The following is a 245,051-nucleotide window of genomic DNA, read 5'->3' as shown; positions in this document are numbered from 1 at the left end:
CAAATGACAGTGAGGTTTGCAACAGAAACCATGAAGCCCAGAAGAAAGAAGCACAACATCTCTCAAGAGCTGAAAGAAAAGAACAGTCAACACAACCCTACATATAGCAAAAATATCTTTCAGGAATGAAGGGAAAATCAAGATATTCCCAAATTAAGGAAAACTAATAGACTTTGTCACCAGGAGATTTACCCTAGAAGAATGGCTAGAGGAAGTTCCCTAAACAGAAAGGAAATGATAAAAAGGGTAATGGGGAATTGGAACATTGGGAAGGAAGAAAGAACATGGTAAACAAAATGTAGATAAATACAATAGACTTTCTTTCTTCTTTGAGTTTTCTAAGTTATGTTTGACAGTCGAGGCAAAAATTATAGAATGGCCTAATATGTCTTTAAATGTATGTATAAGAAATACTTAAGACAATCACATCATAAATGGAGAAGGGTAAAGGGATATGAAGGAAGGTGAGGTTTCTACACTTTACTTGAACTGGTAAAATGTTGACAACAGTAGAGTGAGATAAGCTAGGTATATATAATAACTAAAGCAACCAGTAAAAAGGATATACAGTTGTAAGTTGGCACTCCCATTCTTACAAGAAAATGCTTGACAAACTGAAAACTTTTTCTTACACCCATCAGAGAACTGAGATTGCAGGGCAAACCACTGACTGAAAATGTGGAGCGACTGGTTCACACAAAGAGGAGCAGGTAAGATCTGCTTACCTGTAGCAGAAGCTGCTGGAGCCATAAACTGGTAAGAACATCTAAATGGTGATTTTGATGACTTTCTGAAAGCTGAGTGTGGGGTAATGTAAGTGATAAACTACCTGGGGCTGCAGTCTTAAGGGGCAAACATTACAGGCTTTATCTCCAGGAACCCCACCATATTCTCGCAGTGAAGATCTGAGAAAAGTTGGCCTTGTGGATCTGACACTGGGAGGCAAAGATAAATCATTGTAAAAGAAATGCCCAAGATTTTCCACCTTCACCTCTGAGGTTATATACCCCATTCTGGCTACAAGATAGGCTAACGGCACCTGAGACGCTGAAGCCAAAGCTGAGGAAGAAAGCAAACTCCGCAACAGTTGAGTTGGGCCTGGGCACAGTAAATCTGGAGATGACTCATACCTTCAGTGAACTCGTTCACAAAAACACAAATCAACCTCTTTTAGAATCTCAGGGTTCCCGAATACTGCTGAGGGCCCTGTCAAGAGCGAGGGCAGCTAAAAGAAAGTACATGGAGCAGAGGTGGGGCAGGCATTGATCTGGGTGGGTGTTAATCATGGGTAGATGAGATGATCAAGATGGCGCCCTTCCTCCTATAAGGCCCTCTTAGTCCATCACCCTGGGGCTCATTTTGGGTGACCCTATTCTCATTCAGAGGCTGTTTGTCAGCCTGAAGCATTTCCAACCAGAAGCTCCAAATCCCATTTTGATGGTGGAGAGTCTTCATTAAGATTCTTCCATGACCCAACTCCCCAGACTAGTGGTAGTTCACATGCTGGAGGAAAGGCCCTCCAACCAGCATCACTGGTGGCTCCCCATCCATGGAAGAAAATCAAGGTGAACTTGGGTTTAGCTGTGACTTCTTAGACACAACACCAAAAGCATGACTCATGAAAGAAAAAATGGATAACTTAGACATTATTAAAATTAATAACTACTCTCTAAAAAACACTGTTAGGAAAATCCTGCCCATACCGGTGGTAGTTCATGTGCTGATGGGGAAAGCCCTTCATTCCTGGAGGCCCTCTGGCCACTATGTAATTAGTTCAGGCTCATCCCATGATACCTGTCTTCTCCACACTTAGAGTACCTCTGATCTCAGGAAGGAGGGAGACCCCCTTCCTTGCTCCATTAAGTACTCCAAGTCCCACTAGTGGGGGTCTACAGCGAGGGTTTTCTGTCAAGGAACAGGATCTGGAGGACACCTTGCAATGAGCAAAAAAGGAGAGAAGCCAAGGCCCCAAAACCCCTCTTCCCACCAATGGCTCTCACCCAGATGAGGAGGAGGTAGCACTTTACTCCCATCACATGTGGACAACCTGGCACTGCCTCTAAGTTGATAGAGACCTCCTGGGCCTGGTCAGGGTGTTAGCCCAACAAGCCTTGTCAGAAGTCTCAGGAATCATACTGTCAGGTCACACTTCTCTGAGCTCCAGGGCTCTAGAGATCAGCAGGGGCTGTGGTGAGAGATGGAATGAACAAATCACTGGTCCAGGCAGCCTTCTCCTAAGCCTCCTCCTGTCTAGCCACCAGGTCTAGCTCTTTGAAAACGAAGACCCCTGAGGGTGGGAAGGTCATCTGTGTTGGAGACAAGGGGCAGAAGGAGCTGCCATTTCCCCCTTCCTCCTTGACTTGTATCATCTCCAACCCTTCTGGTACTGACCAATGTCCCTAGCCTCTTTCAGTCCTTTCCCCTCCAGCATTATCGATGCTCTCCTTGACCCATACTGCTTGCTCTCTAGATGATAGAAACATATGAAGGCTCATTTTTACCATTCCATGTATTTTATGTATATTTGAAAAAAGTTACAGGAAACCTTTAAAAAGTAGTTCTTTAATCCTCCTGGAATTAATTTTTGTGTGTAATTCCAAGGAGGGTTCTTGTTACATTTTGTTTTCTACATGGATATTTAGTTGTTTCACTGTCATTTATTAAAAGTTATAGTTTTATTATTGCCCTATCTCTCCTGCTCTTTTTAAATATATAAATCAAAAGTCCATGTATTAAGTGGGTGTGTTTCAGGAATCTCTATTCAGCTCCATTGTTCTATTTGTTACACCTTGTACCCATACTACAAATTCTTTATCACTAGAGCTTTCTAGTCATTCTTACTATCTGGTGGAGGAACTCCTTTTATCTTCTTTTATCTCAAGAATGTCTTGGCCATGCTTAGCCTATTGCATGTTGTGTTAATCTGTTCTCACATTGCTATAAAGAAATATTTGAGACTGGATAATTTATAAAGAAAAGAAGCTTAATTGGCTCACGGTTCTGCAGGCTGTACAGGAAACATGATGCTGGCATCTGCTCAGCTTCTGGGGAGGCCTCATGAAACAATCATGGCAGAAGGTGAAGCGGAAGCAGGTACGTCACATGGCCAGAGCAGGAATAAGAGAGAGGCAGGGGAGATGCCACACACTTTTAAACAACCAGATCTCACGAGAACTCACTCACTATCACGATAACAGCACCAAGGGGGTGGCGCTAAACCATTCATGAGAAATCCAGCCCCATGATCCAATCACTTCCCACCAGGCCCCACCTCCAACAATGGAGATTACAATTCAAAATGAGATTTGGGTGGGGACACATATAGAAACTATATCACATGTCAATTTAAATTTCAGAGTCATCTTGCAATATTTTACACACACATGTATGTAAGCACACACATTCACACATAAAGACTTTAATTTTTAAATTGGGATTGCAATCATCTGTACATTACTTCTGGAAATAATTAACATGTCTACAATATTGAATACTCACATCCATTTATTTTATATTTAAAGCCTTAATTAGTTCATTAATTTAATTTCCATGAAGTTCTTAGGCTTTCTTTGGTTAGATTCATTTTACAAGGTATATTTTGTTTATTCTCATTTTCATACTGTTACTGCAGAAACTTAATTTTTTTGTAAATTGATATTTGTCCTGCAACTTTTATATATATTTTATTAAATGAATAATTTACTCTTATTTTGAATTTTCTTTATACACAATCTAAAAACCATCTGTTAATTAGGCAAATTTTGTTTATTTTTTATCTCTAGCCCTTTGATTTCATCTGCTTAGCATTACTGCACTGGCTAGTACCTCTATTACAGTATTGAATAGAAATGGTGATAGCAAGAATCATTGTCTTTTACAATTTCAAAGTAAAAGTAACTTTCAACTTTTTGATGTTTGCTGTAGTTTTTTGGTAAATACTCTTTAAGTAGTTTGCTAACAGTTTTTCATTGTTAATCAACCTGTAGCTTTAGACTTAGAGAAAAATAGAAAACCTAGTATTGAGTGCCTTATGCTCTACACCGTTTCCTCTATTATTAACATTTTCCATTAGTATGGTACATTTGTTACAACTATTGAACCTATATTAACACATTGCTATTAACCAGAGCACATACTTTATTCAGATTTCCTTTGTTTTTACCTAATGCATTTTTTTTTCTGTTCCAGAGTTTCATGTAGGACCATCGTTTCACATTTACTCGTCATGTCTCCATAGGCTCCTCTTAGCTGTGGCAGGTCTTAGACTTTCCCTACGTTTGATGACTTTGATCTTCACAGTTTCGAGTAGCATTGGTCAGCTATTGTGCATAAAGCCCTTCTACTGGGATTTGTCTTATACGTCTGTCATGATTAGAATGAGAGTATGAACTTCCAGGGGGAAGATCTCAGAGGTAAAATGCCATTCTCTTCACATCATGTAAAAGGAACCTATTAGAAATATGATTTCTCATGGTTGATGTCAGCTTCGGTACACCACTTGTTCTGTAAAGGTACAGCAATCTACAAAGTATGATATTGCCAAAAGAATGGACACACATCAATGGAACAAAATAGAAATAGATCCATAAAAATATAGTTTACTGATTTTTTGACAAAGATGCAAAGATAATCCTATAGAGAAATGATAGTCTTTTCAACAAAGGGCACCTGAACAAATGGATCTCAATATGCAAAGAAATGAACCTAGATAAAACTTTATATCTTTCACAAAAAATAACCTCAAAGTATATTATAGACTCAAATTTAAAATGCAATATTATAAAACTTCTTGAAGAAAATAGGGGAAGATCTACATGACCTGGGTTTTGGTGATAAATTTTTTAGATACAACATCAAAAGGGTGGTCTATGAAAGGCAAAATTGATAAGTTAGACTTTCTAAAAATAAAAAAGAAACCTCGAAAGCTCTTTGAAAGACATTGTTAGGAAAAAGAAAAGAGAAGCCACAGACTATGACCAAGTGTTTGCAAAACATATATCGGATAGAAGATCTGTATCCAAAATCTACAAAGGAGGCTTACAACTGAACAATAAGAAAACAAATTTATAAAAACTCAATCAATGGGCAGAAACTCTGAACAGACACATCGCCAAAGAAGATATACAGATGGGAAATAAGCATAAGACAAGACCATCAACATCATTCTTCGTTAGTGAATTGTGAATTAAATAACAATGAGATACACAGCTATTAGAATGTCTAACAATACCACTTGCTGGCAACACTAAGGAGCAACAGACACTCTTACTCATTGCTTCTGGGAATGCAAACTGGTACAGCCACTTTCAAAGATGGTTTGTCAGTTTTTTGTTTGTTTGTTTGTTTTCAACAAAGCTGAACACAAGTCTTGCTATTCCTAGGTATGCATCCAACTAGTTTGCAAACTTGCTTCCACACAAAAAACTTGCATACAAGGGTGTATGGCAACTTATTTCATAATTACTAAAAACTGGAAACAACCAGGATGTTCTTCAGTAGGTGAACGGATAAACAAACTGTGGTCCAACAATAATAGAACATTATTCGTGAAAAAAAGAAATGAGCTATCAAGCAACAGAAACACATGAGCTTAGCGTTAAGTGAAAGAAGCACTATAGTGAAAAGCACTGCAGTCTAGTTGATAAGTCTGTTTCCCACAAGGATGGGGGTTAACAGTTCTGGTTCTACTGTGCATATATATACATACACACACATATACGTATTTGTATGTATGTATATATCTACCCATGGATCAACTACTTTATTTATTTATTTTTATTTTTTATTTTATTTTTTTGAGATGGAGTCTCGCTCTGTTGCTCAGGCTGGAGTGCAGTCGCACGATCTCGGCTCACTGCAAGCTCCGCCTCCCAGGTTGACGCCATTCTCCTGCCTCAGCATCCCGAGTAGCTGAGACTACAGGCAAGCTGCAAGCTGTACTACCTGCAGTTGAGGGAGGGGTGGTACGAGCACCCGCTTGGCCACCCCAGTTGGTATCTCACTAGGGTGCATGCCCCCTAAGTCCACTGGCTCTGAGCTTAGCCCAGCACCAGGACTTGCCCAAGAATTGTAATCCTTGTGGCCTAGACTGCCTTTCATTTAGCACCACGGACCACTTTAGTCCACAGTGGTGAGGCTTGTGGAACTCAGGTTCTGACCACTGGTTAGGGCTGGTCTAAATGCTCCCTCTGTGGGTACCGGCTGAGTTATGCCTGGTGTTGCTTTCTGCTGTAACAGGGCAGTAGTGAGTTCCAACGCAAAGTCCCACAATCACTGCCCTCTCTCTCCCTTAAACACACAGATTCTCTTTCCGTGCCACACAGCAACTACTGGGAGATGGGGCAGGGATGGTGTTAGCAATTCAAGACTGTCTCTCCTACCATCTTCAGTGCCCCTTTCAGTGGTATGAAGTTAGAACCAGGTACTATGATCATTCACCTGATTTTTCATTCTCATTAAAGTGCTTCTTTGTGTGGATAGTTGTTCAATTTGATCTTCCTGCAGGGAGGACAATTGGTGGAGGCTTCTGTTTGGCCTTCTTGTTCTGCCTTCAAGCCAAAAGAATTATTTCACATTAGAAACAATTCAATTGTAATTCTGTACATACAAGATAGAGTAGAAAAAACATTTGGTCATTTCGATGAGTACAGAAAAAGCCTCTGAAAGAAATACTATGTGATTTCAAATTGACAACTTTCAGCAAACTAAGATGAAAAGGAACTTCCCTTTCCTAAAATTGGCAGCAACCATATTTAAATATGAACTTTTAGAAGAAGCATTCACATTCATGTCAGACACAAGTCGTTGACATATGCTGTCATGGCTACTGTCCATAGCTGCAGTGGGTAGCAAAAATGCAAAAGAGTCAGAGCTATGGATATCAAAATGAAAAAGAGGTATGAAGATTGAAAAGAAAGATAATATTTGTTGAGAATATGATTATCTATCAAGAAAATTCAAAGGAAAAGACACATGGAATATTCAAATAAATAAGAGGCTTCAGAAACCAGCAAATAGTAGTTCACTACAGCAAAATCAAGAGGCTTGCCACACAAAAGCAACTTAGAACATATGAAACAGAAAATATAGCATTCAAAAAAGCAATAAAATCCAAAATTAAACAGAAGCCTCACAAAAATATATAAGATCTTCACGGAGGCAACTGTATAAGTTTACTGATAGATTCTGGAAAAAATTTTCCAAATAAATGGAGGAGTGTCATAAATTCATTGATGGAAAACAGAATACTGCAAGGATGTCAATTCTGCTTAAATTATATACAGAGCTAGTGCCTTACCTGTAGCTGCCAAAATAACAATCAAGTTCAGGCTGCTGTGTTCTGTTCCCAAAATCAATTCTGGAAAAGTATAGAATGGAAAAAGAAAAAAAAAGGATTAGCAATAAAATCTAAACCACAAAACAGAGAAATCCCTGGGGAGACTAAGACTGCATTGAACTGCTACTTGTGTTTGGGGCATGGGGTAGTGGCAGAGAAGTTGGGGAGGTCTGTAGCCTGCGCTGACAGCACACTACAGAATGGGTAGAAGGAAAAATTATTTTAAACTCCCACCCCATATTATTGCCTAATATGAGGCAGCATCTCACAATGTGATGCCAGTAGCCCTGGGGTAATATCAGGACACCAGGAATCTTGGTGTGATTGAGACATGATGGCTCCAGAGTTCTGTTAATACCCACTTGACACCAACTTAGTAGGTGAGGCCTGGCCTTCCAAAAATGTAATTTAAATAGAATATAAAGAATGAACTAGAAATGGAATAGCATGAGTGAATCATACATAGTATGAGTAGATATTGTTTAATGAAATAAGTATATGTAATATATGTACATATATATCTGTAAAGATATATAGTGTGAATACATAAAATTATTCATATATAACAAACTTATATACATACATGTTTATGTATCTAAACATAAGCATAGTCTACATATATGACATATAATGTACACATACAATTAGCAGAAATGTAAAATTTATTTCTTACTGTGTGAATGCGGATTAAAATATGCACGTCACTAAACAGTACAATTAAATGTCACAAAAATTCCAAATGCAGGACTCCTCAATTCTCTTGCTGCTGCTCAGCCTCTTCAGTGTAAAAATAAATGCTTTAGGACAAAAGGTTTGACAAGTCGACTTCTGGCTGGGGAGGAGCCCCCGTGGGAAGGTGTGTGTCTTCTCCCAGAGGCCACTACAATCGCAGGCACTGCAGCTCCCCAGGGAGCACCTGGCCTGGGACCCGCAGCCATTCTCTGCAAGGGGTACAGCTGGGCGAATACTCAGAGGTGACAGAAACAGAGCATCCCCCACCCATCACTTCATCAAAGAGCCAGGAGCCAAGAGGAGAACCCTCCTGAGTAAGGATTGAGGGTCCACTCACCCCACATAGAGGGACCACAGAATCCAGTTCAGCCCCTCCTGTCAGCCCTGGAAGACCCTGACAATGTTGTCGCCCCGACCATATCCCTCCCTCCACTGCCACCTCAGGGGACTCGGAGTCAGTGCTTTGGTCTGAGGGGAGCAGACACCATCCACACAGGATGGGATCCAGGCTCTGCCAGGCATCAAGGTCAGGACCTTGAGGATGACTGAGAGTGCCCACCCCCTCGACCTCGACCCCCCACCCCCACCCCCATTTCCACCCCCACTCATAGCAGAATCCGCTATGACACCAGCAGTCAACCCAAGGAAGCCCCAGGCTTGGTGGCCGGATGTGACGGCTAGGGGGTCAGAGAAGCGAGGGTCTCGGTCTGAGGGGCGGCTTGAGATTGGCAGAGGGAAGTGGACCCAGGCTCTGTGAGAAGACAAGGTGAGAGGCTGAGGGAGGACTGAGGACGCCTCCACCCCAGATAGAGGACCCCAAATAATTCAGCGTCACCCCTGCTGCCAGCCCTGGACCACCTAGGGGAGTACTTCTCAGTCTGGGCCACCCCCCGGCGCCCTGCCAACCCCCGCCGCTTATGCCACAGGGGACTCTGGAGTCAGAGCTTGGTGTGACCAAGGCAGGGGTGGTTAGGAGAGGGCAGGGCCCAGGTTCTGCCAGGTTTCAAGGTGAGGACCCTGAGGAACGACTGAGGGCCTCCCTCACCCCCAAGCCCACCGTCACCGCCACGACCTACAGCCTCAGGATCCCCATCCCCATCCCCATCTTCACCCCCATCCTCGCCCCCACCCCTCCTCCATTCCCATTCCCATCCCCACCCCCACCCCGACAGAATCAGGTTTTGCCCCTGCTGTCAACGCAGGGAAGCCCCGGGTGCCCGGATGTGATGCCACTGATTTGCGCCTCAGGGATCAGAGGGAAGCGAGGGCCTGGTTTTGAGGGGTGGCTTAAGATCGGCGGAGGAAAGCGGGCCCGGGCTGTGTGTGAAGGAAAGGTGAGGCGTTGAGGGAGGACTAGGGACACCCCGTTGCAACCCAAGATAGAGGACCCTAAAAAATCCAGCACCACCCCTGCTGCCAACCCAGGACCACCCGGGGGCGGACTTCTCAGGCTGGGCCGCCCCCAACTCTCTGCCACTTAAGCCTCAGGGGACTCTGGAGTCAGAGGTTGGTGTGATCAGGGCAGGGCTGCCTAGGAGAGGGCAGCAGCCAGGCTCTGCCAGCCATCACGTTCAGGACCCTCAGAGAGGGTTGAGGGCTCCACAGAGCGGGGCTCTGTCCTTGCTGTCAGCCCTGGGAATTTCCAGGCATGGTGGCCAGGCATGTGGATCCTGGCATGGGCATCCAGGGCTGACGGAGGGAAGGGGCTTCATATCATGAGCACGGATTGCGGGGAGCAGAGGGAGGGCCCAGGCCCTGCTGGGAGACAAGGGAGGCCTGAGAGAGGCCCGAGGGCACCCAGGACCCCAGGACAGGGGGCCCACCCACCCCCTGTTTGAGACTGAGGTGCCTCCTCATTTGGCCTTGGGAATCTGAGGGATGAAGACTCAGGTCAGCAGGCTGGGGTGGGGCCCAAGCCTGCCGGGAGTCAAGGGCAGGAAGAAGAGGGAGGACTGACGGGAACTTGGAGTCCAGATCAGTGGGGACCTCGACCCTGGGAGGTCCCAGGCACAGTGGCCACATGTGGCCTGGACTCGCTGTGCCTTTGGGGTGTCAGGGAGGAGAGGACTGTGGTCTGGGGAGTGGGGCCTCAGGTCAGCAGAGAGAGGAGTCCCAGAGCTCTGAAGGATGACTCAGAAGACCTTTCTTCCCAGACTTAGGAAACCTGCCCCTACTGTCAGTCCTGGGAGGCCTGGGCAGGACTGTGGGGAAGGGATGCTGTCCCACCACTTTCTCCCTGAGGGTATCAGGGACATGGTGGCCTTGGCATACAGTTCAGCAGGAGGGAAAGAGCCGGGCCCTGTCGGGACTCAATCTGAACACCTGGAAGACACCCAGACAGCGGAGGGCCCCCTGAAACTTGCACCTTCTGTCAGCTTTGGGAATCCCACGCAGGGGTGACCGTGTGGTGCCCCCTCACCTCTACCTCCCGGGTCTCAGTGAGGTGGGGGCCTTGGTCTGAGGGGCGTCCTCCGCTCAGCAGAGGTAGCCACACCTGGTCAGCACCGGATAGAGTCCAGGGTCTTCCAGGAGTGAAGGGGAGGAAGTTTGGTAAGGACTGAAGGTAAGAAGTTACCTCCACATCATAAAGAAGAAGGGAACTTGCAGAGCCGCCCAGCTTCCCCTGTTCTCAGCCCTGGGAGGCCACAGGCAGGGATGGCATGTGGCATGCTCTCATTTCTGCCATGTGGTTGGAGGTGGGAGGTCTCAGGGAGGTGAGGACCTTGGTCCCAGTGACACTGACAGGCCAGTAGAGGGAGCCACACCTGGTCAGCAGAGGGAGGAGTCCCAGCATCTGCAGGACCCACGGTGTGCACCTTTCATGAGGACTGGAGGTACCCCCAGCCCAGAAAGAAGAGACCCCGCAGAGTCTGCTGTCCTTGTTCTTAGCTCTGGGGGGACCTGATCCAGGGTGGCCCTAAGTGGCAATCTCACTTGTGCCACGGGCAGGAAGTTGGAGAACCCTCAGGGAGATGTGGTCTTGGTGTAAAGGGGAGATGTCTGCTCATCTCAGGGGGCTGAGGGTTGAGGAACGGCAGGTCCCGGCAGGAGTAAAGATGAATAACCCACAGGAGAACTTTGGAACTTCCACCCCAGAACAGAAGGGGGCAGCCCCTGGTGTCAGCCCTGGACACCCCATGGAGGGGTGACGGGATGTGAGTCCTCCTCATGTCGGCTTTGGGATCTCAGGGAGGTGAGGACCTAGTTCTCAGTGGGTTACTCAGGCCAACACAGGGACCCCCATCTGATTAACAGACAGAGCGGACCCAGGATCTGCTAAGACCCCAGGTGAGGAACCTGAGGGAGGATTAAGGGTACCGCTGGACCAGAAGGCAGATGGAGGCCCCACAGAAATCTGCCTTGCCCCTGCTGTTTCCGCAGAGAGCATGGCCAGAGCTGTCAGTTGAGGCCCCCTCTCTTATACCAGGATCAGTGGTCTCAGGGAGGGGGAGGCCTTGGTTGGAGGGGCTGCATTTAGGTCAGAGGGAGGGTCCCAGGCTCAGCCAGGAGTCAAGGTGAGGACTAAGTGGACCCCACACGGCGAATGCACATGACCCAGCCCTGCCCTGCCTTTTCTGTCAGGCATGGGAAACTGCAGGGAACAGTGGGTGGATGGAATCCCCTCACTTCCTTTACTGGTGTCTCTTGGAGATAGGGATTTGATTTAAGGTGGTGGCCTCAGGTAAACAGGGAGAGTCCCAGGATCTGCAGGCATCAAGATGTGGACCAAGCAGGTTCCTCATCTCAGGACACATGGACCCAGCTGAATATGGCCACCTCTTACTGTCCTTGCCTGGAAGCCCTGAGCAGGTGTGGCCAGATGTGGGTCCCCTCATGTCCTTCTGTTCCATATCAGGGATATGAGCTCTTGATCTGAGAGTTTCTCAGGCCAGCAAAGGGGCAGGATTCAGGCCCTGCTAGGAGAAACGTGAAGGTCCTGAGTGAGCATAGAAGGGGCCATCTATGCAAAAGAGTGAGGGAACTGACAGAGTCCAGCCCACCCTCCTGACAGCACTCGGGGGACTGAGGCTGTGCTTGCAGCCTGCACCCTGAGGGCCCCTTGATCCCTCTTCCAGGAGCTCCAGGAACTTGGAGGTGAGGCTTTAGTCTGAGTCAGTGTCCTCAAGCCACAGAGCAGAGGAGACCCAGGCAGTGCCAGCAGTCAAGGTGAGGTGTTCACCCTGAATGTATACCAAGGGTCCCACCCACCCATAATGGATGGGACCCCAGAGCGCCCAGCCCCACCTGCCCTACCCTCAGCCTTGGGGCCTTGGCCTCTGCTGGCTGGCTGTAACCTGAGAAGCTGTGTCACTTCTTTCTTCAGATTCTCAGGGGACAGGCTGACCAGGAGGACAGGAGCCCCAGGAGGCCCCAGAGGAGCACTGAAGGAGAAGATCCGTAAGTAGGCCTTTGTTAGAGCCTCCTCCAAAGTCTGGTTCTTAGCTGAGGCCTCTCACACGCTCCCTCTCTCCCCAGGCCTGTGCATCCCCATTACCCAGCTCCTGCCCACACTCCCGCTTGCTGCCTTGACCAGAGTCATCATGCCTCTTGGACAGAGGAGTCAGCACTACATGCCTGAGGAAGGCCTTGAGGCCCAAGGAGAGGTCCCTGGCCTGGTGGGTGGGCAGGGTCCTGTGCCTGAGGAGGAGGAGGCTGCCTCTTCCTCCTCTAGTCTGATCATGGGCACCCTGGAGGAGTTGTGTGCTGCTGAGGCACTGAGTCCTCCCCAGAGTATGCAGGGAGCCTCCTCCTCCCCCACTACCATCGATAACACTCTATGGAACCAATCCGATGAGGGCTCCAGCAGCCAAGAAAAGGAGGAGCCAATCACCTTGCCCATCCCAAGTGTCATGGAGTCCTTCCTCCGAGAGGCACTCTGACAAGGTGTCTGATTTAGTTAGTGTCCTGCTCCACAAGTTTCGAATTAAGGAGTCAGTCACAAAGGCAGAAATGGTGGATAGTGTCATCAAAAATCACGAAGACTACTTCGCTTTCATTTTCAAGGAATCCTCCGAGTACATGCAGCTGATCTTTGGCATCGACGTGAAGGAAGTGGTCCCCACCGGCCATTCCTATGTCCTTGTCACCTCTCTGGGCCTCTCCTATGATGGCATGCTGGTTGATGACCCGAGCAAGCCCAAGACGGGCCTCCTAATAATTGTCCTGTGTGTGATCTTCACGGAGGGCAACTGCGCCCCAGAGGAGGTTATGTGGGAAGCCCTGAATGTGATAGAGGTGTATGCTGGGAGGGAGCACTTCATCTATGGGGAGCCCAGGAAGCTGCTCACCCGGGATTGGGTGCAGGAAAATTACCTGGAGTACTGGCAGGTGCCCAGAAGTGATCCTGCATGCTATGAGGAAGAGAGAGTTTCAGCAGGCGATGCAGCCAGGGCCAGTGGAGGGTGGGGTGGACTAGTGCACGTTCCAGGGCTACATCCAGCAGCTTCCCCACCCTGTGTGACATGAGGCCCATTCTTCACTCTAAAGAGAGCAGTCAGCGTTCTCACTAGTGAAAGGCACGGTGGGTGGAAGGGAACTCAGTGTATAATGTCTTTGTGTTCTGTTCTATTTGGATGAGTTTGCTATTTTGTAAAACATATTGGGAAGCCCTTCATCTGGTTTTGCGGTTTGGAACAAGATGCCATGGCATTGGAATAGGTGTTTCCTTGGAGAATGAAATACATTAGCAAAAAAATTGATGGGGTCATGAAACAGAGAAATAAAAGGAAAAGATAGGCTGCTCTGCCCGTAGAGTAGCTATTCTTTTATTTACTTTCTTAATAAACTTGCTCTCACTTTACTCTATGGATTCACCTCGAATTCTTTCTTGCACGAGCTCCAAGAACCCTCTTTTGGAGTCTGCACTGGGACCCCATTCCAGTAACATCTTTCCGGTGAACCCTGAAGGGACAATACTGAGGAAACCCCCTGACCCAAAGGAAATAGACGGCAGCACTGACTGGCAGACTTTGGAGTCAGGAAAACTTTTCTTCTGGGCTATTGACAGCTTTTAACAATTCAGTAAAGTATACTTCTGTGAACAAAATTCAGAGCATATTTGTTTCTCTCTACCTAATTTCTCTAGAATTTGGAAACTGCTTGTGAATATTCTTAACTTATAGCAATATAGTTATTTGCATAAGTGCAATAAGAATCTGTTTTCTTTTGCAACAAGACACAATTGGAGAAACTGGTTATTTTACCAAGGCTTTGACTGGAATGGTGTTCTTTCCTTTAAGGGATCAAACTTGACTTATAGAGCCAATAAAAACCCCTTGGGAAAACTAGCCTCATAACTTGTCTACACAGTCCCTGTGCAGGGTTACTGACCTGTGGTAAGTAAAGAATGTCATTATCTGACAGGCCCAGGAGCCCCAAGTTATCTTGGGACCTCAAGAGGAGAGGATTTTACCCAACTCAGAGGTATTTGACGGCACCCACCCCAGGCTGGACTCAGCTTTAAAAAGGTCTTATCTGAGATTCCTTCTATGGAACAGAGCTCCATGAAAGCCATTTATTTTTATTTTTTATTTTCATTTATTTATTTATTTATTTATTTATTTATTTATTTATTTATTTATTTTCGAGACCGAGTTTTGCTCTTGCTGCCCAGGCTGGAGTGCAGGAGGGTGATCTTGGCTCACTGCAACCTCCGCCTCCTGGGTTCAAGCGATTCTCTTGCCTCAGCCTCCCGAGTAGCTGGGATTACAGGCACCCACCACTACGCTCGGCTAATCTTATATATATATATATATATATATACACACACACACATATATATATATACACACATATATATGTGTATATATGTGTGTGTGTGTGTCTGTGTGTGTGTGTGTGTGTGTGTGTGTGTGTATATATATATATATAATTTTTTTTTTCTTTTAGTAGAGATGGGGTTTCAACATGTTGGCCTGGCTGGTCTTGAACTCCTGACCTCAGGTGATCCGCCCACCTCAGCCTCCCAAAGTGCTGGGATTACAGGCGTGAGCCACCATGCCCGGCCCATCAAAGCCAGTTTTAAAAGAGCTTATGTGAGGCTGGGCGTGGTGGCTCATGCCTGCAGTCCCAGCACTTTGGGAGGCTGAGGCAGGAGGACTGCTTGAGCCCAGGAGTTCGAGACCAGACTGGGCAACATTGGGAGACTGCCTCTATTAAAACATAAAATAAAAATAAAAATATAAAGAGCGTATGTGAAAAATAATTATTCTTGCTGCACTTTATACAAATGATCAGGCCAAGTATAATAAAACAAACCAGTCTTACCATGATTTGTCTTTAGTAAAAATGGGAGACTGGAGAGAGAAAAAAATATGATGTTGCAAAAACTATGGTGCACCTGTTATTAGATTCTAGTTTCATTCGTTGTTTTAAAGTTTTTTTCTGCAATTTAGACTCACTTTTCTTATTCCTGTGAACCAATCAGTGATCCCTGACTGCTATTTAGAAGAAGCAAGAGGGATGGGTAATGTAAAAATCTGGATCAATATTCTAGTTCTGGGCACATATTGAAATCAGATAGTGACCCCGTATCAGCCTGGTTCTAACAGTTGCCCAGTTCAAGGAAAGCCTTCTTACTTAGTTTACCTTGGGATAATTTTACTTATTTTGCTTTACTGTTGTGGAATACACTGGTGTTGTATTCTTGGTGCAGGAGTGCAGGATAAGCTTACTCAATGTTTTCTTAAACTGAACACTTATTAATCTTCCAGATAACATGTTTTGTCAGAACTCAGAGTTGTGTATGACCCTCACCAAACTGACGCTTTCTGACTGAGCTCCTCTCTGTCCTGAATTCAAAAGACTCTCATAATTAGGCAGTAATATCATCACCCCTATTCAGCCTGAAGAAGTTACAGAAGATGGATCTTCATCCCTCTACAACCCTTAGGAATAAAGGTTCTCAGATAAAAGGGAGGAGGGAAATGTCAGAGGTGTTTGAACCAGAGCAACTCCATCTTGAACAGGGTCTGGGTAAAATAGGGCTGAGACCTACTGGGCTACATTCCCAGGAGGTAAGGCATTCTTAGTCACAGGATGAGACAGTATGTCGGCACAAGATACAGGTCATAAAGACCTTGCTGATAAAACGGGTTGCAGTAAAGAAGCCAGCCAAAACCCACCAAAGCCAAGATGGCAATGAGAGTGACCTCTGGTCATCCTCACTGCTCATTATATGCATTAGCATGCTAAAAGACACTCCCACCGGCACCACGACAGTTTACAGATGCCATGGCAACGTTTGGAAGTTACCCTATATGGCTGAAAAAGGGGAGGAGCCCTCAGTTCCAAGAATTCCCCACTTTTTTCCTGGAAAACTCATGAATAGTCCACCCCTTGTTTAGCATATAATCAAGAAATAACCATAAAAATGGGCAACCAGCCGGGCGCCATGGCTCACGCCTGTAATCCCAGCACTTTGGGAGGCCAAAGGGGGTGGATCACGAGGTCAGGAGATCGACAGCATCCTGGCTACCACAGTGAAACTCTGTCTCTACTAAAAATACAAAAAATTTGCCGGGCATGGTGGCAGGCACCTGCAGTCCAGCTACTTGGGAGAATGGGGCAGGAGAATGGCATGAACCAGGGAGGCGGAGCTTGCAGTGAGCCGAGATCACGCCACTGCACTGCAGCCTGGGCGACAGAGTGAGACTCTGTCTCAAAAAAAAAATAAAAATAAAAATAAAAATAAAAATAAGAAGGCGACCAGCAGCCCTCAGGGCTATGGAGTAGCCATTCTTTTATTTCTTTACTTTCTTAATAAACTTGCTCTCACTTTACTCTAAAAAATAGAAATAAAAGGAAAAGACAGTTAATTCTCAGCTTTTTATTCATGTGCTGTTCTATAAAATTAAGCCATATATGTGTACCTGGATTTTCTTGGCTTATTCAAGGATGTAGGAGAAATTATATCTTAAATGGAAGTCCTGGTCACTGGCTCATTCTTTCTCAAACACTCACTGAGCATCTGCTCTTTGGAAAGCACTGTGTTACTGGAGATACTGGCATAAGTCAGACCCACCCCTACCCGAAGGGTGGTAGGGTCTAGGAGCTATAGTCATAAAATTAAGTTGGTGAGATTTCCTCTAAGACCTAGAGGAAAAGTAAGAGAGGGCAGAATGTGTGGTGCTCCCGGTGAGAGTGGTGGAGTGTAAATGCCCTGAGCCAGGGCCTTTTGGGCTTTGGGAAACTGCAGTTCCTTCGGAGGAAGCTGATTCTAATGAAGCTGGTGGGTCCAGGGTCAGATTCTCAGGGAGAGAAAAGCCTGGAATGGAAAACTGCTCTGAGCAGTTCATTATGGTTGGTGGATGAACATAGACGAGTTTCCACCTGGGGCAGGAATGGAAGGCATCCTGTGCTCTTATCCCAGTGCGGTTGAATACAGCCCAAGAGCTAGGTGATGGATACTCATCATCTGCAAGGGTTTCCTGGGAGGTAAGGGTGAATCTCTCAGGAAGGGAGGCCCAGAAGCCACTGGCAAGGTACTCTTCTGCCTTAGTGGGAGAGCTAGAGCTGACTCTAGTCAAATGGCATTCTAATTAGGTTATCTCAAGTGTAATTTGGCCATTCCTGAGCATGGGCTAGATTTTGCGTGGTGATTATATGAATGAAAATAGTGGTTGAGATGGAAAAGCAGCTGAGAGGGAGGAAAAGAGTTGGTCCTGGACTCACGTTCCAGGAACACTGAGCTGCAATCCAGCTGAAGAAGACTCCTCCACACACAAATTAAACAATAGATCCTCTAGGAGGGAAATTCTACTGTGTTTTGTCTATGAAGCAACACTTTGGGCTGAGTTGGTATTCTATTCTCTGTACTGTTGTGCTACGTACTCTGAGGTTTCCTAGATAACAATAACAACAGCAACAACAAAATTCCCAGAGGCAACTATGGTAGGATCTGAGTTCCAAATAGTAACACAAATAACTGCCAAACATTAACGATCTAATATATGCCAGGCCCTGAGCCAAGTGCTTTACTTACATTGCACACACTCCAAAAGTCCTATAAGACAGACTTTATCAAACCTGCTTCACAGATGAAGAACCTGATGCTCATGCGGCTTGATGATTTCCCCATAATTACATGGCTAATAAGCAACACGGTTGGGATTGCATCCCTGCTAGATTAGGATGGGCCCCAATCCAATATGACTGGTGTCCTTATAAGAAGAGGACATTAGGACACAGACACACACAGAGGAAAGACCATGTGAAGACACAGGAAGAGAATGGCCATCTACAAGTCAAGGAGACAGGCCTCAGGACAACTCAACCCTGCCCACACCTTGAGCCTGAACTTGTAGCCTCCGGGACTGGGAAAATACATTTCTGACGCTTAAGCTCCCCCAGTCTGTGGTACCTTGTTATGATAGCCAAAGCAAACTAATACACATGGTCCGAATTCATCTGAGTGTATGTCATTCCTTCGCGTCCCAACCTGAAGCAGACCTTCGTCTTGCTATTTACTTCTCAGGAATCCACGTCTCTCAGGCAACCAAAAGAAGGACCCTGTGGTCAAGCTACAAAAAGTATGCCTAAAGAAGTGCTATGGACTGAAATGTGCTCCCCTCCAAAAAAAAAAAAAATGTATATGTTGAAGCTCTAAGTCCCAATGTGATGGTCTGGAGATGGGGCCTTTGGGAGGTAATTAGGGTTAGATGAGCTCCTGAGAGCGTAGGCCCTCATGATTGGATTAATGTCTGTATTCGTTCATTCTTGCGTTGCTATAAAGAAATACCTGAGACTGGGTAATTTATTAAAAAAAAATAGGTTTAATTGGCTTACGGTTTGCAGGATGTACAGGAAGCGTGGCAGCATCTGCTTCTGGAGAGGCCTTAGGGAGCTTTTACTTATGGCAGTAGGCAAAGAAGGAGCAGGCTCTTCACTTGGTGAAAGCAGGAGCAAGAGAGACGGGGGGGGCATTGCCACACACTATTATATGACCGTATGTCGTGAGAAATCACTCACTATCATGAGCACAGTACCAAGGTGATGGTACTAAACTATTAATGAGAAATCTGCCCCCATGATCCAATCACCTCCCACCAGGCCCCACCTCCAACACTGTGGATTACAATTCAGCGTGAGATTTGGTGGGGACACTGATCCAGACCATATCAGTGTCCTTATAGGAAGAAATGCCAGAGAGCTTGCACATTTTTCTCTTTCTCTCTCTGCCATGTGAGGACTCACAGAGAAGGTGGGCATCCATAAGCCAGAAAGAAGACCCTCACCAGACACCCACCATACTGGCATTCTGACTTTTGGCTTCCCAGCCTCCAGAACTGGGAGAAAATAAGCATCTGTTGTGTAAGACCCCCAGTCTATAGCATTTTGTTACAGCAGCATGAAATGACTAAGACATGAAGGAAGGTGACAATGAGAACCAACACAATTTAGGAATCGTCTGTGGTTCCTTGAGAGCCAACTCTGTCCAGGTGCCAGCATTTCTGTGCATTCCCAGCACTTTCCCGAATTATAGCACCCTTCCACAATGGTCTTGCCCCATGTGCCTGCCTGTCCAATTCTGGAATCGAGCTTGCTGCTAAGCTCTTCATGGTTGCATCCTTTAAAGGCTGTGCCCTACTTCCAGTGGGACAGCCAAGAGTCACCTGCCCTTCTCCTAACATAGAACAGTTCTACTTTCTGGAGAAGTCCCCTGACTGTCCCTGTTCCTCACACTGGGGCCCCTCTAATAGCAAAAATACATTTGACTTTGAATAGAGACCTTTAGACATCTGATCATCCTGTTGGATGTCTTCAACACATTCTTAAAATGTTTTCCAAGTCAGCTGGTGAGTAGCGTCTGATTTTGACTTATAATATATCAGTTCCTGGGATACAACCCTGAAGTTAGAAAGTGTTTGAAACCATCCTATATTTACAATAGGACTTTAATAAGCTGTCTCATTGGAAACTGGCCACAGAGCACATACATAGATGGTCAAAAGCCAAAGCCTCTTGTATTAGCTCAGGCTGCCATAACAAAGTACCATAACAAAGTACCACTGGGTGGCTTAAACAAATAGGTAGATGTTTCTCGCATTTCTGGAGGCTGGGAAGTTTGAGATCAAGGTTCTAGCAGGTTTGATGCCTGGTGAGGGTCTCTTCCTGGCTTGTAGACAGCTACCTTCTCTGTGTGTCTGCACATGGCAGAAGGAGAGAATGCGAGCAAGCTCTCTGATGTCTCTTATAAGAGCGGTAATCCCATCACGAAGGTTCCACCTTAATGACCTCATCTAACTCTAATTACGTCCAAAGGCCTCATCTACAGATACATCACACTGGGTCTTAGGGTTTCAACATATGAGTTTTGGTGGGGGTGGGGGCACAGTTCAGTTCACAGCATCTCCTTCATAAGTGACAGATGAGGAAGGACTGTCAAAATCACTGTGGGGCAAATATCTACTGAAGCTGAATTCCTAAAACCCTAAAGTTCTCCTAGGAGACGAAAAGTGGTTCCTCGGTAGGCATGCTAGCTCTGATTAGAAATGGAAAAAAAATCAGAAATGAAAAAAAGAACTCTCTTGGCACTACTTCTGGTCTGTGGATCTGCCCCACAGGAAAGACATAGCTTTCAATGTGTCTAATGGCATCTGAACAGACGTTCAGGTAACAGGAGGGTAGCAGAGACCCACAGGTTGAGGTTTTACCCATGAATTAAAAGAATGAGAAATTCTCAGCCTACTAAGGTTTCAGACATTATTGCAAATGACAGTGCAGAAAAGTGTTAGTAAGTGAAGATAGTTAGTATATCTAACTATACTAGTGAGTGAAGAAGTTAGTATATCACACGAGGTGCTGAGGTATACTGGATCCTTAGAAAACTACATGTGATCCTGTATTTGAAAGCATCTGTCATACAGTACACACTTAAAAAAAGTTGGAGAACGTAAAGAAAATCTGGTTTTCTCCGAAACTCCTCCCAGCAATGAAGAGGGCTGTTGTCATAGCAAATAATAATAGTTCCTTTTTGTTGAGCACCTACTATGCAACAGTTTATGGGAGAGACTATAGTGCTCACCCACATCTCATCTTCCTCTCTTTCCTGGATACATGGGAACAGTACAGTCCACTTGTAGTTAGGAAGGGTCATGTGACAACCCCTTACCACTGAAACATGAGCAGAAGCATTGTTTGTCACATCTAGACATCTGAGAGCCAGTGTGCCATTTCCATGCTTTCTCCCTCCATCTAATAGTAAACATGGCAGCCTCATGTTGAGGTGGTGGAATCCCGAGGTGGAAGCTGCCTGGATACCTGGGTCACGGGAGAGTGGAGAGGCCCTGTCAAACCACATCAGGACTCATGTGCACATTAAATAAACTTGTGTTTTGTCATGTCACTCAAATTCCAGGGTTTGCCTATTGCATCAGCTAGCAGTTACTTCAGTTACTTTAACTGACTAATACACAGCTACTATTTTTGCTGTTAGGCTTATTTAGATATTGTAATTTAAAAGATAATTGTGCCTATATTCTTGTTGCAAAAGAAATCTAAAATACAGATAATTCACAATTCTTCTCTGTATAAAGTTCCTCCACAATTCAGCCCGCACCTCAGAGGTCACCACAATCAGCAACCTGCTGTGTACTATTTTATTGTATATTTTTATTCTTTTCTGTTTTAGTTTGTTTTTGAATGCATTTATTTCACAAATATGTTCATTAGGTGCTATAAAAATGTTTGTATCACCTTTTGTGTTTGTATAAATTAAATCAACAATAATTTCGGTCAAAATTAGTAGTCCCGAGAATTTTTCTCCTTTATACAGGGTGCATATCCGGGGGCCTTCAAAAAGCTCATGAAAAAAAATTGAATTAAAAGATAAAAATAAAAAATATGAACCAATTTCTGAACATAAACTATATCAAGTTCAAGACACTTTTGTAAGTGACGATACCAGATATTTAGTCCATTCCTAAAGAACTGAGAGTCCTGGGAATTTAACCACGTCAGTGCAGTCCTTTTACATTATTAACTGAAGAAAACTGAGTGTCCTTTGACAACTTCTCAAGATTTGGACTGTGGGCTTTTGCGTTAACGCTGAAATGAGTTAAGACTTTGGGGGACTGTTGGGAAGGCAGGATTGGTTTTGAAAGGTGAAGACATGAGATTTGGGAGGGGCCACATGTGGAATGATATTGTTTGGCTCTGTGTCCCCACACAAATCTCATCTTGTAGCTCCCAATATTCCCACATGTTGTGGGAGGGACCCAGTGGGAGATAATTGAATCATGGGGTTGGGTCTTTCCCATACTGTTCTCGTGATAGTGAATAAGTCTCAAGAGATCTGATGGTTTTAAAAACGGCAGTTTCCCTGTACAAGCTCTCTCTCTCTTTGTCTGCCGCCATCCATGTAAGACGTGACTTGCTCCTCCTTGCCTTCCACCATGATTGTGAGGCCTACCCAGCCACGTGGAACTGCAAGTCCAATAAACATCTTTCTTTTGTAACATTCCCAGTCTCTGGTATGCTTTATCAGCTGTGTGAAAAGGAATAAATACAGAGGGGTTCCCCTACTTCATTTGAAGGTTTATTAACTAACAATAATCAGTATAGTGTGGAATTGTCCTAAATTTAGAAACACATAAAAAGAAGAGAGTAAAGTCCAGGAATGGATCCACATGTATATGCATATATATATAAGTCAAATATTGATAAAGATACAAATGAAGATTCGAGGAGAGAAATGATAGTGTATTCAACTGGGTCTAGAACAACTGGATATCTATATGCAAAACTGAATTTCAATCCGTAATTGCTTTCTTCCTGTCTATCTATCTATCTAGCTACCTACCTACATATCTATCTATGTAAAAAGGGAGGGAGAGAAAGAAAGATAAAGGTTTCATAAGGAATTATCTCATGTGATTATGAGGTCTTGTATATCCCAAATCTGTGAGGCAGGCCAGCAGGCTAGAAACTCACACAACATTTTTATGTTAGTCTTGCGGTAGAATTCCTTTTCCAGGAAACCTTAGTCTTTTCTCTTAACACCTTCAACTAACTGGATGAGGCCCATCCACATTATGGAGATTAAACTGCTTCCCTTAAAGTCAACTGATGGTAAATGTCAATCACAACTACAAAATACCTTCACAACAACATCTAGACTACTGTTTGACCACACGGCTGAGCACTATAGCCTAGACAAGTTGACACATAATACTAACCATCGCACATATCTTACACCATACAAAAATGTAACTCAAAATGAACCACAGACTTAAATGTCAAAATTATGGGTTTTTTTTTTTTCTGTAGGAGAAAACAAAAAAAAATTGTGTTACCTGAGGTTATGTCTTAGTAAGCTCAGGCTGCCCTAACAAAATGCCATGGACTGAGTAGCTGAAACAAAACAAATTTATTTTTTTTCACAGTTTTGAAGTATGGAAGTCCCAGATCAAGGACTGGCAGGGTTGGTTTCTGGTGACGGCCTTATTCCTGGCTTGTAGATAGCCCTTTCTCAATATATCCGTTCTTGGCCTTTCCTCTGTGCATGTGCAGAGAGAGAGAGAGAGAGAGAGCTAGTGCAGGCACACAAGTAATTTCTTCTGTCTCTTCTAACTGCTTATAACCATACTAATCCTATGGGATCAAGGCCCCACCCTTATGACCTCTTTTAATATTAATTACTTCCTTAGAGGCCTCATCTCCAAATGCAGACACCCCGGGGCTGAGGGCTTCAAAGTATGAATTTGGTGGAGGACATAAGCATTAGCAAAGAATGCACACATAGATTAATAAAACAGAATAGAGCTCAGAAATAGACCTGCACACTTATAGTCAGGTGATTCACAACAAAGGCAATAATGGTGAAAGTACAGTTTTTCCAGCAAAAGGTGCCTGAACAATTAGACATCTACAGGCAAATTATAATAACCTAGAAACATCCTTACATATTCCAGAAAAATTAACTCGATATAAATCACAGACCTAATGCAAAATGCAAAAACTATACAACCCTCTATAAGAAAACATAAGAGAAAATTCACATAACTTTGAGTTCAGTGGTGAGTTTTTAAATTCAACACCAAAAGCATGATCAATGAAAGAAAAATTTACCAAGTAGATTTTATTAAAATAAACATCATGTGCTCTTCAAAGGACAATGTTAAGAGAATGAAAACAGAAGCCACAGACTAGCAGAAAACATCGGTGGTACACATATGTGATAAAGAACATATCTCTACAACATACACGAATTCTTAAAGTTCAACGACAGAAAAAACATGAAAATAGGCAAAGATCTGAACACACTCCTCACAAAAGAAGATATACACATGGCAAATAAGCATAAAAAAGTACTGAGAATCCGTTCTCATTAGATAACTGTGTACTAAAATGAGATACCACTACACACCTATTAGAATGTCCAAAATCCATAAAAAAGCAAAAAAAAAAAAAAAAAGAAAAGAAAACCAAGATCAATTGCCAGGGAAGATGTGGAGCAACAGAAACTCTCATTCATTGCTGGTGGAAATGCAACATGGTACAGCCACTTTGGAAGACAATTTGGCGTTTTCTTAAAAAACTGAACACAGCATAAGATTCAGCAGTCATAATCAATTTACCCAATTGACGTGAAAACTTACGTCTACATAAAAATTTGTATACGATTGTATACAAAAGATTATTTCATAATCACCAAAAATAGAAGCATCCAAAATGTATTTCATTTGGTGGATGGATATATATATACACACGCACTATGGTACAACCAGACAATGATACTACTACTCCTCAATGAAAAGGAATAAGTTCTGAGCCACACAAAGTTATACATGACTCTTCAGTTCATTATGCTAGGTGAAAGAAACCAGTCTAAAAAGGCTACATAGTATGCGAGTCTATTTATATGACATTCAGGAAAAGGCAAAATTATAAAGATGAAACACCTATCAGTGGCAGCCAAGGGGGTTATCTGACAAGCACAGGGGATTTATCAGGGCAGTGAAACTAGTATGGTAATACTGTAATGGTGGATGCATGCTTGCTTTCATCTGAATATTTGTGTTCCCACAAACTTCATCTGCTGAAATACCAAGGTGATGGTATTAGGTAGAAGGTGGGGTATTTGGAGAATGACTAGTTCATGAGAGCAGAGTCCTCATGAATGGGATCAGTGTTTTTATAAAATAGACTCCACAGAGATCCCTTGCCCCTTCTTCCATGTGAGGACATAGGGGAAAGGCAACTGTCTATGAACTAGGGAGCAGGTCTCCATCAGACATGAAATCTGCCAGCACCTTGATCTTGGACTTCCCAACCTCTAGAATGTGAGAAATAAAGTTGTGTTGTTTATAAGCCACCCAGTCTACACTATTTTTGTTATGGAAGCCCAAAGGGACTAAGACAACGGCACGAGGCATTTGTCAAAACCCATAGATCTTTACAGCACAAAGAGTGAAGCTTAATGTATGTAAAGTCTAAAAGTAACTTAAGAAGTTGGAGAATCATGGGACAGAATGTAGAATGTTACACACACACACAAACCTAGCTGTATTATACATGTATGAAACCACTACAGTGAAGCAAGTGGCGGGAAAGTTACCATATTTGGGTACTCCATCAAAGAAATATGTTTTTTATAAAGTATAAGTCGGCCAGATAAGCATGTAAAATAGTTGAATATTTGATAATCATTTATATAATTTTTCAGATATGAAAACTATTGGGATTCTGTTTAATAAAACGTCCTTATCTTTTAAAAATGCATATTGAGTTATTTCGAGATGAAATGGTCTAATGCCTTAGATTCGCTCCACGTTATTCCAGAAGCTGATGTGCAGGTAGGCAAGTGTCTAACTGGAACCAGATTTGCTGTGTATTTAAAGTTGTTCATGCTGGGTATCTAGTATCCTGGGTTCATTACATTAGTTCCTATTATTCTGTATGTGTGAAGGCTTTCCCTAGTAAAACTTTTTTTATAATAAATATGCCATTAAAAGTGAAATCCTAAATGAAACTGACCACTTTGTAGAAATAAAATAAACCAGTAACCAAACTGATCCAAAAAGAAAAAGAAAACTTTAATTAAACTATAAAAACTGAAACTGTACAATGTTCAAAGCTCAAGCCACCTTCAAACATTCCAGGTTAGGCAGTATTGGAGGCCAATTCTACCAAATGATCAGGGAAAACTAACCACCATCTTATCTCATCTCTTCTAGAACATACAAAATATTTACAATTGTTCAATTCATTCTTCCAGACTAGCCCTCCTGGATTCAAAAACCAGATGAGGACCACATCCCACCCTTGATGGGAAAAAAAGCACACATTAAGTAAGCTCCCTTACATAGCAGCAAATATCCTACGTAAATTACTAGCATATTAAATAAACAGGCTCTGCCCAAGGAAATAACATACGGTTTAACATTAGGGGAAAAAAAAAAACGGTTTCATTGTAATTCCTTACATACAAAATGGAGGAGAAAAAAATTTGATTGCGTCAACGGGTACAGAAAAAGCTTTTTAAAGAAATTTAATATGAGTTCATGGTAAAAAAAAAAAAAAAAGTATTTAACCTATATTCAAAGAGAAATTGCACTTCCTAAAATCAACAGCAAACATACTTAAATGCAAAACGTTCGAATAATTATCATTCACGTCAGGAACGAGAAGTAGATGTAGGCTATTATCTCTACGATTGAAATCAGGATTGAGACACAAAGAGCTATAAGTACCAAAATGAGTAAGTGGTATGAATACTGGAAGAATATGTAATGTTTAGTGATAATACCATTATCGATCTTGAAAATTCAAAGGAAAAGGTATGTGGAATATTCAAGTGCATCGGCCTTCAGAACGAGGTGTGCAACAGATTACTACAGCAAAATCAAAATCTTCACCTCACGAAAGCAATAACTAACTACAACAATTAATAGACAATATGCCATTTGCAATAGCAACAAAATTCATGAATTGCCTGAAAAGAAGTCTAATAAAAATGTATAAGGTCTTTATAGAGACAACTGTCGAAGTATACTGACATATTCAGGTAAAAAAAACCTTGAAATACATAGAGGAGTATAATATATTCATTCATGGGGAGCACAACACTGTAAAAATGTAAACTCAGCTTAAATTATTTACAATTTAGTGCCTTACCTGTAGCCGCCGCCATTACAACAAATTTGGGCTGCTGTGCTCTGCTTCCCAAATCAAACCTGGAAAATTACAGAATGGAAACAGTAAATAAAAAACCAGTATCAGCAACAAAACAGGGAAAGCCCAGGGTGAGACTCAAGGCTGTGTTGAGCTGGTACTTGTGTTTGACACTTGCAGTGTTGGTTGGAGGGGGTTAGCAGCAGGGATGTTGGGGAGGTTTGTAGCCGGCCTACACGGTAGATGACAGAATGGGTAGAATAAAAGTTTGAAATTTTCCACTTCACTTCTTTGCACAATCTGAGGCAGCCTCTGAAAACACGATGCCAAGAGCCCTAGGTAATAGCAGGACACCAGGAAAATTTGGTTGGTTAAGGCAGTATGACTCCAGAGTTCTGCTAATAACAACCTGAAACCACCATAGTGGGAGAGGAATTACATTTTTTAAAAAAAAAAATTCTTTCAACAGAACACAAAGACTGAAATAGGAGGTCACTACAACCGCGGGAGCTGCCGCCCCGCCCTGCAGGGAGCACCTGGCCTGGGACCCGCAGGCATTCTCTACAAGGGGTGCAGCTGTGCAAATGCTCACAGGTGACAGAAACAGAGCATCTCCTGCCCATCACTTCATCCAACAGCCAGAGGTGACGAAAACGACCCTCCTGAGTGAGGACTGAGGGTCCACACCGCCCCCCCACCCCACACACCATAGAGGGACCACAGAATCCAGCTCAGCCCCTCTTGTCAGCCCTGGTAAACGCAGGCAGTGATGTCACCCAGACCACACCCCTTCCCCCAATGCCACTTCAGGGGGACTCAGAGTCAGAGACTTGGTCTGAGGGGAGCAGAAGCAATCTGCAGAGGATGGCGGTCCAGGCTCAGCCAGGCATCAACTTCAGGACCCTGAGGGATGACCGAAGGCCCCGCCCACCCACCCCCAACTCCCCCGACCCCACCAGGATCTACAGCCTCAGGACCCCCGTCCCAATCCTTACCCCTTGCCCCATCACCATCTTCATGCTTACCTCCACCCCCATCCGATCCCCATCCAGGCAGAATCCAGTTCCACCCCTGCCCGGAACCCAGGGTAGTACCGTTGCCAGGATGTGACGCCACTGACTTGCGCATTGGAGGTCAGAAGACCGCGAGATTCTCGCCCTGAGCAACGAGCGACGGCCTGACGTCGGCGGAGGGAAGCCGGCCCAGGCTCGGTGAGGAGGCAAGGTAAGACGCTGAGGGAGGACTGAGGCGGGCCTCACCTCAGACAGAGGGCCTCAAATAATCCAGTGCTGCCTCTGCTGCCGGGCCTGGGCCACCCCGCAGGGGAAGACTTCCAGGCTGGGTCGCCACTACCTCACCCCGCCGACCCCCGCCGCTTTAGCCACGGGGAACTCTGGGGACAGAGCTTAATGTGGCCAGGGCAGGGCTGGTTAGAAGAGGTCAGGGCCCACGCTGTGGCAGGAATCAAGGTCAGGACCCCGAGAGGGAACTGAGGGCAGCCTAACCACCACCCTCACCACCATTCCCGTCCCCCAACACCAACCCCACCCCCATCCCCCATTCCCCATTCCCATCCCCACCCCCACCCCTATCCTGGCAGAATCCGGGCTTTGCCCCTGGTATCAAGTCACGGAAGCTCCGGGAATGGCGGCCAGGCACGTGAGTCCTGAGGTTCACATCTACGGCTAAGGGAGGGAAGGGGTTCGGTATCGCGAGTATGGCCGTTGGGAGGCAGCGAAAGGGCCCAGGCCCTCCTGGAAGACAGTGGAGTCCTGAGGGGACCCAGCATGCCAGGACAGGGGGCCCACTGTACCCCTGTCTCAAACCGAGGCACCTTTTCATTCGGCTACGGGAATCCTAGGGATGCAGACCCACTTCAGCAGGGGGTTGGGGCCCAGCCCTGCGAGGAGTCATGGGGAGGAAGAAGAGGGAGGACTGAGGGGACCTTGGAGTCCAGATCAGTGGCAACCTTGGGCTGGGGGATGCTGGGCACAGTGGCCAAATGTGCTCTGTGCTCATTGCGCCTTCAGGGTGACCAGAGAGTTGAGGGCTGTGGTCTGAAGAGTGGGACTTCAGGTCAGCAGAGGGAGGAATCCCAGGATCTGCAGGGCCCAAGGTGTACCCCCAAGGGGCCCCTATGTGGTGGACAGATGCAGTGGTCCTAGGATCTGCCAAGCATCCAGGTGAAGAGACTGAGGGAGGATTGAGGGTACCCCTGGGACAGAATGCGGACTGGGGGCCCCATAAAAATCTGCCCTGCTCCTGCTGTTACCTCAGAGAGCCTGGGCAGGGCTGTCAGCTGAGGTCCCTCCATTATCCTAGGATCACTGATGTCAGGGAAGGGGAAGCCTTGGTCTGAGGGGACTGCACTCAGGGCAGTAGAGGGAGGCTCTCAGACCCTACTAGGAGTGGAGGTGAGGACCAAGCAGTCTCCTCACCCAGGGTACATGGACTTCAATAAATTTGGACATCTCTCGTTGTCCTTTCCGGGAGGACCTGGGAATGTATGGCCAGATGTGGGTCCCCTCATGTTTTTCTGTACCATATCAGGTATGTGAGTTCTTGACATGAGAGATTCTCAGGCCAGCAGAAGGGAGGGATTAGGTCCTATAAGGAGAAAGGTGAGGGCCCTGAGTGAGCACAGAGGGGATCCTCCACCCCAGTAGAGTGGGGACCTCACAGAGTCTGGCCAACCCTCCTGACAGTTCTGGGAATCCGTGGCTGCGTTTGCTGTCTGCACATTGGGGGCCCGTGGATTCCTCTCCCAGGAATCAGGAGCTCCAGGAACAAGGCAGTGAGGACTTGGTCTGAGGCAGTGTCCTCAGGTCACAGAGTAGAGGGGGCTCAGATAGTGCCAACGGTGAAGGTTTGCCTTGGATTCAAACCAAGGGCCCCACCTGCCCCAGAACACATGGACTCCAGAGCGCCTGGCCTCACCCTCAATACTTTCAGTCCTGCAGCCTCAGCATGTGCTGGCCGGATGTACCCTGAGGTGCCCTCTCACTTCCTCCTTCAGGTTCTGAGGGGACAGGCTGACGTGGAGGAACAGAGGCCCCCGGAGGAGCACTGAAGGAGAAGATCTGTAAGTAAGCCTTTGTTAGAGCCTCCAAGGTTCCATTCAGTACTCAGCTGAGGTCTCTCACATGCTCCCTCTCTCCCCAGGCCAGTGGGTCTCCATTGCCCAGCTCCTGCCCACACTCCCGCCTGTTGCCCTGACCAGAGTCATCATGCCTCTTGAGCAGAGGAGTCAGCACTGCAAGCCTGAAGAAGGCCTTGAGGCCCGAGGAGAGGCCCTGGGCCTGGTGGGTGCGCAGGCTCCTGCTACTGAGGAGCAGGAGGCTGCCTCCTCCTCTTCTACTCTAGTTGAAGTCACCCTGGGGGAGGTGCCTGCTGCCGAGTCACCAGATCCTCCCCAGAGTCCTCAGGGAGCCTCCAGCCTCCCCACTACCATGAACTACCCTCTCTGGAGCCAATCCTATGAGGACTCCAGCAACCAAGAAGAGGAGGGGCCAAGCACCTTCCCTGACCTGGAGTCTGAGTTCCAAGCAGCACTCAGTAGGAAGGTGGCCAAGTTGGTTCATTTTCTGCTCCTCAAGTATCGAGCCAGGGAGCCGGTCACAAAGGCAGAAATGCTGGGGAGTGTCGTCGGAAATTGGCAGTACTTCTTTCCTGTGATCTTCAGCAAAGCTTCCGATTCCTTGCAGCTGGTCTTTGGCATCGAGCTGATGGAAGTGGACCCCATCGGCCACGTGTACATCTTTGCCACCTGCCTGGGCCTCTCCTACGATGGCCTGCTGGGTGACAATCAGATCATGCCCAAGACAGGCTTCCTGATAATCATCCTGGCCATAATCGCAAAAGAGGGCGACTGTGCCCCTGAGGAGAAAATCTGGGAGGAGCTGAGTGTGTTAGAGGTGTTTGAGGGGAGGGAAGACAGTATCTTCGGGGATCCCAAGAAGCTGCTCACCCAATATTTCGTGCAGGAAAACTACCTGGAGTACCGGCAGGTCCCCGGCAGTGATCCTGCATGCTATGAGTTCCTGTGGGGTCCAAGGGCCCTCATTGAAACCAGCTATGTGAAAGTCCTGCACCATATGGTAAAGATCAGTGGAGGACCTCGCATTTCCTACCCACTCCTGCATGAGTGGGCTTTGAGAGAGGGGGAAGAGTGAGTCTGAGCACGAGTTGCAGCCAGGGCCAGTGGGAGGGGGTTTGGGCCAGTGCACCTTCCGGGGCCCCATCCCTTAGTTTCCACTGCCTCCTGTGACGTGAGGCCCATTCTTCACTCTTTGAAGCGAGCAGTCAGCATTCTTAGTAGTGGGTTTCTGTTCTGTTGGATGACTTTGAGATTATTCTTTGTTTCCTGTTGGAGTTGTTCAAATGTTCCTTTTAACGGATGGTTGAATGAGCGTCAGCATCCAGGTTTATGAATGACAGTAGTCACACATAGTGCTGTTTATATAGTTTAGGAGTAAGAGTCTTGTTTTTTATTCAGATTGGGAAATCCATTCCATTTTGTGAATTGTGACATAATAATAGCAGTGGTAAAAGTATTTGCTTAAAATTGTGAGCGAATTAGCAATAACATACATGAGATAACTCAAGAAATCAAAAGATAGTTGATTCTTGCCTTGTACCTCAATCTATTCTGTAAAATTAAACAAATATGCAAACCAGGATTTCCTTGACTTCTTTGAGAATGCAAGCGAAATTAAATCTGAATAAATAATTCTTCCTCTTCACTGGCTCGTTTCTTTTCCGTTCACTCAGCATCTGCTCTGTGGGAGGCCCTGGGTTAGTAGTGGGGATGCTAAGGTAAGCCAGACTCACGCCTACCCATAGGGCTGTAGAGCCTAGGACCTGCAGTCATATAATTAAGGTGGTGAGAAGTCCTGTAAGATGTAGAGGAAATGTAAGAGAGGGGTGAGGGTGTGGCGCTCCGGGTGAGAGTAGTGGAGTGTCAGTGCCCTGAGCTGGGGCATTTTGGGCTTTGGGAAACTTCAGTTCCTTCTGAAGGAGCTGACTCTAATGAAGTTGGGTGGGCCCAGAGCCAGATTCTCAGAGTGTGGGAGAAAAGCCTGGAATGGAAAGCAACTCTGAGCAGTTTCTTTCGAATGGGGGATGAACAGAGAGGAATCTCTACCTCAGGCAGGAATGGAAGGTGTCGTCTGCTTTTGTCCCACTGCTGTTGAACGCAGCCCAAGATCTAGGTGATGGACACCCATCATCTGCAAGGGTTTCCTGAGCGATAAGGCTGAATTTCCCAGGAAGGGTGGCCCAGAAGCCCCTGGCCAGGTGCTTTTCTGCCGGGCAGGGAGAGGCAGAGCTGACTCCATTAAAAAAGGCATTCCAACTAGGTTATCTCAAGTGCAATTTGACCAATTGTAAGCACGGGCTAGATTTTGGATGGTAACAAAATGGATGAAAATGGTGGTTTGGGTGGGAAAGCAGCTGGGAGAGAGAGAAGCAGTTGGTCTTTTGACGCAGATTGTAGGAGCTCCGAGCTGCACCTGGCTGGGCGAAACTCCTGCACACCCAAATTTTGAAGTGCATTCTCTGAGAGGAAATACTTAACTGAATTTTATGGAAGAAGCTTCTGTTTGGGGCTAATTATTCCATGTCCTATTGAGCTGTATATTCTCTGGTAAGTCCTGGAGAACAACGACAGCAACAACAAAATCCCGGAGTGTTAGGGCCTCGGGTTAAAAAATATTGGAAATAACAGCCATCCGCCATTTGTTAAACTTCTAATTTATACCAGGCCCGGAGTCAGGTGCTTCACCTGCGTTGCATACACTCCAACTGTCCTACTAGACAGTCCTTATCACATCTGCTTACAGATGAAGAATCCAAGGCTCACAGGGTGTGTGAATTGGGATATAAAAACAGGGTATTTCCTGGGTATTTCCCAGGATCACGTGGCTAGTGAGGAACAGGGCAGAACCCGACCCCTGTTCTGAATTCCTTTAGAGCCCATGCTGTTCCCACTTCTCCCAGCCCGAGGCTGACCTCCTGACAGCGACTTCATTTTTCTTCTCAGCACTGCACCATGTCTCTCAGGTGACAAAAAGAAGGACCTCGAGGCCAGCGTAATAAAGCAGGCCTGGAGAACGCGACAATGAGAATCAAACACCATTTGGGGCTGGTGTGCGCTGGGTTCCCTGAGAGCTGACACTGGCAAGATGTGTTCATTTCTGTCCAGCCCCAGCACTTTCAGAATTACAGCACATTTCCCCGGGTCACTTCCATGTGTCCTGTCTGACTCCGGAACCTATAGGGCCTGCTGATCAGCTCCTCACTGGTCCCCACAGAACAGCCCAGAATCCCCTGCTCACCTCCTGACAGGGAGCATTCCTTCTCACAGTAGAAGTCCTCTGGCTGTCCCGTCTCTCACCCAGGAAGCCATATGATATCAACAATCCTTTTGATATAAAAATTCACATGGGGACAGTGACGTTTAGACACCTGGTTACCACTCCGGTTGTCTTCAACACACTCTCTAATTGTTTTCTGAAAGGGCTGAGTAGTCTGTTTCTCCATATTATCTAAGGGTTCTTGTGTGATGTCACCCTGAAGTGAGAGGAATTTGGAACCACCTTGATACCTGAAATCAGACTTTCACAGGGCGTCCTTTTGGAATTCGCCTCTGAATACATGCACAGATAAATGGTCAAAGAGCAAACCATCCCTCATGAGTACTAGATGAGAAAAACCTTGGGAAATCCCAGTGGAACAAACATCTACTTACTGAGGCTGAATTCCTAAATTTCTGGAGTCCTCCAGGAGTCTAAAAACGATTCCTTGAAAACATGTCAACTCTAATGAAAGAGGAATAATTAAGCAGCCTTCTGTTTCTTGTCTGTTTACCTGCTCCACGGGAAAATACTGGCCTTTATTGTGCCTACAGGCACTCGAGAGGTGTTCAGGCTTGTGGAGGGTAGCAGAAATTCACAGGTTAACATTTTGACCGGGAATCAAATGGAGGAAAAATGCTCAGCCTACTAAGGATTAAAGGGTATTGCAAAGGGAAGCCTTCTCGCCGAGACTTCCAAGATTCTTGGGCAGTTAGTTGTGATCGTATATTTGAAAACATCAGTTACATATTTGACACTGGAAAAAGTTGGAGAATGTCACGGCAAATTTGGCCTTCTCAGAAACTCCTCCTAGAAATGAGAAGGGTAGTGTAATACCAAAGAATCACAGTTGTTTTTGTTGAGCACCTACTATGTAACAGTTTATGGGGGAGGGTATAGTACTCACACACATTTTGTCTCTGTCTCCTTCCTGGACACATGGGAACAGTAAAGTCCTTGCAGTTAGGATGGGTCATGTGACATTTCCTTTATACCAATATAGGAGCAGAAGCATTGTTTGTCACATCCAGGCATGTGGGAGCCAGTGTGCCATTTCCAAGCTTTCTCTCCGCTTTCACTAGCAAACATGGCAGCTTCATCTTGAGATGACGGAATCACAAGGTGGAAGCAGCTTGGATTCCTGGGTCCCGTGAGAGTGGAGAGCCCCTGGCAAACTGCATCAGAACTTATTTGCACATAAAATAAACTTGTGTTGTGGCAAGCCATTCGTGGTTGTTCTGTTGCAATGGCTAGCAGTTACTTAAACTGACATGGCTAGTATTTCTGTTTGTCAGGTTTAATTTTTTTTTATTTAAAATGTAGTATTGTACATATTCTTATTGCAAAACTTATAGAAATGTAGATAATTCACAATTTTCCCCTTTACAAATCTCCTCCACATTTAACAACGCCCACCACCCCCACCGCCCCCTCAGAGGTCACCACAATTAACGGTGTTGTATATTATTTTACTGCTGACTCTAGGCTTCTCACTGACAGATAAACTATAACAATATGTTGTTTTTATTTAATATACAAGAACAATGATATACATACTGATATTCTTTTATCACTTTATAAAATGGATGTAGGATCTTTCCACAACGGTAGATAGATAGATAGATAGATAGATCTTTCTCACTTTTGAAACCACTTTCTATAATTCTAAAGTAGACATGCACCACAATTAATTAAACTCTTTCTTCCTAGTGGACATATAAGTTGTTTCCCATTTGCTGTATGATAACTACAATAAAATCAACATCTCTGAATATGAATTTTTAGGCAAACATGGTTTTCTTATAAGAAGGATATATTAACATGGACACTGGGTTAAAGTGAAAGGGTGAAAATAGTTTAACATTTAAAATATTTCTAAAATGTTATTACAAAAGTGCTGTACCAATTCAAATTCTCATAAAAATCACAATTGATTTAAAATTCTGAAATGTGGACAGGACATTTCTTCTCTGCTTTGAGAAGGATTTGGTGAGACTGAAGAGGAGCCAGGTAATGAGAGCAGACAGGAGACCCTCAGCCCGTGAGGGAGGATCCAGGGAGGATCCTGGGGAGAGCCGTTGCTAGCGTCCATGAGAGAGACCACATGCGAAACCAAGTCCACAGAGCCCCAGGCAGGCTGTCACTCCGAGCTCTAAATCCAGACTTCAGGCCGGTGGGGTCAGGGGCCTGAGGGAGAGAAGGGGGAAGGGAGGAGGGAGGACAGGACAATGAATAGGAATAGAGTTGGGAAATCCCGGCAACATCATCACCAGCTGGAGGGAGCCCTGTGATCTGAGTGTTGGCTGAATGCACCAGGGCTGTGCTGGTCAACCTTCCCGCCCTCAGAATCCCCTTCCCTCTCTCAGGAAGAGCTTGGCTGACTCCCTGCGTCATTCTGGGCCAGCTACCTCTCTTGAACACTCCAGTGGTCCTTTGTACCTTCACCAGCGTCCCAGATGTGGGAACTGTCTTCATGCCTGCTGGGGGCTGGTGTTTTATCCCCCGGGGACCTTCTATAGAGGCTGGGCTATGTGAGTGGGTTGCTGACTGATGACCAACTGCCGAGACAGGCCAGGAATGCCCATGAGCAGTTGAAAGGGGCAGTGGGGCTGCATGGAGGAGAAATGGGAGGAGGAGTGCCCTGGGACTAGTCAGCTCAGACTCTGCAGATGAAGGATTGGCTGTGGACGTGCCTTGAAAATGTTCCAGTTGGCCACTGTGTCTCAGATAGCCTTCTGTGGCTTCTGAACCCTTGGCACAGAACGGGACAGGAGTCCTAGGGCAGTGACCGCTGGCGTATGTTGCCAGATGACAGTGTCTGGGGTAGGGGGCTGGACCAAGGTGTGTACGTGAGCAGGTTGTATGGCAAGGCAGTGCAGGTGGCAGCTTTCCTTGTTAAACTGATGGGGACGTGTGGGGTCCAATACAGGAAGCATCCTGTTGGGAGCATCCTCACCTCCATGACAGTGTTTGGGCCTGGGGAGAAGGCATCTGCAGTGACCCTCTCCGTGGTAGTTTCCACAGGGTTTCTGAACCCAAGTGAGCACAGGTGAAGGAACTGTGGGTTTCTTCATGTAGGCAGGAGGCCCAGGAAGGGCAGACTCCATAATTTGAATCAAAGAATTCCCATGCCAGGTGATTTCATTCATTCCATGCACGTATTGATTCCTACAGAAAACTTTTATTCAATATATGCTGAGGAAACACCAAGTCAACAAAACAATAGAAAGTGGCAAGGCCCTTAATTCAGTCTGTAGGGAGTCGGGGGAGATGAAGAGGTGGTGTGAATCGCCCATCTGAGCCAGGGAAGCCAGGAAGGCAGAGCCAGACTTGGGGACTGGCAGTGTGCAAGAAAAGGAGAGACAGCCTGTGTCCGGGCCAGAAAGCTCTCCTTCTATTACACTATCGATCTGGTTTTCTTCCTGGATGCTGCCTGTGTGTGAAAGCAACTGCTGCTCTCTGTGCCTACCTGCCTCTGTTAGTAGGGAAAATGGTCATGGTCAGCGGATGCTCACTTCTGCTCACCTTGGATCACTTCTACTGAAGGGATGGTTTGACAACAAGAAGACAGGAAGAAACTTTTGGGGAGGATGAATATATTTTTCACCTTCACTGTGGTTGTGGTTTCATGGGACTAAACATTTCTCAAAACTCTTTGATTTGTTTCTCAGTACTTAGGAGAAAAAGTAAGCAGAAAACCAGGAAGGATATAGATGACCTGAAAAGCACCATTAACTACTCTGACTAAATAAAACAATAAGAAAAGCACCGCATTCAACAATAGCAGAATAAACAATCCTCTCAAGTGTGCATGAAATATCTCCCAAGATAGATGGTATTCTGGGCCATCAAACAAAGCTTACAAATTGAAAAGAATAGAAATAATAGATAGCCTCTTCTTAGGCCATAATATAATTAAACTCAAAACCAAACACCAAGATATCTGAAAAACGCCCAAATATTGGAAATTTTAAAATAAGCTCCTATATAACCTATGGGTCAAAGAGGGAGTCTCAGGAGAATTTTAAAAATACATTAAGTTGAATGAAAGTAAAAATGTACATACAAAAAGTGGGATTCTGCTAAAGTGTGTCCTTGAGGGAAATATATAGCATATTTTAAATGTTTATATTAGAAAATGAAATCTAAAATCAATAACCAAAAGTTTCACCCTAGGAAACCAAAGAACGAAGAGCAAGTTGAATTAGAGAAATTGTAGAGGATGCCCCCCTCCCTTCCCACACTCCTACCTCTTTCCCCTTACTCCCTACCCCTACCATTTGAGACACACAGACACACACATCATTTTGCAACATGTTCACTTTATTTTCATCACCATGGGGCACACTCTTTGGGGTGTAAAATGTACTCTACACCCTGTTGGCTATTTATCTGGGGTTAGACCTCTGGAGACTTTTCAGATAGACTTGAAGTCTCTGGCCTTGCCCGGGAATTACTGGCTGTCCGAAGAGAGACTGGAGAAGGTGGTGGTCTCCTTGCCCTTGTGGTCCCGCTATGGCTCATTTTGATTGAGTTCCTCGTTCGGCTGGTCAGAGTGGCTGGATAGTGTTGGCCCACTCCATTCCTCAGGTTTTTTTGAAGCGGCGGTCTTTTAGGGAGAGCCTTTTGTTCCTGGAACTTCCTTGATGGGTCCCTTTTCCCTTCCGGGTTGTCTTGGGAACCTGGAAGGAAACAGGGAGATCAAAGAAGGGCACTGGTTTGGGGAAGAGGATGGAGGAGGGGTGAGAACAGGGGCTTCATAGAGAAATGGTGCAGGCTGGGGTGGGGGTTGTGCCAGGGGAGGACAGGGTAGGAGTCAGAGCTTGGGTGGGCCGTTCACTTTGATAGGGCTTCTGGGCCAGGGTTGAGAGGATGCCTTCCACTTCCTCGCCTCTTTGGTGTTGGTGGGTGGTTGTTGGACAATGGGCTGGAGGCTCGTGGTTTCCTGGACATCTTCACCAGACCAGCGTCTCTCAACAGTCTACTCCAGTCCACCTGGTCTCTCCAAGCCTCCCCCAGGACAGTGAAGGCAGGCCAGCAGGCTAGAAACTCACAGCGCATTTTTATGTTAGTCTTGTGGTAGAATTCCTTTTCCAGGAAACCTTGGTCTTTTCTCTTAACACCTTCAACTAATTGGATGAGGCCCATCCACATTATGGAAGTTAAACTGCTTTACTTAAAATCAACTGATTGTAAATGTTGATCACATCTACAAAATACCTTCACAGCAACATCTAGACTACTGTTTGACCACACAGCTGAGCAGTATAGCCTAGACAAGTTGACACATAGTACTAGCCATTGCACATATCTTGCACCATACAGAAATGTAACTCAAAATGAACTACAGACTTTAAATGTCAAAATTACTTTTTTTTTTTCTAGGAGGAAACAAAAAAAAAATTGTGTCACCTGAAGTTATGTCTTAAGTCAGCTCAGGCTGCCATAACAAAATGCCATTGAGTGAGTAGCTAAAACAACAGAAATTTATTTTTTTTCTCACAGTTTTGAAGTCTGGAAGTCCTAGATCAAGGACTGGCGGGGTTGGCTTCTGGTGATGGCCTTATTCGTGGCTTGTAGATGGCCCTTTATTAATCTGTCCATTCTTGGCCTTTCCTCTGTGCATGTGCAGAGAGAGAGAGAAAGAAAGAGAGAGAGAGAGAGAGAGAGAGAGAGAGAGAGAGAGAGAGAGAGAAAGAGAGAGAGAGAGAGAGAGAGAAAGGTCATGTAGGCACAAAAGTACTTTCTTCTGTCTCTTCTCCCTTCTTATAACCAAACTAATTCTATGGGATCAAGGTCCCACCCTTATGGCCTCTTTTAACATTAATCACTTCCCTAGAAGCCTCATCTCCAAATACAGACACCCTGGGGCTGAGGGCTTCAAAATATGAATTTGGTGGAGGACATAAGCATTAGCAAAGAATAGACACACAGATTAATAAAACAGAATAGAGCTCAGAAATAGACCTGCACGCATATAGTCAGGTGATTCACAACAAAGGCAATAATGGTGAAAGTACAGGTTTTCCAACAAAAGGTGTCGGAACAATTAGACACCTATACACAAATTATAATAACCTGGACATATCCTTACATATTCCATGAAAACTAACTCAAGATACATCATAGGTCTAATGAAAAATGCAAAAACAATACAACCTCTATAAGAAAACATAAGAGAAAATCCACATAACTTTGAGTTTGGTGATGAGTTTTTAAATTCAACACCAAAAGCATGATCAAGGAAAGAAAAATTTGCCAAGTTGATTTTATTAAAATAAAAATCTTATGCTCTTCAAAGGACAATGTTAAGAGAATGAAAACAGAAGCCACAGACTAGCAGAAAACATCTGCGGTACACATATGTGATAAAGAACTTGTCTCTACAATATATGCGAATTCTTAAAGCTCAATGATAGAAAAAATGAAAATAGTCAAAGATCTGAACACACACTACACAAAAGAAGATATACACATGGCAAATAAGCATAATAAAAGTACTGAGCACCCTTTGGCATTAGATAATTGTGTACTAAAATGGGATACCACTGCACACCTATCAGAATGTCCAAAATCCATAGAAAACCAAAACAAAGAATACAAGACCAAGAACAATTGCCAGCGAAGATGTGGAGCAACGGAAACTCTCCTTCATTGCTGGTAGAAATGCAAAATGGCACAGCCACTTTGGAAGGCAGTTTGGCGTTTTCTTAAAAAAATGAAAATAGACTTAGCACAAGATTCAGCAGCCATACTCAATCAATTTACCCAATTGATTTGAAAACTTATGTCTACATAAAAATTTGTATATGAATGTATACAATAGCTTATTTCATAATCACCAAAAATAGAAGCATCCAAAATGTATTTCATTTGGTGAATGGATATATATATATATACATATATATATATATATATAACCAGACATTGATACTACTCCTCAATGAAAAGGAATAAGTTCCAAGCCACACAAAGTTATACATGACTCTTCAGTTCATTATGCTAAGTGAAAGAAACCAGTCTAAAAAGGCTACATAGTATAAGATTCTATTTATATGACATTCTGGAAAATGCAAAATTATAAAGATGAAAAACCTATCAGTGGTGGCCATGGGGTTTATCCGACAAGCACAAGGGAATTTATCAGGGCAGTGAAACTGGTATGCATAATACTGCAATGGTGGTTCCGTGCTTGCTTTGGTCTGAATATTTGTGTTGCCACAAAATTCATCTGCTGAATTACCAAGGTGATGGTATTAGGCAGAAGGTGGGGTATTTGGAGAATGACTAGATCATGAGAGCAGAGTCCTCATGAATGGGATTAGTGTTTTTATAAAACAGACTCCACGGAGATCCCTTATCCCTTCTTGCATGTGAGGATCTAGGGAAAAGGCAGCTGTCTATGAACTAGGGAGCAGGACTCCACCAGACATGAAATCTGCCAGCACCTTGATCTTGGACTTCCCAACCTCCAGAATGTGAGAAATAAAGTTGCGTTGTCTATAAGCCACCCAGTCTATCACTATTTTTGTTATGGAAGCCCAAACGGACTAAGACAATGGCACGAGGCATTTGTCAAAACCCATAGATCTTTACAGCACAAAGAGTGAAGCTTAATGTATGTAAAGTTTAAAAGTAACTTAAGAGGTTGGAGAATCACGGGACGGCAGGTAGAATGTTCCACACACACACACACACACACACACACCTAGTTGTATAATAGATATATGAAACCACCACAATGAAGCAAGTGGGGGGAAAAGTTAACACATTTTGTACTCCATCAAAGAAATATATATTTTATAAAGTTTAAGTTGGCCAGATAAGTGTGTAACATAGTTGAACATTTGATAATCATTTATTTAATTTTTTAGATATGAAAACTATCGGCTTTTTGTTTTAAAAAAATCCTTATCTTTTAAAAATGCATATTAAGTTATTTAGAGATGAAATGGTCTAATGCCTTAGATTTACTCCACGTTATTCCAGCAGCTCATATGCAGGTAGGCGAGTGTTTAACTGGAACCAGATTTGCTGTGTATTTAAAGATGTTCATGCTCGGTATCAAGTATCCTGGGTTCATTATATTCGTTCCTGTTATTCTGTATGTGTGAAGGCTTTCCCTAATAAAACTTTTTTATCATAAATATGCCATTAAAAGTGAAATCCTAAATGAAACTGACCACTTTGTAGAAATAAAATAAATCAGTAACCAAACTGATCCAAAGAGGAAAAGAAAACTTTAACTATACAACAGAAACTGTACAATATTCAAAGCTCAAGCCACCCTCAAACATTCCAGGTTAGACAGCTTTGGAGGCCAATTTTACCAAATGATCAGGGAAAACTAACCACCGCCTTATATCAACTCTTCCAGAACATACAAAAGACTGACAATTGTTCAGTTCATTCTCCCAGGCTAGCCCTCCTGGATTTAAAAACCAGATGAGGACCACATACCTCCCCTGATGGAAAAAGAACACATCAAGTAAGCTCTCTTACACAGCAGTAAATATCCTACATAAATTAGTAGTACATTAAACGAATAAACAGGCTCTGCCCAAGGAAATAAAATATGATTTAACATTAGAAAAAACATCTGTTTCATTGTGATTCCTTACATACAAAATGGAAGAGAAAAAAATTTGATCCTGCCAACGGGTACAGAAAAAGCTTTTTAAATAAATTTAATATGAATTCATGGTAAAAAAGAAAATATTTAGGCAACCTATACTGAAAGAGAACTTCCATTTCCTAAAATCAACAGCAAACATACTTAAATGTCAAATGTTCGAAGAATTATCATTCAAGTCAGGAACGAGAAGTAGATGTAGCCTATTATCTCTACATTTGAAATCAGGATTGAGACACAAAGAGCTGTAAGTACCGAAATGAGTGAGTGGTATGAACATTGGAAAAACATGTAGTGTTTAGTGATAATACCATTATCGATCTTGAAAATTCAAAGGAAAAGGTATGCGGAATATTCAAGTGCATCGGCCTTCAGAACGAGGTGTGCAACAGATTACTACAGCAAAATCAAAATCTTCACCTCACGAAAGCAATAACTAACTACAACAATTGATAGACAATATGCCACTTGCAATAGCAACAAAATCCAAGAATTACCTGAATAGAAGCCTAATAAAAATGTATAAGTTGTTTATAGAGGCAACTACCGAAGTATACTGACATATTCAGGAAAAAAGAGCTTGAAATCCATAGAGGAGTATAACATATTCATTCACGGGGAACACAACAGTGTAAAAATGTAAACTCAGCTTAAATTATTTACAATTTAGTGCCTTACCTGTAGCCGCCGACATTACAAGCAAATTTGGGCTGCTGTGCTCTGCTTCCCAAATCAACCCTGTAAATTTATAGAATGGAAACAGAAAGTAAAACACCAGTATCAGCAAGAAAATCTACACAACAAAACAGGGAAAGCCCAGAGTGAGACTGGAGACTGTGTTGAGCTGGTACTTGTGTGTGACACTTGCAGTGTCTGTTGGAGGGGGTTAGCGGCAGAGATGTTGGGGAGGTTTGTAGCCTGCCTAGACGGCAGATGAAAGAATGGGTAGAATAAAAGTTTTGAATTTTCCACTTCACTTCATTGCACAATCTGAGGCAGCCCCTGAAAACACGATGCCAAGAGCCCTAGGTAATAGCAGTGTCCACCAGGAAAATTGGGTTTGTTAAGGCAGCATGGCTCCAGAGTTCTGCTAATAACAACCTGAAACCAACAGAGTGGGAGAGGAATTATGTTTTTTAAAAAAATTCTTTCAACAGAACACAAAGACTGGAATGGAAGTAGACTAGGATATCAGAGTGAATCATGCATACTAAGGGTAGGTGTTAGTTCATAGAAATAAATATATATATTGCTACCTACATATATACTTAGAAGATATGTAAACCGTATTTCTTCAATTCAGAGAATAAATCATTTAGGACCAAAGGTTTGCCAAGTGTAGCTCTGGCTGGGGAGGAGCCCCCGTGGGAAGGTGTGCGTCTTCTCCCAGAGGTCACTATCATCGCGGGAGCTCCTGCCCTGCAGGGAGCACCTGGCCTGGCACCCGCAGCCATTCTCTACAAGGGGTGCAGATGCGCAGATGCGCAGATGCTCAGAGGTGACAGAAACAGAGCATCTCCCACCCATTCCTTCATCAAACAGCCAGGAGTGAGGAAGAGGACCCTCCTGAGTGAGGACTGAGGATCCACCCTCACCCACATAGTGGGACCACAGAATCCAGCTCAGCCCCTCTTGTCAGCCCTGGTACACACTGGCAATGATCTCACCCCGAGCACACCCCTCCCCCCAATGCCACTTCGGGCCGACTCAGAGTCAGAGACTTGGTCTGAGGGGAGCAAACACAATCGGCAGAGGATGGCGGTCCAGGCTCAGTCTGGCATCCAAGTCAGGACCTTGAGGGATGACCAAAGGCCCCTCCCACCCCCAACTCCCCCGACCCCACCAGGATCTACAGCCTCAGGATCCCCGTCCCAATCCCTACCCCTACACCAACACCATCTTCATGCTTACCCCCACCCCCCCATCCAGATCCCCATCCGGGCAGAATCCGGTTCCACCCTTGCCGTGAACCCAGGGAAGTCACGGGCCCGGATGTGACGCCACTGACTTGCGCATTGGAGGTCAGAGGACAGCGAGATTCTCGCCCTGAGCAACGGCCTGACGTCGGCGGAGGGAAGCAGGCGCAGGCTCCGTGAGGAGGCAAGGTAAGACGCCGAGGGAGGACTGAGGCGGGCCTCACCCCAGACAGAGGGCCCCCAATAATCCAGCGCTGCCTCTGCTGCCGGGCCTGGACCACCCTGCAGGGGAAGACTTCTCAGGCTGAGTCGCCACCACCTCACCCCGCCACCCCCCGCCGCTTTAACCGCAGGGAACTCTGGCGTAAGAGCTTTGTGTGACCAGGGCAGGGCTGGTTAGAAGTGCTCAGGGCCCAGACTCAGCCAGGAATCAAGGTCAGGACCCCAAGAGGGGACTGAGGGCAACCCACCCCCTACCCTCACTACCAATCCCATCCCCCAACACCAACCCCACCCCCATCCCTCAAACACCAACCCCACCCCCAAACCCCATTCCCATCTCCTCCCCCACCACCATCCTGGCAGAATCCGGGCTTTGCCCCTGCAATCAACCCACGGAAGCTCCGGGAATGGCGGCCAAGCACGCGGATCCTGACGTTCACATGTACGGCTAAGGGAGGGAAGGGGTTGGGTCTCGTGAGTATGGCCTTTGGGATGCAGAGGAAGGGCCCAGGCCCTCCTGGAAGACAGTGGAGTCCTTAGGGGACCCAGCATGCCAGGACAGGGGGCCCACTGTACCCCTGTCTCAAACTGAGCCACCTTTTCATTCAGCCGCGGGAATCCTAGGGATGCAGACCCACTTCAGCAGGGGGTTGGGGCCCAGCCCTGCGAGGAGTCAAGGGGAGGAAGAAGAGGGAGGACTGAGGGGACCTTGGAGTCCAGATCAGTGGCAACCTTGGGCTGGGGGATCCTGGGCACAGTGGCCGAATGTGCCCCGTGCTCATTGCACCTTCAGGGTGACAGAGAGTTGAGGGCTGTGGTCTGAGGGCTGGGACTTCAGGTCAGCAGAGGGAGGAATCCCAGGATCTGCCGGACCCAAGGTGTGCCCCCTTCATGAGGACTGGGGATACCCCCGGCCCAGAAAGAAGGGATGCCACAGAGTCTGGCCGTCCCTTGTTCTTAGCTCTGGGGGAACCTGATCAGGGATGGCCCTAAGTGACAATCTCATTTGTACCACAGGCAGGAGGTTGGGGAACCCTCAGGGAGATAAGGTGTTGGTGTAAAGAGGAGCTGTCTGCTCATTTCAGGGGGTTGGGGGTTGAGAAAGGGCAGTCCCTGGCAGGAGTAAAGATGAGTAACCCACAGGAGGCCATCATAACGTTCACCCTAGAACCAAAGGGGTCAGCCCTGGACAACGCACGTGGGGGTAACAGGATGTGGCCCCTCCTCACTTCTGTTTCCAGATCTCAGGGAGTTGATGACCTTGTTTTCAGAAGGTGACTCAGGTCAACACAGGGGCCCCCATCTGGTCGACAGATGCAGTGGTTCTAGGATCTGCCAAGCATCCAGGTGGAGAGCCTGAGGTAGGATTGAGGGTACTCCTGGGCCAGAATGCAGACAGGGGGCCCCATAGAAATCTGCCCTGCCCCTGCGGTTACTTCAGAGACCCTGGGCAGGGCTGTCAGCTGAAGTCCCTCCATTATCCTGGGATCTTTGATGTCAGGGAAGGGGAGGCCTTGGTCTGAAGGGGCTGGAGTCAGGTCAGTAGAGGGAGGGTCTCAGGCCCTGCCAGGAGTGGACGTGAGGACCAAGCGGACTCGTCACCCAGGACACCTGGACTCCAATGAATTTGGACATCTCTCGTTGTCCTTCGCGGGAGGACCTGGTCACGTATGGCCAGATGTGGGTCCCCTCATCTCCTTCTGTACCATATCAGGGATGTGAGTTCTTGACATGAGAGATTCTCAAGCCAGCAAAAGGGTGGGATTAGGCCCTACAAGGAGAAAGGTGAGGGCCCTGAGTGAGCACAGAGGGGACCCTCCACCCAAGTAGAGTGGGGACCTCACGGAGTCTGGCCAACCCTGCTGAGACTTCTGGGAATCCGTGGCTGTGCTTGCAGTCTGCACACTGAAGGCCCGTGCATTCCTCTCCCAGGAATCAGGAGCTCCAGGAACCAGGCAGTGAGGCCTTGGTCTGAGTCAGTGTCCTCAGGTCACAGAGCAGAGGGGACGCAGACAGTGCCAACACTGAAGGTTTGCCTGGAATGCACACCAAGGGCCCCACCCGCCCAGAACAAATGGGACTCCAGAGGGCCTGGCCTCACCCTCCCTATTCTCAGTCCTGCAGCCTGAGCATGTGCTGGCCGGCTGTACCCTGAGGTGCCCTCCCACTTCCTCCTTCAGGTTCTGAGGGGGACAGGCTGACAAGTAGGACCCGAGGCACTGGAGGAGCATTGAAGGAGAAGATCTGTAAGTAAGCCTTTGTCAGAGCCTCCAAGGTTCAGTTCAGTTCTCACCTAAGGCCTCACACACGCTCCTTCTCTCCCCAGGCCTGTGGGTCTTCATTGCCCAGCTCCTGCCCGCACTCCTGCCTGCTGCCCTGACCAGAGTCATCATGCCTCTTGAGCAGAGGAGTCAGCACTGCAAGCCTGAAGAAGGCCTTGAGGCCCGAGGAGAGGCCCTGGGCCTGGTGGGTGCGCAGGCTCCTGCTACTGAGGAGCAGCAGACCGCTTCTTCCTCTTCTACTCTAGTGGAAGTTACCCTGGGGGAGGTGCCTGCTGCCGACTCACCGAGTCCTCCCCACAGTCCTCAGGGAGCCTCCAGCTTCTCGACTACCATCAACTACACTCTTTGGAGACAATCCGATGAGGGCTCCAGCAACCAAGAAGAGGAGGGGCCAAGAATGTTTCCCGACCTGGAGTCCGAGTTCCAAGCAGCAATCAGTAGGAAGATGGTTGAGTTGGTTCATTTTCTGCTCCTCAAGTATCGAGCCAGGGAGCCGGTCACAAAGGCAGAAATGCTGGAGAGTGTCCTCAGAAATTGCCAGGACTTCTTTCCCGTGATCTTCAGCAAAGCCTCCGAGTACTTGCAGCTGGTCTTTGGCATCGAGGTGGTGGAAGTGGTCCCCATCAGCCACTTGTACATCCTTGTCACCTGCCTGGGCCTCTCCTACGATGGCCTGCTGGGCGACAATCAGGTCATGCCCAAGACAGGCCTCCTGATAATCGTCCTGGCCATAATCGCAATAGAGGGCGACTGTGCCCCTGAGGAGAAAATCTGGGAGGAGCTGAGTATGTTGGAGGTGTTTGAGGGGAGGGAGGACAGTGTCTTCGCACATCCCAGGAAGCTGCTCATGCAAGATCTGGTGCAGGAAAACTACCTGGAGTACCGGCAGGTGCCCGGCAGTGATCCTGCATGCTACGAGTTCCTGTGGGGTCCAAGGGCCCTCATTGAAACCAGCTATGTGAAAGTCCTGCACCATACACTAAAGATCGGTGGAGAACCTCACATTTCCTACCCACCCCTGCATGAACGGGCTTTGAGAGAGGGAGAAGAGTGAGTCTCAGCACATGTTGCAGCCAGGGCCAGTGGGAGGGGGTCTGGGCCAGTGCACCTTCCAGGGCCCCATCCATTAGCTTCCACTGCCTCGTGTGATATGAGGCCCATTCCTGCCTCTTTGAAGAGAGCAGTCAGCATTCTTAGCAGTGAGTTTCTGTTCTGTTGGATGACTTTGAGATTTATCTTTGTTTCCTGTTGGAATTGTTCAAATGTTCCTTTTAACAAATGGTTGGATGAACTTCAGCATCCAAGTTTATGAATGACAGTAGTCACACATAGTGCTGTTTATATAGTTTAGGGGTAAGAGTCCTGTTTTTTATTCAGATTGGGAAATCCATTCCATTTTGTGAGTTGTCACATAATAACAGCAGTGGAATATGTATTTGCCTATATTGTGAACGAATTAGCAGTAAAATACATGATACAAGGAACTCAAAAGATAGTTAATTCTTGCCTTATACCTCAGTCTATTATGTAAAATTAAAAATATGTGTATGTTTTTGCTTCTTTGAGAATGCAAAAGAAATTAAATCTGAATAAATAATTCTTCCTGTTCACTGGCTCATTTCTTTACCATTCACTCAGCATCTGCTCTGTGGAAGGCCCTGGTAGTAGTGGGGATTCTAAGGTAAGCCAGACTCACGTCTACCCATAGGGTCATAGAGTCTAGGAGCTGCAGTCATGTAATTAAGGTGGCGAGAAGTCCTCTAGGATGTAGTGGAAATGTAAGACAGGGGTGAGGGTGTGGGGTTCCAGGTGAGAGTGGTGAGTATAAATGCCCTGAGCTGGGGCAATTTGGGATCTGGGAACCTGCAGTTCCTTCTGAAGGAGCTGATTCTAATGATGCCCGGTGGGTCCAGGGCCAGATTCTCAGAGGGTGAGAGAAAAGCCTGGAATGGAATGCTACCCTGAGCAGTTTCTTTAGGATGGGGATGAAGAGAGAGGAATCTCCACCTGGGGCTGGAATGGAAGGTGTCCTGTGTTTTTGCCCAATGCTGTTGAACACAGCCCAAGATCTAGGTGATGGACACCCATCATCTGCAAGGGTTTCCTGAGCGATAAGGCTGAATTTCCCAGGAAGGGTGACCCAGAAGCCACTGGCCAGGTGCTTTTCTTTTTTTTTTTTTTTTTTTTTTTTTTTTTTTTTTTTTTTTTGAGACGGAGTCTCGCTCTGTCGCCCAGGCTGGAGTGCAGTGGCGGGATCTCGGCTCACTGCAAGCTCCGCCTCCCGGGTTCACGCCATTCTCCTGCCTCAGCCTCCCAAGTAGCTGGGACTACAGGCGCCCGCCACTACGCCCGGCTAATTTTTTTTGTATTTTTAGTAGAGACGGGGTTTCACCGTTTTAGCCGGGATGGTCTCGATCTCCTGACCTCGTGATCCGCCCGCCTCGGCCTCCCAAAGTGCTGGGATTACAGGCGTGAGCCACCGCGCCCGGCCGGCCAGGTGCTTTTCTGCCAGGCAGGGAGAGCCAGAGCTGACTCCATTAAAAAGGCATTCTAACTAGGTTATCTCAAGTGCAATTTGACCAATTGTAAGCACGGGCTAGATTCTGGATGGTAACAAAGTGGATGAATATAGTGGTTTGGATGGGAAAGCAGCTGGGAGAGAGGGAAGGAGTTGGTCTTTGACTCACATTCTAGGAGCTTTGAGCTGCACCTGGCTGGGCAAAACTCCCGCACAACCAAATTTTGAAGTGCATTCTCTAAGAGGAAATACTTAACTGAATTTTATGGAAGAAGCTTCTGTTTGGGGCTAATTATTCCATGTCCTATTGAGCTGTATGTTCTCTGATAAGTCCTGGAGAACAACGACAACAACAACAAAATCCCAGTGTTCGGGCCTCGGGTTAAAGCATATTGGAAATAACAGCCATCCGCCATTTGTGAAACTTCCAATTTACACCAGGCCCGGAGCCAGGTGGTTCACCTGCGTTGCATACACTCCGACTGTCCTACTAGACAGGCCTTATCACATCTGCTTACAGATGAAGAATCCAGGGCTTACAGAGCTTGTGAATTGGGATATAAGAACAGGGTATTTCCTGGGTATTTCTCAGTATCACGTGGCTAGTAAGGAACAGGGCTGGAACCAGACCCCTGGCATGAATTCCTTTAGAGCCCATGCTGTCCCCACTTCTCCGAGCCCGAGGCTGACCTCCTGACAGCGACTTCATTTTTCTTCTCAGCACTGCACCATGTCTCTCAGGTGACAAAAAGAAGGACCTTGAGGCCAGCATAATGAAGCAGGCCTGGAGAACGCGACAGTGAGAATCAAACACCATTTGGGGCTGGTGTGCGCTAGGTTCCTTGAGAGCTAACTCTGCCCAGTTGTGGGCATTTCTCTGCAGCCCCAGCACTTTCAGAATTACAGCACATTTCCCCGGGTCACTTCCATGTGTCCTGTCTGACTCTGGAACCTATAGGGCCTGCTGATCAGCTCCTCACTGATCCTCACAGAACAGCCCAGAATCCCCTGCTCACCTCCTGACAGGGAGCATTCCTTCTCATAGTAGAAGTCCTCTGGCTGTTCCGTCTCTCACCCAGGAAGCCATATGATGTCAAAAACCCTTTTGTATAAAAACTCACACGGGGACAGTGACGCTTAGACACTTGGTTACCACTCTGGTTGTCTTCAACACACTCTCTAATCGTTTTCTGAATGGGCTGAGGAGTCTGATTCGCCATATTATCTAAGGGTTCTTGTGTGATGTCACCCTGAAGTTAGAGGGATTTGGAACCACCTTGATACTTGAAATCGGACTTTCACAGGGCGTCCTTTTGGAATTCGCCTCTGAATACATGCACAGATAAATGATCAAAGAGCAAACCGTCTCTCATGAGTATTAGATGAGAAAAACCTTGGGAAACCCCAGTGGAACAAACATCTACTTACTGAGGCTGAATTCCTAAATTTCTGGAGTCCTCCAGGAGTTTAAAAACTATACCTTGAAAACATGTCAACTCTAATGAAAGAGGAATAATTAAGCAGCCTTCTGTTTCTTGTCTGTTTACCTGCTCCACAGGAAAATACTGGCCTTCAGCGTGCCTACCTCGACAGGTGTACAGGCGTGTGGAGGGTAGCAGAAATTCACAGGTTAACATTTTGACCGGGAATCAAATGGAGGAACAATTCTCAGCCTACTAAGGATTTAAAGGATATTACAAAGGAAAGCCTTCCTGCTGAGACTTTCAAGATTCTTGAACAGTTAGTTGTGATCGTATGTTTGAAAACATCAGTCACATATTTGACACTGGAAAACGCTGGAGAACTTCAAGGTAAATTTGGCCTTCTCAGAAACTCCTCCTAGAAATGAGAAGGGTAGTATAATACCAAATGATCATAGTTGCTTTTTGTTGAGCACCCACTATGTAACAGTTTATGGGGAAGGGTATAGTACTCACCCACATTTTGTCTCTGTCTCCTTCCTGGACACATGGGAACAGTAAAGTCCTTGCAGTTAGGATCATGTGACTTTTCCTTTACACCAATACAGGAGCAGAAGCATTGTTTGTCACATCCAGGCATTTGAGAGCCAGTGTGCCATTTCCATGCTTTCTCTCCGCTTTCAACAGCAAACATGGCAGCTTCATCTTGAGATGACGGAATCAAAAGGTGGAAGCAGCTTGGATCCCTGGGTCATGTGAGAGTGGAGAGCCCCTGCCAAACCGCATCAGAACTTATTTGCACATAAAATAAACTTCTGTTGTGTCAAGCCATTCATGGTTGTTCTGTTGCATCAGCTAGCAATTACTTAAACTGACACGGCTAGTATTTCTGTTGTCAGTATTAAATATTTTTTATTTAAAATGTAGTTTGGTATATATTCTTATTTCAAAAATGATAGAAATGTAGATAATTCACAATTTTTTTTTTACAAAGCTCCTCCACAGTTAACAACACCCCCCGCCCCCCCGCAGAGGTCACCACAATTAACAATGTTGTGTATTATTTTACTGCTGACTCTAGGCTTTTCACTGACAAACTATAACAATATATTATTTTTATTCAATATACAAGAACAATGACATACATACTGATCTGCTTTTATCACTTTATAAAATGCATGTAGGATCTTTCGACAACAGTATAGATGATAGATAGATAGATAGATAGATAGATAGATAGATAGATAGATAGATAGAGACAGGTAGATCTTTCTCACTTTTGAAACCACTTTCTATAATTCTAAAGTAGACATGCACCAAAATTAATTAAACTCTTTCTTCCTAATGGACATATAAGTTGTTTCCCATTTGCTATATGATAAATAGAATAAAATAAACATCTCTGCCTATGAATTTTAGGCAAACATGGTTTTCTTATAAGAAGGCTATATTAACATGGACATTGGGTTAAAGTGAAAGGGTGAAAATAGTTTAACATTTAAAATATTTCTAAAATGTTATTACAAAAATGCTGTACCAATTCAAATTCTCATAAAAATCACAATTGATTTAAAATTCTGAAGTGTGGACAGGATATTTCTTCTCTGCTTTGAGAAGGATTTGGTGAGACTGAAGAGGAACCAGGGAAGGAGAGCAGACAGGAGACCCTCAGCCTGTGAGGGAGGATCCAGGGAGGATCCAGGAGAGAGCCATTGCTAGTGTCAATGACAGAGAGCACATGCAAAACCAAGTCCACTGAGACCCAGGCAGGCTGGCACTCCGAGCTCTAAATCCAGACTTCAGGCCGGTGGGGTCAGGAGCCTGAGGGAGAGAAGGGGGAAGGGAGGGGGCAGGACAGGACAATGAACAGGAATAGGCTTGGGAAATCCTGGCACCATCATCACCAGCTGGAGGAGGCCCTGTGATCTGAGTGGGTAAGCCTGTTGGCTGAATGCACCAGGGCTGTGCTGGTCAACCTTCCCGCCCTCAGAATCCCCTTCCCTCTCTCCGGAATAGTTTGGCTGGCTCCCTGCATCATTCTGGGCCAGCTACCTCTCTTGAACCCTCCAGTGGTCCTTTGCACCTTCGCCAGCATCCCAGATCTGGGAGAGGCCTTCATGCATGCTGGGGGCTGGTGTTTTATCCCCTGGGGGCCCTCCATAGAGGCTGGGCTATGTGAGTGTGTTGCTGACTGATGACCAACTGCCAAAACAGGCCAGGAATGCCCATGAGCAGTTGAAAGGGGCAGTGGGGCTGCATGGAGGAGAAATGGGAGGAAGAGTGCCCTGGGACTAGTCAGCTCAGACTCTGCAGATGAAGGATTGGCTGTGGACGTGCCTTGAAAATGAACCAGGTGGTGACTGCGTCTCAGATGGACTTCTGTGGCTTCTGAACTCTTGGCACACAAGAGGACTGGTGTCGTAGGGCAGTGATCGCTGGACTATGTTGCCAGCAGACACTGTCTGGCGTACAGGGCTGGCCCAAGGTGTGTACATGAGCAGGTTGTATGGCAAGGCGTTGGAGTTGGCAGCCTTCCTTGTTAAACTGATGGGGATGTGTGGGGTCCAATAAAGGAAACATCATGCACCATCCTGTTGGGAGCATCCTCACCTCCATGACGGTGTTTGGGCCTGGGGATAAGGCATCTGTAGTGACCCTCTCGTTGGTAGTTTCCACGGGTTTTTCTGAGCTCAAGTGAGCACAGGTGAAGGAACTGTGGGTTTCTTCATGCAGGTCGGAGGCCCAGGCCAGACCGACTCCATAATTTGAACCAAAGAATTCCCATGCCTGGTACTTTCATTCATTTCATGCACTTATTGATTCCTACAGAAAACTTTTATTCAATATATGCTGAGGAAACACCAAGTCAAAAAAACACAAGAAAGCAGCAGTGCCCTTAACTCAGTCTATGGGGGGCGTGAGGGAGATGGTGAGGTGGAAAGACACGGAAGAGTTTTAGGAAGTGAGGGACTGTGAACTGATGGAGAGAATCTCTATTGACCTGACTTCTGAGGTTGGTGACGTTGCTCCCTTAGTTGAGAGGGAGGGAGAAGGGTAAGAGTTGGTGGTGATTTGATGAAGAAGAGTGTGGAGGATGAGATCCGTGGGCAGCATTTTAAAGCTCAGTCTAGGATTTTTTTAGACATGGATGTTTTATGAAAATATATAGTGTTTTAACACCCACAGGTAGTGATGCACGTATTGATATGTCACATGCCTTTGCCACGTAATAAGATGAACGCAAGGTCTTCCCACAACTATACCTACAATCGACATCACTTTTGTAAGTATTCCCTAGAATTCTAAAGTAGGTGTGTGCCATAGTTAATTAAACCTTTCCTTTCCTGATAAACACATACGTTCATTCCCATTTGTTGCTATGATTAATAGAACTGAAATAAACATACATTTTTGGACAGATATGCATGCTTTCCAATAAGAAAGATATAGTAACATGGACATTGGGTTAAAGTGGAAATGGTGTGAATAGTTTAACTTTTTAGAAGTATTGTCAAAATTTTATTCCAAAAATACTGTACCAATTAATTTTCTCACAAATTAATAGATGTGAATATCCTACACTCACAGAAAGATTTTGTGTTATCAATCTTCTCATTTTTGGTGAAAATTATGAATAAAATTTAGTGAAGAAATATTGTTTCACTGTTATTTTGTGTCTTTGCTTTCTCTAATTAGGTTAAGTACACACTAACTTAATCCCTCACCCATATGAAGTTGGATTTATACAGTGACATCCTGAGTAACATTTCTCTAGGCATGGTTTAACATTCTGAAATGGGGACAGGACATTTCTCTTGTGCTTTGAGAAGGAATTGGTCAGAATGAACAGGAGCCAGGGAAGGAGAGCAGACAGGACACCCTCAGCCCATGAGGGTAATCGGGAGGATCCAGCACTGATATGGTTTGATTGTTTCCCCACCCAAATCTCATCTTGAATTGTAGCTCCCATAACCTCCACGTGTCATGGGAGGGATCAGGTGGGAGGTAATTGAATCACAGGGATAAGTTTTTCCCATGCTGTTCTCGCCGTAGTAAATAAGTCTTAGGAGATCTGATGTTTTCACAAAGGGCAGTTCCCCTGCACATGCTCTCTTGCCTGCTGCCATGTGAGACATATCTTTGCTCCTCCTTCCCCTTCTGCCATGATTGTGAGGCCTTCCCAGCCATGTAGAACTGTCAGTCCATTAAACCTCTTTTTTTTATTATTATAAATTACCCAGTCTCAGGTATTTCTTCATAGCAGTATGAAAATGAACAAATACAAGGGGAGAGCAATGGCCAGAGTCCATGAGAGAGACCGTATATGAAACCAAGTCCACATTTCCCCAGGCAGGCTGGCATTCAGAGGTCTGAATCCAGAGTTCAGCCCGGTGGGGGCAGGGACCTGAGGGAGAGAAGGGGGAAGAGAGGAGGGAGGGCAGGACAATGAAAAGGAATAGGCTTAGGAAATTCCAGCACCATCGTCACCAGCTGGAGGGGGCCGTGTGATCTGAATGGGCAGGCCTGTTGACTGAATACACCACGGTTGTGCTAGACACCCAACCCTCCCTCAGAATCCCTTTCCCTCTCTCACGAAGAGTATGGCTGGCTCCCTGCATCATTCTGGGTGAGCTCCCTCTCTCCACCACTCCAGTGGTCGTGTGCACTTTTGCCAGCGTCCCAGGGCAGGAAGTTGTCTTCAAGCCTGCTGCGGGCTCCTGTTTTATCTCCTGTGGACCCTCCATAGAGCCTGGACTATGTGAATGGGTTGCTGATTGATGAGCAACAACCAAGACAGGCCAGGAATATTTATGAGGTGTAAAAGGTGGCAGCAAGGCTGCATGGAGGGGAAGTTGGAGGAAGAGTGCCCTGAGACTAGTAAGCTCCTACTCTGTAGATGAAGGATTGGCTGTGGACATGCAATGAAAATGATCCAGGTGGTGACCATGTCTCAGATGGACTCGTGAGGCTTCTGAGCTCTCGGCACATGAGGAGACAGGTGTACTGGGGCACTGATCACAGGCCTGTGTTGCCACCAGACAGGGTCTGGGGTAGAGGGTTGGCCCAAGCTGTGTATGTGAGCAGGTTGGATGGCAAGGCAGTGGAGTTGGCACCCTTCCCTGTTAAACTGATGGGGATGTGTTTGGTCCAATAGAGGAAGCGTCATGCACCATCCTGTTGGAAGCATCCTTACCTCCATGATAAGTGTTTGAGCCTGGGGAGAAGGTGTCTGCAGTGACCCTCTCCGTGGTAGTTGCCATGGAATTTCTGAACTCAAGTGAGCACAAGTGAAAGAACTGTGGGTTTCTTCATGTAGGCAGGAGGCCCAGGAAGGGCAGACTCCATAATTTGAATCAAAGAATTCCCATGCCAGGTGATTTCATTCATTCCATGCACTTATTGATTCCTACAGAAAACTTTTATTCAATATATGCTGAGGAAACACCAAGTCAACAAAACAATAGAAAGTGGCAAAGCCCTTAATTCAGTCTGTAGGGAGTGGGGGGAGATGGTGAGGAGGTGTGAATCGCCCATCTGAGCCAGGGAGGCCAGGAAGGCAGAGCCAGACTTGGGGACTGGCAGTGTGCAAGAAAAGGAGAGACAGCCTGTGTCCAGGCCAGAAAGCTCTCCTTCTATGACAGTATTGGTCTGGTTTTCCTCCTGGATACTGCCTGTGTCTGAAAGCAACTGCTGCTCTCTGTGCCTACCTGCCTTTGTTAACAGGGAAAATGGTCATGGTCAGCGGATGCTCACTTCTGCTCACCTTGGATCACTTCTACTGAAGAGATGGTTTGACAGCAAGCAGACAGGAAGAAACTTTTGGGGAGGATGAATATATTTTTCACCTTCACTGTGGTTGTGGTTTGATGGGACTAAATGTTTGTCAAAACTCTTTGATTTGTTTCTCAGTACTTAGGAGAAAAAGTAAGCAGAAAACCAGGAAGGATATAGATGACCTGAAAAGCACCATTAACTACTCTGACTAAATAAAACAATAAGAAAAGCACCGCATTCAACAATAGCAGAATAAACAATCCTCTCAAGTGTGCATGAAATATCTCCCAAGATAGATGGTATTCTGGGCCATCAAACAAAGCTTACAAATTGAAAAGAATAGAAATAATAGAAAGCCTCTTCTTAGACCATAATATAATAAAACTCAAAACCAAACACCAAGATATCTGAAAAATGCCCAAATATTGGAAATTTTAAAATAAGCTCCTATATAACCTATGGGTCAAAGAGGGAGTCCCAGGAGAATTTTAAAAATACATTAAGTTGAATGAAAATAAAAATGTACATACAAAAAGTGGGATTCTGCTAAAGTGTGTCCTTGAGGGAAATATATAGCATATTTTAAATGTTTATATTAGAAAATGAAATCTAAAATCAATAACCATAACTTTCACTCTAGGAAACCAAAGAACGAAGAGCAAGTTGAATTTAAAGAAATTGTAGAAGATCCCACCTCCCTCCCTTCTCACACTCCCACCTCTTCCCCCTTACTCCCTACCCCTACCATTTGAGACACACAGACACACACATCATTTTACAACATGTTCATTTTATTTTCGTCACCATGGGGTATACCCTTTGGGGTATAAAATGTACTCTACACCCTGTTGGCTATTTTTCTGGGGTTAGACCTCTGGAGACTTTTCAGGTAGCCTTGAGGTTTCTGGCCTTGCCCGGGAATTACTGGCTGCCCAAAGAGAGACTGGAGAAGGTGGTGGTCTCCTTGCCCTTGTGGTCCTACTGTGTCTCATTTTGATTGAGTTCTTTTGGCTGGTCGGAGTGGCTGGATAGTGTTGGCCCACTCCATTCCTCAGGTTTTTTTGAAGCGGTGGTCTTTTAGGGAGAGCCTTTTGTTCCTGGAACTTCCTTGACGGGTCCCTGTTCCCTTCCAGGTTGTCTTGGCAACCTGGAAAACCAACCAGGAGATCAAAGAAGGGCACTGGTTTGGGGAAGAGGATGGAGAAGGGGTGAGAACAGGGGCTTCATAGAGAAATGGGGCAGGGTGGGGTGGGGGTTGTGCCAGGGGAGGACAGGGTAGGATTTAGAGCTTCGGTGGGCCGTTCACTTTGATAGGGCTTCTGGGCTAGGGTTGAGAGGATGCTTTCCACTTCCTCACCTCTTTGGTGTTGGTGGGTGGTTGTTGGACAATGGGCTGGAGGCTCGTGGTTTCCTGGACATCTTCACCAGACCAGTGTCTCTCAACAGTCTACTCCAGTCCACCTGGTCTCTCCATGCCTCCCCCAGGACAGTGAAGGCAGGCCAGCAGGCTAGAAACTCACAGCGCATTTTTATGTTAGTCTTGTGGTAGAATTCCTTTTCCAGGAAACCTTGGTCTTTTCTCTTAACACCTTCAACTAATTGGATGAGGCCTATCCACATTATGGAAGTTAAACTGCTTTACTTAAAGTCAACTGATTGTAAATGTTGATCACATCTACAAAATACCTTCACAGCAACATCTAGACTACTGTTTGACCACACAGCTGAGCAGTATAGCCTAGACAAGTTGACACATAATACTAGCCGTTGCACATATCTTGCACCATACAAAAATGTAACTCAAAATGAGCCACAGACTTTATATGTCACAATTACATTGCTTTTTTTTTCTAGGACAAAACAAAAAAAATTGTGTTACCTGAGGTTATGTCTTAGCTTAGGCTGCCATAACAAAATGCCATTGACTGAGTAGCTGAAACAACAGAAATTTATCTTTTTTCAGTTTTGAAATGTGGAAGTCCCAGATCAAGGACTGGCGGGGTTGTCTTCTGGTGATGGCCTTATTCCTGGCTTGTAGATGGCCCTTTATTAATTTGTCAGTTCTTGGCCTTTCCTCTGTGTATGTGCAGAGAGAGAGAGAGGAAGAGAGAGAGAGAAAGAAAGAGAGAGAGAGAGAGAAGTCATGCAGGCACAAAAGTACTTTCTTCTGTTTCTTCTCCCTTCTTACAATCACACTAATTCTGTGGGATCAAGCTCCCACCCTTATGGCCTCTTTTAACATTAATTACTACCTTAGAAGCCTCATCTCCAAATACTGACACCCTGGGGCTGAGGGTTTCAAAATATGAATTTGGTGGAGGACATAAGCATTAGCAAAGAATAGACACATAGATTAATAAAACAGAATAGAGCTCAGAAATAGACCTGCACACACATAGTCAGGTGATTCACAACAAAGGCAATAATGGTGAAAGTACAGGTTTTCCAACAAAAGGTGCCTGAACAATTAGACACCTATACACAAATTATAATAACCTAGACATATCCTTACATATTGCACGAAAATTAACTCAATACATCATAGACCTGATGAAAAATACAAGAACTATACAACCTCTAAAAGAAAACGTAAGAGAAAATCCACATAACTTTGAGTTTGGTGATGAGTTTTTAAATTCAACACCAAAAGCATGATCAAGGAAAGAAAAATTTGCCAAGTTGATTTTATTAAAATAAAAATTTTATGCTCTTCAAAGGACAATGTTAAGAGAATGAAAACAAGCCACAGTCTAGCAGAAAAAATCTGTGGTACACATATGTGATAAAGAACTTGTCTCTACAATATATACGAATTCTTAAAGCTCAATGATAGAAAAAATGAAAATAGTCAAAGATCTGAACACAATCTACACAAAAGAAGATACACACAGGGCAAATAAGCATAATAAAATACTGAGTGTCCTTTGGCATTAGATAATTGTGTACTAAAGTGAGATACTACTACACACCTATTAGAATGTCTAAAACCCATAAAAAAGCAAAACAAAACCAAGACCAATTGCCAGTGAAGATGTGGAGCAACAGAAACTCCGGGCGTGGTGGAAATTAGAAGTTTAACAAATGGCCGATGGCTGTTATTTCTAATATTTTTAAAGCCTAGGCATTAACACTCTGGGACTTTGTTGTTGTTGTCGTTGTTCTCCAGGAGTCATCAGAAAATATACAGCTCAACAGGACATGGGATAATTAGGCCAAAAAGGAAGCTTCACCTGTAAAATTCAGTTAAGTATTTCCTCTTAGAGAATGCACTTCAAACTTTGTGTGTGCGGGAGTTTTGCCCAGCCAGGTGCAACCCAAAACTCCTAGAATGTGTGTCAAAGACCAATTCCTTCCATCTCTCCCAGCTGCTTTCCCACCCAAACCACTATTTTCATCCATTTTGTTACCATCCAAAATCTGGCCCACGCCTACAATTGGTCAAATTGCACTTGAGATAACCTAGTTAGAATGCCTTTTTAATGGAGTCAGCTCTGGCTCTCCCTGCCTGGCAGAAAAGCACCTGGCCAGTGGCTTCTGGGTCACCCTTCCTGGGAAATTCAGCCTTATCGCTCAGGAAACCCTTGCAGATGATAGATTTTCATCACCTAGATCTTGGGTTGTGTTCAATAGCAGTGGGACAAAAGCACAGGACACCTTCTATTCCAGCCCCAGGTGGAGATTCCTCTCTGTTCATCCCCCATCCGAAATAAACTACTCAGAGTTGCTTTCCATTCCAGGCTTTTCTCTCATTCACTGAGAATCTGTGGGCCCTGGACCCACCCAGCTTCATCAGAGTCAGCTCCTTCAGAAGGAACTGCAGGTTCCCAAAGTCCAAAATGCCCCAGCTCAGGGCATTTACACTCCACAACTCCCTCCTGGAACCCCACACCCTCACCCTTCTCTTATATTTCCTCTACATCTTACAGGACTTCTTGCCACCTTAATTATATGACTGCAGGTCCTAGGCTCTACAACCCTACGGGTAGGCGTGAGTCTTGCTTACCTTAGCATCCGCACTACTAACGCAGAGCCTTCCACAGAGCAGATGCTGAGTGAATGGAAAATAAATGAGCCAGTGAACAGGAAGAATTATTTATTCAGATTTAATTTCTCTTAAATTCTCAAAGAAGCCAAGGATATCCAGGTATCCATGCTTTTTTTTCAAATTTACAGAATAGAGTGAGGTATAAGGCAAGAATTAAGTATCTTTTAACTTCTTGAGGTCTTTATCTCATGTATTTTACTGCTAATTCTTTCACAATTCTAAGCACATACTTTTTCCACTGCTGTTATTTGTCACAATTCACAAAATGGAATGGATTTCCCAATCTGAATAAAAAACAACACTCTTACTCCTAAACTATATAAACAGCACTATGTGTGACTACTGTCATTCATAAACTTGGATGCTGAAGTTCATTCAACCATCCGTTAAAAGGAACATTTGAACAATTCCAACAGGAAACAAAGATAAATCTCAAAGTCATCCAATAGAACAGAAACTCACTACTAACAATACTGACTGCTCTCTTCAAAGAGTGAAGAATGGGCCTCATGTCACACGAGGCAGTGGAAACTAATGGATGGGGCCTTGGAAGGTGCACTGGCCCAGACCCCCTCCCACTGGCCCTGGCTGCAACTCGTGCTCAGACTCACTCTTCCCCCTCTCTAAAAGCCCATTCATGCAGGGGTGGGTAGGAAATGTGAGGTCCTCCACTGATCTTTAGCAAATGGTGCAGGACTTTCACATAGCTGGTTTCAACGAGGGCCCTTGGACCCCACAGGAACTCGTAGCATGCAGGATCACTGCCGGGGACCTGCCGGTACTCCAGGTAGTTTTCCTGCACCAAATCTTGGGTGAGCAGCTTCCTGGGATGCGCAAAGACACTGTCCTCCCTCCCATCAGATGCCTCCAACACACTCAGCTCCTCCCAGATTTTCTCCTCAGGGGCACAGTCGCCCTCTTTTGCGATTATGGCCAGGACGATTATCAGGAGGCCTGTCTTGGGCACGATCTGATTGTCGCCCAGCAGGCCATCGTAGGAGAGGCCCAGGCAGGTGACAAGGATGTACAAGTGGCCGATGCGGACCACTTCCACCACCTCGATGCCAAAGACCAGCTGCAAGTACTCGGAGGCTTTGCTGAAGATCACAGGAAAGAAGTCCTGGAAATTTCTGATGACACTCCCCAGCATTTCTGCCTTTGTGAATGGCTCCCTGGCTCGATACTTGAGGAGCAGAAAATGAACCAACTCAGCCATCTTCCTACTGAGTGCTACTTGGAAGCTCGTCTCCAGGTCAGGAAAGGTGCTTGGCCCTTCCTGTTCTTCGTTGCTGGAGCCCTCATCGGATTGACTCCAGAGAGTATAGTTGATGGTAGTGGGGAGGGTGGAGGCTCCCTGAGGACTGTGGGGAGGACTTGGTGACTCGGCAGCAGGCACCTCCCGCAGGGTGACTTCCACTAGAGTAGAGGAGGAGGAGGCAGTCTCCTGCTCCTCAGTAGCAGGAGCCTGCGCACCCACCAAGCCCAGGGCCTCTCCTTGGGCCTCAAGGCCTTCCTCAGGCTTGCAGTGCTGACTCCTCTGCTCAAGTGGCATGATGACTCTGGTCAGGGCAGCAGGTAGGAGTGTGGGCAGGAGCTAGTGCTGCTCCGGGGCCTGTCTCCTCAGAACCTGAAGGAACAAGTGAGAGGGCGCCTCAGGGTACAGCCGGCCAGCACATGCTGAGGCTGAAGGAATGACAGTAGGGAGGGTGAGGCCAGGCGCTCTGGAGTCCCATGTGTTCTGGGGCCGGTGCGGCCCTTGGTGTGCATTCAAGGCAAACCTTCAGTGTTGGCACTGTCTGCACCCCCTCTGCTCTGTGACCTCAGGACACTGCCTCAGACCAAGGCCTCACTGCCTTGTTCTTGGAACTCCTGATTCCTGGGAGAGGAATCCATGGGCCTCAGGGTGCAGACTGCAAGTACAGCCACAGATTCCCAAAATTGTCAGGAGGGTCGGCCAGACTCTGTGAGGTCCCCACTCTACTGGGGTGGAGGGTCCCTTCTGTGCTCACTCAGGGCCCTCACCTTTCTCCTTGCAGGGCCTAATACCGCCCTTTTGCTGGCCAAAGAAACTCTCATGGCAAGAATTCACATCCCTGATACGGTACAGAAGGACATGAGGGGACCAACATCTGGCCATACATAACCAGATCCTCCCACAAAGGACAATGAGAGATGTCCAAATTCATTGGAGTCCAGGTGTCCTGGGTGACGAGCCTGCTTGGTCCTCACCACTACTCCTGCTAGGGCCTGAGAGCCTCCCTCTACTGACCTGAGTGCAGCCCCTTCAGACCAAGGCCTCCCTTTCCCTGACATCAAAGATCCCAGGATAATGGAGGGACCTCAGCAGGTAGCCTTGCCCAGGCTCTCTGAGGGAATAGCAGGGGCAGGGCAGATTTCTGTGGGGCCCTCTGTCAGCGTTCTGGCCCAGGGGTACCCTCAATCCTACCTCAGGCTTCTCACCTGGATGCTTGGTAGATCTTAGGACCACTGTGTCTGTCGACTACATGGGGGCCCCTGTGTTGACCTGAGTCACCCTCTGAAGAAAAGGTCCTCAACTCCCTGAGATCTGGAAACAGAAGTGAGGAGGAGCCACATCCTGTCACTCCCAGGTAGGTTGTCCAGGGCTGACCCCTTTGGTTCTAGGGTGAGGCTTCTGATGGCCTCCTGTGGGTTACTCATCTTTACTCCTGCCAGGGACTGCCCTTCCTCAACCCCCAACCCCCTGAAATGAGCAGACAGCTCCTCTTTACACCAACACCTTATCTCCCTGAGGGTTCCCCAACCTCTTGCCTGTGGTACAAATGACATTGCCAATTGGAGCTATCTCTGATCGGGTTCCCTTAGAGCTAAGAATAAGGGACAGCCAGACTCTGTGGCATCCCTTCTTTCTGGGCCGGGGGTATCCCCAGTCCTCATGAAGGGGGCACACCTTGGGTCCGGCAGATCCTGGGATTCCTCCCTCTGCTGACCTGAAGTGCCACTCCTCAGACCACAGCCCGCAAATCTGTCACCCTGAAGTCGCAATGAGCATGGGGCACATTAGGCCACTGTGCCCAGGATCCCCCAGCCCAAGGTTGCCACTGATCTGGACTCCAAGGTCCCCTCAGTCCTCCCTCTTCTTCCTCCCCTTGACTCCTCGCAGGGCTGGGCTCCAACTCCCTGCTGAAGTGGGTCTGTATCCCTAGGATTCCCGCGGCCGAATGAAAAGGTGGCTCAGTTTGAGACAGGGGTACTTTGGGCCCCTGTCCTGGCATGCTGGGAGCCCTCCGGACTCCATTATCTTCCAGGAGGGGCTTGGGCCCATCCTCTGCTTCCCAAAGGCCGTACTCACGATACCGACCCCCTTCCCTCCCTGAGCCACAGATGTGAACGTCAGGATCCGCGTGCTTGGCCGCCATTCCCGGAGCTTCCGTGGGTTGATTGCAGGGGCAAAGCTCCGATTCTGCCAGGATGGGTGGGGATGGGAATCGGGGTTTGGGGGTCCCGTTGATGTTTGAGCGATGGTGGTGGGTTTGGTGTTGGGGGATGGGGGTGGGGTTGGTGTTGGGGGATGGGAATGGTGGTGGGGGTGCGGGGGGTTACCCTCAGTCCCCTCTTGGGGTCCTGACCTTGATTCCTGGCTGAGTCTGGGCCCTGAGCACTTCTAACCAGCCCTGCCCTGGTCACACAAAGCTCTTACACCAGAGTTCCCTGCGGTTAAAGCGGCGGGGGGTGGCGGGGTGAGGTGGTGGCGACTCAGCCTGAGAAGTCTTCCCCTGCAGGGTGGTCCAGGCCCGGCAGCAGAGGCAGCGCTGGATTATTGGGGGCCCTCTGTCTGGGGTGAGGCCCGCCTCAGTCCTCCCTCGGCATCTTACCTTGCCTCCTCACGGAGCCTGCGCCTGCTTCCCTCCACCGACGTCAGGCCGTTGCTCAGGGCGAGAATCTCGCTGTTCTCTGACCTCCAACGCGCAAGTCAGTGGCGTCACATCCGGCCCCGTGACTTCCCTGGGTTCACAGCAGGGGTGGAACTGGATTCTTCCTGGATGGGGATCCAGATGGAGGTGGAGGTAAGCATGAAGATGGTGTTGGGGGTAGGGGTAGGGATAGGGACGGGGATCCTGAGGCTGTAGATCCTGGTGGGGTTGGGGGAGTTGGGGGTGGGAGGGGCCTTTGGTCATCCCTCAAGGTCCTGACTTGGATGCCAGGCTGAGCCTGGACCGCCATCCTCTGCCGATTGTGTCTGCTCCCCTCAGACCAAGTCTCTGACTCTGAGTCCCCCTGAAGTGGCACTGGGGGAGGGGTGTGGTCGGGGTGACATTATTGCCTAAGTTTACCAGGGCTGACAAGAGGGACTGAGCTGGATTCTGTGGTCCCACTACGTGGGGGAGGGTGGACCCTCAGTCCTCACTCAAGAGGGTCCTCTTCCTCACTCCTGGCTGTTGGATGAAGTGATTGGCAGGAGATACTCTGTTTCTGTAACGTCTGTGCATTTGCACAGCTGCACCCCTTGTAGAGAATGGCTGCGGGTCCCAGGCCAGGAGCTCCCTGCAGGGCGGGAGCTCCCACGATCGTATTGACCTCTGGAAGAAGACAGACACTTTCCCACGGGAGCTCCTCTCCAGCCAGAGCTACACTTGGCAAACCTTTGGTCCTAAATGATTTATTCACTGAATTGAAGAAATACGGTTTACATATCTTCCAAGTATATATGTAGGTAGCGATATATATATTTATTTCTACGAACTAACACCTACCCTTAGTATGCATCGTTCACTCTTACTATCCTAATCTACTTCTATTCCAGTCTTTGTGTTCTGTTGAAGGAATTTTTTTTTAAACGTAATTCCTCTCCCACTATGTTGGTTTCAGGTTGTTATTAGCAGAACTCTGGAGCCATGCTGCCTTAACAAACCCAATTTTCCTGGTGTCCTGCTATTACCTAGGGCTCTTGGCATCGTGTTTTCAGGAGCTGCCTCAGATTGTGCAATGAAGTGAAGTGGAAATTTTAAAACTTTTATTCTACCCATTCTGTTATCTGCCGTCTAGGCAGGCTACAAACCTCCCCAACATCCCTGCCGCTAACCCCCTCTAACCGACACGGCAAGTGTCACACACAAGTACCAGCTCAACAAGGTCTTCAGTCTCACCCTGGACTGGCCCTGTTTTGTTGTGTAGATTTTCTTGCTAATACTGGTTTTTTACTTTCTGTTTCCATTCTATAAATTTACAGGGTTGATTTGGGAAGCAGAGCACAGCAGCCCAAATTTGCTTGTAATGTCGGCGACTACAGGTAAGGCACTAAATTGTAAATAATTTAAGCTGAGTTTACATTTTTACACTGTTGTGTTCCCCATGAATGAATATGTTATACTCCTCTATGTATGTCAAGCTATTTTTTCCTGAATATGTCAGTATACTTCGATAGTTGCCTCTATAAGCAGCTTATACATTTTTATTAGACTTCTATTCAGGTAATTCTTGGATTTTATTGCTATTGCAAATGGCATATTGTCTATTAATTGCTGTAGTTAGTTATTGCTTTCGTGAGGTGAAGATTTTGATTTTGCTGTAGTAATCTGTTGCACACCTCATTCTGAAGGCCGATGCACTTGAATATTCCACATGCCTTTTCCTTTGAATTTTCAAGATCGATAATGGTATTATCACTAAACATTACATGTTTTTCCAATATTCATACCACTTACTCATTTTGATACTTATAGCTTTTTGTGTCTCAATCCTGATTTCAAACGTAGAGATAATAGGCTACATCTACTTCTCGTTCCTGACTGGAATGATAGTTCTTCGAACATTTGACATTTAAGTATGTTTGCTGTTGATTTTAGGAAATGGAAGTGCTCTTTGAATATAGGTTAAATAAATATTTTCTTTTTTCCATAAACTCATTAAATGTCTTTAAAAAGCTTTTTCTGTACCCTTTGACAGGATCAAATTTTTTCTCCTCCATTTTGTATGTAAGGAATTACAATGAAACCGTTTTTTTTTTTCTGATGTTAAATCATATGTTATTTCCTTGGGCAGAGCCTGTCTATTTGTTTAATATGCTACTAATTTAGGTAAGGTATTTACTGCTAGGTAAGGGAGCTTACTTGGTGTGTTCTTTTTCCATCGGGGAGGGATGTGGTCCTCATCTGATTTTGAATCCAGGAGGGCTAGTCTGGGAGAATGAACTGAACAATTGTCAATCTTTTGTATGTTTTGGAAGAGTTGATATAAGATGGTGGTTAGTTTTCCCTGATCATTTGGTAGAATTGGCCTCCAAAACTGCCTAACCTGGAATGTTTGAGGGTGGCTTGAGCTTTGAATATTGTACAGTTTCAGTTTGTATAGTTTAATTAAAGTTTTCTTTTTCTTTTTGGATCAGTTTGGTTACTGATGTATTTTATTTCTATGAAGTGGTCAGTTTCATTTAGGATTTCACTTTTAATGGCATATTTGTGATAAAAAACGTTTTATTAGGGAAAGCCTTCACACATACAGAATAACAGAAACTAATATTATGAACCCAGGATACTTGATACCGAGCATGAACAACTTTAAATACACAGCAAAGCTGGTTCCAGTTAGACACTTGCCTACCTGCATATGAGCTTCTGTAATAACGTGGAGCCAATCTAAGGCATTAGACCATTTCATCTCTAAACAATTTAACATGCATTTTAAAGGAAAAGGACTTTTTATTAAACAAAAACCCAATAGCATTGATATCTAAAAAATTAAATAAATGATTATCAAATGTTCAACTATTTTACAAACTTATCTGGAAGACATATACTTTATAAAATATATATTTCTTTGATGAAGTACCCAAATATGATAACTTTCCCCCCACTTGCTTCACTGTGGTGGTTTCATACATCTATAATACAGCTAGGTTTCTGTGTGTGTAACATTTTACATTCTGTTCTGTGATTCTCCAACCTCTTAAGTTACTTTTAGACGTTACATACATTAAGCTTCACTCTTTGTGCTGTAAAGATCTATGGGTTTTGACAAATGCCTCTTGCCATTGTCTTAGTCCGTTTGGGCTTCCATAACAAAAATAGTGTAGACTAGGTGGCTTATAAACAACACAACTTTATTTCTCACATTCTGGAGGTTGGAAAGTCCAAGATCAAGGTGCTGGCAGATTTCATGTCTGGTGGAGTCCTGCTCCCTAGTTCCTAGACACCTGCCTTTTCCCTATGTCCTCGCATGGAGGAAGGGGCAAGGGATCTCTGTGGGGACTATTTTATAAAAACACTGATCCCATTCATGAGGTCTCTGCTCTCATGAACTAGTCATTCTCCAAATACCCCACCTTCTACCTAATACCATCACCTTGGTATTTCAGCAGATGAAGTTTGTGGGAACACAAATATTCAGATGAAAGCAAGCACGGAACCACCATTACAGTATTACCATACTAGTTTCACTGCCCTGATAAATCCCCTGTGCTTGTCAGATAACCCCCTTGGCTGCCACTGATAGGTTTTTCATCTTTATAATTTTGCCTTTTCCTGAATGTCATATAAATAGACTCGTATACTATGTAGCCTTTTTAGACTCGTTTCTTTCTAGACTCGTTTCTTTAGACTCGTTTAGCATAATGAACTGAAGAGTCATGTAAAACTTTGTGCAGCTTGTAACTTATTCCTTTTCATTGAGGAGTAGTAGTATCATTGGGTGTACCATATTTTAATGCGTGTGTGTGTGTATGTGTGTATATATATATATATATAATCCATTCACCAAATGAAATACATTTTGGATGCTGCTATTTTTGGTGATTGTGAAATAAGCTATTGTATACATTCATATACAAATTTTTATGTAGACATAAGTTTTCAAATCAATTGGGTAAATTGATTGAGTATGGCTGCTGAATCTTACGCTAAGTCTATGTTCCGTTTTTTAAGAAAACGCCAAATTGTCTTCCAAAGTGGCTGTGCCATGTTGCATTTCCACGAGCTATGAATGAGAGTTTCTGTTGCTCCACATCTTCCCTGGCAATTGGTCTTGGTTTTGTTTGCTTTGTTTTGCTTTTTTATGGATTTTGGACATACTAATAGGTGTGTAGTGGTATCTCATTTTAGTACACAATTATCTAATGACAAAACACGCTTAGTACATTTATTATGCTTATTTGCCATGTGTGTATCTTCTTTTGTGTAGTGTGTGTTCAGATCTTTGACTATTTTCATTTTTTTCTATCGCTGAGCTTTAAGAATTCGCATATATTGTAGAGACAAGTTCTTTATCACATATGTGTACCGCAGATGTTTTCTGCTAGTCTGTGGCTTCTGTTTTCATTCTCTTAACATTGTCTTTTGAAGAGCACATGATGTTTATTTTAATAAAATCAACTTGGCAAATTTTTCTTTCCTTGATCATGCTTTTGGTGTTGAATTTAAAAACTCATCTCCAAACTCAAAGTTATGTGGATTTCTCTCATGTTTTCTTATAGAGGTTGTATTGTTTTTGCATTTTTCATTAGACCTATGATGTATCTTGAGTTAGTTTTCATGGAATATGTAAGGATATGTCCAGGTTATTATAATTTGTGTATAGGTGTCTAATTGTTCCGACACCTTTTGTTGGAAAACCTGTACTTTCACCATTATTGCCTTTGTTGTGAATCACCTGACTATATGTGTGCAGGTCTATTTCTGAGCTCTATTCTGTTTTATTAACCTATGTGTCTATTCTTTGCTAATGCTTATGTCCTCCACCAAATTCATATTTTGAAGCCCTCAGCCCCAGGGTGTCTGTATTTGGTGATGAGGCTTCTAAGGAAGTGATTAATGTTAAAAGAGGTCATAAGGGTGGGGCCTTGATCCCATAGAATTAGTGTGGTTATAAGAAGGGAGAAGAGACAGAAGATAGCATTTTTGTGCCTGCATGAGCTCGCTGTCTCTCTCGCGCGCTCTCTGCACATGCACAGAGGAAGGGCCAAGAATGGACATATTGAGAAAGGGCCATCTACAAGCCAGGAATAAGGCCATCACCAGAAGCCAACCCCGCCAGTCCTTGATCTGGGACTTCCAGACTTCAAAACTGTGAAAAAAGATAAATTTCTGTTGTTCCAGCTACTCAGTCAATGACATTTTGTTATTCTAGCCTGAGCTGACTAGTACATAACCTCAGGTAACACAATTTTTTTTTGTTTCCTCCTAGAAAAAAAGCCCGTAATTTTGGCATTTAAGATTGCGGTTCATTTTGAGTCACATTTTTGTACGGTGCAAGATATTTGCAGTGGCTAGTATTATGTGTCAACTTGTCTAGGCTATACTGCTCAGCTGTGTGGTCAAACAGTAGTCTAGATGTTGCTGTGAAGGTATTTTGTAGATGTGATCAACATTTACAATCAGTTGACTTTAAGTAAAGCAATTTAACTTCCATAATGTGGATAGGCCTCATCCAATTAGTTGAAGGTGTTAAAAGACCAAGGTTTCTTGGAAAAGGAATTCTACCACAAGACTAACATAATAATGTCGTGTGAGTTTCTAGCCTGCTGGCCTGCCTTCACTGTCCTGGGGGAAGCTCGGGGAGACCAGGTGGACTGGAGTAGACTGTACAGAGACACTGGTCTGGTGAAGATGTCCAGGAAACCACGAGCCTCCAGCCCATTTTCCAACAACCACCCATCAACACCAAAGAGGCGAGGAAGGGGAAAGCATCCTCTCATCCCTGGCCCAGAAGCCCTATCAAAGTGAATGGCCCACCCAAGCTCTGACTCCTACCCTGTCCTCCCCTGGCACAACCCCCACCCCAGCCTGTACCATTTCTCTATGAAACCCCTGTTCTCACCCCTCCTCCATCCTCTTCCCCAAACCAGTGCCCTCCTGTGATCTCCCTGTTGGCTTTCCAGGTTCCCAAGACAACCCAGAAGGGAAAAGGGACCCGTCAAGGAAGTTCCAGGAACAAAAGGCTCTCCCTAAAAGACCACCGCTTCAAAAAAACCTGAGGAATGGAGTGGGCCAACACTATCCAGCCACTCTGACCAGCCGAACGAGGAACTCAATCAAAATGCGCCATAGCAGGACCACAAGGGCAAGGAGACCACCGCCTTCTCCAGTGCTTCCTTGGGCAGCCAGTAATTCCCAGGCAAGGCCAGAGACTTCAAGTCTATCTGAAAAGTCTCCAGAAGTCTAACCCCAGATAAATAGCCAACAGGGTGTAGAGTACGTTTTACACCCCAAAGGGTATGCCCCATGGTGATGGAAATAAAATGAACATGTTGTAAAATGATGTGTGTGTCTGTGTGTCTCAAAGGTTGGGGGTAGGGCTTAAGGGGAAGAGGTGGGAGTGTGGGAAGGGATGGGGGGATCCTCTACAATTTCTTTAAATTCAAATTGCTCTTTGTTCTTTGGATTCCTAGGGTGAAAGTTTTGGTTATTGATTTTAGATTTCATTTTCTAATATAAACATAAAATATGCTATACATTTCCCTCAAGGAAACACTTTAGCTGAATCCCATTTTTGTATGTATATTTTTATTTTCATTCAACTTAATGTATTTTTAAAATTCTCCTGAGACTCCCTCTTTGACCCATAGGTTATTTAGGAGCATATTTTAAAATTTCCAATATTTGGGCATTTTTCAGATATCTTGGTGTTTGGTTTTGAATTTAATTATATTATGGTCTAAGAAGAGGCTTTTTATTATTTCTATTTTTTTTTTCAATTTGTAAGCTTTGTTTGATGGCCCAGAATACCATCTATCCTGGGAAATATTTCATGCACACTTGAGAGGAATGTTTATTCTGCTGTTGTTGAATGCAGTGCTTTTCTCATTATTTTAATTGGTCAGAGTAGTTAATGGTGCTTTTCAGGTCATCTATATCCTTCCTGGTTTTCTGCTTACTTTTTCTCCTAAATACTGAGAAACAATTTAAACAGTTTTGACAAATGTGTAGTCCCATGAAATCACAACCACATAGAAGGTGCAAAATATATTCATACTCCCCAAAAGTTTCTTCCTGTCCTTTTGCTGTCAAACCATCCCTTCAGTAGAGGTGACCCAAGGTGAGCAGAAGTGAGCATCTGCCAACCATTAGCATTTTCCCTATTAACAGAGGCAGGCAGGCACAGAGAACAGCAGTTGCTTTCACACACAGGCAACATCCAGGAGGAAAACCAGATTGATAGTGTCATAGAAAGAGCGCTTGCTTGCCTGGACACAGGCTGTCACTCCCTTTGTTGCACACTGCCTGTCCCCAAGTCTGGCTCTGCCTTCCTGGACTCCCTGGCTCAGATGGGCGATTCACACCTCCTCTCCATCTCCCCCATCCCCTTACAGACAGTATTAAGGGCCTTGCCACTTTCTTTTGTTTTGTTGACTTGCTGTTTCCTCAGCATATATTCAATAAAAGTTTTCTGTAGGAATCAATAAGTGCATGAATGAATGAAATTACCAGGCATGGGAATTCATTGATTCAAAACGTGGAGGCTGCCCCTGCCTTGGCCTCCCGCCTACCTGAAGAAACCCACAGTTCCATCACCTGTGCTCACTTGAGTTTAGAAATCCCCTGGAAACTATCATTGAGAGCATCACTGCAGATGCCTACTCCCCATGCCCAAACACTATCATGGAGGTGAGGATGCTCCCAACAGTATTGTGCATGATGCCTCCTGTATTGGACCCCACACGTCCCCATCAGTTTAACAAGGAAGGGTGCCATCTGCACTGCCTTGCCATCCAACCTGCTCACATACACACCTTGGACCAGCCCTCTACCCCAGGCACTGTCTGGTGGCATCATAGGCCAGTGATTAGAGCCCCAGGATACCTGTCTGCTTTTGTCTCAAGAGCTCAGAAGCCTCAGAAGTCCATCTGAGACATGGTCACCACCTGGATCATTCTCATTGCACATCCACAGCCAATCCTTCATCTGCAGAGTCGGAGCTGACTAGTCCTAGGGTACTCTTCCTCCAAATTCCCCTCCATGCAGCCTTGCTGCCACCCTCACCTTCCACTGCTCATAAATATTTCTGGCCTGTCTTGGCTGTTGCTCAAAAGTTAGCAACCCATTCACATAGTCCAGGCTCCATGGAGAGTTCACAGGGGATAAAACAGCAGCCCCCAGCAGGCATGAGACAACTCCCTGCCCCGGGACGCTGGAAATGGTACACACGACCACTGGAGTGGTCAAGAGAGGGAGCTTGCCCGGAATGATGCAGGGAGCCAGCCATACTCTTCGTGAGAGAGGGAAGGGGATTCTGAGGGAGGGTTGGGTCTCCAGCACATCGCTGGTGCATTCCATCAACAGGCCTGCCCATTCAGATCACACGGCCCCCTCCAGCTAGTGATGATGGTGCTGGAATTTCCCAAGCCTATTCATTTTCATTGTCCTGCCCTCCCTCCTCTCTTCCCCCTTCTCTCCCTCAGGTCCCTGCCTCCACCGGGCTGAACTCTGGATTCAGACCTCTGAATGCCAGCCTGCCTGGGGAAATGTGGACTTGGTTTCATATACGGTCTCTCTCATGGACTCTGGCCATTGCTCTCCCCTTGTATTTGTTCATTTTCATACTGCTATGAAGAAATACCTGAGACTGGGTAATTTATAATAATAAAAAAAAGAGGTTTAATGGACTGACAGTTCTACATGGCTGGGAAGGCCTCACAATCATGGCAGAAGGGGAAGGAGGAGCAAAGATATGTCTCACATGGCAGCAGGCAAGAGAGCATGTGCAGGGGAACTGCCCTTTGTGAAAACATCAGATCTCCTAAGACTTATTTACTACGGCGAGAACAGCATGGGAAAAACTTATCCCTGTGATTCAATTACCTCCCACCTGATCCCTCCCATGACACGTGGAGGTTATGGGAGCTACAATTCAAGATGAGATTTGGGTGGGGAAACAATCAAACCATATCAGTGCTGGATCCTCCCGATTACCCTCATGGGCTGAGGGTGTCCTGTCTGCTCTCCTTCCCTGGCTCCTGTTCATTCTGACCAATTCCTTCTCAAAGCACAAGAGAAATGTCCTGTCCCCATTTCAGAATGTTAAACCATGCCTAGAGAAATGTTACTCAGGATGTCACTGTATAAATCCAACTTCATATGGGTGAGGGATTAAGTTAGTGTGTACTTAACCTAATTAGAGAAAGCAAAGACACAAAATAACAGTGAAACAATATTTCTTCACTAAATTTTATTCATAATTTTCACCAAAAATGAGAAGATTGATAACACAAAATCTTTCTGTGAGTGTAGGATATTCACATCTATTAATTTGTGAGAAAATTAATTGGTACAGTATTTTTGGAATAAAATTTTGACAATACTTCTAAAAAGTTAAACTATTCACACCATTTCCACTTTAACCCAATGTCCATGTTACTATATCTTTCTTATTGGAAAGCATGCATATCTGTCCAAAAACGTATGTTTATTTCAGTTCTATTAATCATAGCAACAAATGGGAATGAACGTATGTGTTTATCAGGAAAGGAAAGGTTTAATTAACTATGGCACACACCTACTTTAGAATTCTAGGGAATACTTACAAAAGTGATGTCGATTGTAGGTATAGTTGTGGGAAGACCTTGCGTTCATCTTATTACGTGGCAAAGGCATGTGACATATCAATACGTGCATCACTACCTGTGGGTGTTAAAACACTATATATTTTCATAAAACATCCATGTCTAAAAAAATCCTAGACTGAGCTTTAAAATGCTGCCCACGGATCTCATCCTCCACACTCTTCTTCATCAAATCACCACCAACTCTTACCCTTCTCCCTCCCTCTCAACTAAGGGAGCAACATCACCAACCTCAGAAGTCAGGTCAATAGAGATTCTCTCCATCAGTTCACAGTCCCTCACTTCCTAAAACTCTTCCGTGTCTTTCCACCTCACCATCTCCCTCACGCCCCCCATAGACTGAGTTAAGGGCACTGCTGCTTTCTTGTGTTTTTTTGACTTGGTGTTTCCTCAGCATATATTGAATAAAAGTTTTCTGTAGGAATCAATAAGTGCATGAAATGAATGAAAGTACCAGGCATGGGAATTCTTTGGTTCAAATTATGGAGTCGGTCTGGCCTGGGCCTCCGACCTGCATGAAGAAACCCACAGTTCCTTCACCTGTGCTCACTTGAGCTCAGAAAAACCCGTGGAAACTACCAACGAGAGGGTCACTACAGATGCCTTATCCCCAGGCCCAAACACCGTCATGGAGGTGAGGATGCTCCCAACAGGATGGTGCATGATGTTTCCTTTATTGGACCCCACACATCCCCATCAGTTTAACAAGGAAGGCTGCCAACTCCAACGCCTTGCCATACAACCTGCTCATGTACACACCTTGGGCCAGCCCTGTACGCCAGACAGTGTCTGCTGGCAACATAGTCCAGCGATCACTGCCCTACGACACCAGTCCTCTTGTGTGCCAAGAGTTCAGAAGCCACAGAAGTCCATCTGAGACGCAGTCACCACCTGGTTCATTTTCAAGGCACGTCCACAGCCAATCCTTCATCTGCAGAGTCTGAGCTGACTAGTCCCAGGGCACTCTTCCTCCCATTTCTCCTCCATGCAGCCCCACTGCCCCTTTCAACTGCTCATGGGCATTCCTGGCCTGTTTTGGCAGTTGGTCATCAGTCAGCAACACACTCACATAGCCCAGCCTCTATGGAGGGCCCCCAGGGGATAAAACACCAGCCCCCAGCATGCATGAAGGCCTCTCCCAGATCTGGGATGCTGGCGAAGGTGCAAAGGACCACTGGAGGGTTCAAGAGAGGTAGCTGGCCCAGAATGATGCAGGGAGCCAGCCAAACTATTCCGGAGAGAGGGAAGGGGATTCTGAGGGCGGGAAGGTTGACCAGCACAGCCCTGGTGCATTCAGCCAACAGGCTTACCCACTCAGATCACAGGGCCTCCTCCAGCTGGTGATGATGGTGCCAGGATTTCCCAAGCCTATTCCTGTTCATTGTCCTGTCCTGCCCCCTCCCTTCCCCCTTCTCTCCCTCAGGCTCCTGACCCCACCGGCCTGAAGTCTGGATTTAGAGCTCGGAGTGCCAGCCTGCCTGGGTCTCAGTGGACTTGGTTTTGCATGTGCTCTCTGTCATTGACACTAGCAATGGCTCTCTCCTGGATCCTCCCTGGATCCTCCCTCACAGGCTGAGGGTCTCCTGTCTGCTCTCCTTCCCTGGTTCCTCTTCAGTCTCACCAAATCCTTCTCAAAGCAGAGAAGAAATATCCTGTCCACACTTCAGAATTTTAAATCAATTGTGATTTTTATGAGAATTTGAATTGGTACAGCATTTTTGTAATAACATTTTAGAAATATTTTAAATGTTAAACTATTTTCACCCTTTCACTTTAACCCAATGTCCATGTTAATATAGCCTTCTTATAAGAAAACCATGTTTGCCTAAAATTCATAGGCAGAGATGTTTATTTTATTCTATTTATCATATAGCAAATGGGAAACAACTTATATGTCCATTAGGAAGAAAGAGTTTAATTAATTTTGGTGCATGTCTACTTTAGAATTATAGAAAGTGGTTTCAAAAGTGAGAAAGATCTACCTGTCTCTATCTATCTATCTATCTATCTATCTATCTATCTATCTATCTATCTATCTATCATCTATACTGTTGTCGAAAGATCCTACATGCATTTTATAAAGTGATAAAAGCAGATCAGTATGTATGTCATTGTTCTTGTATATTGAATAAAAATAATATATTGTTATAGTTTGTCAGTGAAAAGCCTAGAGTCAGCAGTAAAATAATACACAACATTGTTAATTGTGGTGACCTCTGCGGGGGGGCGGGGGGTGTTGTTAACTGTGGAGGAGCTTTGTAAAAAAAAAATTGTGAATTATCTACATTTCTATCATTTTTGAAATAAGAATATATACCAAACTACATTTTAAATAAAAAATATTTAATACTGACAACAGAAATACTAGCCGTGTCAGTTTAAGTAATTGCTAGCTGATGCAACAGAACAACCATGAATGGCTTGACACAACAGAAGTTTATTTTATGTGCAAATAAGTTCTGATGCGGTTTGGCAGGGGCTCTCCACTCTCACATGACCCAGGGATCCAAGCTGCTTCCACCTTTTGATTCCGTCATCTCAAGATGAAGCTGCCATGTTTGCTGTTGAAAGCGGAGAGAAAGCATGGAAATGGCACACTGGCTCTCAAATGCCTGGATGTGACAAACAATGCTTCTGCTCCTGTATTGGTGTAAAGGAAAAGTCACATGATCCTAACTGCAAGGACTTTACTGTTCCCATGTGTCCAGGAAGGAGACAGAGACAAAATGTGGGTGAGTACTATACCCTTCCCCATAAACTGTTACATAGTGGGTGCTCAACAAAAAGCAACTATGATCATTTGGTATTATACTACCCTTCTCATTTCTAGGAGGAGTTTCTGAGAAGGCCAAATTTACCTTGAAGTTCTCCAGCGTTTTCCAGTGTCAAATATGTGACTGATGTTTTCAAACATACGATCACAACTAACTGTTCAAGAATCTTGAAAGTCTCAGCAGGAAGGCTTTCCTTTGTAATATCCTTTAAATCCTTAGTAGGCTGAGAATTGTTCCTCCATTTGATTCCTGGTCAAAATGTTAACCTGTGAATTTCTGCTACCCTCCACACGCCTGTACACCTGTCGAGGTAGGCACGCTGAAGGCCAGTATTTTCCTGTGGAGCAGGTAAACAGACAAGAAACAGAAGGCTGCTTAATTATTCCTCTTTCATTAGAGTTGACGTGTTTTCAAGGTATAGTTTTTAAACTCCTGGAGGACTCCAGAAATTTAGGAATTCAGCCTCAGTAAGTAGATGTTTGTTCCACTGGGGTTTCCCAAGGTTTTTCTCATCTAATACTCATGAGAGACGGTTTGCTCTTTGATCATTTATCTGTGCATGTATTCAGAGGCGAATTCCAAAAGGACGCCCTGTGAAAGTCCGATTTCAAGTATCAAGGTGGTTCCAAATCCCTCTAACTTCAGGGTGACATCACACAAGAACCCTTAGATAATATGGCGAATCAGACTCCTCAGCCCATTCAGAAAACGATTAGAGAGTGTGTTGAAGACAACCAGAGTGGTAACCAAGTGTCTAAGCGTCACTGTCCCCGTGTGAGTTTTTATACAAAAGGGTTTTTGACATCATATGGCTTCCTGGGTGAGAGACGGAACAGCCAGAGGACTTCTACTATGAGAAGGAATGCTCCCTGTCAGGAGGTGAGCAGGGGATTCTGGGCTGTTCTGTGAGGATCAGTGAGGAGCTGATCAGCAGGCCCTATAGGTTCCAGAGTCAGACAGGACACATGGAAGTGACCCGGGGAAATGTGCTGTAATTCTGAAAGTGCTGGGGCTGCAGAGAAATGCCCACAACTGGGCAGAGTTAGCTCTCAAGGAACCTAGCGCACACCAGCCCCAAATGGTGTTTGATTCTCACTGTCGCGTTCTCCAGGCCTGCTTCATTATGCTGGCCTCAAGGTCCTTCTTTTTGTCACCTGAGAGACATGGTGCAGTGCTGAGAAGAAAAATGAAGTCGCTGTCAGGAGGTCAGCCTCGGGCTCGGAGAAGTGGGGACAGCATGGGCTCTAAAGGAATTCATGCCAGGGGTCTGGTTCCAGCCCTGTTCCTTACTAGCCACGTGATACTGAGAAATACCCAGGAAATACCCTGTTCTTATATCCCAATTCACAAGCTCTGTAAGCCCTGGATTCTTCATCTGTAAGCAGATGTGATAAGGCCTGTCTAGTAGGACAGTCGGAGTGTATGCAACGCAGGTGAACCACCTGGCTCCGGGCCTGGTGTAAATTGGAAGTTTCACAAATGGCGGATGGCTGTTATTTCCAATATGCTTTAACCCGAGGCCCGAACACTGGGATTTTGTTGTTGTTGTCGTTGTTCTCCAGGACTTATCAGAGAACATACAGCTCAATAGGACATGGAATAATTAGCCCCAAACAGAAGCTTCTTCCATAAAATTCAGTTAAGTATTTCCTCTTAGAGAATGCACTTCAAAATTTGGTTGTGCGGGAGTTTTGCCCAGCCAGGTGCAGCTCAAAGCTCCTAGAATGTGAGTCAAAGACCAACTCCTTCCCTCTCTCCCAGCTGCTTTCCCATCCAAACCACTATATTCATCCACTTTGTTACCATCCAGAATCTAGCCCGTGCTTACAATTGGTCAAATTGCACTTGAGATAACCTAGTTAGAATGCCTTTTTAATGGAGTCAGCTCTGGCTCTCCCTGCCTGGCAGAAAAGCACCTGGCCGGCCGGGCGCGGTGGCTCACGCCTGTAATCCCAGCACTTTGGGAGGCCGAGGCGGGCGGATCACGAGGTCAGGAGATCGAGACCATCCCGGCTAAAACGGTGAAACCCCGTCTCTACTAAAAATACAAAAAAAATTAGCCGGGCGTAGTGGCGGGCGCCTGTAGTCCCAGCTACTTGGGAGGCTGAGGCAGGAGAATGGCGTGAACCCGGGAGGCGGAGCTTGCAGTGAGCCGAGATCCCGCCACTGCACTCCAGCCTGGGCGACAGAGCGAGACTCCGTCTCAAAAAAAAAAAAAAAAAAAAAAAAAAAAAAAAAAAAAAAGAAAAGCACCTGGCCAGTGGCTTCTGGGTCACCCTTCCTGGGAAATTCAGCCTTATCGCTCAGGAAACCCTTGCAGATGATGGGTGTCCATCACCTAGATCTTGGGCTGTGTTCAACAGCATTGGGCAAAAACACAGGACACCTTCCATTCCAGCCCCAGGTGGAGATTCCTCTCTCTTCATCCCCATCCTAAAGAAACTGCTCAGGGTAGCATTCCATTCCAGGCTTTTCTCTCACCCTCTGAGAATCTGGCCCTGGACCCACCGGGCATCATTAGAATCAGCTCCTTCAGAAGGAACTGCAGGTTCCCAGATCCCAAATTGCCCCAGCTCAGGGCATTTATACTCACCACTCTCACCTGGAACCCCACACCCTCACCCCTGTCTTACATTTCCACTACATCCTAGAGGACTTCTCGCCACCTTAATTACATGACTGCAGCTCCTAGACTCTATGACCCTATGGGTAGACGTGAGTCTGGCTTACCTTAGAATCCCCACTACTACCAGGGCCTTCCACAGAGCAGATGCTGAGTGAATGGTAAAGAAATGAGCCAGTGAACAGGAAGAATTATTTATTCAGATTTAATTTCTTTTGCATTCTCAAAGAAGCAAAAACATACACATATTTTTAATTTTACATAATAGACTGAGGTATAAGGCAAGAATTAACTATCTTTTGAGTTCCTTGTATCATGTATTTTACTGCTAATTCGTTCACAATATAGGCAAATACATATTCCACTGCTGTTATTATGTGACAACTCACAAAATGGAATGGATTTCCCAATCTGAATAAAAAACAGGACTCTTACCCCTAAACTATATAAACAGCACTATGTGTGACTACTGTCATTCATAAACTTGGATGCTGAAGTTCATCCAACCATTTGTTAAAAGGAACATTTGAACAATTCCAACAGGAAACAAAGATAAATCTCAAAGTCATCCAACAGAACAGAAACTCACTGCTAAGAATGCTGACTGCTCTCTTCAAAGAGGCAGGAATGGGCCTCATATCACACGAGGCAGTGGAAGCTAATGGATGGGGCCCTGGAAGGTGCACTGGCCCAGACCCCCTCCCACTGGCCCTGGCTGCAACATGTGCTGAGACTCACTCTTCTCCCTCTCTCAAAGCCCGTTCATGCAGGGGTGGGTAGGAAATGTGAGGTTCTCCACCGATCTTTAGTGTATGGTGCAGGACTTTCACATAGCTGGTTTCAATGAGGGCCCTTGGACCCCACAGGAACTCGTAGCATGCAGGATCACTGCCGGGCACCTGCCGGTACTCCAGGTAGTTTTCCTGCACCAGATCTTGCATGAGCAGCTTCCTGGGATGTGCGAAGACACTGTCCTCCCTCCCCTCAAACACCTCCAACATACTCAGCTCCTCCCAGATTTTCTCCTCAGGGGCACAGTCGCCCTCTATTGCGATTATGGCCAGGACGATTATCAGGAGGCCTGTCTTGGGCATGACCTGATTGTCGCCCAGCAGGCCATCGTAGGAGAGGCCCAGGCAGGTGACAAGGATGTACAAGTGGCTGATGGGGACCACTTCCACCACCTCGATGCCAAAGACCAGCTGCAAGTACTCGGAGGCTTTGCTGAAGATCACGGGAAAGAAGTCCTGGCAATTTCTGAGGACACTCTCCAGCATTTCTGCCTTTGTGACCGGCTCCCTGGCTCGATACTTGAGGAGCAGAAAATGAACCAACTCAACCATCTTCCTACTGATTGCTGCTTGGAACTCGGACTCCAGGTCGGGAAACATTCTTGGCCCCTCCTCTTCTTGGTTGCTGGAGCCCTCATCGGATTGTCTCCAAAGAGTGTAGTTGATGGTAGTCGAGAAGCTGGAGGCTCCCTGAGGACTGTGGGGAGGACTCGGTGAGTCGGCAGCAGGCACCTCCCCCAGGGTAACTTCCACTAGAGTAGAAGAGGAAGAAGCGGTCTGCTGCTCCTCAGTAGCAGGAGCCTGCGCACCCACCAGGCCCAGGGCCTCTCCTCGGGCCTCAAGGCCTTCTTCAGGCTTGCAGTGCTGACTCCTCTGCTCAAGAGGCATGATGACTCTGGTCAGGGCAGCAGGCAGGAGTGCGGGCAGGAGCTGGGCAATGAAGACCCACAGGCCTGGGGAGAGAAGGAGCGTGTGTGAGGCCTTAGGTGAGAACTGAACTGAACCTTGGAGGCTCTGACAAAGGCTTACTTACAGATCTTCTCCTTCAATGCTCCTCCAGTGCCTCGGGTCCTACTTGTCAGCCTGTCCCCCTCAGAACCTGAAGGAGGAAGTGGGAGGGCACCTCAGGGTACAGCCGGCCAGCACATGCTCAGGCTGCAGGACTGAGAATAGGGAGGGTGAGGCCAGGCCCTCTGGAGTCCCATTTGTTCTGGGCGGGTGGGGCCCTTGGTGTGCATTCCAGGCAAACCTTCAGTGTTGGCACTGTCTGCGTCCCCTCTGCTCTGTGACCTGAGGACACTGACTCAGACCAAGGCCTCACTGCCTGGTTCCTGGAGCTCCTGATTCCTGGGAGAGGAATGCACGGGCCTTCAGTGTGCAGACTGCAAGCACAGCCACGGATTCCCAGAAGTCTCAGCAGGGTTGGCCAGACTCCGTGAGGTCCCCACTCTACTTGGGTGGAGGGTCCCCTCTGTGCTCACTCAGGGCCCTCACCTTTCTCCTTGTAGGGCCTAATCCCACCCTTTTGCTGGCTTGAGAATCTCTCATGTCAAGAACTCACATCCCTGATATGGTACAGAAGGAGATGAGGGGACCCACATCTGGCCATACGTGACCAGGTCCTCCCGCGAAGGACAACGAGAGATGTCCAAATTCATTGGAGTCCAGGTGTCCTGGGTGACGAGTCCGCTTGGTCCTCACGTCCACTCCTGGCAGGGCCTGAGACCCTCCCTCTACTGACCTGACTCCAGCCCCTTCAGACCAAGGCCTCCCCTTCCCTGACATCAAAGATCCCAGGATAATGGAGGGACTTCAGCTGACAGCCCTGCCCAGGGTCTCTGAAGTAACCGCAGGGGCAGGGCAGATTTCTATGGGGCCCCCTGTCTGCATTCTGGCCCAGGAGTACCCTCAATCCTACCTCAGGCTCTCCACCTGGATGCTTGGCAGATCCTAGAACCACTGCATCTGTCGACCAGATGGGGGCCCCTGTGTTGACCTGAGTCACCTTCTGAAAACAAGGTCATCAACTCCCTGAGATCTGGAAACAGAAGTGAGGAGGGGCCACATCCTGTTACCCCCACGTGCGTTGTCCAGGGCTGACCCCTTTGGTTCTAGGGTGAACGTTATGATGGCCTCCTGTGGGTTACTCATCTTTACTCCTGCCAGGGACTGCCCTTTCTCAACCCCCAACCCCCTGAAATGAGCAGACAGCTCCTCTTTACACCAACACCTTATCTCCCTGAGGGTTCCCCAACCTCCTGCCTGTGGTACAAATGAGATTGTCACTTAGGGCCATCCCTGATCAGGTTCCCCCAGAGCTAAGAACAAGGGACGGCCAGACTCTGTGGCATCCCTTCTTTCTGGGCCGGGGGTATCCCCAGTCCTCATGAAGGGGGCACACCTTGGGTCCGGCAGATCCTGGGATTCCTCCCTCTGCTGACCTGAAGTCCCAGCCCTCAGACCACAGCCCTCAACTCTCTGTCACCCTGAAGGTGCAATGAGCACGGGGCACATTCGGCCACTGTGCCCAGGATCCCCCAGCCCAAGGTTGCCACTGATCTGGACTCCAAGGTCCCCTCAGTCCTCCCTCTTCTTCCTCCCCTTGACTCCTCGCAGGGCTGGGCCCCAACCCCCTGCTGAAGTGGGTCTGCATCCCTAGGATTCCCGCGGCTGAATGAAAAGGTGGCTCAGTTTGAGACAGGGGTACAGTGGGCCCCCTGTCCTGGCATGCTGGGTCCCCTAAGGACTCCACTGTCTTCCAGGAGGGCCTGGGCCCTTCCTCTGCATCCCAAAGGCCATACTCACGAGACCCAACCCCTTCCCTCCCTTAGCCGTACATGTGAACGTCAGGATCCGCGTGCTTGGCCGCCATTCCCGGAGCTTCCGTGGGTTGATTGCAGGGGCAAAGCCCGGATTCTGCCAGGATGGTGGTGGGGGAGGAGATGGGAATGGGGTTTGGGGGTGGGGTTGGTGTTTGAGGGATGGGGGTGGGGTTGGTGTTGGGGGATGGGATTGGTAGTGAGGGTAGGGGGTGGGTTGCCCTCAGTCCCCTCTTGGGGTCCTGACCTTGATTCCTGGCTGAGTCTGGGCCCTGAGCACTTCTAACCAGCCCTGCCCTGGTCACACAAAGCTCTTACGCCAGAGTTCCCTGCGGTTAAAGCGGCGGGGGGTGGCGGGGTGAGGTGGTGGCGACTCAGCCTGAGAAGTCTTCCCCTGCAGGGTGGTCCAGGCCCGGCAGCAGAGGCAGCGCTGGATTATTGGGGGCCCTCTGTCTGGGGTGAGGCCCGCCTCAGTCCTCCCTCGGCGTCTTACCTTGCCTCCTCACGGAGCCTGCGCCTGCTTCCCTCCGCCGACGTCAGGCCGTTGCTCAGGGCGAGAATCTCGCTGTCCTCTGACCTCCAATGCGCAAGTCAGTGGCGTCACATCCGGGCCCGTGACTTCCCTGGGTTCACGGCAAGGGTGGAACCGGATTCTGCCCGGATGGGGATCTGGATGGGGGGGTGGGGGTAAGCATGAAGATGGTGTTGGTGTAGGGGTAGGGATTGGGACGGGGATCCTGAGGCTGTAGATCCTGGTGGGGTCGGGGGAGTTGGGGGTGGGAGGGGCCTTTGGTCATCCCTCAAGGTCCTGACTTGGATGCCAGACTGAGCCTGGACCGCCATCCTCTGCCGATTGTGTTTGCTCCCCTCAGACCAAGTCTCTGACTCTGAGTCGGCCCGAAGTGGCATTGGGGGGAGGGGTGTGCTCGGGGTGAGATCATTGCCAGTGTGTACCAGGGCTGACAAGAGGGGCTGAGCTGGATTCTGTGGTCCCACTATGTGGGTGAGGGTGGATCCTCAGTCCTCACTCAGGAGGGTCCTCTTCCTCACTCCTGGCTGTTTGATGAAGGAATGGGTGGGAGATGCTCTGTTTCTGTCACCTCTGAGCATCTGCGCATCTGCGCATCTGCACCCCTTGTAGAGAATGGCTGCGGGTGCCAGGCCAGGTGCTCCCTGCAGGGCAGGAGCTCCCGCGATGATAGTGACCTCTGGGAGAAGACGCACACCTTCCCACGGGGGCTCCTCCCCAGCCAGAGCTACACTTGGCAAACCTTTGGTCCTAAATGATTTATTCTCTGAATTGAAGAAATACGGTTTACATATCTTCTAAGTATATATGTAGGTAGCAATATATATATTTATTTCTATGAACTAACACCTACCCTTAGTATGCATGATTCACTCTGATATCCTAGTCTACTTCCATTCCAGTCTTTGTGTTCTGTTGAAAGAATTTTTTTAAAAAACATAATTCCTCTCCCACTCTGTTGGTTTCAGGTTGTTATTAGCAGAACTCTGGAGCCATGCTGCCTTAACAAACCCAATTTTCCTGGTGGACACTGCTATTACCTAGGGCTCTTGGCATCGTGTTTTCAGGGGCTGCCTCAGATTGTGCAATGAAGTGAAGTGGAAAATTCAAAACTTTTATTCTACCCATTCTTTCATCTGCCGTCTAGGCAGGCTACAAACCTCCCCAACATCTCTGCCGCTAACCCCCTCCAACAGACACTGCAAGTGTCACACACAAGTACCAGCTCAACACAGTCTCCAGTCTCACTCTGGGCTTTCCCTGTTTTGTTGTGTAGATTTTCTTGCTGATACTGGTGTTTTACTTTCTGTTTCCATTCTATAAATTTACAGGGTTGATTTGGGAAGCAGAGCACAGCAGCCCAAATTTGCTTGTAATGTCGGCGGCTACAGGTAAGGCACTAAATTGTAAATAATTTAAGCTGAGTTTACATTTTTACACTGTTGTGTTCCCCGTGAATGAATATGTTATACTCCTCTATGGATTTCAAGCTCTTTTTTCCTGAATATGTCAGTATACTTCGGTAGTTGCCTCTATAAACAACTTATACATTTTTATTAGGCTTCTATTCAGGTAATTCTTGGATTTTGTTGCTATTGCAAGTGGCATATTGTCTATCAATTGTTGTAGTTAGTTATTGCTTTCGTGAGGTGAAGATTTTGATTTTGCTGTAGTAATCTGTTGCATACCTCGTTCTGAAGGCCGATGCACTTGAATATTCCGCATACCTTTTCCTTTGAATTTTCAAGATCGATAATGGTATTATCACTAAACACTACATGTTTTTCCAATGTTCATACCACTCACTCATTTCGGTACTTACAGCTCTTTGTGTCTCAATCCTGATTTCAAATGTAGAGATAATAGGCTACATCTACTTCTCGTTCCTGACTTGAATGATAATTCTTCGAACATTTGACATTTAAGTATGTTTGCTGTTGATTTTAGGAAATGGAAGTTCTCTTTCAGTATAGGTTGCCTAAATATTTTCTTTTTTACCATGAATTCATATTAAATTTATTTAAAAAGCTTTTTCTGTACCCGTTGGCAGGATCAAATTTTTTTCTCTTCCATTTTGTATGTAAGGAATCACAATGAAACAGATGTTTTTTCTAATGTTAAATCATATTTTATTTCCTTGGGCAGAGCCTGTTTATTCGTTTAATGTACTACTAATTTATGTAGGATATTTACTGCTGTGTAAGAGAGCTTACTTGATGTGTTCTTTTTCCATCAGGGGAGGTATGTGGTCCTCATCTGGTTTTTAAATCCAGGAGGGCTAGCCTGGGAGAATGAACTGAACAATTGTCAGTCTTTTGTATGTTCTGGAAGAGTTGATATAAGGCGGTGGTTAGTTTTCCCTGATCATTTGGTAAAATTGGCCTCCAAAGCTGTCTAACCTGGAATGTTTGAGGGTGGCTTGAGCTTTGAATATTGTACAGTTTCTGTTGTATAGTTAAAGTTTTCTTTTCCTCTTTGGATCAGTTTGGTTACTGATTTATTTTATTTCTACAAAGTGGTCAGTTTCATTTAGGATTTCACTTTTAATGGCATATTTATGATAAAAAAGTTTTATTAGGGAAAGCCTTCACACATACAGAATAACAGGAACGAATATAATGAACCCAGGATACTTGATACCGAGCATGAACATCTTTAAATACACAGCAAATCTGGTTCCAGTTAAACACTCGCCTACCTGCATATGAGCTGCTGGAATAACGTGGAGTAAATCTAAGGCATTAGACCATTTCATCTCTAAATAACTTAATATGCATTTTTAAAAGATAAGGATTTTTTTAAAACAAAAAGCCGATAGTTTTCATATCTAAAAAATTAAATAAATGATTATCAAATGTTCAACTATGTTACACACTTATCTGGCCAACTTAAACTTTATAAAATATATATTTCTTTGATGGAGTACAAAATGTGTTAACTTTTCCCCCCACTTGCTTCATTGTGGTGGTTTCATATATCTATTATACAACTAGGTGTGTGTGTGTGTGTGTGTGTGTGTGGAACATTCTACCTGCCGTCCCGTGATTCTCCAACCTCTTAAGTTACTTTTAAACTTTACATACATTAAGCTTCACTCTTTGTGCTGTAAAGATCTATGGGTTTTGACAAATGCCTCGTGCCATTGTCTTAGTCCGTTTGGGCTTCCATAACAAAAATAGTGATAGACTGGGTGGCTTATAGACAACGCAACTTTATTTCTCACATTCTGGAGGTTGGGAAGTCCAAGATCAAGGTGCTGGCAGATTTCATGTCTGGTGGAGTCCTGCTCCCTAGTTCATAGACAGCTGCCTTTTCCCTAGATCCTCACATGCAAGAAGGGATAAGGGATCTCCGTGGAGTCTGTTTTATAAAAACACTAATCCCATTCATGAGGACTCTGCTCTCATGATCTAGTCATTCTCCAAATACCCCACCTTCTGCCTAATACCATCACCTTGGTAATTCAGCAGATGAATTTTGTGGCAACACAAATATTCAGACCAAAGCAAGCACGGAACCACCATTGCAGTATTATGCATACCAGTTTCACTGCCCTGATAAATTCCCTTGTGCTTGTCGGATAAACCCCATGGCCACCACTGATAGGTTTTTCATCTTTATAATTTTGCATTTTCCAGAATGTCATATAAATAGAATCTTATACTATGTAGCCTTTTTAGACTGGTTTCTTTCACTTAGCATAATGAACTGAAGAGTCATGTATAACTTTGTGTGGCTTGGAACTTATTCCTTTTCATTGAGGAGTAGTATCAATGTCTGGTTATATATATATATATATATATATATATATATATATATATATATCCATTCACCAAATGAAATACATTTTGGATGCTTCTATTTTTGGTGATTATGAAATAAGCTATTGTATACATTCATATACAAATTTTTATGTAGACATAAGTTTTCAAATCAATTGGGTAAATTGATTGAGTATGGCTGCTGAATCTTGTGCTAAGTCTATTTTCATTTTTTTAAGAAAACGCCAAACTGCCTTCCAAAGTGGCTGTGCCATTTTGCATTTCTACCAGCAATGAAGGAGAGTTTCCGTTGCTCCACATCTTCGCTGGCAATTGTTCTTGGTCTTGTATTCTTTGTTTTGGTTTTCTATGGATTTTGGACATTCTGATAGGTGTGCAGTGGTATCCCATTTTAGTACACAATTATCTAATGCCAAAGGGTGCTCAGTACTTTTATTATGCTTATTTGCCATGTGTATATCTTCTTTTGTGTAGTGTGTGTTCAGATCTTTGACTATTTTCATTTTTTCTATCATTGAGCTTTAAGAATTCGCATATATTGTAGAGACAAGTTCTTTATCACATATGTGTACCGCAGATGTTTTCTGCTAGTCTGTGGCTTCTGTTTTCATTCTCTTAACATTGTCCTTTGAAGAGCATAAGATTTTTATTTTAATAAAATCAACTTGGCAAATTTTTCTTTCCTTGATCATGCTTTTGGTGTTGAATTTAAAAACTCATCACCAAACTCAAAGTTATGTGGATTTTCTCTTATGTTTTCTTATAGAGGTTGTATTGTTTTTGCATTTTTCATTAGACCTATGATGTATCTTGAGTTAGTTTTCATGGAATATGTAAGGATATGTCCAGGTTATTATAATTTGTGTATAGGTGTCTAATTGTTCCGACACCTTTTGTTGGAAAACCTGTACTTTCACCATTATTGCCTTTGTTGTGAATCACCTGACTATATGCGTGCAGGTCTATTTCTGAGCTCTATTCTGTTTTATTAATCTGTGTGTCTATTCTTTGCTAATGCTTATGTCCTCCACCAAATTCATATTTTGAAGCCCTCAGCCCCAGGGTGTCTGTATTTGGAGATGAGGCTTCTAGGGAAGTGATTAATGTTAAAAGAGGCCATAAGGGTGGGACCTTGATCCCATAGAATTAGTTTGGTTATAAGAAGGGAGAAGAGACAGAAGAAAGTACTTTTGTGCCTACATGACCTTTCTCTCTCTCTCTCTCTCTCTCTTTCTCTCTCTCTCTCTCTCTCTCTCTCTTTCTTTCTCTCTCTCTCTGCACATGCACAGAGGAAAGGCCAAGAATGGACAGATTAATAAAGGGCCATCTACAAGCCACGAATAAGGCCATCACCAGAAGCCAACCCCGCCAGTCCTTGATCTAGGACTTCCAGACTTCAAAACTGTGAGAAAAAAAATAAATTTCTGTTGTTTTAGCTACTCACTCAATGGCATTTTGTTATGGCAGCCTGAGCTGACTTAAGACATAACTTCAGGTGACACAATTTTTTTTTGTTTCCTCCTAGAAAAAAAAAAAGTAATTTTGACATTTAAAGTCTGTAGTTCATTTTGAGTTACATTTCTGTATGGTGCAAGATATGTGCAATGGCTAGTACTATGTGTCAACTTGTCTAGGCTATACTGCTCAGCTGTGTGGTCAAACAGTAGTCTAGATGTTGCTGTGAAGGTATTTTGTAGATGTGATCAACATTTACAATCAGTTGATTTTAAGTAAAGCAGTTTAACTTCCATAATGTGGATGGGCCTCATCCAATTAGTTGAAGGTGTTAAGAGAAAAGACCAAGGTTTCCTGGAAAAGGAATTCTACCACAAGACTAACATAAAAATGCGCTGTGAGTTTCTAGCCTGCTGGCCTGCCTTCACTGTCCTGGGGGAGGCTTGGAGAGACCAGGTGGACTGGAGTAGACTGTTGAGAGACACTGGTCTGGTGAAGATGTCCAGGAAACCACGAGCCTCCAGCCCATTGTCCAACAACCACCCACCAACACCAAAGAGGCGAGGAAGTGGAAGGCATCCTCTCAACCCTGGCCCAGAAGCCCTATCAAAGTGAACGGCCCACCCAAGCTCTGACTCCTACCCTGTCCTCCCCTGGCACAACCCCCACCCCAGCCTGCACCATTTCTCTATGAAGCCCCTGTTCTCACCCCTCCTCCATCCTCTTCCCCAAACCAGTGCCCTTCTTTGATCTCCCTGTTTCCTTCTAGGTTCCCAAGACAACCCGGAAGGGAAAAGGGACCCATCAAGGAAGTTCCAGGAACAAAAGGCTCTCCCTAAAAGACCGCCGCTTCAAAAAAACCTGAGGAATGGAGTGGGCCAACACTATCCAGCCACTCTGACCAGCCGAACGAGGAACTCAATCAAAATGAGCCATAGCGGGACCACAAGGGCAAGGAGACCACCACCTTCTCCAGTCTCTCTTCGGACAGCCAGTAATTCCCGGGCAAGGCCAGAGACTTCAAGTCTATCTGAAAAGTCTCCAGAGGTCTAACCCCAGATAAATAGCCAACAGGGTGTAGAGTACATTTTACACCCCAAAGAGTGTGCCCCATGGTGATGAAAATAAAGTGAACATGTTGCAAAATGATGTGTGTGTCTGTGTGTCTCAAATGGTAGGGGTAGGGAGTAAGGGGAAAGAGGTGGGAGTGTGGGAAGGGAGGGGGGCATCCTCTACAATTTCTCTAATTCAACTTGCTCTTCGTTCTTTGGTTTCCTAGGGTGAAACTTTTGGTTATTGATTTTAGATTTCATTTTCTAATATAAACATTTAAAATATGCTATATATTTCCCTCAAGGACACACTTTAGCAGAATCCCACTTTTTGTATGTACATTTTTACTTTCATTCAACTTAATGTATTTTTAAAATTCTCCTGGGACTCCCTCTTTGACCCATAGGTTATATAGGAGCTTATTTTAAAATTTCCAATATTTGGGCATTTTTCAGATATCTTGGTGTTTGGTTTTGAGTTTAATTATATTATGGCCTAAGAAGAGGCTATCTATTATTTCTATTCTTTTCAATTTGTAAGCTTTGTTTGATGGCCCAGAATACCATCTATCTTGGGAGATATTTCATGCACACTTGAGAGGATTGTTTATTCTGCTATTGTTGAATGCGGTGCTTTTCTTATTGTTTTATTTAGTCAGAGTAGTTAATGGTGCTTTTCAGGTCATCTATATCCTTCCTGGTTTTCTGCTTACTTTTTCTCCTAAGTACTGAGAAACAAATCAAAGAGTTTTGAGAAATGTTTAGTCCCATGAAACCACAACCACAGTGAAGGTGAAAAATATATTCATCCTCCCCAAAAGTTTCTTCCTGTCTTCTTGTTGTCAAACCATCCCTTCAGTAGAAGTGATCCAAGGTGAGCAGAAGTGAGCATCCGCTGACCATGACCATTTTCCCTACTAACAGAGGCAGGTAGGCACAGAGAGCAGCAGTTGCTTTCACACACAGGCAGCATCCAGGAAGAAAACCAGATCGATAGTGTAATAGAAGGAGAGCTTTCTGGCCTGGACACAGGCTGTCGCTCCTTTTCTTGCACACTGCCAGTCCCCAAGTCTGGCTCTGCCTTCCTGGCTTCCCTGGCTCAGATGGGCGATTCACACCACCTCTTCATCTCCCCCGACTCCCTACAGACTGAATTAAGGGCCTTGCCACTTTCTATTGTTTTGTTGACTTGGTGTTTCCTCAGCATATATTGAATAAAAGTTTTCTGTAGGAATCAATACGTGCATGGAATGAATGAAATCACCTGGCATGGGAATTCTTTGATTCAAATTATGGAGTCTGCCCTTCCTGGGCCTCCTGCCTACATGAAGAAACCCACAGTTCCTTCACCTGTGCTCAGTTGAGTTCAGAAACCCTGTGGAAACTACCACGGAGAGGGTCACTGCAGACGCCTTCTCCCCAGGCCCAAACACTGTCATGGAGGTGAGGATGCTCCCAACAGGATGCTTCCTGTATTGGACCCCACACGTCCCCATCAGTTTAACAAGGAAAGCTGCCACCTGCAATGCCTTGCCATACAACCTGCTCACGTACACACCTTGGTCCAGCCCCCTACCCCAGACACTGTCATCTGGCAACATACGCCAGCGGTCACTGCCCTAGGACTCCTGTCCCGTTCTGTGCCAAGGGTTCAGAAGCCACAGAAGGCTATCTGAGACACAGTGGCCAACTGGAACATTTTCAAGGCACGTCCACAGCCAATCCTTCATCTGCAGAGTCTGAGCTGACTAGTCCCAGGGCACTCCTCCTCCCATTTCTCCTCCATGCAGCCCCACTGCCCCTTTCAACTGCTCATGGGCATTCCTGGCCTGTCTCGGCAGTTGGTCATCAGTCAGCAACCCACTCACATAGCCCAGCCTCTATAGAAGGTCCCCGGGGGATAAAACACCAGCCCCCAGCAGGCATGAAGACAGTTCCCACATCTGGGACGCTGGTGAAGGTACAAAGGACCACTGGAGTGTTCAAGAGAGGTAGCTGGCCCAGAATGACGCAGGGAGTCAGCCAAGCTCTTCCTGAGAGAGGGAAGGGGATTCTGAGGGCGGGAAGGTTGACCAGCACAGCCCTGGTGCATTCAGCCAACACTCAGATCACAGGGCCCCCTCCAGCTGGTGATGATGTTGCCGGGATTTCCCAACTCTATTCCTATTCATTGTCCTGTCCTCCCTCCTCCCTTCCCCCTTCTCTCCCTCAGGCCCCTGACCCCACCGGCCTGAAGTCTGGATTTAGAGCTCGGAGTGACAGCCTGCCTGGGGCTCTGTGGACTTGGTTTCGCATGTGGTCTCTCTCATGGACGCTAGCAACGGCTCTCCCCAGGATCCTCCCTGGATCCTCCCTCACGGGCTGAGGGTCTCCTGTCTGCTCTCATTACCTGGCTCCTCTTCAGTCTCACCAAATCCTTCTCAAAGCAGAGAAGAAATGTCCTGTCCACATTTCAGAATTTTAAATCAATTGTGATTTTTATGAGAATTTGAATTGGTACAGCACTTTTGTAATAACATTTTAGAAATATTTTAAATGTTAAACTATTTTCACCCTTTCACTTTAACCCAGTGTCCATGTTAATATATCCTTCTTATAAGAAAACCATGTTTGCCTAAAAATTCATATTCAGAGATGTTGATTTTATTGTAGTTATCATACAGCAAATGGGAAACAACTTATATGTCCACTAGGAAGAAAGAGTTTAATTAATTGTGGTGCATGTCTACTTTAGAATTATAGAAAGTGGTTTCAAAAGTGAGAAAGATCTATCTATCTATCTATCTATCTACCGTTGTGGAAAGATCCTACATCCATTTTATAAAGTGATAAAAGAATATCAGTATGTATATCATTGTTCTTGTATATTAAATAAAAACAACATATTGTTATAGTTTATCTGTCAGTGAGAAGCCTAGAGTCAGCAGTAAAATAATATACAACACCGTTAATTGTGGTGACCTCTGAGGGGGCGGTGGGGGTGGTGGGCGTTGTTAAATGTGGAGGAGATTTGTAAAGGGGAAAATTGTGAATTATCTACATTTCTATAAGTTTTGCAATAAGAATATGTACAATACTACATTTTAAATAAAAAAAAATTAAACCTGACAAACAGAAATACTAGCCATGTCAGTTTAAGTAACTGCTAGCCATTGCAACAGAACAACCACGAATGGCTTGCCACAACACAAGTTTATTTTATGTGCAAATAAGTTCTGATGCAGTTTGCCAGGGGCTCTCCACTCTCACGGGACCCAGGAATCCAAGCTGCTTCCACCTTGTGATTCCGTCATCTCAAGATGAAGCTGCCATGTTTGCTAGTGAAAGCGGAGAGAAAGCTTGGAAATGGCACACTGGCTCCCACATGCCTGGATGTGACAAACAATGCTTCTGCTCCTATATTGGTATAAAGGAAATGTCACATGACCCATCCTAACTGCAAGGACTTTACTGTTCCCATGTGTCCAGGAAGGAGACAGAGACAAAATGTGTGTGAGTACTATACCCTCCCCCATAAACTGTTACATAGTAGGTGCTCAACAAAAACAACTGTGATTCTTTGGTATTACACTACCCTTCTCATTTCTAGGAGGAGTTTCTGAGAAGGCCAAATTTGCCGTGACATTCTCCAACTTTTTCCAGTGTCAAATATGTAACTGATGTTTTCAAATATACGATCACAACTAACTGCCCAAGAATCTTGGAAGTCTCGGCGAGAAGGCTTCCCTTTGCAATACCCTTTAATCCTTAGTAGGCTGAGCATTTTTCCTCCATTTGATTCCCGGTCAAAATGTTAACCTGTGAATTTCTGCTACCCTCCACAAGCCTGAACACCTCTCGAGTGCCTGTAGGCACAATAAAGGCCAGTATTTTCCCGTGGAGCAGGTAAACAGACAAGAAACAGAAGGCTGCTTAATTATTCCTCTTTCATTAGAGTTGACATGTTTTCAAGGAATCGTTTTTAGACTCCTGGAGGACTCCAGAAATTTAGGAATTCAGCCTCAGTAAGTAGATGTTTGTTCCACTGGGATTTCCCAAGGTTTTTCTCATCTAGTACTCATGAGGGATGGTTTGCTCTTTGACCATTTATCTGTGCATGTATTCAGAGGCGAATTCCAAAAGGACGCCCTGTGAAAGTCTGATTTCAGGTATCAAGGTGGTTCCAAATTCCTCTCACTTCAGGGTGACATCACACAAGAACCCTTAGATAATATGGAGAAACAGACTACTCAGCCCTTTCAGAAAACAATTAGAGAGTGTATTGAAGACAACCGGAGTGGTAACCAGGTGTCTAAACGTCACTGTCCCCATGTGAATTTTTATATCAAAAGGATTGTTGATATCATATGGCTTCCTGGGTGAGAGACGGGACAGCCAGAGGACTTCTACTGTGAGAAGGAATGCTCCCTGTCAGGAGGTGAGCAGGGGATTCTGGGCTGTTCTGTGGGGACCAGTGAGGAGCTGATCAGCAGGCCCTATAGGTTCCGGAGTCAGACAGGACACATGGAAGTGACCCGGGGAAATGTGCTGTAATTCTGAAAGTGCTGGGGCTGGACAGAAATGAACACATCTTGCCAGTGTCAGCTCTCAGGGAACCCAGTGCACACCAGCCCCAAATGGTGTTTGATTCTCATTGTCGCGTTCTCCAGGCCTGCTTTATTACGCTGGCCTCGAGGTCCTTCTTTTTGTCACCTGAGAGACATGGTGCAGTGCTGAGAAGAAAAATGAAGTCGCTGTCAGGAGGTCAGCCTCGGGCTGGGAGAAGTGGGAACAGCATGGGCTCTAAAGGAATTCAGAACAGGGGTCGGGTTCTGCCCTGTTCCTCACTAGCCACGTGATCCTGGGAAATACCCAGGAAATACCCTGTTTTTATATCCCAATTCACACACCCTGTGAGCCTTGGATTCTTCATCTGTAAGCAGATGTGATAAGGACTGTCTAGTAGGACAGTTGGAGTGTATGCAACGCAGGTGAAGCACCTGACTCCGGGCCTGGTATAAATTAGAAGTTTAACAAATGGCGGATGGCTGTTATTTCCAATATTTTTTAACCCGAGGCCCTAACACTCCGGGATTTTGTTGTTGCTGTCGTTGTTCTCCAGGACTTACCAGAGAATATACAGCTCAATAGGACATGGAATAATTAGCCCCAAACAGAAGCTTCTTCCATAAAATTCAGTTAAGTATTTCCTCTCAGAGAACGCGCTTCAAAATTTGGGTGTGCAGGAGTTTCGCCCAGCCAGGTGCAGCTCGGAGCTCCTACAATCTGCGTCAAAAGACCAACTGCTTCTCTCTCTCCCAGCTGCTTTCCCACCCAAACCACCATTTTCATCCATTTTGTTACCATCCAAAATCTAGCCCGTGCTTACAATTGGTCAAATTGCACTTGAGATAACCTAGTTGGAATGCCTTTTTTAATGGAGTCAGCTCTGGCTCTCCCTGCCCGGCAGAAAAGCACCTGGCCAGGGGCTTCTGGGCCACCCTTCCTGGGAAATTCAGCCTTATCGCTCAGGAAACCCTTGCAGATGATGGGTGTCCATCACCTAGATCTTGGGCTGCGTTCAACAGCAGTGGGACAAAAGCAGACGACACCTTCCATTCCTGCCTGAGGTAGAGATTCCTCTCTGTTCATCCCCCATTCGAAAGAAACTGCTCAGAGTTGCTTTCCATTCCAGGCTTTTCTCCCACACTCTGAGAATCTGGCTCTGGGCCCACCCAACTTCATTAGAGTCAGCTCCTTCAGAAGGAACTGAAGTTTCCCAAAGCCCAAAATGCCCCAGCTCAGGGCACTGACACTCCACTACTCTCACCCGGAGCGCCACACCCTCACCCCTCTCTTACATTTCCTCTACATCTTACAGGACTTCTCACCACCTTAATTATATGACTGCAGGTCCTAGGCTCTACAGCCCTATGGGTAGGCGTGAGTCTGGCTTACCTTAGCATCCCCACTACTAACCCAGGGCCTCCCACAGAGCAGATGCTGAGTGAACGGAAAAGAAACGAGCCAGTGAAGAGGAAGAATTATTTATTCAGATTTAATTTCGCTTGCATTCTCAAAGAAGTCAAGGAAATCCTGGTTTGCATATTTGTTTAATTTTACAGAATAGATTGAGGTACAAGGCAAGAATCAACTATCTTTTGATTTCTTGAGTTATCTCATGTATGTTATTGCTAATTCGCTCACAATTTTAAGCAAATACTTTTACCACTGCTATTATTATGTCACAATTCACAAAATGGAATGGATTTCCCAATTTGAGTAAAAAACAAGACTCTTACTCCTAAACTATATAAACAGCACTATGTGTGACTACTGTCATTCATAAACCTGGATGCTGACGCTCATTCAACCATCCGTTAAAAGGAACATTTGAACAACTCCAACAGGAAACAAAGAATAATCTCAAAGTCATCCAACAGAACAGAAACCCACTACTAAGAATGCTGACTGCTCGCTTCAAAGAGTGAAGAATGGGCCTCACGTCACAGGAGGCAGTGGAAACTAAGGGATGCGGCCCCGGAAGGTGCACTGGCCCAGACCCCCTCCCACTGGCCCTGGCTGCAACTCGTGCTCAGACTCACTCTTCCCCCTCTCTCAAAACCCACTCATGCAGGGGTGGGTAGGAAATGTGAGGTCCTCCACTGATCTTTACCATATGGTGCAGGACTTTCACATAGCTGGTTTCAACGAGGGCCCTTGGACCCCACAGGAATTCATAACATGCAGGATCACTGCCGGGGACCTGCCGGTACTCCAGGTAGTTTTCCTGCACGAAATGTTGGGTGAGCAGCTTCTTGGGATCCCCCAAGATACTGTCTTCCCTCCCCTCAAACACCTCTAACACACTCAGCTCCTCCCAGATTTTCTCCTCAGGGGCACAGTCGCCCTCTCTTGCGATTATGGCCAGGACGATTATCAGGAGGCCTGCCTTGGGCATGATCTGATTGTCACCCAGCAGGCCATCGTAGGAGAGGCCCAGGCAGGTGGCAAAGATGTACAAGTGGCCGATGGGGTCCACTTCCATCAGCTCGATGCCAAAGACCAGCTGCAAGGAACTGGAAGCTTTGCTGAAGATCACAGGAAAGAAATACTGCCAATTTCCGACGACACTCCCCAGCATTTCTGCCTTTGTGACCGGCTCCCTGGCTCGATACTTGAGGAGCAGAAAATGAACCAACTCGGCCACCTTCCTACTGAGTGCTGCTTGGAACTCGGACTCCAGGTCAGGGAAGGTGCTTGGCCCCTCCTCTTCTTGGTTGCTGGAGTCCTCATAGGATTGGCTCCAGAGAGGGTAGTTCATGGTAGTGGGGAGGCTGGAGGCTCCCTGAGGACTCTGGGGAGGATCTGGTGACTCGGCAGCAGGCACCTCCCCCAGGGTGACTTCAACTAGAGTAGAAGAGGAGGAGGCAGCCTCCTGCTCCTCAGTAGCAGGAGCCTGCGCACCCACCAGGCCCAGGGCCTCTCCTCGGGCCTCAAGGCCTTCTTCAGGCTTGCAGTGCTGACTCCTCTGCTCAAGAGGCATGATGACTCTGGTCAGGGCAACAGGCGGGAGTGTGGGCAGGAGCTGGGCAATGGAGACCCACTGGCCTGGGGAGAGAGGGAGCATGTGAGAGACCTCAGCTGAGTACTGAATGGAACCTTGGAGGCTCTAACAAAGGCTTACTTACAGATCTTCTCCTTCAGTGCTCCTCCGGGGGCCTCTGGTCCTCCAGGTCAGCCTGTCCCCTCAGAACCTGAAGGAGGAAGTGAGAGGGCACCTCAGGGTACATCCGGCCAGCGCATGCTGAGGCTGCAGGACTGAAAGTATTGAGGGTGAGGCCAGGCGCTCTGGAGTCCATGTGTTCTGGGGCAGGTGGGGCCCTTGGTTTGAATCCAAGGCAAACCTTCACCGTTGGCACTATCTGAGCCCCCTCTACTCTGTGACCTGAGGACACTGCCTCAGACCAAGTCCTCACTGCCTTGTTCCTGGAGCTCCTGATTCCTGGGAGAGGAATCCACGGGCCCCCAATGTGCAGACAGCAAACGCAGCCACGGATTCCCAGAACTGTCAGGAGGGTTGGCCAGACTCTGTGAGGTCCCCACTCTACTGGGGTGGAGGATCCCCTCTGTGCTCACTCAGGGCCCTCACCTTTCTCCTTATAGGGCCTAATCCCTCCCTTCTGCTGGCCTGAGAATCTCTCATGTCAAGAACTCACATACCTGATATGGTACAGAAAAACATGAGGGGACCCACATCTGGCCATACATTCCCAGGTCCTCCCGGAAAGGACAACGAGAGATGTCCAAATTTATTGAAGTCCATGTACCCTGGGTGAGGAGACTGCTTGGTCCTCACCTCCACTCCTAGTAGGGTCTGAGAGCCTCCCTCTACTGCCCTGAGTGCAGCCCCCTCAGACCAAGGCTTCCCCTTCCCTGACATCAGTGATCCTAGGATAATGGAGGGACCTCAGCTGACAGCCCTGCCCAGGCTCTCTGAGGTAACAGCAGGAGCAGGGCAGATTTTTATGGGGCCCCCAGTCCGCATTCTGTCCCAGGGGTACCCTCAATCCTCCCTCAGTCTCTTCACCTGGATGCTTGGCAGATCCTAGGACCACTGCATCTGTCCACCACATAGGGGCCCCTTGGGGGTACACCTTGGGCCCTGCAGATCCTGGGATTCCTCCCTCTGCTGACCTGAAGTCCCACTCTTCAGACCACAGCCCTCAACTCTCTGGTCACCCTGAAGGCGCAATGAGCACAGAGCACATTTGGCCACTGTGCCCAGCATCCCCCAGCCCAAGGTTGCCACTGATCTGGACTCCAAGGTCCCCTCAGTCCTCCCTCTTCTTCCTCCCCATGACTCCTCGCAGGGCTGGGCCCCAACCCCCTGCTGAAGTGGGTCTGCATCCCTAGGATTCCCGTAGCCGAATGAAAAGGTGCCTCGGTTTGAGACAGGGGTACAGTGGGCCCCCTGTCCTGGCATGCTGGGTCCCCTCAGGACTCCACTGTCTTCCAGGAGGGCCTGGGCCCTTTCGCTGCCTCCCAACGGCCATACTCGCGATACCGAACCCCTTCCCTCCCTTAGCCGTAGATGTGAACCTCAGGACTCACGTGCCTGGCCGCCATTCCCGGAGCTTCCGTGACTTGATACCAGGGGCAAAGCCCGGATTCTGCCAGGATAGGGGTGGGGGTGGGGATGGGAATGGGGAATGGGGGATGGGGGTGGGGTTGGTGTTGGGGGACGGGAATGGTGGTGAGGGTGGTGGTTAGGCTGCCCTCAGTTCCCTCTCGGGGTCCTGACCTTGATTCCTGCCACAGCGTGGGCCCTGACCTCTTCTAACCAGCCCTGCCCTGGCCACATTAAGCTCTGTCCCCAGAGTTCCCCGTGGCTAAAGCGGCGGGGGTCGGCGGGGTGAGGTAGTGGCGACCCAGCCTGGAAGTCTTCCCCTGCGGGGTGGCCCAGGCCCGGCAGCAGAGGCAGCACTGGATTATTTGAGGCCCTCTGTCTGAGGTGAGGCCCGCCTCAGTCCTCCCTCAGCGTCTTACCTTGCCTCCTCACCGAGCCTGGGCCGGCTTCCCTCCGCCGACGTCAGGCCGTCGCTCGTTGCTCAGGGCGAGAATCTCGCGGTCTTCTGACCTCCAATGCGCAAGTCAGTGGCGTCACATCCTGGCAACGGTACTACCCTGGGTTCCGGGCAGGGGTGGAACTGGATTCTGCCTGGATGGGGATCGGATGGGGGTGGAGGTAAGCATGAAGATGGTGATGGGGCAAGGGGTAAGGATTGGGACGGGGGTCCTGAGGCTGTAGATCCTGGTGGGGTCGGGGGAGTTGGGGGTGGGTGGGCGGGGCCTTCGGTCATCCCTCAGGGTCCTGAAGTTGATGCCTGGCTGAGCCTGGACCGCCATCCTCTGCAGATTGCTTCTGCTCCCCTCAGACCAAGTCTCTGACTCTGAGTCCCCCTGAAGTGGCATTGGGGGAAGGGGTGTGGTCTGGGTGACATCACTGCCTGCGTTTACCAGGGCTGACAAGAGGGGCTGAGCTGGATTCTGTGGTCCCTCTATGGTGTGTGGGGTGGGGGGGCGGTGTGGACCCTCAGTCCTCACTCAGGAGGGTCGTCTTCGTCACCTCTGGCTGTTGGATGAAGTGATGGGCAGGAGATGCTCTGTTTCTGTCACCTGTGAGCATTTGCACAGCTGCACCCCTTGTAGAGAATGCCTGCGGGTCCCAGGCCAGGTGCTCCCTGCAGGGCGGGGCGGCAGCTCCCGCGGTTGTAGTGACCTCCTATTTCAGTCTTTGTGTTCTGTTGAAAGAATTTTTTTTTTTTAAAAATGTAATTCCTCTGCCACTATGGTGGTTTCAGGTTGTTATTAGCAGAACTCTGGAGTCATACTGCCTTAACCAACCAAATTTTCCTGGTGTCCTGCTATTACCTAGGGCTCTTGGCATCGTGTTTTCAGAGGCTGCCTCAGATTGTGCAAAGAAGTGAAGTGGAAAATTTCAAACTTTTATTCTACCCATTCTGTCATCTACCGTGTAGGCCGGCTACAAACCTCCCCAACATCCCTGCTGCTAACCCCCTCCAACCAACACTGCAAGTGTCAAACACAAGTACCAGCTCAACACAGCCTTGAGTCTCACCCTGGGCTTTCCCTGTTTTGTTGCGTAGATTTTGTTGCTGATACTGGTTTTTTATTTACTGTTTCCATTCTGTAATTTTCCAGGTTTGATTTGGGAAGCAGAGCACAGCAGCCCAAATTTGTTGTAATGGCGGCGGCTACAGGTAAGGCACTAAATTGTAAATAATTTAAGCTGAGTTTACATTTTTACAGTGTTGTGCTCCCCATGAATGAATATGTTATACTCCTCTATGTATTTCAAGCTTTTTTTTACCTGAATATGTCAGTATACTTCGACAGTTGTCTCTATAAAGACCTTATACATTTTTATTAGACTTCTTTTCAGGCAATTCATGAATTTTGTTGCTATTGCAAATGGCATATTGTCTATTAATTGTTGTAGTTAGTTATTGCTTTCGTGAGGTGAAGATTTTGATTTTGCTGTAGTAATCTGTTGCACTCCTCGTTCTGAAGGCCGATGCACTTGAATATTCCACATACCTTTTCCTTTGAATTTTCAAGATCGATAATGGTATTATCACTAAACATTACATATTCTTCCAGTATTCATACCACTTACTCATTTTGGTACTTATAGCTCTTTGTGTCTCAATCCTGATTTCAATCGTAGAGATAATAGCCTACATCTACTTCTCGTTCCTGACGTGAATGATAATTATTCGAACGTTTTGCATTTAAGTATGTTTGCTGTTGATTTTAGGAAGTGCAATTTCTCTTTGAATATAGGTTAAATACTTTTTTTTTTTTTACCATGAACTCATATTAAATTTCTTTAAAAAGCTTTTTCTGTACCCGTTGACACAATCAAATTTTTTTCTCCTCCATTTTGTATGTAAGGAATTACAATGAAACCGTTTTTTTTTTTTCCCCTAATGTTAAACCGTATGTTATTTCCTTGGGCAGAGCCTGTTTATTTAATATGCTAGTAATTTACGTAGGATATTTGCTGCTATGTAAGGGAGCTTACTTAATGTGTGCTTTTTTTCCCATCAAGGGTGGGATGTGGTCCTCATCTGGTTTTTGAATCCAGGAGGGCTAGTCTGGAAGAATGAATTGAACAATTGTAAATATTTTGTATGTTCTAGAAGAGATGAGATAAGATGGTGGTTAGTTTTCCCTGATCATTTGGTAGAATTGGCCTCCAATACTGCCTAACCTGGAATGTTTGAAGGTGGCTTGAGCTTTGAACATTGTACAGTTTCAGTTTTTATAGTTTAATTAAAGTTTTCTTTTTCTTTTTGGATCAGTTTGGTTACTGGTTTATTTTATTTCTACAAAGTGGTCAGTTTCATTTAGGATTTCACTTTTAATGGCATATTTATTATAAAAAAAGTTTTACTAGGGAAAGCCTTCACACATACAGAATAATAGGAACTAATGTAATGAACCCAGGATACTAGATACCCAGCATGAACAACTTTAAATACACAGCAAATCTGGTTCCAGTTAGACACTTGCCTACCTGCACATCAGCTTCTGGAATAACGTGGAGCGAATCTAAGGCATTAGACCATTTCATCTCGAAATAACTCAATATGCATTTTTAAAAGATAAGGACGTTTTATTAAACAGAATCCCAATAGTTTTCATATCTGAAAAATTATATAAATGATTATCAAATATTCAACTATTTTACATGCTTATCTGGCCGACTTATACTTTATAAAAAACATATTTCTTTGATGGAGTACCCAAATATGGTAACTTTCCCGCCACTTGCTTCACTGTAGTGGTTTCATACATGTATAATACAGCTAGGTTTGTGTGTGTGTGTAACATTCTACATTCTGTCCCATGATTCTCCAACTTCTTAAGTTACTTTTAGACTTTACATACATTAAGCTTCACTCTTTGTGCTGTAAAGATCTATGGGTTTTGACAAATGCCTCGTGCCGTTGTCTTAGTCCCTTTGGGCTTCCATAACAAAAATAGTGTAGACTGGGTGGCTTATAAACAACACAACTTTATTTCTCACATTCTAGAGGTTGGGAAGTCCAAGATCAAGGTGCTGGCAGATTTCATGTCTGATGGAGACCTGCTCCCTAGTTCATAGACAGTTGCCTTTCCCCTATGTCCTCACATGGAAGAAGGGGCAAGGGATCTCTGTGGAGTCTATTTTATAAAAACACTGATCCCATTCATGAGGACTCTGCTCTCATGAACTAGTCATTCTCCAAATACCCCACCTTCTACCTAATACCATCACCTTGGTATTTCAGCAGATGAAGTTTGTGGGAACACAAATATTCAGATGAAAGCAAGCATGCATCCACCATTACAGTATTACCATACTAGTTTCACTGCCCTGATAAATCCCCTGTGCTTGTCAGATAACCCCCTTGGCTGCCACTGATAGGTGTTTCATCTTTATAATTTTGCCTTTTCCTGAATGTCATATAAATAGACTCGCATACTATGTAGCCTTTTTAGACTGGTTTCTTTCACCTAGCATAATGAACTGAAGAGTCATGTATAACTTTGTGTGGCTCAGAACTTATTCCTTTTCATTGAGGAGTAGTAGTATCATTGTCTGGTTGTACCATAGTGCGTGTGTATATATATATCCATCCACCAAATGAAATACATTTTGGATGCTTCTATTTTTGGTGATTATGAAATAATCTTTTGTATACAATCGTATACAAATTTTTATGTAGACGTAAGTTTTCACGTCAATTGGGTAAATTGATTATGACTGCTGAATCTTATGCTGTGTTCAGTTTTTTAAGAAAACGCCAAATTGTCTTCCAAAGTGGCTGTACCATGTTGCATTTCCACCAGCAATGAATGAGAGTTTCTGTTGCTCCACATCTTCCCTGGCAATTGATCTTGGTTTTCTTTTCTTTTTTTTTTTTTTTTTGCTTTTTTATGGATTTTGGACATTCTAATAGGTGTGTAGTGGTATCTCATTTTAGTACACAGTTATCTAATGAGAACGGATTCTCAGTACTTTTTTATGCTTATTTGCCATGTGTATATCTTCTTTTGTGAGGAGTGTGTTCAGATCTTTGCCTATTTTCATGTTTTTTCTGTCGTTGAACTTTAAGAATTCGTGTATGTTGTAGAGATATGTTCTTTATCACATATGTGTACCACCGATGTTTTCTGCTAGTCTGTGGCTTCTGTTTTCATTCTCTTAACATTGTCCTTTGAAGAGCACATGATGTTTATTTTAATAAAATCTACTTGGTAAATTTTTCTTTCATTGATCATGCTTTTGGTGTTGAATTTAAAAACTCACCACTGAACTCAAAGTTATGTGAATTTTCTCTTATGTTTTCTTATAGAGGGTTGTATAGTTTTTGCATTTTGCATTAGGTCTGTGATTTATATCGAGTTAATTTTTCTGGAATATGTAAGGATGTTTCTAGGTTATTATAATTTGCCTGTAGATGTCTAATTGTTCAGGCACCTTTTGCTGGAAAAACTGTACTTTCACCATTATTGCCTTTGTTGTGAATCACCTGACTATAAGTGTGCAGGTCTATTTCTGAGCTCTATTCTGTTTTATTAATCTATGTGTGCATTCTTTGCTAATGCTTATGTCCTCCACCAAATTCATACTTTGAAGCCCTCAGCCCCGGGGTGTCTGCATTTGGAGATGAGGCCTCTAAGGAAGTAATTAATATTAAAAGAGGTCATAAGGGTGGGGCCTTGATCCCATAGGATTAGTATGGTTATAAGCAGTTAGAAGAGACAGAAGAAATTACTTGTGTGCCTGCACTAGCTCTCTCTCTCTCTCTCTCTCTGCACATGCACAGAGGAAAGGCCAAGAACGGATATATTGAGAAAGGGCTATCTACAAGCCAGGAATAAGGCCGTCACCAGAAACCAACCCTGCCAGTCCTTGATCTGGGACTTCCATACTTCAAAACTGTGAAAAAAAATAAATTTGTTTTGTTTCAGCTACTCAGTCCATGGCATTTTGTTAGGGCAGCCTGAGCTTACTAAGACATAACCTCAGGTAACACAATTTTTTTTTGTTTTCTCCTACAGAAAAAAAAAAAACCCATAATTTTGACATTTAAGTCTGTGGTTCATTTTGAGTTACATTTTTGTATGGTGTAAGATATGTGCGATGGTTAGTATTATGTGTCAACTTGTCTAGGCTATAGTGCTCAGCCGTGTGGTCAAACAGTAGTCTAGATGTTGTTGTGAAGGTATTTTGTAGTTGTGATTGACATTTACCATCAGTTGACTTTAAGGGAAGCAGTTTAATCTCCATAATGTGGATGGGCCTCATCCAGTTAGTTGAAGGTGTTAAGAGAAAAGACTAAGGTTTCCTGGAAAAGGAATTCTACCGCAAGACTAACATAAAAATGTTGTGTGAGTTTCTAGCCTGCTGGCCTGCCTCACAGATTTGGGATATACAAGACCTCATAATCACATGAGATAATTCCTTATGAAACCTTTATCTTTCTTTCTCTCCCTCCCTTTTTACATAGATAGATATGTAGGTAGGTAGCTAGATAGATAGATAGACAGGAAGAAAGCAATTACGGATTGAAATTCAGTTTTGCATATAGATATCCAGTTGTTCTAGACCCAGTTGAATACACTATCATTTCTCTCCTCGAATCTTCATTTGTATCTTTATCAATATTTGACTTATATATATATGCATATACATGTGGATCCATTCCTGGACTTTACTCTCTTCTTTTTATGTGTTTCTAAATTTAGGACAATTCCACACTATACTGATTATTGTTAGTTAATAAACCTTCAAATGAAGTAGGGGAACCCCTCTGTATTTATTCCTTTTCACACAGCTGATAAAGCATACCAGAGACTGGGAATGTTACAAAAGAAAGATGTTTATTGGACTTGCAGTTCCACGTGGCTGGGTAGGCCTCACAATCATGGTGGAAGGCAAGGAGGAGCAAGTCACGTCTTACATGGATGGCGGCAGACAAAGAGAGAGAGAGCTTGTACAGGGAAACTGCCGTTTTTAAAACCATCAGATCTCTTGAGACTTATTCACTATCACGAGAACAGTATGGGAAAGACCCAACCCCATGATTCAATTATCTCCCACTGGGTCCCTCCCACAACATGTGGGAATATTGGGAGCTACAAGATGAGATTTGTGTGGGGACACAGAGCCAAACAATATCATTCCACATGTGGCCCCTCCCAAATCTCATGTCTTCACCTTTCAAAACCAATCCTGCCTTCCCAACAGTCCCCCAAAGTCTTAACTCATTTCAGCGTTAACGCAAAAGCCCACAGTCCAAATCTTGAGAAGTTGTCAAAGGACACTCAGTTTTCTTCAGTTAATAATGTAAAAGGACTGCACTGACGTGGTTAAATTCCCAGGACTCTCAGTTCTTTAGGAATGGACTAAATATCTGGTATCGTCACTTACAAAAGTGTCTTGAACTTGATATAGTTTATGTTCAGAAATTGGTTCATATTTTTTATTTTTATCTTTTAATTCAATTTTTTTTCATGAGCTTTTTGAAGGCCCCCGGATATGCACCCTGTATAAAGGAGAAAAATTCTCGGGACTACTAATTTTGACCGAAATTATTGTTGATTTAATTTATACAAACACAAAAGGTGATACAAACATTTTTATAGCACCTAATGAACATATTTGTGAAATAAATGCATTCAAAAACAAACTAAAACAGAAAAGAATAAAAATATACAATAAAATAGTACACAGCAGGTTGCTGATTGTGGTGACCTCTGAGGTGCGGGCTGAATTGTGGAGGAACTTTATACAGAGAAGAATTGTGAATTATCTGTATTTTAGATTTCTTTTGCAACAAGAATATAGGCACAATTATCTTTTAAATTACAATATCTAAATAAGCCTAACAGCAAAAATAGTAGCTGTGTATTAGTCAGTTAAAGTAACTGAAGTAACTGCTAGCTGATGCAATAGGCAAACCCTGGAATTTGAGTGACATGACAAAACACAAGTTTATTTAATGTGCACATGAGTCCTGATGTGGTTTGACAGGGCCTCTCCACTCTCCCGTGACCCAGGTATCCAGGCAGCTTCCACCTCGGGATTCCACCACCTCAACATGAGGCTGCCATGTTTACTATTAGATGGAGGGAGAAAGCATGGAAATGGCACACTGGCTCTCAGATGTCTAGATGTGACAAACAATGCTTCTGCTCATGTTTCAGTGGTAAGGGGTTGTCACATGACCCTTCCTAACTACAAGTGGACTGTACTGTTCCCATGTATCCAGGAAAGAGAGGAAGATGAGATGTGGGTGAGCACTATAGTCTCTCCCATAAACTGTTGCATAGTAGGTGCTCAACAAAAAGGAACTATTATTATTTGCTATGACAACAGCCCTCTTCATTGCTGGGAGGAGTTTCGGAGAAAACCAGATTTTCTTTACGTTCTCCAACTTTTTTTAAGTGTGTACTGTATGACAGATGCTTTCAAATACAGGATCACATGTAGTTTTCTAAGGATCCAGTATACCTCAGCACCTCGTGTGATATACTAACTTCTTCACTCACTAGTATAGTTAGATATACTAACTATCTTCACTTACTAACACTTTTCTGCACTGTCATTTGCAATAATGTCTGAAACCTTAGTAGGCTGAGAATTTCTCATTCTTTTAATTCATGGGTAAAACCTCAACCTGTGGGTCTCTGCTACCCTCCTGTTACCTGAACGTCTGTTCAGATGCCATTAGACACATTGAAAGCTATGTCTTTCCTGTGGGGCAGATCCACAGACCAGAAGTAGTGCCAAGAGAGTTCTTTTTTTCATTTCTGATTTTTTTTCCATTTCTAATCAGAGCTAGCATGCCTACCGAGGAACCACTTTTCGTCTCCTAGGAGAACTTTAGGGTTTTAGGAATTCAGCTTCAGTAGATATTTGCCCCACAGTGATTTTGACAGTCCTTCCTCATCTGTCACTTATGAAGGAGATGCTGTGAACTGAACTGTGCCCCCACCCCCACCAAAACTCATATGTTGAAACCCTAAGACCCAGTGTGATGTATCTGTAGATGAGGCCTTTGGACGTAATTAGAGTTAGATGAGGTCATTAAGGTGGAACCTTCGTGATGGGATTACCGCTCTTATAAGAGACATCAGAGAGCTTGCTCGCATTCTCTCCTTCTGCCATGTGCAGACACACAGAGAAGGTAGCTGTCTACAAGCCAGGAAGAGACCCTCACCAGGCATCAAACCTGCTAGAACCTTGATCTCAAACTTCCCAGCCTCCAGAAATGCGAGAAACATCTACCTATTTGTTTAAGCCACCCAGTGGTACTTTGTTATGGTACTTTGTTATGGCAGCCTGAGCTAATACAAGAGGCTTTGGCTTTTGACCATCTATGTATGTGCTCTGTGGCCAGTTTCCAATGAGACAGCTTATTAAAGTCCTATTGTAAATATAGGATGGTTTCAAACACTTTCTAACTTCAGGGTTGTATCCCAGGAACTGATATATTATAAGTCAAAATCAGACGCTACTCACCAGCTGACTTGGAAAACATTTTAAGAATGTGTTGAAGACATCCAACAGGATGATCAGATGTCTAAAGGTCTCTATTCAAAGTCAAATGTATTTTTGCTATTAGAGGGGCCCCAGTGTGAGGAACAGGGACAGTCAGGGGACTTCTCCAGAAAGTAGAACTGTTCTATGTTAGGAGAAGGGCAGGTGACTCTTGGCTGTCCCACTGGAAGTAGGGCACAGCCTTTAAAGGATGCAACCATGAAGAGCTTAGCAGCAAGCTCGATTCCAGAATTGGACAGGCAGGCACATGGGGCAAGACCATTGTGGAAGGGTGCTATAATTCGGGAAAGTGCTGGGAATGCACAGAAATGCTGGCACCTGGACAGAGTTGGCTCTCAAGGAACCACAGACGATTCCTAAATTGTGTTGGTTCTCATTGTCACCTTCCTTCATGTCTTAGTCATTTCATGCTGCTGTAACAAAATGCTATAGACTGGGGGTCTTACACAACAGATGCTTATTTTCTCCCAGTTCTGGAGGCTGGGAAGCCAAAAGTCAGAATGCCAGTATGGTGGGTGTCTGGTGAGGGTCTTCTTTCTGGCTTATGGATGCCCACCTTCTCTGTGAGTCCTCACATGGCAGAGAGAGAAAGAGAAAAATGTGCAAGCTCTCTGGCATTTCTTCCTATAAGGACACTGATATGGTCTGGATCAGTGTCCCCACCAAATCTCACGCTGAATTGTAATCCACAGTGTTGGAGGTGGGGCCTGGTGGGAGGTGATTGGATCATGGGGGCAGATTTCTCATTAATAGTTTAGTACCATCACCTTGGTACTGTGCTCATGATAGTGAGTGATTTCTCACGACATACGGTCATATAATAGTGTGTGGCAATGCCCCCCCCGTCTCTCTTGCTCCTGCTTTCACCAAGTGAAGAGCCTGCTCCTTCTTTGCCTACTGCCATAAGTAAAAGCTCCCTAAGGCCTCTCCAGAAGCAGATGCTGCCACGCTTCCTGTACATCCTGCAAACCGTAAGCCAATTAAACCTATTTTTTTTAATAAATTACCCAGTCTCAGGTATTTTTTTATAGCAACGCAAGAATGAACGAATACAGACATTAATCCAATCATGAGGGCCTACGCTCTCAGGAGCTCATCTAACCCTAATTACCTCCCAAAGGCCCCATCTCCAGACCATCACATTGGGACTTAGAGCTTCAACATATACATTTTTTTTTTTTTTTGGAGGGGAGCACATTTCAGTCCATAGCACTTCTATAGGCATACTTTTTGTAGCTTGACCACAGGGTCCTTCTTTTGGTTGCCTGAGAGACGTGGATTCCTGAGAAGTAAATAGCAAGACGAAGGTCTGCTTCAGGTTGGGACGAGAAGGAATGACATACACTCAGATGAATTCGGACCATGTGTATTAGTTTGCTTTGGCTATCATAACAAGGTACCACAGACTGGGGGAGCTTAAGCGTCAGAAATGTATTTTCCCAGTCCCGGAGGCTACAAGTTCAGGCTCAAGGTGTGGGCAGGGTTGAGTTGTCCTGAGGCCTGTCTCCTTGACTTGTAGATGGCCATTCTCTTCCTGTGTCTTCACATGGTCTTTCCTCTGTGTGTGTCTGTGTCCTAATGTCCTCTTCTTATAAGGACACCAGTCATATTGGATTGGGGCCCATCCTAATCTAGCAGGGATGCAATCCCAACCGTGTTGCTTATTAGCCATGTAATTATGGGGAAATCATCAAGCCGCATGAGCATCAGGTTCTTCATCTGTGAAGCAGGTTTGATAAAGTCTGTCTTATAGGACTTTTGGAGTGTGTGCAATGTAAGTAAAGCACTTGGCTCAGGGCCTGGCATATATTAGATCGTTAATGTTTGGCAGTTATTTGTGTTACTATTTGGAACTCAGATCCTACCATAGTTGCCTCTGGGAATTTTGTTGTTGCTGTTGTTATTGTTATCTAGGAAACCTCAGAGTACGTAGCACAACAGTACAGAGAATAGAATACCAACTCAGCCCAAAGTGTTGCTTCATAGACAAAACACAGTAGAATTTCCCTCCTAGAGGATCTATTGTTTAATTTGTGTGTGGAGGAGTCTTCTTCAGCTGGATTGCAGCTCAGTGTTCCTGGAACGTGAGTCCAGGACCAACTCTTTTCCTCCCTCTCAGCTGCTTTTCCATCTCAACCACTATTTTCATTCATATAATCACCACGCAAAATCTAGCCCATGCTCAGGAATGGCCAAATTACACTTGAGATAACCTAATTAGAATGCCATTTGACTAGAGTCAGCTCTAGCTCTCCCACTAAGGCAGAAGAGTACCTTGCCAGTGGCTTCTGGGCCTCCCTTCCTGAGAGATTCACCCTTACCTCCCAGGAAACCCTTGCAGATGATGAGTATCCATCACCTAGCTCTTGGGCTGTATTCAACCGCACTGGGATAAGAGCACAGGATGCCTTCCATTCCTGCCCCAGGTGGAAACTCGTCTATGTTCATCCACCAACCATAATGAACTGCTCAGAGCAGTTTTCCATTCCAGGCTTTTCTCTCCCTGAGAATCTGACCCTGGACCCACCAGCTTCATTAGAATCAGCTTCCTCCGAAGGAACTGCAGTTTCCCAAAGCCCAAAAGGCCCTGGCTCAGGGCATTTACACTCCACCACTCTCACCGGGAGCACCACACATTCTGCCCTCTCTTACTTTTCCTCTAGGTCTTAGAGGAAATCTCACCAACTTAATTTTATGACTATAGCTCCTAGACTCTACCACCCTTCGGGTAGGGGTGGGTCTGACTTATGCCAGTATCTCCAGTAACACAGTGCTTTCCAAAGAGCAGATGCTCAGTGAGTGTTTGAGAAAGAATGAGCCAGTGACCAGGACTTCCATTTAAGATATAATTTCTCCTACATCCTTGAATAAGCCAAGAAAATCCAGGTACACATATATGGCTTAATTTTATAGAACAGCACATGAATAAAAAGCTGAGAATTAACTGTCTTTTCCTTTTATTTCTATTTTTTAGAGTAAAGTGAGAGCAAGTTTATTAAGAAAGTAAAGAAATAAAAGAATGGCTACTCCATAGCCCTGAGGGCTGCTGGTCGCCTTCTTATTTTTATTTTTATTTTTATTTTTTTTTGAGACAGAGTCTCACTCTGTCGCCCAGGCTGCAGTGCAGTGGCGTGATCTCGGCTCACTGCAAGCTCCGCCTCCCTGGTTCATGCCATTCTCCTGCCCCATTCTCCCAAGTAGCTGGACTGCAGGTGCCTGCCACCATGCCCGGCAAATTTTTTGTATTTTTAGTAGAGACAGAGTTTCACTGTGGTAGCCAGGATGCTGTCGATCTCCTGACCTCGTGATCCACCCCCTTTGGCCTCCCAAAGTGCTAGGATTACAGGCGTGAGCCATGGCGCCCGGCTGGTTGCCCATTTTTATGGTTATTTCTTGATTATATGCTAAACAAGGGGTGGACTATTCATGAGTTTTCCAGGAAAAAAGTGGGGAATTCTTGGAACTGAGGGCTCCTCCCCTTTTTCAGCCATATAGGGTAACTTCCAAACGTTGCCATGGCATCTGTAAACTGTCGTGGTGCCGGTGGGAGTGTCTTTTAGCATGCTAATGCATATAATGAGCAGTGAGGATGACCAGAGGTCACTCTCATTGCCATCTTGGCTTTGGTGGGTTTTGGCTGGCTTCTTTACTGCAACCCGTTTTATCAGCAAGGTCTTTATGACCTGTATCTTGTGCCGACATACTGTCTCATCCTGTGACTAAGAATGCCTTACCTCCTGGGAATGTAGCCCAGTAGGTCTCAGCCCTATTTTACCCAGACCCTGTTCAAGATGGAGTTGCTCTGGTTCAAACACCTCTGACATTTCCCTCCTCCCTTTTATCTGAGAACCTTTATTCCTAAGGGTTGTAGAGGGATGAAGATCCATCTTCTGTAACTTCTTCAGGCTGAATAGGGGTGATGATATTACTGCCTAATTATGAGAGTCTTTTGAATTCAGGACAGAGAGGAGCTCAGTCAGAAAGCGTCAGTTTGGTGAGGGTCATACACAACTCTGAGTTCTGACAAAACATGTTATCTGGAAGATTAATAAGTGTTCAGTTTAAGAAAACATTGAGTAAGCTTATCCTGCACTCCTGCACCAAGAATACAACACCAGTGTATTCCACAACAGTAAAGCAAAATAAGTAAAATTATCCCAAGGTAAACTAAGTAAGAAGGCTTTCCTTGAACTGGGCAACTGTTAGAACCAGGCTGATACGGGGTCACTATCTGATTTCAATATGTGCCCAGAACTAGAATATTGATCCAGATTTTTACATTACCCATCCCTCTTGCTTCTTCTAAATAGCAGTCAGGGATCACTGATTGGTTCACAGGAATAAGAAAAGTGAGTCTAAATTGCAGAAAAAAACTTTAAAACAACGAATGAAACTAGAATCTAATAACAGGTGCACCATAGTTTTTGCAACATCATATTTTTTTCTCTCTCCAGTCTCCCATTTTTACTAAAGACAAATCATGGTAAGACTGGTTTGTTTTATTATACTTGGCCTGATCATTTGTATAAAGTGCAGCAAGAATAATTATTTTTCACATACGCTCTTTATATTTTTATTTTTATTTTATGTTTTAATAGAGGCAGTCTCCCAATGTTGCCCAGTCTGGTCTCGAACTCCTGGGCTCAAGCAGTCCTCCTGCCTCAGCCTCCCAAAGTGCTGGGACTGCAGGCATGAGCCACCACGCCCAGCCTCACATAAGCTCTTTTAAAACTGGCTTTGATGGGCCGGGCATGGTGGCTCACGCCTGTAATCCCAGCACTTTGGGAGGCTGAGGTGGGCGGATCACCTGAGGTCAGGAGTTCAAGACCAGCCAGGCCAACATGTTGAAACCCCATCTCTACTAAAAGAAAAAAAAAATTATATATATATATATACACACACACACACACACACACACACACACACAGACACACACACACACATATATACACATATATATGTGTGTATATATATATATGTGTGTGTGTGTATATATATATATATATATATATAAGATTAGCCGAGCGTAGTGGTGGGTGCCTGTAATCCCAGCTACTCGGGAGGCTGAGGCAAGAGAATCGCTTGAACCCAGGAGGCGGAGGTTGCAGTGAGCCAAGATCACCCTCCTGCACTCCAGCCTGGGCAGCAAGAGCAAAACTCGGTCTCGAAAATAAATAAATAAATAAATAAATAAATAAATAAATAAATAAATAAATGAAAATAAAAAATAAAAATAAATGGCTTTCATGGAGCTCTGTTCCATAGAAGGAATCTCAGATAAGACCTTTTTAAAGCTGAGTCCAGCCTGGGGTGGGTGCCGTCAAATACCTCTGAGTTGGGTAAAATCCTCTCCTCTTGAGGTCCCAAGATAACTTGGGGCTCCTGGGCCTGTCAGATAATGACATTCTTTACTTACCACAGGTCAGTAACCCTGCACAGGGACTGTGTAGACAAGTTATGAGGCTAGTTTTCCCAAGGGGTTTTTATTGGCTCTATAAGTCAAGTTTGATCCCTTAAAGGAAAGAACACCATTCCAGTCAAAGCCTTGGTAAAATAACCAGTTTCTCCAATTGTGTCTTGTTGCAAAAGAAAACAGATTCTTATTGCACTTATGCAAATAACTATATTGCTATAAGTTAAGAATATTCACAAGCAGTTTCCAAATTCTAGAGAAATTAGGTAGAGAGAAACAAATATGCTCTGAATTTTGTTCACAGAAGTATACTTTACTGAATTGTTAAAAGCTGTCAATAGCCCAGAAGAAAAGTTTTCCTGACTCCAAAGTCTGCCAGTCAGTGCTGCCGTCTATTTCCTTTGGGTCAGGGGGTTTCCTCAGTATTGTCCCTTCAGGGTTCACCGGAAAGATGTTACTGGAATGGGGTCCCAGTGCAGACTCCAAAAGAGGGTTCTTGGAGCTCGTGCAAGAAAGAATTCGAGGTGAATCCATAGAGTAAAGTGAGAGCAAGTTTATTAAGAAAGTAAATAAAAGAATAGCTACTCTACGGGCAGAGCAGCCTATCTTTTCCTTTTATTTCTCTGTTTCATGACCCCATCAATTTTTTTGCTAATGTATTTCATTCTCCAAGGAAACACCTATTCCAATGCCATGGCATCTTGTTCCAAACCGCAAAACCAGATGAAGGGCTTCCCAATATGTTTTACAAAATAGCAAACTCATCCAAATAGAACAGAACACAAAGACATTATACACTGAGTTCCCTTCCACCCACCGTGCCTTTCACTAGTGAGAACGCTGACTGCTCTCTTTAGAGTGAAGAATGGGCCTCATGTCACACAGGGTGGGGAAGCTGCTGGATGTAGCCCTGGAACGTGCACTAGTCCACCCCACCCTCCACTGGCCCTGGCTGCATCGCCTGCTGAAACTCTCTCTTCCTCATAGCATGCAGGATCACTTCTGGGCACCTGCCAGTACTCCAGGTAATTTTCCTGCACCCAATCCCGGGTGAGCAGCTTCCTGGGCTCCCCATAGATGAAGTGCTCCCTCCCAGCATACACCTCTATCACATTCAGGGCTTCCCACATAACCTCCTCTGGGGCGCAGTTGCCCTCCGTGAAGATCACACACAGGACAATTATTAGGAGGCCCGTCTTGGGCTTGCTCGGGTCATCAACCAGCATGCCATCATAGGAGAGGCCCAGAGAGGTGACAAGGACATAGGAATGGCCGGTGGGGACCACTTCCTTCACGTCGATGCCAAAGATCAGCTGCATGTACTCGGAGGATTCCTTGAAAATGAAAGCGAAGTAGTCTTCGTGATTTTTGATGACACTATCCACCATTTCTGCCTTTGTGACTGACTCCTTAATTCGAAACTTGTGGAGCAGGACACTAACTAAATCAGACACCTTGTCAGAGTGCCTCTCGGAGGAAGGACTCCATGACACTTGGGATGGGCAAGGTGATTGGCTCCTCCTTTTCTTGGCTGCTGGAGCCCTCATCGGATTGGTTCCATAGAGTGTTATCGATGGTAGTGGGGGAGGAGGAGGCTCCCTGCATACTCTGGGGAGGACTCAGTGCCTCAGCAGCACACAACTCCTCCAGGGTGCCCATGATCAGACTAGAGGAGGAAGAGGCAGCCTCCTCCTCCTCAGGCACAGGACCCTGCCCACCCACCAGGCCAGGGACCTCTCCTTGGGCCTCAAGGCCTTCCTCAGGCATGTAGTGCTGACTCCTCTGTCCAAGAGGCATGATGACTCTGGTCAAGGCAGCAAGCGGGAGTGTGGGCAGGAGCTGGGTAATGGGGATGCACAGGCCTGGGGAGAGAGGGAGCGTGTGAGAGGCCTCAGCTAAGAACCAGACTTTGGAGGAGGCTCTAACAAAGGCCTACTTACGGATCTTCTCCTTCAGTGCTCCTCTGGGGCCTCCTGGGGCTCCTGTCCTCCTGGTCAGCCTGTCCCCTGAGAATCTGAAGAAAGAAGTGACACAGCTTCTCAGGTTACAGCCAGCCAGCAGAGGCCAAGGCCCCAAGGCTGAGGGTAGGGCAGGTGGGGCTGGGCGCTCTGGGGTCCCATCCATTATGGGTGGGTGGGACCCTTGGTATACATTCAGGGTGAACACCTCACCTTGACTGCTGGCACTGCCTGGGTCTCCTCTGCTCTGTGGCTTGAGGACACTGACTCAGACTAAAGCCTCACCTCCAAGTTCCTGGAGCTCCTGGAAGAGGGATCAAGGGGCCCTCAGGGTGCAGGCTGCAAGCACAGCCTCAGTCCCCCGAGTGCTGTCAGGAGGGTGGGCTGGACTCTGTCAGTTCCCTCACTCTTTTGCATAGATGGCCCCTTCTATGCTCACTCAGGACCTTCACGTTTCTCCTAGCAGGGCCTGAATCCTGCCCCTTTGCTGGCCTGAGAAACTCTCAGATCAAGAGCTCATATCCCTGATATGGAACAGAAGGACATGAGGGGACCCACATCTGGCCACACCTGCTCAGGGCTTCCAGGCAAGGACAGTAAGAGGTGGCCATATTCAGCTGGGTCCATGTGTCCTGAGATGAGGAACCTGCTTGGTCCACATCTTGATGCCTGCAGATCCTGGGACTCTCCCTGTTTACCTGAGGCCACCACCTTAAATCAAATCCCTATCTCCAAGAGACACCAGTAAAGGAAGTGAGGGGATTCCATCCACCCACTGTTCCCTGCAGTTTCCCATGCCTGACAGAAAAGGCAGGGCAGGGCTGGGTCATGTGCATTCGCCGTGTGGGGTCCACTTAGTCCTCACCTTGACTCCTGGCTGAGCCTGGGACCCTCCCTCTGACCTAAATGCAGCCCCTCCAACCAAGGCCTCCCCCTCCCTGAGACCACTGATCCTGGTATAAGAGAGGGGGCCTCAACTGACAGCTCTGGCCATGCTCTCTGCGGAAACAGCAGGGGCAAGGCAGATTTCTGTGGGGCCTCCATCTGCCTTCTGGTCCAGCGGTACCCTTAATCCTCCCTCAGGTTCCTCACCTGGGGTCTTAGCAGATCCTGGGTCCGCTCTGTCTGTTAATCAGATGGGGGTCCCTGTGTTGGCCTGAGTAACCCACTGAGAACTAGGTCCTCACCTCCCTGAGATCCCAAAGCCGACATGAGGAGGACTCACATCCCGTCACCCCTCCATGGGGTGTCCAGGGCTGACACCAGGGGCTGCCCCCTTCTGTTCTGGGGTGGAAGTTCCAAAGTTCTCCTGTGGGTTATTCATCTTTACTCCTGCCGGGACCTGCCGTTCCTCAACCCTCAGCCCCCTGAGATGAGCAGACATCTCCCCTTTACACCAAGACCACATCTCCCTGAGGGTTCTCCAACTTCCTGCCCGTGGCACAAGTGAGATTGCCACTTAGGGCCACCCTGGATCAGGTCCCCCCAGAGCTAAGAACAAGGACAGCAGACTCTGCGGGGTCTCTTCTTTCTGGGCTGGGGGTACCTCCAGTCCTCATGAAAGGTGCACACCGTGGGTCCTGCAGATGCTGGGACTCCTCCCTCTGCTGACCAGGTGTGGCTCCCTCTACTGGCCTGTCAGTGTCACTGGGACCAAGGTCCTCACCTCCCTGAGACCTCCCACCTCCAACCACATGGCAGAAATGAGAGCATGCCACATGCCATCCCTGCCTGTGGCCTCCCAGGGCTGAGAACAGGGGAAGCTGGGCGGCTCTGCAAGTTCCCTTCTTCTTTATGATGTGGAGGTAACTTCTTACCTTCAGTCCTTACCAAACTTCCTCCCCTTCACTCCTGGAAGACCCTGGACTCTATCCGGTGCTGACCAGGTGTGGCTACCTCTGCTGAGCGGAGGACGCCCCTCAGACCAAGGCCCCCACCTCACTGAGACCCGGGAGGTAGAGGTGAGGGGGCACCACACGGTCACCCCTGCGTGGGATTCCCAAAGCTGACAGAAGGTGCAAGTTTCAGGGGGCCCTCCGCTGTCTGGGTGTCTTCCAGGTGTTCAGATTGAGTCCCGACAGGGCCCGGCTCTTTCCCTCCTGCTGAACTGTATGCCAAGGCCACCATGTCCCTGATACCCTCAGGGAGAAAGTGGTGGGACAGCATCCCTTCCCCACAGTCCTGCCCAGGCCTCCCAGGACTGACAGTAGGGGCAGGTTTCCTAAGTCTGGGAAGAAAGGTCTTCTGAGTCATCCTTCAGAGCTCTGGGACTCCTCTCTCTGCTGACCTGAGGCCCCACTCCCCAGACCACAGTCCTCTCCTCCCTGACACCCCAAAGGCACAGCGAGTCCAGGCCACATGTGGCCACTGTGCCTGGGACCTCCCAGGGTCGAGGTCCCCACTGATCTGGACTCCAAGTTCCCGTCAGTCCTCCCTCTTCTTCCTGCCCTTGACTCCTGGCAGGCTTGGGCCCCACCCCAGCCTGCTGACCTGAGTCTTCATCCCTCAGATTCCCAAGGCCAAATGAGGAGGCACCTCAGTCTCAAACAGGGGGTGGGTGGGCCCCCTGTCCTGGGGTCCTGGGTGCCCTCGGGCCTCTCTCAGGCCTCCCTTGTCTCCCAGCAGGGCCTGGGCCCTCCCTCTGCTCCCCGCAATCCGTGCTCATGATATGAAGCCCCTTCCCTCCGTCAGCCCTGGATGCCCATGCCAGGATCCACATGCCTGGCCACCATGCCTGGAAATTCCCAGGGCTGACAGCAAGGACAGAGCCCCGCTCTGTGGAGCCCTCAACCCTCTCTGAGGGTCCTGAACGTGATGGCTGGCAGAGCCTGGCTGCTGCCCTCTCCTAGGCAGCCCTGCCCTGATCACACCAACCTCTGACTCCAGAGTCCCCTGAGGCTTAAGTGGCAGAGAGTTGGGGGCGGCCCAGCCTGAGAAGTCCGCCCCCGGGTGGTCCTGGGTTGGCAGCAGGGGTGGTGCTGGATTTTTTAGGGTCCTCTATCTTGGGTTGCAACGGGGTGTCCCTAGTCCTCCCTCAACGCCTCACCTTTCCTTCACACACAGCCCGGGCCCGCTTTCCTCCGCCGATCTTAAGCCACCCCTCAAAACCAGGCCCTCGCTTCCCTCTGATCCCTGAGGCGCAAATCAGTGGCATCACATCCGGGCACCCGGGGCTTCCCTGCGTTGACAGCAGGGGCAAAACCTGATTCTGTCGGGGTGGGGGTGGGGATGGGAATGGGAATGGAGGAGGGGTGGGGGCGAGGATGGGGGTGAAGATGGGGATGGGGATGGGGATCCTGAGGCTGTAGGTCGTGGCGGTGACGGTGGGCTTGGGGGTGAGGGAGGCCCTCAGTCGTTCCTCAGGGTCCTCACCTTGAAACCTGGCAGAACCTGGGCCCTGCCCTCTCCTAACCACCCCTGCCTTGGTCACACCAAGCTCTGACTCCAGAGTCCCCTGTGGCATAAGCGGCGGGGGTTGGCAGGGCGCCGGGGGGTGGCCCAGACTGAGAAGTACTCCCCTAGGTGGTCCAGGGCTGGCAGCAGGGGTGACGCTGAATTATTTGGGGTCCTCTATCTGGGGTGGAGGCGTCCTCAGTCCTCCCTCAGCCTCTCACCTTGTCTTCTCACAGAGCCTGGGTCCACTTCCCTCTGCCAATCTCAAGCCGCCCCTCAGACCGAGACCCTCGCTTCTCTGACCCCCTAGCCGTCACATCCGGCCACCAAGCCTGGGGCTTCCTTGGGTTGACTGCTGGTGTCATAGCAGATTCTGCTATGAGTGGGGGTGGAAATGGGGGTGGGGGTGGGGGGTCGAGGTCGAGGGGGTGGGCACTCTCAGTCATCCTCAAGGTCCTGACCTTGATGCCTGGCAGAGCCTGGATCCCATCCTGTGTGGATGGTGTCTGCTCCCCTCAGACCAAAGCACTGACTCCGAGTCCCCTGAGGTGGCAGTGGAGGGAGGGATATGGTCGGGGCGACAACATTGTCAGGGTCTTCCAGGGCTGACAGGAGGGGCTGAACTGGATTCTGTGGTCCCTCTATGTGGGGTGAGTGGACCCTCAATCCTTACTCAGGAGGGTTCTCCTCTTGGCTCCTGGCTCTTTGATGAAGTGATGGGTGGGGGATGCTCTGTTTCTGTCACCTCTGAGTATTCGCCCAGCTGTACCCCTTGCAGAGAATGGCTGCGGGTCCCAGGCCAGGTGCTCCCTGGGGAGCTGCAGTGCCTGCGATTGTAGTGGCCTCTGGGAGAAGACACACACCTTCCCACGGGGGCTCTTCCCCAGCCAGATGCTGGGAAGAAACTGCATCAACTAACGAGCAAAATAACCAGGTAGCATCATAATGACAGGATGAGATTCACACATAACAATATTAACCTTAAATGTAAATGGGCTAAATGCTCCAGTGAAAAGACACAGACTGGCAAATTGGATAAAGAGTCAGGACCCATCTGTGTGCTGTATTCAGGAGACCCATCTCACATGTAGAGACACACATAGGCTCGAAATAAAGGGATGGAGGAAGATCTACCAAACAAATGGAAAACAAAAAAAGGTAGGGGTTGCAATCCTAGTCTCTGACAAAACGGACTTTAAACCAACAAAGATCAAAAGAGACAAAGAAGGCTATTACATAATGGTAAAGGGATCCAGTCAATAAGAAGAGCTAACTATCCTAAATATATATGCACCCAATACAGGAGCACCCAGATTCATAAAGCAAGCCCTTAGAGACCTACAAAGAGACTTAGACTTCCACACAATAATAATGGGAGACTTTAACACCCCACTGTCAACATTAGACAGATCAATGAGACAGAAAGTTAACAAGGATATCCAGGAATTGAACTCAGCTCTGCACCAAGCGGACCTAAAAGACATCTACAGAACACTCCACCCCAAATCAACAGAATATACATTCTTCTCAGCACCACATCGCACTTGTTCCAAAATTGACCATATAGTTGGAAGTAAAGCACTCCTCAGCAAATGTAAAAGAACAGAAATGATAACAAACTGTCTCTCAGACCACAGTGCAATCAAACTAGAACTCAGGATTAAGAAACTCACTCAAAAACCACACAACTACATGGAAACTGAACAACCTGCTCCTGAATGACTACTGGGTACATAACGAAATGAAGGCAGAAAGAAAGATGTTCCTTGAAACCAATCAGAACAAAGACACAACATACCAGACTCTCTGGGACACATTTAAAGCAGTGTGTAGAGAGAAATTTATAGCACTAAATGCCCACAAGAGAAAGCAGGAAAGATCTAAAATTGACACCCTAACATCACAATTAAAAGAAATAGAGAAGTAAGAGCAAACACATTCAAAAGCTAGCAGAAGGCAAGAAATAACTAAGATCAGAGCAGAACTGAAGGAGATAGAGACACAAAAAACCCTTCAAAAAATCAATGAATCCAGGAGCTGGTTTTTTGAAAAGATCAATAAAATTGATATACCGCTAGGAAGACTAATAAAAAAGAAAAGGGAGAAGAATAAAATGGACGCAATAAAAATGATAAAGGGGATATCACCACCGACCCCACAGAAATACAAACTACCATCAGAGAATACTATAAACACCTCTATGCAAACAAACCAGAAAATCTAGAAGAAATGGATAAATTCCTGGACACATACACCCTCCCAAGACTAAACCAGGAAAAAGTTGAATCCCTAAATAGACCAATAACAGGCTCTGAAATTGAGGCAATAATTAATAGCCTACCAACGAAAAAAAGTCCAGGACCAGACGGATTCACAGCCAAATTCTACCAGAGGTACAAGGAGGACCTGGTACCATTCCTTCTGAAACTATTCCAATCAATAGAAAAAGAGGGAATCCTCCCTAACTCATTTTATGAGGCCAGCATCATCCTGATACCAAAGCCTGGCAGAGGCACAATAAAAAAAGAGAATTTTAGACCAATATCCCTGATGAATATTGATGCAACAATTCTCAATAAAATACTGGCAAACCGAATCCAGCAGCACCTCAAAAAGCTTATCCACCATCATCAAGTGGGCTTCATCCCAGGGATGCAAGACTGGTTCAACATACACAAATCAATAAACGTAATCCATCATATAAACAGAACCAAAGACAAAAACCACATGATTATCCCAATAGATGTAGAAAAGGCCTTCGACAAAATTCAACAGCCCTTCATGCTAAAAACTCTCAATAAATTAGGTATTGATTGGACATATCTCAAAATAATAAGAGCTATTTATGACAAGCCCACAGCCAATATCATACTGAATGGGCAAAAACTGGAAGCATTCCCTTTGAAAACCAGCACAAGACAGGGATGCCCTCTCTCACCACTCCTGTTCAACATAGTGTTGGAAGTTCTGGCCAGGGCAATCAGGCAGGAGAAAGGAATAAAGGATATTCAATTAGGAAAAGAGGAAGTCAAATTGTCCCTGTTTCGGGATGACATGATTGTATATTTAGAAAACCCCATCGTCTCAGCCCAAAATCTCCTTAAGCTGATAAGCAACTTCAGCAAAGTCTCAGGATACAAAATCAATGTGCAAAAATCACAAGCATTCTTATACACCAATAACAGACAAACAGAGAGCCAAATCATGAGTGAACTCCCATTCAGAATTGCTTCAAAGAGAATAAAATACCTAAGAATCCAACTTACAAGGGATGTAAAGGACCTCTTGAAGGAGAACTACAAACCACTGCTCAACGAATTAAAAGAGGACACAAACAAATGGAAGAACATTCCATGCTCATGGGTAGGAAGAATCAATATAGTGAAAATGGTCATAGTGCCCAAGGTAATTTATAGATCCAATGCCATCCGCATCAAGCTACCAATGACTTTCTTCACAGAATTGGAAACAACTACTTTAAAGTTCATATGGAACCAAAAATAACCTGCATTGCCAAGACAATCCTAAGCCAAAAGAACAAAGCTGGAGGCATCACGCTACCTGACTTCAAACTATACTACAAGGCTACAGTAACCAAAACAGCATGGTACTGGTACCAAAACAGAGATATAGACCAATGGAACAGAAGAGAGCCCTCAGAAATAATACCACACACCTACAACCATCTGATCTTTGACAAACCTGACAAAAACAAGAAATGGGGAAAGGATTCCCTATTTAATAAATGGTGCTGGGAAAACTGGCTAGCAATAAGTAGAAAGCTGAAACTGGATCCCTTCCTTACACTTTAGACAAAAATTAATTCAAGATGGATTAAAGACTTAAATGTTAGACCTAAAACCATAAAAACCCTAGAAGAAAACCTAGGCAATATCATTCAGGACATAGGCATGGGCAAGGACTTCATGTCTAAAACACCAAAAGCAATGGCAACAAAAGCCAAAATTGACAAATGGGATCTAATTAAACTAAAGAGCTTCTGCACAGCAAAAGGAACTACCATCAGAGTGAACAGGCAACCTACAGGATGGGAGAAAATTTTTGCAATCTACTCATCTGAGAAAGGGCTAATATCCAGAATCTACAAAGAACTCAAACAAATTTACACGAAAAAAACAAACAACCCCATCAAAAAGTGGTCGAAGGATATGGACAGATACTTCTCAAAAGAAGACATTTATGCAGCCAAGAGACACATGAAAAAATGCTCATCATCACTGGCCATCAGAGAAATGCAAATCAAAACCACAATGAGATACCATCTCACACCTTTTAGAATGGTGATCATTAAAAAGTCAGGAAACAACAGGTGCTGGACAGGATGTGGAGAAATGGGAACACTTTTAGCCTGTTGGTGGGACTGTAAACTAGTTCAACCATTGTGGAAGACAGTGTGGCAATTCCTCAAGGACCTAGAACTAGAAATATTACTTGACCCAGCCATCCCATTACTGGGTATATACCCAAAGGATTATAAATCATGCTGCTATAAAGACACATGCACTCACATGTTTATTGTGGCACTATTCACAATAGCAAAGACTTAGAACCAACCGAAATGTCCATCAGTGTTAGACTGGATTAAGAAAATGTGGCACATATACACCATGGAATACTATGCAGCCATAAAAAATGATGAGTTCATGTCCTTTGTAGGCACATGGATGAAGCTGGAAGCCATCATTCTCAGCAAACTATCGCAAGGACAAAAAACCAAACACCGCATGTTCTCACTCATAGGTGGGAATTGAACAATCAGAACACTTGGACACAGGAAGGGGAACAGCATACACTGGGGACTGTTGTGGGGTGGGGGGAGTGGGGAGGGATAGCATTAGGAGATATACCTAATGTAAATGACCAGTTAATGGGTGCAGCACACCAACATGGCACATGTATACATACGTAACAAACCTGCACGTTGTGCACATGTACCCTAGAACTTAAAGTATAATAAAAAAACACAAAAAATTTAAAAAAAAAGAAATGAGGACTGCAATAATCAAGAGGATCTTCTTGCTATTTTATTATGAATACACTTGTCAGCAAAAATGCCTTTGAGTTTAATCCAAGTTGTGTGTATCTTTCTTTCTTTTTCTTTCTTTTTTTTTCTTTTTTTTGCTAAATAGTATACAATTGTTCAGATGCAGCACAGCTTGTTTAGCCAATACCCATGGAAGGATATTTGGGTTGTTTGCAGATTTTGGGCAAATATGAATAGAACTTTTATAAAAATTCAGGTGTAGGCTTTTTTGTGAACAAACGTTGTTATTTCTCCCAGGATTGGCATTGCTGAGTCATGTAAGTGTATGTTTTTGGGAAATTACCAAATCATCTTCTGCAATGGCTATGACATTTTACATTCCCACAGTAATGTATGAGTTTCAAGTTGTTCTTTATCCTTACTAGCACTTAGTAATGTCAATTTTTTAATTTTAATCATTTTCCAATGTGTGTAGTGTTATCTCATTTTGATTTCAATTGACATTTTTCTGATGGTTAATGATGTAAAACAATTTTTATGTGCTTATTTGCTATTATATGCTCACTTTGGTGAAGTACTTATTGAGGTATTTTGCCCCTTATCAAAACTGGGTTAGACCGGGCATGGTGGCTCACGCCTGTAATCCCAGCACTTTGGGATGCTGAGGCGGGTGGATCATGAGGTCAGGAATTCGAGACCAGCCTGACCAATATGGTGAAACCCCGTCTCTACTAAAAAATACAAAAGGTAGTCAGGCATGGTGTCACGCACCTATACTCAGGAGGCTGAGGCAGGAGAATCGCTTGAACCCGGGAGGCGGAGGTTGCAGTGAGCCGAGACTGTGCCACTCCAGCCTGGGTGACAGAGCAAGACTCTGTCTAAAAAAAAAAAAAAAAAAAAAAAAAAAAAAAAAAAAAAAAAAAAGAGTGAGACTGTGTCTCAAAAACAACAAACAGCAACAAAAAAACTGTGTCATGTGTTTTTTAATTGTTAAATTTTGAGAGCTCATTATGTATTCTAGACACAAATCCTTTGTTGGATATACGATTTGCAAATATTTACTTCTTGTCCGTTGCTGGCTTTTTGACTTTTTATTGTCTTTCTAAGAGTGAAAGTTTTTAATTTTGAGAAATTCTAATTTATTTGCTTCCTCTATGAATCCTACTTTTGTTGTCATGTTCAAGACCTCTTTGCCTAGTCCAGGTCATGAGATTTTCTGCAATGCTTTCTTTAAAAATGTTGTTCTTTTTCATTTAACATTTAGGTCTATGATACATTTTTTACACCTGGATATCTAATTGTTCCAATATCATTTATTGAAAAGACCAACATTTGTCAATTGAATTACTTTAGGTCTTGGTAAAACTCTACAGGCCATACTTATGTGGGTGTACTTCTGGGCTCTCTACTCAGTTTCATTGATCTGTGTCCATGCCTTGACTGACACCACAAGGTCTTGATTACTACAGGCTTATCTTAAAATCAGGTGGTATAATTCTGCTAAACTTCCAAATTTATTATGCTTTTTATAACTTTTTGACAAATAAAAATGCCTATATAGTTACTTTTTACATGTGGTGAATACACTTAAGATCTACTCTCTTAGCAAATTTCAAGTATATATAATACATTATTATTAACTATAGTAACCATGTTGTATATCAGATCTCCAGAACTTACTCATCTTATGACTGAAATTTTGTACACATTGACCAGGATTCCTCGATTTCCACCAACTTCCAGCCCTTGACAACCACCTTTCTACTCTCTCTTTCTATGAGGTTGATTTATTTAGATTCCCCATGTAAATGAGATCATGCAGTATTTGTTCTTTTGTGCCTGATTTATTTTACTTAGTATAATGTCCTCCAGTTTCATCCATGTTGCTGCACATGACAGGATTTCATGTTTTTTATGTCTGAATAATAACAGTTTCTTTATTCATCCATCCACTGATGGACACATAGGTTGTTTCCATACCTTTGCTACTGTGAATAATGCTGCAAGGAACATGGGAGTGCAGATGTCTCTCTGAGATCCCAATTTTAATTTCTTTGGATATTTACCCAGAGCTGGGATTGGTGGATCATGGGCGTTATTTTTTGTTTTCTGAAAAACTTCCATACTGTTTTCCATAATGTCAGTGCCAGTTGACACTCCCAGCAACCAGTATACAAGGGTGTTCTTTTTTTTTTTATTATACTTTAAGTTTTAGGGTACATGTGCACATTGTGCAGGTTAGTTACATATGTATACATGTGCCATGCTGGTGCGCTGCACCCACTAACTCGTCATCTAGCATTAGGTATATCTCCCAATGCTATCCCTCCCCCCTCCCCCCACCCCACAACAGTCCCCAGAGTGTGATGTTCCCCTTCCTGTGTCCATGTGTTCTCATTGTTCAATTCCCACCTATGAGTGAGAATATGCGGTGTTTGGTTTTTTGTTCTTGCGATAGTTTACTGTACAAGGGTGTTCTTTCGTCCCCATCCTTACCAATGCTTATCATTTGACTTTTTGATAATAGCCATTCTAAGAGGTAAGATGATATCTCATTGTAGTTTTGATTTTCATTTCCCTGATGATTAGTGATGTTGATCACTTTTTTATATACCTCTTGGCCTTCTTCAGAGAAATGTCCATTCAGATATTTTGCCTATTCTGTTTTCTTTTTACTGTTGAATTATATGAGTTCCTTGTATATTTTGGATATTAGCTCTCTATCAGACATGTGGTTTGCAAATATTTCCTCCAATTCCATAGGTTCCCTTTCCATCTCATTGATTGTTTCCTTTGCTGTGCAGAAACTTTTTCAGTTTGATTGAACTCCCATGTGTTTATTTTTGCTTTTGTTGCCTGAGCTTTTGGAGTCACAGTCATAAAGTCATTGCCAGGAACAATATTAAGGAGCTTTTGCATCCCCAGGATAAATTCCACTTGATCATGGTGCATAATTCTGTTAATATGCTGTTGAATTCAGTTTGCTAGTATTTTGCTGGGGACTTTTGCATCTGTGTTTAACAGCATATTGTGATTGTTTTAGGTATTCTAGTTCCTTTTCCCTTCCATGAACTTTTGGAATCAGCCTATTTATATTTACAAAAATCCTGCTGCAATTTTGATGGATATCTCTTTGAATATATAGATCAATAGAGTGAGAATTGACATCTTCACTAGGTTGGGTCTACCAGTCCACTAACATGATATGTGTCTCTATCAATTAGTTAATTATTTAGGTCGTATTTGATTTATTTAATCAGCATTTTGTTATTTTCAGCATATAGATCCTACACATGATTTTTTAGATTTATACATACATATTATGTGTTTGGAGCTATTAAAATGATATTTTAAACTTTTGATTCCCCATTTTTTACTTGTAGTTGTATGTAATAACACTTCATTTTTGTAGGTTGACCATGTAACCTTGCTGAAGTTCTTGTAGTTTCCTTAGGGATTTCCCCGGCTTCTTCCCAGGCTGCTGGGTATGAAAAGGCACATGGGTGCCAAGCCAGCAAAATGAGACCCATGCCTTCTCAAGGCTGTACTCCCACTGCCATAGGTTATTCCAGATGCCAAGTGCCTCACCCACTGAAACAGCCATGAGCTGGCCAGCCAGGGCCCCCCACTCGGCCTGAGACCTTAGTCCCCAGAAGGTAGAGATTAGAATCCTTATATGTTCTTTGCATCAGAGAGGAGACTAAGGACAGTTGTGCCCAGTGATGTCAACGTGCTGGACTCTGACTGGTGCCCAAGAAAGTTGGTAAAGGTGGGGAGAGGCAGGCACAGCCCTGGCCCTTGACTAAGGCAAGGTCCCTGGAAGATTCCACTCCCATCCATCCTGGACCTACTGCAGCCATAGCCTTCACTCTGGTCATCCTCCAGGTGAAAGTGTTGGAAGAAAAAAAGTGAAAAGAGATAGGAGGAGGGAAGAGAAGACACAATCTCTAGGCTATCTACCAAGACTATAGAAATAGACCAGCTGTATAGAAACATTGGGGAAAGATAGAAAGAAGGAGCAATCACTTTGTCTATAGGAGAGAACTCCTGGAGTTATTTGCTGCTATGATTTTGTTTGAAATACAGGAATTTGATTTGTTAGTGTTCTGGAGATACTGTGAAAGGAAAAGTGAGGATCTCAGAAAAGCAGAGAGTCAGCAGGAAAGTCAGAACTGGACGACCAGCCCAGACCTGGTTCCCTGAAGGGCCACCCTCCCCGACAAGCTGTGCAAAATGCTACTGTTGGGACAATATCTTCCCTAGACCCCTCCCTAGGGCCCCAATTGCCTCCCTGGCACTATCAACATGGTGGCTAGACACGACTCAGGTTCTCATGGATGAATTTATCCACTCCCCCTACTCACATGGCTTGCTCTAGAAGGCCCCTTCTCTTCTTCATTCCAGCAGCTAGACATGAGTCACCTAAATAATCAGAAACAGAGGCTGCAGATACAAGATAGACTAATAAGGGGGAAAAACAGTAGTTTTTGGTACAAGTTCCAGACAGAATTATTTAAATACATACTGCCAATCTCAAATATAAAGATACTTAGTGGTACTGAGGAGAGGAGGAAAGGAGAAGATTAAGAAACCACAGCTAGGACCTCAGACCTTCACGGAATGGCAATTGCCCAACCCACTTCCACCTCCACTCCTGTGGGACAACCTTTCCCTCCCCCTCTGCCATCAGATGTGCACTCTTCACAGCCTGGCATGCCCATACACAAGCCCCAGGGGCTGTGTCCAGTACTTTGAGGAATGATGTTGGACTGAAGGGAAAGTATGACCCTGATTACAGTCGACTATAGAGAACCAGCTTTAAATCACTCTTTGGGAAAATAGTAGCGCTGTTTTTTTTTTAAAAAAAAAGGAAGGAAAAGGGAAGGAAGGGCGAGAGGAAGTGAGGGAGAGAGAAAAGGAAGATTTTTTTTAAAAAAAAGAACGCTGAAGCAAATATGTGAGAAAATAGGGTCTGCTTTGGAGAGGAGGGAAAAGAAAGGAAGGGAAAGGAGAAGGAAATAAGAATGTGGATGACAAGTTGTACAGTGGTAAGAGTCTGGGACAGGGGTGAGGAGATTCACATTCCAGTCCCTGCTCTCCTGCTAACTTACTAAGTAGCATGTGCTATCTCTTCCCTGAGTCTCAGTTTCCCCATCTGTGCAATGGGGGGAAGTGGGGAGTTAGGCCACCACCAATGTCCCTGTATGCTCTGCTATCTTGGGGAAAGGCAGACTCACTCACAGAATGAGGCTGTCAGTGAGGGTGAATTTTATTTGATTAAATTAGTAATGGATTCAGTAAATATAAACGTCAGCTCTGTTGACAAAAGGTTTCTAAACTAATACTCTCAATCACCCATCAGTTAGCACAAATGGCATCTTATCCTTCAACTTGCTTTTAAAAAAACAGCTTTATTGAGATACAATTCAAATACCATAAAATCACCCATTTATACATACAATTCATTGTTTTTACTGTGTCCACACGATTGTGCAACCATCACCACAATCAATTTTAGAATATTTCTATCTTCCCAATAAGAAGCCCTGTACCCATTAGTATTCCTTCTTCATTTCCTTCCAGCCTCACATCCCCAGCCCCAGGCAATCACTAGTCCACTTCCTGTCTCTGTAAGTTTGCCTATTCTGAGCCTTTCATATAAATAGTATCATATAATATGTAGTCTTCTGTTAATAGCTTTTTTTACATAGCATAATGTTTTCAAGCTTCATCTATGTTGCAGCATGTATAACTTCATTCTTTTTAGGGCCAAATAATATTCCATTGTATGAATATGCCACATTTTGTTTATCTACTCTTCCACTGATGGACATGTAGGTTGTTTCTACCTTTGGGATATTGTGAATAGTGCTGCTATAAACATTTTTGTACAGGTTTTTGTGTGGACATACGTTTTCATTTTTCTTGGGTGTATACCAAGAAGTGGAATTGCTGGGTCAAATGATGACTCCATGTTTACGTTTTTGAACAACTGCTAAACCTTTCCAAAGTGCTTGCACCATGTTACAATCCTAGCAATGTATGATGGTTTCAATTTCTCCATATCCTCACCAATGCTTGTTGTTATCTGTCTTTTAGATTCCAGCCATCCTAGTGGATGTGAAGTGGTATCTCACTGTGGTTTTGATTTGTATTTCCATAATGCCTAATAAGATCTGGCTTCTTTTATTATGCTTATTGGTCATTCATATATGTTCTTTGGAGAAATGTCTATTGAAATCTTCTGCCCATTTTAAAATTAGGATATCTTTCTTTTTATTTTTGAGTTATAAGAGTTATTTATATACTCTTGATACCAGTGTATCATAAAATATATGACTTAAAAGTATTATAATTTTTCAGGGCGCTGGTTTTTCCTCTATCCAGTACAAAGGCCATGACAAGTGAATTCCTTTGTCATCTCATCCATCTGATACTGTAGCAAGTTCCCAAGCAGATGATCTTCTGTTATACCTGCTATTAATCTCCCATTAGACTTCCCTCCTTGGGAAGGCTGTAGGCTTCATCTCCTGTACTTTGTACTTCATGTACCCATCACAATAGAAGCACACTTCTAAGATTTTCCAGAAACCCAAGGATTAAAGCTGACTTTGATACTCTCTCACCTTCCAGGATTCCCACTATCATTTCATACATGGCTCCAGTAAATTCCATATTTCAATGCCAAGCAGTTAGGTATTTTAAAAGACTTGAGTTATTTACTCAGCACTTTAGTTGTTTTCATAACGGGGGTTGTTCAGAATATCTTTTTAAATACTTTGTCAAAAATGGAGGCCTGTATACACTTTAAAAATGTTTTATGTTGAAATAATTATAGATTCAAGGAAGCTACAATGGTAGTAGAGAAGTTCTAAGTAACCATCCAATTTCAGCCAAGGATTACTACCTCAAAATCAGGAAACTGATACAATATATTTGTTGCCAATTTATCAGAAGTGTAGATTTGCAACTACCACCCCAGTCAAGGTACAGATCATGATACAATTAAGATACAGAACTATACCATCTACACAAACTTCCCTGTGCTACCCTTTATAATCACACTCACGCTTTCCCCCCCGCACAATCCCCAATTCCTGGAAACCAACAGTCTGTTGTCCATATTTATAACTGTTATATCAGGAATGTTACGTACATGGAGCCACACAGTATGAAATGGAATTTTAATACTGGATTTTTTCAATGAGCATAATGCCCTTGAGGTCCATATAAGTTGTTGTTGCACCTTTCAGTAGTTTTCTCATTTTTATTGTGGAGTAGTTATGTATCACAGGTTGTTTAACCATTCATTTATTGAAGGATATTTTAGTTGTTTCAATTTTTTGACTACTACAAATAAAGGTGTTATCAACATTCATGTTTATTTTCAACCTACTTATATCATTATATTTGAGCGAGTTTCTTACAGACACCATATAATTGGGTAATTTTTTGAATCCACTATTCTATTCTCTGTATTTCAATTGGTATGTTTAGATCGTTTTCTGCACTTGAAAGATCTTGTACCACTTTTTCTAGCCTCTGTGTTTTCTACAAATAAATCCTCTGTCATTTGAATTGTTATCCCCTTATAAAAGGTGTCATTTTAATACATTTGCAGCCTTAGTCTCTTTCTCCTCTCCTTCTGGGACTTCGATGGTAGAAATAACAGATCTTTTGGCACAATCCTATTGGTCCCTGCAGCTTTGTTTATGTTTTCCTTCTATTTTTAACTCTGTTGTTCAGACTGGATCATTTTTATTACTCTGTCTTCAGTTCACTGATTTCCCTTCTGTCCTCTCCATTCTGCTGTTGAATACATCAGTTAAGGTTTTAATTTCAGTTATTGTATTTTTCAGTTCTAAAGTTTCCATTTGTTCTTTTAATATCTCCTGTTTCTTGCTGAGACTTTCTGTTTTCCTGTGTTTTAAGTGTGTTTGTAATTACTCGTTGAAACATTTTTATGATGATTTATTTCTAATACTTTTCGGAAAATAAGTCCAACATCTGTGTCCTTTTGGTGTTAGCCTGTCTTGATTGTCTATTCTCATTTAAGTTGAGATTTTCCTGATTCTTGGCATGATGAGGTTTTATTTTATTTTAATTGCATCCTGGGCATTTTAGTATTGTGCCATAAGACTGGATCTTGTTCAAACCTTCTATTTTAACTAACTTCCTCTGACACTGCTCTAGCAGGGGAAGGAGGCCACTGCTTCATCACTGCCAGATGGGTTCCTAGCTTGGCCTCCACTGACACCCAGGGAGGTTGTCTTTGTTACTGTTGGGAAATGGTGGCAATTCCAACTCCCTACTAGACTTCCCCTGAATATCTCCTTCCTGGAGGGGCAGGACTGCCTCATTACTGCTCCCCATGTGGAGCACTGACATCATGGTGGTTGGGCGTGGTTGCAGTATCTATGCCATATTGAAATCCTGAGTCTCTGCTAGGCCTCCTTACCAACTGGTAAGGAATCAAACTCCCAGGCCCCTACTGAGTCTTCTCTGTTACCATCTCTGGTGGGGTGCAGTCGAGTGGGGTTTCAAATACTTTGGTATAGCCTGATAAGGTTAGATATCTGGGCTCACTACTTGGTCTTTGCTGTCTGTTTGGGGTGGAGCCACATTTTTTTCTGTGTTGTCTGGCTGGAGTAGAGCAGTTAATGTCTAAACATTTTCTGCCTTAATGGGTTACCCCTGTCCTGGTCCTTTGGCTGGAGAGAGCAAGTTTTTGTTGGGGCTTTTCTTGTCTGTGCCCATTGGCATTTCTGGGTTTGTTGCTTCTTTGTCTCCAAGTCTGGGATATATGAGGCAAAAGGAAACCCAGGCAATGCCCCACCATGCCACTCCTTTGGTCCCAAGGTCACTAGAGAGTTTTCTTTCTTCTTTCCACTATTCAGACTCTTCTTGTGCTTGTAGTATAGCCAAGGTCCAGGCAGTTTAGTTATGTCTACCATGTTAAACAGAGAAAAGTACCTCTACTCCATCTTCCTGAAGACAGTTGAATCCATACAGAGTATTTTTAAATAGTAATAAGCCCATTTAAAAAGTCTTGATTTTTAAATTAACACCATATCCCAGGATTTTAAAATAATCCCAGTCATTAAATACTCTCCCTTCCCAAGTCTTTTATTTTTATTCTTTTCAAAAGTTGTTTTGTTCTTGTAGAAAATATAATTTTTGAAAAACAGCTCTTGTAAACAATAGGCTTCTCTACCTAGAAAATCCTAAAGCCTCCACAAAAAGGCTTCTGGAACTGACAAACAACTTCAGCAAACTTTCAGGATACAAAATCAATATACAAAAATCAGTAGCATTTCTATACATCATTAACGTTCAAGCTGAGAGCCAAATCAAGAATGCAACCACATTTACAATAGCCACAGAAAGGTGGAATAGCTAGGAATATATCTAACCAAGGAAGTGAAAGATCTCTACAAGGAGAACTACAAAACCCTGCTAAAAGAAATCACAGATGACACAAATAAATGGAAAAATATTTCATGCTCATAGATTGGAAGAATCAATATTGTTAAAATGACTATATTGCCTGAAACAATCTACAGATTCAATGCTATTCTTATCAAACTACCAATGTTATTTTTTCACAGAATTGGAAAAAACTATTCTAAAATTCACATAGAAGCAAAAAATAGCCTGAATTGCCAAAGTCATCATAAGCAAAAGGAACAAAGATGGAGGCATCACATTACCTGACTTCAAACTATAGTATAAAGCTACAGTAACTGAAACAGCATGGTACTGGTAGAAAAACAGACACATAGACCAATGGAACATAATAGAGAACCCAGAAATAAAGCCATACACCTACTGCCATCTAATCCTTGACAAAGTCAACAAAAATAAGCAATGAGGAAAGTACTCCCTATTTAATAAATGGTGCTGGGATAGCTGGCTAACCATATGCAAAAGAATGAAACTGGACCCCTTTCACCACCACATGCTGAAATTAACTCAAGATAAAGATTTAAATGTAAGACCTCAAACTGTAAAGATCCATATTAGTCTGTTCTCGTGTTGCTATAAAGATCTACCTGAGACTGAGTAATTGAAAAGGAAAAGAGCTTCAACTGACTCACAGTTTGGCAGGCTGTACAGGAAGCATGGCTAGGGAGGCCTCAGGAAACTTACAATCATGGCAGAAGGCAAAGAGGAAGGAGGCACGTCTTACATGGCTGAAGCAGGAGGAAGAGAAAGAGAGGGGGGAAGTGCTACACACTTTTATAAACAATCAGATCTTGTGAGATCTCACTCATTATTACGAGCACATCAAGGGAGAAATCCGCCCCCATAATACAATTCCCTCCTACCAGGCCCCTCTCCCAACACCGAGGATTACATTCGACATGAGATTTGGGTGGGAATACAGACCCAAATCATATCAGAATCCTAGAAGAAAATATCAGAAAACACTATTCTGGACATGGGTCCTGGGAAATAATTTATGACAAAGTCCTCAAAAGCAATTGCAGCAAAAATAAAAATTGATAAGTCAGATCTAATTAAACTAAAAAAATTCTGCACAGCAAGGTAAGTATCAAGACAGAATGGGGAAAAATTTGCAAAAGTATGCATCTGACAAAGGTCTAATATCCAGAATCTATAAGGAACTTAAACAGTTCAACAAGGAAAAATAACCCACAACCCCATTTAAAAACTGAGCAAAAGACACAAAGAGACACTTCTCAAAAGATTGCATACAAGCAGCCAACCATCGTGAAAAAATGTTCAGCATCACTAATCATAAGAGAAATGCAAATCAAAACCACAATGAGATACCATCTCACCCCAGTAAGAATGGCTATTCTTGAAAAGTCAAAAACAACAGATGTTGGCGAGGCTGCAGAAAAAAGGGAATGCTTATACACTATTGGTGGGAATGTAAATTAGTTCAGCCACTGTGGAAGGTACTTTAGCGGTTTCTCAAATAACTCAAAACAGGACTACCATTTGTTCCAGCAATCCCATTACTTGGCATATATCCAAAAGAAAACCAATTATTGTACCAAAAAGGCACAGGCACTAGCATGTTCGTTGCAGCACTATTCACAATAGCAAAGACATGGAATCACCCTAGCTGCCCATCAATTGTGGACTGGATAAAGAAAACATACATATACACCATGGAATACTATGCATTCATAAGAAAGAACAAAATCATGTGATGCAATTTGCAGCAACCTGGTCGCAGGTGGAGGCCATTGTCCTAAGTGAATTAACACAGGAACCAAAAACCAAATACACACTGCGGATTACTGGACTGGGGAGGGAGGGGAGCAAGGGTTGAAAAACTGTTGGGTTCTGTGCTCAGCACCTGGATGACGGGATCATTTGTACCCCAAACCTCAGCATCAGGCAATATAACCAGTTATCAAACCTGCACATGCACGCCCAGAATCTAAAATAAAAGTTGAAGAATAAGAAAAAAAGCTTTATTAAAAGATATTTGACATAAAAAAACCTGCATTATGTGTAAATTTCATAAGCTTTGACACATGTATACCTCTGAAAAACCATCATCACAATAAAGAGAGTGAACAGATGCATCACCCTCAAAAGTTTTCTTCTACCCTTCATAATTCCTCCTGTAGGAGCCCCCTCCCTGAACTTCCATTCCCAAGAAACCATGGATCTGCCTTCTGTTACAATAGATTCTTTTACATTTGGGGAAGTTTTATATAATTACCTAGAAGTGGTATACTTGCATGACATGATAGGTGCATGTTTAACATTTTAAGAAACTGCCAAATTCTCACCAATACTTGGTATTGTCAGTCTTTTCCATATTAGCTAATCTAATAGGTGGATGGTAGTCTCTCATTGTGAGTTTTAGCTTTTTTCACTTAGCATACACTACGATCTGAATGTATCCTCACAAAATTCATGTGTTGAAACTTAATTGACAATGTGATAATATTAAGAGGTGGGACCTTTTAGACGGTGATTAAGTCATGAGGGTGGATCCCACATAAATGGAATTAGTTCAGGAGGTTCGAGGGAGCTGTTAGCCCCTTTCACCATGTGAGGACACTGCAAGAAGTGCTGTTTATAAAGCAGAGAGCCCCCACCAGACACTGTGCTGGCACCTTGATTTTGGACTTGCCAGCCTCCAGAACTATGAGAAATAAATTTCTAATATTTATAAATTACCCACTTTAAGGTATTTTGTTACAGCAGCCTGAATGAAAACAACATAATTCCCTTGAGCTGTTGCATATATCAACAGTTTCTTCCTTTTCATTGCTAAGTAGTATCCTATGTACAGATCTACCATAGTTTGTTTAGACATTACCCCATTGAAGGTCATTTGGGCTGTTTTCAGCATTTGGGTATTATAAATAAAGCTACTGTGGACATTCATGTACAGCTTTCAGTGTGATCATACATTTTCATTTTTCCAGGATAAATGCCCAAGTATGAAATCTGGGTTGTGTGTTAGTTGTATGTTTTATATTTTAAATTAATAGACATTATAAAACAGTTCTAATTTATAGGAAATTGGACAGTACTGATAGTTCCCAGTAGCCTCATCCTCTTATACAATTTTCCTTATTATGAGCTTTTTGCATTAGTGTGGTATATTTGTTACAATTAATGAACCAATGTTGATAAATTATTATTAACTAAAGTCTATTGTTTACATTAAGGCTTACTTTGTGTTGTATATTTTCATGGTTTTTAAAAAATGTCCAATGTCATTTACCCACCATTCCAGTACCATATGGAATAGTTTCATTGTCCTAATGAATTTCTTGTGCTTCACCTATTTATGCTCACTCTTTCTCCCTGAATCCCTAGCAAGCACTGATCTTTTTATATCAATAATTTTACTTTCTCTAGCATGTCACATAGTTGGAATCATATGGTGCGTGGCCTTTTCAAACTGGCTTCTTTCACTTAGCAATATGCATTTAAAATACCTCTGTGTTTTTTTCATGGCTTCATAGCTCATTTTTATTGCTGAATGGTATTTTTATTCTGAGGTTTGAATGTACCAGAGTTTGTTTATCCATTCACCTATTGAGGGGCATCTTGGTTGCTTCCAGCTTTGGGAAATTATGGATAAAGCTGCCATAACATTTGTATGGAGTTTTGTGTGGAGATAAGTTTTCTACTAAATAAGATAAAATATCAAAATCTATGATTGTTGCATCATATGGTAAGGCTATGTTTAGCTTTGTAAGAAACTGCTGAAGTGTCCTCCAAACAAGTGTACTATTTTGCATTACTACCAGCAATTAATGGGAATTTCTGTTGCTCAGCATCCTAACCAGCAATTGGTATTGTCAGTGGTTTGTATTTTAGGCATCCTAATATGATGTGGTGATATCTCATTGTTGTTTAAATATGTAATTCCCTAATTATAAATGATGCTTATCTTTTCTTATGCTTATTTGCCATCTGTATGTTTTCTTTGATAAGTACCTTTTCATATCTTTTGCCCATTTTTAATTTTTTTTTGTTTTCTTATTGTTGAATTATGAGTACTTTGTATATTTTGGATACAAGTCCTGTATCAGACATGTGTTTTGCAAATATTTTCTCCCAGTCTGTGCTTGCCTTTTCATTTTCTTAACGGTGCCTTTCAGTGCGTTAATGAAGACCTTCCACCATCAAACTGGGATTTGCAGCTTCTGGTAGGAAACACTTCAGGCTGATAATCAGCCTCTGTATGAGAATGGGGTCATTCAAAATGAGCCCCAGGGTGATTGCTGGGGGGATCATGTAGGATGAAGGGTGCTTTCGTGTTAATCTCATCCACCCATGATCAATGCCCACCCGGATCAACACCTGCCCCACCTCTGCTTCACATACTTCCTCTTAGCTGCCCTCACTCTTGACAGGGCCCTCATCAGAACTCAGGAACCCTGAGATTCCAAAAGAGGTTGACTTGTGTTTTCGTGAGAGAGTTCACTGAAGGTTTGGGTCATCTCCAGATTCACTGTGCCCAGGACCAACTCAGCTGTTGAGGAGTTTTTCTTCCTCAGCTTTGGCTTTAGTGTCTCTGGTGCAGTTAGCCTTTCTTATAGCCAGAATGGGGTATACAGCCTGTGATACTTAATTTTAGGTGTCAAGTTGACTGGGCTAATGTCCAGATAGCTGATAAAGTATTATTTCTGAGTGTGTCTATGAGGGTGTTTCTGGGAGTGACTGGCATTTGAATCAATGGCCTGAATAAGGAAGATCTGCCCTCACTCAATGTGGGTGACACCATTCAATTGGCTGAGACCCAGATTGAACAAGAAGGTAGAAGAAAGGCAAATTTGCACTATCTGTCTTCTGGAGCTGTGACATCCATCTTCTTCTGCTTTTGGACATCAATTCCAGGCTCTCTGGCCTTTGGACTTTAGGACTCGCACCATCATCTTTCCGGGTTCTTGGGACTTCAGCCTGGGACTGAGAGTTACACCTATTGGCTTCTGTGGTTCTGAGGCCTTCACTGGACTTAGACTGAGCCACACTTCTGGCTTCTTTGGCTCTCCAGTTTGCAGATGGTATTTTGTGGGACTTCTCAGCCTCCATAATTGAGTGAGCCAATTTTCCTAATAATCTCTTCTCATCCCTCTCATACCTATCATAGGTATATATGTATGTATATGTATGTATATGTATATGTATATGTATATGTATATGTATATGTATATGTATATGTATATATATCTATCCTATTGCTTGCAAACCTCAGAGGTGAAGGTAGAAAGCTTACACAAGAAAAGTCTGCTCCTAAAACTGTAGACAGTTGGGGACCAGGTTTCAGCTCCTGACTCCCATGACCTCTGGGATTTTGGTAGTGCAGCCTGTCAGAAATAGCAAAGGGGCTGTTTTTCCTTTCCCTGGGGGGAAAGGATGAGGAGAATGACTATCTGCCTGGAGCTTCTCCTGAATACTACCTACAGTAGACACTCTTACTGATGAATGGCAGTATTTTAGAACTTTTGCATATGTTACTGGCTTAAGATGAGAAGACTACCACAAAGGGAGGGCATGAGTACCTTTAAGCGGGGAAATGAGAAAGTAACATCCTTTCAAAGATCAACGGAAGACACCTATGGTTGCCACTAGTGCAATTCCAGAATATATAGATCACCCCTCTTGGGTACACAGCAAACTGAATGTCCTGGTTCCTTATAGTCGGGTTAGGCTATGGTGTTGGTTCTACCTAATGAGTCATGAGTTTGAGTGAGGTATGTCCTTTCTGGCTGCAGTATTTAGTTACTAGTGTGAGCCCCACTACTTTCCCTTCCCCTTACTACAAAGATTGTAGAAGCACACGATGAAATCTCTGTCAGCTTGTTCCTGAGTTGCCACCATGAGCAGAAGCTCCCCTGATGACCTGCATTAGATGCGCAATGTGAGAAGGAAATAAACATTTTTGGGGGGTCAAGTCACTGGGATTTTGGGATTGTCACAATAGCAGCACCTAACCTTTCCTGACTCATTATCTAATACTAAATTGGGTATTTCCAAGTAGTTAGCCATTGTCTGGTGGTGTGATGGGGCAGCCACTTTTATTTATTGGAGAGGAAGGTGGAGGTTTCACTTTCTTCACGAAAGGATTTACATACTTCTCCATGGAGAGTGTATCAGGGTGGGATTTCTCGAGGCCTGGCCCATACCAACCTAGAGTAACAAGAGGGTTTTTGATTAGGTGAAAAATGTTATGCTCCGAGAGGCAGACCAACAGTAGCAATAGAAAGGTGTGTTTGTGTGGTGGCCATGGAGTTGTGTGTCTTTCAGCTCTCCAGTAAGAGAATCTGCTATTGGAGGCATTGTTACTTATCAGCTACAACTGTACTTGTGTGGAGGCCATGCTTCCCCTGGGGCTGCTCCCATCCAGTGGCTGAGAGGAGCAGGGATGACATTGCTGGCCTGTTCCCAGCCTGTGCAGGACCAGAGAGCACAAGTAACTGCATGAGCAGATGGCTTTGACCCCTACACTGCTTATCACAGTTGTACCAGCGCCCCTTCCCCACTTTGTACCTGTGACCACATGGGGGAGCCCTTTATGACCAGCTGTAGGAGGGAAAGGGCCCTAGCTGGTTTATAAATGAGCTGGTTCAGTCTGTGTGTACAAGCTGAAAATGGACGGCACTGCATGTCAGGCACACCTGGGGGTGGTCTTGAAAGAGAGTGGCAAGGGAAAATCTTCCCCTTAATGGGTAGAGCTTTGAGCACCTAGCCTGGGGTCAGAATGGGCTGGCTAGCTGGTCAGGGGCCAGGGAGAGACAGGACTAGAAGAGGCTCCCAAATGAACAAAGTCTTGTCCAAGGGCACACAGAGTGCTTCTGAGAGAAGCGGGTGGGGAGGAGTTGGTGCGTGGAGAGCTGGGGTCCATAATCTCCAATAAATTTTTAACCTCCTTTCCCAACCCAGAGTGATACTGGAGGGAGACTTCCTAAGAAGCTGGCGTATTTCTACTCCCTTTTGTTTCTCTTTGAGAACACTACCTTGGAAGATATTACTTCTTTTAAGTTCTTTCCTCCAACCCTTTTGTTTTGTTTTGAGACAGTCTTGCTCTGTTTCCCAGGCTGGAGTGCAGTGGCACGATTATGGCTTACTGCAGCCTTGACTTGCGGGCTCAAGTCGGGGCTCTCCCCCTATAAAATTGAACGAAACTTCTACCTTGTATTTTGGCACCACAGTGGCCTGTTCTGTTTTAAAAGTTTTGTTTTAGAAGATTAAGAATGGCTTCTGCAAAAATCAAAACTAATTTAAACTGTGCTGTTGCTAATTCCCCTCGGCTTGAAAACCATGGCTTCCACTGTCCTGGGGTATGAAGAGGTCTATGTGAAAAGCGGTGGGAAGGCCATGGGAAGTGAGTGATGGAAGCCAGAGGTTTCCTGGGCCCAGACAGCTGTCCTGCTCAATATCTTCTAATCCAACAGAGAGGAAACACGATGACCTGGTAGAGTACTTGTTATTATATTTATTTATTTTTCTTTTAGCTATTTACAAAATTTTATTTCAGTATATTTTTCAGAAGCATAATTTTACGTTTCTTCATATTTTACTTTGTTAAAGTCCAGACCAGTCAAGGTCCTTTTCATGCAAAGATGTACATTTAATGAGGACAAAGAAGCCACCCAGTCACCTGGTGAAGCTCTGCTGCTTTGTGCCCCTTTTTGGGTCAGGTCGTCCAGGACATCCAGGTCTTGGTCTTTCTCCTCTTTTCTTGATTTTCACTGCCTGGGCCCAGCATCACTTCCAAAGACCTCCGTTTGTTTGATTTTACTGTATTTAATCTGCTTCACAGAATGTTACCGACTTGGCTGACCTCTGAAGAATCCCCCGGTACTGCCCTATGTCAGGCACCACAGCCAGCTGTGCTAAATTCGGGCACCTTTAGCTCTGCTGACTACTGACCCTGGGCATGCAGTCCGGCCGGCGAGATAGTGAGTGCAAAGTCTCACACAAATTGAGTCAATAGAAGTGACCCTGAACAACTGGGCTATTTCATAATTTAAGTTTATCAAAGAGAGACTTTAACATCCTCTCCCTCCCTCCCCTGAAAACCCAACACTGATAATATAGATTTTATATTGATCACAGGACACTACACAACAAACACAAAGACACTACACTTCTAGTAGGACGAGTCACGATTTCCTTTGATGTTGGGCTATGGAATAGCTAGAAAGTTACTGCTCATCACCACAGCAGGGTACCATGCGAGTGGATAGCTTAATAAATGCATTCATTAGTTAATGGCTTTAAGGGTTAGCTATTATATATATGGAATGAGGAAACCTCATTAGGAATGGCCACAGTCTCAGCAAAACTCAGCTCTAAATATGCAAAGACTTTGAAGTCCTGCTATTAACAAGATGACATGAATTGTAAGAATACATTTGACAGGCTCTAGTAAGACCCAGCAGATCGTCCATGACCTGTGCAAAGGCACCCCACAGTGGCAGATGGAACTGGCAAGAACTTGGTAGGAAACGTGTCACACATCCCCACAATAAAATGATACTTCAGAAAGACAGACAGGGGTGTCCTTCCCATGATAGTGGCAAAGAAGGGATCCTGGGTCGGGGAAGTCGATGGGAAGGAAAGAAATGGAAGGTGGGTAGAAGAGTAAAATAGGGGTTGTTGCATCCCAGATGCTGCCCAAGCTCCAAACTACCAAGCATTCTGCACTTCCAGAGTTACCTGGTGTGAGGTGAGGAGAGGGATGGGATGGAGGCAGCTTGCTGGACAGGGGGTGACTGCAGGCTGGGGAGGGGCTGGGAAGGGGTTGGGGACAGCTGAGGACTCAAATGACACAGAGGACAGACCACATACAAGACTCAACAAGGGGAGATCTGGCAACGTGCAGGCTAAAATGACCAAATCCATAGCAAACTCAGAAGGTTCACGTTCCCGAAAGGGTGTCACTGCCAAATCTCCACCTCATTTTGACACTTAACCTACAGAGTATGAGTCGCAGTAGAGTTCAACTGCTCTCATTGCAGCACGTCAGGGCAAGATATCCTTTTTAAGGTATAGTATTATATCTAGCTATATGGATCTATAGAGATATTTACAACTGGCCTCGCTGCCCTTCCTCTGTGCTGTGAAGCCTTCATGTGCATTGCTTCCAGACAAATCTTAAAACCCTCCTTTTCTTCACACTGCTCCAATCTCCCTTTATGACTTTATCCCAAATGAACTGCTTGCCACCACAGGGTTGAAAGCACCTCCAGGGTGCTGGAGACCCAAATCCACGTCAACCAACCAATGCTTAGGCTCCAGGAAGCCAGCCTTTCAATAGCCACATTGGGAGCTTCAGACATGGAGTCACTGCTCTCCCCTCCACCTGAATCTCTGTATGGGGTATCCAAAAATAAAGAGGCAATTTTAGCTCTTCCAGTGGTAACTTTCTTGTTTTCAACTGTCGTACAAGATTTGTGTGTGTGTATGTGTATGTGACTGTACAAGTGTCTATTCTCAATGCCTCTTTCAGCCTCACTCCCCAGCCTGTTACCCCGAAACATGTTCCTCTAGGACAAAGTGAAATGCTCTGTACTTGCAGCTTCTTCCATGGATTAACCACTTCCTACCTCAAGGCACTAGCTCACCACTTCTTAGGACTACATTCACTTCCCCAGTCTTCTATCTAGGAGACAGCACAGATGGATGGAGGGACAGGGCAAACAGTGGAAGGGAACTGGGAGATGCTGCTCCCTGGAACAGGAAGTTGGAAAGAAACAGTCAGTTAAGCAGCCCGGCCAAATAGGGCCCCTCCACCATATGGGAGCAGGCCAAGGGAATTATAGTGGTTCTAGAAGGGTCACCAACAGGGAATACATATGCTTTCAGGGGTATTTCCTTTCACACCCATTCAAATCAGATAAACATAGATATGCAGACATGCCCTTATATACATGCACTCAGCATAGACCCATGTGTACACAAGCATACACATACATAAGCCACACTTTCACAGGGATGTGCACACACACGCATGCATCCACATGCTGTAGATACAATTCTGTACACACCAATGTAGATTTACACCACTAGACACGGCACTATGCAGCTTCTCAAATGGTTGTATATGTACATACACCCACCCTGCTGCATATGCATACACCCAGGTATATACAGAAACACAAACACAGAAGCACAGTTAAAGGGTGAGTGGGTAGAGGGGTAAGGGACTGAGGGAGAGACTGCATAGGGAGGAAGAGGTGGCATATGTTGAGTGCTCGGCAAAGTTCACTCCCTCACAACCTCCATCAGTGAGGTGGAGCTGCTTGGCAAGTTGGAATGCTGGCCAATCCTACTTCCGTTAGGGGCCCTGCTCAGTGGGCAGAGTGTGTTCTCCATCTGCTCACGTCACGCTCATTGGCTGGTCACCAGCCTATTCCTGCAGAGATGCCCCAGGTGCTAGAGGATGTGGTGGGGGCCCTCTGGAGCACCCTCTTTAGGGAGGGAAGAAAAGGAAATGCCTCAGTTGGGACAGTCAGGAGGAAAAAGACAAGAAAGAGCAAGTGGGGTGGATCTACCACTCACTGGCTGCATGTCCTCAAGCATGCGGCATAAGCTCCATTCGTTTTCCTTGGAACACTGGGGACAATGTGCTTTGCCTTCCCTGGCTTACAGGGCTCCTGTGAGGCTCCAGTGATGTAATGGGTCAGGGAGCTTGTTGACACTTACTATGCACTAGACAAATAGAAAGGATTAGTATATAGACTTACGATAGATATTCATCTGCTAGTCTAGATCAGATGGTAAAATAGCAAGTGTGAATTATCCTAACCTTAGTGCTTATTCACCAAGTGCTGTAACTGGTGATCAACTCAGCAACTGACGGAAAGCTAACTCCTGACTTAGACAGATGTATTGAGTCTCTATTGCCAAGCGTTCTGAAGCAGAAATATAGGCAAGTTCCAATCCCTCCGAAGAGGCCAGCTCAACTGTGTAATTTCCAACCTGACATCACCCCCCACCCTCTGCCAACCCCACAAGCTGAGTATGTGCTCTCTCACCCTGATGTCTCACTCTGCAGCCCCATCCACCCACATTCCCCTTCCACGCTTGCATCAAAACACCACAGTCAAATGCCATACAGTGGGGGAAAGGCACTTACAAATGCTCCCTAAGTTTCCTATAGGAAGTTCCCTGAACTTCTAAGCCATGGCTAGCCCTTTAGCTATGAACCCCAGCCCAACCCAGCTTGACTTTCTTCTATAAAGCCCTAAGCAGAGGGTGAACAAGACCCATAATCCCTAGGAGGAAACAAAAAAAGAAGAAAACATGTAATGAAAAAGAAATGTTGACACCTCAAGGGGGACAGAAAAGCCCCCCAGAAATGTTTGTGGGCAAAAGGCCCAGATCCTTGCCCCATCCCCCAACCTGGCTCTTCTCTGTCCTCTAAACATTTCCAGGGGCTTTTCTATGCTTATTCCTTGTTACAAGTCTTTGAAAAGGTGAGAGTCTTCTAGCAGGAAAGGAAATCCATGTGCTGTATACCTCCAACTCCTCCTCAATCCCTTCCCTTCCAGCTAGAACATGTTCTTTCCAATTACTCCCCACCTCATGTTTATAAAGAGAAGTATGAACTTATTGGATTGCCCAAATAACCACAAAATAAAAGGAACAAAGGAAAGAGGGAAAAACAAACCCAAAAGAAACTGAAAGGAGCACAGCACAGTGCTCCCGCTGTTCTGGAGCACTGGGGGACTAATACATATGGTATACCCAGTAAACAATGTTGAACAACCCAAAGGCCAGAGGGAAGAGGAACCGGGACCACTTGTCGACCTTTGGGACGTAGTCAGGATTAAAGAGATCGAAGGAGAACCCTTCAGTGAAGGAGCACCCAGGGCTTGGGGGGCAACTATCCTCAGACTCTGAGCTACTGTCCTTCTCTTGGCCATGGGCCATGAGCTCATCATCATTAAGGCCCCAGGTACTGTTAGTATCACACTTGAATTGCTCCTTAATGGCAAGGCAGTCGCTCTTGTCATTGTTGTCATCAAGGTCCCAGCCTGCTTCTTGCACACCCTTCTCGCCATGGTGAAGCATGGGCTTCCCACTGGGGCCATGGCCATGGCGCTCATCCGAGCTCAAGCTCTCATTGGAATCTTCATGGTCATGGGTAACACCATGGCCATGGGCTTCGACACGGTTGCGGATTTCGGTAGGAATAATACTGTCATCAGCCTGGAAACCATTAAAGCGAACACCATAGCTGTGCCGGGCCTGCTCTGAGGTGGAGGGGAGATCGCTCAGGCTTTCTCCAGTGGCCAGGGGGGCCTGGCCTGAGAGAGAAGTGAGTGGGCTGAGGCTTTCCGAGGTGGCCAGCTGGGCCTGCTCGGAGGTGGACGTCAAAGAACCGAGGCTTTCCGGGCTTGCCAGGGGGGCCTGCGCTGGGGTGATGGGGAGAGAGCTGACTCCGTCTTCCACGTTAATCAGGCCATCCTTTGAGGAGATAATGGATAGGCTCATCAGTTTCATATCGCCTAGATGGATATGCACTGGGGGGAGGGAGGAGGGAAGGGACTTCCCTCATCAGCACTTGTAATGTTACTGATCTCTTTGACAGATAGAGCCAGCTCCTCTTGGGGTCTCTGGTGTTCAAGGGGTGAGGAACAGGACCAATCGGCTGTTAGCATGCAAGGGAAGGCTATGGAGGCTGCCAAGCCAGTGTCTCGCTGGAGGCAGCTGCTCCCTCAGGAGTGCTGTGTGGTGGATGGATGCCTGCTCAGGCAGGCAGGACCGGGCTTTCTGCGAAGGAGGGAGGTAGCTGGGCATTAACATACTGCCCACAGCAAAAGCCTCAGCATTGCCTTGGGAGTCTGAAGTGCCAAGGAAGGAGGGGTAGGTAGGCCAGCCTCTCCGGTGTCTGTCTTCCTTTCAGTCTCCCTGCGCCCATCTTCCCTTCCAGCTTCATTGCCTGCTCTGGAAGCATGCAAAGTGGACCAAATTCAGTCCAAAGGTCTGGAGAAATTTAGCTCTGCCACTTACTTGCCTTGTGACCTTGGACAATGATCATCTATAAAGGAGTGATGAGAAATAGTACTACTTCTTTGTTATATGTTGTGTGTGTGTGTTTTGCGTGTGCGCGCATGTGTGGGTGCGCGTATTTAAAAAGCTAAGAAATGCAAAAGGGTCAAAAGCGCTAAGCCTGGGCTCAAGAGGTGCTCAGGGAAAGCTGATTGTCAGTCAAAAAGTCAAACCTGCACGTTTCCTACCACCACTTGCTGGTAGCGGTAGCGGGCAATGACTCTTCGGGGTCTCCTGTGTCGCCTAGGCTGGCGCCGAGGTCCTCGACTGTAGAAAAGATAGTTGATGTAGACATACTCCAGCAAGGACAGGAACACAAAGAACAAGCACACGAGGATATAGATATCAATGGCCTTGATACAGGAAATGTTGGGGAGCTTATCCCGCAGATGTGAGTCGATGGTGGTCAGGATGAGCATTGAAGTTAAGCCTGTAAGCAACACAGTACAGACTTAGTCTCCTCTGATGGCTAACGTTCTTGGCAACCTGTCAGGCCCCCACCCAAACATATTTGGGGTGAGGAGGGCCCACAGCAAAGGCCTTCGGCTCTCTCTTTATTCCTTTTCCCCCATCTTTAAACTCAGCCCACGCTTCACTGGTTCAATGACTTCTTATTGCTCTTAGCGTCAAGTCTCAAACCTCTAGCCGTGGCTTCATGGCAATTGACATCTTCAGCCCCACCTTGGCCTATGATGGCTCCTTTCCCTTTTGCCTTTCTTTAGTTCTTGGGAAGGTTTTCTGAGCCCTAAACTATTACACAAATATAAAGCTTTAGTCCAGAACGTTCTCCTAAAGAGGGAGGCTGAGGAGTCTGCCCCACAGATGGTGAAGGAGAAACCAGACCTGGATCTGGGACACATTGACATTCTGCTGGATGGGGCCAGACAAACCAGGGAGTTGATCTCTTAGGTCTCTTCTTGGTACTGCTCAAAAATTTTTCATGGCTCCCCATGCTTAGACATAAAGTACAAGGTCTTCCTAAGCCTGACCAGGATGTCTTTGTGCTGCTCTCCTCATCTCCTCAGCTCCTGTCCCAGACACCCTGTGATTTAGCCCCCTTTTAATGGCCCCTATGGTCTAAACTTATGACTCGTCCGTTTACTTATGGATTCAAGAAATAATGAATTCTGGTACTCGGGGCTCAACGGGCCAAGATTCCAACCTTGATTTTTTTTCACATCTGTCTCTAATATCGGTCTCTCTATTGGGGATTGGCTGTGCACCTGTACAAAGGTGCAAATGTCTATTGGAAAAATCCTTATTTCCTTGCCTGTGTAGTTAGTCACACACTGTTCTGGGTACTTTTTCCTTACTCTCAACTTTTTTTCTGAGCCAAATGACCCAAATTCTTTCCTGGGACAGAGACAGAACCTACCAATTGTCACCCTGGCTGCAGAGGAATCATAGTTCATCCAAAACGATATCCAAGAGGTAATAGTGGTGAGGACAGTAGGCCAGTAGACTTGCACAAGGTAGCTGTTAACTTCCCTCTGAACCTGGAACTTCAGTATCAGGCGTATGTAGGAACCTGGCAAGGAGACACACTGGAATTAGGGTGGCAGGGCTGAGGCGCATTTGCAGGGTGGAGAGGTACAGGATGGAGAAGGAGGGGAGAGCAATGGGAAGTTCAGCTTGTAATACTCCATCCAGAGGCATCCAGCTTGGGCAGACTGCACTAGCAGATCAGTGACAGTGGCATATCTCAGTAGGCGCATGAGCATAGCAAGTCTGCTCTCTCCACTTTCCTTTCTCACTTGCTCCATGTTAGGTGAAGTTTTGGAATGGGAGAGGCAAGAGATGTTCCCAAGGTACAAACAGATGGAGGGTGAAAGGCCAGCCCTGAGAGGAGCATGAATCTTTTACACCTGCAGAGTGTTGTGAACCTGGCTAAGTGCTTCCACGGCCATTCCTCATTGGCGGTGGATGAGTCATTGGGGCTTTCTTAAGGGGGCCTGGAACCAGTAGGAAGTGGAAAAGGAGGCACCAGAGAATAGGAGCCAAAATCAGAGGCCGCTAGGAGTTTATGGAGGTGCAAGGCAGACATGAGACAGGAGAGAAGGAAGGGGTCAGACCCACCTGTGTAGAAATACACCTCCTTGCTAGTAATCGTCCTTCCCAGGAAAGTGAACTGAGGGATATGCAGCTCCTCAGTCATGTGGATGGCGTTCCCATTGTCATCCCAGAATAATATGATGTCTTCAACCGTGTAACCATCTGGGAAGGAGAGAAACAGAGGTAGTCTCAGATTCTTAGAAAGAAAGAAAAGCACAAAAAAGACATGCTACAAGCTCCTACCCACTAACTTGCACACACTTTCCCAACAGTAAGGTGACATTTTCCCAGAGGACCGTTTATGCTCTAAAGACCACCTAGTCCCAGATGCTGTATTTATACATCTATCTGTCAATAAATTATCTATCACCTATCTATCTCTCCACCATCTTTCTCTCTTTATTTCTATCATCTGTCTATCCTCTATCGTCTATTTATTTTGGGAGAGAGAATGGGGGGAGGGAGGGAGCACAGGAGATACACTGGCCCTTTTACTGTCAATTCAGCCTCTGCTTCCCTGATCACCACAGCCCCAAGTACGGAAGAAGGGGCCATAGGAGACATACGTACAGCTCTCTACCACCAGGTTGCAGGCCTGCTTGTCCATAGGGAATTTATGCAGATCCAGGGAACAAGCTGCTGTAGTGGTGAGTCTGCAAAGGAAAACAAAAAGGAAGGAGAAAGTGAGTGAAGCCTAGGCAAACAACCATTGCTGAGGAAACTGCAGGGGTGGGGAGGGAAGAGTTATCCCAAGGACTGACCCATGTGTAGAGAGGAGAGAGGAAATTTGTTTGTGACAAAGTAACCAAGAGACCTGGCAGCACATAAACAGAGAACACACGTATGGCACCTCAGAAAACTGCAGGGTGTCAGATGGGAAGGGCCCCGGAGGAAACTGAATGCAGAGACGGAAAGGGGTGCTTCCTACAGAAGGAGTGAGGCTAGCAAGAGAAAACTGTGTGCTACGCCAAATCAGCTGAGACTCCAGATGCAATGTGGAGTGCTGGTGTCAAGTGTGCATGTACAGCTGGGAGCCTCCATCCAGGCCTGCCTCTGGCCACATCTGTACACAAGCCAGAGGTGCAGGCCTATGTGGGTATTGGGGACTAGCAAAATGTCATTGGGTGCGAAATGGACAGAAGGGATAAACATATCTGTGGTGAGCCATGGCACTGTTGACAGTACACGAAGTGGGCAGGAGCTTTAAGTTGCAATGTGGTGAGTGCATCCATAAGAAGAATCCGGCCGGGCGCGGTGGCTCACACCTGTCATCCCAGCACTTTGGGAGGCCGAGGCAGGCGGATCAGGTCAGGAGATGGAGACCATCCTGGCTAACACAGTGAAGCCCTGTCTCTACTAAAAATACAAAAAATTAGCTGGGTGTGGCGGCACTCACCTGTATTCCCAGCTACTGGGGAGGCTGAGGCAGGAGAATTGCTTGAACCCGGGAGGCGGAGGTTGCAGTGAGCCGACATTGTGCCACTTACTGCACTCCAGCCTGGGCAACAGAGTGAGACTCCATCTCAAAAAAAAAAAAATAAAAATAAAAAAAAGAAGAAGAATCTGAGGGGTCTCAGAGGTGCTGAGAAAGTGGGCGAAGTGTCCAGTGGGAGAGAAGATAACACACAAGCTCTCTACAGCCTCCCCTGGGAGGCTCTGCTCCATCCCTTATTCTGCCCTTCTTATCTGCTAACCCCAGCTGAGTCCCTTTCAATTGCTTCCTTGAAATAATTTCCATTTTGTACACTGGATATGGTGTGCGCGTGCACGTGTGAGTGCATGTGTGTTTTTCTCCCTTCTATGAATCCTCCATGCAGCATTATTCAGCTAATTCTCCCTTTAAGTAGAACAAGTGTGACCAGTGACCTGTTCCCTGTGAGTCTTGTTATTTCCCGATTTCAGAGCCTGGGTCTGTGGGAAGGTGGATGGAAAAAGGAAGGAATGGAGCAAGAGCTCCACGGAGAAAGAGAAACCCAGAGATTAGATCTGTAAAAACCGTAAGAGCCAAACCCTGGTAACTACTTCTCAGACACATTTTCTGAGCTAAACTGATCTCTTACACACGTCTTTGGAGACAGTTTGTAAGAGATGCCGCTGTGAGGAGAAACTTGGTGACTGTCTCCTATGCTATAACTAGACTAGTGAGGAGGTTCAGCTTGCAATTGCTCCGTGTGTGTGGAGAGCCATAGACCAGAGACCCATGCCACACACACCCTGCCCCTCCGCACTCCTGGAGGCCCTGCATGATGCAAATATGACTGAAGGCAGAAAGCAGGCCCCCTCGTTCACTGCATGGACTTCAGCATTCATCTTCTCCCTCCCTCACTGCACAGAGAGAAAAGACAAAGATAAAGAACAGAATGCATGCAACACTAGGGTGGAGGGAGAGGTCTTTCAGTTGAGGGAATCAAGGAGGACTTCCTGACCAAGGGGGCATTTGAGTTAGGGATTTCAGGGTGGGCAAGGTTTCAGCTCATGGAAAGGGGGAAAGGACTGACCAATCCAGACAGAAGGAACAGCAGAAACCAAGGTGTGGGGACAGAACAGCTAAGGGTGTCTGTGGGAAACTGTGAAATTTCCACTTTGGCTACTGGGTAGAACGAGTGAAGGGGGAAGTTCAAGACGGGTTTGGAAAGCAGTGGGTGCCTTTGTGTGTCCCTTAGAGTGTGTTTGTAGAATATTCAGTAGGAAGAAGGAAGTCTGCTGGGACATCCCCAGACCCCTAGGGGACTCACCGGATGCCGTACCGCACCGTTCCATCTGGGTGAAGCTGAAACACGCGATTCTCCACAGTCACATCATGCACGAAAGCATCCTTGCTGTTCAGAAAGTAGCAGTCAGGGACCCACAACTTCTCATGCATCCGATAGTCCAGGGTCAAGTTCAGGGTGGTCTCATAGTATGCTAAGCGTGAATCTTTCCAAGTCTGATGAAAAAACATCGTGATCGTGTAGTCCTGGGAAGACAAATGTAAATCCCAGTTGTAAGTTTGGTTGTCCAGAGCTCCATCCTTGGTGTGTGTAGGGTGTGTGTGTATGTGTGCATGCACTTGTGTATGCAAGTGTATGAAGTATATCATAACTATATACAAGTGCGTGAAACATACGGAGGTTTAAAGAAAGAATAAAATGAATCTTGTGTAATTAGAATCCAGGTTAAGAAACAGAATATTACCAATAACTTTCAAACCCCAATGTATGTCTTCCAGAATATATTTCCCTCACACCCCCAGCAGTAACCATTATCCGAGTTTTTATGATAATTCCCTTGCTTTGTGTGAGAGTTTTATTGTCTATGTATTGCTGGAAAACATATTGCTTAGTTGGACCTGTTTTTAAAATTTTATCTGAATGAAATAATACTGTATGTATTCATAATTTGCTTCTTTCACTCAACATTATCTTTGTGAGATTCACTCAGGTGGACATGTGTAATTATAATTTGTTCACTTGCTTTTCTGGATAATATACGAATATACCACGCAGATTATCATATGAACATGCATACCAAAACCATGATGAAATAAAAATGATGAAGTAGAAGTTCCACTTTATATCCCTGCCGAAAGCCAAGCGCCAAAAAGCTGCAGAGGGTTCCCAGTGCTTTGGCTTCACCAACATTGGTATTGTCTGACTTTGGACTTTTGCTAATTTGGTATGTAATGGGTTCTCATTCAGGTTTTATTTTGCACTACTAACAAGGCTAACCGTCTTTTCATATGTTTCATATATTTACCTGCTGTTTAATTTTCTTACAGAAGTGATATTCTTGTTCATATTTTCTGATAATTTTTCTATCGGTTTCAAAATATTCTTATTAATTCACAAAATGATGCATATTTTGAATATGTCCTTCATGCTGCAAGCATCTTAGTCCACTGTGATTGATCCTTTCACACTTGTTATAATGGTTTTGTTTTGTAAAACAGGAGTTCTGTAAATTTGGTTACACAGAATTTCAATATAGTTGAAGGTACCAGATTTATTTTGTGTGGTCTGTGTTTTCTGTGTCTTTTTAAAGAAATCCTACTGCAAGACATAAAGCCAGTGTTCTACACTATCTTTTAAAAGCTTAATAAGCCTTTCACTTTTAAGTCTATAATCCATCTGGAGCCGAGTTTCTGGATGTGGTGTGGTGTAGGGGTTGAATTAATGTAGTTTTTATTCTGAATGGCTGCAGTGTCCCAAACCTACCTTGTTCCTTTATGTGAGTTCTGTCACAGGTCAGAACAACTGGACTTGGATTATAAGCCTGCTGCTTGTTCCATGTCCTCTGTTCCCAACCCCATGGCTGGAAATAACACACTTACCATATTCATTTCTGAGATCTGTTCAATGCTCGTGACATAAATAGATATTCTCACAGGCACAGGGGCACCTAGAAGACAGAAAGACACAGTTACACGAAAGGTAGAATAAAGGTTAAGAGCATAAACTTGGGAGCCAGGCTGCCTGGGTTTGAACCCTCTTTGAAACTTGTTAGTTGTGTGATCCTGAGTAAGTCACCTAACCCTGCTGAGTCTTAATCTCCTCATGGGTAAAATGGGGATAGTGATAGCACTGATCTCATAGTTAGAGCAAGGCCTCGCCCACGATGTGTGCAAAGGAAGGGGTCAGGGCAAAATAAAGAGAACGTTAAGGGATGAAGCACTCCTTCTAAACATTTTCCTGATAAAACCTGAAAAGCAACGAGCCCCAAAGCAGGAGCCAAGATTCATGGCTGTGTGTGCACATGTTTGTGTGTGTGAGTGAATGTGTGTGTTTGTGGGAGCACATGTGTGTCTGTGTGTAAGTGATTGTGTGAGCTGTGTATATGAGTGTATGTGAGCATGTTCATGCATGTGAGTGAATTTGTGTGTTCATGTTCAGGTGAATGTGCCAGTGTGTGTCATCATGTTTGTGTATAAGTGAATGTGTGAGCATGTTTGTGTGCTTGAGTGTGTTGTACAGAAGTAAATCTGTGAGCATGTGAATGTGTGTAGGTGTGTTGTGTGGGAGTGTATGATTGTGTTTGTGTTCAAGTGAGGGTATGACCGTGCATGTTTGTGAGCTTGTCTGTGTGTGAGAGTGAATGTGTGAACATATATACATATGAGTTTATGTGAGGATGCCTGTGTGGGAATATGTGAGTGTGGTTTTGTGGGACTGAACATATGAGCATGTCCATAAGTATGAGTGTGTTCGTGAGGAGGTGTGAATGTGTGAGTGTGTGCGTGTATTACAGTATGTGAGCCTGTTCATGTGTTAGTGGATTTGTGAGTATGTCCATGTGTGAGTGAACACCTGCGCATGTTCATGTCTGTGAACTAGCTGTGTTGATGTAAGTGTACATGAGCGTGTTTGTGTATTGTGTGATGTGTCCACCTGCACTGGCATACTACACATGTATATGGAAGACTGTATTAGCATGTTCGTGTATGTGAGAATGCTCATGTGTGGGTGAATGCAAGAGTATGTGTGTAAGCATGTTAATGTCCATGTACCTATCAATGTAGATGTGCATATTTTCAGCAGGTGAGTGAATCTGTGAGTATATTGTGAACACGTTCATGTGTGTGAGTGAATATGCGAGTGCTTTCATGTATGTGAGCACGCCCATGCATAAGTGAAAGTGTGGTTATGTTTATGTGTGTATGTGTGAGCATGTGTTTGTGTGTGAGGATGTTAATATGTGTCGTTTTTGAGTGAATTTGTGAGTGTGTTTGTGTATGTGGGCCTATTTGTGTGTGGGTGAATGTGAGTATATTCATATGTGTATGTAGATGTGGGAGCGTGTTTGTGGGTATGTGTGTTAATGTGTGAGTGAATTTGAGCGTGGTCTCGTATATAACGTGTGTAGTAAATGTGTGAGCATGTTTGCACGTGTGAGCATGTTAAAGTGTGTGAATAAATTCGTGAAGGTGTTTGGATGTGTGAGCATGTTTGTGTGAGTGAATGTGCATGTGTGTTAAAGTGAATAAATTTGCATGTGTGTGTGAGCATGTTTGAGTTTGAGTGAACGCGTGCATATGTGCATGTGTGGATGTGGACTTGTGAGTGTGTTTGGTGTATGTGAGCATGCTAATGTGTGAGACTAAGTGAATGTGTGATCATGCTCAGTGGGTGTGTCTATGTGTGAGAATGAAATTGTGAGCATGTTCATGTGAGGGGGTGAGTGCACAGGAGAGGGTAATTGTGTGTGTTAATGTGTGAGTGTGACAGTGTGTGAATGTTTGTGTTAGTGCACTTCTGCCTCCTAGCTTTTGTTCACACCCAGGTGTTAGCACTGTCCACTTGCAGTACTCAAATGTGTTCATGGATGTGAAAATATGTAGTACACTACACTGTAAGGCACTGTGGGCAAATCCGTTTTTATCGTTCGCTCCTCATCTCAAAGCTTTCTACAGCCAGTCCCACAGCAAAGCCCTTAGTCTCCATGTATTACATCACACTGCTGCTAGGGAAACATGCATGACGCCTGCAATTCAGCCTGCTGGTTTTACTGCAGGCTGATTGCCCAGAAGCTGAGCTGCAAAGAGAGAAATGTGTTATTCCAAGCCCAAAGCTTCACAAAGGAAAGCTCTATTGGGAATAAGCATCTGAATGGCAGCCGTGAAGTAAATGAGCCTCTGTGTTGGGGTACAGCCCAGACTCCAGCATCCAGGCCTGTTGTGAAGAAGCCCCAGAAAAGTGTTACGTGGTGACAGGAGTTCCAAGAAACACAGTTCTTGATGGCCGCCTTTCGGGCTCCCCACATGCCTTTAGAGAAGGGAAGCTGTGTTAGGCAGGCAACAAGCTCCAGAGGGGCCAGCCAGCTACACCTCAGTGTTAGACTTCTCTAGACCATTCCGCATGATTCAGGCAACTCCTTTCCTTATGGTGGAATGCTGGCGACCCCGAAGGGCTAGGCCAGAAACCTGTCCAAGGACTCCTAGTTGAAGGGAAAGTGGGAGCTGAAATGCAGTTCACATTCCCCTCACCAAGCCATGAGTCCTGGCACAGGGATGCAGCTCAGAGGAAGGGGACATTCTTCTAATTTATCCCCTTTGTGCTAGTAGTTGTCAGGATGAGAATTTAGATGAGGAATCCCATATCCCTAAACAGATAATGGGGGTGGGGAGGGGATGAGAAACGTCCTGATAAGGAGTCCAAATACCATGTCTAGGATGGTGGCCCCAGCCCATCACTGTCCCACCCTGCCCCCTCAGGAAGGCAGGCAAAGTGGTAGGGGTAATCACCTCCCTTTCTCCTGGAACCTTTCCTGCCTCAACTGTACTTCCTATCTAGCAGATGAATGAAGGAATGAAAATATCTCCTTCATTCCTTCACAATATCGGGTGCCTAAATCATGCCAGGTGCTAAGCTAGGTGAGGCCCTCAAGGGCGGCCTTTTGCCACAATGCAGAGTCCCAGTTCTCTTGCCTAGAAGGAATTGGCTTTGTTAATTTTCTCTGGATCCTCCTCCTCCTTTTCATCCTCCTCCTCTTCTCACTGTCCCCCGTATGCAAGGAAGGAATAAGGCTCCTGTTTGAACTGGGCCACAGTTAAGTGAGGCCTCTGCATGTGGAGGATGTGTGGGGAAGTGAGGGGAAGTATGCCCTGAAACTCTACTCCACCTCTCACACAGAGGGGAATTTGACGCTGTGTCTAGTGGGGGAGTCCTGGAGTCCCCAGGCGCTGACTGCCTTGGCCCAGCTATCCCATCAACTGGTCTCTCTTCCCACACGCACCATGCAACAGCCTCAGACCTAGAGCCTGTGGTGCCCCCTTCTGTTTAAATGCTAGAAGGTCCTGAGTTGTCCTTGCCCTCCTACCTTCATCGGTTTGGCTAAATCAAGCCAGGGATCCAGCTTTTCTCACACGCTGCAGGTGTGCACGTCCACAAAGCTTAGGGTAACCCTCCCCAGAGATTGATTCTTGCCCCTGCTCCCTCCCCCGGTCCTGGATGCCTGCAGAGATGTCAACCTGGCCCTGAAACAGTGGGGAGAAGGTGATTGGTGTACTCAAATGGTTGTTGGTCAGTCTCTGCTGAGAAACGTGAGAAAGGCAAGACAAAAAAACGAAGTAGCTACTCCCACGTCACCCATTGGTGCTTGGTGCAACTGATCCAAAAGATTCCAAAGTCGCTGCCATACAAGGACGTGCTGCCTGTACTCTAACACCTGGATTCCCATATGGCCAGACCTTTATCCCTTGGGGATCCACCCAGAAGACACGCTGCTGTTTTGCAATGAAAGAGCCTGCCTTCTGGCCTGTCTACCCTGGCTTCCCAGTATGCTCTCAGCTTTAATCCCTTGGGCTGTGCCTTCTGCTCTCACACTTCGGAGGGAGCAAGGGAGCTAAGGGGAAGCACCAGTTCAGGGTCCCACCTCCAAAGCTTAGGGCCCAGGACTACCACCTTGCTTTTCAAGGTGGCGCTCCCCAGGCCAAACTGGTCTACCGCAAGGGCCGAATCCTCTCAGCTGTGTTTTCTTGGGGTGGAGCCAGAGTGTATTTGGAAGACCTCTATTCATATGCATAAATGCAGATCATTAGCTTTCATTAACCCTTTGGAGTGGGAGCTTCCTTTGAGCTGGAATGTAACTAACCTCTTTTTTAATGGACTGTTTCTTTTGTTTGCCCTTGATCTAGGTTTCCTAGGTGTCCCCTGGGCTAGAGAATGCTGCGTTTGCTACGCCGGGTCAGGGTAGGTTGCCTGTCACTTAAAGCTGTGTGGTCCAGGCTAGTCGCCCTTTTTAAATGGGAGGCTAATTACAAAAATGGGGGAGGAACTGATGTATGATTTTCCTGGGGGTTTGTGTGTCAGCTTCTTTGTCGTTTCTAATCTCAGCAGCAGAGATCTGAGGACTAGGCTGAGGAGTTTGGATTTTATTTGGCAGTTAGATAAAACCATTAAAAGTTCCTGAGGTGATCCGGCTGGGTTTAGAAAGACCACACTGACTGCGGTGTCTTATATAAACTGAGAATGAGGGAGCTGAGGTGGAAGTGCCCAGGGCCTCGGTGGGTTAAGTACACTAGACAGAAAAGACCGTGCTCTCAGTTTGGAACTAGCTGAATGGGACAAGTGCCCAGGGTGTGAAGAATGTGCTCAAGTAGAAGAATATGTGTCCTCCCAGGAGCTGGAGCAGAAAACTCTAGCCTGAGGAACACAGCGCGCCGCATCCTGTACACCCATTTCTGTGCTTAGCTCTTTGCCAGCCACACCTTTGTAAGGGGAGTGTGGAGGAGGGAGAAGGCTCTCGTGCATCTGAAGGCAGAGAAGTGAGAGATATTACAGGGTGCAGAAGGCCTGGGGGTGCTTCCTTGCTGGTCTCTGCAGAGTCAGGAAGGTGGGATCTGGAGAGGCACAGGTGTAGAGCCCGCAGGATACCACTGGTCAGCTTACAGGGCAGGGCTGGCTTGCTGTGTCTCAGCTCTAGGACACCTAACCCAAGTTCTCTAGTGTCTGGATATGCCTTACCTCCAAAATTCGGTCTCAGGCGGACATCGTATCTTGACAGCACCCTGTCCAAAATCTTTTGAACCACAGCTTCATTTGCACAATTTTTGCTGAAACAGAGAAGTCATAAGTAAATGCCGGTTGACTTGGGGCCCGCTTGCCAGTGGTTGCCTTGCTAGGGCCTTCTCTTCTCCAGCACATACGCAGACATGTCCAGTCATACGTGTACACACTCTCTCTCCCTGCTCCCCTCCCTCCCCATGGTGAGTCAGCCAGAAGCGCAGCGGTGACGCAGACTCCTCTTTCCTCCCCCCCCCACCTTCCCAGCTTTAATCCAGAGGGTGGGGCTCAGAGACTGGATCCCTGTTACCAGGCAGGACTTGTAGGGGTTGACGAGAGGAGGCGGTAGGAGAAGGGGAGACGAAGAAGAGTGGGCAGATGAAAGCCCTCAGAAAAATGCATTACTTCAGCCCCTTCAAGAGCCCCATCTTGCAATCAGCCTCGACGCTGTTTTCTAGGTTGGTGGGGGTCCTCCTGCCAGGGGCACCTGATTGCCCCAGGAAAAGTCATCTTTTGCTCTCAGTGCCCTAGTAAGATGAGCTCAAAGTTTCATTTCCCCTTACCTGGGCTAGGGCTGGGCATTTTTTAGTCACTTTTATGTCAACCTTGTTTCTGCACAACTCTGTTTTCCAGACTTGGCATATGGCATAAGACACACAGAGAGAGCCTTGCTGGTGTAGCTGAGATTTACGACCCTCATCCAACCAAACCATTTCAGATTCTTGGGGCTCAGAGCTCTCATCGGAAAGACATCTATTCTGGGAGCAGGTATATCTCTTGCTGAGCATGTGCTTCCACCCTGGAGGTGTCTTGGGTGAGCATAGGTAAGTGGACTCAGCCCAGCTCTGTGGAGAGCTGGCTTTTCCAGAGATCTCTGACACGCTCACCCAATTCACCTAGACCTTCAACAGGGCTCCTTCCCCAACAGGGCTTGCGAATCAGAACAGGCCCCGGCATCACTGTGACTCTTCAAATCTTTGACGCATTGCCCAGGGAACGTCAGCCCCTGCAAATGTGTGTGTTTGTGTGTGTGTGTGTGTGTGTGTGTGCGCACGCGCATGTGTGCATGTTCAGTGGCGCAGTATGGTATGTTGGGTTAAGGGCACTGCAGGGCTGTCTGCTGGAACCTTGCCAAACACCCCCCCCCCCTTTATGAGTACATGTTAATTTCTGGCTTGCCATTTAAACATTGTTAAAAATTATTCCTAATCATCTTTAATCAAAAATTTCATTTTGCAGCATCCCAAAATGTGCACATGAATTATTCCCAAATTAAAGCAATGCATTCCCACCTGTTTCCAAGCACACATTACCCATGTGCCAACGCTCAGGATCTGTGGCCACCCCAAATACACATTTCTGTGTGATTTACATGTAAAGGCTTCAGATACTCGCACACCCAAACAAACTTAAAATCAAAAAGAGAAAAAAACCGGAGTCTTCAAATATTTTCACACGACTAAGTACAAAAGCACACCCATCCCAGACCACACGGTTCGTGTTTATTCAGACACGATCGCACTGTCTGGGCTCCGATGGGTTTGAGTTAATCATTTCTATCTGCCGCATTGGAAAGAGTCCCTCATCCCCTCAACACATGCATGCACGCGCGCGCGCCTCAGGAAATGGACTAAAATGTAGACTCAAACAGGTGTCTCTCCTGTCTATGTTTTGTGAATTGCCCGTCATCCTGTACCCTCCTCCCCAATCCCACAGGTGCCAAAGCTGGGGAAAGCTGCCGGGAACCTTAAATCCTTGGGGATGGATGGACAGATCCTGGGACGAGGGCGACCCCCGCCCCCACCCCTCGGGCTGCGGTTTAGGCACACGCAGGGCTCAGTCAAGCTCCGCAGTAACAGGTGGGCGGAAGCACAGGGCTCCATTTCAACACCCCACTCCCACCTTACCCCTTCTAGGGGCCAACAGGCAGGGCCCGGGCGCCAGGGCTCAGCGAGCCCGGGTCCGAGTACCCCCCAGCCCGAGTCGCCCCCAGCCCGCTCCGTCCAAGAGGCCAGAGGTCGTCTGCCCGTCTCCATTCCCGTCCCCGCCGTGCCTAGCCTGGCGGTGCCCGCTTACCAGTTGAAGAGGTTCAGGACGACTTCGGGCACAGCAGAGGAGAACTCGAAGTGGAATTTCGGGATGGGACTGGGGTAGTTGCCCTCCGCGAGCCAGGTCCTGATGAGCAGCAGGATCACTGCGGCTCGCAGCATGCCTCGGATGCCCATGGCCGGGGCGTTCTGGGCGCCTGAGGGCGCGGGAGACGGGGCCGCGAAAAGGAACAGAGGTGGGGTGGGAGAGTGGGTGACTACTGGGGCCGGGGAAGGCGGGATTGCTGGCCCTTCCCCAAAGAGTCGCCTCTAAGGAGAGAGCAGCGAGGGCAAGGGAAGTAGGGGGTGCGGGGGTCGGCCCGGATACCGGAGATGAGAGCCCGGGAGGAGCAACCACCCAGCAGCTCTGCTGGACGCAGCTCCCCCCAGGGCCCGCCCGGCAGCTGCGAGGTGCGCTCCGTCTGCGGCCGCTCCTGGCTGCGACTGGGCACAGATCCCAGCTCGCTGCTGGCTCCGCCCACTCCGACGGCATCGCAGGCCCAGCCAATCGGACAGCTGCCAGGAGCCGCACAAAAAGGCGCGCGCTCCTGCCTCCGCCCGTAGCCTGCGCGCCGCCCGGCCCCCGCCCCTTCAGGCTTCTGCAGTCATCCCCCGGCCATCTCCAGACACAGGCAGGGCGGGGCCGGGCTGGGGGAGGGGGAGGAGGGCTGGCTCCTTGGGGGCTGGGCCAGGAATCCGCCTCAAGGGGCACTGGGTCCTGTCTCTTCTCTGCAAAATGCGAAATGTGTGTTTTTCTTGGAAGAAAGGGCCTGTGCCCGAGAGTTGTATTTGATGGTGAAGGGAGTGTGGTAATTTGACCGCCATGGCTGAATCTGCATTCTGAAAGACTTGGACAATTTTGGGCGTCAGGAGGTACCCAACGGCTGGTGACTCCGTACCCTTGAGCCTCCAGTAACCCCGCGTGCCTTGTCTCTGGATAAGGTCAAGGAGGATCCTAATGGGTTTTGTTACAGGGCTCTGGCCACAGCAGGACTGCTCCTCCCTCAGGATGGACATTGGGCTACAGGAGCCCAAGAGTTGCTTAAGACTTAAATTTCCTAGAGTGCTCTTCACCCCAACTTTGGGTACTCAGGAAAAAGACTCAAGGAACTGGAAGGGCTCACCAACTGGGGTCTCTCTGAGATGTGGTTGTGTCTCATCAGCCAGGGGATGCAGAATGAAGGTTCATGGCTGACACCATAGAAGGGGAAAAAAAGGCCAAGGTCAGTGTTTGGGGTGTTCAAGGGAGTTAGGCACTGGAGACCAGGGTATGCCAATGTTCCTGGGTTCTGACCCCATCATATGGAAAAGCCTGACATCTTGACTAGAGGGCTCTTATTCTTTCCACTACCTCAGACTCTGCCCCTATGGGACAGAAAAATCGTGGAGGATAAGAAATGCCTCCACCCAATTTCCTATGTCCTTCCTATCCCATGACAAAGCAAGTTCAGAAAGCTTAGAAAGTGGCCTCACCAGAGCCCATAGGGCAAATGGGTAATCAACAAACAGAGCTGCCATGTTCACCGGCATGCCACCTCCCACATCACACCATTGAGAAGAGTTGAAATCAAAACGGATTTCAGGTTTACTTTTGGTTACCTAGAACATTCACTGAGAAACACAACATCTCCCCCTTTTTTTCCCCTCAGTATTTGATGAAATGAGTTGAGATTGCTGGTGCCCAGCAAAGCATGACTTACCTGGTAGGCCAAGCAGTTTTGCACAGCTGAGGGTTTAACTCTTTTACCACTCCCCCTTTAAAATCATTTTAGAACCATACTTTTATGAAAAATGTCTCTCATAGTTTCCTGCCTTCTTTTAATGAGCAGAACACCCTCACACCTTTCTTTCCCATCTCCCCTCTTTCCCTGGCCATTGCAGTAAGAAAAAAGGATGATGGGACCCATTTGTCAGGATCACATATGAGAGCAGATTAAACCCACCTCTACTGCTACCAGTCCTGTCCCATCACCTCTGGTCACACAGACGTCCTTGTAGAGAAAATCCTTGTTTGCCAAAAATGTTAGAGCCATTCCGGGGCATTTTGTCCAGCCACCTCGGTTGTAATGTAGGGAAACTGAAGCCCAGAGAAGAAAAAGGGATTGGCCCAAGGTCACACAGTAGCAGAGGCCAAAACTAAAAACCACATTTCCAGGTCTGCTTACTTCGAGAAGAGTGCGTTTTCAGTCTAAGTCAGCTTTGACTGGAAGTTCTAGCAACCACCAGCAGGTGGGAGCAGATTTGTTTGAATGTGGGATGTTCCCAGCACTGAGGAATCAAATTCCACAGGCAATTGGTCTGGTCGCTCATTTGTTAGGGGAAACAAGCCTGAAGCCTGAAATTTTGTTCTTAGGTACCCTTGTGACTATGAAGATTGACAAAAAGTTGACGGCAACGATGAATTCTCTTCCAGAACTTACATCCCAGAAGGCCCTCCCCTACTTCGGGTCTCCCTAGAGGTAATGCTTCATTGAAATTTCTGACTCACAAGAAAAGGATAGCCAAAATACAAGAAATACAAAAATGCCATTATAATTTGTACTTATTGAGCGTTTGCCTAGTTAATTTATTATAATATCCATAAAGATCTAGATTGAATAAGCTTAAACCTGAATATGGGATAATGGTGTAGGACAAAGAACACTCATCTGGAAGTTAGCCCATCTGTGTTCTGACCCAGCTCTGCACACGACAGTGAATATTCCAGTTTGGCTAAAGGGTAGAGTAAGTTTGGAGGTAAGACAACAGGTGAGATAGGTAAGAGGTGAGAGATTAGGCAGAACCTGACTTTGTAAGCAACACACACTCAGTGTACAATAAATTCTTGTGTAATGAATGAGGCAAGAGAAAGAATCTGGGTCCTAATTTTCTAAAATAAAAAATTGTATTTTATTTTAGAGTCAACAGTAATCTTCTGAAGGATTTGTGCAAGGGAATGATACAATCAGAGTGGCACCTTCGCACTGAAGGAAAAACTGGGAGGGAGAGGGACTGGGGGCAAGAAGAGCACACATCTCCTTCTGGTAATGGCCAGCTAGGTAACTTGGACTAGCTGTTCCAGTGAGGACAATGAAACAAACTGGCTGAATGTAGAAAGAAATAATTGTCATAAAGAACTGAGAGATACTGAGGCTAAAATCCGGAAGAAGACAAGAACCCAGGGGGGAAAGCCCAGCACTAGAATCCTCTTTTGTCCTGATGGCTTCTACTGAATCTGGAAGAGAGTTATGAAATTGAGCTGCAGTTTTGGTGGCATCATAAGGAAAAAAGTGAAAGCTCAAGGCCCAAGGAAGTAGCGGATTTGATTAGCATTCTTGTCACTCTCAGCTGAGACCCTGAGTGGCTACCCCTTTGGGTTAATGGTGACCTATAAGTAACCAGCCCTTGTGTGGTCTTGTAAACCTAGATACTCATCATATGGGCAGTCCAAGGAACCTAAAGCCCTGATCTTGGATTAAAGTGGCCTTGGACAAGTAGTATCCTCAGGCATTTGAAAATACCCCAGCAAATGAAAAGACTCTGCTGGAAGGTATTATCATATTGGGCCTAGAATCATTTGTACAATAATTTTTCAAAAATATGTCAGCGTATAGTCAAAGATAACTTGGCATAAAAGGAAACACATAGACCATGACAGCCAGTAGACAACAAAAACAAACTCTCAAAGACTTCACGTATCAGAGTTACGTGACAAAGACTACAATAACTATGGTTCACTTTATTCCAAAAAATTAAAAATAAGTTTGAAAATATCTGTAAGGAACAGAAAATCATAAAGACTAATAGAGCTATTTTGAAAAAAATCAAGGTGAAAAACTAAACTATAACTAGTGTAGTTATACTAAAGACTATAACAATGAAACTTGAGAATTTAATGGATGGGTTTAAGAGAAGGCTAAACACAACTAAAAAGAGAATTATTGAATTGGAAGATAGGTTATAAGAAATTGCCCAGAGTTCTGTCTGGAGAAACAAATTATTTGGAAAAATAAAAAAGGGAGGATGAGAGACTCAATTAGTAGAGTGAGAAGGTCTGCCATATATTTAATTGAAGTCCCAGTTGAAGATGACGGCTGTAAATTTGAATTCACAGATTCAAAAAGCCCAATAAGTCATAGGCAAGATAAATTAAAAGAAATCTACTCCTAGACACGTTGTAGTGAAAGTAAAGAAAGCCAGAAGCAAAGAAGGCTATATTACTGGTCCAATTAAAAATAATGAGTTCCTGACCTAGAGCAAGAACAGGAGAGACTGAGACTAGGGGATGGAAGTTAGACCCTGGACTTTAGAATGCTTTTACTCATTTTTTTCCATGCTGAAAAAGGCACTTGTTAGAACAACCTGACACCTATGAGCCCTCCCTAGTTGTCATGCTTGGAAGGCCATTGTTCTATCGGTGTGTGTCCGTCATCTCATGGGCCATCAAAGAGGCAAATATTTTCCATGGGTGTGAAATGCTAGTTGCTGCTGAGGTCTAAGGCTGGAGAAATGTGCTTATATATGGCTTCCTAAGAGAAACCAGAATAAAAGTGAATCTTTGTAGAAGAGTTCCCTTCTGCTTACCCTGCCCTCATCATTCACTATTTCTAAGGAAAAACATACAAAATGAACAGTTCTGTGGTTCTCAGGGTGTCTTCCTACACTTGGGCTTCACTATATGCAATTGCTCCTTGGGCTATCTCATGCTGGAGCACAGTAACATTCCTGCAGGGGTTTATATTATAATACACTGAGCTACAAATAAAATAGGCTGTCTTTTGAGAGTGTGGGCTCCTTATTTGTTACTAGAGCTGTTTATACAAAGACTGAATGAATGGCCTCCTGTCATGGGTAGAATAGAGGAAATTCTGCTCCATGTGGGAAGTGGTATCAGAGCTCCTGTGTTTGGCTCAAAATCCTTCATGCATTTATTCTACTTGAGGGACAAGCATTTTTATGTACCCTTAAGGACTCTTCCACCACCACCACCACCACCACCACCACCATTACCACAGAAATCCCTTTTTCCAAGAGAGGAGAGTGGGAGGGCAGGAAAGCCTTCTCTATTGCCTAACCTCAAATCAATCAGAATGCTGTCTGACAGTGAAGACACAGACCTACCTTCACTTATAGCATGCAGTATGTGACCCACAATTTTGACTAACTGTCACAAAGGGAGGGGGTGCTGAATTTTTGATTCTGAGGTTCCATATTTTCTCTTCACTTTTTCTCGGAATTCACATTTTATGTAGGTCACAGCTCCCTCTCTCCCCCAAGCCTGCAGAAACGGGCACTGTATTAGGTATAGCATCTTCTAAAAGCATCTCCCTCCCTAACTATGAAAGAGCAGGAGCGGTGAGAATACTCCACTAACTCTAGAGTTTTTCTCCCAAGGACAGGTTGTATCGTAGTGTATTAAAGGGGCATTTGATTATGAACTTGAAGATCTAGATTGGAGCTCTGTCACCAGCTATTATACCTAGGCATGTGTCTCAGCCTCTGAAGCTCAGCTCTATCATCTGGAATATGGGGGTGGTAATAATGCCTACTTGTTAATGGGAGAATCCAGACAAAAAGGACTCCCTTTCCATCACAACTTCTAGCTTTGGGACCTCACCTCCCTTATCCAGTCAGATTTCTCCTTTCTCCATCTGGAAAGGCTGCGGTCACTACCAGATAGAGCCACTAGAGGGCCTCAGCTCTCCTGGTCTAATTGTGGAACAAACCTTTCCATTTATCTATTAAATAATTGTTTCTCCGAATCCAACAACAGCAGCAAAACACCTTATGCAGAAGCTCACTGAAACAGAGGGGGATAAGCACAGGGAGCAGAGACCTTTTTGAAGGAGGAAGTTTTAGTGCGCAAATGGATAGACCTTTATTTCTACACTGCGGTAGTTGCTGCCATCAGCTACTCTGCCCCTCAGTGAGGATGGTGATGGCTAACTTCTGTGCATCCCTGCCCCTGTTCCCAAGGGGTGAGAAACATTGATCCTGTACAAATCATGAACGGATATCTCCTGGAGCTGTGGAGGGCACAGCCAGAGTGGCCACATGTGGTACACCTGGTGAGAAAGGCTGCTTTCTTACGTGACTCCCTTACCCCTGTGATATAGTTTGGCTGTGTCCCCACCCAAATCTCATCTTGAATTGTAGTTCCCATAATCCCCACGTGTCGTGGGAGGAACCTGGTAGGAGGTAATTGAATCATGGGGGCGGTTACCCTCATGCTGTTCTCGTGATAGTGAATGAGTTCTCATGAGATCAGATGGCTTTATAAGGGGCTTTTCCCTCTTTTGTTTGGCACTTCTCCTTGCTGTCACCATGTGAAGAAGGATGTGCTTGCTTCCCCTTCAGCTATCACTGTAAGTTTCTCGAGGCCTCCCCAGCCATGCTGAACTGTGAGTCAATTAAACAAACCTCTTTCCTCTATAAATTACCCAGTCTCGGGTATGTATTAACAGTGTGAGAGCCGACTAATACACCCTGCTAGTCTTGCACCTGTCCTCAAATCATTTTGGGTTACACAACCCCCCTTAGCCCCTAATTAATGTACTCTTGTATCTTTAGCCGTGTGCTCTCTGCTCCTCCCTCAGGTTAAGTTCTACCTGACCAGAGGATTTTCTTTTAGATAGTCTTTTGACATCAGTATACTCTACATTTGTGGTAACAGCGATAATTCATAATAAGGCATTGAATCTTTCAGCAACTCTAGTCCCTTGTACTTCTCCAAATTGCTCAAAACCATGCTTTTCTGCACGATCTCTGAGACAGATTCAGTAGCACTCACTTCCATCTGCAGGCCCCTTTCAGTTAGTTGGGGCCATGTAACTGGTTTTAGACAATGAAATGCAAACATAAGTGGCACAGACTATTTCCAGGATGAAGCATTTGAGAGTCAGTTTACTATCCTTAAGCTCTCTTTCTTTGCCCTGTCGACCCTGAAAGCCATATGTTGAAGTGGGAATATCAAATATGGAGAGAACCTAGACCCTGAGTCTTCCGATAGAGGATGTGACCTGCATCTGACCATGTGTGACCTGGAAATCAAGCTTTGATATGCTAAGTTGCTAAGATTTAGGGACTTAGTTATCATTTCAGCAAAGCTTAGCCTAACTTGATAAATAGACTCTGGCACTCATCTCAGTGCCTGTACCATTAGTCTAAAGTCCCATGTACAACTCTTTCTGCATGTTTTACAGGTAGCTTGAATCCAAAATATCTCAGTCTTCTCCTAGTACTCTGCAAATATGCTCCTTTTGGTGTGTTCTCAGTCTCGGTGGACTGATATTCAGTTGGGACCTGGTTGGGACCTATAAGACATCTATAGCATTTCCTTCTATCTCCCCACCCCCATATTCAGAAAGTCATCACTCATTCATTGATTAGCTGTTCACTGAGTACCTTTTAGGTGCCAGGTACTACTCTGAGAACAGGGATATAAAAGTAGAAAAAAAAACAGTGAAAGAAATCCTTGATATAGTGGAGCTTATATTATATAGGAACAGGAGGCAGATTACACAGAATTGAAATGAATAAAGTATCTGGTTTATTAGATGATGATAAGTGCAACAAAGAAAAGCAAATCAGGGAAGGAGAGTAGAGAATGCTGGGCAAATGAGGTGGTAATGATTGGAGGGCAAAGACATTATTTTAAATAAGGTGGTCAAGGAAGGACTCATTGTGAAGGCAGACATTTGAGCAGAGACCTTAAAGAGAGGGTGTAAAGCCGTATAGACATTTACGGGAAAATGATTCCAGGAGAGTGGACAACAAGGGGAAATGCCTGAAGTTTTTGGTGTATGCAAAGAATAATAAGGAGGCCAGTGAGGCTGGAACACAGTGAGTGAAGAAGAAGAGAAATAGGAGGTGAGGCCAAAGTATAAACGGGGGCTAGATCGTGTAGTGACTTGTAAACCATGATAAGAACTTTGACTTTTACACAGAGTGAGATAGGAAGCTGATGGCGGATTTGGACATAGGAAAGACATGAGCATATTTATATCATGACAGTGGGATCATGCTTTTTGCCTATTGGAGAATAGGTTCCTGGGGTGGGGGTAGGGCAGAAGCACAGAGAGCAGTCGGGAAGCTGCTGCAATAACCCAGGTGACAGATGATGGGCTCAGCAGACCAGGGTGGTAGCAGAGGAAGATGTGAGATGTGGTCAGATTCTGGATATCTTTTCAAGGCAGAGTTGAAAGGATTTTCTGACAGATCAGACAGAGAATATGAAATTAAGAGACAAGTTACAAAGGATTTCCGGAGTTTTGGCCTGACTAGGTGGGGTAACTGATTTGCCATTTATTGAGTTGGGCAAGACTCTGGGAGGAAGAAGTTAAAGTGCATGAATAGCCAATAATTTTATTTTGAACATTTTCAGTTTGCTTTGATGTTAGGCGTCTAAGTGACGATGTTACACAGGAATTTGTATATATGATCACCACTTTCCCTGCCCAGCACATTTCTACTCATCCTTTAAGGCCCAGCTCAGCTGTGATGAAGCTTTTCTCCCAACTGGCCAAGCAAAGATAGTGACCTCTTCCTTCATGCTACAAGGGAGCCTTCGACAGTCCTGTGGAACAACATTTGACTCCCGTATTGTCATTACTGCCTTTCAGCTGTCTTCCACGACAGACTGACTGGGCACTCCTTTAGTCCAGGGACTATTTCTGGTTCATCTTGTGCCTGCCTAGAACACAGTCCAGAGTCTGGGTTATGGTAGGCACTCAAAAGATATTTGTTGAATGAAGCATCCCAGAAATGAAAATAAATTTTCCATAAGCTGGAGCTCATGAAAAATGAAGACTTGGAAATGGCCATCATATTTATTGGTTAGAAGGCTCATTGGTGACCCCTGGGACAGCAGAAGCCTGAGAGCCACACTGAGGAGTCAGGAATAGGACACCCTTCTGAAAGTGTTGCTATGTGGCCATTTTTGCCTTTCATTTTGATAGTCTTGTCAGTGTTTCTCAAGTGGTTAGGCGATGAAAGGGATCAAGATTTGTGTCTCCAAGTGCACTTCAAAGAGGGCATCCTCTTCCCTGGAAGAAATGCTGTAACTATAGTAGTGGGTAGGATTTATAAGGAGACAGATTGGCTTAGATTTACTTCTAATGGAGGAAGCACCAGAGTCAGACAAATTTAGCAGCTCAAATCCCAGCTCTGCCACTCATCAGCTGTGTGACAAGTCACTTTCTCTCCTTGATCCTCAGTTTCCTCATCTGTAAAATTTGACGTTGTGGGGATTAAGTGCAATCAAGTTGGCAAAGCGCCTTCAATAGTTACTGACACAGTAATTGCTAGGGAAGAGTGGACAAAAGAGAAGCAATAGCAGGGCTAGCCAAAGATGGGGCTAGCGTTCCCCATTCCTGGAGATATTCAAGGACAGACTGCATTACCATTTTGTGGGAACATTATAGAAAGGATTCTAATGGTTGGACCAGTCGAAAATTGAGGTCCAGTCTAGCCTTGAGTTTTATAATTCTAAGAATCCCAAGGAATAGAAATGCAGATACAAATGTTGCTACTGAAACCACTCTACTCATAGTGGAGCACTCATGTGCCAATGGGTTTTTTTCCAAAGGCTTGTGTGTGCGTGGCAGCATTGTCTGTGTGGCAATGTTGTGTGGGCAGCAATGCTGTTGCTGATTTGAGAGCACACTGCCAGCTGTGCTGCCTGCTGCTGCCACACCTGGCACACTGCCTCAGCACTACATGTCCCTTCCATAGTCAAATAGGCCCCTGAAGTGACTGCATGTTCATTTTACTCTTTGACTCAGTCAGCTGGGGCCTCCCATACTAATCTCTCATTTACTCCTTTGCAGTATAATCATAATTGACTCCCGTTTGGGGAGAAGGCTTCAGGAGGTGGTACAGTGAGAATGCTTGCTGCTTATCTTGGCTTCACTGTGTGGCATCACCACCGATTTTTCAATTTGACCTTTGAGACTATCTCTGTGATGCTTCTCCCCACTGCGTCCTCCTCACACCCTGCTCCTACCCCCAGTTCAGGCCTTCATCCCTGTCTTGCACTCTTGTAATAGCCTTTTAATTAGTTTGCCCATTTGGTGTTCACCCTATCTGTAATCCACTCTGATTCTAACTTACACTTTTAGCTCCTTCCTCCTCCTCCTTCCTGTCATTCCCACCCAGCTCCAGTGCAGAGGGGCTACTGGCCTTTCTCTGAGTGACCCCCACTTGGCAGTTATTCAGTTTGTCTCCTTCATCTGCCAAAATTAAATCTATCTTTTAAACCCGAGACCGGATACCCTTTTCCCCAAAGCTAGCTGTGAGGGTTTTGACTGGGTGGCTCTATTTGTGTCCTGATCACATGGTGCCTTTTATTGGAGTCCTGTGTGTGCATCTTATTTCCCTTAAAAGTCTGGGAGCTTCATTTCTCTCATCAGTAGCTACATTCTCTCCATATCTCTCCTCATTTTGAAAACAAACTCTTCTTGTCCACCATGATTTCTCCCCTGAATCCCTACCTCATTAAAGAAATAAATGAATAAACCCAGTCAGGGTTTCTGTGGGTTGTACTGAAAAGTAATTTTAACACCTGACATCCTAAAAGCACAAATTACATAAGTAATTTTAGGGACGAATTGACAATTTAGAAGTCTGAGTGAAAAAAAACTCAGGCTACAAATGATTGATTCTGCTGAATGTTGCCTAAGTGCTCTTAATTAATCAACAAGGAGCCACATTTGCTCCCCTGATGACCTTTTCTCTCCTTTAGAAAAGCCAAGCCCAAGGGAAAGGTGTTTAAACTGTTTATTTGATTCATTTCTTAGCTTCTGAGCTTGACTACCTTAAGCCTTTGGTTTGTTCTTGAGGATTATGGGGCTTTTAAGAATTGAGCCATTCTCTAGTTTGCTCTTCAGGATATGGGCATATTGCATTCATCTAATCCCTTGAATTTACAGAGTGGGCTAGCATAGAAACCAGAAGTGAGTAGAGCATTTATTTGGGCAGCATGAATTTCTGTAAAAGAAGATGACAGGAACTCGCTGCAGTCCTTCTGTCAGCTCCCATGTTCCTGATGTTTATAAGAGCATTGCTTATGTAGTGAATCGTTCCCCTGGACACATTTCTTCCACATGGTGCCTAATGGGTTGAGGTGGAGCGTGAAGGGCCAACATGCGCTAGTGGACAAACAGCCACCAAAGCGATGTTTACTAACACTTTCACCACTAAAGTATGGCAAAGGGCTTTCAGAACAGGGTGCACTCATATTCAAGTGCATGACACCGTTCCAGAAGTTATGATGACCAGAAAAGCTTTATTTTGAATTGAAGGTGCTACTTGGGAGTCAGCTTTAGAAATAAAGTCAAAATGACCCTTCTTGTGTTCCATTAGATGTAAATATAGTGAGACAGCTTCTTCCCAATGAAATGCACTATTATAGGACTCTCCTTATACAGTACTTCACTTTAGATTCACTTAGATTCATTAAACTAAATGCTTGTTCCAGACACCTGACTTGCAAAATGTACTCCCTATTCCAGCCCACTGCTGAGAAAATGGCCAGCCTACTCCAGAAACCAATAATAATAATTTAATCACCACAATAGTGCTGTAATCTGGGTACTATTATCCTTCCATTTTCCAGTCAGGAGTGGAGAAGACATGATGGAGGTCAGAGCTTGAGCTCTGAAGCCCAACTGTCTGGATTTGAATCCCAGCTCTGACACTCACTTTCTGTGTGATCTTAAGCAAATTACCTAACTTCTCTGTGCCTCAGTTTCTTCACCTCAAAGGGGTATAGTAATAGGAATTCCTTATGGTGTAAAATGAATTAATACATGGAAAATACCTAAAACAATTGCTGAGCACATGGTCAATGCTCAAGTAATGGGAAATCTTCTGGAGTTAGGTGGCTGTTTTCTGGCCAATCAGTAAGACAAATGGGATGAAGAGAACAAAAATATGGGTCATTGGAGTAGGCCGGACTTACCCGTAGTTACTGGGATAAGCTATGTGATTCTGGTTGGGGCAGAGGCACATGTATAGAAAGGTTGCAGAATGCAGGCCAGAGGGAGTCAGTGCCTGGGATGTGTCCCAAATGTGTCTGCCCCAGCCTGAAGCTCCTAAAGCCTGGGAGATGAATAGAGGCCTTTTTCTACACACACTAGACTATAAGAAGAGTTGAGAACCCCAAGTAATATGCAAACTACTAAGTTCAACGAACCACAATTCATTTTTAAACAATTAATTCACCTTCTTAATTTAGATGTGGCAATTTACAAAGCAACGGACCACTTGGCATAGATTTTCTTTGGGGGACATGGAGCACAGTTATTGGCTTATACATAGACGCATCAAAAACCCTAACAAGGTGGGACCACCTTGTCATGTTATCTTGGAATTTCTAATGATTTGACTTGGCTTCGTGTTTTATTGGTACTGTACAATTTAAATATCTCAAACAGAGTTTCATTCAAGGCTCTCAGTCCATGTTGAACTAAATGATGACTCCCTTTACTTTCTAGTCACACTGTCAGGGAAATTTTTACAGCAGCAGCTTCAGCGTTTATACTCTGCTGTCAGCAACTTCATCTCGGATATCGATGTGGACACGGTGCTGGTTCACAATGGAGCACAGGGCAAGATACAGGATTTCTTTACATTTCCAGTTTGGTATAGTGAGGTATAGTGTGCTTAAAGAGACCAAACACCACCCCACCCTGCCAGAGAGAAAAGGAGAAATACAGCCCAGCAAAGTGTTTCTTGGCTTGAGTAAGGTTAGATATCATGCCCCTCACTTGGAGTTGGATTTCAGTTTCTGACTACCCAAAGGGTTTCACATCCAGCGACACTGGCAATGAGTGAGAAGAGCCCCTTAGTATAGATTCACCAGGCTGCTAAATAGGTGGACTATTTAGCAGGTGATACAGTACCCCTCCATCCATTTTTTCTTTCTTCTCTTAAAAATACCATCTTTATTAAGATATAATTGACATACCATACAACTCACTGTATTAAAGCGTACAATTCAATGTATTTTAGTGTTTTCACAGAGTTGTGCAACAGTCACCTCCATTTAGCTTCAAAACATTTTCACCACTCCCAAAGGAGACCCTTTACACATTAAGCAGTCACTTCTCATACCCCCTTCCCCCCAGCCCTGTCAACCACTAAACTACTTTCAATCTCTATGAGTTTGTCTATTCTGGATATTTCATATAAATGGAATCATGCAATATGTAGCCTTTCGTGACTAGCTTCATATACTTAGTTTAATGTTTTCCATATTCATCCACATTGTAGCATGTATCAGTACTGCATTTCTTTTTAAGGCTGAATGATATTCCATTGTATAGATATGCCCCATCTTGTTTTATGTATTCATCGGTAGATGGACATTTCTGTAGTTTCCACCTTGTGGATATTGTGAAAAGTGTTACCATGAAAACTCAAGTATATGTCTTCATTGTGTACACACAGTGTGATAACATCTGTTTTCAATTATCTTGGGTATATACCTAGGAGTAGAATTGCTAGGTCAAATGGTAATTCTGTGCTTAACTTGTAGAAGAACTACCAGAGTGTTTCCCATAGAGACTATACCATTTAAAATTCTCATCGGTAATATATAAAGGTCCAATTTCTTCGTATCTTTACCAACACTTAACATTTACAATTTTTTAAAATTATAGCTATCTTAGTGAGTAAAGTAGTATCTCATTGTGTATTTTTAAGAACAGCTTTATTGAAGTCTAAGTGATCTCCAAAACCCATACATATTTAATAAGTACAATTTGATGAGCTTATACATATGCACATACCCTTGAAACCGTCACCACAATCAAAGCAATAGATACACCCATCATCTCCAAAAGTTTCCTTATGCCTCTTTTTTGTTCTGTTCTGTTTGTTTTTTGTTGTAAGAACACTTACTGTGACATCTACCCTTTTAACAAATTTTTAAGTGCACGTATCATGGTGTTTTGATTACCTAGCTTTGTAATTTATTTTTAAATCAAGAAGTGTGATGTCTCTGGCTTTGTTTTCCTTCTCAAGACTGCTTTGGCTATTCTGGATCTTTTTTAGTTCCATATGAATTTTAGGATTTTTTTTTTGTGGGGGGGAAAGCCATTGGGATTTTGATGGGAATAGCATTGAATCTGCAGATGACTTTGGGTAATATGTACATTTTAACAATATTGAATCTTCCAATCCAGGAACACAGGACGTTTTTCCATAGATCAGTTTCTTCTTTAATTTCTTTCATCAATGCATAGTTTTCAGTATAAAAGCCTTTCTCTACACTGGTTAAGTTTATTCCCAAGTATTATATTCTTTTTGATGATATTGTAAATGGAATTGTTTTCTTAACTTGCTTTTAGGATTGTTCATTGCTAGTACCTTCAGGCGTCACTTAATTATGGGGATCCATTCTGAGAAACGTATCATTAGGCGACTTAGTCATTGCACAAATATCAAAGCATACTCACACAACATAGACAAACCTGCATGGCTTGTTACAGTACTGAATCCTGTAGGCAATTGCAACACAATGATAGATATTTGTGTATATCAACATGTCTAAACATAGAAAAAATACAGTAAAAATATAGTATAAAAGGCAAAGATGGTATATCTGTATAGGTCATTTACCATGAATGGACCTTGCAGAATTGGCATTGTGTCCTATACAGTAGTGTGCATAGGACATTATTGCACACTACTGTAGACTTTATAAACACTGTACATTTGTGCTACACTAAATTTATAAAAATTCTTTCTTCAATAATAAATTAACCTTAGCTTACTGTAACTTTTTGTACTTTATAAACTTTTAAACTTTTTCACTGTTTTGTAATAACACTTAGCTCAAAATACAAATACATTGTATAAATGTACAAAAATGTTTTCTTTCTTTATATCCACATTTTAAAGCTTTTCTCTCTTTCAATTTTTTTTGTTTTTGCTTTTTAACCTTCTTTGTTAAAAACTAAGACACAAGAACACACATTACTCTAGGCCTACACAGAGTCAGGATCATCAATATCACTGTCTTTTACCTCCACATTTTGTCCCACTGGAAGGTCTCCAGGGGCAATAATACACATGGAGCTGCCATCTTCTATGATAACAATGCCTTCTTCCAGAATACCCACTGAAGGACCTACCTGAGGCTGTTTTATAGTTAACTTCTTTAATAGGTAGAAGGACTTCACTCTAAATTACTGATAAAAATATAGTTTAGTAAATACATAAACCAGTAACACAGTTGTTTATTGTCATTATCAAGTATTATGTACTGTATGTAATTGTATGTGCTAGACTTTTATATGATTTACAGTGCAGTAGGTTTGTTTACGCTAGCATCACCACAAACACGTGAGTAATGCTATGATGGCTATGGCTTCACTAGGCCATAGGAATTTTTTAGCTCCCATTATAATCTTATGGGACCGTGGTTTTATATGCGGTCTGTTGTTGACTGAAATGTTGTTATGTGGCGCATGAATGTATACAGAAATATCACTAATTTTTTTGTGTTTATCTTGTATCCTGAAAATTTGCCCAATTCAATTAAATATTTTTTGGGGAATCCTTTGAGATATTCTCTACATAGGATCATTCCAGCTCTGAATAGAGCGTTTTACTTTTTCCTTTCCTACTTGGATGCCTTTTTCTTTTTTTCATATCTAATTTGTCTGGCTAGAACTTGCAGTATGATGCTGAGTATAAATGGCAAAAGACAGCATCATTGTCTTAACCTTAGGGAGAAACCTTTCAGCTTTCACCATTTATATGATGTTAGTTGTGGGATTTTCATAAATGTCTCTTATTTTGTGAGGAATTTCTTCCCTTCTATTTCCAGGTATGTTGAGTGTTTTTTTTTTATCATGACAGGGTGTTGGCTTTTGTAAAATTCATTTTTTGCATAAATTGAGATGATCACCTGTTTATTCCCACCTTCATTCTATCAGTGCACTCTATTGCATTGATTGATTTTCATATATTGCAGTACTTTTGGCTTCTTGAGATAAATTCCACATAGTCATGATGTATACTCCTCTTAAAATGCTGCTGGATTCAGTTTGCTAGTATGTTGTTCAAGATTTTTGCATTTGTATTCATAACAGATGTTGGCCTGTATATTTCTTTTCTTGTCTGGCTTTGATATCAGAGTAATGCTGACCTTCTGAATGAGTTAGAAGGCTCTCCATACTTTTCTATTTTTTGGAAGAGTTTGAGAAAGATTGGTATTAATATTTTAGATAATTTGTAGAATTATCCAGTCATGCCAGTTGGTCCTGGGCTTTTCTTTGTTGGAATGTTTTGATTACTGAGTCAATCTCTTTACTTGCTACAGTTTATTCAGATTTGGTATTTACTCTTCAGTCAGTTTTGGTAGTTTGTATGTTTCTAGGCACTACTTCACTCATCTCCTTCAACCATTCTTGGAAAAATATTTATTGACATTGTACCATGTTCAGGCACTGTGCCCTGCACAACCAGTCACATGTTCTGCTTCTGAGGAAGTGAAATTTTAGTAGAAATATACACAGTGAAACAAGGGATTCCAATACAATGTGATGTTGTGATATACATTCGAGGGGCCTCTGAATCAGGCTTGAGGGCTCAGGAAGAAAATTGCGTGGCTGGGGTAGAGGTGATTGGAAGTTTTAATTTTTATTCTTTCACACCTTTTTAACATCAACCCTGCCTCAATTTATAAACAAGTCCTACTTAAGAGTAAAATGTTAAATCCAACCACTTTTCTATACCTTCACCTTTTCACTCTGGTCCAGTTACCATTATTTCTCAGGTGGATGGACAACTATAGTAGCTTCTAACTGGCTCCCCTACCTCTGATCTTGTCTCCTGTGGCAAATATCATAGATTAGCTCATTTCACTCTATTCCAACCCCAATTGTAGTAGACCTTACTAAATGATAGAGGTTGGAAAGCTAAAGACTATATTTCCCATGCCCCATAACAGCCTGGATTCCACAGATGATGTAACCTCTGCCAAGTAGACGAACTTGTATGTGATTTGGAAGGGGGAGTGAAGCAGAGTCCCTACTTCTGCTTCTGTGATTTCTGTTTTCTGTTAGGGAGCATGGTGCTGGAAGCTTTTGATTCTTCTGCATCAGCAGTCACAGAGATCCCAAGGTAATGTTCCTAGTTTTGTGGACATCAAAAGGCAGGTCATGGGGTGTCCACCTCGCTTATGTAGATGGAGAATGAGGTAGCATGGTCTTAGAGCCAAGACTTGTGATGAACTTAGCAGAGGTGGTGAGGTCCTGGGGCCAATTACTAAGGCAGTGGCTTCCTGATTCTCCCAATGGTGCCAATTATATGTGGTGTTATTCTGGGAAACAGGTTTGGAAATTCAACCTAGAGTCTGTTCTTTTGATTCTTTCAACAATTTTGGAAGCACCAAATTCCCCCTTTCTACTTAAATGGGCTAACATGGTTTCTGTTTTCCGTAACAGAACTCTGCACTTTGCTCTCTACACAAAAGCTAAAGGAAATGTTAAAACAAAATATATCCTAACTTCTTTGCTCAAAACCCTCCAATGGCTTTCTGTGCCACTTGCAATACAAATCAAACTCTTAATTTCCTTTCATTCTTCCCTGGCTCGCTTCATGGAAGCCCTACTTGTCTACTAGCTGTTCCTGAAACACAGCAATAACACCCCCATCTCAGGGTCTTGCATTTGCTATTTCTCTGTACCTGGAATACTCTTCCTCTTGATAAGTGTGTGGCTCAGCTTTCTACTTCATGCCAGTCATCTTTTTTTAACCCACGGTAGCCCAGTTTCACTCTCTTTGACATTACTGTCTTGATTTTCTGCAGAGCATGCATCACTTTCTGGGATCATTTTGTTTACTTGATTTTTTTGTGTATCATCTGGAATACAAGTTTCATGAAGGAAGAGGCCATGTCTGATCTTTTCAGTGGATTCTAGGGAAAAACAGTTCCCACACACATTGCAAATATAGCTAGGAATTCAGAAGGAGGAAGAAGAAATAGAAAAGGCTAGACATTTTTGAGCACTACTAGGATGTTTAAGGAGTGTTAGATGGCAAAGTGCCAAAGACTGAAAACACAAATCACCTGATAAAGGTGGCATTTTCCGAAGAATATTCTTGCAATTGTGAAACAAAAATTATATGTGCAAGCAGTGTGAATAACAGCCAGAACTGTGTCTGCAGTGAGTGCCATTACATCATTGGCATCCAATTAGAAGGCTCGTTCATGACCTGCTCTGTGACTCATTTAGCATTTTCTTCCAAAAAAGCATGTACTTGGTCTTGTCTGGTCATTTGGGAAGTAATAAAACAGGGCATTTGGGTTCTTATCATTGCAAAAAATCATTTGCAAACCTCTCTTGTGTATTCAACCCTGTACTAGGCATTCTGGGATGAATGTAGGGAAGGGAAAAGTCACAGATCCTATCTACAAAGAAGGTGGGTAGATGAGATACTGTCCAATAAGGGTCAGGCAGCTGACTAGGAAAGGACTATCCTGTAGGAATCAGATGATGTGGATGCTCTGGAGAGGGAAGAGGCCACGAAGACAGAGAATCAGAAACCACAGCATCAGTGAACAGGAGACTCTGAAGTGCTTTGAAACTAGGGTAGAATTCAACATCCAGCCTTCCAGCCCCAACTACCAACAGCTCCCAGGCCACAGACCGTAGGCATCAACTGAACTACCCAGGACAACTGCCAATGCCCTGTCTCCCACCCTTGCCTGGGCCTCAGGCGGCTTAAGTTATTTTCTCATTGCTGCCAGACACTGTTACAGTCTCTGTGGCACTGTGTATTCATAATCACAAATCTTATCCAGACCCTCCACACTGCTTAGCATTCCTACTTTGTTTCCTAGCTAGCTATCTCATCCTTTCTCCACAATTATAGTTTATCTTGTACATGGTCCTTAAGAACCTTTTCCCATAGCAGATTACCTTACTCTCCTACTTCATGGAGAAAACAGAGAACTGCAATCCGAATGGGAATTTCCTCAGTTTTCTGTCATCAAACCTTGTGTTGGTCTCCAGCCTCTTGTCCTCCAGGCAGAGTCTGCACACAGAGACTACTGCTGGGGTCACTGATAAGGTTTGGCTGAACCCATCTAACAATGGAATGTTCCACTGTCTTGGTATTTTTGTCCACATGACCAAATCTAGTTTGGGGCTGAATTGATCAGACATTTTTATTCATGCAGCCATAATGGAATGAAATATCAGATGCTGCAATGTTGATTCCCCATGTTCCTGAATCCTCTGTATTAGAATCTCTACATGTGCTTGTTGAAAATAATTTTTCCATAAAGTAATTTCTTTGTACACTAACTTTTGAGAACCACTGATATTGACCATAACTAATTTGTCCAATGAAAAAGTTCTGGAATGGGCCTTCTGTCACAAATGAAGGTGGACCTGCCTATACTGTAGCTGTAGTTATTTAAAAGATAGGGTCAATCACAAACCAGAGAAATCCTCTTAGACCATCTTTTTTTCAGACAAATTTAAATACTCCCATAGCCATCAAAACACACATACACACCCAGAGCCTGCTCTAATGCGTGGAGAACATGTTAGCCCTCAAACTCAGTGCTAAAAAGGTGTTCAACTGTGGGAATTATCACAGTACTGTACGATATTCAAGACTTTCTTTGTGAAAGAAAACACGCCTACAGAAAAATGCATAGAATGTAACTATATGGCATAAAGAATAATTATGAGGTGGGCATTCGTGTAACCACTATCCACATCAAAAAAAAAAAAAAGCATGACCAGTCTCCCACAAGTCCTTCATGGTCTTTCCCAACACCAGCCCCCCCAGTTAATGTGTATGGTTTTTTTTTTATATGCACGCCTCATGTAGTATATATTCTTGTGTCTGGATTCTTCGACTCAGTGTTATGTTTGCAAGATTCATCCAATTTGTTTCTTGTAGCCAACTTTGTTCATGTACTTTCCTGTGTGGTATCCCATTGATGGATATGCCACATGTTGTATACCCATTCAACTAGCTTTGGAATTTGGATTGTGTCCAGTTTGGGACAATTACAAGCAATGCAGCTCTGAGCCTTCTGGGCTGTGTCTCCCAAGGCATGTGTGCATGGGATTCTCGAGTCTAAGTGCCTAGCTGTAGTATTGCTGGGTCTTAGGGTAAACATATTTTAAACTTTTTTGGGTACTAACAGAGTGTTTCTATTAATATCTAAATACGTATGAATTCCTTCCATCCAAAAGTTAGTAATATGCTATTTCATTTCCAGACTTCTTGGTTTTTATTTATTTATTTTTTATCAGCTTTTATTTTGATTTCTGGGGTACATGCGCAGGTTTTTTACATAGGCAAATGTATGCCATGGTGGTTTGCTGCACAGATTAACCCATCACCCAGGTATTAGGCCCAGCACCCATTCGCTGTTCTTACTGATGCTCTCCCTTTCCCCGCCCTCTCGACAGTCCCCAGTGTGTGTTGTTCCCTCTCATGTGTCTATGTGTTCTCATTATTCAGCTCCCACTTATAAGTGAGAGCATGCAGTGTTTGGTTTTCTGTTCCTGCGTTAGTTTACTGAGGATAATGAAATGTACATTTTGGTTTTTAAATGCTGTCTTTATGTTATTAACTTCTGCATTAGCATTATGATCAGAGAGCCTATTTTGTATGATATTGATCGTTTGGAGTTTATTGAGGCTTTTTTCTCTTTTCCTAAATTCATATTCTACTTCTGTAAATCAGCAGTGTGCCTCTAAGTAATGTATATATTTTTTGTTGGGTATAGAGTTTTATATTGTCTAATCACTCAGATTTATTACTATGTCTTTGATATCGCTGCTTATTTCTGTTGTTTGAACTCTCAGTTTCTGAAAGTGGTGGGTTAAAATCACTAGCTGTGATTAGTAATGTGTGTATTTCTCCTGACAGTCTTAAAACTTGGTCACCTAATAACATGGTGTAAAAATACAAGAGCAAAAATTGACATAACTATAGGGAGAAATAAGCAATCACAGTTGGGTATTTTAACACATTTCTCTGAGTAATTGATAGAACAAGCAGAACAAAAATCAGTTAAGTACATGGAAGACTTGAAAAAAAAAGTGATTAACAAACTTGACCTGATAAAGATATATATATATATGCTACCTCTACCTCTACATCTACCTATCTCTGCCTATATTATCTATATCTATCTGTACATCCATGTCTACATCTGCCAAACAATTGAAAAGTACAGCTTTTTTCAGCACATGTATAACATTTTTGTAAATGATCACATTATGTCCAGAAAGAAAATCTTAACAAATTGCAAAGGATTGAAACCATACAGAGCGTGTACACTAATCAGAGTGGAATTCAGCTAGAAATCAATAACAAATAGCCAACTAGAAAAATCTCTACATGTTTGAAAATAGTAAATTTAAAATAAATTACAGATAAAAAGAATAAATAATAATGGGTACTTGAAAATAATTTGAACTGAAAAACAATGAAAATACCAAGTAACAAAATTTGTGGGATGCAGTTAAAGTAAGAATCAAAGGAAAAGGAAGAAAGCCTTAAAATTAATGAGCTAACTATTTTTTCCAAGAAGTTAGAAAAAGGACAGCAACACTAACTCAAACAACAGTTAGAAAATGAAATTAAAAACTAACATTTACAGTGGTATTAAAAATATGAAGTACCAACAAAAAACTCTAATTAAAATGTGTAAGACTTTCACAGAGAATATGACAGAATCATATTGGGAGACAGCAAACAAGACTGAACTCAATACAGATACTATATTCATAGATTGAAAGGCTCAATATTATAAATATGTCAACATTCCTTCATTTTATTGATAATTCCATGTAATTACAATAAAAATTCTAACAGGTTCTATCTTGTAGAATTTTTCAATATAATTTGAAAATTTATACAGAGAAGCAAAGGTCCAAGAACAATCAAGATACTCCTAAAGAAAGTGGTGAGGAAATTTGCTCTGCCAAATATCAGTTTAGGGCTATAGCAATTAAGACAGTGAAGTCTTAGCCCAAGATAGTTAAATACATCAATGGAACAGAATAGAAAACCCAGAAACACCTCCACTCCACCATCTTCTCTGAATGATCCCTTAATTTTCAGGCCTTAACTGCAACCTCATTATTCACTGAAGACATAGCTTACCCTGAAGTCCTCTCTAGTGGAGACTCTGTTCTCTCATATGCCAAATACCTTAGGGCCAGAAAAGAGGTGGGTTTTCCTCAATCCTCTGTTGCTTCTAGGCCAAAAAATACCTGCCCATTTGAGGTTTAAGCCATTCCACTATGTCATCTTCTATGCCTCCTTCATGCTAGCATCCACTGACCTCCTAGTTATTCTGACTTAGCATGGGCTTGGTGTTCTGGCTTGTGCTCTGGCTCATGGTCTTTCTCTCTGCTCCATCCTACCATCTTTCAGAGGACTTCAGTATCCACATCAACCACCCAGCAGTTTGACCTTTTCATTTCTAGTGAACTTCTCTACCCTGTAGTAGCCACACTCATCTACACATACAGTTTGGGTTTATTCTTCACCTGAAACTACTCTACCTCTGACAGCATAAGTTAAAACATCAATTTTGGATTACAACCTCCTAGCCATCCTGCTCTCTCATTCTCCTATTCCCTCTACACCTGTTCTTTGATCTTATTGAGATCTCCATCCCTTGACCTCTCTATTTCTTGCCCATCTGTCCTCTCTTCTTTTTCCCCCTCATCTCCTTATTGATTTGGTTTGGTGAAACTCTCCTCTCTACTTGCATTTTTCTGTTTCTATGCAGACTTACTAAGTTGTAAATACATCACCTACCACTTATTTTCCTATATTTTCAACATCTCCTTTCATTCCCACATTCAGTAATGAACCACATCCAATTGTTGATTCTAAATTCTATGTTCTTCTCTATGTGCCTTCACCAACTATCTTAGATCAGCAGTTCAGCATCTCTCACATAAGTTTCTGCACTGCATTGCTGCCCCTCTCTGATCTTTCCTCCACAGTATTTTCAGAATGATATTTCTAAAATACATATTACTTCCCTAGTTAAAGTTTTCTGATGGCTTCTTCTAGCCTTAAGGATAACTCCAAACTACTGACTTTGGCATCCAAAATCCCTGCCTGCCTCTTTACCCTCATTTTCCGTCATTCCACCTTACAAAATCTTTTCACTGCAGTCACACTCAAACACTGGCAACACTCCAAGTGCATAATAGCCTTTCATGTCTCTATGACTGTCTTTGAAATTGCTGTCCCCTTTGCTTGGAGGTCCTCTTGCCTGTCATTACTTCTCTCTCTAAGTAACTCCTCATCTTTCAAAATGTAGCTTACCTCATTCTCCTATGTGCTCACTTTGAAGTATAGGGCACTTATCCAAATGAACTCTGGTCATTACTCTGTTAGCCAAGATACATTGAGCTAGCCATTAGAGCTTGTGCTATACAACAGACTTTGAGCAAATCTTGGGTCAGAGACGATGCCTTGTTTTTTGAGCCTCTGATTGCAAGATCAAGGCCAGGTACATGATAGGTGGTCTTTTAATAAATTTTTATTGATTGAGTGAAGAAATGAGTGTTTCCCATCTCTCTTGGACTTCAATGTGGTCCTAATGATGCCTTGGAAAAAGTAATAAAATTGTTTTCCAGGATTTTGAAAACTTGTTTAGCAAAATACAGAGCTAAACGTAGAGCTAAAAAAAAAAAAACAGTAAAATCCTCTTATTTTTTATCTAAAATTGGGTGTGAGTCAACTAGGTTGCTGTAAAGGCCTCACAGAGACCTGTCTTGTAGATATAGCTTGGCAAGAGACCACCCCAAAAGGAATCCTTGAATTTATCAATGAATTTTAAGAGAGGAAGAAACAAATTTGAATTTAACATGTGCATAACTCTTGGAAGTCTGAGTAGTCGGGATACGTAACAGAGACTGATTTCAAGTAGGCCTATACAGTTTGGGGCCCAAGCAGGCCAACTTCCACATGGTTTAGGGTACACTAAGTAATGTAAAAAGTAGCATCAATGTCACTGACTTTTCTCAGCCACACTGAGGAACCCTGAAGCCCACATTAACTGAAAGACAAAGTTGTTAGTTCTAGTGCAGCTGTGAGGAGACTTGCAAAGTAGTCTCTAAAACTAAAAGTCAGGAAACAAAAAAGAGTTTTAAAGAAGTGTAGTCTCTACTTGTCATTACTCTTGTTGTACAGAAAAACAGGCTTGCAGCAGGGAAAATATAATGCAAAAGTTGGCAGCCTTTCCATGGGGCCTATTTGTCAAATTTTCTTTCACTTCCCCCACCAAACCATGGAGTTAAAGGTGGCAGTTTTCTTCTTGTGGGGTGCAAAAGAGTGTTTGAAATGAGACACAACAATGGGAAGCCTCTTTATGCCTTCCTCTCTCAGTTTGGACCTAGATCAGGCTAGAAACTCCCTACTTAGAGCCCAAGGCTCCACACAGCTCCACTGGGCCCAGGAACAAGGAAAGCCATGACACTCCTATCCTGTTCCCTCACCATAACCTTTTCCAGGTCTGCCTGATAGTCATCAAGAACACAAGGCAGAACGCAAGAGGAGGGACTGAAAGCACTCAAGAAAGACCCCTAGAGAGCCTGCCAAGGCCAACTCTAGTAGGACAGGCAAGAAAGAGCTGAGCTTTCCTTTTCTCACTCTTCTGGAGCTCTTCTCTCCTGCAGCCCCTTTGGATGCCCACATCACAAATCTTGATTAAAAGATAAATACTGATAGATGAGGAACAAGGATTGGTTGGACCATGGAAAACACTAGTCTCCAGGCTCTGGAAACTTCCTGGGATTAATCTTGGGAGGTGATTCTTAGCTTAGAGGGTTTGAGGGTGGGGGAAGCCAAGAGAGGAGCAGGCCGAGAGCTATATTGGCTGTCTTGTTGATTGCTACATTTCCAGAATTTAGAATCAAGCTTGGCACATATTAGGTGCTCAGTAAAGTAAATGATTATTAACTGACTGAATGAACAAACGACTGTAAAAAAGGGCAAAACTTCAACAACAAAAATTATACAGAGCACAGAGCTTGTTTAAGTGCCATCAAATAAGTTGGTATTACTAGTTTTGCAGAGTTAGTGAAGCCTTTGTGTAAATCTTCAATGCCAGGTTTATTTTGTATATAGTAGAATCCATAAAAGTTTCCTCATAGGAATTTGACATGATCAGAGTTAGGTTTTAGGGGGTTCAGTTTGGCAATATTATGAAGAATGTATCTGTGGGAAAAGATATGAAAATAACAGAAAAGTTAGGATGCTATGCAGGAACAAAAGTTCAGGCAAGAAATAGTAAAGGCACCAGTAAGAATGACTATTACATAAAAAGTTGAATAATATTGGGAGGCCGAGGTGGGCGGATCACGAGGTCAGGAGATCGAGACCATCCTGGCTAACACGGTGAAACCCCGTCTCTACTAAAAATACAAAAAATTAGCCAGGTGTGGTGGCGGGCACCTGTAGCCCCAGCTACTCGGGAGGCTGAGGCAGGAGAATGGCGTGAACCTGGAAGGCAGAACTTGCAGTGAGTGGAGATTGTGCCACTGCACTCCAGCCTGGGTGACAGAGCTAGGCTCCATCTTAAAAAAAAAAAAAAAAAAAAAAAAAAAAAAAAAAAAAAAGCCAAGATGGCTGAATAGGAACAGCCTCTGGTCTGCAGCTCCCAGCATGATCGACGCAGAAAACGGGTGATTTCTGCATTTCCAACTGAGGTACCTGGTTCATCTCACTGGGACTGGTTGGACAGTGGGTGCAGCCCTTGGAGGGTGAGCTGAAGCAGGGCGGGGTGTCGCCTCACCCGGGAAGTGCAAGGGGTCAGGGGATTTCCCTTTCCTAGCCAAGGGAAGCCGTGACAGACTACCTGGAAAAATGAGAAGCTTCTCTCCAAATATTGTGCTTTTCCCAAGGTCTTAGCAACCGACAGACAAGGAGATTCTCACCTGTGCCTGGCTCGGCGGGTCCCATGCCCACAGAGCCTTGCTCACTGCTAGCAAAGCAGTCTGAGATCAAACTGCGAGGCCACAGCCTGGCTGGGGGAGGGGCGTCTGCCATTGCTGAGGCTTGAGTAGGTAAACAAAGCAGTTGGGAAGCTCAAACTGGGTGTAGCCCACCACAGCTCAACAAGGCCTACTGCCTCTAGACTCCACCTCTGTAGGCAGGGCATAGCTGAACAAAAGGCAGCAGACAACTTCTGCAGACTTAAAAGTCACTGTCTGACAGCTCTTAAGAGAGCAGTGGTTCTCCCAGCATGACGTTTGAGCTCTGAGAACAGACAGACTGCCTCCTCTAGTGGGTCCCTGACCCCTGTGTAGCCTAACTGGGAGACATCTCCCAGTAGGGGCCAACAGACACCTCATATAGGTGGCTGCCTCTCTGGGACGAAGCTTCCAGAGGTAGGATCAGGCAGGAATATTTGCTGTTCTGTAATATTTGCTGTTCTGCAACCTCCGCCAGTGATACCCAGGCAAACAGGGTCTGGTGTGGACCTCCAGAAAACTCCAACAGACCTGCAGCTGAGGGACCTGACTGTTAGAAGGAAAACTAACAAACAGAAAGGAATAACATCAACATTAACAAATAGGTCATCTACACCAAAACCCCATCTGTAGGTCACCAACATCAAAGATCAAAGGTAGATAAAACCACAAAGATGGGGACAAACCAGAGCAGAAAAGCTGAAAATTCTAAAAACCAGAGTGCCTCTTCTCCTCCAAAGGATCGCAGCTCCTCACCAGCAATGGAACAAAGCTGGATGGAGAATGACTTTGACGAGTTGACAGAAGTAGGCTTCAGAAGGTCGGTAATAACAAACTTCTCCGAGCTAAAGGAGGATGTTCGAGCCCACCACAAGGAAGATAAAAACCTTGAAAAAAGATTAGATGAATGACTAACTAGAATAAACAGTGTAGAGAAGACCTTAAATGACCTGATGGAGCTGAAAACCATGGCCTGAGAACTTCGTGACACATGCACAAGCTTCAACAGCCGATTTGATCAAGTGGAAGAAAGGGTACCAGTGATTGAAGATCAAATTAATGAAATGAAGCGAGAAGACAAGGTTAGAGATAAAAGAGTAAAAAGAAATGAACAAAGCCTCCAAGTAATATGGGACTATGTGAAAAGACCAAATCTACATCTGATTGGTGTACCTGAAAGTGATGGGGAGAATGGAGCCAAGTTGGAAAACACTCTTCAGGATATTATCCAGGAGAACTTCCCCAACCTAGCAAGGCAGGTCAACATTCAAATTCAGGAAATACAGAGAACACCACAAAGATACTCCTTGAGAAGAGCAACCCCAAGACACATAATTGTCAGATTCACCAAGGTTGAAATGAAGGAAAAAGTGTTAAGGGCAGCCAGAGAGAAAGGTCGGGTTACCCATAAAGGGAAGCCCATCAGACTAACAGCGGATCTCTTGGCAGAAACTCTACAAGCCAGAAGAGAGTGGAGGCCAATATTCAACATTCTTAAAGAAAAGAATTTTCAACCCAGAATTTCATATCCAGCCAAACTAAGCTTCATAAGTGAATAATATCCTTTACAGACAAGCAAATGCTGAGAGATTTTGTCACCACCAGGCCTGCCTTGCAAGAGCTCCTGAAGGAAGCACTAAACATGGAAAGAAACAACCGGAACCAGCCACTGCAAAAGCATGCCAAATTGTAAAGACCATGGATGCTATGAAGAAACTGCATCAATTAATGGGCAAAATAATCAGTGAACATCATAATGACAGGATCAAATTCACACATAACAATGTTAACCTTAAGTGTAAATGGGCTAAATGCCCCAATTAAAAGACACAGACTGGCAAATTGTATAGTCAAGACCCATCAGTGAGCTGTATTCAGGAGACCCATCTCATGGGCAGAGACACATATAGGCTAAAATAAAGGGATGGAGGAAGATCTACCAAGCAAATGGAAAGCAAAAAAAAAAAAAAAAAAAAAAAAAAAAAAAAAAAAAAAAAGCGGGATTGCAATCCTAGTCTCGGATAAAACAGACGTTAAACCAACAAAGATCAAAAGAGACAAATAAGGCCATTACATAAAGGTAAAGGGATCCATTCAACAAGAAGAGCTGACTATCCTAAATATATATGCACCCAATATAGGAGTACCCAGATTCATAAAGCAAGTCCTTAGAGACCTACAAAGAGACTTAGACTGCCACACAATAATAATGGGAAACTTTAACACCCCACTGTCAATATTAGACAGATCAACGAGACAGAAGGTTAACAAGGATGTCCAGGACTTGAACGCAGCTCTGCACCAAGTGGACCCAATAGACATCTACAGAACTCTCCACTCCAAATCAACAGAATATACATTCTTCTCAGCACCACATCACACTTATTCTAAAATTGACCACATAATTGGAAGTAAAGCACTCAGCACATATGAAAGAACAGAAATCACAACAAACTGTCTCTCAGACCACAGTGTAATCAAATTAGAACTCAGGATTAAGAAACTCACTGAAAACCACACAAGTACATGGAAACTGAACAACTTGCTCCTGAATGACTACTGGGTAAATAATGAAATGAAGGCAGAAATAAAGATGTTCTTTGACACCAGTGAGAACAAAGACACAACGTAACAGAATCTCTGGGACACATTTAAAGCAGTGTAGAGGGAAATTTATAGCACTAAATGCCCACAAGAGAAAGCAGGAAAGATCTAAAATCGACACCCTAACATCACAATTAAAAGAATTAGAGAAACAAGAGCAAACAAATTCAAAAGCTAGCAGAATGCAAGAAATAACTAAGATCAGAGCACAACTAAAGGAGATAGAGAAACAAAAAACCCTTCAAAAATCAATGAATCCAGGAGCTGGTTTTTTGAAAAGATCAACAAAATTGATAGACCACTAGCAAGACAAATAATGAAGAAAAGAGAGAAGAATCAAATAGACAAAATAAAAAATGATAAAGGAGATATCACCACTGATCCCACAGAAATACAAACTACCATCAGAGAATACTGTAAACACCCCTAAGCAAATAAACCAGGAAATCTAGAAGAAAAGGATAAATTCCTGGACACATACACCCTCCCAAGACTAAACCAGGAAGAAGTTGAATCTCTTAATAGACCAATAACAGGCGCTGAAATTGAGGCAATAATTAATAGCTTACTAACCAAAAAAAAGTCCAGGACCAGATGGATTCACAGCTGAATTCTACCAGAGGTACAAAGAGGAGCTGGTACCATTCCTTCTGAAACTATTCCAATCAATAGAAAAAGAGGGAATCCTCCCTAACTCATTCTATGAGGCCAACATTATTCTGATACCAAAGCCTGGCAGAGACACAACAAAAAAAAGAGAAATTTAGACCAATATCCCTGATGAACATCGATGCAAAAATCCTCAATAAAATACTGGCAAACCGAATTCAGCAGCACATCAAAAAGCTTATCCACCACGATCAAGTCGGCTTCATCCCTGGGATGCAAGGCTGGTTTAACATATGCAAACTACAATGAGATACCATCTCAAACCTGTTAGAATGGCAATCTTTAAAAAGTCAGGAAACAACAGGTGCTGGAAAGGATGTGGAGAAATAGGAACACTTTTACACTGTTGGTGGGACTGTAAACTAGTTCAACCATTGTGGAAGTCAGTGTGGCGATTCCTCAGGGATCTAGAACTAGAAATAACATTTGACCCAGCCATCCCATTACTCGGTATATACCCAAAGGATTATAAATCATGCTGCTATAAAGACACCTGCACACATATGTTTATTGCGGCACTATTCACAATAGCAAAGACTTGGAACCAACCCAAATGTCCAAAAATGATAGACTAAATTAAGAAAATGTGGCACATATACACCATGGAATACTATGCAGCCATAAAAACTGATGAGTTTATGTCCTTTGTAGGGACATGGATGAAGCTGGAAACCATCATTCTCAGCAAACTATGGCAAGGACAAAAAACCAAACACCGCATGTTCTCACTCATAGGTGGGAATTGAACAATGAGAACACATGGACACAGGAAGGGGAACATCACACTCAGGGGACTGTTGTGGGGTGGGGGAAGGGGGGAGGGATAGCATTAGGAGATATACCTAATGTTAAATGAAGAGTTACTGGGTGCAGCACACCAGCATGGCACATGTATACATATGTAACAAACCTGCACATTGTGCACATGTACCCGAAAACTTAAAGTATAATAAAAAAATACACAAATCAATAAACGTAATCCAGCATATAAACAGAACCAATGACAAAAACCACATGATTATCTCAATAGATGCAGAAAAGGCTTTCAACAAAATTCAACAGCCCTTCGTGCTAAAAGCTCTCAATAAACTAGGTATTGATGGAATGCATCTCAAAATAATAAGAGCTACTTATGACAAACCCACAGCCAATATCATACTGAATGGGCAAAAACTGGAAGCATTCCCTTTGAAAACTGGCACAGGACAAGGATGCCCTCTCTCACCACTCCTATTCAAGATAGTGTTGGAAGTTCTGGCCAGGGCAATCAGGCAAGAGAAAGAAATAAAGGGTATTCAGTTAGGAAATGAGGAAGTCAAATTGTCCCTGTTTGCAGATGATATGATTGTATATTTAGAAAACCCCGTCGTCTCAGCCCAAAATCTCTTTAATCTGATAAGCAACTTCAGCAAAGTCTCAGGATACAAAATCTGTGTGCAAAAATCACAAGCATTCCTCTGCATTGTTAACAGACAAGCAGAGAGCCAAATCATGAGTGAACTCCCATTCACAGTTGCTACCAAGGGAATAAAAAGCCTGGGAATCCAACTTGCAAGGGATGTGAAGGACCTCTTCAAGGAGAACTACAAACCACTGCTCAACGAAATAAAAGAGGATACAAACAAATGGAAGAACATTCCATGCTCATGGATAGGAAGAATCAATATTGTGAAAATGGCCATACTGCCCAAAGTAATTTATAGATTCAATGCCACCCCATCAAGCTACCACTGACTTTCTTCATAGAATTGGAAAAACTACTTTAAAGTTCATATGGGACCAAAAAAGAGCCCGCATTGCCAGGACAATCCTAAGCAAAAACAGCAAAGCTGGAGACATCATGCTACCTGACTTCAAACTATACTACAAGGCTACAGTAATCAAAACAGCATGGTAGTGGTGCCAAAACAGATATATAGACCAACGTAACAGGACAGAGGCCTCGGAAAGAACACCACACATCTACAACCATCTGATCTTTGACAAACCTGACAAAAACAAAAAATGGGGAAAGGATTTCCTATTTAATAAATGGTGCTGGGAAAACTGGCTAGCTATATGTAGAAAGCTGAAACTGGATCCCTTCCTTACACCTTATACAATAAATTAATTCAAGATGGATTAAAGACTTAAATGTTAGACTTAAAACCATAAAAACCCTAGAAGAAAACCTAGGAAATACCATTCAGGACATAGGCATGGGCAAGGACTTCATGTCTAAAACACCAAAAGTAATGGCAATGAAAGCCAAAATAGACAAATGGGATCTAATTAAACTAAAGAGCTTCTGCATGGCAAAAGAAACTACCATCAGAGTGAACAGGCAACCTAGAGAATGGGAGAAAATTTTTGCAATCTATCTGTCTGACAAAGGGCTAATATCCAGAATCTACAAATAACTTAAACAAATTTACAAGAAAAAAACAACCCCTTCAAAAGTGGGCAAAGGATATGAACAGGCACTTCTCAAGACATTTATGCAGCCAGCAGACACATGAAAAAATGCTCATCATCACTGGTCATCAGAGAAATGCAAATCAAAACCACAATGAGATAACCACAATGAGATACCATCTCACGCCAGGTAGAATGGCAGTCATTAAAAAGTCAGGAAACAACAGATGCTGGAGAGGATGTGGAGAAATAGGAACGCTTTTACACTGTTGGTGGGAGTGTAAATTAGTTCAACCATTGTGGAAGACAGTGTGGTGATTCCTCAGGGATCTAGAACTAGAAATACCATTTGACCCAGCCATCCCATTACTGGGTATATACCCAAAGGATTATAAATCATGCTACTATAAAGACACATGGACACATATGTTTATTGTGGCACTATTCACAGTAGCAAAGACTTGGAACCAACCCAAATGTCCATCGATGATAGACTGGATTAAGAAAATGTGGCATATATACACCATGGAATACTATGCAGCCATAAAAAAGGATGAGTTCATGTCCTTTGCAGGGACATGGATGAAGCTGGAAAACATCATTCCCAGCAAACCATTACAAGGAGAGAAAACCAAACACCACATGTTCTCACTCATAGGTCAGAATTGAACAATGAGATCACTTGGACACAGGGCAGGGAACATCACACACCTGGGCCTGAGGGGGTGAGGGGCTGGGGGGAGGGATAGCATTAGGAGAAATACCTAAAGTAAATGATGAGTTGATGGGTGCAGCAAACCAACATGGCACATGTATATACCTATGTATCAAACCTGCACGTTGTGCACATGTACCCTAGAACTTAAAGTATAACAAAAAAATAAAAAAAGGTTGAATAATAACGGATGTTGGCGAAGCTGCAGAGAAAAGTGAATGCTTATACACTGTTGATCAGAATGTAAATTAGTTCAGTCACTGTAGAAATCAGTTTGGAGATTTCTAAAAGATCTTAAAACAGAGCTACAATTTGACTCTGCAATCCCATTACTGGGTATATATCCAAAAGAAAATAAGTGGTTCTACCAAAAAGACACATGCAGTTGCAAGTTCATCACAGTGCTATTCACAGTAGCAAAGACATAGAATCAACCTAGGTGTCCATCAATGGAGAATTAAATAAAGAAAATGTGGAACATATACACCATGGGATACTATGCAGCCATTAAAAGAATAAAATAATGTTGCTTGAAGCAACATCCATGCAGCTGGAGGCCATTATCCTAAGTAAATTAATGCAGGAACAGAAAACTAAATAACACATTCTCATTTATAAGTAGGAGCTAAACATTGAGTGCATATGGACATAAACATGGGAACAATAGACACTTGGGACAACTAGAGAGGGAAGGCAGAGAGTGGGTGTGGGCTGAAAAACTACCTATTGGGCGCTATGCCTGGGTGATGGGATTTCTACCACAAACCTCAGCATCACGTAATAAATCCATGTAAGAAAACTGCACATGTACCCCTATATCTAAAATAAAACTTGAAATTATAAAAACAGCAAAAACAAAATTAAAAAAAAAACACCCAGTCACCTCTGCAAAAATGGAAGTTGAGCTGAGTTTACACTGGACTCTCTTCTCCATTGTGATGGTTATTACTTAATAAAGACTATTCTTATCAAAAAAAAGAAGTAATAAAGGTAACAATATTGAGTTGGTGAGAATATGGAACAAGTAGAGCTTTTATCCTCTGTCATTGCGAGTGTAATTAGTACAACCACTTTGCAAGTAAACTGACATTAACTAGTAAAGTTGAACTTAAGAAAACTCAATGACCTAGAAATTTCACATCTAGGCATATGCTCTAGATCAGTTGTTCAACCTTGGGATTATTAATATTTAGAGGGAGATAATTCTTTGCTGTTGCTGCGGTTTAAATGTGTCCCTCAAAATTTATGTGTTGTAAACTTGATCCCCAATGCAGCAGTGTGGAGAAGTAGGATTTTAAAGAGGTGATTAGATCATGAGAGCTCTGCCCTCATGAATGGATGACTGCAGTTATTACAGGAGTGGATCCCTGATAAAAGGATGAGATTGCCCCTCTTCTATTCTCTCTCTCTCTCTCTCTCTCTCTCTCTCTCCCTTCCTCCCTCACCATCTCTCTCTTGCCACGTGATGCCTTCTGCCCCCATATGACACAGCAAGGAGGCCCTCACCAGATGTGGCCCCTTGATCTTGGACTTCCCAGTCTCAATACCATGAGTCAATAAATTTCTGGTCTTTATAATTAACCCAGTTTCAAGTATTCCGTTATAGCTGCACAAAACAAATTAAGACATTTGTGGATTGCATTCTAAGCATTGTAGGATGTTTAACAGCATCCCTGACCTCTATCCCACTAGATGCTAGTAGCACCCCCACTCTAAGTCATAATAACAAAAGATGTCTCCAGACATTGACAAATGTTCTCTGGAGGTGGGCAAAATTACATGGAGTTGAGAACCACTGCCCTAGAAAAACTCTTGTACATGGGTATTAAGAGATATGCATGAGAATGTTCATAGCAGCATCCTTTGCAAAAGCATAAAACTGGAAACAACCCACATGTTTATCAACAAGTGAATTAATAAAGTGTAGAATTTTCATATCATGGATAACTATTTTGCAGTGAAAAATAATTACTGCAGCTACACACATCAACATAGACAAATCTCATAAACCAAGTTGGGAGCAAAAAGGAAGAAGCCAAAATATAAGACATATAGTGTGACTGCATTTGTATTAGTTCCCAAAAGAGACAAAATGAAATAACATATTGCTTAAAGGAAAATACCTATGAAATGAACATATAAAGAAAAACAAGTGAATGATTAACGAAATTCAAGATAGTGGTTACCTCTGGGACCTCAGGGAGAGCATAAGTGGGTTTCAGAGGCTTCGATCATATTTTAGCTCCCATATTTGGTGATGGGTATGCAGGTTTTCATTTTACTATAATGTATTCCTTACATATATATGAAATATTTTATTTTAAGAAAATGATGGGGTCTAAAATAAGGCAGGAGGAGTGGAGGACACTAGACTATTGACTAGAATCAATAACTAAGTAGATGTTAAGTGAGAGAGACAGAACAAACAACCTTTAACTGCCTCTTGAGTGGATGCAGGAATAATTTTAAGCTTGTTTTATTTGTAGACTTGGAAATGAGATCAATGGCTTTTTATCTTCTCAATAAACAACCATGATCCGTTGTTTAGGCTTCTGAAAAATCTAAAATTCACACCTCAAAATTGATCTCACTACAAGATGTGAGTCATGGGACTTGACTACATGTGCTGCACAATGAAAACAAAACTCTATTGTCTGAGAATTCTGCCCTGTTAGACTTCTAAAATGTGTACTCATTTATATTCCTTGAAGTCATAAACATCTGAAAATAGGGGGCTTAGTGATTCATTTTCTCTAACTTTAGCATTGTTAGGATTTAGCATTCCCAACTGTACATTCTCAACTCTACAGAAAGTTATTTCTAACTCTGGCAATCACTCTACCTCCTCTTTATTCTCCCAATGGTCACCCTCCAGGCAGAGGAATACAAGGCAAGTTGGTTGCTAAATCGCTTCACAAGATTGAGCCATGAATTTGGAGAACATCAAAACATCTTAACCTTTCCCCTGTGTAGTAGACCAGTTTGTTAGACACTTGGGTTTATGTAGGAAATATGCAGATATGAAACTGAGAATTTTGGGCAATATTAAGTGACTTTTCAATGCCAGTGTGATAAAATTAATACCATAAAGAGTGAAGAAATCATTGAAGGTTGCTGAGCAGGTGAATGTCATTTTTTTGGAAACTTATCTGTCAGCAAGCACAGGATGGAATGGACAAGGGGGAGACTTTGGCAGGGGAGAAGCTTGGGGCCAAACAGAGGACTCGAGTTCATTTCTGCTATGTCTTAGCCTTCAGGCATTGGAGAGAATTGAGAAGAAAGAGAAACCATTCAGCTGCTCCATGGGACTCAGTTGCCAGCTTTTCTCTGCCTAATCCTTCAGCCCCTCTGGCCCTAGAGACTGATTGCTACCTTCTCTCAAATATTCCTACCCCTGTCCAAAAGGTGTTTTGCAATCATTGGTGATTGTTCTGAAAATGAAAGAGGCAAGATTTTCCTGAGAATATGGGTGCCCAGGGATATCTCAAAGGGTTGTTAGAAGCTGGCTGCACACTGGGCCAATCAAGCTCTGCTCTGGGACGCACAGATGGACACGTTTACACTTCATGGGGAAAGAAGATGAAAGAGCACCCCCTGCTGGCTTGAGACTTTTCAGTAGCTCTTCAGCTCCCACCTCAGCGGGTGGTGGAGAGCAAGTGCCTTTCTTGCCAGCAGGTTTATTTGGAAAGTCCAGGCAGATCGGCACCCCAGACCTATCCCTGAAACGTGGGTTCAGGACCCCGGGCACACATCCTGAATCTAACTTTGCTAAATGGGGTCCTGTCATTCCACTTCTCAGAGCCTCAGTTTCTCCATGTGTGGAGTGAAAGTCATGGCCATCCCTGAATTGTCTACCTCTCAGAGCTGCAGTAAGGGTCCCATGAGGTGGCAGCTGTGAAAGCACTTGGTAAACTGTAAAGAGCTGTGCTCCAGGGCTGAGTCATCACTGTGGTTATTATACAAGAGGATCTTTACTGAGCTGAGCAATGCTGTGGACCCTGTAGTGCTTAAGAAAGAATTCCTGGTGCTGCTGCAGCATTTGAGGATTTGACTTATAACACAATACAATTAGAAAAAGAAACTGGGTAACTTTCACTGTGAAGTGAAGGTAACACAAGAGCCATCAGTGAGGGGACCTGGGAGCCATCAGTGAGGAGGGACCACTGCTGCTGGCTCTATCACCCCCGATCCCCTACTGACTCCACCACCCACTCACTCCCTCCTTTGGACATCTCTCTATTTATTCTTTGTTCCTCTTCATTTTTCCATTAACTGAGTTCATCTCACAGTCCACCCTCTGAACCTCTCAATTTTTTTCCATTTTACTGAAATGTTTTTATTCTCCACTTTTTTCTTGCTTACTAAACTCTCTCTTTTGCTTGCCATTGTCTGTCTCTCAATTTCACTCTCTCTCTCTGCCCCTCTCCCTTTCTCTGTTTCTAATCTCCCTTCTCTCTCTGTCTCTCTGTCTCTCTCTCTCTCACACACACTCGCATTCATTTTAAACCAATTCTTTCTGCTGCTCTGGTGAGAGGCTCAGGAAGGAGAGCCTCTCAGCCAGTGTTGCTAGGCAACGCAGCATCACATGGCCAGCCCCACATTTTCTGCCTGCTTCTCCTTCTGAGCTCTGCTATCTGACTCTGTATTACACTCAGACTGGGCAGGTCTGAGTAAAGAATAGGCCCATTGGTTCACTTATAGTTGGCCTAAGGTGTCACCTTTCCTCTGAGATATCTAAGTTGCTGGAAACAGAGAAGGAAAAAAAAAAAGCTAAGGAAATAACAACCATAACAAGATGACATTCGTTTCCACAAACAGCTCTCCAGAGCACGGGGTTCTTAACTTGGTATCATGAAACTCCTAGGTACACTATGGAGAGGGCACAGGGGCTGCAAAATTCTTGAAATGTCATGCAAAATCGAATGTTTATGCTTACTTGCATTTTTTTGTTGTAAGGGTTTATAGTTTTTATCAAATTCTCAAAGGGAGTAATGTTTTCCAGGAAGTTCTTATCAAGTTGTCTATGCTGAATATTTTGCATTGTTATCCCCACCCTCTGCATCTCCCACTTACCCTGCTCTGACCTGCATAGGTTGCTTCAATGGACTCCCTTGCCCTCTGGCTTCTAGTTGGGTTCAGCCAGTGGAAGGTACTGATAGGAAATCAAAGGGAAGAGTAGGAGGAGAGTGAGGACAGAGAATGTATTCCCCTGACCCACTTCCTTCCAGGAATTTGTTGTGCACCTCTACTGAGGAGCAGATCCTATCTGGCAGCACTCTCCATATAGCTACCAACTTCTTCCTGTTGAGACCTCCACGGGAGATCTCAAGACAGTTCCTTCTCATCTCATGTTGCCCAGGTGTCCAGGAGTTTAAGAGGGGCCTGGACTGCTGAATGGTTGTAGCCAGGAATTGTTTCTGCTAGATATTTGATCAATGGGCTCCTTGGCACATGGCTCTCTGTTGCTGGCCGCTGATGGAGTTTTCTCCAGCGAAGTTCAATGTTCCCTCCCTTCTGACTCCATTTCTTTCTCTGTGGTTTCTCCCTTCTTTCCTCCCCAGTCTGCAGAATCTGCGGCAGGAGAAGAAAACTAGGTTACAAATGCTTCCAAATCTTCTCTGTCTTACACCTGAACCTCTGGCTTTTGAAAACTCAAGAGCAAAGATTTTGGAACCTTTGTTTTCTGGTTACATTCTGACAACTTCCCCCAAAGCCATGGGTTACTCACGTCTAGCATCTTGGCTTGGGGGTGGTGGGAGGGAGGGTCTCAGGTAAAAGGAGTAAAGCATAGAAGAGTAAAATGTGCAGCTGAATGTCCCAACACCTTATGTTGTCACAACCACTTTATACTGGCTGTAGATGGATTGAAGATCCAGGATAATTTAGTCGTAGAAGCTCCCCTGCTTTTTTTTCTGAACTAGGAGTCTTTTTTGAATAAGACTGTGAGTGAAGAACAGTAGAAACAAACAAACAGGGTGGACAAAGAATTTTCTGGACTCTTCATATGTGTGAAAGGGTCCCATTTGTAATTAAGGACACCATTTGGGAAGTCCTTTATAACCCATCAGACACAATGATAAGACTTAGAGATCCCACTTTTCCAGGTCAATTGCATATTTTCACTTTCCCTTTTTCTGTTTTCAAATCTTACTGGTCATTCTAAAGATACTAGAGTAGAGCTTGCAGCTGCTAGTCATGTTCACCTAGACTAAGATATCGTCCTGATGGACAATGCTGAGCTGGATACTGAAGTCCCTTGGGATTTTGCTGAGAAGGGCGGGGAATTACAGAACCAAAACAGTATGGCATTGTATGCAGAGAGTCCATGTCTCAGGAAGGATGTTTTCTTTCATTTATTGCCTTTGTGCACCCAGACTTGATTATAGGCTCCCTGGTGGTTTCACCTTGTGAACCATCTGGCTTACCAAAAATGTCTGAATAATTCTGGAATGAGAGGAAGCACTTACCCATCTCTTATCATTAATTGGTTAAGGATAGTAATCAGTATGGAAGGATTTTTTCCCCATTATTTCTATTTGTACAAACAGCCCAGCTGGTGATATATGTGTTTGTGTAGGGGCAGGGGTTGGGGTAGGAGCAGGTTGAATGAGTACATCAGTTCCCTGTGAAATTGCTTACGTCACAAGTAGATGATTGAGTCATTTGGGTCCTTCAGAAATCAGACACTGGGTCAGAGATGTAGGAACACAAAAGGTTTACTGGGGAGCATCTGTGAAAAATAAAAGGGAGATGAAGCATGATTGGGCTAGGAGAGCCTCATATCTCAATGCTTATCTGACAAAGTCTCACCCAATCTAACAGAGAGCTCTGGAGTAAAAATTTCCCATTAGAAGAATTCTGAGCTGGGCAGAAATGGCTAGGCCTTTGCGAGTCCTTGGCTCTGGCCTGTCCAAGAAGAGTGTGGTCTCATTTTAGAAAGTGAGATAGATCCTAAAAGTGAAGCTGGAGGCTGTGATCTCACTGCCCTCTTTGCAGCTGAACTGGAAGTTCTTGCTTAAAGGGAGACTCTAATGGTAGACCTCAATGGTTGCCACAATGATCTGCTGAGTTTAGCAGCAGAAGTGTGACTTGGGTCACAGAATGATGTTTGTTCTATAAACCTGCCATCCACAAAATTGGCTGGAGCCTCAGGGACACTCAAAGCCAATAGAGATAATTTCTTTTTAAGTATTCAAATCCACAGTGAATCTAAGTGTTTCCACGGAAGCTTTCATCCTAACCATCTATCCCACGACACACTAGGGCCTTGGGGCTCTAGGAATGCTCAGAGAAAAATTTTCCTAATAACCTGGTTCCTTAGAAGGCCATCTCTCAACCTCTGAGAGGCTTTGCTTTTGCTTATTTTGTTTCAGGGTTACCAGAGTCTATTGCATATATTTGAAGCAAAGGCCCTTCCAGGGCCTATGCCTACCTTCTACCTGCAACTTAATATATCTAGCGTCACTTAAGTTCATCTATTTCTAGGGTACAGTCATTTGTGCAGGTCATTTTTCATAGTCAAATTGACTGCTAGCCTGGCATAGAAGAATTTGATCGACTCATTCTACTTGGTGTATGAAGAGTGGGAGTACACTTTGGGTTAATATTATTGATGATACCTAATAATTATTGGGCACTTATTTGCCAGTTACTGTGTTAAGGGACTTACATGATTTTTCTCATTTATTCCTTAAATACCAACAAATATGGTATGCATAATTTATTATCCTTGTTTTACTTATGAGAAACTAGAGACATGAGAGATTAAATAACTTGCCCTAATTAATATCATTAAGTAAGAGGGGGAGCTGAGATTCAAGCCCAGGAAGTCTGGCTCCAGAATCCATGGTCTTAATCACTACACTGTGACACAGGCTGCCTCCTCTGATGCAGAGTCTGTATGTCATCTCAGCTATATGGACTGTGTCTCCATCTTAGAAGATGCAGGAAATAGTAAAGGACAAAGAGAAGATAATTCAGATGAAAGTCATTAGACTTAGAAGCTCAATTCTGATTCTACCCAGGTATAAAGATAGTTGGGTATCCATAGAAGTGGAGGTGGCTGTGGCAGCCAGGCAAACTAGTCAGAGAATGGCATGGTGGGAGTAGGTACAGGTAAAGGATTGCCCAGGAAGTTGTATACCTTAACCAACAAGGACACTTGTTACAAGGTACAATTGAGCATTTCAGGTCATTTTACTCCCTTATGGCTAGAAATAATGTCATGTAGACAATAATCAGCAGTGTGACAGGGGTCCTGGGAGCCTTGTTATACATAAAACTATGGTAGAATCCCAGTTCTAGCCAAGCCAAGAGTCAAGTCTAGGGGAGTTAAGAAAAGTAAGGAAATGCAACCAGGCACTATATGTCCAAGCTGATTGGCAGGTAGAATTCAGATACCAGAAAGTCAGAGTCCACAAGCAACCCACACCAGTACATAGGTCAGATGCTGATATATGATGGAAGTTTTTTGGGCTCTGCTTGAATTCTGCCTTTTGTATCAAGCTTTCTGATGCTAGTAGTTGTGAATTGTAGTTAGAAGGTGAGAAGCCCGCTGGCAATTCCCATCCCTGAATATGAAAAGAGGAACCAGTATTCTCTCATGCCCAGAAGTTGTGAGATTCTCAATGCTACTTGCAGTTTATTCATGTTTTACATATATCTGCTATGATTTTAGTCATATTATGCAGAAAAAATAAGCAATTACAGCACCATTAAATTTTAAATTACTCAGAAACTTAGCTGCCATACCACTGTCAATACTGGTCTTGGTTTTCAGTGAATTAATCCTTCACAAGAAGTATTTAAAAGTTACAATTCTGGCCGGGCGCAGTGGCTCACGCCTGTAATCCTAGCATTTTGGGAGGCTGAGGTGGGCAGATCACTTGAGCTCAGGAGTTCGAGACCAACCTGGCTAACATGGCAAAACCCTGTCTCTACTAAAAATACAAAAATTAGCTGGGTGTGGTGGCAGGCGCCTGCAATCCCAGCTACTTGGGAGGCTGAGGCAGGAGAATCGCTTGAACCCAGGAGGTAGAGGTTGCAGTGAGCCAAGATCATGCCACTGCACTCCAGCCTGGGTGACAGAGTGAGACTCCATCTTGAAAAAAAAAAAAAACCTAAAAAAAAATTGCAATTTTAAGTTTACTAAAATCAGACTCACAAGTTTAAGAAGTTGAGTAATAGAGTCAAGTAGAAAAATGAAATTTCTCCGAATGCAATTTTAAGAAAACAAAGGCTTTAAGCGGAAATCAGAGAGAAATAGATTTTTGTGAGAAATAAAATTTGCTGCAAAACATAATTTGAATGGGAAAGTGCAAGTTAAGTGCTGTTTAACTTGGAGCAAGAATTTAGATACATGTGGAGAAACAACATCCCTCAAACCATATTCTTCCCAGAAAATAAAACTAAATCTAGCCTCCCTAGTTGTTCTCTGTCTAACTTGGACTTGATGAACATAACTATCAGAAAAATCAGATAAAAAACCTGGGTCTTGTGTTTTGGGGGAAAATGATACCAAATAACAGATTCTGTCGACTTCTTACTGAATATCTTTTTCTTCCACTCTTTGTCTTTCTCCTTCTTTTCCTTTTCTCCAGCCTTCCCTACTTCAATCCTTCGCTTTCTGGTAATGAATCTCAGAGTAGTTAATACATTGCATTCCAAATTGCTTTTGGCTTCCTGGTAGTGCTTGCTTTTAGGGGACATTTTTCTTTCCAAGTATGTGTAGTCAGGAAACATTTTTAGAAGAGTAGATTAGAGGTTGGGAAAAAAAAAACCCAGTCCAACAGTGTTCTATTCTCATTTGCTCTATTTAAGAATCATTAGTACTTGTTAAACACTTTGTGCTTCTCTCACTGAGCCTGGACTTTTCCCTGCCATAGCCCCATTCTTCTTCTCATTTTCTACTGGATGATGAGCTCCTTGAGGGCAAAGCCTGTATCTTATTCATCTCCATGTTGCCAACCTCTAAGTCAGAAGTAAATCTTCAACAAAGTATTGTTGAATTAATATCCCACTCCTGCTTTGCAACAGTATTTCTGTCTCTGAAGTGGTCAAGAAGTCAACTTTCATTAATTAATTAATTTAAAATATTCATTTTTGGATCGTTACTATGCTAAAGATTCTGCTCTGACGAAGTATATAGGGAGTAACAAAAGTCAAATAGACAAGCTATTGCAATATTGTAAGAGGACATATTGCAATATGCTGGGAGGACGTAGGCACAGAATCTAACTAGGTAAATAGTGTCAGGGAATGTTTCTTACAGGTAATATTTGATCTGAGTCTTGAAGAATATGTAGAATTTGGTTACCAGGTAAAACAAGAGGGTGGTGAGCAGGGACAGGAGCAAGTGTAAATGCACAAAAGCAGGAGAAGGCGTAGAAGGTTCAGGAAATTCAAGATGACTTGAATTTATATATATAGTATGGAATGGAAAGATGAAGCTTGAGAAGTAGTGAAGAAGTAGTGAAGGCCCAAATAACACAGCACATTATATGTCAGCTTGAGGGGATTAAACTTTATTATGTGTCCAATAGATAGCAACAGCAGTTTGTAACTTATGACTCTGGTAGCAGTATGAAGGATAGACCAGGGAAAGCTGGATTTGTTGCAGAGAACTGGGTGGGAGGCTATTGCAGTAGTTCAGGTGAAAAAATGATGACTTGAACAAGGGTAGTGGGAATGAATATGGAAATGAGGAAATGGGCCCAAATGATACATAGAAGGTCGAACTAAAAAGAATCACATAAATATGGAAGGGTGAGAGTGGTAGAGAGTCATGAACAACACTGAAATGATGGTGCCAAATACTTGAAGTAGAAGGAGAAACAGACACAGGCAGGGGAAAGATGAATACAGTTTGGACACGAGTTTGAAGAACATGTAGTATATCGAAGTCAAAATGGTCAAAACCTCCTTTAAGAGGTTGAATAGGAGAGATGGGGGTTCAGGAAAGTATTGTTGATATGGATTTGCATGTCATCAGCACAGAAGTGATACTTGGAATAGTAATATATGAGATCAGCCGGGGAGTGACAAAATAAGAGAGGCCAGGAGAGAGCATTGACAAGTACTAATGTTTAAGGAAGAGAGGTTCTGAAGGAGACTGAGCTGCACCAGCCAAAGAGGCTGTTAACTTTTAAAATCAAAGGCTATAAGGTTTCTGGAATTGGAAAATGACCCCAAGCTTCTGCCTTCTGTGGTCCCTTGCCACTCTGATTTTAGCTCCTGGAGATAAACTTTTTTTAAATTTCTTGCAAGGTCAGCTATGCATTCATAAGGAAATTTGCTGTAATTTATCTAGCTTCATAGTTTGTGGAGCAAGAAAGCATTTCAGAATACTCACTCCACCACAGTGACGGGAATATTCCACTGTATTACTTTTAAAATTAAAAGCATTGGTTACAACTTGATAAAGGGAATTGATGAAAAAAACTTAAAGCTAACATCATACTTAATAGTGAAATACTGAATGCTTTTCCCCTAAGATCAAGAACAAGACTGCTCTCACCTTTCCCATTCAATGTTGCACCAAAGATTCTAGTCAGTGCAATCAATTCAAAAAAACGGAGAAATAAAAAGCATCCATATTAGAAAGGAAGGGATAAAACTCATTTTTTTGCAGATAACATGCTCATCTATGTAGGAAATCCTGTGATTTCTATAACAAACAGTAGAACTAATAAGTGAGTTTGGCAACATTGCAGGATACAAGATCAATATACAAAAATCTATTAAATTTCTATATACTAGCAATGAGCAATTGGAAATTGAAAGGAAATATTCTCAGTCACAATATCATAAAATATGAAATATTGAGGAATCAATCTATCAAAGAATATGGATGATCTATGCAATTAAAACTAATAAACATCACTGATGGAAATTAAAGAAGATTTAAATAAATGTAGATATATGTCTTGTTCATGGACTGAACTCAATATTAAGATGTCAGTTCTCCCCAGATTGATCTGTAGATTCAGTACAATCTCAATCAAAGTTCTAGCAGGCATTTTTTGTAGACATGGACAAACTAATTTTAAAGTTCCCATGGAAATGCAGATGACCCAGAATAACCAAAAGAACTTTCAAAAACAACAAATTTGGAAGACTTACTCTAGCTTATTTAAAGAGGTACTATATAGCCATAGTATTGGCATAAAGATAGACAAGTAGAACAGAACAGAGAGTCCAGAAATAGACGCCTATGTGTGTGGTCAATTGATTTTTGACAAAAGTGCAAAGTCAAGTCAGTGGAGAAAATATGATCTTTTTAACCTAACAATGCTAAAACAATTTGGATAGTTATATGCAAAAACAATAGCAACAATATCAATAAACAAAACCCAAAACCAACCAAATAAACAAAACTTTGATCCATACCTTGCACATATAAAAATTCTGTAAAAGTGGATCATAGACCTAAACATAGAAATGAAAACTATATAATTTCTAGAAAAAAATCGGAGAAAGTCTTGAGACCTTGGGTTAAGCAAAGATTTCTTTGAGAGGGCAGAAAAAAGCAAGATCCATAAAAGAAAAATTTGATAAATTAGACATAATCAAAATTGGAAACTTTTGCAGTTTGAAAAACAGTGCTAAGAGAAGAAAAAACAAGCCATAGGCTTAGAAAAAATTTTTGCAAATTACATATCTGATAAGGGACTAGTATCCAGCATATGTAAAGTAATTTTCTAATTCAATGATAAGAAGACAACCCAATACATAAAATGGGCAGAGGATTTGAACAGACACTTCACCAGAGAAGATATATTGATGGCAAATAAGCACATGAAAAGACGCTCAATATCATTATTTATTAATGAAAAACAAATTAGAACCTCAATAAGATACAACTACCCCATCACTAGAATGGCTAAAATTAAAGACACCAACTATTACAAGTATTGGCAATGATGTACAGAAACTGGAACATTACACACTGATGTTGGAAATGTAAAATGGTGCAACCACTTTGGAGAATACTTTGACAGTTTCTTGTAACAAAATTTGTAACAAATGTTAAGAGTAACTTTATTTGAAATAGCCCCCAACTGGAAAAAAACCCAAATGTTCATCAACAGGTGAATTAATAAACAAATAGTGGTACATACACACAATATTATTCAGCAATAAAAATGAACTAGTGATACATATTATATCATGGATGAATCTCAAAATAATTATGCTGACTGAAAGAAGCTAAACAAAGAAAAGTACACACTGTATGATTCAATTTATATAAAATTCTATAAAATGCGAAGTAGTCTATAGTGACAGTGCAGATCAATTTTTGTCTGGGAGTTGGAGATTGGGAAGGGATGGGAAATAATGGTTGCAAGGGAATGAGGCAATGTTCTGGGGTGATGAATATGTTCACTATCTTCTTTAGGGTGATGGTTTCACAAATATGTACAAAACTTAAATTGTATACTTTAATTGTGTTCACTTATTTGTATGTCAATTATACCTCAGCTTCTGAAAGAAGTTGATTAAAAAATATAAACATTAAAAAACATGAAACAGTCTGTGTCTTGTTTGAAGACACAGACTGGCTACCTGAATCACAAACTTAAAATTTAGAGTAGTCATCAATTTATCTTAGTTTTCCAAATGCGTGTGACCTTCTATAAATCCACCCCAGCAATTCTGCTTCTGTAGGGCCTTCTACATTTACTTTTTTCTCTGTTTCTCTGAAACTATAATCCTTTAATAAGTTTCTGGCAGCGATATTTAATTTACCTGTAAAACAACATTAGAAAAAGAATGAAGTAAATTACTGTACAGGATGGATGTAGGCATAAACTGTAGCATTTTTGTTTTGAAATGTAATATCAGAACTCCAAGTGAAAACTGGTTTAATGCTGCAGATAAAATGACCAGAGATGTATAAATTGGATGACTCCTTTTATGAACACAATCTTAAAATAAGACCTGTTTTTACTCTTAGAAACTCACTTTCATTTGGTCTATTTTAATCCTACTAACTTATTTTAAAGCTCACAACATATCTACTCTGCTTTAAGTACTATAGTGGCCTTTGGCCAAAAGCAATACAGTGTTCATGTGATCAGAATATTAGGAAAAGGTTCCAACAGAGAAAATAGATGAACATCAGAGCTGTCAGAGATGCTCAGTAAGAGTGGACTCAATGACAGAGTCCTTTCCTTCTCTGAGTCATGAGGATTCTATGATATACTATATGGGTTCTCAACCTAGAGTAAAATCATCTCTTGAAAATACAGGCAAAATTGCACATATATGAAGATTTTTTCTGGAGAGAAGGTTCAAACTTTTCATTTCTTTGTTTACTTTCTTTGTAATCTGTGCACAGGTCATTCTCTGTCTTCCAGTTCCAAATCATTTATAGACTTACCCTTTTCTGAATGTAGGGTAGGACATGGGCTTCCTATTTGAAGACACAGCTGGGGCACTGGATTTGAAATTGGCAGCCTTGTGTCTGGTTCTGATTCTGCCACATACTATGTGTGTGACATTAGTCAAGCTGCCTTCTTATCTTTTGGCCTGTTTCACTGTATCTTCAAATTAAGAGATTGGATTAGAAGGATGCTTAACAGCCCTTTCATTTCCAACTTCCTAGGGTTCTCTGTACTAGGAAGCTCTTGATTTTATGTCGCCTTCTCCAGGTCTTTGGTGTTTCCCTCATTTGCCAAGGCCCTGCATCAGGGTTATATATTTCTCCAGCTAATGGCTTCTAGTCTTGGTGTGTACCATTGCCCTGCATGGCAAAGACAAGGCTTTAACAATGACAAGAACTGTTGCCTTTCCTCCTGAGGCTTTCGGGTTCTGAGGCATCTTGTCTCCTTCACATTCTTTGACAGAGGCTAAAACTTGGATCCCATGGTGGCATGCCCCACTCCTATATCCCAACTATCTGGATTTGATCAAACACCATTTATCAAGTTGTGACCACTCTTGTCATAGACCATCAGGGCAATAAGAACCCATAGAAATCACCTAGTCCATCACTCTTCTCACCATCACCTCTTTGTTTTCTAGATATGTGTGAGAAAGAGGAGGGAAGGGACTTGCAGAAAGTCATACATGAAGTTCATAAATCAGGATTAAAACCTAGGAATTCTGACTCCACATTCAGTGCTCTTTCCACGGAACCTTTTTTTTTCTTTTTTTGGTCAATTATATTGCCAGGCATAATGCCTTGTTTTATCTGGCTATTCATTCATTCCATTCATTCTTTCATTAAAAGTCATCACGAATGCCTACTATGTGCCAGTCACTATGCTCATTGCTGGAGAAAATGCTTCCAGGAGCAAGTCAGCTCTGTCCTTAGGCACTTCCAGGCTGTAGACTATGTGTTATTTCTTACAGCACTGATTTGGGCTAAATGCAACAGAACAGGTGGTCTTATAAGGCCCTACTCAATCTGGCACCCCATCACCTGTGCCCTCACCTCCTACTGTGCTCCCCTTGGCTCACTCAGCTCCAGCCATGCTGGCTTCCTTGCCATTCCCTGAACGTGCCAGGCATGCTCCCGTCTCAGAGCTTTGACATTGGCTGGTTCCTCTACCTTGATCATTCCTCTGCCAGACAATGAAGGAGGAGTCAGTGCAAACTCCCTCACCTCCTTCAAGTTTCTTTTCCAATGTCAGCTTCTCAATGAGACTTACCTTGACTCAAAGTTATGGATCCCCCGCCCCCACAAACACTCCTAATCCTGCTTATTCTGCTTTCTGTTATTGTTTTCATGGCATATATTACCTTTAAACATGCTAAAGAATTGAATTATAATATTTCTCATTTATTGTCTGTCTTCTCCTTCTGGGAGGAAAGTTCCCACAGGGCAGTGACCTTTGTTTTGTTCCCTCCTGCATCTCAAGCATCTAGGACAGTGCTCAGCACAAAGCAGGTGCTCCATAAACATTTGGTAAATGAATGAATGGATTGTAGTTTAAGGATTTTCAAGGGTAGTTTGACTATACTTGATTTTCAGATTCTGCGTGGCCTTATTTTCTCCTTTAGGGCCTCAGATGTACAAAACTAAATTGATCAGACTCCACTGTTCAAGGCACACCAACATCATTGAATGGTGGAAGACCTCTTTTTGCTTTATTTTCTTTTATTGTTTTCCATTTCATTTCCCGTTCCTTCTACACTTCCTTTTCTTGGGCCCACCCATGAATATTTAGGGAGTGTCCGTTCAATCCAACTAATATGTGAATATTTAGAGGCATGTGTGTCTTTGAAAAATCAGAGTATTGCACGTGTTTAATTTAAAAATTGCATAACGTTTTAAATGCATATCTTTCTTGCCCCTTTTATGCAACATTATGTTTATGAGAGCTACCTTTTGCTGCATGTAAAATTAATTCCTTATTTCTGACTGTTGTGTACTACTTCACGTACCTAATGATGGACATTGTAGATACTCCACTCCTTGCTCCCCACAGCATCACTTCAGTAAACATTCTTTTATGTATCTCCTTTTGTATTTCAGTAAGCTTCTCTTGGGATATAATCCCAGGCATGAGGCTGCCTTTCTTTTTTTTTTTTTTTTTAATCTTTATTTTTATTTTTATTTTTTATTTATTTATTTTTATTATACTTTAAGTTTTAGGGTACATGTGCACATTCTGCAGGTTAGTTACATATGTATACATGTGAGGCTGTCTTTCTTATCTTTTGCCCATTTTCCTACTGGAATGTCTGTCTTATACTTGTGATTTAGAAGAAATTTCTTGCTCATCCTAGATATTACTTTTTTGCTAGCTTTAGACATTGCAAATATCTTTCTCACCCTCCTGTTAACTTTGTCTATGGTGTCCATTGTTGAAAAGAAGACTTTAATTTTGGTATAGTCAAATCCATTGTCTTTTCACCTTACTGTTTGTGCTTTTGGAGGTTTATTTAAGAATTCTTTTCGTGTCGTGAGGTCTCCAAATTCTTAGCTTGCTTTTATTATCTTTATAGATTCACTTTTCACCTTTATATCTTTAATCCATGAAAAGTTTATTTTTGTACATAGTGTAAATAGATAAACAAATTTCTATTTCTCCATACAATGAGCCAATTTTACCCATGCTATTTACTAAGTGATTTCTCTTCCCCACATTAATTTATGATACCTCTATCATATACTCTATATGATATACCTCTATCATATACTAAGATCCCATAAATATACAGATGTGTTTCTGGGCTATTTTGTTCCATTGGATTACTTTTGAGTTACTGCTCTGCTACTACACTCCTTTTATTACTAGGGTTTTGCAATAATTATTAATACCTAGTAGCTTTGTGTAGTGCTTAAAGAAGGTGCTTTCTGATTATTTTCAAAATCAGTTTAAAGAGTGTGGCATACATATATATTTCTAATATTTTTGCAAGCATTTACTGCTTTACATAATCACTTGAAAAACATTTCTTTTTAAACCTCAGATCTACAAATGTAGCAGTGAAGCAATGCAATTGGAATCTCCCCTGGAATAGAGTGACAGCAGTTGTATGTAAGAAATACTCTCAAACTGAAGGCATGCCAGTTTGGTTACTTTTTCATCAGATTCCAGTAAACAAACTACTTTCTCTGCAACCAGTGGTTGTCAGGAATTCCTGCTATGCTGGTATTGTTACCTCCAAAGTAAAATGGTAGGGCTTTCTTTTCTTCAGTCAGCTCCTTTTTAACATATAACAGCTGCTGATCCATCTTGTTTAAACATCTTGTATAAATATATGACAAAGCAGTTCCCTTGTACATCCTACAGACTGGTCTGCTAACTTTCCACTGAGGGTCTGGAGCTCTGATATATTACCTGTGGAGCTTTCTGAATATATGTGAACTGTCATGTTAGAAAATTAGGTTTTTTTTCTATCACAAACAACTAAACTGTAAATTTAGTAACCCTGATAAATTTTTCCCTTTAAATCTTAGGCCACGAGTCTTTTATTTTTTTTTATTTTTATTTTTTATTATTATACTTCAAGTTCCAGGATACACGAGCACAATGTGCAGGCCCGCAACACGTGTATACATGTACCATGTTGGTGCACTGCACCCACCAACCCGTCACCTAGCATTAGGTATATCTCCTAATGCTATCCCTCCCCCCTCCCCCACCCCACAACAGTCCCCGGTGTGTGATGTTCCCCTTCCTGTGTCCATGTGTTCTCATTGTTCAATTCCCACCTATGAGTGAGAACATGTGGTGCTTGGTTTTTTGTCCTTGCGATAGTTTGCTGAGAATGATGGTTTCCAGCTTCATCCATGTCCCTACAAAGGACATGAACTCATCCTTTTTTATGGCTGTATAGTATTCCATGGTGTATATGTGCCACATTTTCTTATTCCAGTCTATCATTGTTGGACATTTGGCTTGGTTCCAAGTCCTTGCTATTGTGAATAGTGCCGCAATAAACATATGTGTGCATGTGTCTTTATAGCAGCATGATTTATAATGCTTTGGGTATATACCCAGTAATGGGATTGCTGGGTCCAATGGTATTTCTAGTTCTAGATCCTTGAGGAATTGCCACACCAACTTCCACAATGGTTGAACTAGTTTACAGTCCCACCAACAGTGTAAAAGTGTTCCTATTTCTCCACATCCTCTCCAGCACCTGTTGTTTCCTGACTTTTTAATGATTGCCATTCTAACTGGTGTGAGATGGTATCTCATTGCGGTTATGATTTGCATTTCTCTGATGGCCAGTGATGCTGAGCATTTTTTCATGTGTTTTTTGGCTGCATAAGTGTCTTCTTTTGAGAAGTGTCTGTTCATATCCTTCGCCCACTTTTTGATGGGATTGTTTGTTTTTTTTTTCTTGTAAATTTGTTTGAGTTCATTGTAGATTCTGGATATTAGCCCTTTGTCAGATGGATAGATTGCAAGAATTTTCTCCCATTCTGTAGGTTGCCTGTTCACTCTGATGGTGGTTTCTTTTGCTGTGCAGAAGCTCTTTAGTTTAATTAGATCCCATTTGTCAATTTTGTCTTTTGTTGCCATTGCTTTTGGTGTTTTAGACATGAAGTCCTTGCCCATGCCTATGTGCTGAATGGTATTGCCTAGGTCTTCTTCTAGGGTTTTTATGGTTTTAGGTCTAACACGTAAGTCTTTAATCCATCTTGAATTAATTTTTGTATAAGGTGTAAGGAAGGGATCCAGTTTCAGCTTTCTCCATATGGCTAGCCAGTTTTCCCAGCACCATTTATTAAATAGGGAATCCTTTCCCCATTGCTCGTTTTTGTCAGATTTGTCAAAGATCAGATAGCTGTATATATGCGGCATTATTTCTGAGGGCTCTGTTCTGTTCCATTGGTCTATATCTCTGTTTTGGTACCAGTACCATGCTGTTTTGGTTACTGTAGCCTTGTAGTATAGTTTGAAGTCAGGTAGTGTGATGCCTCCAGCTTTGTTCTTTTGGCTTAGGATTGACTTGGCAACACGGGCTCTTTTTTGGTTCCATATGAACTTTAAAGTAGTTTTTTCCAATTCTGTGAAGAAAGTCATTGGTAGCTTGATGGAGACGACATTGAATCTATAAATTACCTTGGGCAGTATGGCCATTTTCACGATATTGATTCTTCCTACCCATGAGCATGGAATGTTCTTCCATTTGTTTGTATCCTCTTTTATTTCGTTGAGCAGTGGTTTGTAGTTCTCCTTGAAGAGGTCCTTCACATCTCTTGTAAGTTGTATTCCTAGGTATTTTATTCTCTTTGAAGCAATTGTGAATGGGAGTTCGCTCATGATTTGGCTCTCTGTTTGTCTCTTACTGGTGTATAAGAATGCTTGTGATTTTTGCACATTGATTTTGTATACTGAGACTTTGCTGAAGTTGCCTATCAGCTTAAGGAGATATTGGGCTGAGATGATGGGGTTTTCTAGATATACAATCATGTCATCTGCAAACAGGGACAATTTGACTTCCTCTTTTCCTAATTGAATGCCCTTTATTTCCTTCTGCTGCCTGATTGCCCTGGCCAGAACTTCCAACACTATGTTGAATAGGAGTGGTGAGAGAGGGCATCCCTGTCTTATGCCAGTTTTCAAAGGGAATGCTTCCAGTTTTTTCCCATTCAGTATGATATTGGCTGTGAGTTTGTCATAGATAGCTCTTATTATTTTGAGATATGTCCCATCAATACCTAATTTATTGAGAGTTTTTAGCATGAAGGGCTGTTGAATTTTGTCAAAAGCCTTTTCTGCATCTATTGAGATAATCATGTGGTTTTTGTCTTTGGTTCTGTTTATATGCTGGATTACGTTTATTGATTTTCGTATGTTGAAGGGCAGCCTTGCATCGCAGAGATGAAGCCCCCTTGATCATGGTGGATAAGCTTTTTGATGTGTTGCTGGATTCGGTTTGCCAGTATTTTATTGAGGATTTTTGCATCAATGGTCATCAATGATATTGGTCTAAAATTCTCTGTTTTTGTTGTGTCTCTGCCAGGCTTTGGTATCAGGATGATGGTGGCCTCATAAAATGAGTTAGGGAGGATTCCCTCTTTTTCTATTGATTGGAATAGTTTCAGAAGGAATGGTACCAGCTCCTCCTTGTACCTCTGGTAGAATTCGGCTGTGAATCCATCTGGTCCTGGACTTTTTTTGGTTGGCAAGAAATTAATTATTGCCTCAATTGCAGCGCCTGTTATTGGTCTATTCAGAGATTCAACTTCTTCCTGGTTTAGTCTTGGGAGAGTGTATGTGTTGAGGAATTTATCCATTTCTTCTAAATTTTCTAGTTTATTTGCATAGAGGTGTTTATACTATTCTCTGATGGTAGTTTGTATTTCTGTGGGATCGGTGGTGATATCCCCTTTGTCGTTTTTTATTGCGTCTATTTGATTCTTCTCTCTTTTCTTCTTTATTAGTCTTGCTAGCGGTCTGTCAATTTTGTTGATCTTTTCAAAAAACCAGCTCCTGGATTCACTGATTTTTTGAACGGTTTTTTGTGTCTTATTTCCTTCAGTTCTGCTCTGTTCTTAGTTATTTCTTGCCTTCTGCTAGCTTTTGAATGTGTTTGCTCTTGCTTCTCTAGTTCTTTTAATTGTGATGTTAGGGTGTCAATTTTAGATCTTTCCTGCTTTCTCTTGTGGGCCTTTAGTGCTATAAATTTCCCTCTACACACTGCTTTGAATGTGTCCCAGAGATTCTGGTATGTTGTGTCTTTGTTCTCGTTGGTTTCAAAGAGCATCTTTATTTCTGCCTTCATTTCGTTATGTACCCAGTAGTCATTCAGGAGCAGGTTGTTCAGTTTCCATGTAATTGAGTGGTTTTGAGTGAGTTTCTTAATCCTGAGTTCTGGTTTGATTGCACTGTGGTCTGAGAGACAGTTTGTTATCATTTCTGTTCTTTTACATTTGCTGAGGACTCTTTTACTTCCAACTATGTGGTCAATTTTGGAATAGGTGCGGTGTGGTGCTGAAAAGAATGTATATTCTGTTGATTTGGGGTGGGGAGTTCTATAGATGTCTATTAGGTCCACTTGGCGCAGAGCTGAGTTCAATTCCTGGATATCCTTGTTAACTTTCTGTCTTGTTGATCTGCCTAATGTTGACAGTGAGGTGTTAAAGTCTCCCGTTATTATTGTGTGGGAGTCTGAGTCTCTTTGTAGGTCACTAAGGACTTGCTTTATGAATCTGAGTGCTCCTGTATTGGGTGCATATATATTTAGGATAGTTAGTTCTTCTTGTTGAATTGATCCCTTTACCATTATGTAATGGCCTTCTTTGTCTCTTTTGATCTTTGTTGGTTTGAAGTCTGTTTTATCCAAGACTAGGATTGCAACCCCTGCCTTTTTTTGTTTTCCATTTGCTTGGTAGATTTTCCTCCATCCCTTTATTTTGAGCCTATATGTGTCTCTGCACATGAGATGGGTTTACTGAATACAGCTCACTGATGGGTCTTGACTCTTTATTCAATTTGCCAGTCTGTGTCTTTTAATTGGAGCATTTAGCCCATTTACATTTAAGGTTAGTATTGTTATGTGTGAATTTGATCCTGTCATCATGATGTTAGCTGGTTATTTTGCTCGTTAGTTGATGGAGTTTCTTCCTAGACTTGATGGTCTTTACAATTTGGCATGTTTTTTGCAGTGGCTGGTACCGGTTGTTCCTTTCCATGTTTAGTGCTTCCTTCAGGAGCTCTTTTAGGGCAGGCCTGGTGGTGACAAAATCTCTCAGCATTTGCTTGTCTGTAAAGGATTTTATTTCTCCTTCAGTTTTGAAGCTTAGTTTGGCTGGATACGAAATCCTGGGTTGAGAATTCTTTTCTTTTAGAATGTTGAATATTGGCCCCCACTCTCTTCTGGCTTGTAGAGTTTCTACCGAGAGATCAGCTGTTAGTCTGATGGGCTTCCCTTTGTGGGTAACCCGACCTTTCTCTCTGGTTGCCCTTAACACTTTCTCCTTCATTTCAACTTTGGTGAATCTGACAATTATGTGTCTTGGAGTTGCTCTTCTCGAGGAGTATCTTTGTGGCATTCTCTGTATTTCCTGAATTTGAGTGTTGACCTGCCTTGCTAGATTGGGGAAGTTCTCCTGGATAATATCCTTAAGAGTGTTTTCCAACTTGGTTCCATTCTCCCCATCACTTTCATGTACACCAATCAGACGTAGATTTGGTCTTTTCACACAGTCCCATATTTCTTGGAGGCTTTGTTCATTTCTTTTTATTCTTTTATCTCTAAACTTCTCTTCTTGCTTCATTTCATTCATTTCGTCTTCCATCGCTGATCCCCTTTCTTCCAGTTGATCGCATCGGTTACTGAGGCTTGTGCATTCATCACGTAGTTCTCGTGCCTTGGTTTTCCGCTCCATCAAGTCCTTTAAGGACTTCTCTGCATTGGTTATTCTAGTTATCCATTCGTCTAATTTTTTTTCAAAGTTTTTAACTTTTTTGCCATTGGTTCGAACTTCCTCCTTTAGCTCGGAGTAGTTTGATTTTCTGAAGCCTTCCTCTCTCAACTCGTCAAAGTCATTCTCCGTCCAGCTTTGTTCCGTTGCTGGTGAGGAGCTGCGTTCCTTTGGAGGAGGAGAGGCGCTCTGATTTTTAGAGTTTCTGGTTTTTCTGCTCTGTTTTTTCCCCATCTTTGTGGTTTTATCTACCTTTGGTCTTTGATGATGGGGACGTACAGATGGGTTTTTGGTGTGGATATCCTTTCTGTTTGTTAGTTTTCCTTCTAACAGTCGGGACCCTCAGCTGCAGGTCTGTTGGAGTTTACTGGAGGTCCACCCCAGACCCTGTTTGCCTGGGTATCAGCAGCGGTGGCTGCAGAACAGCAGATATTGGTGAACCACAAATGTTGCTGCCTGATCATTCCTCTGGAAGTTTTGTCTCAGAGGAGTACCAGGCCGTGTGTGGTGTCAGTCCGCCCCTACTGGGGTTGCCTCCCAGTTAGGCTACTCGGGGGTCAGGGACCCACTTGAGGAGGCAGTCTGCCCGTTCTCAGATCTCAAGCTGCGTGCTGGGAGAACCACTACTCTCTTCAAAGCTGTCAGACAGGGACATTTAAGACTGCAGAGGTTATTGCTGTCTTTGGTTTGTCTGTGCCCTGCCCCCAGAGGTGGAGCCTACAGAGGCAGGCAGGCCTCCTTGAGCTGTGGTGGGCTCCACCCAGTTCGAGCTTCCAGGCCGCTTTGTTTACCTACTCAAGCCTGAGCAATGGTGGTCACCCCTCCCCCAGCCTCACTGCCGCCTTGCAGTTTGATCTCAGACTGCTGTGCTAGCAATGAGCGAGGCTCCGTGGGCGTAGGACCCTCTGAGCCATGTGCGGGATATAATCTCCTGGTGTGCCATTTGTTAAGCCCATTGGAAGAGGGCAGTATTAGGATGGGAGTGACCCGATTTTCCAGGTGCCGTCTGTCACCCCTTTCTTTCACTAGGAAAGGGAATTCCCTGACCCCTTGCACTTCCCGGGTGAGGCGATGCCTTGCCCTGCTTTGGCTCATGCATGGTGCACTGCACCCACTGTCCGGCACTCCCCCATGAGATGAACCCGGTGCCTCAGTTGGAAATGCAGAAATCACCCATCTTTTGCATCGCTCACGCTGGGAGCTGTAGACTGGAGCTGTTCCTATTCGGCCATCTTGGCTCCACCCCATCGAGTCTTTTAACCAAAAGGTCTATTTGGGAATTATTCATATCTAGAGAAGATTGCAAATTTAATAAAAAGCAGATGGTAAATTTAAATAACTAGAGTACCCCAAATTACACAGGACTAGACTTATACCGTAATCTCTATTATTCCTTCTTGTGTGATTGAGTCCATTATCTGAGCAAGAAAACAAGCCTCAGGGATGAAAGCTTTCAGTAAGCAAAGAAGTTTAATTGTAGAAAAGGTCTGCAAGGCAGTCCAGGCTGTAAAAGGAGTAACAAGTATTTGAAGTGGGGGGAATAAAAACAAAAACTAGAAGATTAGAAGATTAACAAAACTAGAGGTTACTGAATTTACATTTAGTTTATGGTGGAAAACAACAATTTTCTCACATGATTATCATTTTTTAAAGGATTGCAACATATCTGCAGACACTGACATCACAAAAGGCAAGAGAGAATTGTTTTTCTTAGGGAGTCAGTAACTTTCAGGAAAGGCTTAAGGATTGGCTTCTTTTGGGGAAAGAAAACTAGGTAGGGTGACCCTGGTTTCTGTTTGTTTATCTCAGGGTGTAAAGTATCTGTTCCTCCTCATTATAGGATGTGAAGTATACAGTTGCAATAATAATCATTTCAGAGCAAAGTGACATTTCTGAATCCATATGACTAATAAGAGTTCCATAAATAAATAACAGAAAAAAGTGGATGAGAGAAAATCACCAAAGTAGTAATAGAATAAAACATCTCTAGGCTGAAGAAAAAAATATCAACCTTAAGTTTGAAAGAGTACCAGGCATCCAGTACAGCAAACGAAAATTAAAAATTTGTCAAAGTATATTAGCGTGAAATTCCAAAACAGTAGTGATAAAGAGCAGATTCTAAATGCATCCAAAGACGTGGTGAAACAGGTTACATTCAAAAGAACAAGATCTCCAAAATCTGAGGGAAAATTCTTTTTGACCTAGTACTCCATATCTTGAAAATGATCAGTTAAGTGTGAGGGTAGAATAGAGGCATTTTTAGATCATCAGGAATTTATAAAATTCAATCCCCATGCACCTTTTCTCAATATGTTCCTTGGGTATGTGTGTAAGAATGAGGTATAAACCTAGAAAGAGAATGACATGAGTATCAGAAAACATTCAGCCGAGGAGATCAATGAAGGGGAGTCCTGGGATGACAGTTGAGCAACTGGCCTAAAGAACACCCAGTCACCATGGATGCAGGAGGACAGAGGACTCAGAAAGGAGCATCTAGGAGTAAAGGGGATTCTGGAGATTTATCTGGATCCTTAGGAATGTGGATTATCCTAAGAAGGAGATGATAGAGGCAAACAAAGAAAACAAGAAATGCAAATAAAGCCTCCAGGAAGGCAAAAACGTTGTATTAGGAAAAGAATATAATACATTACTGAGATGTGCAGCAAGCAATATTGAATAGTTATAGTAATGTAATTACCATATATTGATTTTCAACTTTTAGAACCAACTATAGACAAAGCACTTTTAGATTTATAGAACAGAATCTAAATGTTATCAACCTTGACAACAAAAGAATACAAGTACAGAGGCAGAAATGGGTAGGGAGTAGAAGGTGTTAAAAATTATACATGACACTTGTTAAAGTTGGTAAGGCAGATCTTATTCGAGAGAGTAAGTGGTGATAGGTACAGGGACCACTGCAATGGAGTCTTGCAGTGGAGGACAGAGATTGGATTCGGACTCCAGCATGGACAAGTGGGGATTTATAATCAGGGAGCAGGGTGGGGGAGGGGGCATCAGTGGATAGAAAATTACTAAGAGGAAATATCAAGGATAAGGAGTTTCTGGCTAACCTGACTGACAGGATTATTGCTGAAGGCAGTTTCAGCTGACTAAAGATTTGGTCAAAGGAGAGAGTCTTTGACAAAGGAGAGAAGAAACAAAGGGAATAGGTAACGGTGTTATATCTTCATTTTACATGGAGAGTCAAGGGATTTTATAGCTCAAGGAATAAGAAATAGAAGTGCAAGTACAGGAATTCCTCATTATCTGAATCTAGCTCATTTCTGAAAACATATTGGAAAGCAAATATTCAGATTACAGCAGCATTTTTCATGATTTGACTGAAGAAAACCCATTGCATTTGCAGCCCATTCAAAAACCCCAACCCATTTTTCTAGATATTACTAAAATACCCTGAAACATTTATATAACAACCAACCAAAGATTTCTGCATAATACAAAACATTGTAAACACCATTTGCCTAATTATTTAACAGTTAGGGAATTCATTAGTGAGTATATTTGTGAGTAATAGGCAATACCACGGTAGAGTATTGGCTCTGAACTTGATTTTCTCTGTGCCCTTCAATGACGTGTACTGTAATATAAATAAACAATGTAATGGCACATTACAAATAATATCTAAATCGGACCCAGGTTTAGTAGTTCTCCTAGGAACCTGGCAGAAGTAAATGCTGGGACCCATTAAAAGCAAAACCATTAGGGTAATGGTGAGGATGATGATGAAAATAATGCCTAGCATATTTAGACAAGGTTCTAACCTCCTACAGGAGTAATTCACAACCTAAACATTTTGGCTGACATTACATGAGGATTCACTAGAGCAAGTTCTCACTTCAGAGACTAAATTTTGGATAGACATTTTTACAAGAGGTTATAGCCAATTATTGGATAGTGAGAGTTCAGATAGCTAGGTAAAGGCGACACATAAAGGAGGCAAAAATGGTCCGTAGTTGTATGGGGAAGTGGGGAGAAAGACTGTGTGGGGAGGTGATGCTACTGAGTTAAAGCCTTGTCTTCCAGAGATGTCAATAAATACCATTGAAAATGATAAAGCACCCAAGAGTAGTATAAGCAGATGGTTTAGAGATGTGGTTTGAGTCTCCAGAAGATAAAAATCAGAATCAGCTAAAAGACTTCAAAGGAGTACTTCTGGAGAGCAGGATTGGGGTCATGTAGGGAAATGTTACTTTGCATTATTATTCTTTATATTGTTTGATTTTCAAAAGCCCAGGCACGACTAAAATATCCTTCAAAGTTGCCTCATCCCACTCCTACCCACTTCACTTTCAATCTGAATCAGGCGTTCCTGTGAACCCTCAGCAATCCTGTATCTTCTATTTTATTGATGCATTCAATCTATTCTATTGGTGCATTCTACTGATGGATTCAACCAACTGCAGATCAAAAATATTTGAAAAAACTATCCATACTAACTACAATTCATAATTATATACTTATATGTAATATTTTGCATACATAATACCTGTGAAGCTCATTGTTCTTTCTTCAGTACCCAGTAGTAGGACTAGTATAGGAGGAACTCAAGACATATTTGTTTTGTGAATAAACAAATGAAACTCTGAGGCTCAGTTTCTCCATCTTTAAAATGGAAATGAAATGTTCTTCCATTGAATAATAATTATACGAATCTTGCATAAACAATGTACTGTCTGTTCAATTCTATGGAAACATCAAGACAGATGAATTTTCATGGGGAAATCCATTAAATTAATTGATTAGGAGGTCATTGGTGAATATGGAGAGTGGCATGGAAACTAGAGTGCAATTGCTTAGAAAGCAAGTGGTCAAGTAAAAGGAAGAGAGGGACAAGTCTGTATTTGGAGGAGTGACAGAACTGAGGCATTAAAAAAAATTCTGAGATGAAGAGACGTGCATCTGTTTGCAATTCTATTAGTAGAATGGGAGAGTGTAAAAGCCAACTGGACATTATGGTAAGTAAAATGATCCAGCCTGAAAAGGACCAATACTGCATGATTGTACTTATATGAGATGCCAGAGTAGTCAAGTTCATACACAGAATGAATGGTGGTTGCCTTGGGCTGAAGGGGCAGAGGAATGAGGAGTTAGGGTTTAATGGGAGTGGAGTTTCAGTTTTGCAAGATGAGAAAAAAGTTCTGGATGGTGGTGATGGTTGGACAACAATGTGAATGTACTCAATGTCACTGAACTGTATACTTAAAAATGGTTAAAACGGTCATTTTATGTTATAAAGTACGTATGAAATCTAAACTGAATTTAATTATATTTTTGATAATATATCATTTTCAAAAAGTTGAAAATACGACTGTACTACAAATATAGAATAAACACGTGTCAAATATTAAAAGAAAAAGACATTGAGATGTCTCCCTAATTTCCTAGAAATGGCTTTGATACATAAGGACAAACCCCTCTACTCTGTGACCACAGAGTGGAGCTGATGTGACCTTTGTCCCCTGGCCATAGCTTATTGGTCTAAGCATACACACCTGACACAATATGTGATCTTTCAAACTGGATAAAAAGCTTCTCTTCAGTGGGCTCTGAAAGAAACATGAGATTCAATAACAGAGTGCAACACAAAGGGGAGAGAGACATTCTTCTGTACTTTTCAAAAACGAACATTTAGTTCTATAGTTTTGAGAGCTCATAGAGGCAACAAATGGATTCCTCCTAAACCCAGAAGAATAGCACAAAAGAAAACCATTCCTAGCAAAATAGTAGCACTTGTAGGACCTTCTGTACCCAGCAGAGCAGTGCCTAATTGTCACTTGATGGGGTCTGCTGTTAGAGCTGTGCAAGGCTGTGCGGTTGGCCCTCTGCATCCATGGGTTCTGCATCTCTGGATTAAACCAATTGCAGATCAAAAATATATTTTTTAAAAGAATAGTTGCATCTGCATTGAATATGAACAGAGTTTTTCCTGTCATTATTCCCTAAGCAATGCAGTATAACAACTATTTACATAGCATTGACATTGTATCAAGTATTGTAAGTAATCTAGAGATGATTTAAAGCATACAGGAAGATGTGTGTAGGTTATGTGCAAACACTACACCATTTTACATACGGGACTTGAACATCTGTGGATTTGGGTATCTGAGGGAGTCCAGACGCCAATCCCTCACAATACTGAGGGAAGGCTGTATATACATTATCTAACAGCAGTAGCATGGGCTCTGGCAGAAGGGTGACAGACAGTGTTGGACTCTTGTGGCTAACAGAGCAGTGGAGTGGAGTGCTTATTGGAGCATCAGCATGGAGGGAACAGCATGGCCCAGGGGTGCAGCAGTCATTCCAGCAGGAGCAAATTGTTTGTGAGCACAGAAGAGACACCTAAAAATGCTTGAGGTGGACTTTGCAGGAAACATGTCAGTGAAATTTGAATTATTGCTGTCAGTGTGACTTTATTTGTCTTCGTAAACCAGAGAGGCCTACTAATGTGGTGCTATCTACTCTGTTTTGTGTTGCTGTAACAGAATACATGAGACTGGGTAATCTATAAAGAAAAGAGATTTATGTCTTACAGTTCTAGGGGCTGACAATTCCAAGATGAAGGGGCTGCGTCTTGTGAGGGCCTTCTTGCTGCATCATCCCATGTCAGAAGGGGGAGAGAGGGAGAGAGAGAGAGAGAGAGAGAGAGAGAGCGAGAGAGAGAGAGAGAGAGAGAGAGAGAGAGAGAGAGAGAGACTGAGACTCTTCTCTTCTATAAAAAGCCTATTCCTGAGATAATGACATTAATCTATTGATTAGGGCAGAGTTTTCATGACTTAATTACTTCTTAAAGGTCCCACCTCTTAATGCACTGGGGACCAAATTTCCAACACATAAACTTTGGGAGACACATTCAAACCATAGCAAGTGCTATGGACAGCATTATCTAAATGTGATCTTGGGAGCTCACTCTGGGGGTTGCTGGACAACCAGTTAGTTGGAACTAACCCTTCCATTCCTCCAGAGGGTGTATTTTTTCTAAGTTCAGCTTCTAATAGGACCAGCAGTTCCTCCTCTAGCAGGGGACTGACAACATCTCACATGCCCAAAGATCTCCCAGTGCTGAGCTATTGGCATTCCCAAACAACTCCTAGGAATAATTAGCACCTCAAAGTTGAAGTCTTAACCCCCAAGTACTTCAGAATGTAACTGAATTTGGAAATGAGGTCTTTAAAGGGGGTAATTAAGGTAAAATGAGGTCACTATGGTGGGCCCTAATCCAGTCTGATTGATGCCTTATAAGAAGAGAAGATTAGGGCACAGAGACACATAGAAGGAAGATCATGTGAAGACACAGGGAGAAGATGCCATCTACAAGCCAAAGAGAGAGCCCTCAGAAGGAACCAACCTTGCTGCCACCTTGATCTCAGACTTCTGGCCTCCAGAACTATGAGACAATACATTTTTGTGGCTTAAGCTCCCCAGTCTGTGGTACTTCGTTATGGCAGCACTACCAGACTAATATGCAGGGGAAACTAAATTTTCTTTTCTCATGTGCTTCTTGGCTATTAGAGTTCTGCTTTCTCTATAAAGCCTATTTCTGAACTCAGTGGTATTCAGCTTTGAGCATGCATCAGCATGCCCTCAAGGACTTGTTAAAACACAGACTGCTGGGCTCCACCCTGGAGTTTCTGACTCAGTAAGTCTGGTGTAGAGCCAGATAATTTGCACTTCTAACAAGTTTTCATAGGATGCTGATGCTGCTGGTCCATGTGATATTGTGGGATTGGTCCTGAGCTTTGAATGCACAAACAGGTGATAATCCATATGTGACTTAACTGGGAAGATAGTGATGACCATGAAGAAATGCACCTGGTATTACAGGTGCATTGAAAGGAGAACACGATAACAAGGGGCATGCTGAGTGCCCCTCCCCCCAAACTCCATTGGTGGTATTATGAATAGAAGCTGTCAGCAGCTGCTATGCTTGCTATCATCTAGGACTAACCCTAACCTTGTAGAAGGTGAGCCAGTGGGAGATAGGAGGGGCTGGTAGACACACTCAAAGGTGACTTGCAATGAGTCATGCTTTTGTATAACCCCTTCCCCTAGAGTGTGGACAGTACTCAAGACTTGCTTCTCAACAATGGAGTATGGCAAAGATGATGGGATATCATTTCTATGATTATGTTACAATATTTGGGGTTCCTTCCTTGCAGAGTGGAGAGACCTGCTGCCCTTGAAGAAGCAAACAGCCATGTTGTGAGCTGCCTAAGCCTCTAGGTCTTGAGGGAAGCTTACAGTTAAGAGCCAGCAAAAGCCAGGGCCCTCAGTCATGCCACACAAGGAAACGAATCCTGCCAGCAACTATGGGGGCTTGGAAGAGGATATTAAGCTTCAGTTGAGAATGCAGCCTGACTGACACCATCATTGCAGCCTTGTGAGACCCCAATCAGAGGACCCAGCTGAGCTGTACCCAGACTCCTAACCCACGGAAACTGAGAAAATAAATGTGTGCTATTTATAGCTGCTTCACTTGTGGAAATTTGTTACACAGCAATTGGAGACTAATACGGGGTGAGAGGGGGTGGGGGAAAAATAGAGGATAAATATAGCCAGTTGCTGTCCAACAAATAGGCTAGTAACTTTGCTCTAAGTGATTGCTTTGTTTCCAAGCCTGAGGCCAGCAGTTACTTCTAAGGAGGCCCCAGACTGACAGAAACTCGAGAACATCAGGCAGGGCCTAAGGTGGAGAATGATGAAGTAAATACCTTTTTGCACAGAATTAATTGGCAACTTTGAGCATTCTAACTTTAGCAGCACCACCTCAGCATCTCACCGCATTTGACATTCAGTGACTGAGGAACCCAGGAGCCAGTTTGCATGCAGGGCTTGTAAAAGATCATGGGCTAAAAACTACTGGTTTAAACAAAAGGACCTTCTAACTCTGGGATGCTAATTTAGTTGCCCTTATTCTTGAGTTGCAGTTCTTGCCACTACTTGGAGAAGACTCCCAGCAGGAGCTCTGGTGCCCAGTCTGATACGGCATCTATTGGTCACATAGGTTTGTGCACTCACAATTTTCCTATGAAATCTAATACACAGAGCTCATTGTTTGAATCTGCAGACCTAGTGAAATGTAAGTCATGGGAAAAGCCTGTAACAAATTGATTGTAATGCTGGCAGGGTAGAGGAGGGAGAACATGCTGCAGTGGCAGCACCAAAAAAAAAAAAAAAAAAAAGAAAAGAAAAAAGAGTTCCATCTCCATGCAAGTGCCTGCCTTCATTGAGGTGGATCTGAAGGCTGTTCCCAGCCTCTTTAGGGATTTTAATGACGCTCTTGTTCTTGTTTAGGACTGTTCCTCCTTGAGGACCTCCCTATGGGTTTGCTCAGGCTGCCGTAACAAAGTGCTACAGACAGGATAGCTTAAACAACTGAAATGCATTCTCTCGAAGTTCTGGAAGTTAGAAATCTGAGATCAAGGTGTGGGCAGGGTTGGTTTCTCCTGAGGCCTCTCTCTTTGCCTTGGAGATGGCCATCCTCTCCTCCCTGTGTCTTTATCTCCTCTCTGTGTATGTCTGTGTCGTAATCTCCTCTTCTTATAAGGACATTACTCAGATTACATTAATGCCTACCCTAATGACCTTACTGTAACTTGATCATCTCTGTAAAGACCCTATCTTCAAATATAGTCACATATTGAAGTACAGGGGTTAGGACTTCAATATAGGAATTTTGGAGGGACACAACTCAGTCCATAACAACTTCTAAATAGATATTTCAGACACAACATCTAGCTCAGTCAGAGACTGTGCTTGTCATCAGTGTAATGGTGATTGAGGGACACCATCTGGTACACAGAAATGATTACAAATTCCTTTAGGTCAGTGACAAGGATGTAACTGTATGAAGCTGGCTATACCAAACGTGGGGCTCCCCAGCACTCTCTCCATTAGAAGAATAGCATTTGGGCTTTCAACTGCTGACAAAACTAGCTCCTTGCCAATGGCACTACCTGTTAATGGGTTGAATTGTGTCCCTTTGCCAAATTCATATGTTCAAAAGTCCTAACTCCCAGGACCCCAGCATGTGACCTTATTTGAAAATAGAGTTGTTGCAGGTGTAATGAGTTATGTTAGGATAAGATCATACTACAGTAGGGTGGGTCACCAATCCAATATGACGGGTATCCTTATAAGAAGGGGAGATTTAGACACACACACACACATACACACACACACACACACACACACACACACACACACACGGAGAACATGATGTGAAGACAAAAGCAGAGATTGGGGTAATGCATCTACCAGTCGAAGAGTGGCCTGGAACAGATCCTTCCCTCAGAGACCTCAGACAGAATAAACCCTGCAGACTCCTTGATCTTGTACTTCTGGCCTCTAGAACTAGGAGACAATACATTTCTGCTGTTTAAGCCACCCGGCTGTGGTACTTTGTTACAGCAGTCCTGGCAAACTCACACACTATTAGATGGGTAAGATCCCATTCAATCTTTTGACAAGTTCAATTTGGGTGTTTCTCAGAGAAGTTGGGGTTCTGTATTAGTCAAGGCAATTAATGCTAGCTTCTGTATACACAATTCCCAATGTCAGTGGGTTAACACAGTACAAGTATTTTTTTTTCATATAGTGATGTCTGATGAGAGCCTGGTGGCTCTCTTGGTAGTTTTCTAAGTGATGACTCAGAAATCCAGGTTCCACAGTAACTAGGGCCTTTGAGAATTTTCCACTGGATCTCTTAATCTGACTGGTTGATAAGCACAGACACACACACACACACACACACACACACATACACACACACAGAAAGAGAGAGAGAAAGAGACAGAGACAGAGACAGAAAGAGAGATTATGGAGAAGGCATACCAGCCTTTTTTTTTTTTTTTTTTTTTGAGACGGAGTCTCTCTCTGTTGCCCAGGCTGGAGTGCAGTGGCACAATCTCGGCTCACTGCAAGCTCCACTTCCTGGGTTCACGCCATTCTCCTGCCTCAGCCTCCCAAATAGGTGGGACTACAGGCGCCCGCCACCACGCCCGGCTAATTTTTTGTGTTTTTAGTAGAGACGGGGTTTCACCGTGTTAGCCAGGATGGTCTCGATCTCCTGATCTTGTGATCCGCCTGCCTCGGCCTCCCAAAGTGCTGGGATTACAGGTGTGAGCCACTGTGCCTGGCAGGCATACCAGCTTCTAACTGCTTTGGGATTGTCAGATCCTGAGGAATGGAAATTAGCATTCCCAGTGTAAGATGTACTCATATCCTTGCTGCTTCAGTCTAACAAATGGTGTGACTACCACATGCCTTTAAGAACATTTGGGGACAGACAGAGGGGTATATAGAACCGTTTTGCAAATACCTACTTATTTTCTCCTTTTTGGGTTCACAGTTTAGCTACACTTCCCAGCCTCGCATACAAGTAAGTTTGTGCACACGGAGGAATCTCCATGTCTACCTGAAGTTCCAACTCCACTGGGACCTGAACTGTGTTCCTAGATCATCTACTTGGTGGTGTTTGTGTGACCTTAGACAAGTCTGTCTCATCTAGTCTTTGAGGCTTTCTTTCCCTACGTGTCCAGTGAGAGTTTTGGATGAGATGGTGGCCTTGGGAGGGAATAGGTTCTTTATCTAAGCAAAGGCGGGAACCCAGAGAGTGTCCAGTCATTTGTGTGAATTGAATTGTAGGTAATAAGGATGAGAGTGAGAGCAGACTCTAGACAAACAGAATGCTGGGAGGAAAGATGGTGGGGAAATTTATGGTAGATAACACCCACTACCTATGCATTGAGCCTTGCCCTTCTTTCAGTACTGTGTTTCATGCTATAGATTTAAAGAAAAAAGTCAAAAACATGCTTATCTCCTGTACTCCCCCACCCCATTCCTATTTCCACCATATTTTTTTGTTTTCAAAGTGTGTTTCATTTTCTATACACGATACGTATACCTGGTTGGGTGAGGACAAATCTCAGGTTGAACTTCCCTCCTGAGCCCACATCAGGCTCTGCCTCTCTGACTCTGTCAATCTCCATCTCTCTGTTTTTCTTTCTGTCTCTCCTTTGTTCTATTGTACCTTTCTCTGCTTTTGTTTGGGAATGCAGAAGCGTCAGTTTCCATAATGGATCTCAATAGACAAAATAGACAAAATACTAATTTCCATTCCTCAGGATCTGACAATAATGGTTCTCAATAGACAACACGAGTATTTTGAACATGGTTATAGCATTTGTTTGATTGTTATTCTCCAGAAATCAAAGTGAAAAACAAGGAAGGTAAAAATATCTTAGATACCCCCTGCAATCACATGGAATCTACTGTTATTTTTCTTTTGCTTGTCCTTTACAAAGGCACATCATCCCTGTAGTGTTTCAATCAATTAGTAACTTTTCTAATCATCAAATATTGCTGAAGAAAAAATATAATGACATTTAAGTGTCAGTTATCTTCATCATCATTTATTGTCAGTAATATGCAGAATTTCAGAGATGAATGAAAGTTGTCTGTGGGCATAGGGGTCCATACATTCCTTAGGAACTCACTCCTTTACATTGTGCAAGCTTGAGGGCTGGTGATGCAAGTGTTCATTTGTAAGCTTAGGTCAGATCATCAAGGAGACCCCAACAACCTGGCAGGTACTAACCGTGAAATCAAATGATCTGAGTTTTCCTTAGGGTTGCTGCTGCTGTTTCCATCTACATCCTTCCAAGATTATTCAGAGACTTTTGTCAGGTCTATATTGTGATCAGACTGCTATATTTCCCCAGTCCTCCTTCCTCCCTTTTGTTTTCACAGATACTACTTCACAAACTTTTTTTTATGCTCCTAATTCTATCCCACTGCCTGTTTCCCAAAGAACCCAAATTGGCACATGCATCATATTAAAGATCCCGGAAGTGGTTATAGGTAAGCTAAGGCTGCATGTCACCTTGCATTTGGGCAGCAGGTCCTTTCTTCAAAGGGGTTCTGAGTGGCGCATCTCCATATCTACCAAAACATGCTTAATGTTTAGTGTCACTTTTATAACAACACAGGGGTACTTTCTCCTTCTCATTTTTAAGAGTTGAACTTATGTCTCTGGACATATGGTCAACTAAACATTCCATAGAAGCTCTGTTGCTACAAAACACTCAGGATTGCTGTATAAAATACAATAAACCTCTTAGCTGGGTTCAGGAGAAAGTAACAAGCTAGTACCCAGGTTCCTGACTGGAGGTCAGCATGCACACTCAGAAGATCCATCAGGCCTGGCAGTGCCCCACTGCCAGTATCATAGAGGTTCACTCCCAGGCCAATGCATTCATGCCAGAGACCAGCCCCAGGAAGTGATTCTGGACCTCTCCTTCCAATAGATCTGGCTTTAGAGTAACTTCATGACATTTATAAGCCCCTTTTAAATCTTTCAGAAAATGTCCTTAGACATTTTCAGCCTCAGGGTTTGTCAGGGGGCTTTCAGGGGGCTTGAGAGTGAGTGGTAGTGTGTCAGTGTTTCTATGGATCTATCTCCAATTGGGACTTTAATTTCTAGCTGAAAGAAATTCTGAGTCATGGTGCTGAAGCCTCAATAGCACTTTGCTCATAAGCCTATTCTCGTTAAATGGGAATATTTATATACTTTATGTAAGGCTCAGGGTTTTAATTTTTTTTTGAAAAGTGACTGGATTTCCCTCCACTGAATGTCAGTCCAGGTAAGGTGATCTTTCCAGTCCCTTCTCCAAACACCAAACACCCCAATATCCTCAGATAAAGATGTTGGTATTAAATAAAATTATTCAACTTATGCCACTGATTCTCAACTGGATATGTATAGATGAGAAAGAAGAACTTAGGAAAATTGATTCAACATACACATTCTCCTCTTTCTTATCCTCTCCTTGTTCCCTGCCCATCCCCTCCAAATGGAAACCAGTAATCTATGTAACTCTTACCCTCTTCCTTCTTGTCCATAACTCCAGTGGTTTGGGCTCTCGCACTCAGGTTTTTAAATTATTTCAAGTTCTGGAATACATGTGCAGGACGTGCAGGTTTGTTACATAGGTAAACGTGTGCCATGGTGGTTTGCTGCACCTATCAACCCATCACCTAAGTATTAAGCCCAGCATTCATTAGGTATTTATCCTGATGCTCTCCCCTCCCACCAACAGGCTCTAGTGTGTGTTGTTCCCCTCCCTGTGTCCATGTGTTCTCATCGTTCAGCTCCCACTTGTAAGTGAGAACATGCAGTGTTTGGTTTTCTGTTCCTGTGTTAGTTTGCTGACGATAATGACTTCCAGCTCCATCTATGTCTCTGCAAAGGACACGATCTTGTTCCTTCTTGTGACTGCATAGTATTCCATGGTATATATGTACCACATTTTCTTTATCCAGTCTGTCACTGATGTGCATTTGGGGTGATTCCATGCCTTTGCTATTGTGAATAGTGCTGCAGTGAACATTAGCGTGCATGTATCTTTATAATAGAATGATTTATATTCCTTTGGGTATATATCCAGTCATGGGGTTGCTGGGTCAAATGGTATTTCTGGTTCTAGGTCTTTGAGGAATCACCACACTGTCTTCCACAATGATTGAACTAATTTACACTCCCACCGACAGTATAAAAGTGTTCCTATTTCTCCACAGCCTCATCAGCACCTGTTGTTTCCTGACTTATTAATAATTGCCATTCTGATAGGTGTGAGATGATATCTCATTGTGGTTTTGATTTGCATTTCTCTAATGATTAGTGATGTTGAGCTTTTGTTTTTCATATGTTTGTTGGCTGCATAAATGTCTTCTTTTGAGAAGCATCTGTTCATGTCATTTGCCCACATTTTAATAGGGTTGTTTTTTTTTTCTTGTAAATTCAAGTTCCTTGTAGATTCTGGATATTAGCCCTTTGTCAGATAGATAGACTGCAAAAATTTTCTCCCATTCTGTAGGTTGCCTGTTCACTCTGATGATAATTTCTTTTGCTGTTGCACTCAGTTTTGAAGCTCTCAATGGACAAATCCACACGGGCTTCAGCTTGGGGCGGATTTCAGGAATAATGGCTACAGGCATTGGAGTCAACCTTTAGGGTCATGTGGCAGCCATCACATTTTTTGCTACATGCTTAGGAGGTATCCTAACTTGTATCTGCAGGTCATTCTGGAGTTGAGACCTATAATCCCATGGGGAGCACTAGCTCTTCAGAGGTGAGGTAAGACAGACTATATTGGTATAATTGTCAGGTTTATTATCACAGAATGTATTGTAGGCAGGGTGATTGCTAAACGGAGAAATTCCCTTAAACTCAAGCCTGGAAGCTAGGGCTTGGTACCTGCTAGTGAAATTCCCTGATGCTGATCCTCGCTTTCTTGGAATATAAGCATTGCCCACTCCTACGTTTTTCATTATTATACTTGGGCCACCTGTTGAGATGCTTGGACCCTTGTCATTCCTCTTCTCTAAGCTGTAGCAATCACTATACAGCACCTTTGCCTTCCAGATTGAATTGTCCCCCAGTACCTATAAAAGAGCCTGTATTCTATGTGCCTGTCCTGTTCCATTAATCCAGTACTTTTTCAGGTCTTCTCATCCAGCCTGTTTTGTCCTGCAGTGAACCAGGCCTACCTAGCCCCATCCTCAGCTAGAATAAAAGCAACCATAAATATAAAAAGATTGAGTGAGCTGAGACCATAGTTCTTTTTTTAGTTCTTTAGATTCACTAACAACTGGGTTATATTTATTTGCTCACATATCTGTCTTTCATACAAGACAGTAAGCTCTGAGAGAAGTTACACTGTCCACAGGACCTTGGCATAAAGTAGGTCCTCTCTGAATGCTGGTTGAAATTAAAATGAAAAGTGTGTAACCAGCCACATGCCCTCTAAGTGACTTCAGGGTCTCCTCAGGACCTCCCCAGTGGTGTTGCCACTGACCGTCAAGGGCCACAAGACTCCGTGGGAAGAACTGAAGGTGCTCTGATGGCAGGTAAGGGGTGAATAGGGATTTGCATCCATAGGTTACTTCCTCCACATTAGTCTCTCTTTTAAGGTGTGAACTCCTCTTTAGGATTTGCAAGGAACTGTTTTGAGGCGGGAGAAGTGACAACTGGGAAAAAGTTGTTTTATTTTAAAAATAAGACAAGAGGCCCCGGTGTGTGATGTATACATATGTAACAAAGCTGCAGGTTGTGCACATGTACCCTAAAACTTAAAGTATAATAAAAAAAAGAAAAAAATATGAGACAAGAGTCATTTTTAGAAAGTACCCACCAGCGAGTTTGAAGTCCATTACTGGCAAACTGTCCAAATGGAAATACAAGTTTTGTGGGCACTCGTGGAGTGAGGTGACCATCAGCAGGAGATAGCATGGGGTTATGGAGTACAGATCACTCCAAACAATTTAATTTTCATCCTCTCTTTCTTTCCTTTAAATTTTTGATTGGGTTCTTTACTATCCTTGTAGACCAGGGAAACGTTGAACACAGTGTATCTGGATTTCGGCACAGCATCTGACAAAGCCCTTCATGATATCTTCATGGGTGAGATAGACAGAAGGGGGCTAATAAGAACATGATTAAGTTGATCTCTAATTGCTCGAATGACCATACCCCAAATTGACTGACTACATCATGAATATTATCACCAGTTTACAGATGAAACAAAGGGAAATTAAGTAAGACCCATGATCACATAACTAGCCTTGGGGTATTTTCAAAGTACTTTGTATAAATCCAAGGGGTTCTTACATCAGTTTTTCCTTATAAAATGTGGCACAAAGTAATCGAACAATCAGGCTCCTGTCTTTGCTTTGGTTCGCAATGAAATCAGTGATCATCAGGGCCTGTTTGCCTACAAAGATCAGTTTGAAGGAGAAAGTGGAAGAAAGATAAGGAAAACTCAGAGACTGTTATATAAATGGATCACAAAATGATTCCAAATGATAACACTGGGTTCTGAAGAACATGAAACTAAGTGGCTGGATAACTGCCTATCGACAGATGCTTTAAGATGATTTAGTTCTGCCTCAATTCATGTTAAAATAGAAACAGAACATGTGAAATCGGTGGAGCATCTCATTGGGTAAAATAAGCTCTGGGTGAGCAAGTTAACAACGTGACCTAGATGGCAAGGCTCTCTTTCCCAAGGACCATGTCACCTCTTTATTGTGTGATATGCTAAGTGTAAAAAGGAGGGTGAGGAATTCACTGTGGGGTGTGTGGGTGTGTGCATGGGCAAGCGTGGGCATGTATGTATTTGCATTTATATATTTAATCATATATGTGTGTCCAGGGATATACTGTATGCAATTAAGGGATTATTACCAATATATGTCCTTATGCAACATAACACAAAGTAATCTAGTAATCAGATCTCTCTTGTTTTTGCCTTCTGAAGAGGTACTCAGGGCATGTTTGCCTACAAAGATCAGCTTGAAGTAGAAACTGAGAAAAGGATAAAGAAAATCAGAGGCTGCTAGATGACTACATCACAGGAATTTTCTAAATGATAACAGTGGGTTATGAAGAACATGTAAGGAAAAGATAAAAATAACTGCCATTTCTGTTCTGATTATGGTGGCTCCTATTTAAGTCTCCCATCGCTAATGCCTTAGATAGGTTTTGCTCTTGATGGTTTGCAAAATATTTTCACACATGTCATCTTGTTGGATTTTACAACACTGCCATAAAGTAAAAATTAGGGATTAAAAACAATTCCCATTTTACAAATAATTCCCATTTTACAAATAAGCAAACTGAGCACCAAAGAATGGTAGAGCTTTGTCCAAAGTCACAATGGGGACCGTGACAAAGCTAAAACTCAATTTCAGGTCTCTAGGCCCTTATCCAGTGTTCTCTTTGTTAAGTCACATCGCCATCCCCTTTCGGAGGCATTTTCTGTGTTTCCTCTTTCCACTACTTCTATTGTTTTTCATGCCCTTAGCTACTAGCTTCTCCATTCCCTTTCTGCCTTCCTCATAATTTCTTTCACTCCTGATTTGGATAGAATCTAAGGCAGAAAATAGATGTGTGAGCTGGTGCCAGAAAACCATGTAAATTTCCCAACTTTAACCCTAGGTGAAGAAGTATAGGGTTATGTGTTTTGTGTGTGTGTATGTGTGTGTGTGTGTGTGTGTGTGTGTGTGTGTGTGTGTGTGTGTGTGCATGCGCAAGAATGTAGGGGATGGGGAATGCAAGAGGTGGGGTTCAGGTGAGTGTTGAGATCAGCAATGCAGAGAGTCAGGCCAAGAGTAAAACTTCAACCTCGACCATGGTTCTCAAAATGAAGTTTCATAATAGAACATCACCTCTACCAACCTCTTGACTGGTTTTCAAAACATACAGGTGTCTGCTCTCAATCAGTAACAAAAACCTTCACACCAACCATTGTTTAATAGTAAAACCTTAAGTTATCTGTTCAAAAACTCAGGTAAATGAAATGATTCTGCTAAGTTCTTCACTTTAGGTTTCAGTAAACCATATTGGATCTACAGCGTAGTATTACTAACCCCAAGCTCTTAGGTTACAACTTGTGGCCATGTGCATCATTGATAGAGAAATCCCCCCAAAAGTAAGCATGCCTTTCTTTTTTTTCTATATGTTTTAAAAATTGATTTTTAATTGACACATAATAATTGTACATATTTATGGGGTACATAGCGATGTTTTAATACATACAATGTATAGTGATCAGATCAGAGTAATCAGCATATCCATCATCTCAAACATTTATTATTTCTTTGTATTGGGAGCATTCAATATCCTGTCTTCTAGCTCTTTGAAAATATATGATATATCATTGCTAACTATAATAACACAACAATGCTATAGAATACTAGACTCATTCCTCCTATCTAGCTGAAATTTTGTATCATTTAACAAATCCCTCCTTATTCTCTCCCTTTCCCTCTACTCTTCTCAGCCTCTAGTAACCTCTGTTCCAATTTCTATTTCTGTAAGATCAACTTTGTAAGATTGCACATATGAGTGAGCTCATGCTATATTTGTCTTTCTGTGCCTCGCTTATTTCACTTAACATAACATCCTCCAGGCTCATCTATGTTGCCATGAATAACAGGATTTCATTCTTTTTTATGGCTGAATAGTATTCCATTGTGTGTATATGTGTGTGTGTGTGTGTGTATATATATATATATATCACGTTTTCTTTATCAGTTCATCCTTTGAAAGGCACTTAAATTGCTTCCATATCTTGGCTATTGTGAATGGTACCGCAGTAAACACAGGGGTGCCAATATCTCTTTGATACACTGATTTCCTTTCCTTTAGATAAATACCTAGTTATGGGATTGCTGGATCATATGGTAGTTCTATTCATTGTTTTTTGAGGAACCTCCATATTGTTCTCTGTAATGGCTGTACTAGTTTATATCCCCACAATCAGTGCATAAGTGTTACCCTTTCTCTGTATCCTTGCCTGTCTTTTTTATTTTTAATCTTTTTTATACAGTAGCCATTCTAACAGATATGAGGTGATATCTCATTGTGGTTTTGATTTGCATTTCCCTGATAATTAGTGATATTGAGCATTTTTAAATATACTTGTTGGCCATTTCTTTCACACTGTGCAGAGTAACCTGGGACCAGCACACTACCTCCAATAGCTTTTGTCATGGAAACTTATATATGGAGAGAAGAAAATTAAACACTTGAGGTTTCCAGACTAGATAAGGTGGGCATTTTAGCTCTCTGAAATGCCACTCCCTACTCAACAACAAAAATAGAAAATGAGGGTCAAGTAATGGAAGAAGAAACATGCTTCTAATATTTCAAATATGCAATGATACCAAAGGGATTGACATCATTGTTGTGATTTAAATTCCAATTTGGTTTTGAGTTTCCTAGTAGCCATGACAAAAATGGAAAATGGTCTGAACCACCCTTCCAGTCCATGAGAATGTGACTAGTACTAGAATTACTTCTTTGAAACATTAAAAAAATATTAAAGAACTTTCTTTTGTTTTTTACTATATCCACCTCCAATTTAACCACTAATCTCCTATCAACAGTTTTTATAAGAGAAATGTTTTTTTCTAATCTCAGAAAAAATAGATATTTGGGATTGCGATGGACTCAACACTTAAAGAAATACATTGATATGCCTAATTTAATTCATCCATTCCTGTCATTCCTTGGCTTGGAATTTACTTATAGGAGAAGTAAGACAAGGTGTTTTTTTTTTTTTTTCTTTGACAGGGTGTATTAGTCCATTTTCACGCTGCTGATAAAGACATACCTGAGACTGGGCAATTTACAAAAGAAAGAGGTTTAATGAACTTACAGTTGCACCTGGCTGGGGAGGCCTCGCAATCATGGCGGAAGTCAAGGCGGAGCAAGTCACATCTTAGGTGAATGGCAGCAGGCAAAAAGAGGGCTTGTGCACAGAAACTCCCGTTTTTAAAAGCATCAGATCTCGTGAGACCCATTCACTATCACGAGAACAGCATAGGAAAGACCCACCCGCATGGTTCAATCATCTCCCCCCAGGTCCCTCATACAACACGTGGGGATTATGGGAGCTACAAAATGAGATTTAGGTGGGGACACAGAGCCAAACCATATCACAGGGTCTTGCCCTGTCACCCAGGCTGGAGTGCAGTGGGGTGATCTCGTCTCACTGCAACTTCTGAATCCCAGGCTCAAGTGATCCTCCCTCCTCAGCCTCCTGAGTAGCTAGGACTACAGGTGAGCACCACTACACCCAGCTAATTTTGGTATTTTTTGTAAAGATGGGGTTTTGTCGTGTTGATCAGGCTGGTCTCCAACTCCTGGGCTCAAGAGTTCTGTCCACCTTGGCCTCCCAAAGTGCTGGGATTACAAGCATTAGCCACCGCGCTGGACTGTTAAGTTTGTTTCTAATCAATAATTTACTTATGCAAATATGTAAAAAACATCCATGTTGCTTGCAAAGTGATTCTACCCCAAGAGACTAATTGTTTTAATGCTTGCTAGTTTGGCTGTGCTTCTCCATGTTGGGGAGCCTTTAGTAGCTATTCTTTTTTTTTATTATTATTACACTTTAAGTTCTGGGATACGTGTGCAGAACGTGCAGGTTTGTTACATAGGTATACATGTGCCATGGTGGTTTGCTGCACCCATCAACCCGTCATCTACATTAGGTATTTATCCTAATGCTATCCCTCCCCTAGCCCCCCATCCCGCTACAGGCCCCCGTGTGTGATGTTCCCCTCCCTGTGTCCATGTGTTCTCATTGCTCAACTCACACTTATGAGTGAGAACATGCGGTGTTTGGTTTTCTGTTCCTGTGTTAGTTTTCTGAGAATAATGGTTTCCAGCTCTTAAGAGGTATTTGCAATCTCTGTATACCCTTTGCCATGCAAGACTGACATTCCAGAGACTGTTCATTTCACCCCTGTTTTCTTGCAATTTAAATAAGCTGCTAAGTGGAAGGTGTGTTTTGGTTGTAGTATCACATCATGAACAGCTCTGCACGATAAACAGAATTAAAGAGTATTATCATGATTTTCCACTAATTTACATTTTTTTCCATAGAGAGTGAACACTTTACTAAATCAGCTATGCATAAACAGTAACTAGTATTAACATAAACATTAAATATAAATAGGATATAATTTAAAGCAAAATTTAGGGAACTACAAACACCTGGGTACAATTAGGTATCTTACTCATCTTTGTTACAAATTCCAATCTTTTATTTGTTCTGCTTTGGGCTTTAATAAAAAAAAAAATTTAACCCTTTCTCTTACCTCTCTGCAGCATGTAAAAAGGCTTTGCCTTGTATTTAGCATTCTAACTGTTGGAGTGACAGTTATAGCATTCTGTGGTGGCCACATGTAATGGGGTGGATAATTAAAATAATTCTCTCATTATATGAATATATCACAGCCTAATACTGAGTTAATTCCCCAAGTTTCCTTCTTTACAGATATCATCTTTTTTTCTGTAAGCTACTACACAAAAATTCGAATAGAATATGTTACAGTCATGTTGGACTGCCCCATAGTTCAGGCCTTAGATTCTGAACTCTCTTACTACACTTTAATCTTATATGATTTCGTCTATTGCCACAGATTTAAATATCACTTTTGTATATGGCTACAAAATTTATAACTCTATTCAAACTGCCTACCTGAGTTTCCACTTAAATATCTTGTAGGCTTCTCAAACTTACTATATCGAAAACCGAACTGATTCCTCTACCACCATCTCAATCCTCTGCAGTCTTACACTTCAGTAAATGGTACCACCATCAACCCAGCTGTTTAAACTCAAAACTTTGGAATCATCCTTGATTCCTGTCATTTCTCATCCTCCATGGCCAGTATATCAGTGTGTCATATTAGTTCTACCTCTTCTCCACATTGCCAATGCCACCACCCTGGTCCCAGCCACCATACTGTGTTGCTTGAACCATGGCCACAGCTTCTGTGCTGAGCTCCCTGCCTCCTACCTTGCTTCCTCACATTCTATTTTCCTTCAAAAACTGAAAACCAGTCCATGTCCATTTTGATCCCCTACTGAAATACTTTAAAGACTTCCTGTAGCATTTGGAAAAAAATTCAGAATTATCCCCATAACTATAAGGCTCTACATGATCTAGCTGCCCCCTAACTTGTCAACTATCTCCCTCAGGGAACTGAAACCCAGTTGGGCCTCCTTTGTTTTTTTTTAGTTTAAAGTGCATTGCTATCTCAATATTACATTATAATTTTTGTTCTCTGCTTGAGGCTTTTTCCCAGGTCCTTTGAATGCCTGGCTCCTTGTTATGCTTCAGGTCTTAGCTCAAATATCCTTTCTCAGAGTAGTGTTCCTGACAATGCCACAGTGCCTCTAATGCTCCCCTTAACTTTCTATCACATTCCCCAGTTTTATTTCTTTCATATCACTTACCACAAATTAAAAATATCTTATTGATTTACTTGTTTCTGGTATGTCTTTCCCCAGCTAGAATGTAAGGTTCTCAAAGGCAGGGACCTTGTATGTATTGACATTTCTGTTCTCCAGAATCTTAAGCTCTATCAGGAACTGCTGCCTACATAATAAATATTTATTAAACTGCAAATGAAGGAATTCAATATGTCTATCAACAGTAGTATGAATACCAGATTCCCCAACCCCTGCCTTTTTTTAAACCAACATTGGATTATTGTGGTCTTTCAAAAGAGTGAAACTTCTTTATACCCTTAATGACTACTTTGGGATTTATATAATTAAAGTGTGGTGAATAAAACCTTTCCTGCCTTATTGTTCCCATTGCTAGAGAACCAATTCTGCCAGTGATAGCTTCTGAATAACTCCATGGGCTAAATAGGGCCACATACTTCACGGACTTTCTAAGAAACCATTGCACACTCTAGTAGAAATGGACAACCAGAGTAGGAAGCGGGTAGTTGTCAAGAGGGCAAGCCACTTTTCCATTGCAAGTTGTACTGAGAGAAGCCTGGCCGGCACTTGATTGAGAAGAAATGCTTTGAAATTAAAATTTGCAATTTATTGAATTAGCCTGCAGTGGGTTGTTTTCTTGTTGCCAGCGTCCTGAATGCTATGAGCTCTACCTGAGATGTCATTAGGAGACAAGGACATAGTTGAAGGCAGTGATGAGGGGATGGAGGAAGGAATTTCATGTTTATAATCCACCAACTTCTGACTTTTAAATAAAGAGCTTATGGTTATAAAGCTTATGCTTTCTTAGTTATTACTAAAATTACAAAGCCTACATGACTTTTAATAAATATTTTCTTTAAAATTACCCATTTCCAGCTACAAAATGCAAACTCTTTGAGAATATAACTAGACAAAAGGTAGAGTTGAAATCACAATGGAGGCTAGGTGCGTGTCCTTTCCTATCCTAAATTTCTTAATATGCTGGAAAGATATTTTAAAATTTAAACAAACTCAAGACAACTAAAAGAATCACACAAGTACAAACAAAGAATACAAATCCACCTAAAATATCCATGGGAAATTTTAAAAATTGACCATATTTTAAGGTACCAAAAATTTTAATTCCTGCATTAATCAGAATTGGCTAGATTGTGCTGCAATTACAAATAAACCCTGAAATCTCAGTGGCTGCTCAAATTCTCTCTCTTACACTTCTCTCTTACACAAAATCTGATGGAAGCTGGATTTCTCTAATCTATCTTAATCCACCTGAAACATGTAAACTTATATGTTGCCAAGACAGGGCAAGAGAGAGCTTTAAATTATCTGATATGGTTTGGATGTTTTGTCCCCTCGAAATCTCATGCTGAAATATAATCTCCAATGTTGGAAGTGGGGCCTGGTGTTGGGTCATGGGGGTGGATCCCTCATGAATGGTTTGGTGCTCTCCTCTCTGTAATGAGTGAGTTTTTTCTCTGAGTTCATGAGAGGGATGGTTGTTTGAAAGAGTGTGGCACCTCCCCGTCCCTTGCTTTCTCTCTTACCATGTGATACGCTGGCTCCCCCTTCACCTTCCACCATGACTGGAAGCTTCCTGAGGCCCTCATCAGAAGCAGATGCTGGTACCATGCTTCCTGTACAGCCTGCAGAACTGTGAGCCAAAATAAATCTCTTTCCTTTACAAATTACCCACCCTCAGGTATTCCTTTATAGTGATGCATATGGGCTAACACAACCTCAGCCCCAAAGTGAGACATGTACCTTCTCACAACAATAACAACAAAACAGTAGACTTGATCCATAAAACCAAAAGCTTTTTTTTCCTAAAAATTAAATAAAATTAGTCAAATGTGACTTAAAAAGCCAGAAAAAACACAAATTACATTAGAAATGATAAATGAGGTATAACCACAGACCCAGAAGAAACTTTGTTAAAATATTGTATTTAACCTCTACTGGTAATTTTGTAAATTTTTTAAGAGATGGAAAATATGAATAAGAATAATGTCTGAATTTCTGATATAGTTTTAGAATAATTCCTATACAGAGATAATTAATAATTATAGAAGAAATTAAAAAGGTAACCAAAAGTTTGCCCCTAAAAACAATAGTAGGCTCAAGTAATTTTATGGGTGAGTTATATCAAATCTTCAAGAAACAGATAATCTCTATATTATATGAACAGTTTTAGAAGATAGAGAAATATGGAATGTCAACTAACCCATTATACAAAGCCGGCAAAATAATGATACTAAAAACAATCAAGATAACACACAGAAAAGGAACTATGGGTTCATTTGTGTACAATAATAACATAAACTTATTGAGTACATTCTGTCATGCCAGACACAGTTCAAAGCCTTGTAAGTACTATGCTGTTTCCCAAAATAATGAAGAAATCCCACCTTTAGCAGTGGTGGAATAGGTTGCTTTATACCAATCCTCCTGCTGAAGACAGTGAATGAAGCTCAATAATAATATTTCAAAGCACTTCTTTGGAGTCATCAGGGAACTAACAAGGCAGGGAGGATTTTCAGGGCCAAGGTCCCAGACAGAAGCCCAGGGAGGGGAGTCTGGTATTTTATGCTGCTTTACCCTACTAAGAAATTATTGATTCTGAAAAGTAGTGGATGAGAGGCCAAGCAGCTGAGCTGAGCTTTTGACAGACTCATGGAAAGCAATAAATTAAGAGCTCAATGGATAGATTTAAGAACAAATTAAATAAAACTGAAAAGAAAATTAGTGAATAGAAATATAATTTTGAAGAAAAAATTTTAGACTGAAGCACAAAAGGGACAAAAGAATAAAAATACAGAAATGAACGTAAGATAATATGACATAGTGTGACAGAGTCTAACATATGTGAGACTGGAATCCTAGAAGAAGAGAGAAGTGATGTTTAAGTAGATAATGACTGAGAATTTTCTAAAATTGATGAAACATATTGAAACAAAGATTATGAAAGTCCTATAAAATTCAAGCATGGTTTCTCTTGTATACATTATAGTCAAACTGCTGAAAAACCAAAGACAAACAGAAAATCTTAAAACCAGCCAGAAGAAAAAGGACATATCCTTTTCAAAGGAGAAACTGTGAGATTGATATTGACCTGTCAAAGAAACAGTAGAAGCCAGAAGCAAATAAAATGACATCTTTAAAATAGTGAAAGAAAATAACCACCGACCTGGAATTCTTTATTCATTAAGTTATCTTTAACAAATGAAGGGAAGACACAGACATTTTCAAATAAAAAGTAATTAAGGGAATTCATCACCAGGACACCTGCACTAAAAGAAATACCTAAATACTGCTTTTCAGGCAGCAGAAAAATTATCCCAAGTAGATGCAAGAAAGAATAAAGAGCAATAGAAAAGGTAATTATTACTATATGGAAAAATCTGAATAAATATTGCTTCTGTTTACACAAAAATAACAATTAAAAAAAACATTTTATAAAAACAACAAATACCACAAGTGGCAGGAGGGAGTAAATGGAATTGGAATGTTTTAAGGTCCCTGCATACACTTGTGCTAATTTGAAAAACAACAATGCATGTTACAATCTCTAGATTAACCATTAAAGGAATAAGCAGATTAAAAAAATCAGTAAGTATATAGAACATGTGAACATGGTTAACACATTTGACTTCATTGACATTTATAGAACACAGCATTTAACAATGGCGGAATTTTTTTTCAATTGCACATGGAATATTTACCAAAATCAACCATTATTGGACCATAAAGCAAGGCTCAACAAATTTCAAAGGGCTGAAATCGCATAGATTAGAATGTCTGACCATAGTAGAAATAAGCTAGAAATCAATAACAAAAGATAACTAGAAAATTACCACATATTTGAAAATTAACACACTTAAAAATAACCAATGGGTCAAAACTGGAATCACAGTGAAAATTTGAAAATACTTAGAACTGCAGGAGCAAAAATGAAATATAAAAACATAATGGAAAGGAAGAGGCAAACTGTTATTTTATGTGTTTCTAATTATAAAATCCAAGAAAACCAACCGGAAGACTACTGGAACTTATAAGCACTCAGAGATAGCTGATTACCACATAAAAATCAATAGCTTTTCCATACAGTAGCAAAAGCTGATTAGAAAATGTCATGGTGAAAATATTTCACATTGCAATGGCAAGAAATAGTATAAATACATAAAAATAAACTGAACAAGAAATGTGCCATACTAAATGAAAAATGTTATATTTTGCTGATGGATATAAAGATGGATGGAAATTGAGAAACATACCTGGAACCTGGATGGCATGCAGTGTAGGGTTAGGAATATTGACTCTGGCTCCAGGAATCTGGAGCCCAGCCTGCTCAACTTCAAATCCTGGCTCTGTCACTTCCTAGCAGTGTGACTTTGGCCTATTACTTAAACCTCTTTGTGCCTCAATTTTATTTCCCTGTAAAGTGTCAGTAGCCATAGAGTTAAGGTTCACTGAGGAATCAATGAGTTATTCTACCATGATTAACCTATATAAGGCTGTGTGACCTGCACCCTGCTCTCCTGATTCCCTGTATCCTACTTTCCCTCCTCATTTTATTTTCTATAGCACTAACTACCCTCTAGCATATGATATCATTTACTTATTTTTGTTTGTTTGTTTTGAGGCAGGGTCTTGCTATTACCCAGGCTGGAGTGCAGTGGTGTGATCATCACTCATTGCAACCTTGATCTCCTGGGCTCAAGCGATCTTCCCACCTCAGCCTCCCAAGTAGCTGGGACCACAGGCATATGCCACCACGTCCAGCTAATTTTTAAACTTTTTGTAGAGATGGGATCTCCCTATGTTGCCCAGGCTGGCCTCAAACTCCTGGACTCAAGTGATCCTCCCGCTTTGGCCTCCCAAAGTGCTGGGATTACAGACGTGAGCCACCGCACCAGGCCGTATTTCTTATTTATTGACTGACTACCTCTGCCAAAATATAAGCTTCTTGAGGGCAAGAATCTCTGTTTTAATTTTTTGACATAAGAAATAAAATAAAATATAAATACATGTCTATATTTTTGAAAATATACCCCAAATGCTTAGATAATTTACTTGGCACCTGGCAGGGAAAATAGAATCATACCTGGTACACAATAAGCACTATTATTATAGTAAAGATGTCAGTTCTCCAGAAATTATAAATGTAATGCAACCCAATTAATATCACAGTGAGATGTTTTATAGAATTTGAGAAGCTGATTCTAGAATTCATTAGAAAGAGAAAGCAACAAAAGCGAATAAAACTTTTTAAAGGAACATGGTAGGAGGGGCTCGTCTTGCCATTAATCAGCACAATGACTTATTGGCACAGGAATAGACAAATAGATCCGTGAGATTGTGTGTGTGTGTGTGTGTGGGTGGGTGTTTGTAAAGATAGCATTTCACATGAGTGGAGAATAAACTATTCCATACCTAGTGTGGGCATAATTGACTGTTGGTTATCTTTCTATAAGATCTTTCCCACACCCTCCCAGCTTAAAAGCAATTCCTAATGGACTAAATAGCTTCTGTTTTTGATCATCTACTAACATGATTTTTAAATCAATATTTTCTCATTACTGCTTGCAATGATTTTCAAGTAGTTAAGCCTGAGTTCTGTTGATTTAAGTTGAGTTCCAAATCAAAGGGGCTCTGGTTTTAATTCCTGCACCTGCTACTAATTTTCTTTGTGTCCTTGAGCAAAGCACTTCCCCTTTAAGTGCTCAGTTCCATTGTCTACGAAGTGAGAAGTTTTTATTCAATTAATTAAGATACAGACAAGTTCAACTAACTGTTAGGTGATTTTAAATAATCCTCACAGCTCATTTTCTTCCTATTTTATAGTTGAAGAAACTAAGGTTCAGAAGAACAATGGCCTGTCCAGGATCTCACAACCAGCATCTACTTGTTCCAGTTCAAGTTAGGTTTGGCTGTTAATAACATCACCTGGTGGATCAAGGTAGAGGTTTGGGTTTTTTCCCAGTAAAATCAGCACAGTGTTAGGCAGTCCAAGGATAGTTTTAAGGAAGAAGGGGAAAATAAAATTGACTCAACAACTAGCATTTCGGTTACAGTGGTGAAATCTCACATCCAGGTCTACTGATCTATGTGTGATGCTCTTTTCATTAAATCTATAGACCTGACCCTCAGATTTGTAGAGACAACTTGGAGAGAAGATCAACATAGATTTCATGGAGGGAATGGCACTCGGGTTGTGCCTGCATTGATGGCTAGGAGGTGGACAGTTGGAGCCGGGATTCAGGGAATGCTTTGTTGTGGTGGGAACAGGATGGTCATGGACTGCAAGGGGAGGGGAAAGATGAGGGACAGGGTGTGGCTAAGATTGATTGGGTCCAGCATGGGTAATGGGAGGCTGGCAGTGACCCAGGCTGCTAGTAGTATGGCTTGTAGAGCATAGTTTCTTAAAGACATTAAGACATTATTCATGAAAGACATTATATGCCTGGGGGACCTTGGCATCCCCTGCCCTCAAAAAATTAAAAGAAAACAAACACGGTACCAGCAGGGATGGAACAGGCTAGAGGCTAGGGGATGGCACTTTATGTGGAGAGTTGGCTCAACTCAAAAAATTAGCTCCTGCTTGCCTGTCCAGGGTTGCTGATGTCTCTCCTTTGGGTTCAGGTAGCAGTTCCTAAACTTTGCTGTACATTGGAATCACCTGGAATCATCTTTAACAAACACTGCCCACTGGCTCCTGCCTTTAGAGATCCGATTTGAGTAGTATGGAGTGTAACCTGGGCTTCAAGAGTTGGAAACGCTCTGTAGGTGATTGGAATTCTTGGTCAGATTCGAAATCCACCAGGTGAAGGCATTGAATGCGAAATGTTAACCGTGAATTATATTTGGTGCCATTATGATTACATATAACATTGTATATAATGTTACCTATTATTATTGATACAGTTTTCCATTATATAGGCAGGCTGGGAGACAGTCCCAGCCCAGCCCTGGGCGCTTGCTGCCGCCTTGCCTGCAGAGCCACTAACCCAGAGGGCTTCACACAGTGAGGAGGGTGCCTTATTTGGCAGTATCTAACTCTGAGGCGCTGCATCCCCCGTTAGCACTTTCACAAGATGCTTTAGCACGCATTTGAGGCCTTCCGGGTTGAAAAACCAACAAAAGCAATTGAAAAGATGAATTTCCTGGGATTTAAAAGGTACTTATAATCACATCTCTCTTGCCACCCCCTGCCCTCCCAACTAGTGGGTTGGTTGGTCTCGTTTCAGTTGTGTAAGAGCTCTTTTAGCAGGGAACTAAAAGTCCTGGGCTAGAGTTGGCAGGGTCGGTGGGTAAGGCTTGGCTTGCTC

The 245,051-nt window shown here is 43.6% G+C and overlaps 9 protein-coding genes, 3 long non-coding RNA genes and 3 pseudogenes across 44 annotated transcripts, besides 1 other annotated feature; 7 read left to right on the top strand and 8 right to left on the bottom strand.

Annotated features, from left to right (window-relative positions):
* Positions 1–4,582: 4,582 nt before the first annotated feature.
* MAGEA6-DT (MAGEA6 divergent transcript) lies at positions 4,583–28,318 on the bottom strand. The gene is made up of 4 exons (XR_001755998.2): positions 28,207–28,318; positions 27,185–27,243; positions 7,298–7,357; positions 4,583–6,548 (listed from the first exon to the last, which is right to left on the bottom strand). It is a non-coding gene; the product is annotated as an MAGEA6 divergent transcript (long non-coding RNA).
* On the top strand, positions 8,642–13,755 carry PSMAGEA (MAGE family member A4 pseudogene; annotated as a pseudogene).
* A 51-nt stretch (positions 28,319–28,369) lies between the features above and the next one.
* On the top strand, positions 28,370–31,923 carry MAGEA6 (MAGE family member A6). 2 transcript variants are annotated; one of them, NM_005363.5, is made up of 3 exons: positions 28,370–28,405; positions 30,198–30,263; positions 30,344–31,923. In NM_005363.5, exon 3 carries the CDS (start codon positions 30,409–30,411, stop codon positions 31,351–31,353), a length of 945 nt encoding a protein of 314 aa, NP_005354.1. In that variant the 5' UTR covers positions 28,370–28,405; positions 30,198–30,263; positions 30,344–30,408; the 3' UTR covers positions 31,354–31,923. The 2 variants fall into 2 exon arrangements, with proteins under 2 accessions (NP_005354.1, NP_787064.1); NM_175868.4 differs by having other exon boundaries at positions 30,134–30,263.
* A 5,916-nt stretch (positions 31,924–37,839) lies between these two features.
* Positions 37,840–44,138, bottom strand: CSAG3 (CSAG family member 3). Of its 5 annotated transcripts, NR_130638.2 has the most exons (5): positions 44,078–44,138; positions 42,845–42,904; positions 39,038–39,152; positions 38,411–38,583; positions 37,840–38,216 (listed from the first exon to the last, which is right to left on the bottom strand). NR_130638.2 is itself a non-coding variant. In XM_024452379.2 (3 exons), the coding sequence occupies exons 2-3, from the start codon at positions 38,686–38,688 to the stop codon at positions 38,147–38,149; spliced, it is 384 nt and encodes a 127-aa protein (XP_024308147.1). In that variant the 5' UTR covers positions 38,689–39,152; positions 42,845–43,610; the 3' UTR covers positions 37,840–38,146. The 5 variants fall into 5 exon arrangements, 4 of the variants coding, with proteins under 4 accessions (XP_024308147.1, XP_047298059.1, NP_001123298.1 ...); XM_024452379.2 differs by lacking the exon at positions 44,078–44,138 and having other exon boundaries at positions 38,375–39,152; positions 42,845–43,610; XM_047442103.1 differs by lacking the exon at positions 44,078–44,138 and having other exon boundaries at positions 38,426–39,152; positions 42,845–43,605.
* A 36-nt stretch (positions 44,139–44,174) lies between these two features.
* Positions 44,175–48,196, top strand: MAGEA2 (MAGE family member A2). Of its 8 annotated transcripts, none has more exons than NM_175743.2 (6): positions 44,175–44,271; positions 44,668–44,746; positions 45,546–45,665; positions 46,237–46,334; positions 46,485–46,550; positions 46,631–48,196. In NM_175743.2, exon 6 carries the CDS (start codon positions 46,696–46,698, stop codon positions 47,638–47,640), a length of 945 nt encoding a protein of 314 aa, NP_786885.1. In that variant the 5' UTR covers positions 44,175–44,271; positions 44,668–44,746; positions 45,546–45,665; positions 46,237–46,334; positions 46,485–46,550; positions 46,631–46,695; the 3' UTR covers positions 47,641–48,196. The 8 variants fall into 8 exon arrangements, with proteins under 8 accessions (NP_786885.1, NP_786884.1, NP_001269430.1 ...); NM_175742.2 differs by lacking the exon at positions 46,237–46,334 and adding an exon at positions 44,436–44,517; NM_001282501.2 differs by lacking the exon at positions 44,668–44,746.
* An 8,877-nt stretch (positions 48,197–57,073) lies between these two features.
* Positions 57,074–64,232, bottom strand: CSAG4 (CSAG family member 4 (pseudogene); annotated as a pseudogene). Its single transcript, NR_073432.1, is given in 4 exon segments — positions 57,074–57,447; positions 57,658–57,808; positions 58,180–58,376; positions 64,200–64,232. The product of NR_073432.1 is annotated as a CSAG family member 4 (pseudogene) (transcript).
* MAGEA12 (MAGE family member A12) lies at positions 60,390–64,302 on the bottom strand. Of its 3 annotated transcripts, none has more exons than NM_001166387.4 (3): positions 64,200–64,302; positions 62,806–62,911; positions 60,390–61,972 (listed from the first exon to the last, which is right to left on the bottom strand). In NM_001166387.4, the coding sequence occupies exon 3, from the start codon at positions 61,895–61,897 to the stop codon at positions 60,953–60,955; it is 945 nt and encodes a 314-aa protein (NP_001159859.1). In that variant the 5' UTR covers positions 61,898–61,972; positions 62,806–62,911; positions 64,200–64,302; the 3' UTR covers positions 60,390–60,952. The 3 variants fall into 3 exon arrangements, with proteins under 3 accessions (NP_001159859.1, NP_001159858.1, NP_005358.2); NM_001166386.3 differs by lacking the exon at positions 64,200–64,302 and adding an exon at positions 64,025–64,197; NM_005367.7 differs by lacking the exon at positions 62,806–62,911.
* Positions 63,546–64,744: an enhancer, noted in NCBI's record as "CDK7 strongly-dependent group 2 enhancer chrX:151902449-151903648 (GRCh37/hg19 assembly coordinates)". NCBI's record gives its function as "activates an origin of replication core promoter dependent on BRD2, BRD4, P300/CBP, MED14 and CDK7 cofactors, with strong dependence on CDK7, by STARR-seq in HCT116 cells {active_cell/tissue: HCT116}" and the evidence as "EXISTENCE:reporter gene assay evidence [ECO:0000049][PMID:35650434]".
* CSAG1 (chondrosarcoma associated gene 1) lies at positions 64,338–70,575 on the top strand. 4 transcript variants are annotated; one of them, NM_153478.3, is made up of 5 exons: positions 64,338–64,391; positions 64,823–65,038; positions 65,555–65,614; positions 69,835–69,985; positions 70,196–70,575. In NM_153478.3, the coding sequence occupies exons 3-5, from the start codon at positions 65,599–65,601 to the stop codon at positions 70,263–70,265; spliced, it is 237 nt and encodes a 78-aa protein (NP_705611.2). In that variant the 5' UTR covers positions 64,338–64,391; positions 64,823–65,038; positions 65,555–65,598; the 3' UTR covers positions 70,266–70,575. The 4 variants fall into 4 exon arrangements, with proteins under 4 accessions (NP_705611.2, NP_001096046.2, XP_047297814.1 ...); NM_001102576.3 differs by lacking the exon at positions 64,823–65,038; XM_047441858.1 differs by lacking the exon at positions 64,823–65,038 and having other exon boundaries at positions 69,835–70,036.
* On the bottom strand, positions 79,452–83,473 carry MAGEA2B (MAGE family member A2B). Of its 7 annotated transcripts, none has more exons than NM_001321401.1 (6): positions 83,377–83,473; positions 83,131–83,212; positions 82,902–82,980; positions 81,983–82,102; positions 81,098–81,163; positions 79,452–81,017 (listed from the first exon to the last, which is right to left on the bottom strand). In NM_001321401.1, the coding sequence occupies exon 6, from the start codon at positions 80,950–80,952 to the stop codon at positions 80,008–80,010; it is 945 nt and encodes a 314-aa protein (NP_001308330.1). In that variant the 5' UTR covers positions 80,953–81,017; positions 81,098–81,163; positions 81,983–82,102; positions 82,902–82,980; positions 83,131–83,212; positions 83,377–83,473; the 3' UTR covers positions 79,452–80,007. The 7 variants fall into 7 exon arrangements, with proteins under 7 accessions (NP_001308330.1, NP_001308329.1, NP_001308331.1 ...); NM_001321400.1 differs by lacking the exon at positions 83,131–83,212 and adding an exon at positions 81,314–81,411; NM_001321402.1 differs by lacking the exons at positions 82,902–82,980; positions 83,131–83,212 and adding an exon at positions 81,314–81,411.
* A 782-nt stretch (positions 83,474–84,255) lies between these two features.
* LOC124905224 (uncharacterized) lies at positions 84,256–88,629 on the top strand. The gene is made up of 2 exons (XR_007068348.1): positions 84,256–84,803; positions 88,484–88,629. It is a non-coding gene; the product is annotated as an uncharacterized LOC124905224 (long non-coding RNA).
* A 38-nt stretch (positions 88,630–88,667) lies between these two features.
* On the top strand, positions 88,668–89,798 carry CSAG2 (CSAG family member 2). 2 transcript variants are annotated; one of them, XM_017030023.1, is made up of 2 exons: positions 88,668–89,209; positions 89,419–89,798. In XM_017030023.1, the coding sequence occupies exons 1-2, from the start codon at positions 88,947–88,949 to the stop codon at positions 89,486–89,488; spliced, it is 333 nt and encodes a 110-aa protein (XP_016885512.1). In that variant the 5' UTR covers positions 88,668–88,946; the 3' UTR covers positions 89,489–89,798. The 2 variants fall into 2 exon arrangements, with proteins under 2 accessions (XP_016885512.1, NP_001382263.1); NM_001395334.1 differs by having other exon boundaries at positions 88,786–89,260.
* Positions 95,712–99,265, bottom strand: MAGEA3 (MAGE family member A3). Of its 5 annotated transcripts, XM_011531160.4 has the most exons (4): positions 99,230–99,265; positions 98,795–98,853; positions 97,372–97,437; positions 95,712–97,291 (listed from the first exon to the last, which is right to left on the bottom strand). In XM_011531160.4, exon 4 carries the CDS (start codon positions 97,224–97,226, stop codon positions 96,282–96,284), a length of 945 nt encoding a protein of 314 aa, XP_011529462.1. In that variant the 5' UTR covers positions 97,227–97,291; positions 97,372–97,437; positions 98,795–98,853; positions 99,230–99,265; the 3' UTR covers positions 95,712–96,281. The 5 variants fall into 5 exon arrangements, with proteins under 5 accessions (XP_011529462.1, XP_006724881.1, XP_005274733.1 ...); XM_006724818.3 differs by lacking the exon at positions 98,795–98,853 and having other exon boundaries at positions 98,985–99,265; XM_005274676.4 differs by lacking the exon at positions 98,795–98,853 and having other exon boundaries at positions 97,372–97,501.
* Positions 99,332–243,682, top strand: MAGEA3-DT (MAGEA3 divergent transcript). Of its 3 annotated transcripts, none has more exons than XR_938525.3 (5): positions 99,332–99,428; positions 100,406–100,464; positions 158,265–158,455; positions 162,072–162,177; positions 243,568–243,682. It is a non-coding gene; the product is annotated as an MAGEA3 divergent transcript (long non-coding RNA). The 3 variants fall into 3 exon arrangements; XR_001755975.2 differs by having other exon boundaries at positions 158,265–158,399; positions 243,568–243,676; XR_001755976.2 differs by lacking the exon at positions 158,265–158,455 and having other exon boundaries at positions 243,568–243,676.
* On the bottom strand, positions 114,216–115,113 carry LOC100420250 (MAGE family member A4 pseudogene; annotated as a pseudogene).
* Positions 139,094–160,164, bottom strand: GABRQ (gamma-aminobutyric acid type A receptor subunit theta). Of its 2 annotated transcripts, none has more exons than XM_011531184.4 (9): positions 159,708–160,164; positions 157,593–157,681; positions 152,465–152,532; positions 150,891–151,111; positions 148,726–148,808; positions 148,180–148,317; positions 147,479–147,631; positions 146,277–146,533; positions 139,094–139,230 (listed from the first exon to the last, which is right to left on the bottom strand). In XM_011531184.4, the coding sequence occupies exons 1-9, from the start codon at positions 159,854–159,856 to the stop codon at positions 139,168–139,170; spliced, it is 1,221 nt and encodes a 406-aa protein (XP_011529486.1). In that variant the 5' UTR covers positions 159,857–160,164; the 3' UTR covers positions 139,094–139,167. The 2 variants fall into 2 exon arrangements, with proteins under 2 accessions (XP_011529486.1, NP_061028.3); NM_018558.4 differs by lacking the exon at positions 139,094–139,230 and adding an exon at positions 140,517–145,518.
* Positions 243,683–245,051: the final 1,369 nt, after the last annotated feature.

This window comes from Homo sapiens, chromosome X, assembly GCF_000001405.40.
Source record: "Homo sapiens chromosome X, GRCh38.p14 Primary Assembly".
Classification (NCBI taxonomy): domain Eukaryota; kingdom Metazoa; phylum Chordata; class Mammalia; order Primates; family Hominidae; genus Homo; species Homo sapiens.
The sequence above is the reverse complement of the archived record's forward strand: the minus strand, read 5'-3'. Positions and strand labels throughout refer to the sequence as shown.

Coding starts and splice junctions, on each gene's coding strand:
- CSAG3 (XM_024452379.2), bottom strand. CDS start 38,688: ATGTGGATGGGCCTCATCCAATTAGTTGAAGGTGTTAAGAGAAAAGAC. Junction 38,217..38,374: donor GGCCCAGAAGCCCTATCAAA/GTGAACGGCCCA, acceptor GTTTCCTTCCAG/GTTCCCAAGACAACCCGGAA.
- GABRQ (NM_018558.4), bottom strand. CDS start 159,856: ATGGGCATCCGAGGCATGCTGCGAGCCGCAGTGATCCTGCTGCTCATC. Junction 151,112..152,464: donor AGATCTCAGAAATGAATATG/GTAAGTGTGTTA, acceptor TTGTCTTCCCAG/GACTACACGATCACGATGTT. Junction 145,519..146,276: donor TGGTGGTAGGAAACGTGCAG/GTTTGACTTTTT, acceptor ATCTCCTCAAAG/GATGGCCTGATTAACGTGGA.
- MAGEA12 (NM_001166387.4), bottom strand. CDS start 61,897: ATGCCACTTGAGCAGAGGAGTCAGCACTGCAAGCCTGAGGAAGGCCTT.
- CSAG2 (NM_001395334.1), top strand. CDS start 88,947: ATGTGGATGGGCCTCATCCAATTAGTTGAAGGTGTTAAGAGAAAAGAC. Junction 89,261..89,418: donor GGCCCAGAAGCCCTATCAAA/GTGAACGGCCCA, acceptor GTTTCCTTCTAG/GTTCCCAAGACAACCCGGAA.
- CSAG1 (XM_047441858.1), top strand. Junction 70,037..70,195: donor GGCCCAGAAGCCCTATCAAA/GTGAATGGCCCA, acceptor TTGGCTTTCCAG/GTTCCCAAGACAACCCAGAA.
- MAGEA2 (NM_001282505.1), top strand. CDS start 46,696: ATGCCTCTTGAGCAGAGGAGTCAGCACTGCAAGCCTGAAGAAGGCCTT.
- MAGEA3 (XM_006724818.3), bottom strand. CDS start 97,226: ATGCCTCTTGAGCAGAGGAGTCAGCACTGCAAGCCTGAAGAAGGCCTT.
- MAGEA6 (NM_005363.5), top strand. CDS start 30,409: ATGCCTCTTGAGCAGAGGAGTCAGCACTGCAAGCCTGAAGAAGGCCTT.
- MAGEA2B (NM_001321401.1), bottom strand. CDS start 80,952: ATGCCTCTTGAGCAGAGGAGTCAGCACTGCAAGCCTGAAGAAGGCCTT.